The following is a 225319-nucleotide window of genomic DNA, read 5'->3' as shown; positions in this document are numbered from 1 at the left end:
CCATGCCTATCCAACAGCCCTCTGCTCCTTGTCCCCTGACGCCCCTGGGACCCGCTGCCCCTTATGCAACCCCCCTGCTCCCCATCCCCTTACCATGCCACTCAGAGCACCAGGACTAGCAGCTGTAAGCAGTACACCATAAGTAGCACATTCCTACAGGGAGCAATTTAATACACTACACTCGCCCTCCATACAGTTTCTGAGCCCCAATGTGGCCCTCAGGCCAAAAAGTTTGCCCATCCCTGAAATATATTCTAGGACATGTCTACAGTACAAAATTATGTCAACCTAATTTACATTGTCAAACAGACGCCACTGTTATTACGCACACTACGCTTCTTGTGTCGGCGGTGCATGTACTCACCAGGAGCATTTGTTTGAGGCAGAGTGCAGTGCATTGTGGGTAGGTATGCCACTGTGCAACTCGCCATTATCCAGCCCAGGGTGTTTTGGGATGTTTTTGCAATGTCTGATGGGACCAAAACAGTCACGTGGGGGTAACAGGGAGCAAGAGGTCAACTTCCCATAATGCTATGCTCTCTATCCCACTATATTTTGCACCTTCTTTTCAAAATCCCTGCAAACCCATTTGTCCCTCCTCAGTGCCTGCCCTCTCTGACAGAAGCATGGAGCCTGCGCAGCTGTGCACTATTGTCACAAGCAGTCCAAGCACAGGACGTTCGACCCTGCAGTGTGTGCAGAGCTGCAAGGAGAACCACTGGGAACATGATGATTCCTGGGAGGCTAGCTTGCTATGGGACATAGAAAGAAACAATTCAAGGTTGTCGTTCGCCTTCACGGAGCAGCTGCAGATGGTCTAGCACTGGTTCCAGGTCTCAGAAACAAGCACTGACTGCCAGGATCGCATTGTCATGCAGTTTTGGGATGACGAGCAGTGACTGCAGAACTTTCGGATGCGCAAGGCCACATTCCTAGATCTGTGTGGTGAGCTCATCTCACCCCTCCAGGTCAGAGACACCAAAATGAGAGCTGAACTTCTTCCTCTTTTGTATGGTGATAGTGGAACAGTGACAGCAATGGTATGACTGTAGTTGGATCTTAAGGTCTGTTATCCAGTCCACAGCAGAGAGGGTGGCCATATGAACGGCTGCGACGCCTCCAGGATAAGCATGGATTGGGCAATCCTCCGTGATGTGTCCAATAGTTTGCACCACACCACAGTCGCAGTTCAATTCCCTTACTTTCCATCTATGGAGAAAGTATGTGCATCTTCCATGTTGGGTGCAGTTATGGTTTAGAGCTGTCCCTATGTGCCATGGAAAGGAGATGCCGACATTTGCACCTTAGGTCATCAATTACATTTTTATTTCATATGTCGGCAGCCACCCAGGCTTCAGACCATCTTCTGCGAATGTCCTTAACTTCTGCAAGGAGGGCTGTGGCAGAAGACCAGAAGGGTTTTCTTGGTTTAGTCAGTGGCAAGGGTGTGTGTGTCCTAGGTCACAGTGGCACAGTAGTATGGTATTTGCCACAATCTTTATGTACTCCCTAACTGTCGCAGCATCTCTACCAATATTGGCACCATTTTCTGCAGGCAGTGGTGATTTTAGCTGATATCTCACTCCTGAGGGTAACAGAGGCAGAGAAGCAGAGCTGCTGTTAGCATCCAGATGCCGCTCAGGTCAGGGCCGGCTCCAGGCCTGTCATAACCTTAGTCCCAGATTTGGACCTTAGCGTCCAAAATATGGGGGTTAGCATGAAAACCTCCAAGCTTAGCTACCAGCTTGGACCTGGTACCTGCTGCCACCACCCAAAAAATTAGAGTGTTTTGGGGCACTCTGGTCCCCCTGAAAAACCTTCCCTGGGGACCCCAAGACCCAAATCCCTTGAGTCTCACAACAAAGGGAAATAATCCTTTTTCCCTTCCCCCCTCCAGGTGCTCCTGGAGAGATACACAGACACAAGCTCTGTGAATCCAAACAGAGTGAATCTCCCTCTCTGTTCCCAATCCTGGAAACAAAAAGTACTTTCCTATTCCCCCAGAGGGAATGCAAAAATCAGGCTAGCAATCCAACACACAGATCTCCCCGATTCCTTCCTCCCACCAATTCCCTGGTGAGTACAGACTCAATTTCCCTGAAGTAAAGAAAACTCCAACAGGTCTTAAAAGAAAGCTTTATATAAAAAGAAAGAAAAATAAGTACAAATGTTCTCTCTGTATTAAGATGATACAACACAGGGTCAATTGCTTAAAAGAATATTGAATAAACAGCCTTATTCAAAAAGAATACAAATCAAAGCACTCCAGCACTTATATTCATGCAAATACCAAAGAAAAGAAACCATATAACTTACTATCTGATCTCTTTGTCCTTACACTTGGAAACAGAAGACTAGAAAATAGAACTACTTCTCCAAAGCTCAGAGAAAGCAGGCAGCCAGAAAACAAAGACAAAGACACTCAATTCCCTCCACCCAAAGTTGAAAAAATCCGGTTTCCTGATTGGTCCTCTGGTCAGGTGCTTCAGGTGAAAGAGACATTAACCCTTAGCTATCTGTTTATGACACGCCCCCCAAATCGCAGACAGTGGGGAAGCTCACTGACGGCGATTTCCTTCTAGAACTTGAAAATAAACAGATTAATACAACACATACACCTTTACATATACTCCTAAGTATATAACTAACAGACTTCTACATTTTAAGAACACTTTTTAACTACTGAATTCTGGGAAACTCTCACGGGAGAGTGCATCAGCAACTTTATTAGAAGCTCCTGTGATGTGTTGAATTTCAAAATCAAAATCTTGGAGAGCTAAACTCCAACGAAGAAGTTTCTTGTTGTTCCCCTTGGCAGTATGAAGCCACTTTAGTGCAGCATGGTCAGTTTGTAGTTGGAACCGCCGTCCCCAAACATATGGGCGTAGCTTTTCCAGGGCGTACACAATGGCATAGCATTCCTTTTCACTGACTGACCAGTGACTTTCCCTCTCAGACAGTTTCTTGCTGAGAAACACGACAGGATGGAAGTTGTGATCTGTTGCTTCCTGCATGAGCACTGCTCCTATACCACGCTCAGATGCATCTGTGGTTACTAGGAATGGCTTGTCAAAATCCGGGGCCCTGAGCACAGGGTCAGACATGAGCGTCGCCTTAAGCTGGGTAAAGGCCTTTTGACACTCATCAGTCCACTTAACTGCATTTGGCTGGGTCTTTTTGGTCAGGTCGGTCAGTGGGGCAGCGATTTGGCTGTAGTGGGGTACAAATCGCCTGTAGTATCCGGCCAAGCCTAAGAAGGATTGGACCTGCTTCTTGGACCGTGGGACAGGCCACTTTTGGATAGCATCCACCTTGGCCTGTAGGGGGTTTATGGTTCCTCGACCCACCTGGTGCCCAAGGTAAGTCACTCTGTTTTGGCCTATTTGACACTTTTTGGCCTTAACAGTTAGTCCTGCCTGCCTGATGCGCTCAAAGACCTTTTCCAGGTGTAGTAGGTGTTCGGGCCAGGAGTCTGAAAAAATGGCCACATCATCGAGGTAGGCAACTGCAAATTCTCCCAGTCCAGCTAGTAGACCATCTACCAGCCTCTGGAAGGTGGCGGGTGCATTTCGAAGGCCGAAAGGAAGGACATTGAATTCATACACCCCCGCATGGGTGACGAATGCTGACCTCTCCTTGGCAGGTTCATCTAGCGGTACTTGCCAGTACCCCTTGGTTAAGTCTATTGTAGAGATGAACTGGGCACGTCCCAACTTCTCCAATAGCTCATCGGTACGTGGCATTGGATAGTTGTCCGGACGAGTTACAGCATTTAGCTTACGGTAGTCCACGCAAAAGCGTATTTCCCCATCTGGTTTGGGTACCAGAACCACTGGAGATGCCCATGCACTGGTAGATGGGCGGATTATACCCATCTGTAGCATGTTCTGGATCTCCCGTTCTATAGCAGCTTGGGCATGAGGAGACACTCGGTAGGGTGGGGTTCTGATTGGGTGAGCATTACCTGTATTAATGGAGTGGTATGCCCGTTCAGTCCGTCCTGGGGTGGCTGAGAACAATGGGGCGAAGCTAGTGCACAGCTCCTTGATTTGTTGCCGCTGCAGACGTTCCAGGGTGGTTGAGAGGTTCACCTCTTCCACGCCACCGTCTTTTTTCCCGTCGTAGTAGACACCGTCAGGCCACTCAGCATCCTCTCCCTGGACTGTAAACTGACAAACCTGTAAGTCTCTGGAATAGAAAGGCTTGAGAGAATTAACATGGTACACTTTAGGCTTTAGTGAGGAATTGGGAAATGCTATGAGGTAGTTTACAGCTCCCAGGCGCTCTTGGACCGTGAATGGCCCTTCCCATGATGCTTCCATCTTATGGGCCTGTTGCGCCTTCAAGACCATAACCTGGTCTCCTACCTTGAAAGAACGTTCTCTGGCATGTCTGTCATACCAGGCCTTTTGCTCTTCCTGAGCATCCTTTAGATTCTCTCTAGCAAGGGCTAAAGAGTGTCGGAGGGTGCTTTGCAGATTGCTTACAAAGTCCAGAATGTTAGTTCCTGGAGAAGGCGTAAACCCCTCCCATTGCTGCTTCACCAACTGTAATGGCCCCTTAACCTCGTGACCATACACAAGTTCAAATGGTGAAAACCCTAAACTGGGATGTGGTACAGCCCTGTAGGCAAACAGCAACTGCTGCAACACTAGGTCCCAATTATTGGAGAATTCGTTGATGAATTTTCGTATCATGGCCCCCAAAGTTCCATTGAACCTTTCCACCAGGCCATTGGTTTGATGGTGGTACGGGGTGGCAACCAAGTGATTCACCCCATGAGTTTCCCACAGTTTTTCCATGGTCCCTGCCAGGAAATTAGACCCTGAATCTGTAAGGATGTCGGAGGGCCAACCTACCCTGGCAAAGATGTCTGTTAAGGCCAGGCACACAGTGTTAGCCCGGGTGTTACCTAGAGCTACTGCTTCCGGCCATCGGGTAGCAAAGTCCACTAAAGTCAGTACGTACTGCTTTCCTCTGGGCGTCTTTTTTGGGAAAGGGCCCAGAATATCCACAGCTACTCGCTGAAATGGGACCTCAATTATGGGGAGTGGCTGGAGAGGGGCCTTGACCTGGTCTTGAGGCTTTCCCACTCTTTGGCATACCTCACAAGACCGGACATACTTGGCAACGTCCTTGCCCATCCCCTCCCAGTGGAAGGACTTCCCCAACCGGTCCTTGGTTCTGTTCACCCCAGCATGGCCACTGGGATGATCATGGGCTAAGCTTAAGAGCTTCCCCCGGTACTTAGTTGGAACCACCAACTGTTTTTGCGGCTGCCATTCTTCCCGGTGTCCACCAGAAAGAATTTCCTTGTATAAAAGTCCTTGGTCTATAACAAACCGGGATCGATTAGAAGAGCTGAGAGGCGGTGGGGTGCTCCGTGCCGCCGCCCAAGCTTTCTGAAGGCTGTCATCTGCTTCCTGCTCAGTCTGGAACTGTTCCCTTGAGGCTGGGGTCACCAGTTCTTCCTCAGACTGTGGACTTGGGCTTGGTCCCTCTGGAAGCGATGTAGGTGATGGGGTTGTTTCCGTTGCTGGTGAACCGCTCTCCGCTGGTGCACCTGAGGGTATTTCAGGCTCTGGCTGAGCCTTTTGGGCATGGCTGTCTGTTGCTTCTGCCAGTTTTGGCTCGCTGGCGCCCTCTGGCGTTGAGTTTGAAGATGTAGTTGCACTTGCTGGTGCTGGTTGTTGTTCCAGTTCCGGGCCTGGGACTGGAGATGCTGTGGCTGTTTCAGTGGTAGGCATGGAATCTGGGTCCACTACCTCTGTCTGGGTCTCTGGTAACACAGACGGGGCCTCTGTGGACGGCTCAGGAACAGGAATGGGTCTGGAAGCTTGCCTGGTTTGGCTACGTGTAACCATTCCCACTCTCTTGGCCTGCTTCACCTGGTTGGCCAAGTCTTCCCCCAGTAGCATGGGGATAGGATAATTGTCATAGACTGCAAAAGTCCACATTCCTGACCAGCCTTTGTACTGGACAGGCAGTTGAGCTGTAGGCAAGTCTACAGCTTGTGACATGAAGGGGTAAATTGTAACTTTGGCCTTTGGGTTGATGAATTTGGGGTCAACGAAGGATTGGTGGATAGCTGACACTTGTGCCCCCGTGTCTCTCCACGCAGTAACCTTCTTTCCGCCCACTCTCAAATTTTCCCTTCGCTCCAAGGGTATTTGAGAGGCATCCGGGCCTGGGGATCTTTGGTGTGATGGTGGTGTAATGAATTGCACTCGCATGGTGTTCTTGGGACACTTGGCCTTGATATGTCCCAGTTCATTACACTTAAAGCATCTTCCATCTGATGGGTCACTGGGCCGAGGTGAGTTACTGGAGACTGGTGAGGTTGAAGGGTAGGGTATCTGTGGCTTTACTTGGGTGGTATGTGGGGTCTTTGGCTGTCCTCGGTTGTAGGGTTTATGGTCTGTGTGCCCCCTGGGGTAATCGTTCCCCTTGACAGTAGCTTTCTTGCTTTCTGCCAGTTCCATCCATTTGGCTCCAATCTCCCCCGCCTCAGCGATATCTTTGGGATTTCCATCTTGTATGTACCGTGTGATGTCTTCAGGAACACCATCCAAGAACTGTTCCATTTGTATGAGGAGGTTTAGTTCTTCCAAGGTTTGAATGTTGTTTCCTGTTATCCAGGCCTCATAGTTTTTTGCAATGTAGTAGGCGTGTTTGGGAAATGACACCTCTGGTTTCCACTTTTGGGTTCTGAAGCGCCGACGGGCATGATCTGGGGTTATCCCCATCCTGTATCTGGCCTTGGTTAGAAAAAGTTTATAGTCATTCATTTGGTGCTTAGGCATTTCAGCTGCCACCTCTGCTAAAGGTCCACTGAGCTGTGACCTCAATTCTACCATGTACTGGTCTTCGGGGATGTTGTACCCAAGACAGGCTCTTTCAAAATTTTCCAAGAAGGCCTCGGTGTCATCACCTGCCTTGTAGGTGGGAAATTTCCTGTGCTGTGGAGCAATAATGGGCGCCGGGTTGTTAGGGTTGGCTGGCACATGCAACCCAGCTTTTGCCATTTCCAGTTCATGTTTTCTCTGTTTTTCCTTCTCTTCATTCTCTTTTTGTTGTTTTTCCATTTCTTTTTGGAGTTTTTCCATTTCTTTTTGGTGTTTTTCCATGTCTCGGCGGTGGGCCGCCTCTTCTTCTGCTTGTTTCCTTCGGTAGGCCAACTCTTCTTCTTCTAGTTTTCTTTTGTGTGCTGCCTCTTGGGCTGCCTGTTCTCTTTGGAAGGCTGCCTGTTCTCTTTGGTAGGCTGCCTCTTTGATCTGTTCTTCTCTTTCTTTCATCTCCATCTCTTTTTGTTTTATTTCCAGTTGTCGCCTGTGTTCAGCTTCTTTGATTTGTTCTTCGGCCTCAATTTTTGCCTTAGAAGTCATGATTCCTGTTTTCTTGTGTTGGGGTGCCCTCCGGTGTTTATCTTCTGAACTGCAGGTTCTCTGTTGCCTCCTGAAGTCTGCCTAGCAACAGTGCCTTTAGCTAATTTTCCTTTTCTCTCTCTAGCTAATGTTCAATGAAGGGAAACCAGAAAAATCACTTTATTTGCATGCCTATAAGTGCTGGTACTTGCCTCCTAATGGGAGGGCTATTGCATGACAAAAGACCCTTAACATGCAAGCCACAAACTGCGAGAGAGAGCAGAAAAAAAAATTCTCTCTGGTTCCCTTTTAAAACCAACTGCTTCTCTCTGCTAAAAAGCCCTTAGCAGAGAAAAGAAAAATACAATATTTCCACTGGCTTCTGGATTCTGTCTATCCCGTAACCGCTGCTACACCATGTCATAACCTTAGTCCCAGATTTGGACCTTAGCGTCCAAAATATGGGGGTTAGCATGAAAACCTCCAAGCTTAGCTACCAGCTTGGACCTGGTACCTGCTGCCACCACCCAAAAAATTAGAGTGTTTTGGGGCACTCTGGTCCCCCTGAAAAACCTTCCCTGGGGACCCCAAGACCCAAATCCCTTGAGTCTCACAACAAAGGGAAATAATCCTTTTTCCCTTCCCCCCTCCAGGTGCTCCTGGAGAGATACACAGACACAAGCTCTGTGAATCCAAACAGAGTGAATCTCCCTCTCTGTTCCCAATCCTGGAAACAAAAAGTACTTTCCTATTCCCCCAGAGGGAATGCAAAAATCAGGCTAGCAATCCAACACACAGATCTCCCCGATTCCTTCCTCCCACCAATTCCCTGGTGAGTACAGACTCAATTTCCCTGAAGTAAAGAAAACTCCAACAGGTCTTAAAAGAAAGCTTTATATAAAAAGAAAGAAAAATAAGTACAAATGTTCTCTCTGTATTAAGATGATACAACACAGGGTCAATTGCTTAAAAGAATATTGAATAAACAGCCTTATTCAAAAAGAATACAAATCAAAGCACTCCAGCACTTATATTCATGCAAATACCAAAGAAAAGAAACCATATAACTTACTATCTGATCTCTTTGTCCTTACACTTGGAAACAGAAGACTAGAAAATAGAACTACTTCTCCAAAGCTCAGAGAAAGCAGGCAGCCAGAAAACAAAGACAAAGACACTCAATTCCCTCCACCCAAAGTTGAAAAAATCCGGTTTCCTGATTGGTCCTCTGGTCAGGTGCTTCAGGTGAAAGAGACATTAACCCTTAGCTATCTGTTTATGACAAGGCCACAGTGTGCCAAGCGCGTGCTTGGGGCGGCACACCGTGGGAGGCGCTCTGCCGGTTGCTGGGAGAGCAGCAGGTGGCTCCGGTGGAGCTGCCGCAGGCATTTCTGCAGATGGTCCGCTGGTCCCGCGGCTCCGGAGGACCTCCCGCAGACACACCTGTGGCAGCTCCACCAGAGCCGCGGGACCTGCGAGTGGCAGAGCGCCACCTGCGGCGTTCCTCCGTGCTTGAGGTGGCAAAATTGCTAGAGCCGGCCCTGGCTCAGGTTCATATGTTGCTAGCCTGTGCACTGCAATGGTGCCTACTGAAGTGATCAGTGAGCGGTTTGTGGGAAAGTGTCCTACTGCAGCAGCAGAAATGAGGCACCCCTCCCCAGAAATCTTCGGCAGAGGATTGCATAGTACCTCCATAGAAGTTTCCTAGAGATCTCTACAGAGGATTCATGGGACATCCCGGTTCACATAAACAAACTGCTTCACATGGCCCCCTCTGTCTAACTCTAGAGGAGAATGAAAAGCAGATAGCTACTCTCTCTCTCTTTGTTGGCAGACTGCTGCTTCTAACATAAGTAAAATACAATACAAAAGCAAAAGAACCAATACAAAATAAAAGAACAAAAAGTAAAAGCAACAAAACCCCAAAAGATTCATATCCCATTAAACCAAACTCAAATGCTGTCAGATTCTGTATCCTTCCCTGGATGAAATCTGATGTCAAGTTTCATATAGGAGTGTGTCACTGATGAGGTTTTAAATCATTGAATAAAGGGGATGTTGACTTATCTAATCTTTCAGTTTGAGAGATCACCACAATCTTTTAAATATCCTTTTGAATCAACACATGCATATCAGATGTGACAATTGCTGCTCGTTTTGAGTTATTTCCTTCTTCTTCTTGGTTATGCTTAAGTTTTGTTGTGAGAGATATAAAACAATGGGAGATGAACAAACTAGGGGTGTGTAAAAATACTTCTGAGCTGTGGAGGATGCAAAAGTGGGCTGCTAGTCTATGTGCTAGTAGCAGCTGTATCTCTCTCTCTGCAGGTATACTTCATTCCATAGCATTTCCAGATGTGAAATAAAACACAACTAATAACCCTAGAACATGCAAACTGAAAACACACACACACAGACACACACACAGTCTTAATTTTTCAAATAAAAGAGTATATTTAGTGTCTGTGACCTATTTGTAGCACCCTCACCAAATAGGACATCTGAGTACCTTATCACAAATGATGGGAATGTTAACATGTTTTAAAAGTCTGTATATATTTTCTAAAATATATTTACTAGAAGTCATATTGTTGTGATTTTAAGAGCTGATATCTTGCAATATGCCAACACTAGAAATGGATGTTGTATGCAGTGTTCCCTCTAATTTTTCCCACACATTGTGGAATGAATTTTGTTATGTGCACCAATATGGAGGTGATGTGTGGACACATCACCTACATATCGGTGCACATAACACAATTCACGTGGTGGGGGTTGTGATGAAGTGGGGGATTTTTCTTGGGGTTTTCTGTCTTTTCCAGGGTTTGCATGCACAGGTGTGAGACTCAATGTCCCCGGGTGTTACTGGTTTAACAAGGTGAGGGGAGAGGGAGTTTGTTGTTACAGAGGACCGGAGAGGGACTCGGGACCCCAGCCCAGGAGACAACCGGTTCTGGCCAGTGGGAGGACAATGGGCTGCAGAGAGAGGACCCCAGTGACCTGACCAGCCGGTTCCAGGCAGAGGAGAGCTGGGAGGAGAGGGGACTCAGGCCTTCCTGTTTATGACCCTGTTTACCTGGAGAGAAGACAATGGACAGAGGCGGGGCTTGAGGCCGGGGATATCAGAGGCCCAGCTGGGAAGCAGGTGGGCTGGGGCTGGCGAGGGGAAGCAGGCAGAGCCCACCTGGACGCAGGGAGACTGGGATGTGCTGTTATTGTGAGAGGCCAGGCCTGAGGCCCTGAGAGTTTCCTGTGCTGTGTTCAACTCTCAATAAACCTTCCTGTTTTATGCTGGCTGAGAGTCACTCTGGTCTAGAGAACAGGGTTGCATCAGCCCCTTTGGGGTGAAGAGGTCCAGGGTGTCCAGAGTGCGTGGACTCCTGGAGGGGGCCCACGGCAGAGACAGATGTGCTAAGGCTCAGAGAGGTGCGGCTCCAGGACGTGGAGGGGCCTGACCCCGAGAGAGAGTGGACCCTCGAGAAGGGCTGTCTCACTGAAAGGGGCACCCCCCACGGACTGCACAGGGCCAAGAGTGGGCACGATCTGTGAGTCCGTGACAGGGGTGGAGCTGAGGGGTTCAGAGTGTGGGAGGGGGCTCACGGGTAGGGAATAGGGCTTGGGTGCGGGGGTGTGAAGGCTCCGGCTGGGGGTGCGGGCTCTAGAGTGGGACTGGGGATGAGGGATTTGGGGTGCAGGCTTCCCCAGGGCTACGGTGGGGAGAGAGGACTCCCCTCAGCAGCACCTGGGCTGGAGGGGATAAGCACCTTTCCCTGCTGCAGCAGAACCGGGCTGGGGCTGGGTTCAGAATGGGGGAGGGGCAGGTTGGGGGCTGGTCTAGGTTGGGGTCAGGGGAGGGGCACCTTACAGGAAACTTAGGTCATGTGTCACTGCAAGCAGAGCCAAGCTTGCCCCCTATGGGTGAGCTGTTGAGACAATATTTTACTCTCTCTCCCCTCAAAACATAAATAGCTCCTGTCTGCTGGGATGACACCACTATAAAGGGGGTCTGAAGATTTATGGGAAGGTTGGCAAGGTGATGCATTGGGGCACCCACAGATTACTGACTTATTTTATCTATGTGCCTCTAGTTTTATACACCAATGTTCCTCACCCTTGTTATCTGAGAAATTCCTCTTAATATAAAAAGAAGTTGGAGGAGGTGAGGGCCAGAATCTTCAGGTAAACTAAAGCTTCCTGCTTCAGGAAGAGTGCAGCCCAACTTCTTGTGATGGGTCTGGGCTTAGCTGCCACCATTTTGAAAAGTATTGAATGGACAATTGTCCAAAGAAGCTAGGGTTGGCAGTCAGTATTCCTCTGTCACTGGTGGGAAGCACATGCACGCTAGTGAATTTTAGCTGTTATACATTATACATTACCTACGTGATCAGCAGAATGCCCCTAAGAGACAGGTGCATAGTATTATTACCATTGCAGAGAGCAGAAAACTGAGAATTGTTAAATGATTTGACTAATACCTCGGAAGGGAGTCAGTATCAGCGACAGGGATAGTGTATAGTAGTCACTTGGGCCCAGATCCTCAAAGATACCTAACCCGTTGAGATCACTGGGAGTTAGGTGGCTACATACGTTTGAGAATATGGGCTCTGTTCTCAGTTCTCTGCTTGGTCCACTAAACCATTCTGTGCCCTCGTGGCCAGAGATCACATTGTCCGCTCAGGAGAGAAGCTGTCTGGAAAGGAGCTTTCAGAGCCCTCATAACCCTAACTGGGTGGCACTCCTCCTACAGTCACAAATCTGACAAGGGGCCAGTTATCATGACCCAAAAGCAAGCTCTAGGTGACTGAAGGTGACTGAATTAACCCATAATCTTTCAGAGAAATTAATGACAAACTTTCCACTCTACCAGTCAGTTCACATTTTTAAGGATAGCTTCACTAAGAGAAGGGCCAGGAACTGAGACCAAAAGCTGAAAAGATTCCTGACATTTCTAGTTCCAAAATGAGATGGGAGGTAGGGGGAGCCTGTGGCTGCAGGCTTCAAGAGCTCCCAGAGGCTGGCTCTGACCTCAAAAACCTGGAATTTCTGCCATCTCTAGGAGTGTAAAGTAGGTTGAGATATAAGAGCTGAAAGCTCTCAGAGGTACAAGACTGAATAGTATGTTACTCTTCAATCCTTGGCTTTCTCTAGCTAGTCTGCCTGCAAAGGACTTCCCTCTTTGAGCATGGTAATTAGTCCTACAAGAAACCACTGATGACTAAGCATATCAAAGAGAGAAGGAAGTGAGGCAATAGTGTAGACAAGAAGGAATGGATCATCCCAGACAACATTTCCTTAGGCTCATGCATTTTGAGACGGAAAGAAATAAGACAGTTGAAATGGGTATTTCAGAAAGAATGAGATTTGTCTTTTATTACTAAAAGAAGGAGACAGCATTAGGCTTTGAGAGGGAAAAAAAAGCCATATTACCACCATAGGTAACTAAGCTTAATGCCAGTCCGAAGATGCTTTCCAGAGTATTTGTAGAGAAGTGTTCATTTCTACCTCACCTTGTTAATTCACTCTGTGTTTCTGTAGAATAACTGTTCGTAAAGGGTCTCAGAACCAGTTGCTTATAGGCTGCTTAGAGAGAAAAGCTAAGTTCTGCCTTCTGGAAAGGCAGACTCAGGAGTGAGCAATGGCTTTGAATAGCATAAAGAAGTAACAAGAGCCATTGTGAGCCCAAGGACAATTGAATGATCCTCAAAGGTACAAAGGACTGTCCTATCTGTATACAGCAGTTCAGTGTTTGGCAGCATCCTCGCGATCTGACATTGAAGATGTTGATTTATCACACTGACACTGCTGTTGGGACAATGTTTACAGAAGCCTTTCTTGTGGACTACAGTATGGACATGCTTTTTCTGTTACGCTATTTGTGGCACTGTTAGCACTTGATACATGGATAGAGCAATGACCAAGAGGCTCAGCTATTGTAATTCACTCTTTGCAAGGCAGCTCTGTCACCTGTAGCTATGTTCAGAAAAGGACGGTACATTTTCTTGCTGCTTTGCACTACTGTGATTATATCATGCCTGTTCCCCTATTCTTTACACTGGCTTCTTATAAGGTGGCGGCTTGGCTTTTTGAAAGTTGTTATTGGGTTTTAAAGACCTTGCAGTTGACCCTAGTCTTTGACCATTCAAGACCTTCTCTTTGACTCTTGTACTGAAAGGATTCTAGTCGCTGCTGCCACTTCCCAAAATAAATCACCCCATCATTGGATCAGCATTGAATCACACTTTTCCAATAGGGAGCCCAACAGCATGGAATTTTTTCCCCCTGGGAATCCATGTTATTTCATCCCTCCATACTTTTAAAAAGCCTTGTAAAACTTTTTTCATTTTTTTTCAGAATGGCCATTTAACTGTTTCTCTGTTTGTATTTTATTATGCTTCCATTATATGGTATTTATTCTTTGTGTATTGTATTTATTTTCCTTTGGGTTGTACAAAGCCCTGAGTGCTTTGGCAGGCAATAGATGTTACTTAAATAATAATAACATTAATTCTATTAAGATATTGTTTAGAGTCACAAGCTCTTCAACAGAGCGAGTGACAGACCTCTGTTCAAGATTTAGGGGAAATGAATATTTCCAAATGATACAAGCTATTCAAATAGCCACATCCCTTTGTGAACAGAAGAGACCTTGTTCAGCAGTAGCTGATATCAGAAAGGGAGTATGTTCTTTGATTCAAGGGGGAACCAACCATCTTTCATCTCCTCCACATGAAAGAAGGAAAACCTATAAGTTAAAGAGCAGGACCATACCATCTTGGGCTAAATTCTGCTCTCAGTTATACCACTGCAAAGCAATGAAATCATGGGATGGACAGGGATAAGGGAGAGCAGAATTTGTTTCTCTCTCTGAACTATCATTTGGATACTGGCTACAGATGGGAGCAGCTGGCTGCAAAAGGGTCTGTGAGATGATTTATTTTGCTTTGTGGTTTGCCTCTGTAACTAACTTTAGCGTCAGCCCAACTCTAGCAGAGCTTGCCATAGTATTAATCTAGGTGTGTAACGCATTTACACATCTGATTTTTATGGTTCTCTCTCTGTTTCTGAAAAATTGACCATAAAACTTCTTTTGGTTAAGCCAGGTGTCCTCAAAGTTTTTCAAAGGCCTACTCAACAGTAGAAAGGGTTTGCTCGTAAATCTGGGCAAAATTTTTTGACCAAGACTCTCTTTCTTTTGGCAACAAATGCACTTTCTGGTCGAACAAAACATTTCATGAATTTATGTTGAATTTGCCAATTTCTTTGAGTAAAAAAGCCAGAATGTTTTTTTTTGTTTTGACATTTTCAATATGGAAATGGTTTGATGTTTCAGTTCAAAACTTTTGGTTTTGAAATCTCCTTCAATTTTATTTTAAAAATTGTTTTGTTTGCCCCCAAATAACTGTTTTTAAAAAGAACTTGTTGGAACTGCCAGCAAACAAACAAACAAAAATCAGTTATTTGCACAACTCCATTTGCTAGTAAGCTATACTAGCAAACCTCCTGGCCCCAGTGGATACACAGCTTATCCTGGCAAAAGACCATTTTTGCTGGCATAGCACATACCAGTTCCCAAAATGAAATAAGCTAATCCAACAAAAGGAATTTTTGCCCATATAACTGTGTCTACACTAGGGCTTTCTGCATGTACAAAAATGTCAAAAAGTCACAGCCCTGCCTGACACTGCTATGCCAGCAAAAGTTTCTAGTGTAGACCATAGATTGGATCACCACATCTTATCAGAGCTATTGTCTCAGGCCACCTCCCTTTCCATGGAAGATCACCAGAGCCTTTTTGCCTCCCACTAGCAATCACATAACATCCATGCAGGAAATACACTAATGATTTAATGGAAAAATATTAGGAAAGCATTTAATATATTTTTAGCTTCTTTTAATGGAATTTAACAGCTGGAAGCAAACAGGAGGCTGAGCAATACAACTAGCAGCTCCCTTCAGACCACCATCAAGTTCTGTGTAGACCACCAGTGGTCTATAGACCACAGTTTGAGAACCAGTGGTATAAGACATACTGAATCGGATATTTGACAATTATCTGAGATAGTTGCTGGGTCTTGCACTCCCCTTAAGGAATGAAATTATCAGGTCCCACTGGAGGAATAACATATGGTCACAGACTCAGAGAAACCTGTGGACTTTCTCTGAAGCAGTGAAACAGAACAGCTGATAAGAGCTGTTGTGAGCACAGGGAGGGCCAAATGACCTAAGGAATACAAGGTGCCAGTTACCAATAGTGTTTCACATTCTTTTAGAGGAAGTAAGTCTTGAAACTATTTTTTTCCCTTTCTTTTTTCTGTATTTCTCTCAATGCAAAGTATTTTATTCTTCCAGTGGAAACCAAACATTTGCTAAATGTTTAGTGTAAGTCATCTCTCTCTCTCTCATGTTGCCAATGTTTATACTTCAAAAGCAAGAATCTTCTTTTTCATGCCATAGTCACTCCACAGCAATAAATACAATCCACAGAACACACACAAATCCTTGCTAAGGCATACCATTTTAAACACCTTATGGATTAATGGTTATGGAGCCTGTCAGAGATTTAAAACCACACAGAGAAGAAAAGGTGGAAACCAACCTTTTGTCTAACATCAAACCAAGCAGAGAGAGACTCTTGGTAGGTTATTTATCTAAGCAGACATGTCCCCATTCAATTGTTTGTGACTTTTTTTCCACTTTCTGTTAGCCATACATGCTTCTCTTTACTACCCTCTTTTCCCTTCACCGTGGCATGCTTTAGAGAAACACACAGCCAGCAGTTCCCCAGTAACTCAACCAATAGCACAGACCAGGCAACCAAAAACTATAGCAACTTTCCTCTCTTTGCCTTACTTTAAAACAAAATAAAGAAATAATGTTGGTTTTGCTCGAACGTGGTAAAATATCACGTGCTTAAACAATGTTTTGACATTATGTTATGGACCCTATTAAAGGTCTTAAAAAAGCTTGGGGCTGATCAGCATGCTCTTCTTAAAAGTATGATTTGTTTTAAATAATGTAGTGATGGGGATAAAACGGGTGGTAGTAGGTGCCTGATCCAAAGTCCATTGATGTCAATGGAAAGACTCCCATTGGCTTCACTGAGCTTTTGATGGGGCCCTAGAGGCTGAAGCAACTGGTTAATCCAAAGGGCAAGTACAGTTTAGGAAGCAGAAAGAGAGATTAATTCACAGTGCTCCTGGCTAACAGGCTTCATCCTGCTCTGATGGGGTCACTTGGCTTATATTCACTATTCATTACAGCTGGTCAAAAATAGGAAAACAGTTCAGTGAAAAATTTCAAAGTTATTTCCATCTTGTACAATTCAAAATTGACCCACTTTCCGTTATTCACAAAAATCTACTTTCTCGCTCCCTGAAACTGTAACTGAAATTTTGATAAAAAATAGTTTTTCCTTTGCTGAAAATCCAGTAAGGCAACGTGGCTCGTGGTGAATGAAAAATGTTGTTAATTTCAAAAAGGATTTTGTAAAAATGTTGGTAAAGAACAATGTGGAAGATATTTGCTAAAACCAGAACATTTTGATACTGATGACAACTTCTTGTAAAAAGTTTCATTTGTGTAAAAAAAGTCACTTTCAACAAAAAGTTGGTGTGAAAATTTTTTGACCAGCTCTTCTACTGATTTAGATAGATTACAATTAGTTGGAGAGATTAACAAGCAATATAGAGTAGTATGTATATCAGAGGCGGAGTAGAGAGGCAAGGGCCACTCAACAGCTACAATACAGAGCTCTCACTTCCTGTAAATGTATTACAGTACTACACATACATCAGTTCAATACCTACAGTTTGCAGCTAGAGGCTTCTGCAACCATTGCACTTTGAAGGTAGGGTGGGATTTCCAAAAGCACTCAACATTGCCTTTACTCTGTTTCTATTGAAATCATTGACTCCTATCAGCTTCAGTAGGAGTCCTACCTTTAGTCCTCCTCACATTGTCCTCTTGAGATTCATGCATTAGCCTCCCAAAGGAAGACATAATTATACTATCCTCTTCTTCATCCTATACCTCCCACTGTCATCGTCTCCTCCTCCTGTTCTCATACTTACACAGCGAGCTCTTTATCCATATTGCATTGCTAGGAGCCTCTATAATGCTATATAAAAATAATAATTGCACATCCTTTACACATTTTATACAAAGTCCCATGTACTCCATGCATCACACAGGAAAGTCCACTGCAGTTTCATTGGAATTAATTCTAAATTCCATTTAATCTCATTTGAGGATTCTAATTAATTAAATAGGAAATGGACAATACAATAAGTTCTGTAGACCACGTGCTATTTATTTTGCTATTCGATTTATTTTACACTGACCCCACATTTTTGTTTTCATTGTGCCACCAATTTTTGTATGGACAACACACAGAAGCTTCAGGCAGCTGGGTAGGGATAAATTGGAACCGTTTGACATCCAAGGAAGTATGGGAGGCTATTTGGGAATAAACACACTAACTCTTCCTGATAATGAATGTAAATGCAATAAGTTAATAATGCTGGCATTTAAATAGTCATCTTTAACTTTCAGAGTTAACATACAGATATCAGCTGGGCACTTCACACCTCCCAGAGCTTTACAGGATTTGGGGGGTTAATTTACTACTGTAAGAGCTACAAACTTACTAAAATCTAGACTTGGTAGCACAATTCTGTCAGAAGGGGTGGAGACTGGAGCAAATTTCATGGCTGTAAAATGTACAGAACCCTAACAGCGCACTATACTTGAGAAATAGAGGCCATTTTGGTGCAAATCCAAGTCTCTCTAGCTGTGCAACCCTTTGTGTTTCCTTTGACCTCCTCCCCTTCTCACCCTGCTCTTGTGTATTTTTAGAATGCTCTGATCCTAAAAAGATGTGACTAGAACAAAGTGACCCAATGGTGGCCCCCCCCCTTTTTTTTTCTCACTGCAACAGAATTTCTCCTAGAATCCTATGGAGTCCACACTGCAGCACAACTCTGTTACCTTTTCAAAGGATGCAACTTGCCATTGCCTTGCCTCACATGGTCCCTTCCCATCCCTTTTCAGGCAGCTAGAACCCAAGGGGACTCAGTAGAGAAAAGTGCCTGCATCTCCCCAACAGGATTATGACCAGCTCGTTCCTCTCCACTGTCCTTGCGCACCCTCAGCAAAGCCTATTGTTTGCTGGGCACAAACCTGCATTACGTTCCTATCTGACAAAGCTGATTTGTTTCCACTTTGTTTGGAGAGTCTTTGAGGTCAGGGAGAATAAAATATAGCCCTACTGTCCTGTGTGACCATATGGTTAACTAGGGTTTTGAGGGGGCCGGGCTAACCTTTGTTTGTTTGTTTTTCACACTTTTTTTAGTGAATTAGTATTTGTGAAAGGGGCCAGATTAACAGCCCTGGAGACTGAAGAACGCTGTTTATGCACAGAACAGGTACAGTATGGGTAGTGGCAATGGAAACTTCCCCACACTACTCTGCCAATGTGCTTCAAACCTGTCGTGGATTGCTCTCTTCGTGGTGAGGATGTAGTTCAGTGCCTATGCTCATGTAGTCCTTGGCACCTGTGCTGAGATTGCAATCAAAGGGGTGAGTTGTGGTCAGAGACTTTGCAAATATCCTTGTCCCCATGAGACTGGTCAAGCCCATCTTACATAAGGCCAATGAACAACCATTAGATGGTAATGATTTTTACTAAAAGATCTAGGCCGGATTTACAGATCTGAAGTAGGGACCAACTATGTAACATATATGTTAACATAGAGATTTAAAAGAGCAAATATACATGTACATTGCACAGCCACTTCATACCCTACATTTGGGGCTTCAGTAACTTTCTACTACCAAAATGTCATTGTAGTGGTAGCCATTTCTGCTGAGCCCCAGCTCACCCCCTGTATTACTCTGAAGGGAGTAATGTATGTAGGGTGCTGAGGCCGTGTGTGCTTGACAATTGTCCTGTGTCTTTGCTGTGATCTTTATACTCAATCCACTATTTACACTCCATTTAATACAAATTAGTTAAACCCGCATCCTCCAAAAGATGACCAGCTCTATGTCAGATCAATGATGATGATGACAGAAGGCTGATAAACTCTAAAAAATCATTATATGAAATAAGCACATTCCATGTTGTCTGTTCATTTTTTCTCAAGTTTATATCTTTCCGTAACTTACCATCCTGGGGTCAGAAAGTCATCATTTTATTTTGTGTTTTATTTTTCCTCTCCCTGTTCTCCATCTGTGCTCTGTGTAGATTGAGCCACCCCACTAGTATTCAGAAAGAGTATTACAGTATTACTTCATGTAATGGTTATAATTTCCTGAATATTTTTGCATCATCTTTATCCTTGGTGCAAATCCAGGGCTCCAACAGGGATTAATTTAGCCATATTGATAATGTATACAAATACATACACAGGCATCTGTTTTATTACATATATTTTTAAATAATGCGTCACCATAAATATATACCAGAAATGTACAGTAGAACTTCCCTAATTGTCACTTTGCTAATCCACAAATCTGATCCTTCTCAAAAACAACAAAAAATCTTGTCTGTCTCACCCTGTTTCTCAGCACAGATTTAATAAAGGAGCATCGCAGAGATAAGTCATTCTTGTAAGATTTCATTACCTTTACAAATATGCGAGAGTACGTCCACTAGAGCTAAAAAATACCATCAAAAATAAAAGCAAATTGCTCATCAAAATAAGTTAATAACCCACATTCATGTTTGCATTACTCTAGGTGGCTTTCTATGTGTTATGTTTGCCAACCAGATAATTTACAAAACTTGATAATCAACAGAGTATCTTGCTAATTAATGAAAATAAATTGGATTCTACAGTAGAATTAGCATTATTTTTAGACTGACAGCAAAATAAATCCCAGCTTCTTAAATTATCTCTCTTTCTCCAGTTCTTTCTGGAGATTTGGATGGTTGTCTTTTTTCAAACAAAACTTTCACCCACTGTTAGTTCTGGGGCTGTAACAAAGAGTGTATTCACTAGATCAAAAATGGGCGGAACAGGGAACTGTATAGATCCTATTGACACTGTTAGCATTAACATACTCATAGTCCTTATGGAAATTCCCTTTGGGGAGGAAGGGAGCTCGAGGGAGCAATAGCTTGAGGAGAGCAGGAGTTATACTATCAAAGGGCCAGATAAGTCTTGGTAGAGCCTTTACTAGTGCCAAGATAGGCCTTTGCTACCAGAAGATGCAGTGGTTCTGGGAGCCAAACTTCCAGTCACTCCTATTGTTGTTGTTGGGTGAGGAAGGCAGGGAGAGAAACTCTGTCTCCAAGAGAAGAATTCTGTACAAACTCCACAAGTGGAAACTCAGAGTTTCCTGTCCCCCATGTAGGAATAGCCCATGTAGGGGACCATATGGCCCCTGTTTAACAAAATGTTGTATATTAATTGAGAGAGACAAGGTGAGTGAGGTAATATCTTTTATTAGACCAGCTTCTGTTGGTGAAAGACACAAGCTTTCAAGCCACACAGAGCTCTTCCTCAGGACCTGACCCACATTGTCTCTCTAATATCCTGGGACCAACACAGCTACAACTCTGCATACATACTAATTCAGTCATTTCCCATAGCCTTTTTTTTCCACAGACCACTTCATAAGAGAGATTCTTTCACTGACTCACCTCCCTTCTGACACTCCACACCCACACATTTGGTTCTCAGAATGTTTTATTGTATAGGTTACCAGCAATGCATGTGTGGAGCACTGGTGCTCTGTAGACCACTGTATGAGAACCACTGGTTTAACAGAAATAGCAAAATACCAACCAAACCCTCAAACAAGTCATACCTAGAGACACTGGGCCAGCTTCTCAGCTGGGTGTAACTCAGCATAGTACCACTGAAGTCAGGAGAAATACACCAATTTACATCAACTGAAAAACTGGCCTACCTACTTTTAGAGCATTTTAAATAACCCAGTTGCTGTATCCATATGAAGTAAAGTCAAATGTGTAATGACTGGACTGGTTATCTCTGACGCACATTATCACAGAATCATAGAAACGTAGGCCTGGAAGGGACATCTAGTCCAGTCCCCTGCAGTGATGCAGGACTAAGTATTATCTAGACCACCCCTGACAGATGTTTGTCTAACTCTGACCTCTTCTTAAAAACCTCCAATGACGGAGATTACACAACCTCCTTAGGTAATTTGTTCCAGTGCTTAACTACCCTGAGAGTTAGGAAGTTTTCCCTAATGTCTAACCTAAATCTCCCTTGCTGCAGTTTAATCCCATTGCTTCTTGTCCTGTCCTCAGTGGTTTATCACACTCCTCTTTATAACAACCTTTTACGTACTTGAAGACGGTTATTGTGTCTCCCCTCAGTCTTCTCTTCTCCAGACTAAACAAACCCATTTTTTTCAATAAGTCCTTGTAGGTCACGTTTTCTAGACTTTTAATTATTTTTGTTGTTTTCCCCTGGACTTTCTCCAATTTGTCCACATCCTTCCCGAAGTGTGGTGCCCAGAACTGGACTCAGTACTCCAGCAGAGGCCTTAACAGTGCTGAGTAGAGTGGAAGAATTACTTCTCCCATCTTGCTTACAATACTCCTGCTAATACATCCCAGAATGATGTTAGCTTTTTTTGCAGCAGTATTACACTGTTGTCTCATATTTAGTTTGTGATCCCCATTATAATCCCCAGATCCTTTTCTGCAGTACTCCTTCCTAGACAGTCATTTCCCATTTTGTATTTATGCAATTGACCATTCCTTTCCAAGTGTAGTACTTTGCATTTGTTCTAATTGAATTTCATCCTATTCATTTCAGACCATTTCTCCATTTTTTTTCAGATCATTTTGAATTCTAATCTTGTCCTCTAAAGTGCTTGCAACCTCTCCCAGATTGGTATTGTCCACAAAATTTGTACATGCACTCTCTATGCCATTATCTAAATCATTTATTAAGATATTGAATAGAATCAGACCCAGAACGGATCTCTGCAGGACACCACTCAATATATCCTTCCAGCTTGATTGTGAACCATTGATAACTACTCTCTGAGTACTCTTTTCCAACCAGTTGTGCACCCTCCTTATAGAAGGTTCATCTAGGCTGTATTTCTCTAGTTTTTTTTTTTTTGAGGTCATGTGTTACAGTATCAAAATCCTTACTAAAGTCAAGATGTACCACATCTCCTACTTCCCCCTATCCACAAGGCCTATTACCCTATCAAAGAAGGGTATTAGGTTGGTTTGACATGATTCATTCTTGACAAATCCATGTTGACTGTTACTTATCATCTTATGTTCTTCTAGGTGCTTACAAATTGATTGCTTGATTATTTGCTCCTCTATCTTTCAGGGTACCAAGGTTAAGCTGATTGTTCTATAATTCCCCAGGTTGTCCTTATTCCTCTTTTTATAGCTAGGTACTGTATTTGCCCTTTTCCAAGTCCTCTGGGATCTTTCGTGACCTTCACGAATTCTCAGACATAATCGCTAATGGCTCAGAGATCAGTTCAGCCAGTTTTTTAGGTATTCTAGGATATATTTCATCAGGGCCGGCTGACTTGAAGACATCTAACTGGTTTAAGTAATTCTTAAACTTATTCTTTTCCAATTTTAGCCTAAGACTCTAGCCCATTTACACTGATGTTAGCAGTGATTGGACAACTAACATAATGAACTTTTTTGGTGAAAACTGAAACAAAAAGGCATTTATTACTTCAGTCATTTCTGCATTTTCTATTTTTGCTTCTGTTATCCTATCTGTTATGGGGCTTCACGGCAGTGCTGTAAAATTAAATAATGATAAGAAAAAAGCCTACTATCCCAAATTAACTTCCATAAATGACTTGAAATCAAGTGGGTCATGAACAGTTATGACTTTGCTAACTGGTAAACATGTTTTTCACTTTTAGCATCCTCATTATATCTTTGCCAATGACATTTAAACAAATCTCCATGTCTCAGAATAATACCCATACACAACAGTGAAGACACCATCACAAACACATGCTGATCCAGGCATCATTTTCTAAATTACATTCAATAGTGCAACTTAAATGACACCAAATAAATAAATAAATTGGGCAGTGAAATGTATTTATGATATTTGGTATTTTGCACCTAGAGACTGCAATTTTTACACAAGCTAAACAGTTAGATCTATTCAACTGGGAAATCTTCTCCAAGCAAAGTGAGAGATGTCCCTTGCTAGGGAAATTTAAAAGTAGACTGGAAACAGCACTAGAAACTGTATTTTAGAGAAAAATCCTGCACTGACAGAAAAATGGACTAGAAAATGTGTCTCTTCCATCTTTGAATTCCATGAATAAAATCCTTACCCTATTGAAGTCAATGGGAAAACTCCCATTGACTTCAGTTGGATGGAGATTTCACCCTATGTCACGGCAAATAAACAATACTTAGATAAATGTGATATTAAACAAATAATTTCTGATAGCACATCCTCTGCTTATATGCCCTGTTTATACCACATATCTTTATGCATCTCATGTTCCACCAATGTTGACCTCAGCACTAAAGGAGGAGAGTGGACCAGAATGTTAAGTGTGTGGGTAGCATGGAGAGAAATGCTCAGTGTAATTGAAAGGTTTCTTTATTACAGTATCACCTTTCATTACTTTTCTGCCTGTATGAATTGCATCTGTGTGGTCCACCCTGCCAAGTGCTCCTGGCAAATTGTGTGTCTGTTGCCATTTTTAGCAGTAAAGGTACAGGTTGGTGAGACAATTCAGTAGAATGGACCATACAAAGAGATTTGTTCATACAGAGAAGGGTTAAAGGCTGTAAAGAATGACACATTTCTTTAAAGTTTGTCAGGCAGCAATTTGAATTTGGAATATTTCAAACAGTTCTTCCCCCTGCCTCACATTGCAGATGGTTTTTAAATCATTCATTGATTGATTTTTCAGGGCCTGCTACTGACGCTAATCACTGTGAGCTTAAGTTTGCACACAGCTGCAATGAAGGAGCTCGTCCGGCTACAAGGGAGTTACACCAGTTTTACCCTGGTATAACCGAGAGAAGAATTTACCTTATGATGAATATATTAGCAGTGACAAAAATGCAACATCTATCAGAAAAACATGTAGCAAATAGCCCATCTCCCACTAAGAAATGAAAAATAACATCTCGCACTGTTGGCAGAGCCCATATTAATAAATAGGGTGTCATATGGGCCAATCCTGCCAGCTACAGAGCAGCACCAATGAGGTGTGCTGTGTGCCTTCAACTCATATTGACCAAGCAGGATCAGGCCCATAGCTTTGTACGAGGGCATCATAAAAGTGTGAGAAAACTTAAGACAACTGACAGGATTTTAATCCATAAGAATGCAGTGGGTTAATCACCTAAAATCCAACCGAAGGGTGAGAGTTTCAAAAGCACATAAGTGTCTTAGAAGCATAAGACTCATTGAAAGACAACAGGATTTCTGAATGGGCAGTCCAGAAATGACAGGAGAAGGAAAGGAAAAAGCATAGCCTTGTGGTTAAAGCATGAGACTAGGATTCAGTAGCTCTGGATGCAATTCACAGCTGTGCAACTAACTGATATTTTGGTTCATTTTGAGTCAACTGGAAACTAACGTTTTTTAGTGAACTGTTTTCAGTTACTTATAACTTTGTCTGTTTGGGCTAAAATTTTCCATGTCAGGAATCTGACTCAGGCTGATTTTTTATTTATTTAGAAAATTTCAAACCAAATGGCTCAGCCATTTCCAAGGATTCTGGTGACCTTTACTTTGAAAAACTCTAGCACCTCCATTTGTTGGAGCACGGACTTGAAATCTGACAGCAGTGGCCTTTGTATCAGATGGCCAAATTTATCCAAGTTATAAATCTTTGAAAAATTGCTGTTTGAATGTGCTCAGTAGACACAACTTAGATTTTGGCAGCTAAATTCCCTGAAGATTCTGTTTGCACTGAGCATGCTCCAGCCTGGTGCTGAGTAGGAATTTTCCTGCAATTGCAGCTCTGGGCTCCTACAGGTTCTGTTGGCTCTGGGCACCTGAATGACCGCCTGGCCGGGCCCTGGAAGTGTGGAGGATGAGGCTGTCTGATTCAAATGCAGAGGGGACAAGTGCAAGAGTTGGGTGGGGGTAGAATTTGGAGCATGATATGGGGGGCAGAAACTGGGACTGAAGTCTGGCAGCGGGGAGAGAGAAATTGGGACAGGGAACTATGGGTGGTGGAGACAGGGACTGCAGGCTGGGGTGAGGGAAGACTGCAACTGGCTGGGCAAGGAGATTGGGAGACAGAGAGGGAAAGGAGGAGGGGCAGAAGCCAGTAGGTGGTGGGGAGACTGAGATTGGATAAGGAGCCAGAGGGATTCTGGGACAAGGATTGGGGGAGAAGCACACATAAATTGGAGAAGGAGCCCAGGGAGGGAGATTGGAACTGGGAGCTGGTGCTGAAGGAGAACGTGGATAGGAGTGGTAACTGGAAACCAGGGCTGGGAAGAAAGACAGATTGGATGAGGAGCTGGGAGGGAGGGAACTGGGACTGGCTGGAAAAGGAGACTGGGACCAGGAGAAGGTATGGAGGGGCAAGAGTAGGACTTTCTGGACAAAGAAACTGGGACTGCAGTCAGAAACCTGAAGAGTGCAGACTGGGACAGCCTACGTAATGAGAATGGTGCTGAGAGAAGGAACCGGGAGTGAGAAAGAGACAGGACTGGGACCAGAAACAGGTTTGAAGGGACAATACCGGAAGGTGTCATGCTAGGGACAGCGCTGGCTCCAGGCACCAGCGCTCCAAACGTGTGCCTGGGGTGGCAAGCCGTGGGGGGTGCCCTGCCGGTCCCTGCGAGGGCAGCAGTTAGGAAGCCTTCGGCGGCTTGCCTGCGGGAGGTCCGCTGGTCCCACGGATTCGGCGGCAATTCAGTGGCAGGTATGCCAGAGCTGGGAGACCGGTGGACCTCCCACAGGCAAGCTGCCTAATCTGCGGGACCAGGGACCTCCCGCAGGCATGCCGCCAAAGGCGGCCTGATTGCCGTGCTTGGGGCGGCAAAAAAGCTAGAGCCGCCCCTGGCTAGGGAGCAATGTGTAAAAGAGTTTGTGCCAACTCAACCACTCTCCCCCCCTTCCAATCCTGGAATGGAACCCAAGATTCCTGAGTCTCACCATTCCTCTCCTGTCAGTATTATCTGTGAAGCCCACTGGAAAAGTGTTTCATCTCTCTCTAGTGCTAAGCCACACTGAGGATGGTGACCTATCAGTGCTATCAGCTACTCCATTAGCTTAAGTAGCAGAGGTCTTTGTGGTTGCTCTAAAGGTTCTAACCCTGCTGATGACCCAAATGGAAATCAGGATGACACATGATGACATTTCTGGTTTTCAGTTTGCTTTTTAAAAAAACTAGGAATTCTCACGCACAAAAACTTGATTAGAAGAACACTATTAAGTTTGCAAAGTCGAGCACTCACAAGTCAGGAAATATCAGAATTAAGGTTTTCTGTGCAACTTTAATTTGGGCCCCATGTACATGTGCGTTATAATACATTCTTCAATTATATCATCACAAGCTCTTTCCCTCCTAGCCCTGCCTCATTTAGTGCCTGGGATGAACCTGCTCTGAGGATAAATAAGGGCTGAGTAGTAAAAAAAAAAAAAAAAAAAGGCTATTGTCTATAGAACCTCTGTCTCATTTGTTGCAGAAGCGGGAAGGTGTGTAGTGAATAAAGCAGGAAACTACAGGAAGGGAAAGGAGGGTCTCAAGGTTAAGGCAGATGAAGGCTGACCTAAAGAACAGGAATCTGTCCCTGCCTTTGTCACAGAATTCCTCTGTGATGCCCGGCAAGTTGCTTAACCCACATTTTTCACAGATAGTCACTAGTTGTATGGGCCTGACTTGGGACTCTGAGACCTATGTGCAGACGTGCTGAGCACTCACAGCTGCAGCTGAAGTCAGTGGGAGCTGTGCTTCGAACATATGCCATAGTAATTACCCTGAAAAGTCAGCTCCTTCATGTTTCATATTGGGCACCTAGCATTCATGGATACTTTTTACAACAATCTTTCTATGCCCTTGTTCCCTCTCTTTAAATGGGGACAATAAGACACACGCATCTCACAGGGGAGCTGTGAAAATAAATGTGTTTGTGAAGCACTCAGATACGAGGGTGATGACCACTACAGAAACCCCCCTGAGGATATTATTAATTCTGTCTGCAGAGCAAGATTTGAATATTGTGCAGTAAATAAGGCTCAGGGCCACACCCTGAACAATGGGGAGAAAAACAGAACATTGAATAGCTGCTCATTAATTGAGCACCGCCTGTCCTGTGCAGGAAATGAGGCAGTGTTCTGAGGGAAAAAATAGAATGTGAAAATACAATTAAAGATGATCATAATATTTATGCACAAGGGGACAGAATTAAATTTGCACAAACATTCTTAATTCTGGCATTTCACAATGTTTGAGTGCCTGATTTTGCAACCTTATTAGTGATATTTTAAGGTAGTTCTTTCTGTATATTATGCACGTACAGTGCTTAGAATATTGAGACTCCAGATGCTAACAGAATGTCAGCAATCATTATAAATGGCTTATTGTTTCAATTAGTGTCCGGACCATGGAGATATCTGCAGCTGTACAGCTCAGAGAACCGCTGCTCACTATGGAATCACTCCATGAAAAGAAACATGGCGTGGAACAGTTTCTTGTACCCAATCCTCAGTAAGGAATCCTCTGTTGGTTGTAGTAGGAGACAATAAACAACATTCCTTTATGCGGTTCCCAAAAGATAACCTACAAGAATGCAAAGCTAATGCTCTGTTATTTTAATTTATTCATCAGGCATTTATTAAATACAGACTGATAACCAAGCAGTTATACTGTATTTTCCCCAGAAACACATACCAAAATCCATGCAAGAAATGTTTTGGCCAAATACTTTCTTCCCCTCTATGGTATAAGGCCTTTCAAGTAACACGCCAGGCAGTTGCCTCATTGTGCTGGAAAAAAGTAAAGCTTTGGGTTTGTGTGAGCCAGCCAGATTCGTGTCCCCCTCCGCCCCCCATTACAAGCCAAAGCTGAAATATTTCAGCAATGTATTGAAAACGATGCTTTCCAGCGTCAGGGTGCAACGTACTGAGCAACAAGAAAACAGGCCAGAGGATCTGAACTTAGTGAATTGGGCAGCAGATGATACCCGGGGGAAGCTACCTGTGCTCAACTTACCCCTCTGCGTCGCGCTCATTACCGAGTATAAACCAACATGCACACGCTCGCCTATCTGCACATGTTGCATAGTCTCCAAAAAACTGCTGCAAACCTCTGCGCTGAACGCGGACCAGAAATAATAAAAGCTACGTGTTCCTTCCCCCTAACCTCTCAGTTCCCCCTTAAACCTTATTTTCAAAGGCTCTGGTGGCCACGAAGATGATTGGTGTATGTATCTATGTGCCCTGGAGCTAAGCTGGCTGGGTCAATCAATCAATCAGCGGAGGATCAGTGAGTCTGGGAGGAGAAGTGAAAGGCAAAAAGCAGAGTAAAGAGAAATAAAAGATTTGGGGCGGTTCACACGACATCATCATCAGCAGCTCCCGGGCTGTGTCCTGCAGCTCCAACTCCGCCAGCTGCTGCAGCGCAAGAGGGCACGTGCGAGCGGTGTCGCCTGGGAGCTGCCCCGGGGAAGACACATAGGAAGGGGGGCAGGCTCCTTGCCCGTTTTCTCTGTGCTTTTCTTTGCCCCGTGGCTGCGGCCGGCGACCCTCCGGTGCCAAGGGAGAGAGGGGCGGCCAAGCGCAGCGGAGACGCGGGGTAGCATCTGATCCGCTCCAGGGAAGCCGAGAAGCGGCACGCCCCGGCCCGGGAGCAGCAGGCGAAGCTTCCCCGCAGCCCGTTGCGCGATCGCAGGGGAACCCGCCCCAAGGCTGGGGAGGCAGCTCCCCGGCCAGAGGTGGAAAGCGCTCGAGCAGCCGGCGAGGGGAGGGGAGCGGAGCGGAGGGAGCGCACTGTCCTCCAGCCGCGCACTTCAGGGGGTGGGGAAAGAAGCCCTGGGCAAAGGGACCTCCCCGCAGGAGAGACTGAAAAGGAGCCAGAGAAGGGGGGGGGGGGGGAAGCGCGAGGCCAAGGAAAGTCCCCCTCCTGCCCCGCCAGCAGCGACTTTGCGGCTGTCCCGACTCCGGATCAGGATGCGGCTCCTCCTGCTGCTGCTGCTGCTCCCCGAGCTGCTACTCCTGGTGCCGGCTCAGAAGTTCTCCGCGCTCACGGTAAGGCAGGCTCTCCCCTCTTCTCCCTCCCATCAGGTGGGCTTACCAGACAAGGACAACCCTCGGAGCTCCCTAGTTGCGGCCAGTGCCGGGAGCCAGTGTGAACAGTTTTGGGGCGCGTAGGGCGTACCCCGAAAACAACAAATCCTGGACCTGATCTCCTCCCCTCCTAGGTCAGGCTAATGCGGAGTTGAATGAAGTGTACAAGTCTTAGAGGGTGGCTCCAGGTGACACTTCCCATGTAGGTTCTCTAACCTGTTCTAGTTCCTGAGACCAAACCTTCTCAGCCTGTCTTATGTGGACAAGGACTGATGCATTGCTATATATTTCGGTAACTCAGAGGAGAGAGAAAATGAGACCCCTTTCCAGCTGACAGTCCCTGTCAGAGATCACGGAAGCTGACTTTAAATAAAGACAGCACTGCATTGCTGTTCACCTTGCCCGTAAAACGAGCACTGGTTAGAGAGACACGCAAGCTGGAGAAACTAAATAAGAAACCTGCTAGTGGATGATTTCGAATGGGCAAAGTGTGTGAGGGAAAATGATTTAGTAGGTCAGTAACAAGAGAATTCAGCGCTGGAGTTTAGCCACAGATCAGGTAGGCATACAGGTTGAATTGTTGCTATGATGAAGATGGTTACCAGCCGTTCTGTACCATCTGCCGGGGATGACTGGGAGTCATTCCCATTTTTACCCAGGCACTCCTGGCCGACCTCAGCGAGGCCAGCCAGGAGCACTCACTGGCTAATGATGAAGACGGACGGATATCAGTCATATTGTACCGTCTGCCATGCAAGACAAATTCCTTCCCCTTTGCTTGTAATGTGCTAGGTAACTTTGCTGCTGCTGAAACGCTTTTCTGAGCCTCTCTGAGACAAGATAAAGTGATGGTGGGGGGAAAAGAAGAAATAAAACCTCTCCCTCTTCTTGTATCTATTTTAGATTGAAAATTCTTCAAGGGTTGTCTTCGTGTGTATTGTACAACACAGAACCCAGGGGTAATACTCCATGAAATGTACCAATTGCATTTTCCAAGGAACAAGATTAGTTATTGCAGTTAAATGGAAATTTACTGGGGGTCTCCACAGAGCTTTAGTCTAGTATTATTGCCTTTATTATGTTGCAGAGGAATAACGTTGCACTGAAGGCTGCATTTGGAAATATGTGGATTATCTTTGGTGGACCATTTATTTTTTAAAGTATAAAGCCCCATGAAATGGCCCTCCTTAGCTATTCTGGAGCCCCTGATGCTAAACATGGGATTATGTATAAGGATAGGTGAGCCAAGTCATTAGGATTGCTAAATAAGCCATAATTGCTTCTCTAGCCAAGACATGAGGTTTGCAGCTAATAGCTCAGTTCAGTCTTCTTGTAGAGGTTGTAGTGTTTGCAAAACTATAATTAATGCAATCTGTAGAAATAAAAACATATTCATTAACTGTGTTTTTAAATGAGTGCTTGAATAAACAAAGGGCAGCATACCCCTTTTTAGGCAGTGAAGTGTTTGGGTAAAGGATATTCAGTTTGAAGGTTTGCAAAGGGAGATTATTCTATTTTTATCTTAGACTTTCAGACAATGAATGTTTTTATAAGATAGTAAATTTTACACAGTGATATTTTCAGGGACTTGGAGGTGTTGCTCATACCTGAAATTCTTCGAAAGGTGTCTTGTCTCCCTATCTAATTTATTGAAAATTATTTGTAGATTAGCAACTGCTAACTGAAACCACAAAGCTCACTCCACTTTTGCAAGCACAGAACACATGATATCAAGTGGAGTACCATAACACCACTTGGAAAGACTGATTTTTAAACTGCCCTCTCATGGTGAGAGGATTTTTGGGGAAAAAAGTTTTTTTCTTTTCTTATAAACATTTTAAATGATTGTGAAGTAGAAAGATGACCAATCTTAGTCATTCCATGTAACAGCAACTTCTATTATATAACATCTTTCATCCCAAAGGATCCTAAAGCATTTTACCACTAGATATATATACACTGCCAGTGAAATTCAGCCATTTCTGGGGAGATGGATGATAGCTCTACTGAAGTGGAGGAAGTGAAAGTTTCGCCAAGGAGACTGGGGTAAACCACTGTCTTATGAGAATGTAATGTGTCATATAAGGCAAATATAACTTTGGTTTCACCTGAAAGACCTCCCTCTCCCAAATAAACTGTATGGCACTCAATTTATATACCTTGGAAGGATGAAAAGCTAAGTCAATTCTGAAGGAATTTGAACTTGTGTTTCCAGAGGGGTATTGAAGTTTGAAACTTGATGGTTAGGTTTGATCTACATTGGGCTTCTCACTGGTGGCAACCTGCTCTGGTTTAGCTGCAACAGTGCTAACTCCTGGAGGAAGTGAACCTAAGCCAGTTCTTCACAGCACTCCCTGTGGATGTGCTCTCACAGAGCTGGCCACCAAACAGGTCGCTGTTTACATTAGAAACCTTTAATCCATAAAGTAGGTAATAAACGCCTGGCTGCACATAGTCTGCAAACAGAAAATGTTAATCTTGTAAAAATTTCCCATAAAAATAAACCTTGGGTCTTCAGTTTTGGTACCACATAGGGGGTGTGTGTGTGTTATTCCTACAAAATATTTGGAGACATTCCTTATTAAAATGGAAAGTGAAATATCACAGCAACAGGTAGCTCAATCCTAAATCATTCTGTATTCTTCCTTACAGTCATTTGACTTGTAGTTCACAGAGTGTATCAATATGATAGTTAGGGTATGGCTATACTTGCAGTTGTACAGCGCTGGGAGTTACAGCTGTCTTCGTACAGCTGCATAGGGAAAGCGCTGCAGTGTGGCCACACTGACAGCTACCAGTGCTGCAGTGTGGCCACATTTGCCGCACTGTTGGGAGTGGCTGAACAGGCATTCTGGGATACCTCCGAATAACTTTGGAGGCTAATTTACAGTGCTTTTGGTGGCCACACTGGCGGAGCAGCGCTGCATCACCAGCACTGCAATCGTTATACCCCAGGCAGAGCAGGAGTACAGCCAGCGCTGCAGCCAGGGAGATGGAGCGCTGTATGTGCCTTGCAAGTGTGGACAATGAGTAAGTTGCAGCGCTGTAAACCCACCACCAGCGCTGCAACTCTCCAGTGTAGCCAAGCCCTTAGTTATTTTTCTCCAGTTATGTGCTCTTCACTCCTTATTTCTTAATACATTAGGGACATTGACTTCCCTGAGATACTGATACAAAGACATGCATTTTCATCTCTAGCACTTCTCAGAAATGTCAATAAATGTTGTGTGTGAACTGAACCTGGGATATTTGGGCCAATACATGTGTGTGAAGGGAAGTGGTGGACCGGCATGAAGGGAAGTGGGTTTTGTTTTTTTTTTTACTCGCTGCATCATTCTACAATGCTAGGTTATTTTCCTCTGCATTTAGGGCACCCATCTCTTTTCCATGTGGCAAATGAAAGCTGCCCACCAACATCACGGCTGGGGGAGTAACTAACAGAGGCCAACATTTTCAAAAGTGGCCACAGATTATAGGTATGTAACTTGACACACCATTGTCCTGAGTTTCACAAGAGCTGAGTACCTACAATTCAGATTGAACTCAGCAGGAACTGAGTGCACTCAGCACTTCTGATAATTAAGCCTCAGGTGTTTTAGGCAAAAATCAGAGCATGTAGAATCAGTGGCCAGTTTTAAAAATGTGGCTCCATGGATCAGAAAATTCACTCTCTCTTATTTAACAGCTTTAAGGCTCTAGATTTAAAAGAGAATTTGACAGTGTCGAGGGTCAGTTTTTATGTTTGGATCTGACAAAATAGGAATTCTGGGTTTTTTGTTTTAACTTATTTCCCTGGTAGCCCCAGAAGCAGAGCAAATATTGCTTTCAAACAAGAGTCTATTGTCTGCTTCCATTTAATTAGGAATACATTCTTCAATTAAAATTCCCTTGGGGGAAATAAAAAGCCCAGGGCTTAAATTAAATGGAAAAAATGATTTTGCAAAACTTGAAGTTTCACAAAACCCCAAAGGGAAAAGTTCTAAAGGTTTCACACAACTCATAACTCCAGTGGGTTCCCCAGTCCCTGGTAACCAACCTCATTTGTGGCTCCAGTGCTGAGCCACGGCTGGCCTCTAGTCATTGTGTAACTATGTGGCTTTCGAATGCCTTGACACTAGCAGCCAAACTGATTTCTGATGTGCACAGGAGTCAAAGACCACCACTGCATCCAAAGTTATAATCTGGTCCTTAAAATTATTTCAATCTTGCAGAGCTCTTGGCCTGTTCTCGTTCTAAGACTGCCTGTGCCAAGGTTTCTCCTGAACTTATCTCCTGTGAAACATCACGTTGCAGTGCCAGCTGAGTATGAATAAGGGGTGGGGGGGAATATCTATCCTATTAAAAAACTGTCAACTACTAGCTGAGCCACTGGGCTGGGGGGAGATTTTTATGAACAAACTTTGGAAGCAGAACACTTTTCTTTTTGGGAAGCTGGGGTGGGAGCTATTTCATAAGTACACTATTTTAGGGGACATCTAGATAAGAAACTGTTCAATGTGGAGGGGTTGTAACCAATTTAGCTCCTTCTCCCTCTGTCAAACACCACTATACAAAGTCCTTACCTTCTAAAAAGAACTAAACTTTGTTCTGGAAACACTTCTATGGAATGACAGATGGGATTCTGCAACTCTTGCAGTACATTACTAGAATATTTTCATGGTATATTACTTTTGTTATGGCATATAATATTTATTTAGCTTCACAAATCTCCTATCTATACCTATATCTATCTCCTTACTGAAATATATTGGTAGATGAGAGAACAGAACTAGGCTGGCATGATTCCAGTAAGGGCAGTCACATATTATGGATCTAGGTACTTTTGCGTTGAAATACAAAGCTTAAATGTACACTCCATCTTTCTCTAGTTTAAGTAGCACTTAAATTACTGCAAGGATCCTGAACTGAAAACACAGGGCATCTTTAATGCTATGTTTTTAGAACTATCAGTTCAGCTTCTATCTTAACTGGACTTATGTGTGTCTGTGTATTAATAGGATGCAAGTGTTTCTTATTTGAAAATATTTGCATTGTTCCTAATGTACCACAAATATTTAATTTTATGCCCAAAAGACATGCAGAATCATGTTTGTCTTTCAATTGAATATCAATTTTAGAGCCTACCAGAAAAGAAAATTCTTGTTTGTATCTGGAGAAATCTCTTACTGAAATGTACACCTCGGCCTGTCAAAAGTTTCTTTCATCAGATGCTGAATATTTCGAGGAACAATTGTTTTCTTTTTCTCCCTAGGCACATGCTTCGTGAGTATTCAATAGCATTTAATGCCCTGGATAGGTTCCACGACACTCACCAATATAAGATGGACCACTAAGGTAGTTGAACAGAGGGAAGCTAAACACAATCAAAGCTTTCCAAGTTAGGGACTCATTTGGATGGCGCCTACAAAACCCAAACATTTGGAAAAAAGTTACTTTAATTGTGACTCAAAACCAAAACCATAAATAAAACTGTAAGTGGCTCCAGATCCTAACAGCATTGTTAGAGCAAATGGGCATTGATGCAACAAAGGGTACATCAGTTCCAAAAATAAAACACTCTCAACAATGCTTCCCTACAATAAACTTTCAAGACACTTCTCACTGTAAAAAAACCAACAACAGGGTTATTATTAAAAAGGTCAGAGGAACTTTAGATTGTGTTAGAAGTCATTTTTATGCACGCAGCCAACAAACACAGTCCCATTTAATGTGAAGTGAAAAATGTAGATGTCAGGTTGACTGCATACTAGGAATGTTTTAAAACTGAAGGGGGCGGTTTACAGGGAAAAAAAACATACATAGAAAGATACATTTATGAAAGGCCCTCCAGTCCATTTTGCTGCTTCCTTTCATTCCCTGTCCTGAGAGGTAGTCAAAAGGAGTCATAGCACTAGTGTGTTCTTTTTAACTGTGGGCAAACCTCCAAAGCTTTGGAGGTTTCGTTCATTTTGGAGGAACATCCAAAAATGTAGATACTTATCCAAAGCTTATCTGAACCTCACTGGTTTGGAAATCAGTCTAGAAACCTCTTCAGGCTCTCGCTTGTTCAGGAGTTTGTTAGTGTTTCCAGTATTTTGGCCAGGCCAGAGTTACCACAAGAGCAGCTGTTTTCATGATATTTTGGTACTTCACCTTTCTGTCATGCTCAAGATCAGGAAGTGGAGAGGGGCCTGAAAATTAATAACCAACCTAGGGAGTCAAGAGAACTATTTTAGATTGCAAATGAAGGTTTGAGTTTGGTTCAGGAGTATCGATTTTTATCTGAACTGCTTCATATGTTCTTGATAGAGCTGTGTGGAGGGTGGAAATTGTGTTTCACGAAGGATCTAGGGATTTCAGAATCTGGTTTTGTTATGATTAGGAACAAAAACTGAAAGTTTGGACATTCTCTGCATAGGAAAACTCTGCAAAATTTGTTTGTCAATCAAAGCCTTTCATTTTGATTTAGACTTTTTGATTTTATTTTATAATATATAAAATAAAAATGTTTTGAAATGACAGTTTCAAAACTAAAAACATTTTAGACTATCATGTCAGAATAGGATTTGCAATATTGTGAGAATTTTTCTTTTTTTAAGGGGAGAGGACACAAAATGAAATTCTGTCAATATTAACCCAATTTTGAAAAATGTTTACACAACAGAATATCATATTCTAATAGAATTTGGTTCCATCAAAGTTTATCTGACTAGCTCTATTTCCTGACCGGCACCCACCCCTTTAATTTCACTTGCAGGACTGAAAGCACCTTCTACATACTGACAGTGATTATTGTTTCGAAAAAAGAAAAAGTTTAGGAAAAGCTTGCAATCTGTTATATGCTGACATTACATGACATAATAAGTACTAAAGACAAGGAAAGATGACTGAAAATACAGCAAAAATTTAGAAATATTTGTGCAGATTACAGATCAGCAAACAATCCTAGTTGGTTACAAGGGCAATAATGGCTGAAATGGGGGCAAATTCTCAATGTAGCCAAGGCCAGAGGGGCCACGTCTAGGAAGAGAGGCTAGTGGAATCTCCATACCCATTAATTCCTTGGCCTTACTGTCAAGGTTATCCATTAACCATGTCAATTGATACGGCATTTTGTGTGATGTGGCCAGCTACTCACTTGGTATGGTCTGAGTTTCCTGACATCACAGCCCCAAAGAAGAATAGGTAACACAGCACCACTCATTGGCACAGAATCACTAGAGTAAGATTCTTAGTGCCATGGGTGAAATTAGCAGCCTGAAATTTGAATCAGCATTTAGAGAATAGATATTTTTTTGCAAACCGTAAACTTAAGTAAATAAACTGACTTAAGACAATTTTTTTTTTAATTTTCAATTTTAGTTTTCAGAGATGATGAGTTGGTATTTTATCAGCTGATGAAGATTCAACACAGTAGAAACGGCATCACAGAATCATTGTTAGGGCCACAAGAAACATAAGAACAGCCAAACTGGGTCAGACCAAAGGTCCATCTATCCCAGTATCCTTTCTGCCAACAATAGCCAATGTCAGGTACTTCAGAGGGAATGAACAGAACAGTCAGTCATCAAGTGATCTATCCCGTGTTGTCCATTCCTAGCATCTGGCAAACAGAGGCTAGTGACACATCCCTGTCCATCCTGGCTAATAGCCATTGATGGACCTATTCTCCATGAATGTATCTAGTTCTTTTTTGGACCTGCTTATAGTCTTGGTCTTTACAGCATCCTCTGGCAAGAAAAACATTGACTAACATATCAGAGGTAGCCATCTTAGTCTGTATTCACAAAAACAACAAGGAGTCTGGTGGCACCTTAAAGACTAACAGATTTATTTGGGCATAAGCTGGAGCACCCATGAGGAAAAACTAGTGGGTGCTCTGCACCCACTGGCAACCAAGTTCCCCTCCCCCCCCACCCAACCTCCTCCTCCCCCCCCCACTGAGCGCACTGCGTCCCCGCTCCTCTGCCTATCTCCCAGCGCTTCCTGCCTGGTTGCTGCCAAACAGCTGTTTGTCAGCATTAGCGGGTTCTAGTAGGGAAGGAGAAGAGTGGGAACATGGCACGCTCAGGGGAGGAGGCGGGGAAGAGTTGGGGCTGCGGCAGGGATCTGGGAAAGGAGTTTAAATAGGGACAGGGAGGGGGCGGAGTTGGGGCAGGGACTTTGGTGAAGGAGTTGGAATGGGAGCGGGGCCTCATGGAAGGAGTGGAGTGGGGATGGGGCTGGAGGTAGAGAGGGAGTTGAGCACCCAGGGGAAAGCAGAGAAGTTGGCACCTATGTCCATAGGCACAGCCGCCCACAGCTTCCAGTGGCCACGGTTCTCCATTCCCAACCAATAGGAGCTGTGGGAAGCAGTGGCCAGCATGTCCCTGCCGAGATGGACTAGTGAATCAAAAGCAGAGTAGCAGGGTGCAGCACAAAAGACAACTGCATCTTGATGTGAGGTGTGTGTGTCACTTGAGGAGTTTCTTTATTTTCTACTCCTATCTAGGAGGGAGTAAAGGAGATGGGGTGTGGGGGTTAGGCTTAGAAGTTATTCTGGGGGAGGAGGAGAGACGGGCAACACCTTTTTGGATTCACAACCCATTTGACCGTAATCCACATCTGTAAAGAGAAGTGAATTTACCCAGTGCACATGTACCGAACTGTCTCAGCATGGGGAAGGTGCATGTAACCAATGTAAGGTGAGCTGTATTTTCTGAATACTGGATGTAAATGTTCGGTTGCCTACATACCAGAAATGCTTTGAGATTGGAATTAAAGTTCCAACACAGGGAATTTCAAAAGTAGAATCTTTTTTAAAGTAAAGCCATTGTAATAGGTTTCATACAGACAGAACTATGGTTTATTTGCTTTTCTCATTTCCTACTGTTATATGAATACATCTATTCTCCTTTTTGAGATTTGGAAGTGAATTTAGTGCTTTTGAAAGGAAAAAAAAAAAGACAGTGCTAAAGCCAGGCATGGCTAAAGAAGATACACTGGAAAGCTTTGCTAGACAGCTCCAACAGCGGACTTAAATCCTCCTCAACAGCAGTCCTGCTATCCAAGTCTCAGATGACACTTGGAGACTGCCAGATACACTTAGTTGAGTAATTTTTACTTAAAATGCACAAAAAACTAAAATCTTGAGAGCAAAAGGGAAAAAACACATTTGTTTCGGGAAACCAAATAGGAATAAGACAGTGCCTTCTCAAGTGTAGGGTTAGTGCATTAATCTACATGGGGCCAGATTCCAAACACATTCACACCAGTGGCCACTACAATTCCAAAGTAACTCCAGTATATCTGGTTTATGGTCTCTGCAGGGTTCTAGTTAATGAAATACTGCCCTGATGGACACACTGTGTTGCCCCAATGGTGCTGCATAGTCTTGGTCCAGACAGAATGTGCCTATTACATGTGCTGAGATTATATGAGACTAATTATACTGATCGTTTTTTTAAAAGTCAATTTATCAAATGTTTAGATGAACATTAGCCAGTCAGTTATCATTACAGTACATATACTATAATACACATTATAAAAAACTACCCTTAAAGTATGCATAGGGATTAAAAACACAGAGGACTGTGATTGGAACATACATGCGTATGTGTCATGTTATGTATCTCTGCTATGTTTGATAGGATTTCATTTTGGAGGTAGATGTCAAAGACCTCAGAGACTCAGGATAAAATCCTCTCTGTATAGCCAGGTGGTATCACTCATCTAGTATCCTAAAGGGCAGGCAGGTCACACACATCTTCCTTTGAGGCCAACATCTATGGCACTTCATGAATCAGCCACTGGAGGGAACCCAAGAACAACATTGATCAGTTCAGTCATCTGTGTTGGGGCGGAGGGTGACAGTGTCAAAATTCCTCTCTCCACCATGCAATAGGAGTGCCAGAGACACACCTCACTGGGAACCTCAGTGCCCAGTACTTGCAGCTCCACTTATCATCAAGTGGGACACACGAAAGACAGTATCAAAGGAATCTTAAAAATGTGAGATTTCTCTCTTTAAATAGAAGATCTTCTTTAACTTTAGTGCCACGATTCTCCGGAACATGAACCATTTACAGTAATAAGAATGAGCTAACAGCAGGCTAGTGTGGCACAGAGGAGAATTATGGGCTAAACTGAGAGCTGTCCCTTATACTGTGCTACATTTTGAGGTGTTCAACCTATTGAAAAGGCATGTGGGTGGCTCATAAAATGTTTATTGCATATATCGATTGGCGTTCATTTTGAAGCATTTACTTACAGGACTTTTAGTGAGTGTGGTAAGAGAAAAAGAGAACTTATTTTCCACACTGCATTTAATAGGATTATGTTTCAAGCAGCATTATCTCGGGAAGGCAGGTTTCAAGCATGTCAAAACATTTTAGGGATTTCAGCCTGAGTGGATTTAGTTGCAAATCTGAACTTTGCACAGGAGAGTTTATCTTTCCATTGCTTTTCCAAAGAGGCGTCATAAATTACATTTCTGGAAGAAACAAAGCTTTTTGAAAGAGGAGTTCATCTGGTAAATTCTTCCTCTGTTTAAGTTCCCTTTCCTTGTCATGTCATGCACTACACAGACAGTGACATAAGCAGATGCTGAAGGACTCTCCAAGCAATGTCTGTGTCATTACCTGATGATAGAACTTCATAACACAATTATAGGTCAACATACAAGCACTGACAGTGCTATTTCCTTCAAAAGAGGAAAGGCAAAACGTAATGAGCGCAGTTCTCCATCATCCTGCACCTTGTCCAGTCATTTACACCAGTGTCAAATGGGTGTAAACCACTTCCACCAGTCTGATGTGATAGTATTTTACACCCACTAGGCACTGGAACTCCTGGTGCAGGGCGACAGAGAATCAGATCAGGTCCTTAACACTAGATAGCAGAAGCAGAATTGATACCAAGGTGAAATAGTTTGAACCATCCTATTATGGATTGGTTTGTGTGTCCCTATGGCTTGGGACAGACCCACAGAGGCAGCACTGTGGAATTAGAACTGGGGCTCCCAAATTGGTACAATGAATGGAGAGAGTGTGCCAAAAAATCAGCAGACAAATCAAAAGCAATACACTCATTTTATTTTCAACAATAAATTAATGCAAATCCCAATCCTTATTGGTGATACCCTCCTGTCCTGGACAATGAGGAATTTACAAGAATCCAAGTGAAGGAATGACCAGCATTGTGGTCCCTTTTTGCCAATGAGGAATGCCATTCCAGACTCTACCGTGTCACCAACCTCCTGCCAATGATTGATTTCCTCCCTGCTCAAAGCAATAGATTTGTTTTTTTTGGCCAAGCCTGTTAGCCACTTCACTTTAAGCCTTGAATACAGAATATGAGGTTACTTTGCTCATTTCGCAGCCATCACTGGTATTTTTATTTCCTGTGATGAAGTTTTGAATATGTTACTGATGGTGAACTTGATTATACCATATGATAAAGAATTTATTGATGAATTACAGATAGCTGAACTAAATCTAGCCCGAGTCCCTACTAATGGTAAATCTACCTGGACTGGTAGGTTCAACAGCTCAAACAGCCTGTAGCCTCTAATCCACTGCTGGTCTGTAGCAGGCAAGTGCAGATGAGGTCTAGCCCAGGAGTAGACAGTGGGATCCACTGATCTACTTCCTCTTCTAGGCAGCTTTTGTTATTGGGGCTTCTACAGAGTCCTCGCCAGATTTTAAGGTTGCCATCCATAGAAAAACCTCCAGGGCATGAGGAGACAGGCAGAGAGGAGTGCAAATTGCTCACAGTGGTAATTTGCCTCCAAAACATTGGTTACAGAGTACTTACATAGTGTCTTCCATAGCCAAAGTTGTCTCCTCAAGCCAGAAATTACACCTGCAGCACCAAGTGAAGATGTACTCTGAAAGACCCTTCCAAACCAGCTAGTTGATTTTTTTTCTGAGAGATTCAGCCCTGTTCAGAGGGGTTAGCAAAAGGCCTGGACACGGATTAAGTCACATTTCTGGGCTAAGTGGGACATCAGTTTTGCATAAACCTTGAGCTGGCTCCTCTGCACAGGGGCAGATTTCACCCTTGTGTGTTTTTCCAACTTCTGAGAGCTTGATTTCTCAACCTAATCATTACATGGATGTGATCTGTCCGATCTCTGAGCGAAGTCAAGTATTATTAAAAAGCATATCCCCTTGTTCATATAAGGAGCCACTGGCTCCAAAATAACATCTGCTATCCTTTGTCATCTAATAGCATGTATCCTCTCCAGGACAATGATTCCTAATTTAGGTTTGAACATACTGTGCATATATTTCACCTCTACTTTCCTGTGCAAAGTTTTATGCCTCAGTTTGCTTTTCAAGAATGATGGACGGAAAACCCAAGAAAGGCTCAGAGGTTCAGTTCAGCAAAACTCAAGAATTTAAGATTTTTTTGGGAGAAGTTCATCCAAATTATGTGAAACATTTTGGTATAAGAATCTCATAATAGTTTTGATTTGACAGGATTTTGAAAGCATCCAGGTTTTAGCCACATTGGAAATACTGCAAGGGCTGTTGTATTTGGTAGCTGATAAATTTGCAGAGGTATCTGAAATTTAAAAGACTGCCCAATCTCACCCCTCCAAGCAAACAAAAACTCAGATCAGGTTAACTTCCCGATTAGGTTAAGATTAAACATTTAGTTCTTATTACATTAGCCTGCTTGTCCACCATCCTACATTTCCACTGAGTGGAATACAGTACATTGTTTTAATGTCTGGGACAATGCAATGTATGATACCATGAGTCACACTGTAGGAATAGCCAAAAGTTAGAGAGTTTGCCTGACTGCAAAATATATCATCTCTTGAAAGCTAGTTTGTCTCTTTAATACCTAGGGGGTGAGGAAGCTCCAAAGTGAGGTTTGTTTTACAACTGTGGCAGGAAAGAACATTTATTTAATACAAGCAAGAAGCAATTAAAAGCTTTCATTAAAATTAGATGGGTACAAATAAGTCTAACCACAGGTAAAAACTCATTACTTTCATTAGGCTGCAGTTAAATCAGTGTCATGCAAATGCTAGGTTCAGTCCCCCCGAGGGAAACTTTGTATAAGACAGAGGGACATACATGGAAGAAGAGCATGTTTGATGGATGGAAAACCTGAGTGAAATGTCAAGTCATCAGAGTTTAAGAGGTCATAGTTCATATTCCATAGCTAGTCTCTGGCATGCAGGATGTGTTCTCAGGAAGACCCCTGAAGCAGTGTTAGGCAGAGGGAAAGCAGGTGTGCTACTCCAATCATGTTTGAGAAAGGTAGTGCTAAGCTAATATTTACTTCCCTGCTTGGCCTTTCTTCTGAACTGCTTCATGATTTTTAAAGCTATTAGCATTTTTTAAACCTTTTTTTTTTGCCAGTGATATTGCAATTTATTGTAGCTCCCTGTAGAAGTTTTTGCAGATGAAGAAGGGTAACCAGTTATTTAATCTTTTTTCAGTACTTTGTAATTATAATGTGGCCTGAAGATCTCATATATAAACACATGCACACACTATTCTGTATTCTCAGCTTGGATATTGTTCAAGACCTGCTGGTGTTTTGTGCCATGCATCTGAATGCTGCTTAGCAAGCAGCTATGTCTAAAGTAGGAATTCTCTAACAGTCCTTTAATGGGAAGTGGGCTTTGGCAGAGAAATTACAGATGGAGATACTTGAGTTTGAGGAAGTGCTGTAGATTTTGCAGCATTGCAATGAAAATTGTTTGAGTTCCTCCCTTTTGTTTAGAATGGACTCAGCAAAACTTTTATATTAAAGCCTGTGTTCCTTGTGTACCCCAAATGCCCATGGAGGTCAATGAGAGTTTGGTGTGTGCAAGCCCTGCACAATCAGTCCCCTTAAATGCAACCAACTAACCATATACTTCTGGACTATGGAAGCTGTCCATTTGGGAAGTAACTGACATCTGAAAGCAGATAAACTTGTGAGATGATTTAGTTCCTTCCTCAGCTGTAACGCTGCAAAGATATTAGAATCTATAATTCAAATTGGCCTTGATATGAGAATTGTTCAAATGGACTGAGAATTTGCTGAATCAAAAGATTGTAAGCAAAGGCTAATGGAAACACTTCTGATTTGGGGGTGGGAGGTAAGTCCTGGGGTGATGAACTGAAAAAGCATAATCATTACATTTTCAGGGTATTACTAAGCTGGTGTATTCCAAATACTAGTGAGAAGAGAGAGAACAATTTTAGAAGGGAGTTTGAACGTATGAGATATGGGAAGGGGAAAAATAAAAATAAGTTAAACATGGAGATACTCCTGAGTAAGTCATCAGAGGAGAAATATCCAAAGAGACATTTAGTTGGAGGGAGACACCTGGAAAGTGGTAATGCTGAAAGAAAGACTCAGAAATGATAATGGACAGCAATTTTGATATGCACTTCCAATAATATGAGCTGGGGAAGAAAAATCCAGAGCAAACGTGGGCTATTTAGGCAGTGGTGTCAGGTAACAGACCTGGGAGGTGATAGCCCTTCTAGTATTATCTACATGCACTGATAAGACTGAACGTGGCATAATGCAGTCCATTTTGGTCACCTCTTTACTAGAAAGATATTGACAAGCGAAAGAGAATTGAAAAAGGAGAGCACAGAAATGATTAAGCATATGGAAGGGTTGACTTTTGATGAATGAGTAAAACAACTAAATATGTGTAACCTGTTTAAACAACTCACAGCTAAACAAAGACATTTGTGATAATGAAAGAAAAATAGTTTCTCTCAGAGGCCTAATTTCTAGCACTGACAAGATCTTTAGCAGTCTCTGTGAGTTATGTAAAATATAGTTGGTGGGTCTGCTCACACTCATTTTCTGGAATAAAAATAGAAACCTGCTATCAGCCTCCTGTACTTATATATCTGGGAGACAATATTAGTCAACAACAAAATGCTAGTCTGGCATGTCCTGTATAGAAGGAATCAGACTCCTTCGCCTCGCTCTGTAGACTGGCATTAATATCCTGAAATTATTGATGTCCAATGATATACACTTTGACTCATTCTTATATCATGTTAATATTTATCATGCAGTTGTAAACAAATGAAAGGAAATTGAATTGGTTTTCTATTGAATTGATAGACAAACTCCGGTCTGATGAAATGACACTTGATATCCATCTTTCCTTCTACAATACAAATGCAGCTTATTCTATTGTTGGCCAGCTGGTAAACTGAGGGTCCAGATCCCACTTCCATTAAAACCATGACTTCTAAGGTGCCCAGCCCAACTTTCAATGAAGATCCCATTGTTGACCCCAACAGCAATGGTAGAGTCTCTTTTAGGTCATGGCTATGCCTGAATTTGAGTGTGCAAGGCAATGTGTGTGCTTCAGAGTACACCATATACCCCAAATATTGTGACATATGAGGTTGGTAGCTTGAGACAGAACAAGGAATGCTCACCTCCCAGGTAGAGATCTTCAAAGGTAAAGAAGCTGTGAAAAGAGGAGAGGAACCAGGGCCTATGGAAGGGGAAAAAAAAAGTTGCAGCCAGCCACCCCAAAACTTTGGAAGAAAGCAATCCAGGTCTTATTTTTTCCAAAGCAGCCTGCTTATCCCCAAATAAAATGAACTAATTTTTATAGAGCTTTCTTCCTAAAGTCAAACTATTACAAGTTCTTTATATTATATCAAAACTATATTAATTCCCCTAACATAAAACTAGTTAACTTAAAGCTAAGGTTGCACAATGGTATTACATATCAATGCAATAACTAAAAAATATCAAGGAAATCACCACTTAAAGCATCATGAACACTCAAGCAACAACTGTTCTCCCAAAACTCCATTATGCCCAAACACACTCAAGACTCCTTAGTTCCACAACAAACTCAATTTTCGAACCCACTTACAACCAGCTCAGATGCACCCATCCATTTCATGGCAATCCCGCCCAAATGCATATCCTGAAATCCAGTCTGACCTAAATTAAGATATTGGGCCAGATTCTCATCGGAAGTCCTTTGAATTCAATGGAGCGATGCCAATTTATACCAGCTGAGAATCCACTCTGTGGACTAAAGGCATTGATGTATGTGTAATAATCAGAATTAAAGTGTTGTATCTCCCACAGCTTGCTTTCCCCCTGCAACTGTACAATGCACTGAAATAGCTAACAGTACATTATTTAATCTAGCAATGTAAATGTTTCTCAGGTCAATTTACTTGACACTATAATTGGTGGAAACATTAAACAGAATAAGGGAAGAGTCTGTTACTCCAAAGGTGACTCATTTTGTACTTGAAGCTGCACCTCCATGAGAGCTGTGGCCTTTCCTCTCACAGATATTGCTAGTAGGGTGACCAGATGGTCTAATTTTATAGGGACAGTCCTGATTTTTGGGTCTTTTTCTTATATAGGCTCCTACTACCCTCCACCCCCATCCCGATTTTTCACATTTGCTCTCTGGTCACCCTAATTACTTGGCCTGACAGTTGCTTTGCCTCTCTCAAACAGCTGTACAGCATATGCTGTATTTCTGAAAGACATTAATTTTTTGCACGGCTTGCATGTCAAAGGTGAACCCTTGCACTGTTGCCTGTACATCTTCCAGCTACAGTAGAACTGTGCCATGTGAATCCATTTAACTGCTTTACTGAAACAGAGCTTTTCAAATGTGCTGTCACTTGAATCAAACAGAGGCAGGTGTAGACTGGCTGAGAATCAAGATGTTATCTCTCCCCCTGCTCACCACCTAATAAAATTTAAATCTAGTAATTTGTAATCCTTATGATCATATACAGTCATCATTCAAAGCCATTAGGGAGTGTCCTGCCCCTGCCTCTCTGTGGCTATGGAAGCTGCCTGCTGGCAGCAGATCCAATGTAGGTCCACTGTGCAAAGTAGGTGCTGAATTTGGGGGAGTGCACATGCTCTGTGGACACAGAGCTCAGCACCGCCAGGTCCTCCTGAATGTCCAAATACAGAGGATGAGTTAGCATAGGGCCAGAGCCAGCCCTGTGAGAGATGGGTCTGGGTCCAGAGGACCTTTTGCTAACGGACCCTCCAGTTCTTCCCTTTCCCACTTCCGTAGATCCTGCTATCCTTACCGCCTGCTCCATGCAGGGGGTACACTGGGGCCGTGGAGGCTACTGAGGCTGCAGTAATGGTCAAAGCAGCTCTGTAACTATGTTAGGAACTGCATGCATGTCAACAACAGTTCATACTAATAAAAAAGGATAGATCTACATGATTCTGACCCCTCACTAGAATATCATCAATGACTACTACCAGAACATTTCTGTCCCCCTACACAGGCCTAAAGCCCACTAATGGAACTGAAACAAATCCATGGTATTGCAAGAGCTGCTTCACTACCTAGTTTTGAATTACTTCTATTCAGCAGGAAGTCAGAGGAAATGGACTTGATTCTGAGGATGCTCCTCTTGCTTAAGATAATTGTTTGCCAAAAGGTCCTTGAGACCTTTACCTGATGTCCAGTGAGACAAAGCCACAGACATCTGCCATGGAATGGGATGAGCAGAGAGAGAGAGAGAGAGGAGTCATTCTAGGTGTCAAAAATACATACATACCTACTTGAAGGATCAAAGAAATTCATAAGAAAAACATGTTTTAATTAAAATCATATACAAGATATCCATCTACCCTGGAGCTCTTTGGGGAAAAAAAGTTCACCTCTTGTTCAAATCCTGTACATGCATGATATACTTCCATTGTTGTTTTAAATTAATACTCTACTTTCCTGGATAAGAGGTTTTTTATTGTCCAGGGTTTAAGCATAATTGTATCAACAACATAACAAATGGAATTTCTACCAACCAAACTGATTTAGCTGGACAGCTAAATGTTTTCTTTAATGATAATTACATAAAACTACAGCTAATCAGAAACCAGATGATCATAAATGCATTGTGAACATTTTTTGAAACAGAAAACAGTAGACAAGCTGAGCACATAAAGAGAAGTTCACTAGCTAAATCAATAATGGTATAGTATTGCATATCTGTTGATTTATAGCACCAGCATCTTCCAACTAAAGGTCAAAGCCTGGTTCCTTTTTCTAAGTGCAAACAAGCTTTAAACAGGGAACAAAATTTGGACAATTTTTTATAAGCATTATTGTCATGAAAAATGTGTCAAAATGGTCTTTTTTGAAATACGAAAAAAATCATTTGAAAATTTCCCCATCAGTTTTGAAATCTGCTGAAATAAGTAAGTCCATAATGTTGCTATTCTTCAAAAAAACCCAAAATTATGTACATTGTACAGTACTCTATAAAGTACAATCACTAAGGGTTTGTTTTAGGGTTAATCGTGAAAGTGGGGATTTTTTTTTAGTTTCAATTCAACCAGCTTTGTTATTTTTCATGTTTAAAGTAACAAATGGACATATAGGCTACTTGTAGTTGTGTGTGTGGTTTTGTGGTATGTCAATTACTGCAACTACATAGTTGTTAACATACTTAGAAAAGTTTCATGAACTCCCTAGTTTTGTGAACCTTTTTAGCTCAAAAAGTACTCCCAGAAATCTGCAAAACCATCTTGTATCAGTAGCAAACCAGAACTCACTGCCAGCATGGATAACGTTGCCTTTGCTTTTTCCTCAATTATTCTTCTTTACCTTCAGAGTATTCATCCACAGTTTGATTCATGCTACCACTCTGGTTTGGGATAAAATGAAGATAAGAAGTTTCTCTTCCTCTGATAATGGATTTAGCAGATGGCATAGACTTTTCTTTAAAAGCTAGTACATTGAGATCATCCATACATGCACTTCAGTAGCCTCCATTACTGAGATTTGGGGCCAGTTTTTCAAATCTCTGTGCAGTGCGAGCGCCACTCAGAAGGTACATTCAGCTGATGTGTAGGTAAAATCCCACTGTTGTGCATGTAATCTAGAGGACTGTGAATAAGCAGGACTTTGTGCAGGCAGTTACCCGTCTTACATGTGCAGATGAATATTAGTGTGCATAGTTGTGGGAATTTGCCCAGACTTCAGGTGTACATAGTATTTGCATGGCTCTGCCATTGTGCAGAGTTTGAAAAGTCTGGCCCTTGATATTATTTGTTAATATTATTTTGGTGATCTAAAAAGCACACCTTATGCTTGTTAATCATGGTATATAACATGATTATAGGATAAGACATTGGTACTTTACTCTTCACCCTATCCTCTATTCTTTACTTATTTCCTTGGTTGCAGTTCAAGTTATATAGTGTAGGATTATTGTGCACTCTGCATCCATTGGCTGAAAAGAGTGAAATAAGGTTTTATTAACCTAGTGTAGATAAGATGCTGGTGGCCACTGGCACACCAGTGTTCTAGCTACTGGTGTCCACACCAGCTTTGAGCAGGGTTAGGCAACATAGTGGCTAAACTGCCAGCAGACTGCCTGCTTTAATATTCTTGCCCTTGCTACTGTCAGTGAAGCTGCACCAAAATCATCCATAGTGTAACACCAATGGTTTTAGTAGCTTTACACCAGAGATGAATTTGGTCCAAGATATCATTGTTAGACAAAGCTACACAGCGTGGACCAGATCCTCAGCTGCACTAAAAAGTGGAGGTGGGGGAAGAAAGCCACCTTTACTTTCTCCTGAGTCTTGGGATAACAGGGGTCAAAATCGCCCCGGCATATTTCAGAACATCCCAAGGACTTCTCTAAATTATTCCAGATGGAGGATTCCTAAAGATACTTGTCTCCTGGGTGAAGACTGACTTGAGTGCCCCTGCCTGTGACACCGCCCCCCAATAAATGCTTCCCCTGCCACACCCGCAGAACACAGTCCTTTATGAAGAGCAGTGCTAACCTGTCAGTCTGGTTCTGCCTGCTCCCCACAACCTTTGGGGTGCCATGTGACCACAAAGGACTAGGGAGAGAGCAGTCACTGCACTCTCTGCAGCACAAAGACCGCAATTCTACCTGCACAAAAAGATTGATTCTGTGGGAAGACCAATCCTAAGCTTTTTACCAATAGTCTAAACTATAGATAAATAGCACAATTGGGAAAATCCACTCATGTAAAATAAAATCTTTCCCTTCCACTTTCACCCCTGCAAGCATTTCTCCCAAACTTGATAGAATCTCTTTTGACATTTTAAAAGCTTCAGTTAACTTGTAAACATTATTTCTTATTTTTATACCTCTCTGCACTTCCAGGTTCAGGTCTGGACTAGCAGTAGAAATGCTGAAATGTCATTAGAGAGGCTGTCCTGCTCCAAGTTTACAGGCCCAACATATATTATATTATATGTGTGTGTGTGTGTGTAGTTTGGATAAGATGTGGTAATCATGTAGATGTTTGTGTTCTTAAAGAAATGAAACCTCTGAACTTAGTGGACCACAAGCTAAATATGAGTCAACAGTGTGATACTGTTGCACAAAAGCAAACGTGATTCTGGGATGCATTAACAGGTGTGTTGTAAACAAGACACAAGAAGTCATTCTTCCGTTCTACTCTGCGCTGGTTAGGCCTCAGCTGGAGTATTGTGTCCAGTTCTGGGCACCGCATTTCAAGAAAGATGTGGAGAAATTGGAGAGGGTCCAGAGAAGAGCAACAAGAATGATTAAAGGTCTTGAGAACATGACCTATGAAGGAAGGCTGAAAGAATTGGGTTTATTTAGTTTGGAAAAGAGAAGACTGAGAGGGGACATGATAGCAGTTTTCAGGTATCTAAAAGGGTGTCATTAGGAGGAGGGAGAAAACTTGTTCACCTTAGCCTGTAATGATAGAACAAGAAGCAATGGGCTTAAACTGCAGCAAGGGAGATTTAGGTTGGACATTAGGAGAAAGTTCCTAACTGTCAGGGTGGTTAAACACTGGAATAAATTGCCTAGGAAGGCTGTGGAATCTCCATCTCTGGAGATATTTAAGAGTAGGTTAGATAAATGTTTATCAGGGATGGTCTAGACAATATTTGGTCCTGCCATGAGGGCAGGGGACTGGACTTGATGACCTCTCGAGGTCCCTTCCAGTCCTAGAGTCTATGAATCTATGAACTTCTTCCCCTATCACTAATACGAAGGATGTTTCACTGAATTCTCATCCCATTCTAGCCCCCAGAATCATTTTGGGGGCTAGTGGCTACACTTTATGGAATTAGATTCTCCACTGCTTTGTACCTTGAGTAGTCATTTATACCAGTGCAAAGACACTCGCTGACACCACTACCCCAAGCAGAGTTTTGAGCCTAGAAAGAAAGATGGGCCAGGGAGTACGTGAAGGCCACAGTGGCTTCACTTTTGATTTTCCACGGAAGGTGTTCAGATACTGTGGTGATGGGCATCAGTATTAACCCCTAAGATATCAACTTTGTACACACTTTATAAAACTGCAAGGGACAACACAGCATGCAGGGTAATGGAGAATCTAGACTTATTTTTATATCATATTTAATTCTGGGTGATCTGAATGTGCTTTATTATTCATTTCATTACTGAGTGAGGACACTTTGCTCAGAGTTGTAATGCATACAAAAGGACACAATGCCAAACTTAATGAGCTCAACATCAAACAAAGATAAAACAATTCATATAAATGTTCTGCAAGCACTTTAAAAATAAATCTGTATTGTGTGCATATAAAACCTGTTGAGCAGTGTTTCTCAACCTTTTTGTGCTGGCGACCCCCTTTGGACTAAAAAAAATTGTGACCTCCCCCCAAAATTGCAACCCATTACCTTAAGCTTGGGATACAGGGCTTCAGCCCCCCCCAGTTTGGAAGACAGGGCTCTGCACTTCAGCCCTCTTTGGGGCGTGGGGTTGAAACATGTACATTAGCTTTACAGGGGCCCCTGTGGTAAGGAGTCCCAGACAATTGCCCTGCTTCCTACCCCCTAACGCCAGCCCTTCTTGTGATCTCTCAAACCTCTCCTGCGACCACCCCTCCCGGAGGTTGCGACCTCCAGGTTGAGAAACAAACACTGCTGTATAGGAATCACCGATTCACTGCTGGAATTCATCCACATCTGGGATAGAAGGCTATAGCCATTTGTTGAGAGTAGTTAATTGCACGCTCCAGCCTAATCAACCTCTGTAGCTAAAAAGCACTTGTCTTTGAGGGACCCTGCATCCCAACGAACATATTTCTAAGGTATCTATCACTGTACTGTTGAAACCATCTTGATATGCAAGACCACACCCCACGTGCTAGCTAGCATTCAAACAAGGCTCACCCTTCCACAGTTTTATCTGACATCAGCAGTGACCTATGGCAGGAAATGAATAGCTACTCTCCTCTTTTTGCAAACTGCCCATTGGCTCCAGACCCCGCTTTCCAGTTCACATGAACGGTCAAAGGCAATAGAGTCTTATAAATGCCTGGTTGGTTGACATAATCAGAGAAGTTGCAGGCAGGAAGTGACCTTGTATATGTTTTATCTTATATGTGTGATGTGTAGTGGTGGCATGGGCAGGATAGATAGTCTGTGCACTGTGTGTAATGTTTCAAAAAGCCTAGGGCCAGCCTTATCAGCAGTGCTACAGAGAAGCTTTTCAAACATGTAAATGAAGACAAAAATGGCAGAACACACATAAATACAACTTCCAAAAAAAATTGCTTTGAAAATTTCTTCCTGTGATTGCCTGAGGGACAAATGTCCAAGATCTTGAAAGTCCTCCCCAGGAGTATTCAGAGGACCGCAAACCCCTCCAGGGATGTCTAAACTTGCAGACTCACTGAAATATTGAATTTCATACTTCACAGCTGCACTAGTGAAATAAAGTATTCTTGCCAGCTCTGTCTTTTGTGAGACAACAAGATGATTTATCAAGACCACTTCCTCCACCACCAAAAAAAAAGAAAATAAAAAATATAACGAAATAAATCCTTTCCAACTTCTTGGCTTATACTCTGAAAAGTATGTTTTCCCACATTTGGTCTTAGATTTTCTTCACTTTTTTTCCTGCCCTCCACAAGGAACTCTTTATATGAAAAGTATTTGCATATTGATTTGGATTAACTATCAGCAGATCTGGCAGTAAAGATGGCATGAACTCAGATCCAGCATCTGCTGGACTCAGATTGGACTAGTAAAATGATGGGAAGGAAACTCCCAGGATTCTCCATGAAATTTCTGGGGTGGTGGTAATTTTCTGGTGTTGTAGGCCAGTGTTACCCCTCGGACCAAAGTCTTTAAATCAAGGCTGGCTGTCTTTCCAAAAAAAATGCTGTAGCTCAAAAAGAGATCATAGGGTAGATGCAGAAATTACTGGTCAAAATTCTATGGCCCATGTTATGCAGGACATCAGACTAGATGATCATAATGGTCCATTTTTGGCTTTAAAAATCTATGAATCAAAGCACACAGTTCCTTCCTGGGATTGTCCTTAGGCAGCAGAGCAACATGTCACCCCATACTATGGGCTGTGTCCAGAGCAGTCCCTTGGGTAGGGTGAATCAGGGTGACTGCCCTGGGCCCTGCACTTTGATAAAATTGAGACTGTTCCGATATTTAGCCCGTTGTTCTGCATCCCGATCGATGTACAATTGGGACATTTGTCCTGATTTTCAGGTGAGGCAGTGGGTGGGGAAGTGGGCGGGTGGGTGAATGGGACGAGGAGGCAAATGGGTAGGCGAGCGGCAGACAGGAGGGAGACAAAGAGGCAGGCGGTTGGGCGGACAGGGAGGGTGCGCCGGATGGATGGAGAGGAGACTAGCTTGAAAGGGAAGTTGTTGTGGACAAGGCAGCTTACATCAGCAAAGGAGGCATTTTATCCCTGTACAGTGCTTTTGGCTAGTGATTGTCATACACAAACTCTAAGCAGCATGTGATCTCTGACTGCATAAGTGTTCAGGTTAGAAAAGGAATGGAAAAAAGAATGTGACTTTCAACGTTTCACGTAGAAACAATAAGTAATCATTTCTGTTTTCAAGATGGGGTTCTTTTTATAATTAGTGTGCTTAAAACCGAAATAGGGTCCTCCAACTTCCCCCTTATTTCATTAGCCCGTCCAAGAGTTCTTGAAATAGAGCTTAGCCTTAAGGTTTTATGGATCTAGGCATAATGGAAAGTGTCCTCTCCTTATAAGTCAACTATTTGCTGCTTTTGAAGGCCATTTGCACAGTCGATCTGGCCCTACTTCTGGGATGAGGATGAGCATGCCTGGAGTAACTCAGCCCATGAGTTTTCCATATTACACTGTTAACTTATCTGCTCTTGGAGAAGCTGTCAAAACTCATGGTTGCCCAGTAATGGCACCTTGAATTTTTGCAGATGTTTTGTGTTGAATCAGGAGTGCAGTTTCCCATGGATAAGGAAAAATAGGGAAGGGACGGAACGATTTTTATTGCTGAACTCCTTGTGTAGGTAGATTCATGCAAAGATGATGATATCTTGCTCAGCTCTGATAAATTGTGAACAGTTCTCTAAGATGCAGAAAAGCACAAAACTGTAAGATGAAAAATATGGATTGCTAGTGAACATAACTGGTAGTTCTCGGGTACAAGAGGTAAGGCAAATTATTCAGTCATGATTGTGTTCAACTAAAAACAGATACATTTCTCTTGGAGGAATCTCAGGAGCTTATGCTAACATGTAACCCTATTTAATGAGATGTGTAGCATGGATGTGTGGTTTATCTATTCTGGGCTCTGCCACTGACTTGCTTTGTGGCCTGAACATAGCATTTAAATCTCTGTTCTTCATTATACTCATCTGAAAAATGGAGAGAATACCTACCTCTCAGGGAGGCTGAGAAGCTTACTTTACTGGGAGCTACTGCTCTGTTATCAATATGAGTCCATGGGAGATGTGTCCCTCAGAACACAGGTTATCTAGGTGCTGCAGCCTTAAATGTTGCTATGCATTTGTACATACCATTAAAATACTATCTGCCCTGGTACAGAACTAGCAAAACTGTGCAACCATGAATAATTCATGACTGAAGAATTTTCGAGTCCAGTTATTCTTCCTCAGGCCAGTTCCTGATTGTAGCTTAGTGATGTAAAAAACATCAAATTGGAAACATTCAGGCTCCCTGAAAACATGCTGAAATCTTGGCTAGGTTAACTCAGCCCTTCATTCTTCTGAGGTACATAAATTGACTCCATTGCTCATAGGTCCGTTGTATGAGAACCTGAGTATTAATGGCTTTATCTATCTTTATCTTTGCTATTCAGTGATTGCATGTATTCAATATCTGAGTGTATTGCTGTAACCCTTCTCTTTCTCACCACCTTCCCTTCTCCCTATTGGTTGTCTCCTTCAGTGGTTGTCTTTGGGGCAGGGACTGAGCCTACAACAAGAATAAAGCAGGTCTGTACAAGAGACAGCGCTTTCTTGGGTGACAGTGTGAGACTGTGAAGCAAACTCTCATTACAAACCTCACCACTGTCTGTGCTAAATGTGAGGCACACTCTGACCAACTCAAACACACAACCGTGTGTACATATGGATGTACCCTTCCAAAACAAAGCACACCACTGCATAGACAGTTATCCCTGTGGGGAGTTGATGAGAGAAAGAATCATACATGAGAAGTATTTAGTCACATCATTTAATGCACTAGCAGAAGGCACTCAGATATCATGTGATGAGGGTGATATAAGAAACAACACATAGAATAGCATAGAACTGCGCCTTCTAAGAAGCACAAATCTGGGTACTACAAAAATGACTTTAAAACCATGGCTACATCTGCTCTGCATGGAGGCTAAAGATTAGAGAACTTTCATAAGTCAGAATGCTTGGCATTGTTGTAACAATTTGTGTGTCCAGAGCACTGGGCAGACATTAATTCTCAACTTCCCTGTGGAGAAGTAGCTGGGTAAATATTAACTCCATTTTAGAGATGGGGAAGCTATTAAAGAATGTTGGAGTGACTTGCCCAAGGCCAGCCAATGAAATAGTGGTAGGTGCAGGATTAGAACTCTAGACCTCCTAACCCTGTTAACGCAGGAGTGACTTTGTCCAGAATTGCCTTTCCCTGTCTGCAGTGCGGGCAGATATGTTCTTGGCTCAAGTTGCTGCCATTTACTCCCAACCTAACTGTATTTCATTGGCTCTGTATGTATGCTGATTTGTCTCATTCCATCTGCTTTTCAGCAGAAGTCTCAATTGGAATCCCAGGGTAGTTCTGCTGAGAAATCGATGCCACGACATGGCTCCATCGTTTAGATCCTTCATGACTAAAACTGCTATATACATGCATCAGTTTAATAATATTGGGCCAAATTCTCCTCTCTATTACACCGGTGCAACTTTATTGAAAGCAGGGTGATTGCACGAGCATAACTGAGCGAAGAATTTGGCTTATGACCTAACAAATGGTCTAACAATGGTAGTAAACTGACATCTGCTATTTATTATTTGTTAGAACTGAACCTGATGCCTTTATATAAAAAGAGTATACTCCAAGGAAAACTTCTAACAGTGGATCATGATGTACCTCCCACAATCTTCACATTGTTGTCAAATTGTTCAGCTGCAAGAATGAAAATCAAACTAATAATGTAAAAACACTCTAGGGCATTCTACGTCAATGATTCCTCCAAACACTACAGATTATAAGGTGACTATACTGTTTGGGATCTTTTACTGTAGAACAGTGTACTTTTTTTTTTTTAAACCATTTCAGGATGAAGTGTCCAGCTTTAACTGAAAGATATATTGCTTCCGGAAAGACAGATAACACATTCCAGCCTGTGTTCACTGCTTTTGGGATTATGAAATGAAGTCCACAGAGGCTTGCATTTCAAATGAGTCCTCTGAAAGCATCACTGGCCCCTCCAGTTTACTCTGTCAGTTAAAACTACCACAGAGATGCACATTTAATTGGTGCATGAAGATCCTAGCTATTGAAAATCAAGGTCGAATTGTTAACAACACTTTACTGACTTTTACAAACTGGATTGGGTTCACGAGTTCAGAAAAACACTAGGATTCTGTCCAGCACACTTTTACGTTAGTAGAATCTAAAAGACTTAGATACCGGATAAAATAGCAAATTATGTTTTAATCTCCTGGGCTGCTAGTGGAGTTCCTGAAGTTGATATTTATTAATTATTATTATTATTAATTATTTGTATTTCCATAGCACCAGTCTTCGATCAGGACCCCACTGTGCTAGGTGCTATGCAAAACAGAACAAAGATTGTCCCTGCCCCCAAAAGCTCACCCTAAGTATGACAAAAAACCAACAGATGGGGCAGTATAAGGAAACAACAAGACTGTATTGGTCAGCAAGATAGGCAGTGGACTCAGCGTATCAGTAGCCTGACTTATCGAGTTTTTTGTAGACATCCTGGTAAAAGTTTTTTGGGGGGAAAGGGTGTGAAATGAGGAGAATGAGTTAGTTTTGCAGATGTTAACATTTGGAACACAGTTATAGCACAAACTCAAGTCCACAATGAAGTCAAATCCAATACTATCATTAAGTAACCTACCTGTGCTTCACAGTTGCATTATGTTTATTGCGAACAATGTCCACAGTAGCTATTTACCTCTTATTACTAATAAATGGTAATAAAAAAGTGAAGAAAGGATTTAAAAAACAGAATTCTCTATAACAATTAAATATTTTAAAAATGAAAGGAATACCTATGTTGTGAATTTATAGCACAGAGAAGGACCTACTCTCAGAGAGAGAGAGAGGGGATAGGTCATTCTCCATAGACATTAATTTCTTGACCTCTAGTGTGATGGCCAGCAAGGCAGCTGGTTGTGATGCTAACACTTGTCCACCTGGACACAAGTTCATTTCTCATCAGCCACTCAACTATCAGATGGCAAAAACTTTTGGTCATTGATTTGGACTGGAAGATTTGAACATTTGACCTTGAAGTGAAAGTCTCTTGAGCTATCAAGCCTCCGAAGCTTGGATATTTGCCTTAAATTAGTAAATCATGCACCAAAGAACATGCACCAAAGAACAAACCCATCAATCTGGGGTAATTAGCTACTGATTCACAATGAAGACTACTAGTCAGTTTCCAAAACCAGGTTAGCATAGCAGCCAATGACCTAATTAAGCTACCTAGGCCAAAACACAACTTCCTGAGTAATGGGCTATTTTCTGTGGTGCTGCTTGGGACTTTTGTATTTTGCAAAGAAAAAACTGTCACCATCATGTAAAAAGAATTAAAACTTTAATGTATGTTTTTCTGTCATAGTATAACATGTTGTTAAAAATTAGACCCAAAGGAATGAATTTCCAGTGGCAGATCATTTTTGCCCACTATGTTTGGAAGTGTGTTATTCAATTTTGACAAAACATCAGCTCTTTTGCATGTGACAAATGCCCAAATATCTCAGACACATTTAAATCAGAGGATTCTTAATCAAATCATGACAATAGCAGTAGCAAATATTTCAAAAATAAAAAATGCCGCCAATTTGCAGTAACACAGAAGGACGGTTTAATTTCAGCATTGTATTTGTACACATGGAATACTGATAAAGCTTTGCAAAATGTAATTTGTACTCATCAATCATGAACATAGCTGGGAATTCAGCTCCCTGTTCCTGTGAGTCATCAGTAATAGATCACAAACAGGCTTCTGCTCAATCATTTACTGTTAGTGTGTGAATTTATCATTCTAGCTCCAGTTGCAAAAATAGGAGTATTAAGAGCCTGCCCTCTATGGCAGATTGAAGAATCATCAAGAAGCCATTTGGATTTCCTTAACAAATGCTTATCACATTTAAACACAGAAAGAAAATTCCGAACAGCTGCAAGTCAGAAACATCAGATTCAACCATTTCCAGGAGCCAGTATTTTATCTATGCTTCTTTGATGATGTTCTCGGTAGGCATGCCCAGGTTGATACTGGGCCCCGTCTTGCTCACACAGAAGTTGATGTCAAAATTGCTTTTAACTTCAATATTGAAAGTATTGGATTCTTAATGAAATTCTGCAAGAGCAGAATGATAGTTTCAGCTATGTATCTATCTTAGATGAAGCCAGCCATTCTTGTCTACAAGAAGCAAAGTAGCTACATATGCTGTGATTAACCCATGTGCAATTAACTCAGATAATTAACTCAGCTTGCTGGATTAACTGCTGGTGCAAAGCACATGTCCAACAACCCAACCCATTATAATCACTTTTCTGAAGATCAGTAGGAATACGATAAATATGTAAGAGGAACACAAAGATTTTCTAAATTAAATTTACTGGTGGGACAAATTGACAGGCTTGGAAACTAAATTCTTCTCTTTAGTCATATAAAAATCATAGTGTGAGGATACACTGCCTAGACAACACGATTCAACCCTCACTCAGAAAACATGCCCAGTATCTGTAGTTCAGTCTCCATGCCTGCTCAGTCCTTGGTGTCTTTTCTGAGATGCCCCCTACAAGTGCCATTATGATGGCACTTTAGCATATTTTGACACCTGTCCACTAGGTTCCAGTGGAATGCAGGATGCAAGGATCAAACCTGCATTTACACACACAGACTGATAGTTTACATCAAAAGACAAAATGAAACACACAACACGGCTTCCCAGCTTTAAAACTATCAGCTCATTATTATGAAAACAAACAAGAGCATCTGAAGAGACAGGTATGGTAATATTTACAAGGCTATGGCAAAGCAAAATTTCTTAACATGGATTAATTTGAGGAATCAGATTTAGTTTATGGATACATAGGAACAACTCTGGCTTTGGCAGTTTTCCCATCTGTATGCTCAAGGCTCACAGAACAACTCTTGCCATCAGTGTGTAAACGCAGAAGAACATATGGTTCCAGCTAATTTCCCTCCATTTATCTCCCATGCAAACAAAAAATTAGGAGGCTTGGTATTGATACATTTCAATGTTCTTATCCAACACACGTGGCTTTGGTTTTGTGCCACAGTTACACAAGCACATGGCACTTGGCAAGGGAAGAGGGAAGTCCTAATTTCTTTTAGCTTGGTGCACAAAAACCCAGAACAGCTAGATCAACATAACAATGAATGAAAGAGTGAATGGAAACTCTTAGAGTCTCAATCACAATGGTCTTGATATTTCTGACTTTGGTGACAGCAATTCCCATTCCTGTCAAGAGACAAAAAGTCGCTGGCTGGAGCCAATGGAGCGCACCTTTCACTTAATGGAAATGCACTTTCTTCCCAAGCTTAAAATCCCAGTGTGACTTCCAGCAAAGAGTTCCTTCCCAGAATTAACTGCATATTTTGGATGCAAACATTAGTCTCTCAAAAAAATGAAAGGCTAGTCAATTATATCAGTGTTTCCCAACCTTGGGACACCACTTGTGCAGGGAAATCCCCTGGTGGCCCAGAGCGGTTTGTTTACCTGCTGCGTCCACAGGTCCAGCCGATAGCGGCTCCCACTGGCCACCGTTCACTGCTCCAGGCCAATGGGAGCTGCTGGAAGTGGCGGCCAGCACATTCCTTGGCCCGCGCCGCTTCCAGCAGCTCCCATTGGCCTGGAGCGACGAACTGCGGCCAGTGGGAGCCACGATCGGCCGGATCTGCGGACGCGGCAGTTAAACAAACCAGCCCGGCCTGCCCAGGGCTTTCCCTACACAAGCGGCATCCCAAGTTTGGGAAACACTGCATTATATTAAGGAAAAGAGTGTTCTACCTAAAAGGGTAAAGGTTTTTTATTCATGCAGAATTTGCCTATGGCAAGAAGAAAATATTTACATATTCATAAGCTCTTATTCATCTCATTTATGCTAAAGACCCAGTACATGACTCTGGCAGTATAAAGGGGGCTTAAAGTAGGTTTAATTTAATTTATGCATAACACAGGCCATAGAATTTCACCTAGTGATTTGTGCAATGGAGGGAATTATTCTTCTCACTATGTGAGTGAGTGTTACTGAGCCCAATAACTTGCAGTTGAACTAGAAAATCTATTTTTTTGAAAGGTATGCAATCTGAATGTAAAGACTCCAAGTGTTGAACTTTTCCCTGGGTGAGGTTTCCCAGTGGTTAATTATCAACACCCTTAAAAAATTGGGACTTATTTCTATTTGGAATTTTTCCAACTTCAACTTCCAGCCATTGGACCTTTGCCAGCCAAATATTAAAGCAAAACCATTAACTGAAAAGACTATTAACTTGTTTCAAGTTGTATGGAATATGTCACTGAACAGGTATTCTGGGTGTGGATCCTATCTATTCTATATTTGCATTTCTAATGCCTACAGTTGATTATGTACACAAACACACTATATATATATATATATATAGAGTTTAGCCATCAGAAAGAATGTGGTCACAGATTCTAATGAGGTTAACAGAGAACAAAACCACACATATTTTAACAGATAAACTTGAAAGAAAAAGAAGTATGATCCTAAATAGTTAGGAGTTATTACTGCACTAATACTTTTACCATGACCCAACACTGAGTAAATAACTGATTTTTCTAGTTGCTGGCAGTTCTGGAAAAAAAAAAAGAAAAGAAAAAAAGAGAAGAAATTCAGTTTGGGTAAAACCAAAACTGAAAACTCTGAAAAATTTCAGCAAAATCGGAAAGGTCAACAAAAATTTCTTTTTGGTTCAAATGAAACATTTTGTTCAACCCCTAACATTTAGTTTTTCAGGCACTTTTATGCCAAGTCTACACTACCAGTAGATTGGCGCTGCTGCAATCGATGCAGTGAGTGTCGATTTAGCAGATCTAGTGAAGATCCACTAAATTTACGACAGAGCGCTCTCTGGTCAACTCCGGTACTCCACCGGAACAAGGAGAGTAAGGTAAGTCGACCAGAGAGCACCTCCCATTGACGCAGCGGAGTGTAGACACCGCAGTAAGTCGACCCAGGCTACGTTGACTTTAGTTACATTATTTATGTAACTGGCGTACCAAGGTTGCGTAGACAAGACTTTAAAAATAAAAGCAAAGGCAATGAATAGTTAGATTTCCAAAATGGCTGGAGGAAGTAGTATCACCTCCTTTGTAACCCTTAGCCCAGTGACTAAGCTGCTTATCTAGGATATGGGAAACCTGGTTTCAACCCCCCCCCCCCCTTGCCTATATTCTCAGGGGATTCCAACTTGTGTCTTGTGCATTGCAGGAGGATGCCCTAACCACTGGGCTTAAAGTTAGACAGGAGCTGCCACCACCACAAACTCCTCCACCTTTTCTGGCTGAAATTATTCAGCAAATTTGTGTTTCTTTTGATAATAGTTTTGGATTAACCAAAACTTCATTTGAGGGGAGGAGGGCGAGGGGAAATATACCATTGACCTGAACAATTTCACCCAGGTCTATACCATGCTGAAGATCTTCACATTCTATGTTGCAATTCCCAAAGTTCAGCTCTAGAATAATGAAGTTTTCTAATTATTATATGAAGATACTGTTGATAGCTTACACATAAGTGTCCATTGCCTGACACTCCTGGTGAAAAACAGTGAAAGTTGGTACTGCAGTTGGAAATTAAAGGCAACTTCCAGTTTGACAACTCTTTCTTTTCCATATTTTTAATCCAGTATTTAGTTACTGTATATTTTCCCACAATCTAATTTACCAGTTACCACAAAACCTGTATATTAACAACTTGATGTTGGCTATACAGTAGGGTATATTAGTATAAATCACAGCATACTATGAATTACTACAGGGATATAGAGGTGGGTCCAAATCAAAACCCCAGATCCCAACACCCCCAGACTTTCAGAAAGTTTGGATGCAGATCTAAACTCTGTGGCTTGGACTTTTCCTTAATCAAATGATATTATTAAAATTCATCTTGTGTGCATAAACAATCCCAGCTGTGCAGGGAATTTCTGTGCACATTTTGGGTCTCATTCTACTTTCACATGGATATAATTCAGGAGTAACTCCATGGAAGCAAATGGAATTACTCCAGTGTAAAACAAAAACCAAAAACCTGTGAGATTGTTTTTTACGTGATGCTTTTATTAGATTAGCATACAAACGGGGCATATGCCTATTACATAAACCCCGGGAGGAACAAATGTTTGTGCATCTTTACAAGTAGCATCATGGCTGGTGGTTCTCTCTAGATACTCCAGTGTGTGCAGGCCTTATCAGAACAAGAGTGCCAGCCTCCTGGAAGACATTTGAACTAGAGATAGATGAACAGATAGGACAAAATATTGATCTTCACTCCACAACCTCCCCTCTAAGGGAAATAAAAAACATTTTAATCAGAACTCCAGTTGAATTCCAACTAAAGTCTTTATTTAGATTTATAAAAGCAGAAAAGAATCCTGTGGCACCTTATAGACTAACAGACGTTTTGGAGCATGAGCTTTCGTGGGTGAATACCCACTTCCTCAGATGCATGTAGTGGAATTTTCCAGGGGCAGGTATATATATGCTAGCAAGCAAGCTAGAGATAATGAGGTCAGTTCAATCAGGGAGGATGAGGCCATGTTCTAGCAGTTGAGGTGTGAAAACCAAGAGAGGAGAAACTGGTTCTGTAGTTGGCAAGCCATTCACAGTCTTTGTTCAATCCTGAGCTGATGGTGTCAAATTTGCAGATGAACTGAAGCTCAGCAGTTTCTCTTTGAAGTCTGGTCCTGAAGTTTTTTTGCTGCAGGATGGCCACCTTAAGGTCTGCTATAGTGTGGCCAGGGAGGTTGAAGTGCTCTCCTACAGGTTTTTGTATATTGCCATTCCTAATGTCTAATTTGTGTCCATTTATCCTTTTCCGTAGAGACTGTCCAGTTTGGCCGATGTACATAGCAGAGGGGCATTGCTGGCATATGATGGCGCATATTACATTGGTGGATGTGCAGGTGAATGAACCAGTGATGGTGTGGCTGATCTGGTTAGGTCCTGTGATGGTGTCGCTGGTGTAGATATGTGGGCAGAGTTGACATCGAGGTTTGTTGCATGGATTGGTTCCTGAGCTAAAGTTATTATGGTGCGGTGTGCAGTTACTGGTGAGAATGTGTTTCAGGTTGGCAGGTTGTCTGTGGGCAAGGACTGGCCTGCCACCCAAGGCCTGTGAAAGTGTGGGATCATTGTCCAGGATGGGTTGTAGATCCTTGATGATGCGTTGGAGAGGTTTTAGCTGGGGGCTGTATGTGATGGCCAGTGGAGTCCTGTTGGTTTCTTTCTTGGGTTTGTCTTGCAGTAGGAGGCTTCTGGGTACACGTCTGGCTCTGTTGATCTGTTTCCTTATTTCCTCGTGCGGGTATTGTAGTTTTGAGAATGCTTGGTGGAGATTTTGTAGGTGTTGGTCTCTGTCTGAGGGGTTAGAGCAGATGCGGTTGTACCTCAGTGCTTGGCTGTAGACAATGGATCGTGTGATGTGTCCGGGATGGAAGCTGGAGGCATAGTGGTCGGTAGGTTTTCGATATAGGGTGGTGTTAATGTTACCATCACTTATTTGCACCGTGGTGTCAAGAAAGTGGACCTCCCGTGTAGATTGGTCCAGGCTGAGGTTGATGGTGGGGTGGAAGCTGTTGAAATCGTGGTGGAATTTTTCCAGAGTCTCCTTCCCATGGGTCCAGATGATGAAGATGTCATCAATGTAGTGTAGGTAGAGAAGGGGCGTGAGTGGACGAGAGCTGAGGAAGCGTTGTTCCAGGTCGGCCATAAAGATATTGGCATATTGTGGGGCCATGTGGGTGCCCATAGCAGTGCCACTGATCTGGAGATATATATTGTCATCAAATTTGAAATAGTTGTGTGTAAGTATAAAGGCACAGAGCTCAGCAGCCAGTTGTGCTGTGGCATCATCAGGGATAGTGTTCCTGACAGCTTGTATTCCATCTGTGTGTGGGATGTTTGTGTAGAGAGCCTCTACATCCATGGTGGCTAGGATGGTGTTTTCTGGGAGGTGACCAATGCATTGTAGTTTCCTCAGGAAATCAGTGGTGTCACGGAGATAGCTGGGAGTGCTGGTGGCATAAGGTCTGAGTAGAGAGTCCATATATCCAGACAGTCCTTCAGTGAGAGTGCCAATGCCCGAGATGATGGGGCGTCCAGGATTTCCAGGTTTGTGGATCTTGGGTAGTAGATAGAATAACCCTGGTCGGGGCTCTAGGGGTATGTTGATTTCTTCTGGTGTTAGTGTAGGGAGTGTCCTGAGTAGATATTGTAGTTTTAGTGTATTCCTCAGTGGGATCTGAGGTAAGTGGCCTGTAGAATTTGGTATTGGAGACTTGTCTGGCTGCCTCCTTTTGGTAGTCAGACCTGTTCATGATGACAACGGCACCTCCTTTATCAGCCTCTTTGATGATAATGTCAGGGTGGTTTCTGAGGCTGTGGATGGCATTGCGTTCTGCATGACTTAGGTTGTGAGGCAAGCGATGTTGTTGTTCCACGATTTCTGCCTGTGCATGCCGGCGGAAGCATTCAATGTATAGGTCCAGACTGTCATTTCGACCCTCAGGAGGAGTCCATGTGGAGTTCTTCTTCTTGTGCTGTTGGTGGGAGGGCACCTGTGTATCAGTGCACTGTTCAGTGTTGTCCTGGAAGTATTCTTTGAGTCGGAGACGGCGAAAGTAGGCTTCCAGATCGCCACAGAACTGTATCATGTTGGTGGGGGTGGCAGGGCAGAAAGAGAGTCCCCGAGATAGGACAGACTTTTCTTCTGGGTTGAGTGTGTAGTTGGATAGATTGACGATATTGCTGGGTGGGTTAGGGGTACCACGGTTGTGGCCCCATGTGGCAGGTAGGAGTTTAGACAGCTTACAGTCCTTTTTCCTTTGTAGAGAGGACACAAATCAGACATTAGGAATGGCAATATACAAAAACCTGTAGGAGAGCACTTCAACCTCCCTGGCCACACTATAGCAGACCTTAAGGTGGCCATCCTGCAGCAAAAAAACTTCAGGACCAGACTTCAAAGAGAAACTGCTGAGCTTCAGTTCATCTGCAGTTCATCTGCAAATTTGACACCATCAGCTCAGGATTGAACAAAGACTGTGAATGGCTTGCCAACTACAGAACCAGTTTCTCCTCTCTTGGTTTTCACACCTCAACTGCTAGAACATGGCCTCATCCTCCCTGATTGAACTGACCTCGTTATCTCTAGCTTGCTTGCTAGCATATATATACCTGCCCCTGGAAATTTCCGCTACATGCATCTGAGGAAGTGGGTATTCACCCACGAAAGCTCATGCTCCAAAACGTCTGTTAGTCTATAAGGTGCCACAGGATTCTTTGCTGCTTTTACAGTTCCAGACTAACACGGCTACCCCTCTGATATTTAGATTTAGAGTTTGCATAACTTATTTGGTTTTCCATTACTTTTGCATGCACATCCAGTTCTGGCTAAAATGTGGCTGTTTTCATGGTATTTCTGTCCTGGCCAGAAGCAGGAAATTTTGAAAGAAAAGATTTTCTTTCAAGAGTCTATGCCTGGTTTTTCAGACTCTCTGAAACGGAACATCTATATTTTGAGATCAACATCTCACTAATCACCACTTCAGTGAATTCCCTACCCCTCACCATCTCTTTACTTTAGACGTAAAAGAGGGAAGTACAAATGATCAAGGAGGGGTCTTGATTCATCATTGTTAGTATAAGAAGTACAGTTTGCAACCCCCTGGTCCCAGCAGGGAGTAGCTGCACCCCATGGGATTTCACTCCCAAGTTACAATAGGTGGCCTTTGCACTGTTGCTCTTTTCTGGCATTCTCCCAGAGGGGGACAGGAGTTTAACTTGCACCACTGGGAATCAGCAACAACGCATCCCTGGTTGCACCAGCCAAAGACAATATAAAATGAGATGAAACAAGGGCAGAATCTGTGCACTTCAGGATACGTTACCAGGAGCTGTTCAACAATAATATTTAGTGTGTGAATTAGATTATCATCTACAAAGGGATAATCGGATAAAACCACAGGACAGGCCACTGAAACTATTTGTTCTGGAATTTTGTCCAGGAGGAATTGGAAGCCAAACAGCTACAGGAGGGCAATAAATCCAATAAAATAGGAGCCAAAGAGGTATATGGAGTTGTAGACATTTCTTCCTCAGTGAAGTATGAAAGCGTTGGGACTTGGCGTGGCAACTACAAGTCATGACTCCTCTCAAACTCACCATTCAGACATGTTAGTCATTTTGCACAAGGCCAGGATGAGCTATCGTGGACTCCCTTCCCTTAAGAATGGCAGATTTCTCTAGCTTGGACCAAGTGTAAATCTTTGAGGAACATTCAGAATTCTATTTTTGTCAGTAAAATACACCACTAGTAAAGCCTTAGGATGCCTGTGGCGAGCCTAGCGCAGCCCAGTGTTCAGGGCCAGCGCTTCCATTTAGGCAATCTAGGCGGTTGCCTAGAGCACCATTTTGCCACCCTCGACAGCAATTTGGCGGCAGGGGGTCCTTCCGCGCTCTGGGTCTTCGGCGGCAATTCTGCGGCGGGTCCTTCACTCGCTCCGGGACCTGCCGCCAAAGTGCCCAGAAGACCGGGAGTGTGGAAGGACTTCCCCGCCGCAGAATTGCCGCCAACGACCGGGAGCGCGGAAGGACCTCGCCTAGGGCGCCAAAAACCCTGGCACCGCTCCTGCCAGTGATAATTATCAACTCTTTCTTCCATCTCCCAAATCCTATTAAAAAAAAAACACCACAGGAAAGGCAAGTTCCTGGCCTCCAGTTTTTATCCTTGTTATTTTTCTATTTCACCAGAGAAATGCCCACCTTAGAAGCAATATTGAAGTTTATGTTGAAGCAAAATAAATCTGAACATTGTAAAAAAAAAATGAAATTAACATACGGAACATTACCACAAAGATGAGTTTGAGCACCAAACGGGAAAACTCCATAAACATCCCAGTGCCTCTTAAATTAGATGATTCATTTGTGGTAGTGAGATAATACAGTGCACTCCCTCAGGCCAAGAATTTCTCTTCTGTGGAAATGGCTGGGTAGAAGTCTGTTTGTAGTCATCCCATCAAAACTGGGGCACCTCCAGTTAAATATTATGTTAACTAAGTCCTGCCTCGTAGTCAGCCAGTCAGAACACTGGGGGTTAAGGTACTAATGTTCCTCTCTATCTTATAATAAGAATTCATATTAACTATTCAAAACTCCAGCATCTGGCTCTAGTTTTGCCAAGTCCTAAGAAAAGCATCCCTGTAGTCTCATTTTCCATGGTCTTGCTTGTGCCTCCCCTGAAAGAGGTTGGAACAACCCTGGGTTGATCCGCTTCTCGGCGTGAGAAATGGGCCTTTGGGTGAAGATCTGGTGACATGGAAGATTCAGTCCAACTTTCAAACAACATCATAAATATGATGTTCCTACCCAGACAGAAGAGGAAAAGTACCGTATCTGCCTGTTGGTATTGTTTTTGTGTACAGTGTGCATGGAAGCTTGACACAATATTGCAATTTCATATATGCAAGGGTGCAATGCTTGGAAAAGCTTTTCTGGATTGCTCTTTCAGAAATATTCGGAATGAAACATACTGTAGCAGAGAGCAGAGTTTTCACTGGACATATTTAGCAGTAAAAATGAACTGTTATTTATCATATTAATTTCAGAGTTGGCTCAGGTCACTTCACCTCACTAAGCCAACATTGGTTGGTTAAGATCATATCCAAACCAATCAGAATTCACTTATGAATCAGTAACAGAATATTTTGGGCTGGTGTATAAAAACATATCCTACTCCATGTTTTGTTTGCTTGGATCCTATTGTGGTTCAAACATTTTTTTTTAAAAGTACAAAATCTTCTCAATTCTAAATTGAGTCCAGCTTCCTTTATAAAACTTTTGATACAAAACTGAAGTTGAGATTAAGACTTCAGATAATGTTGAGCTGCATTCTTCATCAAGCAGTTAACGCGAAGACACTAATTATATACTCTCATATTGCAAATTGGTGAGTAAATGCAGATTTTCCACTGTTATTTATTTTCATTAGCTAACCGGTAGTCTGATATTACAATCCAGGTGCAATCAGAGATAAAAGATAAAATTATTAAGTCACTGTTGTGATGGAAGAGACAAGGGGATTAAAGTATTTGTGCAGGCCAAAAAATACATCTTTGGAAGTTTGAATTTTTTCTGTCTGGAACCATGGAAAATTCTTAATCACCTTTGCATTTTCCAGGCAGGAAAATTTATCTGAGACGTAGCTACTCAGAAGCAGCATGGTACCATATACAGACAACTTTAGGTGAGTTTTAGGGCTTGGAACAAATATGTCTTGAAGACACACCAAAATATACCTTCTGCCTCAACATTTCCATAACAGCTCTGCAATAGTGTTAGTTACATCAAGTTTTGTTTTTGATTGGATGGAAATATTAACAATATTGTACCTAAATGGCTTTGATCCAAAGACTCTTGAATAGTACAGAAAGAACACAAGTGAACGCTGAACATTTCTTAAGGCTCATAAAACCCAATAACCAAATAAAACACTGAACTAGGCTAGCGCAGAAAATTCTAGTCACTTACCACTCAGCAGCAAATAATCCTGACAAAACACAAACTTCAATCAAGTCTTTGGCCTTATCCAGAGGGTGACAAAAATTTGTGGCTTTAGCACTCACTTAAATAATGCACAGCTCTTGTATAGCATTTTTCCATGCATAGAATTTACAAAGGTAGTCAAGTATAATAATCCTGATTTTACAGGTGAGGAAACCGAGGACCAAAGAGGTGAACTGACTTGCCCATGGGCATTTAGTGAGTTAGTTAATAGCAGAGCCAAGAAGAGAAGTCAGTTCTTCTAATGTTGACTCCAGTCCTGTGTTTTCTGAATCACAGTGGTTCCTATCAAGGGGGAAGTACATTACAAAACACATATTATACATACAAAACGTATACACTGCTGGTCTTTTATCCTCTTTTGTGGCTCAAAAATGGAGAAGAATTGTGTGGCTAAGATAGAATCTTGAATTGGGGACCAGGGGTGCTGGAACTAGGGATGTTGAGGGTGCAAGAGCACCCCCAGGGTTGAAGTGGTTTCCATCATATACAGGTTTACAACTTGGAACAATTTTGTAGTGGGGGTGCTGAAAGCCACTGAACCAACACCACTGCTGGAGATGCTCCCTGAAAGAGCCAGAGATGTGTAAAAAAAAAAAAAAAAAAAATCAGAACACTTTTTAAAAATAAAAATAAAAAAATGCTTTGGCATGCAGATTCACAGCAGCTTACTTCAGTCCCTGCTTCTCCCTTGGAACTCCAGTCCTACTCCCATTAAAAACATATTGTTGCAAAGAATGGAAGACCAAAGATCCTAATTTTAGTTTTTAAAACATCCCTAAGCACTTTTTACAGGAAAATCTTCATGCCAATTTTGAAAGAAACTTATGACTCTTGCCATTGCTCGGCTTGGCTAACAAACTGGCCTTGTCCAGCCATGGCTAACCTTTCCATAGGGAAAAACCTTTGTAGTGAGGGTCTTGTGGATAAGACAGTAGATGGGGCTTTTGGGTGTCTTGGGTTCATTCCCCAGCACTGCCACAGGCTTCTCGAACGACCTTGGATAAGGCACAGTCTCTGTATGATGAAGTTCCCCATCTGTAAAATGGGGATAATGGAACTTCCTTCCTCACAGGTAAGTTGTTATTTATTATTTGTATTGTAGTGGTTCCAGGAGCACTAATCATGCACCAGGACCCCATTGTGCTAGGTGCTGTACAATACAGAACAAAAAAAACAATCCCTGTCCAAAGAACTGACAGTCTGGTAAATCTATTAATGTTTATGAGGCAGTCGGACTCTTTGGTAACAGTGACCATCCCAATATCTTCTACATACGTATAGTGGTTTTGGGGTGGTTTTTTTGGTTGTAGTTAAAATGCTTGGATCAAGTTTATTTTTTCACGCCTGAGTAAAAGGTAAATAATATTATTTGCTTCTGATTTTTTTTAAAAGTTGGATTGATATGAAAAGTATTTAAATCTGTAACCAATTTTCAACAGATTCTTTTAATAAATGAAGTTTACTGGAAAATATCACTGTAAAAATAGAGCTATGTAATAATAATCTGCACTTTGGCAGCTTCGTCTCTCTGAGGATCTCAAAGCATTTTACAGATGTGAATTAAAGTAGCCCCACAATAACCCTGTGAAGATGGTGGTTATAAGCTGTAAGGCGGGCTAAGGCAGAGAGTGATTAGAACTTGGTCAGTGTCTCACAGGAAGTCTGTGCAAGTGCCCATAAGAGAACACAAATCTCCTGGTTTCTAGTCCTGTGCCCTAACTCTGGACCAGTGGTTCTCAACCTATTTACCATTGTGGGCCTCATCCCATACTACCTGTATATCCCTGAGGATGTCACATCGGCTGCAGCTGTCTGCTGATTGGTTCTCAACCTGCGGCCCACTGTTCTGGACCATCTGGGGGGCCAGCACGGTTCCACTCAGTTGGATAAAATAACAGAAGTGAACCTTCGCTCAAAGTTCAAACAAACCCCAAACTCAGCCCCTTTCGAGTGTCAACATTTGATTAACTTTTCCATACAGAGAAAGACTTTGAAATGGGTGCCGCACTTCCATTACTCTTTCGGATCAGTACTGCAAACAAGTATAAACATACTAAGAATGGGTGAATTGTACAGTGCACTTGCCAAAGAGCTTGTCTATTGGCTATATTTCCCTGTCAAATATTTGTAAACATCATTCCAAAAATATTCTATTGCTGGATATTAATCTAGACCATTCCTTAGTCTGCTGCTCTCAGCAGTAAACCTGAGCTAGGATCCCAGTTGGCTAGGCGGAGCCAAAAATGGCTCACTAATTGTTTATAGTTCTGCTTGACTGGGCACATCTCCCATATGATCTCAGAGACAGAGGGAGAGGATTGAGTGAATCTCTCATAACAGCTGCCTAAAGTTCTTCTTCTCCAGGCAACAGCCTGAGGGGAGTAAAGAATGCCTTCGCAGCTACCCTACTGCCCCCACAAGCTTCCTTCTCTGGATTTCAGGGGACAAGGAGTGAAGGTTAAGATCTCTAGCAAGTCTTTCAGTGATCTCCCCTTACTCTAAGGGGGTAGGGATAGTGATTAGGGATTTCAATGCTGGCCTTTCTAACAATTACAGAACTTGTAGAAATGGGTCTGTGGCCAGCCCAGACTTCCTGATCCTTAGAGTGACTGGGGAGAGAAAATTTGGCTTGCAAGCCTCAAGTCCCCAGTCTTCAAAAAAAGATGACTAATTTCATACAGGCCCAAGGAGAGGTAGATGTTTTCATCTGGATATTATTTATAATGGAGACAGGAATTTAAGTGGCGTGTGTGTGTGTGTATCCATGTCGAAAAATATCTCGAATGACAGAATCCTTGACTATCAGAGCTAGTTGAAGACTGTTTATTGACGATATTTTTCAAACAGTGCCATTTTCCAAAATAATTTACTAGAGAAATAACTTTACTCCCCCCTCCAGTGTTCAACAATCTTTATAGATATCCTAATAAATATTTTTCTGGTACCTGACCACTTATGTTGTTTATTATCCAATCCAAATCATGAGAGTTTTATCTATTCCCTAACAAAATACTGTGAGAGAGGCTGTTCTTGTGGTATTTCCAGAATGATTAGAACCAGGACATACCAGTCGAAGAACAAAGCTATCTGGAGTATTAAAGGCCACCTTTCAACCATCTTTCTGTCCTGTGTTTGTACAGCTCCTAGCTCAATGGGATCCTGATCCATAGCAAGGGCTTCTAGATGCTAGCACAAGTCATATAATAATCAACTCCCCTACATACTATTTTTATGGCCAAGCCTCATCTGTGGTGGATCATGATGCAAAAGGAATAGAATAGGCTGCCATGTTATGTTTCTTTCGCCTTCTTTCATATCCCTAGGGAACACTTATTCAAGATTTCAAAGCAACAGGCCAGCCTATTTCTTCAAGCCTGGCAGCATGAACAGTGCAGCAGGGATAAGGAACCCATTTGAAAATGATAGAGCTGAGATTTAGAGCACAACTCAAAAACTGAGGTATGAGGCTCTGGTAAAGTGCGAGTTCTGGCTGCCGCATGTTTTTCTGTTTTGCAATGCTTAGCAGTTCTAGAAATAGAAGAATTTATTCCAAATACAAGATTTTGTTGTTTTGCAAAAGCACGGGCTTCAATTTCATTAGAATTAGATGGCTTTTTAATTATATTCCAAGAAAAAGTAATGGTTTAAATTAATGAGGAAAAATGTTTTGTGCCACACAAAAAAGTTCCATGTAACCAAAACTTTGAAGGGAAATAAAACCTTCAGTGGTTCTGCAAAACCTCAGACATAACCAGGCTCATGCATCCCTAATTGAAAGGGGTTTATTGACCAGACTATAGAACACTTATCTTTCAAGAGTGTTATGTATACTGATCAATGTAATTTCAGTGTAGATTTTCTCTTACATAAGACAGTATTTCACATCCACAATATATAGTTGTAAGCTTAACCCACAATAATTTCTGTCTCTGCTGCTTTGTGTTGTCTGCATTCCAACATACTTTGTCCTGAGAGACAATGGCAGCATTAGTGGAAGAGAATATGAACTTAAGTCATCTACAGTTCTATTCCGTGACCTAGCATTATGGGTGGGGGTTCAGACCTCTAACGTAATTCCCGTCTCAAGTTTCTGCCTGCATGAATCAATCAGTTGCTTTTCTTTTAAACCAATTTTTTTTTTAAGAAAGCTTGATTGTAATATTGTCACATATAGGATCTTCTCTTCATCTGAGATGCCTTCTCTACCCTTCACTTCCTCACAGAGAGAGGACAAGCAGCCATGTTTAGTGTGGCCAGTTGCTCAATAGGTTCTGAAAGTCAGTAAACAGACACACACACAGAAATAACGAAGGATTTGTTCCCTACAATTCTGAAGCACTTTGTCCAGTCTAGTTTTATTTTTCTCATATGATGAGACTTTCACAATTTCCACTAGTAAGTGATTCCATAGTCCAATAGAGCTCGTCAGTAGGAAATTAGGACTAAGCAGTCCCTTAAAGCTCTGTGGGAAACAAAGGCTAGCAGATACAAAGTCAGGAGAGAGAAAAAGGGTACCAACCTAGTCTCTTCTCTCACTTTTGGAAACCATGGATGCTCCTGTGATAAAACTCCATCTCCTCTGGGGAGTGGCACAAGTTGGTGGAGCAGGGGACCAGATACTTTCCATATCAGCATCTCCTGCTGGCACTATGGATTTCTGATCACGGACCCAATGGGGACACATGGCTGCTTGTTGCTAACTCTTGCTGGGCCCCCCTCTGCAATGGCTACTACAGTGTTACAGGGGACTCTGCCAATGGCAGCATAGCTCAACACTGCCAGGAGGGGCAGTAGGGGTGGGAAAGAAGGCAAAGCCACAATAGGTGTGTGAGTAGGCCCCTTCTCCATGGATCCCAGGAAACTGCAGCACTGGGGGGTGGGAAGGGAACAGGACATTTCTCATGCCTATCTTTGGGAAGAAAGGTTTGAGACAAGATCTGGAAAGTGATCTTTAAGGTTTCCTTGGACATCCCTTGTCAGTGGATAAGGATGTTTTTGGTCCTTTGATGATTTTCAGCTTACTGTTTTCTATATTCAGTTGCATCTTATTACTCTTAATGGTACCCTGTTTAAGAAAATGTATGCCTATTCCTTTGTCCCAGCACAAACATTCTATGTGTAAATATTGTGTTCTGATCACTGGATTTTTTAAAAAAAAATATTTTAAAGTAACATTTTCAATATTTTAGAAATCATTTAAACAGACTTAGAATATCTTGATTTGGGCAAAACTTAGAAATCAAGAGTGTCAGTCTTCTAAAATCATAATAGTTGGGAAATAGAGGCAGCATAAACAAATTATCCCACCTGTGAATACATCAGTTCATGGGGTGTGTGTGTGAATCCAGCCGTATTCTAAAGGACGGGTCAGGAGTCATGAAAAGATTGAGTGAGCTAGTACGAAGACAATGTGGCCTACTGTTTCTCTGTTTACTTTCACTCTGATTTCTGGCAACTAAGAAGAGACACTGTCAATGAACACAACCTGGCAAACAAAATAAATTATGAAGAACAATATCACAAGAATGAAAGGGCACAGAATTACCAGTGATTTGGAGATTATGATTCAGTGTTCACATGACACTTCCCTTTGCGTAGGGAGCTAGCAAATAATGATATATGCAAACTAGAATACTTTCCTGTCTGAAAACTGTTTTGGCTTGAGTTCCAATATCAGTGCATGATGGATTGTTTTATCCACAGTAGTCCAAAACCCATTCATCCATAGAAGCTATGTGGCTGCCATGATCTCATTATCCCTAAGTATTCTACTGTAGTGACAATAATCCAAAACCAAAGTAAGAGTGCCACTGATCTAAAAATATATAAGCAAATGCTATATATTTGCTGAAGAAATAAAAAGGTCAGAATCTCCCCACTTAGTGGTTGCTTATGCATACAAAGGACATCACTACGGATAAAAATTGGCCTCTTTCTTCACCACATCTATACCAGCGCTGCATTGCAACACTGTACTTAAGGTTCTGTCATGCTTTCCACCCTAATCCACAGTTTAATTTTCAGGCAGCATATCATGGCAGACTGAAGTTTTGCTGGCATGCCAACAGTTTGGATACAGTTTGGGTTTTTTTCCAGAAAAAATGGTGTAAATCACAAACGAATTCTTTAAGTCACACAATGGCGCAAAATAATAAAATAGATAATACCTGGAAGGAGTTCTGATCATAGAAAAACTGAATTAGACTTTCTGGCAACAAAAACTTACACTGCACAGTCAATTTGTCCAGACATTGTGCTAGCTGGTATTTTTAAATAGCAGTACTCAAAAAGGCTATTTTCACCTACTGTGTGCACACGAGGCCCAGTTTTCAAATGTAGGTGACTTAATGGAATTTGGGAAGCTCTGATAAGAACACCGACATATTTAACAAACGTTTAGTGTGGATATAGGTGTTCATCACATTGTGGAACTCAGGCTCCCCCTATATTTTATAACTTGTTTCCTTTCAACAATATGGGTTCAATACCAGCAAACATTTCACAGCATGGGCCTGATTTTCAGATTCTGCTGCTCCCATTGACTTCACTTGAAGTGGGCACTCAGAACTTCTAAAAATCATATCCTACAAGCATAGGACAGGAGGGAGTGAAAGATCTTTCTGAAAGGGTAATACATTGAGTCTAATCCTTCTCTCACTGAAGCCAATAGGAGTTTTGCTATTGATTTCAGTGGAGGCAGGACTAGATCCTAAAACTGTTCTGGTCAAAAGAACAGAACCTACTGTAACTGCAAGGACTATTAATACACTGTGAACCCAAACTTGGGACAAAAATCAATAAAAGATAGTTGTGGTCTCTGTTACTTTAATAGTTCTATAGCATCTTACCATATTTCTGTATATATTCCCCCCTTCAGACTGCTTATCTAACCCACCAGAAACAAATCGGAATCAATTCTGCCTTAAACAGAGCAATAACAAGCAGAAATAGGAGCAGAAACATGAGATTAAGTGGCACTTTTGAACCTTTTAAAATGTGCCATGTTTTCCTCCATTGCTTGTGCCACTTTTCTTTTCCTCATTGCAAGGTCTCCCCCATAGAGACTGGGAACACTGCTAATCATAGGTCAGATCCCTGCACATCCAAAACACCCCCTGAACTCAGTGAGGGTTGCCAATGAAGATTTTGAGGGAAGAGGGACTGCAGGAAACTGGGTGTGGATTGATGAATAGTTAATTTTTGTTCCTTTCTTGAATTAGGATTGAAAAAGCAAATGTCACTAGGTTTGATTGGAGTACAGCTGGGGTAGGCAACCTATGGCACATGTGCCGAAGGCAGCACATGAGCTGATTTTCAGTGGCACTCACACTGCCCAGGTTCTGGCCACTGGTCCGGGGGGCTCTGCATTTTAATCTAATTTTAAATGAAGGCTCTTAAGTATTTTAAAAATCTTATTTACTTTACATACAACAACAGTTTACTTATATATTATAGCCTTATAGAAAGACACCGTCTAAAAACGTTAAAATGTATTGCTGGCACATAACCTTAAATTAGAGTGAATAAACGAAGACTCAGCACACCACTTCTGAAAGGCTGCTGACCCCTGGGGTACAGCTCCATGCATCTGGTCAATATGGATAAGGAAGCCAGAGCCCCGGCCATTTTTACACATTTGCTGAGCAGCAACATGGGAAGAAATGGATTTGCTGGCATACATACTAGCTATACATCCATCAGTATAGCATAATACAGCTCACTTAACTAAATGCCTGTTGAAGCAATAAACATTTTTTAAAATAACACACCAAAGCATAACATATCAATCAAAGCAGAGCCCTATTTAACAATCAATTTACTGTGCCGGACTCAACAAGCTGATACTGTAGTTTAGTACATTTTCAATGCCAGAGGAATGCAACAAGCCCCTCTGGAATCCCTGAACTGCAGGCACTGATGAAGTGAAGCAAAATAAGGTCCTAATTGATTGGCAACTTGGAGCTGACCTTGGGCACAGACTCAAGGCTGCTCTGCAAAACCATCTTGACTAAATGAAATTGCATACTGTAGCTGGTTTCTCAACCATCACTGACACAGCTCGCTTGGAAAGAGGGCCGATGAATAAGTCACTCCTGAAGTTACATGTAATGTAATGAGGGAAAGAGGGTCTGTGCTCAGAGGTTTAAAAGGGCCCCTTTCAGCAAGGCCACATTTCAGCAAACACTAGAAAGACCAGCCATTGACAACTTATGGAGACCCCTGGAAACATTCTGTTAAAAGATGATTCTTCAGGAATAACTGTGTATTTTCTGTTTTTCTTCTCGAGATCTTAGTATGGAAACTGATTTAACACATTGCAATTTAGACCAGAAAAGCCGTATTGTGCTGCAAAAGCAGTCTTTTTCACTTCAGGGGCTTCTTTGCAAGAACAATGACTGACAAGGGTGTGCTACCTCCTCAGGAATAAACAAAAGAGAAAAGCATGATAAGAACCAAGGATACTCACTGTTTGAGGGATGAGAGATAATCTACAGCATTCAGATACAAAATGGCAACCATAGGCCTGCAGCTGCTCCTCTCTCCTGCATTTAAAGGATCAGCTCTAAACCAAGCATGCTGGGAAAGGCTCTTATCAGATGGTGAAACCCTCATACTCCCTGAGAGCTGAATGGTGACTAAGCACTTAGGGAGTAGCTCCTAGGGAAAGCATTGGATTCCTACCTTTCTAAGGGCTGGTGATATCCCACATGTTAGAAAACTAGAGCCTGGTGTGTCTGAAATATTTGTGCCCTTCTGTTGTTCTCTAACAATATGTTTCTAAAATAAAATCTAGATTTTTTGGGGCATCAGCTGTTTCCTGTGTTTAGAATGTATCCCACAGGAGCATGTGGTCACATTAATATTAGAAATGGGCCTAAACTGTGAGGCTCAGATCCACATTTCTCCCAAGTTCATAGTTTGGGTTGCAGGTTTCAGTTCAGGAGCCCTAGCCTGTGAAATCCACAGGACTGTTTAGATTTTGATTTCTGGTTTGCATTTCACTCTAGTTAGTATAACAATACATGAGCAAGTGCTACGCTGTCTAGCTAATGCAAAAGCCAGGTCATATTGCTGTAATAGGATCTGTGTTTCTTAAGAATTCAGCTGCTGCTTATTGCCCTTTATAAAATCATATTCATGTGCTTGCTGCATCATCATTAGTTGCTATGTAGATTATGATGATGCCATAAACAGTGAATTATGACTTCATTTGTGGTCCTGTATGAGCTGCAGGAACAAATGATTGTGCAGGCAACACATGTTCATTTGCCAATCTATCTAATAACAGGAAATTAGAGGTCAGACTCTCAGCTGATATAAATTGGCCTGGCTCCACTAATTACTCAGTGGTCTATTTTATTAGTCACATGAGTGGTGATGGGAGTTAATGGAACTATGCTGATTTACATCAGCTGAGAATGTGTTCTAACAAGAAGAGACATACAAAAATTATTAGTCTAGGTTTTTCACTAATGCACCTGTAAATCCACATAAACTCCATTGACTTTATATTGGTGTGTGATCACAGAAGAATTTGGCATTTTACAGGTAAGCAGAATAGTTTTACATAGAGTTTCTTTCCTATGAGTTGACTTTTTTATGTTCCACCAGAGAGGCATCTTTCTAAACAGGACCTCCTTAGAGAAGCTGTCTTATAGGTGTGGACAGAGAATAGCATTTTATTATCTACAGTAGTTAGCTCTGAGTTTTCCACCATTGTATTCATGAAGGATTAGCAGCTGTAGAGAGGTTGTTCAAGATCACCTGTTCTATGGAAGATATGTTAAATTCAGCAGTTACTTGGAGCCTGCATTTTGGAGGTTAACTGTGATAATACTGTCCTAGATCATACTGTAATGAAAATAAATTGTGGTAAAAGCAAGACATACCAACTGTGACCCTGATTCCTGGCCCCTAGGAGTGATTTCTGAATTTAGATGTCCATACTGTAGACAATATATTATAAGAGTATTATGGAATGCTTCCTTTCTGGCTGAGACTCATGGGAATTAGGTACCTAAATATCTTAGAGCAACCAGCATTAAGAACTTTTAATACAAGAGACAGTGAGGGAGTTCTATTGGAATACCATGTGCTGGGGATACAAGATGGCAAATAATAGCATTTTGTCATTGCTCAGATTTACAAAATGCTTAAATGCAATTGTGACAAGGTCCTCTACCTACCCCTCTTCCTGGGGTCCACCGGCTGCCCCAATAAAAGCTCAGAGAGACTTCTAGTTGTGCAGCACCTGTGGCTTTATTTACACCATGTTCTCCCACCACCAGTGATATACTATATACAGAGCTTGCAGGCCTGACCATCTCCTCTCCTACACAGAGTCTACCCTCAGCCTGGAGACTGACCTTCCCCTGGCCATCCCCCTTCTTCTGGCTGCCAGCCAGCCTTTATAGCCCTTGAACCCTCAGGCTTACAGGTGCGGCCAGTTCTAAAGGCCAGGCACCAGACTTCTCCCCAACCCCAATCTATTTCCCCTGATTGGGGCTGGCTGAGCAGGGGCCAATTAGGGGCCTTTGCACCAGCACTCTGCTACAGCAATTTTAAGCTAAAATATCTCACTCTGACAGTTGATCTTTAATGTATTAATTGAGGTACACTAAGAGACTTAAGAGTTCTCCAGATCTAGGACCATCTTCATCATTACTCCTTTGTAGCAAATGCATACTGTAGAATATTCGTATACTTGGCAATGTTAAGTTGTAAAATACAACGTAATGGAAAGGATGAGACACTATTTCCTTGAAGATTCAGATACAAAGTTTTTATTAAAAAAAGTTCATATTTTAAAATGGTTTTCTCATATTGCTATTTTTTAATTTACAATCAGCCTCATTTTAAGGAGTTGGATCTGTTAACCTACAGCACAAATGAGAAAGGCTAAAAATAATCAAACACCTGTTGCTGGAACTAGACTACTGCTCACTTCCATGCTAACATTAGCAGGACACAGACTCTGTTAAAATCCCACTCTGCCTAGTTGTCTGTATAAGGAGAGATTAACCATAGTCACCAATCCAAAAGGATTAAATTCCTTCTCTTACTGGTCAAAAATAACTGCATTTCAATTTGACCAGTCAGAAACAACAAGTGGCCACTTAGTCACCTACATTTTTAAGTGAGGTGTGAGATTCAAAGCTGAAATTCATATTGCCCACTTCAGACCCTTTATGAATAACATTCTAATACTCAGCTGCCCACTTCAAGTGACCACCTCCAATTATGTGCTGCCCCTTCTGCTTAACAATCTGTCCCAATTTGTGCTTAGCTCAGATGCTCTGCTTCCCTGCCCTGATCTGAAGAAGAGGTCTGTGTAGCTCAAAAGCGTGTTCCTTCCACCAACAGAAGTAGGTCCAATATAAGATACTACCCTAACTACCTTTTCAGGTACAGAAAACCCCAGTGGTTGGCCATATGTGCCGCTGTTATAGAAAGCTCTAAATAACAAGGACATGCAGGGTAATCAATAGTTTCCTATGTCACTCGTGGCCATGTTGTTGCATGAGAAAACACACAATTTACAAATAACTGAGCAACACAGAATAAGATAAAATACATATATTGGTACATTTTCCATCAATCCCTGTGGACTATATAATATAGTATTCTCTATATAATCAGTCTCTTTTCATTGTCCTTTCCTGTAACAAGCAGTTCCTTTTACAGGGAGAGTCTTTGCCACATGGTAAAGTTTGCACGTCTCAGGATTACTTCAGGTTAAGAAAAATGAAAAAAATCTGTTGGTTATCAAAGAGAATTCCTTTCGCACCCATTCTACCATGTCTTTTTACCCTCCATATTGGCAGTGACTGTATTTTTCACATACGTTGCTATGCAACCAGTCAGTACATGGATCATAATATTTAAAGCAAGAGTTTAAGTTATGCATCATCAGTGCTCAACAAATGATAACTAGTAATAAGTTATAAACAATTCTTATCAAACCAGCTAGTAACTCCCATGCCTCACAGGAGTCAAAGTACTGTATTGCAGAGATTATTGTGAAGGAGTCAGAAAAATACAGGGACACGTTATCTTGCAGAGCAAATTCATGTCTTCTCAATCCCTTGCAAACTGAAATGAAGCAACAGAAAACTGTTGGACCTCTACAAATGTGGCTACTGTATATTCTGAAAACATGAGCTTTTCTTGTGAAGAAACTGCCACAGAATAATCCTTATTTAAAATTATGATTTTTCACAAAATGTTAGTTGAGGCTTGTCTTTCAGTGAATCACATGATTTTATAATAACTGTTTTGGTTTCAAATCATCTTAAAGTTAGCGACAGATGATCCAACTGCCTCCAGTTACTGCCAGTAATCCGCTTAGGCCTTCTAGTCCCCCTGCTTGTGTCTAGTATCGCCTTCCTTCATAAGGTGTTCCAGTGAAAACAACAGCACTACTTGTAGAGTAAGGTACCACTCAAGATAAGATATACTATCTAGCTCTTTGCACATAAATATGGTACCCGCTTCTGTGGTACTGTCTCACCCATTAAGACAGGCAAATGGGCAGAAATCTTAATTTAAGGCCTGATCTTATATCCCTTACTCAAATATTTCTATTGGGTTCAACAATATTTATTAACAATATTTCTATTGGCTTCATTCGAGTAAGGGATGCAGGGTTGAACCATCCTGCACTGCTACAGTAACAGCTACAGTGTGTTCTGTCTAATGTCTGTGCATTCCTTTTACCCTTTTTTTTTTCAACAGACCATATGTAAACATACTAATATGCCTCCTATAAGCCATCTTTTCTGGCTGTTTTTTGTCTTTTTGTCTTCCCTACTCTTAAATCCCTTAGCTTGCTAGCTTGGTGGAAACTGTTTAAGTGTACAATACAAATTCTCCACTGAGGTTTGGCTACCCAACAAGTTATTCAAGTGGCTTTGTCTCATGGGGTTTCTCTTCATCCTCTGCTTTTCCAGGTTACTCCAGTATCCTTGAACCTATAATTTATCATAATCTCATCTAAATGCTTTGAAATAATAAAGAGTTTATATTGAACTTTTTGGCTGAATGCCCTCCAGAATGTAACTTCATCAGTGAACGCTCAATATTCCAAGAGGGTGGGTTCTGTTATTCAGAGTTTAAACAGCCTTGGAGATTTTCAGTCTAGTTCAGTGCTGTAATCGGGCATATTGGCCTTACTGCTCTCAACAGGATGGTTGTCTTGATCTGCCTGGACTCCAGTTAAGATACAGCTTTCCAAAGACATCCATGTAATTTGCTCTCAACACATTTACTTTGGCAGTATTCCAGGGATGGATTGTGGTGATGGTGTTGGGGAAACATTGTCTTCCTGGTTTATTTCTAAACTTTCAGAACATGACAAAAGACAGGGAAGCACAAGAAAAAAGATCAAGTGACAAGTCTAGAAGATTTCACATTTCACGTTCCAAATGAATTCAAAGACTGATAACAAAAAAGGTCATCAAGCTTCAGAGTCTTTCTTGCCCTCTCCCTGGTTCAGTGACTCTTTCATTGTTTATCCACTATGCTAAAATCCTTTCTTTCCCCACATGTAGAGGGGGAAATTACACCCAGGTTTCCATGTTCCAGGTGACAGCTCTCACTACCGGATTAAAAGATATAGCCTGGGCATCACTTCCTCCTCCGGCTCACTTGTGTAGAGCAAGGCTGGTGTCTAGCTCATTCTCCCAAGAAACCGATTAGGTGTCCAAGCTACCAAACTCCAGAAGAGGGATTCTTGGTTGTAGATCACTGCAGCCCAATCATCAGTGCCTATTTCCATCAGGGGGGTGGGGCTTAGTAAACACCCTTCTCATCAGCATCTCCCATTGGCTAGCTTAGGCAGTTCCTATCTAGTATTCTGGCTTTTGTGGCTCACATTCTTAGGCACATGTCTCCCCATCCATTGTAAAGGTAACCTAGGTGCCTAACTGTGGCTTTGTGGCTTGCAGTGCTGTTCCTGTGACTTTCTAGGCTCCTAAAAGTTAGATATTGCTCAGCATTGTAATGTCTAAGTCCCTTTGTGGGTCTGGGTCTCTACATCTCAGTTCCTAATCTGTAAAATGGGGACTTAGCGTTTCCCTGTAGCAGGGGGGCTGTGAAGCTTGAGATGCACTCAGATGTTACAGTGGTGGGGGGCATGTGAGATTTCTAGATAGAGAAAAGAAGTCTTATCATCCAAATTTTACAGATGGAGGGACTGCGGGACAGAGATTAATTGTTGTGGCTTTGCCAAGGCCACACAGGAAGACTGTGGCAGAGCAGGGGCTTGAATCAAAATCGACTGATTTTCCCCTTCAAAAGCCCCAGTCCCTTCTTTTTCTCCTGGGAAGCCTTGTCATTGACTTCAAGGGATCAAGTGCTGGATGAGGATGGAGACCAAACTAACCTCTCATCTGTATTCTCGTCAGGGTGGAGGAAGTTTGCATTACCACTGCTTTTGCTGTGAGTCAATAGAGTAAGATAAAGTCTCCACAGCTCCCACTTTATTTATCTAGGTATTTATGTGACTCTCTCTGTCATCACAGTATCTGAGCATCCCTCAAGAGAAAAAAAAACACACACAAACAACTACAAGGGGGGGAAAAAACAGCTAAAATGCAGACATACGCCATAGGTTTTTCTCCGTCAGCTGACTCATCTGCTCCTGAAGCTAATTACTATTTAAAAGGAAAAAGCAAACCAAAAGTGTGTTGTGAGTAGGAAAAGAATGGTTTTCTTGTTTGTTCCTGTGCTGCTCAAATGTGAAAATTACAGTCAAATTCCAATTGTATGAATATTAGGGTTTGGTTTTTTAAATGGAAGCTGTGAGGTTGTCTCTCCATTTAGAGAAAATGATAATTATCACGTCTTACCATAAGACATCTGCGTTTCTTCACTTTAAGTGCTAGGAAATGCAAACAGACCACAGTTTAAGAATGACAATTAAGAGGATTTATGACTGTTTTTCTTTTTCTTCACTAAAATAAAGGTGAGCTATATATAGCCAACACTTTCCTCCAAAAAAGGAAGGTATGCAAGTCTGGAGGCTTGTGTACTTTGGATGCACAAATTCTGCTCTTATTTCTCTTCCTTGCTCAAAGCTTTCGCCTCTCATTAGCCTGCATACATAACCTAAAGCTTTAAACTTTTCTGTATTGGACATTAATAGTAATAAAGCATCATTGCACATTTTGTAAAACCAAGGCAGCACTTCAGCTGGTTGATGACATTTTCTAAGATCCATTTCTCTGTGACTTATAATCACCCTCCTGGGCATTATCTGCTGGTAACTACATGCCTTTCATATCTTATTGCTTATTCAGAAAAGAGTTAAATGATAGAGAAAATTGTTTGAGGACTTAGTGGTTTCACCTCCCCCACGGCATCAGCCCTCGTGATACTTGGAAAATAAAATGCTTTTGGGCTCATTTCTGTCTGAAAGTGAAAGTGGCATAAAAACTAGTTAGGGTTAGGGAAATGTGTTTCAGTGCAACCAGATCCTGCTTTTCTCAGTTCCAGGAACTACGGTAAGCTTATATGCAATGGGTAGGAGACTAAAATCCAAACTGATGATCATTTAGCATGTTCAAAGTGACTGGGGAATTAAATTGGAGAGAGAAATATTTTTTCTCTCTAACCTGTTGTAACTCATAGCTAGAAAAACCTGACAGAGACTTCAATCATGGCCTAGATTTTCTCTCCTCTACCTCCATTATGGGAGAAAGCTGGATGATCCAGAAGCAGGGACCAGACATCCTTCTTTGTCGTCTATGTCCCAATGTGCCTGCAGAAGCCACTTCACTCCAAATGGGGGGGTGGATGGCAGGTCTCTGCAGAGCAGGAAAGGGTATGTGGGGGCTGGGAGAAGTTGCAACCCGTAACATGCCTCTTTTCAACCCTGGCAGGTATATATCCTGGAGTTTATGCTGCATCAAGTAGCCTGACATTTTACTCTGGGTGAAATTCATCTCTGTGCAGTAGGGTCAGAAAAAGACCGCTGCACGCACCACTTAAGAATCACATAACCCTTTTGAGGACTTACATTGGATGTTGCTGGCACATGAGTCTGTGCTGACCATTCTGCACAGAGATGAAAGGATTTTGCACAAGCGGCCAGTAGCATCAAGGCTCCCATGCTGGATGGAGGCAGGTCCAGCCATTATCACTCAGGTACACCACTAGTTCGTTATTGTAGAATGAAGCTCATGTTTTATATAAGTATCCAGACTGAAGCTGGACCTTTCAAAGTGTTGTGGCTCACCCATGGCTACAATAAAGTAGCTAATGGATCACAAGTATCAGAGGGGTAGCCGTGTCAGTCTGGATCTGTAAAAGCAGCAAAGAATCCTGTGGCACCTTATAGACTAACAGACGTTTTGGAGCATGAGCTTTCGTGGGTGAATACCCACTTCTTCAGATGCATCATGATCATAATGGATCACAGTAAATCCTCATTTCTGTTTTGAAGGGAGTTTCCATTTTTCATTATCAGTATTTTTGCCTGTAAAGGCTCTGAGCAAGCTCCTTTCTCTCCAGAGTGATTGTTTAATGTTCAGAGTTTCACTAATTAAAATAATAAATTAAATATGCACTGCAGAGATGTTTTAATGACTAGTATTTCACATTAACTGCTGAACCATCAAAAACCAGGAAACACCAAATTATCTATTATTTAGCATACAATTAAACATTTTTGGAGCACACCTGCCTATATTTTCTGGAGTAGGAGATCAGGAAGTGCTTTTCATGCTATTGATGACCATTGACTGTTGGAGTGAACTTCCCAAAGTCTTACGCCATTTTGTTTTTGTTTCTAGTTTTTGAGAGTGGACCAAGACAAAGACCGAGAATGCAGTCTGGATTGTGCAGGATCCCCTCAGAAGTCACTTTGTGCTTCTGATGGAAGGACTTTCCTGTCCCGTTGTGAATTTCAACGAGCAAAATGCAAAGATCCTCAGTTGGAAATTGCATATAGGGGCAACTGCAAAGGTAAGCACTGAAAAGCCTGGTGCATTCCTAATGTAGAAAATTAAACTAAATTAGGGGTGTTGTACTCTGATAACCAGCAGGAACAGTGGGGTTTTAAGAGGATGGTTTCACCCCACTAGACAAGAATTCACTCAAATATCTCTAAGTATGGTAAGAATGGAAGGTCTGGATCCTATTCTAAACTCTGCCACTGATTTGGGGCCTGATGCAAAGTCTATTGAAGTCAATGGCAGTCTTTCTGTTAATTTCAGTGGGCTTTGCATCCGGCCCATGCTATGTGATCTTGTTCAAGTGTAGCTTGGCTTTCCCATTGGGGGGGCGGGGTGGGAGTTGGTGAAGTGATGAGATGTTCATCTGAAAGATACTCTATTAGGGCAAGTTATTATAATGATATTATATACAAAGATTCATCAATCAGCACAACAGAAATAAAATAAACCCAATTTCTTACAAAGCAATTGATTTTTATTTATTGCATCAGAGGGATACTATAATGTTTGGTCCGGATTCTGCAAGCTGTCCTTTGCAAGTGCAGATGTCCATTCATGCAGTACAACTTGCAGGATCAGGCCCTCTGTTCCAGTGTTTTACTGGCTGATGAATCTTCACATTAATTGTACTACAATGAAAAATTCACTAAGGACCATTTCCATGAGTAAATATTTGTCTTAAGCAGCCACCCAAAAGTATCCCCCAAAGTTTCCAATACAAAATGGTTAAATCTTTAGTTGAGAACCCTCCTTTGCTAGGCACCAGTATTTTGGTGATCTTCTGGCATCTCAAGCATCCATGTGTTTGGCTGGGCTGAGCATCTTTTTGTTTCACAAAATTGAGTTTTCTTGTTAGATTAATTCAAATATCTTTTTCTTAAAAATCTCTGTTTTTTAGAGACAAAATTGCTTTCTTCTAGAGTTGGATTTGCAAAAGTGTCCAAATAACTTAGGAGCATATATCCCATTGAAAATGAATGGGAACTTCACTCCTAAGTCACTTGGGTGTTTTTGGAAATACCACCCATGGTCCCTATGTGGTGACCTGTTCAATCATGTGATCATTTCTTCATCTAGGGCCTGCTCCAACTTTCATTGACTTCAATGGGAGTTGGACTGGATCCTCACTGTTACTTTCTTTGGCCTGATGCTGCAATTTATTGTGCATGGGTGGACTGCCATGCCTGGAAAGACCCCCTTTGAAGTCAGTAGGGCTGTGGATAGCCACAGCAGTTTGCCTATGTGCAAGATGTTGTAAGATTGAGGCCTTTGTTTATTTCCCTCCAATTCTTTGCAATTTCCTGAAGCAAGTGTTCTTACACTATGCATATTTATTTGGACATATAAGTGCACCTCTCTTCAAGCCTGATTCTGTGAAGAGATGAGCATCCACAATTCCCTCTGAAGTAAATGAGAATGGAGAGTGATCCAGTCCTTGCTGGACTGGCTCCACAGTTAGGATTTTCCTGTGTGTACCTCAGAAATAGGAACTAAACTGAATCCTGTTTGAGGCTTCCTGCCTACTGCCTTCAGTACTTTCCACTGAGGCGGACAGGCTCATTCTTCTACTCCTTAATTACATTCCTTTTCCTAGAAAAAAAATATTTGTCTTGATTCAATTTAACAAACAAAAACAATCACTGAGGAGGTAAATCTGTGGGCTTAAATGACAAGAAAAAAGTCTTTTAAATTTTTGCTAGTTTTGAAATCCAGTGAAATAGTTTCAAATGGCAGCAAAACCTCATTCTCCTTCCCTAGTTTCTTCATTTGTTCTTTTAGTTCTCCTTCTCCCCTAAGTTCATAGACACTTGGCAATGAGATGTCCCAACATTTCAATACCATTATTTAGTGATCTAAGCCATGCACATTTTCATTCTTCCAAATCCTAGTCATAGAAATGATGACATGCTTCCTCTCTTAAATGCAGGGCTTGATTTTCTGCTCAGTGCTCTGTTTTTTTAAAAATATAAGTATAGCAGTGATCACAAAGATTTACCTTCCCTTACTCTCTAATAACAACAAAAAGATTGAGACCACACAGACTCAACCTCTTGGAGACAATTTTCAACTTCATCTCTCTCTATTAGCTCCAACAAGCCTCTAAAGCACCAAGAGACATTCTGTCTCCTCCTCCCCCTAGACGAAACATCATGCTAGCATTGTATTAGCTGATGGATCTACTTCCTTATATGAACAAAGAAAACATAATGGAGTTACTTGAGCCCAAGTGCCTGTTTTCACTGACAACAGGAAGAATTATTGTAAACACTTTGTGTTAGTGCACTGTACATATTTAAAACACTAGGCACTCTGTGAAGTAAAGTGTTATGCATACTTTTTTCTTAATTATTTTTCCATGCAATTTACCAAATGCACTGACAATGGCAACTACAGAATTCTTTCCTCCTCTATAAAAATGTATAGAATTTCCCTATGCAAAGCTTGTGGGGATCAGCTCTAGCAGTGCTTGCAAATTTTTTCTGCGATTGGTTGATATATAAAGTTTACAGAAGTACTTTATTGCTGTGTACATTTTAACCTATAACATTTTAGCACAATTGTAATCCTGGCATCTGACCCCCCCCCAGCTCTACTCGGGCACTTAAATATTACCGTTAGTTGTCACACACCGTTCAAGATGGTGCTTTTTGTCTCTCAGTTCAATGAGCATGAAATTCACTCAACTTTTTATTTTTCTATATAGATGTTATATTGCTTTGGGGCATAAGTGCCACTTATACACCTGGTGAATATCAGTGAGAAAGAGAGTACTCCTATTTTCACTTTTAATTTCATATTTAATTTAATTAAAACACCCTTGGAGTGTTCAGTGACATGCCACTTCACTCCTGCCCATGGCAGCAATCCTCTGAAATAACTCAGGCTGTGAAAACAAGTTTGAGCACAGAAAAAGAGAGGCCAACTGGTCTCACTGCAGTTTCAATTTTTGCATCCCATCTTGCTACACTGTCACCTTTGATAACCCTGATCAAACATTCTGCTGAAGGTGCTGAGAAAGACTCCACTTCAGCCAACTGCCTATGAGGAGCGGAGCTTGTTGTTGTGGGTGATGGATTAATTAGTTAAAGAGCAGAGGTTTTTAGTAGAACTGACTGAGAACATTTTCATGAAAATTGAATTCTGTTTACATGTCTGTTTTTTGGATCAAAACCTCAGTGTCTCGATTCAGGAAGCAGGGGAGATTCAGGTTCAAATCCATACATCCCTGATTCTGAGCAGAATTTTTCATCCCCGATTAACTTTGAATCAGGCAGAGCAGGGACTGAGTCTCTCTTACTCCCTCCCCCAATAACTTCCTAATTAAAACTTTTTGGCAAAACTGATACATCTCCATGAAATATTTTGGCTTTGATGCAATTTCATTTTTGTCCAAAATGCTGTGACCAGCTCTGGTTTCAGGTCAGCATATACATTGAGCTCTTGTGGCAGTTTCTGCCATCTAGCCTCGCTGAATAACTTGTAGTCAGCATTTGCTCTGAAGCCTTTTACATGCCTGTTTACACAATCAAAACTGGGATATTTTTACATACACAATAAAGTTTGAATCAAATTCAAATGAATGTCTCCTCACATTCCTTTCTCCAAATATTAGCCCCAGACAGATCTCTCCTCCCACAAAAGCCAAGAATTCACAGTGACTTTCTTCTTTGTCCAATTCTGTTATCAATCTTTGCTTGATATATTTATTTTGAGACTGTCAAAAGACTGGAATTACAGAGATACCATTGTCGTAAAGGGCTTATTGTTTTCTCTCTTGTTTTTGTTAATTATTCAGGTTTCATTTACCAGGACAAAGTTGACTTTTAAGGGAATTCCTTAACACCAGGAGGGGGAATCTATTTTTAAGTTTGGATTTTAAATGCAACAATAAAATCTACTGACAGAACTTTAATCCCCATCTCCTTTCTCCCACTTCTGTCCCCTGTGCCCTCATGCCTGTAACTGGCACTTAAATAGCTGTGTGTGAATTTTTGCTTTTTAAGATAATAAAGTTAAGGGAGGATGAACTGGTCTGAAAACAGGTCACTCGTGAGCCTTACACCCACCCACCTTTGACCAAAATTAGAACACACCTAATGGACTCTTTTCATTTTAAGGAAAACAACAACCCTGCAATTCATTTTTCTCTCTTATTTTTCATTTTTGTGCACTCTTATGCTTCCCGGCAAGGCTGGAACCAGATGCCAAAGTGTTGGAAACATTGTGAGAAGTCTGATTCTTGTAATATTTCCAGCCCACTTTTGTAGCTTCAAGAGGTTCAGCTAGTTTGAATAAACTTTAGATGAACAGCCACATTTTTGGATGCTTCTCCAAACCAAACCTAAACTCTGAACTTCCCTCACTAGACACAGACATTTGGTTGTGCAAGAAAATTGGTGCAAGCTGAGAAGCATCATTGTTTGTGTTACAGTTGAACTAAGAAGCACTAATCGTGATCAGGTCCCAATGTGTATATATACATAGGAGGAAACAGCCCCTGCCCTGAAGAGTTTACAATCTAAATAGACAAGAGTGGGTGAAAGGAACTATTGTTATCCTTATTTTACAGATGGAAAACTGAAACACAGTGAGATTAAGTGACTAGCTGAAGGTCACACAGGAAGTCTGTCATAGAACCAGAGATTGCACCTGGATTTCCTGGACAGTAGTCCAGGGCCTTATTCACAAGACTGTCCTGTTATACTTTACTTAAGCCTACTGTTATAACTGGTCTAACATGGAACTCTACTCTGAGGCTTGATCCTCTGAGGTGCTGATCCTGTGAGGTTGCTGTGCCTCGACTTCTGTTGAAGTCAGTGTGATTTGAGGAGTCTTGGAACCTCGAAGGAGTGCTCAGTGCTTTTACAGGATTGACTCTTGATGCTCTGTAGATAAATACGAACCATATGAGCTAAAATTTCCTGACCCTGATCAAAATGAGTACCCGAGTACACACAGATACTGCGCTTAAAAATAATTGGAATAGAAAAGTCACATAATTGTTTACAAACAACCCCCAGATCCTGTCATCTGGACCCTTGAGTCATGCAGAGCCCCTTTATAATTAGTGGAACTTTGCACAGCACAGGTGTCTGCTGTCAGGATGCTGCCAAAGGGTAAAATCTTGCAGTTAATGGAGGTTTTGCTCAATTAAGAACTAAGCCCAGATCATCCCCTATTGTTTGCACTTGTGGAGGGATCAAAAGTGTCCGGCCCATGTGGAAGTGGGGAGTTGCACTGATTTAATCTTTAATCCCCTCATAAACTTCCCAAAGACTTTGTGTTGTCCTTGGAGCTCTATGGCTCCTGAGGAGTGAAAATGTGCCATGGAAGAAGGGCGTAGGGCTATGTGAAACCTTCTCTCCCCTACCAATCCTGAACAGAACTCCTCTGCATTAGACTGCATGAATACTTTCTCCACCCATTGAAGCCCCCCTGAGATTTTCAGGTGGGTTCCCATGGCATCAGAAATCCACCAGAGCCATGCTGCCATGGAAGGTGAGGAGGGAGCCTAGGCTAGCCTTCTTCTATATTTGCCCACAATGAGAGATGATAGAACAAGAAGCAATGGGCTTAAACTGCAGCAAGGGAGATTTAGGTTGGACATTAGGAAAAAGTTCCGAACTGTCAGGGTAGTTAAACACTGGAATAAATTGCCTAGGGAAGTTGTGGAATCTCCATCTCTGGAGATATTTAAGAGTAGGTTAGATAAATGTCTATTAGGGATGGTCTAGACAGTATTTGGTCCTGCCATGAGGGCAGGGGACTGGACTCGATGACCTCTCGAGATCCCTTCCAGTCCTAGAGTCTATGAGACACTTTTCAGCTTGGCTGACCCCTCCATTTCTCTCTCTCAGGCTTTTCTTCACATAACAAATAGACACACAACATAAATGTGTTTTGCCTTTTATAAATCAGAAAAAAAAATCATAAATCAGAGGAATGTAAGTGACTCATGATAGTGATGGATCTCCAGAGCTCAAGTGCTGACTTCTTTTCAGGTTGCTTGGAGAGGACTTATCTCTCTAATCCTACGTTGTTCTGCTCAATAGCATTTTCACAGTTGAGGCACAAAAATCCTGAGATTTTTGAGGCAGGTTCAGTTGGAAGCAGAGGGATCCAGAAAAATCTGATGTTAGACAGTAATGCCTTCCTTCCAATTCGCACTGCTGTGTCTAGTTCTATCCACTGCACTCCAGCCTTTGGAGGCCAAGCCTCCATTTCTTCCTGCTTTATATTTAAAGGAAGAAATATTGTCTAGTAACTAGAGTATGGGACTGGGGATAAGATTTCTGTATTTTATTCCTGGATTTGCATCTACTCTGAGTATGACATTGTGTGTCTGTCTGTTTTACCCACCTGTACAATGGCCACTTAACAGTACCTAACACAGATGTTGTGAGTCTTCATTAATGTGTATAAATTGTTTTGAGAGTTTTGGATGACTGAGTCTGTATAGTGGGGCTTAACCTGAACTTTTTAGTCCTCACTCAGGCAAAACATCCATTGCCTTAAGGCAGTGTTTCCCTACTTGTGTAGGGAAAGCCCCTGGTGGGCCAGGCCGGTTTGTTTACCTGCCCCGTCTGCAGGTCTGACTGATCGCGGCTCCCACTGGCCACGGTTTGCAACTCCAGGCCAATGAAAGCTTCTGGAAGTGGCGCAGGCTGAGGGATGTGCTGGCCGCCGCTTCCAGCACTTCCAAATGGCCTGGAGCTGCAAACCATGGCCAGTGGGAGTCACGATCAGCCGCACCTGCGGACAGAGCAGGTAAACAAACCGGCCCTGCCCGCCAGGGGCTTTCCCTACATAAGCAGCGTCCCAAGTTTGGGAAACACTGCCTTAAGTGAATTTTGCCTAAGTGAAAACTTGGTGATTGGTCTTTAGAGTCTGGATATCTAGGCCCAGAACCAGCCAAACACTTAATCACATTTTAAATTGTAAGCATATGAGTAGACCCTCTGACTTCAATTATTCTGCTCCTATACTTCAAACTAAGCATGTGCTTTGCTGGATCAGAGCCTTATTCTTGATATTTAATTTGTATTTATTTATTTATCTGACAATACATAGGGCTGTATGTTTGTGGCAGAAACTGTGCTGTATAATAAAATCTGTGACAAGATTTTTTTCGTAAAAAATCATGGCTTTTCCCTTAAAGAAAAGTCCTATAGGTTTTTAGAACCATCCTGTAGCATTTAGTAGAATTTTACAGCAGAAATATGATTATCTATTTCCTGATTCAAAAATATATACAAAGGTTGTGCAAATTCTCTGTTAGATTCTTAGAGGTTTTAGAATCATTTCTACAGAGCTATTGGTTTCATCTCTATTATCTTGTATAGGACTTTCGCATTAGTCTTATTACTCTGGTTAGCTCATTACTGAACATGGCTCTATCCATGAGTTTTGAAAATGTGAGATTATATATTTCTAGTGTCATGGTTTTCAAATGGTTTTAGGTTATTCAATTAATTTGTATTGTAAAATATATATATTTTTTGACTTCTCATAATTTTCTGTGACAAACAATACATGTATATTAATACTGTATTTAAACTAAAATTTGAGTGGGGTGAGACAGTTTCTGTTACAAAACCTTCTTTTTCCATTTTTTGGAGATGTCAAACACTTAGCCTTAGTCATAAGTAGATTAGTGGGAATCTTGCTCTGTTGTGAGAAGATCAATAATATTTTGTTTTTCAGAGACCAGAAACTGTTAATGTCAATTGAAAATGAACATTTTAGTACTTGACAGACATCTCTTCATCTCACATCTCGGCTTCTTCAAGTATCAAGTCTCCAAACACTGTCAGGCTGCTGTATCTTGTCTCAGAGTGAGCAATATCTAAAACAGAAGTGTCCAGTGAGGAAAAACAGCTTTTTCTTTCTGGTGTATTTTCAAGAGAATAATGAATAATTGACAGCAGCAGTTCATTTTTCAGTTTTACAGATGTTATAAGGGTGGATTGAAACAAGTAGCATTTTACTTCAGCCTGCATCAGTTTAGTGTTCTTTAAATATTCAAAGTCTCTCTGCATAAGTTCTGGAAGGTTCAGGAAACTGAGCATAAATAGGGTCCTACCAAATTCACCGCTATGAAAAATGCGTCACGGACCATGAAATCTGGTCTCCCCACTCTACTGCAATGAAATTTTGTCTTGTGTGCTTTTACTCTATACCAGCGGTTGGCAACCTTTGAGAAGTGGTGTGCCAAGTCTTCATTAATTTAAGGTTTTGCGTGCCAGTAAAAGGTTTTGTGTGCCAGACCGGCAGCATGGGCAGCAGATGGAACCCCAAAATGAGCAAGGCCAGCGGCCAGGACCCGGGCTGGTGGATGGAACCCCAGATCAGCAGCAGGATGAGCCACTTAGCCCGCTGCCAGTCTAGGGTTCCGTCCGCTGGCCCCTGCCAGTCAGGGTCCCAGTCCCTGGCCCCGCTCAGCCTGCTGCCATCCAGGCCGGCAGCGGGCTGAGCGGGGCCGGTGGCCGGGACCCCAGCTGGCTCATCCCGCTGCCGGTCTGGGGTTCCATCTGCCTACCCCTACCAGCCAGGGTCCTGGTTGGCGGGCCTGCTCATTCCGCTGCCGGTCTGAGCTCTGACGGCCTGCCCTGCCAGCAGGTCTGGGGTTCCGTAATCCAGGTTGGCAGTGGACTGAGTGGGGACCCTGGCTGGCAGCAGTGTGCCACTTAAAATCAGCCCACGTGCCACCTTTTGGCATGCGTGTCACAGGTTGCTGATCCCTGCCCTATACTATACAGATTTCATGGAGGAGACCAGCATTCCCCATATTGGGTGTCCTGGCCCAAGAGGGATTTTCAGGGGGTAGCAAGGTTATTTCAGGAGGGTCATGGTATTGCCACCCTTACTTCTGCATTGCCGCTGGTGGCGGCTCTGCCTTCAGAGCTGGTTTCCCAGCCAGCAGCTGCAGCTTTCCAGCTGTCCAGCTCTGAAGGCAGTGCCACCGCCAGCAGCAGCACAGAAGTAAGGATAGCAGTATTGCAACCACCCCAAACTCCTTTTTTGGGGGGGGGGGTCAGGATCCCTACAATTACAACACTGTGAAATTTCAAATATAAATAGCTGAAATCAAGAAATTTACGATTTTTAAAATCCCGTGACCATGAAATTGACCAAAGTGGACCCTGAATTTGGTAGGGCTCTAAGCTTGAGGAAGCTGAAGAGAGTATGCAATGTTTGCTTTTGCATTCTGGACACCAGCAGAACATTCAGTTTAGTTGTCAGCGATGGTACACGCAAGCTCCTGTGGGGCCAGGTCCTGGAGTGCTTACTCAGACAAACTCCCATTGGCTTTAATAGGCGTTTTTACTTGAAAAGGAACTGCAAGATTTGCAGAGTTATGCACCCAAGATAATAATTATATTTGTTTTTCAATAATAGCAAGAAGATTCTTTTTTCCCCCTCTTTCCATTTATTTTTAAGTTAATGTGACAGATAGTGATTGACTAATAGCCTGTATCCGTTTCACAAGTTCATTCTGGACAATGGCAAAGGAAGTGTGCCTATACAATCCTGCCAATGTGCCTCAGCTCTGTCCTGGAATTCCTTGACACCCATGAGGTGGTAGTTTGGGCTCCAAGCATAGCAAGTATAGCTATATTCATTCGTTACAAAGGCTATACCTACAGTGTCTCACTGCTAAGTAAGCACAACTCAGACATCCATCACAAATAATATCATTGCTGTTTCTCTGTAATGATGTAGATCCCTTTCTCTATGGGAAACCCTATACAGCTGATGTTTAGCTTAACTAATTTATGATATCTTAAAGAGCCTTACTGTTTAAAAATGTCCTCCTTTTATGGGCTATCATAGACATAACAAAGAGTACTCTCTTCATTTTCACATTCACATAAAGAATTGAAACACATATAAAAATATGTGTGGAATTTCACATAAAATATTTTGCTATTTTCTCAGAAAGAGGGATATACAGCATTTCAATAACATTAAAAGAATTAAAGTTCCTAGTAGCGGTGAAAAAAGTTTGTCACTCTTACTTAGTAGCTGTAGAATGCACTCCTTGCAAGTCTCCAAACATAGGGAAATTTACAACATACACTTCAGTAAGGTAAACTTTTCTCTTCAGATTCTAATATTACTATTCAGCTGTGACATTCCCTACATGTAGGGAAAGCAGGATATCACTATTGAGTGTTTCTCTGAGGATGTGAATTTTATGCTACTACTTTAAACTTGGGTGGAGCCATCCCACCTTACCAATCCTTCACCTTCTGCTAACAGCCTGACTGAAAAGATAGAACTTGCATCTTGGCTTGGTAGGTCAAACAAGTCAGGCTTTATTGGACCAAGTAATATACTTCACATCTTGCATTTTTTCCTTCTTTTCTTTTTACTTGTTTCTCTCATCTTTCTCCCATACCCAGCAAATTTTGGGGGCGAGGAGGGGGAAATCAGTTTTTGAAAATGGGGTGTGTGTGTGTCACAAAATGAAAAACAAAAAAATACTGAAAAAAGATCACAAAAAAACTTGTATTCTGTTCTTGGTCCTTTTTCATAATACTATAAATTCATGCAAAGATTGTTAAAGTCAGAATGCACAGGAATAGGGAGCGAACAAACTCTTCTTTATAGTCAAATGCACTTTCAGCCATAGCCACAACTCTGCAAAGTTCAACAGTTCCACGTAGTAGAGGTTTGTGCTCATACTTTCTATTGATCTCAATCCATGTAATTTCACTCTGTTTCTGTACAAAATTAAAATCTCAAAGCAAAACTAAGTTGAAACTACCAGGACTGAAGTCCCAGTGCAGTACTGGAGACTTGAAAGCACACCTAGTTGTGATTTTTTTTTGATGCAGAATCATAAATAGGCCCATATTCATATTAAAACCTGGTCAGGCTCATTCAAAACATTTGTGAACCTTTGTGCCCCTTTCAGAAGGTCTGGTCTGTGTTTTGGGTTTGTAATAAACCCAAAATTAAGGTTGATTTCTGTTTCGGATTTTACTGTGAATACTTGGCATGCCTCTAGGCACATTGTATCTAGTCAAATGAGACTTAGTCAAAAGAGAGAGGAATATTTTTGTGCCAAGGAGGATTCCACCACAGCATTCCTTGTTTTATCTTAAAGCTTAACGATCTAAGTGGCTGGGTGGTTGCAAATGTGAAAAACATAGTGTCTGCCTCCATTAGATGCCAAGAGAAGAGGGTTTCAGCAAAGATAATGCTGCTTTCTTGTTAAGATCCAGAATGCAGCAATAAAAATGAAAGACAGAAATCATTGGATGATCATTACCACCAAGTACAAAGTCTTTATGTTGTGAATGTTTCATGTTAAATGTCTCTGCAAACATCCACCACCTCTTCACTCTCAAAATGTGGATGGTCTTCAGATCTTTGAAACAAGGAGATTCAAGCACAAGTGACTTGTTACATATTTCATATCCTTCTAGAATACTGATATATATGTCTTTTAACCTAGTGGTGATCAGCTCTTAAAGCTGTACGACTTTAGGTCGAATTTAGCAGCGTTACCTTGATTTAAGCCTGGACTCGTCCACACAAGGAAGCCTTTTTTTTTCAACTTAAAGGGCTCTTTAAATCGTTTTCTTTACTCCCCCTCCAACAAGGGGATTAGCACTGAAATCGGCCTTTGCCGGGTCAAATTTGGGATAGTGTGGACACAATTTGATGGTATTGGCCTCCAGGAGCTATCCCAGAGTGCTCCATTATGACCGCTCTGGACAGCGCTCTCAACTCAGATGCACTGGCCAGGTAGACAGGAAAAGGCCTGCAAACTTTTGAATTTCATTTCCTGTTTGGCCAGTATTTTTGCAGAGCTCATGCAGAGCTCATCAGCATGATGTGCACATTGCCGGGGCACATTGCCCGGCCCATACTTTGTGAGAAGTCTATGACTATGTCCCTCTTATCACCATGCTGCCATTGCCTCCTCGCCTGGTTTTGCGCGAAACAATTGTCTGCCATTGCTCTGATAGAGGGAGGGGCGACTGATGACATGGCTTACAGGGAATTAAAATTAACAAAAAGGGTGGCTTTGCATCAAGGAGAAACACAAACAACTGTCACACAGAATGGCCCCCTCAAAGATTGAACTCAAAACCCTGGCTTTAGCAGGCCATTGATTTCACAAAACAAACTGGGTCAGTTTCTTGTTTTGATCCATCTATCTTTTACATCTTAGGCAGGCAGCAGATGGTGCAGTACTACTGCAAGCCATCGTTATCTCCTGGATGCTCGGCAGAAGATGAGAATGACCTGGCTGAGTCACTCCTATGTCTACCCAGGCGCCCCTTACCGATCTCACCGAGGTCAGCTAAAAGAGCACCCAGAAATATGACAACGATGGCTACCAATCGTAATGCACCATCTGCTGCCAAAAAGCAATGAGCTGCTGCTGTCTAGCAATGCAGTCCCACGTCTGCCAGCACCCTGGAGACGTACAGTGATGTTGAGCTGAGCGGGCTCCATGATTGCTGTGGTGTGGCGTCTGCTGAGATAACCCAGGAAAAAAGGCGCAAAGCAATTGTCTGACGTTGCTTTCACGGTGGGAGAGGGGGAGGCCTGACGACATGTACCCAGAACCACCCGCGACAGTGTTTTTGCCCCATCAGGCATTGGGATATCAACCCAGAATTCCAATGGGCATCAGAGACTGCGGGAACTGTGGGATAGCTACTCACAGCTACCCACAATGCAAGGCTCTGGAAGTCGACGCTAGCCTAGGTACTGTGGACGCAGTCCGCCGACTTAATGCACTTAGAGCATTTTGTGTGGGGACACGCAATATCGACTGCATAAAAATGATTTCTAAAAAACCGACTGCTATAAATTTGACCTAATTTCATAATGTAGACATGCCGTTAGATCCAGTGTCATTGGAGATTCCTGCATGAACTGAGGACAGTATATACCCTTACGTACCAAAGACTAGCCTGTTACACTGAAAACACTTTTAGCACAGAAATATTATATTCACTGATTAATGCATGTTCTCCCAAAATTAGAAGTACACCAGATACACATAATGCATGTACTTACCAATTAGCGAAAGAAAAATGAAAAGAAATAATGTCTTCATTCCAGCCCCAGTTCAGTGAGATGCATAACTTTATGCCTAATTTGAAGCATCTGAGTAGTTCAATTAACTTCAATGGGCCTATTCACATGCTTAAAATTAGGCATGTGCTTAAGTACCTTGTTCAGTTAGGGCCTCAGTTGCTGCTGATGTCTATGTAGTGATATACTGAACACTTTCAAATGACAAACAGGGGACTATTTAGGGAAAAGTCAGATTATCTGGGCACTCTGCAAGATGGCAAGAGCCAGAAATGGGAGCCTTCAATAAGAGTTAGCGTTATCTAGATTTATATGTTTCTATGCTAAACCTGTTTGTTCAAATCTGCATGGATTTAGGAAAGCTTTCTGTTCAGCACAAGAACAGTTAAGCACCATGCAAAGGCCTCAGGGTTTTTTTAAATACAAATAATTAAGTTTAACCATTTTCTAAGTGATAAATGTTACTGTCTGTTCAGTGGAATTTTCAGTCTAGAATAAATTAAATAAACAAACCATTATAATATTTTATGTATAAATACGTAACCCATATCAAACACAGTCAGCTCCCCTAAAGGTAAGCGAAGGCTGCTCAGTGGATTAGGAAAGTAACATTTTTGTTAATCTTACTTAACACACATATTACCATCCAACAATGAAGAAAAATACAGGATTGACTAAATTAAACCCCATTTGCAGAAGATGTATTTATTTACTTATTTTGGCAATCAGTTTAATTTCCAGTGAGAGAATTTGGATTAGATCTTCCCGTGGAGCCCAAAACTTGCTGTAAATGTAATTCATATTGAATGTAGTTATAGAAATAGGGTTTGCATCCCAGTTAAGATTGTGTCATAGTTTCCATTATAAACCTCTTTTTTTTTTTCCCCTGGCAGGTTTTTTTCTCTATATGATACATTATAGCAAAATTAGCCAGCTGTATTAAAGGTGATAGTTTTTTCCCTTCCTCTTAGACTGCAGGCATCAAACACTGTTTTATTGGAGACAAGAAGGTGGATTAGATGGGATGGCAATCTGTTCCAGTCTGGGTAATTCCTCTGTTAACTATACAGTTGATCCTACATTAAGAATTTCCTTGCATACTTCAAATTCTCATTGATTTCAGTAGTATTTTGGTTGCACAAGGAATGAAAAATAAGGCCCTATGTTTTTAATTTTCAAAAAATTAAGAGAATTTGGTCCTCAATTCTGTAAAGATGCACATGCTTTCCTTTACTCACAGGAGTAGCTCCACTGAACCTAGTGGGTGAGATTCTATGCTGCGCCTTTTAAGAATATGCCTACACTATGTTGTAAACCAGGTTGGTGGGACCCAGGCTTGTGGACATGGTGCTTCCAAGCCTGTGCTTGAGCATCCACATTGCATTATAAACCTGGGTTAACAATTGTTAGACCTGGGTCTTATAGCCATGCTTATGCATCCATATTGCACTACATAGACCTTCTGGCTCAGGTCTGTAGTTTGAGCTGCGTCCACATTGAAAAATGGCAGGGCTTGAACTTGATTCTCAGCAGGACTTAGGCTGTGACCCAGGCCCCTACCAGAGTCTCAGAACCTGGGTCCTCCGTGCTTGCTGACCCCAGTCAGACTGATCTGTGTGTGGATGAGAGGGGGACTTGGGCACAAACCTTAGTCAGAGCCTGGGCCTAATGTGCAGTGTAGACATATCCTAAGAGGCTTGCTACAGTTCTTGAGACCTGGGGAAATAGAGGCTAATGTGGCTTTAAGCCATTTGTGCTCTCCCACTGTGGGCTGCTCCAGGGCCTAGAGTGGTCACTGGGGTAATTTAGACAGCACTGCTCGGCTAAGTTATGGCAGCTTACCTGGACTGGCCTATGGATTCCAGCACTGCCTGGAATCTCTGCAGCTCTGTGTGCTGCTGCCCACTCCCAACCTGCCCCTCTTGCTCCCCACCACACTTGCAAAGGGGTGCTCAAAGGACAGCCTGCTGCTGTCTTTCTCAGTTCTTGGGCTGGGAGAATTCTCCCCCAGCTAGAACCAGAGCTTTTAGGCAGCCTTTATGCTGCTCTAGCCCATTACCTCATGTACAGGGGCCAGAGCAGAGATAAGAATCGCACTCAATGACGCAACTTGTTTGATTTAAAATTACACGTGTGCGTAAACTGTTTGCAGTATTGGGGTTTCAGTTGTCCAAATCTGGGCAGATAAGGCCTCAGCATTTTACAGGGGCTAGAACCAAATTATCGTTCACTCTCTTCACATACTGAACTCCAACTTGGGCCTGTCTATTGCTATTGGATTGGTTCCCAATCCATACATGAGACAGGAGCTAGACTGAGTTCAGTGGGAAACCACTCCTGAACCAGCAGCTGATTCAGGCCTTTAGCGTTGAGAGAATTTTTCATTAAATGTTTTCAGAGTTGTTAAGTGAAAACAGATACTTTTAAAAAATGTTTGTTTGTAGAGCTGGAAATCCAAATACAATAGCATTGTGAGGGTGCAATATTTGTCTAAAAATGCTACTTGGAATTATATGATGCTTTTCATCTTCCACGTGCCTCACAGACAGTGACTTGATGCTGATCTCATACTATTCTACACCAGTAGGACACCATTCACGTAAGTAGAGTTACTCCTGATTTACACAGGATGTAACAATGATTAGAACCAGGCCTATGAAGTACAGTCAAACCCCGCCATAACGCGAAATCGCATATAATGCGATCACAGGTTGGCTCCCCTTTAAGGTACAGTATAATACAGTATGATACTGTACCAGTGGTCCCCAACACCATGGCAGGGGAGAGAAGCCATGGCCCAGCGCCTGCTGGGGACAAAGAGCACCGGTGCCTGCATGCAGCCCCGGAGTTCTCTGTCCCCAGCAGGCGGGAAGCCGCGGCTCCTCTTGTAATCAGAAGGAAGCCACGGCTCCGCACCTGCCAGGGACAGAGAACTCCGGGGCTGTGAGTGCTGGCGCTCTCTAAGAGAAGGGAAGCTGCGGCCCTGCACCTGCCGGGGACAGAGAGCACTAGTGCCCGGGGCCCCGGAGTTCTCTGTCCCCGGCAGGCGGAGTGCCGCAGCTCCTCTTGTAGCCGGAGGGAAGCCGTGGCCCTGCACCTACCAGGGACAGAGAACACCAGTGCCCACAGCCCCGGAGTTCTCTGTCTCTGGCAGGTGGGGAGCCACTGCTCCTCTTGTAGTCGAAGGGAAGCCGCGGCCCTGTGCCTGCCGGGGACAGAGAGTACCAGCGCCCGCAGCCCTGGAGTTCTCTGTCCCCGGCAGGCAGGGGGCCACAGCTCCTCTCCTCTGCTGGGCACTAGGCATCAGGGGTACTAGGTGGTGCATCTCAATGCACCACTTTGGGGACCACCTGACTGATTTGAAACCCTGCTATACTGTGACCCCGCATTTAGCGTGATGGGATTTTTTTGGACCCCAAAGGTCGCGTTATAGCTGGGTTTCACTGTAATTACTCCTCAGAATGCACCTGCAAGGTAATTACGGTAGTATTTTAACCTAAGTTCATAGTCCAAGATAGATGAATGTTTAAATCCAAAATCACCCTCTTATAGCTCAAGCAAAAGAATGATTTTGGGGTAAAGACACTGGATTGGGGGGGGGTCAGGAGACCTCAGCTCTGCCACAAACTTCCTGTGTGACCTTTGGCAAATCATTTGACTTCTCTGTGCCTCAATTCCCCCACTGTAAATGGGGCTAAAATACATCCTTGCTCTCACTCTTTGTCTATCTCAAGTATTGCCCTTCTGTGGCAAGGATTGACTCTCACTATGTGCGCATTACACTACAGGACCCGCTTTTTGGCTGAGGCCTCTAGGCTTTACCATAAGAACACTTTAAAAATTGAATAATAATATGACTTTGATGAAGTTGCACTTGGGATGAGTTTAGCCCATCTGTTTTGATAATCTAATGTGACATTAGTAATACAGATATGATATTTTGATGTAAAAGGACAGGTAAGATAATAAATCATATTTCCTCACTTTTATAAGTTTGTATCACATCTCTAGCTTTAACTGAATCACAGTTCTTCCATGTGCTATAGTAAATCTTGATAAATCAATAAAGCAGAATAATTTACAAGGATGTATCTGGAATAATATTTTGACTGTTTCAGCTGCTTACCTTGATAAGAGAGCTTTCTACCAGGTTTGCTTTAGGGTTTAGAGAGGCACTGTAATTCCACGCCACTAATCTTCAAATGCTTCCTATAGCTAAATAATCCAAGAAACAGTACACGTCAAACTTGAGTTTTCTATTCCATTAAAGTTGATCACTGTGAAGTCTAGGAGTATTAAATTGACTGCAAATATGAAGGCTTTAGAAGGCAGAGATGTTTAGGAACAGGGTGACGGACAAGTTGTTTGGAGAATTTATCTCTCTCTGGCATGTTTTTATGATAATTTATAACTCTATCTCTAATATTTGAATTATCAGTATTGTAGTAGAGACCTTATGTGCTGGAATTTATATCACTTTTCCTTTTAGACATTTAAACCACATGTTGTGCTAAAAAAAATAAGGACAGAATTCCACTAAAGGAGTGATTTATTTTCAGTTTAAAACATTGGCTACATTAAAACCACATGTAAATAAGTACTGTATAACCAAACCAAGCTCATAATAAGGCTTAAAGCACTGAAGGTAGATTAAATACTTTTGGTTTTTAACTTTGGCAGAGCATGACTAACAAGATGTACCTAAGCTACATACAGGGCTGGCTCCAGGGTTTTTGCTGCCCCAATCTGCGCAAAAAAAAAGCCGCGATCCGATCTGCAGCTCTACCGCCGCTGCTTCATAATTCGGCAGCTGGTCCTTCCCTCCGAGAGGGTGTGAGGGACCCGCCACTGAAGACCCGCACTTGCCACCCATCACCATTGGCCACCCCAAGCACCTGCTTGCTGGGTTGGTGCCTGGAGCCAGCCGTGGCTACACAGTACATTAACCAGAATGGAGGTGCAAGTTCCCTTGGTGAAAATCTAACAGAATTAAAGTACATATATAAAACAATTTAGCCTCTTGTTAACTAACTTTTCCTATGTATCTGTGGAAACTTCTGTCCATTTGCTAGGTAACATATTGGGTTTCTGCAAATGTCCTTTCTGAAACATTATAACGATTCAATGTTTAATCTTAATACTTAACTTTTTACAAAGTCAGAATGCTTTTCGCTTCTAATAACTTTACAAACTTGATTAATCTTCCCAACACTCCTATGAGATAAGTATTATAATTTCCACTTTACAGTGAGATAAGTTTACACAGAAGTTAAGTGACTTGTCCAAGTCCAGGGAGGAAACCAGTATGAGAGCAAAGTTTAGGACTAAGGGACGCCTAATTTCTAGGCCTGCTCTCAGATGATAACTACTGTTACTTTACACTTATTTAGCACTTTCCAGGCCAGATTCTCTGGTCCTTTTATGGCAGTTTTGCGCTACTATCATAGTATTGTAGGACTGTAAGGGACCTTGAGAGGTCATCTAGTCCAGTCCCCTGCACTCAAGGCAGAACTAAGTACTGTCTAGACCATCCCTGACAGATGTTTGTCCAACCTCCTCTTAAAAATCTCCAATGGTGGAGATTCCACAACTTCCCTCGGCAATTTATTCCTGTGCTTAACCACCCTGACAAAAAGTTTTTCCCAGCACAGAGCTTCCCTAAACTTGGTGGATGTTGGCCAGTGAAGACTTTGTCCTGTATTCAGGAATTCTGTTGTTCCATAGAGCCTGTATGGTGGCTCTAACACCACTCCCCCACCCCAAGCCTCTGGCACAGAGGGTGGGTCAAGGGAAAAGGGGGCACGGCTGGGGCATTCAAGTTTGCCAGAATTAAAGTACGTGTCATTTTTCTCAAATCCCATAAACCACAGCTGATTTATTAGCTATATTTTTAGCATCATAGAAATTAGAGATAGAAAACATTTATTAATTATTATATTTACTCCTTGCAAGTGAAATAATTAGTCTACATATTGTACAGTAGATTATTATTATTTATTTATATTACAGAAGCACCTAGAGATGCCACTAAGGGTAAGGCCTAGTTGTGATAAGCAATATAGCAATGTGCAAACACAGTGTGTGAGAGAATCCCTGCTCCAAACAGCTTGCAGTCTAAATAGACCTAATGGTAGCTGTACTGCTGGTAGACATACTACACCTGATAGAAAATAGATACGTTTGTTAGATGTATACACAGGATTGAACCAAAGAGAAGCAGTGAGGATATAACTTTTTGGATTTTCTTTCATTTTTTTCCTACTTCTAAACACTCAGGTAACAATATACCATCCAGGATGAAAGGTTCCATTTCTTTATTTGGGTCTCTGAACCTTCTTCCTTGTTTATACTTTGGGCTATCACCTGTACTCTCTTTAATGTTGCATCATTAATCTTGCTTGTTTTCTCCCTTGCCTTAGATGTTTCCAGGTGTGTGGCAGAGAGGAAATATACCCAGGAACAAGCCCGCAAGGAGCTTCAACAAGTTTTCATTCCCGAGTGCAATGATGATGGCACATACAGCCAGGTTGAAAAGTTTTGGCTCAGTATTTGTATGCCTTACTGTTCAGCATGCTTGGGGGGTTGTGACGCAGCGAGGGAATTACATTAACACTGATGTTTAGAAGTGGGAGGATAGTAGGATGACCAGACAGCAAATGTGAAAAATTAGGACTAGGGTGGAGGGTAATAGGTGCCTATATAAGAAAAAGACCCAAAAATTGGGACTGTCTCTATAAAATCGGGACATCTGGTCACCCTAGAGGATAGTTCATTTTTGTACCAATTTAGCCTTGGCCTCTCTTCAGAAATGATCAACAAAATAGTTGACTGTGATGTTGGCTATTGTGATGTGCACCCCATTCCACTAGGTTGAGACAACCAACTCATTTCTCATAGCTCTCTGACAAGTCATCAGCTCGTAAAATGTGTATGATTTCTGTCCTGTTCCTGATCCAAACCAGTAATCTTGTGGTAAAAGAGTCCATATCCTATTGCCAATGCCATGAGTAAGACAGCAATCTTCCCTAACCCCTGCTGAATCTCTGTTCAGGCATCATGGACTGAGTTACTCAGGCAAAGATTTAGAATCCAAGAGGGTGCAATGTGAAACCTTTATCACAGTCAGATACATACTAAGCAGGATTGTCTTCTGTTACCATTATAATAAGTTTAAAAGGTAGGGTCATGTAGAAAGTTACTGTAGTCATTTTTAAGTGTAGCTAATAGTGCACATTTACTATTTATAAATGTCAGTATGGTAGAGAAAGTGCCATTAGACTCCAGGGGAGATGTTAAAGTTGTTGGGATTTATAAAGCAATTCATTTAAAGTAGGCATTCCAGTAGTTTGCTCTCTGAGAGCTTGGCACATGAATAATGCTGGAAAAAGTGCTGTATCTGTTGTTACTGTGTGAGAGATGATATGTTGTCTATCTGGAAAAAAGCTAGAGAGGGCTTACTTCAGGAACAGAGACATTCAATCCACGTGTCCCCTAGGGAGCTTTTCATAATGCCTGTATCTTATTCTTTCAGTATAGGACATAAAACAAGCAAACACACATTAATAGCTTTCTCCTCAGATCTCCACTGCAGCACCTACTGTAGAGTACTTGAGGGAAGCTCTGCTTTTATGCTTTAAAGATATTCATCAGACTTGAATTACGGTCTATTAATGGATTATCTTACTAGAAACCAAAAAAGGCGTTTGATCTCGTAAAAAATATGTTCGACTGGAGGACTCCATTGTCCTCAGGAGACATATATAAATATATACTCTATGTGCTATGAACATTTCAATATGGTCAACACATGTCTCAGAGATTTCCCTCACTTGATGTCATTTCCTGACAGGTTCAGTGTCATAGTTACACAGGATACTGTTGGTGTGTCACTCCCAATGGACGTCCAATCAGCGGTACAGCTGTAGCACATAAAACTCCACGGTGTCCAGGTAAGTAATGATTTAGTTTATCAGTGACATTCATCTATTTTATCTCCCTGTCTCAGTTTTTAGGATGATATCTATGTGCCAATATATGGTGCCATGCAACAGCATTGCTGAAATGATTATTCTTATATCTTATAATTTTCTGGTAAACTCACTGCAAACATACCATCGAGTTTTACTTTTTAAACATTTTAAGTATTAAGAATAATTAAAAAAAACAAACAAACACTGTTCAAGGTTTGGTACAGTGAACAAAAATTCTCACCAGTAGCCAAATCTGGAGGGTTGGGGAGGAGGGTTAACAAACCACCAGACACCCTTTTCAATAACGATGAAAAGTAGCATTAACATCAACGTTAAACCACTGTTTGCAGAAAATGAACAACAAACAAAAACAAATAAAAACTGTCATTCCCACAAGCTTTTACCTTAAACCAGTGCATACGAAAAATTAACCAGTTTTTAGAGACTGCCTTTTAGCCTCATTTCAAACATGTCAAAATGTATGATAAATCAGAATTGTACAAGCAACTGTAGCAATTACTCTTCTAGGTGTTTCAGGTCAATACAACTGCTCCGTTTCTACAGAGAGAGCACTAACGATATTGCAGCTTTGTGAACTGCAGCAGCAGTACCCCCTGCACTTTAAACTTCTTGTAGTGGTGGGATTAATTGACACCTTGGCTCCCTGGAAGATTGGCTGAGTTGAAGAAACTGAGATATGGATTCTGGCGGGGCTCCCTTACCTGTAGTTAAGCAATATTTTCAGAGTAGAAATCTTTATTATTATTATAATAATTACAAGAAGGGAGATGACCAGAGAAGACGTGAATATGTAAGAACAAAAGAACATCAAAATTTCAGGCTGCTTTTAAGCCCTATGTGACTTAAATGGTGTGGAGAACCTTGCAAGTGTCCTGTCCTACAGTAGATTTTGCCCCAGGATCCATAAAGTTCAGTTTAGTCCAGTGATCTACTCCAATCTAGCATAAATGCAGAAGAGTCACTTTGGAGTGAGAGTTGCCAAGAACCACATTAAATGTTCACAAGTTTTAAGATTCAATAATATGCACAGAAGTGTATTTTAATGTAATGATTGATACAAACTCTGACCCTGATTCAGGACCATATTTAAATACTTAAGTGTTATCCTAAATAGGGATGGACTTAAGTGGTGCTTAAGTGCTTTACTTAATTAGAGCCTCCATCAGGAGTTTTGCAATATCAGTGATCATGAAACCTAGTAGCTCCCTCAATTTCACTAACCTCAACAAAAAAGGATGATACATGTGCTGAAATCTCAATAAATAATTGTCTAATATCTCTGCACAATGTGTGGCATTAATTTCTGGTCCACAGTTCTGCTGAATTACTTACTGGACAAGCAAATTCATGGGATTTTTCATGTTGAATGTAATCAAGAAAAAAATGTAGTTAGTTTCAGATGCTTGATTAATCAAGACACAAATTGTTCAGTTTCTTCACTTACACTGATAAAGTGTTTTGCTTTGTTCAGTCAAAGTCAGAATGTGAGCCAGACTATATCCACAAGAAACCCATCTTTCTTCTGTATTCAGGACCAAGGCCCCAATTTTGCAAAGGCTCATGCATGTACTTACCTTTACACACATCAAGTAGTCCCACTAAAGTCAATGAGTTTACTCAGTGCATAAAGCTAAGCATGTGTGCAAGTCTTTGTGGGATCAGGGTCTAAATCAGTGCATAGGATCTGATTCTGCACCACTAAAGTTAATGATTGTTTTTCCATTTATATCAGTGGGTGCAGCTTGTAATGTCTCAAATACCTGGGAGAGGATTTTGAAATGCTAGTGATGAAGAACTCAATCTTACTTAAAGACAACTACACAACCACCTCTTTGTACAGGAGACAGTGCCACAAATTTTACAAAAACTTATGCAGTGAAATAACACAATCCCCAATGCTAATTTTGCAGAATGTCATTCTTGATGAAGTAGAGCTGCAGTTCTAGTCTGTTTTCCAGTCTGTTTCCAGAATCGCCATCTGTCAGGACTGGAGAGATTTTTTCCAGAAGGAACATTGACGTTTTCCATTACATCTACTATTTGCTTTTATCTTTTTTCCCCTTTTCTATCATTATGCACAGGAATGATGCCCAAAATATCATTACTTACACAGAGTTCATACTTGCTTCTGTCTTAATTAGTTCTTTTGGGATATCACAGACTCTCAACCACGCCAAACTGATAAACTGTGCAGTTTCTGGCCTATCCTCAAGAATTCCCTTGCTATTACTTGATATTGCAAGTGCACATCTTACAGCAGTGGAATCTGACAACTGAATGGTCATATATTCTTCTATTGCCTATGCTTTTCTGGGGACAGAATGTTGTGGTTGGTTACAAGGAGGTCTTTGATTATTCTAACATTTACACATACAGCTTCATCACCTTGACTTTCGTATGAGTGCTTGTATGGTACCACTCTTACCTGCTATCTCACATGGCTTATTTCATGGAACCTTTGCTAATAGATGTGTTTCTTCTTTATTTAAGGGTATGGGTTTATTTGATACATGGATTTACTTGCACATGAATATTCAGCTTCCAAACAAAAATGCTTAATATCATAAAATACATATCTCTCTTGGTTTGATCTTTTGTGGTGGGATATTAGATGTGGAGTCCTGAACAAAAGAACACTTTTTTCTCCATTCCTTAGGAAGGGTCTTGCATTCCTATTCCTATTTATATTTCTTCAAACAGAGCATGAATTTTGAAGTATTTGATGTTTGCTTTTTCACATTGTTATTTTTTTCAGCTTCTGTTTATATGTTTAACCAGCTCATAAAATAACAATTTAAATCAGGGTAGTCCTTACTCAGGCCTGTAGTATTCTAGATGTGGCCTTTGCCAATCCTGAACTTTTTCTTCCGTCTTACGTGTTATATATTTGAGTAAAGTATTTCACTTCTTTTGGTTCTCCCTGGTGGATCCCCTTGTTTTGTACGTAACAGTAAAGAGGATCATCTTCCAACCCTCCATCCTACCTGTCTATATCTTTGCTCTTGTTTCTTGTTACATCCCTTTCCCCTCCTCACTCCATGAATGAGTTCAGCCTCATTGATCCTTTCATTTTCTTCTCTCACACTCCTCTTCTGCATTCTTCAGTGAGTGTCACCAGTTAAAGCTGGAAAACATTCCCTATCTCAGTGCTCCAGGGTTCACCCTCTGCATTAAAACACTCCCTGAAAACTTACTGTACTTCTTCCTGAAGGCCGAAAACTCTAACCAACACCTAATGATACTGCCAACCCCACTCCTCTCTGTAGCTAGTAACATTAGTTATGCTCTCACCATCTGAGTCTCCCCATGGACTCTTGTCATAACCTTGTATTGATTGTAAATTTCTTGGGCAACTACTGTTTCTGTTTTCATTTTTATACAGTGCTGACCACACTGTCAGTGTAATAACCCCCACCAGTTTACACCTGTGACCTTTGACACTTGAATCCAAAGTAGACCCAAATCCTGTAAGCAGATTCATGCAGAAAGATGCTTGCTCCCATTCAAAATCCTATTGACTTCAACTCTTTTGACTTCAACAGAGCATGGCGTGGAAGTGGGAGTCTGCCTTTACAGATCAAATAGCATGGACTTTAGCCTTGGTTAGTATTTCACCCTGTTTAGCGGAGATTTTCCGAAACTACCTTGGCTATGCCAGCTACCATGATGGTAGAGTCTTTTTCTGCACTTATGTTTTATTGAGGCAGCTACTGTTAAGCCCATAGAGTTTATAGTGATTTATCCATGATGCTGGAAAAATACAGTACCAGAAATTCCTAATACCTAAAAATACCAGTATTCCTAAAATGAACAATTAAAACTGTAGCTCTTGAGAACCTAATGGCAGTTTGCTGCTCAGCCATTTATTTTCTGTTTTAGGCTTTCAAATCTGCATTCCAGATTTGTGATGTCAGATAGTTTTTCTCTGGCAAAATTCCTTGTCTAAACTTCATGTTGAAGTGGCCTCAGTTCAATATGGTAAACAAGACTTTTGACGCAGTGATTCACTTATTGAAATCCTTATTTTAGATCAACAAAAACATTCTGCAAGATTTTTTATTTAATCTTAATTCTCAGTGAATTTAGCACTTCTGAAGAGAACTGAATTGAGACAACCAACTCATTTCATATAGGTTGCTGAACAGTTATCAGGTGGTGATGATTTTTCATTACCATCAGCCTGGGTAACAAGATTTGAACTGGTGAGAAGTGATAGGCTTTATATTTTGTTGACAAAACAGATTGAGAGGTGACCTGATCACAAAGTATAAATGCTTTTACAGGGAGAAAATACTGGGTACTAAAGGGCTTATTAATCTAGCAAAGAAAGGCCTAACAAGAACCAATATCTGGACATTAAAGCCAGAAAAATCCAGATTAGAAATAAGACACACATTGTGAACAGTGAGGGTGATTAACCACTGGAACAAACTACCAACGAAAGTGGCAGATTCTCCATCTCTTGTTGTATGTTCACGCTGTACTCTTCTTTTGGTGGCTAGTAGAATCCATACTTGCATAGCCCCCTTAGCAAGGGTATAAACAACACTGTAGCCAGGAAGGCACAGCTTAGGTAAATAGAGTAAAAGATGAGACTGAAGGGTGTGGGTATGTATGCAAGTACATACTCTACATTCCCTCTACTCACCCAAGCCGTGCCTCCCTGTCTACACTGCTGTTTTTAGCTGTGTATTGTCTCATTGCCTACCTGCTGCTGAATCCTCCAGAGGAGAAAGACTATGGCAGGTGAGATGCAGTGGAGAAAGGCATGGGCATGGGCAGCTACCCACTGTGCAACCTTTCCTTAACACAGGAAAAGACTCTGGTAGAGGAAAAAGGATCTGCCAGCTCCCCAGTACTAGAATCCTTCCCTTGACACAAGTTTGACGTGACACAGAGAGAGGCTCCAGCAGTGGGGAAAGGCTGAGTCAGCATTGGATGCATTGCGGCATGTAGCTGCACATACACTACACACCACTGTAGATGTAGCCTTGACATCTTCAAACCAAGACCAAGTGCCTTTCTGGGAGATATACCCATATACAAGTTATTAGGCTTAACATAGGAGTTAATGGGTGAAATTTAATGAGCTGTGATCAGATTAGATTATCTACAAAAGATCAGATTAGATGATCTCAAAAATTTCTGGCCTAAAAATCTATGAGCAAATCTCACAGCTGTGTAATCCACTTCATATTGCTTTTTGCAATCACAGTAGCACCACTGGTAGTAATTGCTAGAAACTCTAGCTGGGATTTTCAAAGATATCTAAGGGATTCAGGTACCCTACTCCCATTAAAATTGAGTAGGATTTGGGCACACAAATCCCAGACTCCAGTCTTAAAAAACAAACAAACATTAACATAAATCTTTCTGAAATATGATTAGATTAGCATCACATATGGACTAATTCAGCACCACATTCCATTGCTTCAGAAAAGACTGCATTAAGTAGAGCTCTTGATCTTAGGTTTTAAATGAATTTGCACAGAAATTTGAGGTGCTTATGAAAAAAAGTCAACATTGAAACTGGTCAGAAAAAGTTATTTTACCACTGAAAAATTCAATGAAATTAAAAACAATGATTTTGGCAAAATTTCCACCAAAAAATTGACTTTCGGGCAAAAAATCTAAACTTGACAATTTTTGGCTGAAAATTGACAATGTTTGGTTTAAAACTGAACATTGCTATTGGGAAAATGCCATTAGGACCATTTACACCAGCTGACAATCTGCCCCTAGGGTTGTTATAATACTCCAAACTAGGCAAAAATCATGTTCTAATCTTGGGGTTTCATTGCTATAAATTTCCAACTATTCCACTTTCCAAGCTTTTTACTATCGATCTATAATAATCTGTCTTTAGTTTCTGCAGTATGACTTGCTGAAAATGCAGTTTCTCAGTGTTTTCTGCCAGGTAATAATACAATAGATATTTAAATCACTAAAACCATCAAATCATAACTTAATTTTAATTGAAATTGTCCCCATTTTGCATAACATTTTAACATAATAATTCCTCATGTTCTGATAATGACTCTTAATGAACTGGTCCATTTCTTGCTTTTAATGTATATTTAATCTGATACTAAGAAAAAGAAATCAGATTAGACCCTCACTTTGTTCTGAAACTATTTTTATAGACGAGCAATAATAAAACATTTAATAATCTTTAGCTGGTGTTCAATGAATGATGTATTAGCTCAACTACGGCATGATTCAAAACTCTTTGAATTAATGGGATTTTTTTTAAAGACTGTCTGTTTACTTTATGGTTTTTAATGCTGTCCATCACCATAGTATCTAAGTAATTTCCATGTAAAATCAGTAACAATAGAAAGGTCTGTAGTGGACTTCATGGAGCTTCTGAATCGCCTCTCTTTTCATGGTAAAAACTGTACTTGAGGTATGTATGTTTGCTTGTTGTTCATTTGGGTTCTTTTGGTTAATTTGTTTGTGTTACAGGTTTTTACTTCTATTTTTAATGTTAAAAAACTGGGGGAGGGGCTGTTTATTTGGGTAGATGGAGCTGTCAATACTGTTAGTGTCATTCTTGCTGCGGTGGAAAGGCGTTTTCAAAGAGGAAGGCCTTGCAGTGTTTCCTAAAGGTGATCGATTATGGATTTCTCTAATGTGCTCTGGAAGTTCGCTTCACAACTAGATCCCCTTGACTAAAATTGTGTTATCCCCAGCTCTCACATGCTTCATATTGGGCTTTTTGAAGCGAAAGTTAGGTTTTACACAGGTCTGCTATTAATTCTTTAGAGGGCAGAACCCTTTTAGGGCCTCCTTCTGCTTTTGTTAATGTCAATGTTTATCAATGACACCACACTAACCAACAGGCAGGAGTAACAATTTTGAATTGTTTCATTAATTACTTGCAGTTAAATTGGGGTGACAGAATTTGCTGTACCAGATCACATGCAGTCACTGGGGTGCCCTCTCTCTAGCAGCGGTCATTATCTGATGTTTCAGAGGAATCTGGAACTGTCACCCTAATGTGAATGTGGCCAAACTATAAAAGGTTATACATGTGTCTGTGAAAAATCCTTCCTGACCCCACTGGCCATCAGTTAACACTCTGGAGCATGAGATTTATCTTTCTCTTAGCCTCCATAGTAACAGATGTTACAATTGGTTATAAAATTTCAGAGCCACAGGATCTGATTATATTTTCTTTTACTTATGATTAAGGTTATGGTATGGGTATTTTAACAAGTAACAAGTTCAATAACTGAACAAGTTATTTGCAATATTACATTTAAAAAAAGATTTTAATGTTATTTAGGTTGTTATTAAGGGTGCAAAGTCAAGCACTCAAAAATTAGGAAATGGTAGACTTAAGGTTGCCTGTGCAACCTTAATTTTCTGCCTTGTGTAAGCATTATGACAGTCTGTAATTAGATGATAACATACTATTTTTCCCCAGCACTCATGCCTCATTCAGCTAGTAATGATGCTTAGGGCTGGTCTACACTGAGGGAGGGAATCGATCTAAGATATGCAACTTCAGCTACGTGAATAGCGTAGCTGAAGTCAAAGTACCTTAGATCGTCCTCATGGCGCGGGATCGACGTCCGTGGATCCCCCTGTCAACTCCGCTACCGCCGTTTGCGCTGGTGGAGTTCTGGAGTCGACGGGAGCATGTTCGGGGATCAATATATCATGTCTAGATGAGATGCAATATATCGATCCCCGAGAAATCGATAATTACCTGCCAATACGGCGGGTAGTCTAGACGTACCCTCTGTTCCTATCAGCCTGGGAGAGATTTCAGCCATTAATCTAGGGTGAACAATTCATAGATTCACAAATTCATAGATTTTAAGGCCAGAAAGTTTCCATATCTCATTAGCAATCCAGTGCCCCTATTTCTTCTTAATGGGCAGGGCTTCTTCTCATTTTTATTACATGGATGTTTGATTAAAAAGAACTTTTGCCTGTTTTAATCAACCAGTTTTTCAGTTTTATCAAATTTTTGCCATCACAAAATTTCCAAGGAATTTCATGACAAAGATAAGAATTGTGCCTCCAATTTAATAAGCCTAAACCGGAAATTAAACTAAACAAATAAAAGTAGTTGCAACATAAAATAGATAATTGTGCAATACAATCTGCTGTTTCTTATTTTTGAGTTGTGCAGATAAATACACTTTGATCCACCAAACTATGTAATTTACAGATACAATTTAAGTGCATTCATATTTGAAAGTGTAGCTGTAAGTGTGTTATATGGGATTTCTGGACACTGAACATGAACAAACCAGTCTAAATATTAAATGCCACAACTATTAAAAAATCTTTGCAAATTTTTTGTAAAAATTATTGTATTTAATTTTTCATTTTGTTTCCTCATTTACATATATTAAATGTAATTATTTGAAGTATACACGACTGTCAATACGGGGTCCTGGATTCACCAATCCATGAAATTCACTTTGTGATGCCTATGTTGTACTTAAAGCAGCCAGAGATTTGTCCTGGAGAGTCCCCTCGGTGTAGGGGGAACTGATGTAAAGCTAGTGGAGGTAGCTGTGTTGAGGCGAGGGTATGTTGGGGTCAGAGTGGCAGCATGGCAGAGGGGAAGAGAGATGGCATGGTGAAGTAATGCTCTGCTATGCCCATTTCTCCACCAGCATAAAGTCCCAGGAGTGAGGGCTTACATAAGTGATATAAATTAAAGCTGCCTCCTGCTACTTTAACATATGACAGGATTGGATAAATGAGATCAGGGAGCCCTGATTGGCTCTTATCAGTCGCCCCTCTCTGTTGTGTCCAGGAAGATCTGAGAAACCATGGACAACAAACTATTGATATAAAGGGTTTGATCTTGCAAATGGAGCCATATGAGGGGACTCCTGTACCCAGGCAGAGCCCTGTCGAAGTCTGTGGAGTTTCACACAGCTGTAAAAGTCTGCAGTATGGATCTGATTGCAGGATATGGCCTATGACTGTGGTGCGCATAAGCATGTGTATTTATCTACTGTGCCTGGGTTCTCCTTGGCTTAGGTATGGTGGTGACCAAAACCAAACACCTCACCCTAAATTGATCATGAGCAAATGTCAGTACCGGGCCAAGCCAAAATCCATTGGTTTACAAAGGAAGAAATGTCTGCTATTTATGGCTAACACAAACGGAGGGGAATAATTTAGATTAAGGTGTGTCACTACGAAGGTAAGTTGATAATGAAAGTAATTTTTTTTGGTTTATACTTTTTTCCACTTCCAGGGTCTATAACTGAGAAGTTGCCACAACGAGAAGGTGCAGGAAATACAGGTAAATGTCTTAGAATGTTGTGTGTGTTTTTTTTTTTTAAACTATGCAAACTAGTAAACTTGCAGGATTTGAAACCTTGATCTTTCATAAGTTTGAAATGTCAGTGCATATTTTTTATTATTATTTTTTTTACTTGTCCAGCCTCATTCCTAGAGATTTTGCTGCCCTGGGTTAACTGGAAAATGAATTCCCTTCCCAGCCCATTGCTACCCTTCCAGTAAACTGCTGTTAAGTTTTTAATTGCCCCAAATATTCTCTAACCCTGGATGGAAGCCTGTACTGTCTGTCTGGTAAAACCAGCACTGTCTAGCCCCTAGATCCAGGAAACTGGTGCCATTAGTTCATCTCCATGGTAACCTGAACTTGACTCATCTAAGGCCTGGCACTTTATTCTCTACAGTGATGAGTTCAGCTGATGACTTATATTCATAGCCAAAAAGTTGCTGCTGTTAAAGATACATCCTCATGCATAGATCCTATAATAATTGAAGTTCCTGGGGCAAATTCTTGTGTGATGTGACTCCACTGAGGTTGGAGGAGTTATATCAGGGATGAATTTGTGCCCTTATCTTAAATAAAGTCAAGACCAAAAGAAAATTTAAAAAGTAGCAATTCTAAAGGCAAATGAAAATATTTAACCAAATTATACTCTCTGTAATGCTGGTATAAATGGACTTTAAAGGAGTTGCTCCAGATTTATGCCAGCATAAATAAAAAGACTAGTTGGCCCAATGTAGTTATAGTTGAATTATGATTTTGCAGGAATTTTAGCCTGAATTTAATATGACCAATGTAAGTGGTGCTATTATGTTGAGAAAATCAGTAGCTGTTTGAAAGTTAGTTATTAAAAGATACGTTAATCAGCAGAGGAAATGTTTCCATCATGTGTCTACTAGATAGCCTCTGGGTTCTACTGACCTCTAGTTATCCACAAACTGCTAGGGAAGCTTGCTCTGGGTCATGGATTTCATTCTTGGATGTGAACTGTACCATGTAAAAAACTTGCCTGGATCTTGGAAACCTTTTGGTTTTGTCTGTGAGCCTTTCTCCAGAGAGCTGAGCAGTGGTAAAGATTAAATAAATGAGCCTTCCTGTCTACATTCAACTCTGCCTTATATATATATGGGCTGAAACCAGGCATGAAGGGAAATGTTGTAGAACATTGAACCATTCAGTTGTGTTATTTGCCATTGAGGCCAACCATCTGCCAGTACTTATCTGGCTAAAGAGGTCTGACCCTTTTTTAATTTCCATATCTTATTATAGACATATCTTGGGGTCCTATTTCTCAGTCATGCCCAGAATGTTCTTAATCAACATTTTTTCATATTTTAAGATTTTGTATGAGCCAGCCTTGCAGAGTATCTTCCACTTATAGCCATTAAACCCTGCAAAATCCTCTCAGCATGAGAGTGAAATTTCCCTTCAGAGATGAATATATTCTCTTCATGGCTCTGGTGGGAGGGGGGAGGAGAAAGTGTGTCTTCATCTGAGGTGAGTATTGATCTACTGATACATCTTTGTTTTATATTATATAATATTTGCTTACTTCCCTCAAAAACCTAATGCACTCATGGGTATTATCATCACCTAGGAGATGTTCTGTTGTGAGGTGGCAGTCAGATTTTAAATTCCATAAAGCCAATGCCATAGAATGACAGAAGCTTAATGATTATTGATGAGGACGTGTGTGAAAGCTGAGTTGTTTGCAAAGCCTGAATGAACAGCATCTATATCATCAGGGGTCAAAGATGAACAGAGTGCATGTGTTATGCCTTCTTCATCAAGAATGTTTGCTTTTGACATTACACAGTTACAGTTGACTTGTGCATTGTTTTTATTCACCAGCTCAACTGCAGCACAAAGTGCAGATGTCCTGTTTCCCAGGAGGTTCCTGATTCTTCTTTTCAGTAGCTGAATCCCCCCCTTCCTATTTTTCCAAGCTGTCTCTTCCTTGCAGTTTGCATTAAGTAGCAGTGTCAAAAATATCAGAACATATCTAGGGAGAACTACATAACTATACTACCAGATGAGTTACAGGAATTTCAGATCCATCTTTGGTTTTACAATTCATACAGTAGACTCTGGGAGAGTCCCTTCGTCCAGGAATTCCTTGAAGAGTCAGAATCAATAGAATAGAATAGAATAGAATAGCTGACAGGCCACACATAGATGGCCTGCAAGATTCCTGTGGTATTTCTAAGCCCCACACGAATGAAGCTTGTCTTCTGCTTTGGTTATTCCAAGAGTAAAGCACTGCAGGAGCAAACTTTCAGGCCTTTGAGATTAGGCTCTCTATTGGACTGAAGCTGTGCTTCTGCAGTGCTCTTAAACTGTGTAGGGGAAAAAAGCTTCAGGGACATTTCCTAGTCTACCTTCCTAGTGGCCTCACAATCCAGAAATGTAACCTCTTTCCCACTCAGGAGAAAAAAAAGTCTATCTTAGCTGAAGAATGCTGTTATCTGAATCAAGGCCATATCCTCTTCCTCTGATTTTAGCCGGGGGCATGGCAATGTTTTGAATAAGTGATATCTGAGTACCAGAACCGTGTTTAAACATATACATTCAGTGTGATCTGCACGAAATATCATGAATTTAGTAAACCAGTTAAATTAGAACTGCTCTGAATTTATATAGTGATGATGCCATATTGGTTCTTATTCTGAAGAATGAATTACTGCATATCTTCATTCCAAACACTAAATGTTTGTTCAAAAACAGGTGGATCTGAAAGAGCAAAAACAGGAAATTACTGGTGTCCCAGTGGGATTCTTCCCTTCAAGTTAGGTATGCCTCAGGTGTGCCTCTTGACTTGCCCTCAGTTCTGTGGAGAGCTAATCTTTTACAGAGTATATGGATATCCTCAGATCAAAGACCTGATTCATTAATTACCAGCAACAAGCTTCTCTCTCTTCCCAACCCTATGCCAGTGTTTGGACAAGGCCTTTTTGGCACCTTAGCTTCTTTAAAAAAATATTGTCATGGACTAATGTTAGATGCTGCTTGAACAAAGATATTCATTAATGGAACAATGCTGCCACTAGAATATTTTTCACTGGGCTGCTGGTCTGTAAGGTTTCCAGTAATAGGCAATATCACTTCCAAGAACAAATGCCCTATCTAGTGAAAGTGTATGGTAGAATACAATTAGAAAATATAATCAAATTAAATTAATTTCTTTGTATTATTTATTATTTGCCCCCTCCTCCCCTCCAAAACCTGGATATTTTTCTGAATCAGATAGTGATTGACAATCTGATAGTAAATCTTGAATTCATATGTAATTACATGTGTTTGGTGTCCTGTCTGAAATGAGTTGGTAGCTTCAGTCCACTTTCCAGAGAATATTACAAAAACACTGGTGAAACTGACAGTAATGTGCACACTTGTCCTCCATCTCAACATAGTGGCCAAACATTAAATGGATATGGAGAATGAATGACTTGCTCATCTAAAGAGGAAGTACCCCATAAGTTTAGGTTGAAGCATATTGGTTGGGAAACTTCCACTCTTACTGCTTTGTTTTACCTGTTCTGCAAAGAGAGGACTTTAGGATAGCATGGCTATCCATCTAGTACTTATCAGCAGTATTATGTTCCTGAGGAGTAAATTGTGGCCTTGTATTGGGAAAGGCCAGATTATTTTTCACTCCTTTGCATGATCAAGAGCGTCAGCCTGTGTAGTGGGGACAAGGGAGCAGGAAGAGGCAGCTATTGAGTTGCCATGGCAAGGAGGTGGATGGTATAGTCCATTTTCACTGTTGCCTGAAATCATCCTAGTAAAAACAGGTACATGAAAAAGCTATATTCTGTTATAGCCTCTATGCAAAATATTGGGTAAACAATCTGGAAACAAGATTGCGACTCAGAAGTGGTGACTTTAAGGAATTCTAGCCAAATGCCTGCACAGAGGATATTGTTTCTGGTGAGGCACCATAATGTTGGAAGTAGTTCTGCTTCACAAAAAATGCCAGCAACTGGCTGATATGGACTATTAAGTTATATTGCATACTGTGGCTCATTCAGTGTATGAAAACATATAAACAGCCCACCCCTTCAAATTGCTAAAAATTGGTCTTTGGATTGAAAATATATACTACTGTTTCCCAAAGCTTGCTCATTTGAACTATTTTTTATAGTGAGATTTTCTAGCTACATTTATTTTTTGCAATGCTTTTGAATGAGTTGAAGATTTACCCTTATCCTTACTGTATTCTTTCCAGTACATTTTACTCCTTCTTCCCTTGCAGTGGCAGTTGGTTGCAGAGGATGGGGATGGCTGACTGAAGGATGGGAGCAATGCAAATGATTATCTGGTTCTTTAAACTAAGGATCTTGTTTGTGAAAACAGCTGGCATATCAAATGAATTTTGCTGGGCCAAAAGAAACCCTGTTTTTTTTTAGGCTGTAGAAGGACTACATCCACTCACTTGCCCAGATTGCTTTTGCTTTCACAGGGCTTACCTTTTCTACGTCTATATCAATTTCTTCTTTTGAAAATATTTGTTTAATTAATTTTGTTCTAGGGGAATCAATGCATAGTATTTTTTCTTATCCCTGGCAGTGTACGACTCACTGGCTGATGTCTCAAAAATCTTGCAGTCAATTCATTCATATACACAAACAGTTACCTTAAATGCCATAGATTTATAATCTGTATTTTATATGTGTCATATAATACTTACGTTGTTTGTTAACCGGCCGGGGCTATGTGCAAATCATTAGCATTAACTATATATGTACACTTATTTAGTTTACTCTCATAATTGTAGTCTCCTTGCAAATCTTTTCCATTCTGAATTCAGATGATGCCTCAGCTCCCGCGCTGGAGACTCAGCCTCAAGGTGATGAGGAAGGTAAGCATCTTTAGGAATGGTAACAGAGTCATGCCAGAATGACACATTATAACCAGATACTGTAGCATAACTGCTACCTTAGAGAAAGGGCACCCAAATGTTACAGGATTTAGCACACTTTTGGTGATTTGCCAAGAGGCTGAAAGCTGCTGTACCTGTTTCCAAGTGGGACAGTCAGAGTACAGCAATCATACTTTTAAAGTGAGCAAATTTCATGGGGACGTCCCAGAGACACAATAACTATGGAATCCCAGAATGCCATGTTCAGTCATTTTTCAGAGTGAAGATGCTGCAATTTCAAACTTGAGCTGTTAATTTTAATGCATAAAGGGCCAAATTCAAATGTTAAAGTCCAAATTCTGCTCTCGTTATGCCCCATACATCCCCTCTGACAACAGGGTAAGGTCCATATTCTGCCACACTTCCTCACATTGGGTGATATTCAGCCCTGTGCAGAAGGCCAACACAATGCCTACATGCCACATCAGCCCTATTTTGCTGTATTGGGCCTACACTCAAAGTCAGTTATTACTCATTGTGCGTAAGGATGGCAGAATCTGGTGTGAAGATATTAAAACATAGGTGCCGGTTTGTACCATATTTTTTCACTGCTGTTATATGCATGAATGTAGCTGTTCTAAAGTGTTGCAATGTGTCCTTTTCTTTGTTAGACATGTACCATAATATGTTGTCAGCCTTATCTTGTTCATTGACCACTTAATGTTTGTTTGCTACAGATTGTTTTAGTTTATTAAATTATAATAATGTAAATTTTGTCATGCTTGATTTTTTTAGATATAGCTTCTCGTTACCCTACATTATGGACTGAGCAAGTAAAGAGTAGGCAAAACAAAACCAACAAAAATTCAGGTAAGAATATGTGGTCTTGCTTTGCAAAGTTGCTTGGAAGCACTTTTTAAAGTCGTATTCAAATTGCAGTTTTGGAAGTGAAAAAATCATTTTAATACACCAGAGCTTATACTTCCATCTTCCCACCACAACAGTGTCCTGAAGATTTGTGATGTAATGTAGAGATTATGTAACATGTTTATTATATTTTCCCTTTTTATACTTTTGGCCAGATCCTCAGCTGGCGGAACCCAGCACAGTTCCTTTGAAGTCCTTGAGGGAGCTGTGACAATTTGAACAGCTGCAGATCTGGCACATTTATTTTTCTCATCTACATTAATATTTTGTTTTTTTGTTTGGAATATGTATTTTTAATTGATTTGGTACAATAGTAAGTATGAACTTAGAAAAAGATGGTGTAGGGCATATGTGTGAGGGGAAATCTGGATGAGACAGATCTGAATGGGAGCAAACATGCCATTAGAAATTGCGTGTCAGCTCAGAAAAAGATGGTGTAGGGCATATGTGTGAGGGGAAATCTGGATGAGACAGATCTGAATGGGAGCAAACATGCCATTAGAAATTGCGTGTCAGCTCAGAGAAAACTGGAAAGACAGATTTCTCAGTTTTTCTTTCTCATTTTATAAATGTGCCATCTGCCAAATTATGATGATTTGTGTGTTAACTGTCAAGGACCCATTTAATATAGGTTTGAAGACATTGATTTGTATTTTATTGTTAAAGTTTGACCTTACTCTGTCTGTTAGTCTATCACAAGAGAGCTTTCAGAAGGGTGGAACTGGGCTTCTATGCAAATGTCTAAGATCCACAGTGAAATCTCTCAAGTGTTGAGAAATCTGCAGCTTCGGAGGGCCACAAATCCTGCCCCCATGATAGGATGATCTGTAGAAAACTCCCTCACTGAGTTGCCTGGCCCTCATATGTTATTTTCCTACTTCAGCCATTAATTGAGCTCCTATGTCAGGTAATGCCCTGTGCATGAATAATAGATAAATAGCAAGGGATATTCAGTTGGTACAAAGGATTTATACAAAACTGAGGTATTGTTAATAAAGCCTCTGATTCAGCAAAACACTTAAGAACATGTTTAAGTCCCAATGGAAATTAAACATGTACTTAAAATTAAGCAAGTTTAAAGTGTTTTGCTCAATTGGGGCCAAAGTGGATATAAGAAGATGAGCAGTGCTCAAAAGAAAAACGTGTATGTTGTTGTAGGGCCCCACAAATCAACTCTATGGTTTATTCAAAGCACCAAAACAATACTTTCCAATATTTCCTCTCTCCCTCCAAGAGAGTATCACAAAGACTTAAAAAGGAATAGGCTTAAATTTAACCTCCAGGTTCTAAGCCAGTGGTGTGTAAACTGGGGGCATGTTCCCTCAAGAGGGTGCAAGAGGTTCCTCCTGGGATGGTGTGGGGAAGAAATTTCATCCTTTTGACCTTGTAAAAAACAAACAGACAAATAAAAGTACAGGCTGGGTTTTTTTCAACAATTAGCTAAGTTTCATAACTACAGTAGGCCAATGATGCCTTTAAAATGAATTTTGATTCTCATTAATTTTAAAACTCATTTAATGATTAATAATTGATATTAAAAGACCTTATCTGGCAATTTATATAAAAATAGATGAGAGCCCAGGACCCCTCAAGTGAGTCAGATGCTCTAACAGTAAACCAAAGGAATGAATAACCTCATCTCTTTTTCCTCTCCACCGTCCAGTGTGACCTTCAAGTCTGGTGCATGCCCAATCTACTCAGCAATGCACAAATTATAATGCCATAAAAAGTGCCAAGCAAAGACTCTCAGGGTATGTCTTCACTGCCCGCTGGATCAGGGGGCAATGATTGATCCAGCAGGGGTCAATTTATTGCATCTAGTCTAGATGAGATAAATCGATTCCCAAGTGCTCTCTTGTCAATTCCTGTACTCCAGCTCGGCAAGAGGCGCAAGCACAGTTGATGCGAGAGCAGCAGCAGTCGACTCACCGCAGTAAGTCGATCCAAGTACGTTGACTTCAGCTACGAAGTTGCATAACTTAGATTGATCCCACCTCCCTAGTGTAGACTAGGCCTCAGACAGTCAATATTAAGTGAACTGTTTGTGTATGTTTGCAGTTTGTAATACTTTGTGTTTACTACTTCCTAATAACCTTTACCTAGTCTTATAAATTTAGTAATAAATATACATTTTTCATTTCTTCCACCAACTTGCAAAAAAAAACCACTTTTTTTCAGATTACAAGTAATGGAAGAAGGGTGTGACAAATTTTGTGAATGGTATGGGAGTGGAGGAGCAATTGGAAAAGTTTGCATACCACTATTCTAAGCAAATGCTTTCCATGCTGGAGATTTATTTTGTTGTTTCTCTATGTAACATCAGCCAGAAAAAGCAAAATTCTTCTGGAAGTGTAAAACAAAACAAAAACAGTCTCTACAAGTACTTCATTTTTAGGCGTATTTATTTCACTTTTATGATATTGGAGACCAATTAGGGCCAAAGCAAAAGAGTTACTGACTTTGGAACAAATAGTAGTGATTCAAGATTCAAACATGAAGAAGCATCAGAATTCAAAAAAGAAAAAGCTGATGAATGTTACTGGATATTAAGGAGAGTCCTTCATGAACAGTGAAACCCAATGCATCTAAATTAGAAGGAAACATAGCCATCTCTGTTGTTGCTTCTATTACCTATACAATATGATCGTACTGATGGAGACACTTCAAATTGTTTAAAATTAGCATACTTATTAGCTGTGTTAAGTATTGTCATTGTTCTAGCCTCCACCTATACACAGCACAGCACAGGTATGTCTTCACTGCAGAATTAGTCTTGGCTATAGATTGTGTGTTGCCCCTCCACACAAAATATTCTCTAACCTGGGTTTGAGGGTGCATTGTGCCCACGCTAGCACACCAGGCTGTGGGTATAGGATGAGCATAGGTTTCACTTCAGCCCGGGCTAGCAACCTACCTACTTGCAGTGCTGTTGGTCCTCCAGTCCTATTCCACTTCGGCTTTATTTTCTTGTCTAACTCCTCCCTTCTTCTGCATTGTGTTTTAGCCCCAAGTTTTGGCGGCTCCATTTCTTCTGTACTTCCACAGCATTTGAACAAATGTCCTCCAAGAAATCTGTTTCCTGTGCTGCCTGTTGGCCAGAAGCTGACACCAGCCTTCTGGTAAAGTTGTGGAGTACCCACAGGAGCATTTCCACACAGAAATCCTGCAAGGACAGACACATTTTCCCACAATACACTGCAGATGAATTCAGAGAGTGGCCCAGTTTAATCCATGACTAAGAATCATGAAATATCCTGCTAGAAATCCATCCTAGCACATGATCTAGTACAGAAGTATTGTGAATGCAGCCACACGGGTCTAGCCAAGATAGGGCTTTGCAGTAGTGAGACTTCACGCAGACTAGGCTATTTTAGGATAACTCAGCAGTGAAGATATACCCTAGGTGGCCAAATTATTTATGCTGCCTTCATTTGGAGACTGAGCATATACTACACTCCAGTAGTGAGCTTTTCTCAGATCCCTAGAAATATAGATTAATTTGCCCCCGCCTCTAAGGTCACACTGTTACAACAAGGGATAATTTGGCCCATTATTGATAAAAATGGATTTCACCTCATTTTATAGGTAAATTGGAGAGAGAGAGACCCAAATCCTACTCAGTTTACTCAAATGGATTTCAACAGGATTTGAGTCTAACTCCTTGACTGGTCTCAAACTATTCAGGTACTTCCAGGAGGAATTTGCCTCTACACTACTAAATGTACTGGGTATGGCCACATGATTATTCCAATGAGATGCAAAGGAAAAGCAGCTGCAGCATAAGGTTAAATATAGATCTCTGATTTAGTCAGTTTGCTTAGCAATCTCTGTGAGTCCAAATCTGTTTGTCTTACTTATATGAAAAATCTTGTTGAAATCCATTTGAGTAAACTGAGCAGGATTTGAGCCTCTCTCTCTCTCTCTCCCCCTATAAAATGAGGTGAAATCCATTTTTATCAATAATGGGCCAAATTATCCCTTGTTGTAACAGTGTAACTCCAGTGGCCTCAATGATATTGCTCTGGTGTAAATGACAGAATAATCTGGCCTCCTATGTGAAAATTCAGTAAAATTGTAATCTATGCTGAATACAAATATAAATATCTGGTAAAATCCAAATTTCTACTTACAGTCTGTATTGGTCAGTAGTTTGTGGTGTTTTGTCTCCTTTATATATTTGTATTTACACATGTATTTTATTGTGTCATGGTGGAAGATATATGGCAGTAAATAAACTTGCCTTGACGAGAACTATTCATAAATTTTGTTATTGTAATGTAAGCATGTGTGATTTTAAAATCTAGTGCCATTCTTTGCATGAAAGTACCAACACTTTTGATGGGTTAAGGACTACAAATGAATACATTGTATTTATTGTACCTCACCCATAACTGGCTTGTAAAAACATTTGCTGTTCTGTAAGTGACCTGCCACTTATAATTAACCAATAAAACCAGTGTTGGCTTTTAGTAACTGGGGAATTGAAAATAATGGCTCAGGAAATTCCAGTTTACATTAGTTACCCAATAATTTTGATTTTAAAAAGTCTAAATGATTTTAGCACAAAGAACTGGAAGATTTACAGATGCTGAGCATGAAATTACTGGATTACTTTTCAGTATTCTATAACAGTTTCTGGTGCACCTTCAGTCTCTTGGTTTGGTCAAGTGGACCTTAGCTGGTTAAAAAAGGTGTTTGTGAAGTAATGTTTAGTCTATTAACTTTTGTCGATAAAATGTTACTCCTTGCAGAAAACCATTACTATCAGGTCTTGATGATGACTGCGATTAGAATGATTTCTGTGGTTAGAAACATCTGAATATTTCCATTTAACTGTGTTTTTATATTGCAAATTATTTTCAAAAATGATTTTCTTCATAATTTTCCTGCTTGGTAGCATTTATCCAACTTTTAAAAAAGTTTGTATGTGCTGAGGTTAAATGTTTTTCAAATTTCCTTCCATGGCCTTATAAAAAGTCCAAGAAAAGGTCTTTTCATGTGTTTTTCCTGCATTTATTAAAAATAATGTTTTTTTTTTCTATGTGAGATTGACCAAAATATTAAAGGTCAGATCCTCAGCTGTTGTAAACCAGGGCAGCTCCAATGAAGAAAATTTACAATAGTTGAGAACCTGGCTGACAATATTTTACTATAGCTATTCATATTCTGTAATGTATAGCTGTCAAACAGCAAATTCCAATATATTTTGGTCAGATCCCCAATTGGTTTAAATCAGAGTAGCTCTATTGACTTTTTATGGAGCTATGCCAGTTTACATCAGTGGAGGATCACACCTTTATTGTGAATTAAACAAAAATCACTCTCCTTGTGTGAAGTATGTAGTTTTATGTGTGAAAATACAGGAGAAGGAAGTGTGACTGAGAGCCTGTGGGAGTGAATTAGTGAAGTTTAGCACACACCTGGTTAGATTCATAATTGTTGTTTAGATTTCTTTTAGTGAGGAAAGATTTTCCATAGTCTTTTTTGGGAACACTTCTCTGGGAGGGGGGATTTATTTCAGGATATTATTAACGCCTATAAGAAAATCCTCAAATTATTAAGTAATTCAGGTGTGCTGTGCCATACACACACGCAAGTAAAAATAAATGACTCCCAACTGCATGTAATTTCACAGGCCCCAATTCAGAAAAACCTCCCGAATAAAGAATGCACTTAAGTGCATGATTATATTGTTTCCTGAATCCAGACCATCAAGAGCCATGCACTGCAAATTGGAAGAGTCAAGCCCAAATAATATGTCACCAGAGTCCTTAGATACAAAACCACAGTCTTATAAATGTATAGGTTTAATTTTATTTATGTATCCATAGTAATAACTTTGTATTGGATTTAATTAAGAAATAAGTGGTTTATTGATAGCATAGGCATTTAGGTGTACCTTAGTTAGTAGAATAATCTAGAATTTTTATAGAGTGATTTTAAATTATTTTTGTTCAAAGCTTGGTACTATCAACAAAAAAAGATGCCTGAAAGAAATTTTAACATTTTTTCACCCTTTAATGAACTTGACATTGATTTACATTCCTAACTTTAAGCACATAAGTAGTTTCATTGAAGTAATGAGTGAAAATGTTGGCCTCATTTAAATCAATGGAAAAACTCTAACTGAATTCATTAGATCAAGGATTTCACCCAATTTGCTTAACTTGGGGCCATTATTAGTTTTACGTATGCACAGGGAGGAAAAGACCATGTTTGACATTTGATTTCATTTTCCGAAATAATGCACTGGTATTTGATCAATACACTTTAAGATAACATTGTCAATTTCAAAGCAATAGACATCTGAAATTTCTAAATGTATACACCAAATTAAAAAACATAGTAAGAGAACCAAAAAAAGCCACCGTGGCTAAACAACCAAGTAAAAGAAACAGTGAGAGACAAAAAGGCATCCTTTAAAAAATGTAAGTTAAATCTTAGTAAGGAATATAGAAAGAAGCATAAACTCTGGCAAATGAAGTGTAAAAATATAATTAGGAAGGCCAAAAAAGAATTTGAAGAACAACTAGTCAAAGACTCAAAAAGCAATAGGAAATTTTTTTTTTAAGTACATCAGAAGCAGGAAGCCTCCTACACAACCGTGGAGCCACTGGACAATCGAGATGCTAAAGGAGCACCCAAGGACCATAAGGCCATTGCAGAGAAACTAAATGAATTCTTTGCATCGGTCTTCAACACTGAGGATGTGAGGGAGATTTCCAAACCTGAGCCATTCTTTTTAGGTGACAAATCTGAGGAACTGTCCCACATTGAGGAATCATTAGAGATGGTTTTGGAACAAATTGATAAACTAAATAGTAATAAGTCAACAGGACCAGATAGTATTCATCCAAGAGTTCTGGAGAGTTCCAAGAGTTCTGAAGGAACTCAAATGTGAAATTGCAGGACTACTAGCTATAGTCTGTAACCTATCATTTAAATCAGCTTCTGTACCAAATGGCTGGAGAATAGCTAATGTGACACCAATTTTTAAAAAGGCCTCCAGAGGTGATCCCGGCAATTACAGGCCGGTAAGCCTGATTTCAGTACTGGGCAAACTGGTTAAAATTATAATAAAAAACAAAATAGACACATATATGAACATATTTTGGGGAAAACTCAACATGATTTTTGCAAAGGCAAATCATGCATCACCAATCTACTATAATTATTTGAAGGGGTCAAGAAGCATGTGGACAAGGAGGATCCAGTGGATATAGTGTACTTAGATTTTCAGAAAGCCTTTGACAAGGTCCCTCACCAAGGGCTCTTAAGCAAAGTAAGCTGACATTGGGATAGGAGGGAAGATCATCTCATGGATTGGTAACTGGTTAAAAGATAGGAAACAAAGGGTAGGTATAAATGGTCAGTTTTCAGAATAGAGAGAAGTAAATAGTGGTGTCCCCCAGGGGTCTAGACTGGGACCAGTCCTATTCAACATATTCATAAATGATCTGAGAAAAGGAGTAAACAGTGAGGTGCAAAATTTCCAGATGATACAAAACTACTCAAGATAGTTAAGTCCCAAGCAGATTGCGAAGAGCTACAAAAGGATCTCTCAAAACTGGGTGTCGGGGCAACAAAATGGCAGATGAAATTCAGTGTTGATAAATGCAAAGTAATACACAATGGAAAACATAATCCCAACTATACATATAAAATGATGTGGTCTAAATTAGCTGTTACCCCTCAAGAAAGATCTTGAAGTCATTGTGGATAGTTCTCTGAAAACATCCACTCAATATGCAGTGATAGTCAAAAAAGCTAACAGAATGTTGGGAATCATTGAGAAAAGGATAGCTATTAAGACCAAAAGTATCATATTTCTTCTATATAAATCCATGGTATGCCCACATCTTGAATACTGCATGAAGATGTGATCGCCCCATATCAAAAAAAGATATATTGGAATTGGAAAAGGTTCAGAAAAGGGCAACAAAAATTATTAGGGGTATGGAATGGCTTCTGTATGAGAAAAGATTAATAAGACTGGGACTGATCAGCTTGGAAAAGAGATGGCTAAGGAGAGATATGATAAAATCATGACTGATGTAGAGAAAGTAGATAAGGAAGTGTTGTTTAGTTCTTCTCATAACACAAGAAGTAGGGGTCACCAAATGAAATTAATAGGCAGCAGGTTTAAAACAAACAAAAGGAAGTATTTCTTCACACAATGCACAGTCAACCTGTGGAACTCCTTGCCAGAGGATCGTCTGAAGGCCAAGACTATAACAGGGTTAAAAAAAGAACTAGATATGTTAATGGAGAATAGGTCCATCAATGGCTATTAGCCATGATGGGCAGGGTTGGTGTTCCTAGCCTCTGTTTGTCTGATGCTGGGAATGGGCTACAGGGGATGGATCACTTGATGATTACCTGTTCTGTTCATTCCTTCTGGGACACTGGGCACTGGCCACTCTCAGAAGACAGGATACTGGGCTAGATGGACCTTTGGTCTGACCCAGTATGGCTGTTCTTATGTTCTAAGGCAATATCAATCATCTATTGAGGGCTCAGTCCTACAGCAGCTTCATTCATGAAACTCTATCGCATAGTACAGCTACAATATATGGTACATAAAAGATGTGTTACGATTTCTATTGTAAATGAGGGTTTTACATGCAGAAAAATAAATATTTAATTGTACAGGCAGGTAAGAAGCAATTCTCTTACTCTGTGTGTGTGCGCCTGTGTGTGTGTGTGTGTGTGTGTGTGTGTGTGTGTGTGTGTGTGTGTGTATATATATATATATATATATATATATATATAGGGTAAGATAATTATCTTAAATTGCACAAGTAGGTAAGACAAGTAATTATCTATCTATCTATGCCAGTTGTCTTATGTTTCATTCAACACACACACACACACACACACACACACACACTAAGATAATTGCTTGTCTTAGACTCAAACTGGATAGGCAGGTAAGACAAGCAATTATCTTACCCTATATATATGAGTTGAGTGAAATATAAGCGAACTGGCTAATTTGCACACATACTTTTGACACTTGTTTTTCTTTCTTACAAGATGTACCATGACATGTTCTGCTTTAAGAGCACGACTGTGATCAAGACTGAAATTATTTTAAATATATATAAGATAAGATAATTGCTTGTCTTACCTGCCTGTCCAGTTTGAGACTACTAGTAGAGGCTGTCAGTGAGTGTGATTAATGTGACAGATGGATATTACAGTGTTTGTACAAAGTTTTCCTTAACTGGTAATTTCTCCAGGGTTAAGTAACACTTATGCAACTGGTTGCTGCTGAGCTGGTTGCTACTGAATTTTTTTGTGCTGATTATTATTACAGAAAAGCCCAAAGGCCCTGATTCCACAGGTAAAATTCACTCCAGTACAGATGGCCCCACAAAACTTATGCTACATTTAAGTTCTTATACAGGCCCCTTCTGTGATGAGGCTAAAACTTTGCAGGTTTGAGGGTTTCAGGATAAGACCCAAACTAACATTTTATTTCCTTTGAAATTAAGAGCTTGTTTCTCTGCCCCATCTAATCATTTCCACTGGCCACTCCTCTAGAAACATCAGGAAAATAAGTAACTAGTAGACAGGAAAATGAAAAACAGTTCTGTGCCTTTTTACTCCTTCTCACATATTGTTTCATTTTCCAGATGTGGCTCTTACTATTAATTCAAGAGCAGTACAAAACAGCCAGAGTTGTCCTGGTGAATCTGGCCCATTAGTTGCAAAGGAATGTATTTTAAATGTAAAATAAATTTGTTTTTTTTTCTTTGCCAATACCTGGATTACCTTGGGTTGTTGTGTTTCCTTGCAACAGCTGATGACATCACTGATAGCCAAAGTAGGGAGCTGCATTCCCTATGCTACATTACAAGTTAGTGATGCCATCCACTGTAGCAGGAGAAACTTAAAACCTTGAGGGCCTGAACACAGGTCTTGGCAGGTAAGTAGAGGAAGGAGATACTTATTTTAAACAATTTCCTCTTAAAACATATTTATTTATCATTTTTAGCCTGCAGATGTATCCTGTTAATGGGATTGCAGTCTGTTAGAGATGAGCCTAAATCTAAACCCAGAATCCAAACAATGCCAAACTTGGGAAAAGTTCAAATCCAGAAACACATCTGAACTTTGAAGCTTCGGCCTATCTCTAATTTAAACCACACACACACAAAGCATTTCTCTTTTCTACATGACATGGCAGAAATAAAAACATTTTGGGACTGCCACCATCTTGGCTTTAGGAACTGGTGAAACTCATGGCTGTTATAAGACCACAGATTCATGTATACATTGCTTGGGCAGCTGCAGGTGGGTAGAAGAGAGAATGATTTTGAGGGGATCTGTGGAGGAGGAGAGGTTGAGATGATGGCAGACTGGGGGCTTCCAAGAACAACTGCATTGGAGCCTCCCCAAATTCCTTATGCTGGCTCTGGCTGGTAACATACAGCACAGTTACCTGGATTTAACTGATCTACTTGAGGTATATTATAATTTATGACTCTTATTTATTGTAAAGTCAGCATTGTTAAGAAACTATGGTGGCGTGTAGGAGCCACCCTCCTATCTTCTTATACCTCAGATGTTATTATACATTTGTATGGTGAATTATTGTGAAATTCTGGGGATTGTTTTTAGCTTTCAGTCAAGAATCAAAAGGGTTTCAGAATCAAAAAGTCCAGTCCCAAGATACGTCCTGCCAGCTGAAAGGCAAGCTGCTTGCTAATGAGTTGGGAATGGATCAGCAGAAACTTCCGACCTAATGTGCCATTAAGGCAAGGCAGTAAATTGGTCACCATGGGTTCTTAGTGGTACACCATTATCCCAGTTGCCACTAGCAATTTTTAATGCAGGCCTAGCTTTCATTTCATTATTACACAAATAGGACATAACGTTCTCCAGCTTCCTGATCAGTGAAGACAACTACTCTTTTTGTCCTTTTTCTGTTTGTTTTTTTAAAAGTCCTAAATTGGTAACGGAAAATCAGTGTTTCTTTTTTTCCTTCTCTCTCAGCCTCTTCCAGGAAGATAAACCTCTCCAGACCTCCCCAGAGAGCTTGTATATTATGACACATTCTTAAATTACAGTCTGCTGGATTATACCCATTACAGTATTACCCTATCTTTAATAATCCTTCTTTTACAAGCATTTTCATTTATCTTCATTTTAATTTTACATATTAGCTAAAAACACATATAAGCCCGAAGTTCTGGCATCTCCAACTTCTTCCTCCCACCATGGAGAAAGATCCTCCCATCCTAAACCATTAAAAAGAAGACGAGTTCTGTTTTACATCCAGCTGATATCCTCTATGTTCAGGATGTTCCACAGTTTTATTGGACCCCCACAGTGGGAGGTGGGTGGGGGGAAGTCTGGTTTATGCCAGGTCGATAATTTCTGGTTTACTGCATATGTTAAAATTTGGTGCCAAAAGATACTAATCTTCACTGAACTATTTTTAATTATGTCATATTGCTTTCTGCAGCAACTAATGACAAAGCAGCCATGTCTTAGTTCTTTCATTTTCAGATGAATGTCCGTTCCACCCCCATCCCAGCCCTGCACAGCTAACCAGACATCAAACGGCATAATCATAAAAGCTTTGTTAGGCAGCATAAATCCAAACTGCATGTCAGTCTAGCTGTTTATGTTTTAATAGAAAGATACAAAAGGCATGTGTTAATGCAGAGATATGTATTTAGGCATGGACTATATTGTATTCAACCCTGGCTCTGCTAAAGGTTTGCTGTGCATTCTTGGGCAAAAGACTTAGGCCAAAATTTTCAAACTGTTCAAAACAGCACTATGTTAAAGCATGCTAAGGATCTTCTAGAACAGCAGGGTCTACATTGACCAATTAGTGTGCAACAAATTAGTGAGCTTTAGGAATCACACCTCCGTAGTGTGCATTGCTGTAGTGCAGGGGTCTCAAACACGCAGCCTGCAGAGTTATTTCCTGTGGCCTGCCATAGGCACTGACTCCACTGGCAGCCAAGCTCCCCTCACCCCCTGGCTCCCCTCCTCCTTGCCCCCCTGAGTGCACCGCATCCAGTGCTTCCTGTTGCTAAACAGCTGTTTGGTGGCGCTTAGGACTTTCTAGGAGGGAGAAGCAGGGATGTGGCACACTCAGGGGAGGAGGCAGAGAAGAGGCGGGGTCAGGGCAGGGATTTGGGGAAGGGGTTGGAATAGGGGCAGGGAGGGGGCGGAGTTGGGGCAGGGACTTTGAAGAAGGAGTTGGAATGGGGATGGGGAAGGGGTGGGAAGAGGCAGGGCAGGGTCTCATGGACTAGATATGCAGTCTGAGGTATTAAGTTCAGCATGTATGATTCTTTGCTGTGAGTAGTTGGGAATAATGTTTGTTAAAAGTGGCAATGTGTTTTGTATGAATAGTTACTTTAAAATGTTCCTGCCATTACAGCTTTGTTGATAGACTGTTAGTGCAGATCATCATCAGTGTTATTGACCACATAAGGAATAGTTACAGGTGTTTATATTTTATTAAAACCCCTCTTCATTTTAAAAAAGTTAATCACTGACTTTTAATAGCATACTATATTACTCTTCATTTTTTTTCATTTTTGACTATACTTTTGTATTGTTGTATGAAAAAGTGTCAGTGATGCGGCCCTCGGGCCAATGTACTAGTCCTCATGTGGCCCTTGTGGTGATTTCAGTTTGAGACCCCTGCTGTAGTGTGTAGACAAGCCCTGAAACTGTATCTAGATCTTCAGCTGGAAGGTGCTATGTAGGTGCTAAATATCATTATATTATTAGTGGTCTTCTTTCTCCTCCACTGACCCCATTCCATCTCCCTCTTTTCCTTACAACTGTGTTCCACATAAATGCTAGACTCTGCATTGCTCCTGCATTCTACAATGCCTGAAAATAATATTAGCTGCCATTGCCAGGTTGCACTAGATTTTTGTTACTGGAGAAAAAGCAGAGATGGAAGAGTAAAACTAATGTTTTTCATTAAGCTGTTTCTGGTATCTGTTTTAGTTTAAAAAGGGAAATCCAAATTTCTACATTCAATCACATTTTAAAAATAATAAGAATGTGAATTAAAATTCTGGTCTTAAATTCTGTTGTACAAAACATATAAAGAAAGAGAGAAAAGACAAAAACTAATATCTAGAGTTGGTCAGAATTCACACACACACACCCTTCGACTTTTTGGCAAAAAAAATAAAATACATTTTCAGCTGAAAATCTACTTTTTTAGCCCCAAACGTGTCTCAATGATGCCTCATGGGAGTTGTAGTTTGGATGTCTCCTGCCTGCATTCTCCTTCATGGGCTGGACTATTTAGTTGGACTGCATCTCCCATGATACATTACTGCTTACAGCTAAAAAACAAAAACTTAGAGTTCAGTTTTTTTGACAGTCAATTGTCTTCATGGAAGGCAGACACTTTTAATGAAAAATAGTTAGTTGAAAACCCAGTTTTTCCATTAAAAACAGTTTTGACAAAAAATTCAACTAATCTTATTAATATCATTAATGATTTCTGTGGTGTTTAGGAAAGAGTATCAACCCAAGTAGTGAATTTCTTTGTTTTTTGTGGGTTCCAGTGAGAACCTGACTTTAAATAAAATTAACCATTTAGAGTAATTTTTCACTTCCATTGCCTTTTATTAAAAACTTCCTTCTTGGGGGCTGAAGAGATACTAAAATGTAGTCTAAAGTGGATTGAAAGGAAAATCTAAGCCCACAAATCTGTAAGATCTTAAACCATTAACAGAAAACATTTGGAAATGGTGCCATAGTATGCTATTTTATTTTAAAAGAAAGCCAAAAGGTTTTATTTATCTGATAATGCAGTTCTTGCATCTTTTGGAAGAACTGATGGTGTCACACAAGCAACTCAAACAGCACAAAGAGCTGCTTTCCTTACACTGCTTCCAGTGTTTGTGACATTTACCAATCCTTTCAGAAGAGAAGTAGGCCCTGAACCTCCCCTGCACTGAGGTTGCTTTGTGCCATTCCACTGTGACAGCCATAAAGACAACAGATAGGGACCCTCCAGTGCTGCAGAGCTGACACTGTGGCTCCTACAGTATTCTCATTCCATGTGGTTGGCACAGCAGACATTCCTGTTCCCCAGGAATCTCTGGCAGCCATAACTGCCCTCAGATCCTTGCCAACCAGCATAATTTAGAAGTTATGCTGAGAGACTGTACCGGCATATGGCCAGTCTGGGAGCAGGAGAGTGTTCAGGTGGATTATAGCCTATTCTAAGATGCACTGAGCACTTCTCAGCCACAGTTCAGGACCTGAGCCAGCAAAACTAGAACTTCAGTCCTGGCAGGAATGTACAGGAGAAAATGATTTGAGACTCAGTCCTGCAGGCCTTACTCAGAGCTTAATCCTGCGAAGTGCTGAGCATCTGCAGCTGCCACTGGAGTTAAAGGCTAGGTTCATCTCTTAGGCCGGGGATAGAGGTGTGGGCAGTGAGTAGCTGTGCTGGTATAAGGGGAGCTCTGGGCAGGGACTGTGTCTCAAAGAGGTGTCAGTACTTCCCTGCTGCCCCCTTTGTCTCGGGACAACTAAGGCTGTCTACAATGCGCACCTTACAGCCGCACAGCTGGGCCGCTACAACCATGCCCCTGTAAGGTACGCAGTGTAGCTACTCTTCATTGCTGGGAGAGAGCGCTCCTGCTGACAAAATAAAACCACCCCCAATGAGGGGTGGTAGCTTGGTCGGCGAGAGAGTGTATCCCACCAACAAAGCATTGTCCACACCAGCGCTTTTCCTTGGTAAAACTTTTGTCAGTCAGGAGTGTGGGGTTTTTTCACACCCCTGACTGAAAAAAGTTTTACTGACATAGCCTAAGTTACTTCACCCCATTTCAGGATGCAGCTTACTGCCCCTAGATTCCTGGCCAGCTACTCCAGCAAGTGAAGGGGTTTGGCTGTGCAGCCAGTGTGAATCCCACTCTGCACTCCAGGCTGCCACTTCCCCTCCTACTTGTTCACAGGGGATGGTACTGAGCATGTAACTTCTGATCTCACTTCCCCCAAACTGGAGCCACTATCTAGGTAGCAATTACTGGGATGAACACAGGGGAGCTTTACTCCCCACTTCTCTGTGTGGATGCCATTAAAAAAAGAGAAGAGCAGAAGATGTCAATATGAATATCAATTGTTTGAAGAGTTTCTTCTTCCCTATCACTGAAGCACCAGAATGATGGAACAGGGCCCTTTAAAATAATCACGCATGCCTTAGTTTATGCTCATAAAGTAAACAGTTTAATATAATAATAGCAAATGACTATTAGAGGCGACTGTTTAGTTTCAATGGGCTAGATTCTCTTCTCAATTATATCAGGGTAAATCGGGAGTAACTCCATCGAAAGCAGCGAATTTATTCCACTGTAAAACTGATGACATGAGAAGAGAATCAGGCCCAAAGCTTTTGTAATTTCTGTCTGCTTTTCCTTTGAATAAAGGTATTCAAAATATTAGGTATTCAACTCACTTCTCGGTGCTACCAAAATGCTTATTGAGTAACCTGATTAATTTACAGTCTGAGAATGTTTGTTGCCCAGGTACATTTAATAACATTTTCAAGGTGTTTATGAACCTGCAGATTCCTTGAGCTGCAAATTTTGCATTATCAGGAGCAACTAAGAAGCATTCAACATCAATGCTTCAGGTAAACAAAAGAAATTGGTGTACATCACCACTGTTAGGAAGAGACAAGAGCAGACCTGCAAGGAATAAAAAATGTAGGCTTCTTAATGATTTTTCCCTTTGTCCCTCAAACATAGTCAAGCCAATTTCCCTAAATCAAGCAACTAATATGTGACATATTACTCTTCTGGATCAGCAATGGTGCCTATACATAGCCCAGCCCTGCGCCCACTGCAAAGGTACAATTCCTTTTGACTTTAGGAGGAGTATTGCCTACCATCCGTTTGACCTTTAGCTTGTATCTCCAATAGAGAGAACAGAGCCTGATACTTTCCTCTTTATTGCCTTCCTAAACAACTTTATCCTCTGAGCTGTAATAATGTGGAAGTGCATTTTAAATACGCTTGGATACTTTTGCCCCACCTCGGTGATGTTATTTTTTTCAGTTTTTCCACATATAACATTATTTGGTGCTGGTGGTTCTTGCTCTGGAGCTGTCAGTGTGAGAAGAGCTGGTCGAAAATGTTTTGCTGTAATTCTTTTCTGTCAAAAATTGCTGGTTTGTGGGAGTGTTTTGCAGAAACAGATCAGTTTAAACAAAAATACCTCTCAGGCCCATGATTTTTTTTGGGTGGGGGGCGGCAGGGTAGGTGGAAGGGAACAGGATAAAGTGTGAGAGAGGGCAGACCCCCCACCATCCCCAGTCCCAGTTTTGGAACTGTCCAATCTTCTAGGAGTGTAATGTGCTGTGTGTTCTTAATTTTCTCTTATTTTCAAACAATCAAGTACTCTTTAATCTTCCCAACTAGCAAAGTGGTTAGGGCACTCACTTGGAAAAGGAGAGACCCCAGTCCAAGTTTTGACTCCATTTGAATCAGTGCCTTCAAGTTGTAATTTCTTAGGGGAAATCACTCTCTCTGTTTATTCCTGTAAAGTGCTATGCAAACCTCTATGATGTCATATAAATATGAAACAATAATAAAATTTGTAGAAATGCCCATCACTAATACATCTTTACCATAGATCCTGTGCCAATTTTTCTCCTTCAGGAAGTCATTGATGAGAAAGTTTAAGCAGCTTACAAAGCATGATATGTGAAAGCCTCTGACATTAACTACTGCAGAGAAGCAGTGTGGTCCAATGGCTTAAGTTCATGGCATGTAGCCAGTCACTCCTGATTGCTAATCCTGGCACTACTTCTGGGAGCGCAGCTGGAGTTTGGACAGATTGATGAAGGCATGAGTATAAGTTTCAGCAGAGGAGTGGCTGAGATCATATCTGGTACAGGAGATGTATCAAACATAACAGTAAGCAGATTTACAAACCTGGATGATATTGAAAGTACAAGAGAGTTTGAAACTGAGTGAAATGTCTAGGTTCCTAGCAGCAGAGAAGACTGTGAGATCTGATCTGACGGAAGTAATTGTGTTTTGGTTGTGGATGCTCTTGGACTTTCTAATTAACATGGGAGGGGACATGAGGAGAATATACCTGTTTCTACCTTTGTGTGGGTCTCAGTCTCAACTTCTCTCATCTGCTGTTTCTCCTTTTTGTCTTGCTTCTTTTGTTACATTCAGATAAATTATGACACAGTATTCACCCCTTTCCCTTGCAACTGAGTGCTTCAAAGAGCCCACCTCCAGAAAACTGCATTTAATGTAGAGTAGAGAGAGGTAATAGATACATAAGGCCACAGACAAATCAGAGGATGGGGCTGTCATGTGAAATAGAGCCTTTACAAAGGCTCTCTTCTGTGCTATCCCCTTCTGGGTAAAATCAGACTAGTAAGGCACACTCCCAGATAACCCATGGCACTGGCTGCAGGTAGAACTGTGCTGTAGTTACCCGCAACCAGTGGTGGATTAACAAATTTGGCACCCCTAGGCCCTCAAAAAATTGCTGCCCCTTCCAGCTCACTTCTGCTCCCCTGTGGTAAGCCTGGGAGGGAGGGGGGAGAAGGAGAGTTGTGGTGTGCTCGGGTGATGGCAGCGGTGGAGCGGAGGTGAGCTGGGGCTGGGAGCGGTTCCCGGCCCCCCCGGGTTACTCCGTGGGCCCCAGCTCACCTCTGCTCTGCCTCCTCCAAGTGCACCACTACTCGCTTCTCCCTCCCTCCCAGCGCTTTCGCGCGGCAAGTCTGGGAGGGAGGTGGAAAGAGGGAAGCATGGCGCGCCTGTGAGAGGAAGCAGGCTGGGGATTTGGGGAAGAGGCGGAGTTGGGGAGGGGTCATGAGCACCCCTGCAAATTTGCCGCCCTAGGCCTAGGCGATAATACGCCACTGCCCGCAACTGAGACCAAAGACAAGCAGGTCTGCAAATACACAGGCTTTTCTATCCCACTTTGGGCTGGTGGAAATAGTCCTACTGCTAAAGGCTTTTGCAAATTTCATTAATTCTATCACTGGCTGATCAGTCCGGCACACACTTCTTTAGAACAATATGCAGGTTTAATCTGTAACAGGTTCTGGTTTCAGAATTGTCCAACTTCCTTGGAGCGTCATGTGCAGCATGTGCTTCATTTTTTGCCTCTTATTTTCAAACTATCAAACAACCTTTAATCTTCCGAAATGAAACAGAAAACAACACACAAAAAAGTAATAGATAGAAAGAACCACAGAGCTCCCTTCACATAAACTGTAATAGAAACGTTGCCTTATTAGGGGACTGAAGGCCAGCATCACTGCTTCCTGTGATGCTGGTTATCTGGCAAAGTTAAATATTTAGAATCTGTTTTATTTGAAGAGTTCTGCCAAAACCAGCCCTTTGGATTTTCTCTCCTTGTCACAAAGGGCTTCAAACTAAACACATGACTCGGAGTTCTGGGGTAGGTGGCAGTGGGGAGGAGGAACGTGGGAGAGATGAAAACATTTTTGGGAAATGTGCTCAGCAAACACGTATAGAAACGTAGCACTTTCTGAAATATGCTCCCTACCCTCATATGCCATAGATTATTAAGTATTTATTTATGTAGGGCTTTTTCCATTGATACAAGTTATTTCCGTGGCTGGTTAAACACTTAAAAGTAATTATCGTCTGAGCGGTTAGTGTAATCATATGAAACACTGGGCTGTAAAGGATTAAGCATAGTGGTTATACATCCTTGAAAGCTATGATTTAACTGATTCAAGAAGCCTTTAACCCTGCTGCCATGTCTGATCTCAGACTCCTTTGAGAACTAGTTCAGTGCATGCCACGGGGCAAATTTTCTGCTGGTGCAAGTTGGCTCAGCTCTGTTGTAGTCAATAGAATTGCACCAATTTGCACCACCAAATATGGCCCAAGATCTTCAATAGCTTAGTGACCTGACATCCTTCAAAAGAACGTGGGAGTTTTACTGATGCACCAAGTTTGCTGGTCAATACTGACATGTACCATACTTGTGCATTCATAAAACTCCATTGACTACAATGCAATGTTCCTTCTTTTCATCAGTTAAAGATGAAAGTAGGGTGGGGGATTTTTTATTCACATTACCCTTGTTTTACTCACAATGTTTTAAGGTAGAGCCAAGGCAAAGGTCTGGCTTTGCTCGAGAAACTAAAACACAAGGACGAGCCATTTGAGCTGACTATAAACATATGAAAAATAGACTGCATAAAATTATATAAAAACATGCTGGAGCTGAAAAGAAGTGATTTTAGACTATTCATACTGGCTTTGCTCTTCTGTGGCTGGACACAGAACTCTGCCAAAATCAGTCGCTCATCCTAATCTGGTTCCAGCTTGTGTTGATGTTCCTATCTCTACATTTAAGATCACTAACTTCCTATGGTCTAGACAATGCACTATGGGTGAAATTCATCCCCGTGCAGAGGACTAGCACAAGACTTCTGCAGGATTTAATTTCACATAAACCTGCAGAGAGACAAAATTCACCCTATATACAGAATCACACATTGCTTCATGAGGAGTGTTGAGAAGCACTCAAAGGGAGACAGTGCCTCCCAGAACTTGCTGTTTGTAATGTGGAGGGAGGTGTAATGTTCAGTAACTGACTATCTGGAAGAGCTGTCGGCAATGTCCTTGGAAAGCCGGTGGTGGTTAGAAGATAAAATGTAGATGGAATGCTTGGATTAGAACTAAGCAAGAAGGCTGGAAAACATTGGGTAATTGTAGCATGATGGCAGAAATGTGGCACCAGCTACAGTAAGTGGTGCTTCTAGGCACGTTTGAAATTAAAATAATTTAGGTGCCTAAAGTTAGGCCCTAAATCCATATTCAGGCACTTACGTAGTCTGATTTCCACTGATGCTCCTTTTTTATTGAACGGAAGCTGTGGTTGCTCAGCATTCCTGTAAATTGAGTTGCTTGTGTAAGTGCCTAAATATGGACTGTATTTTTTGGTAAAACTACTCACATTCTCACCACCAGCTCACCTGACAAAGAATTCCAGTTTCACAGGTTTGTGGAAAAAACTCCGAAGTTTACTGGTCAATAGACTTGCAAAGTAAACATGGCAGCCTTGCACAACTTCTGTTAATGAAGGAACCTTTAGATCAGTGGTTCTCAAACTTTTGTGCTGGTGACCCCTTTCAAATAGCAAGCTTCTGAGTGTGATCCCTCCCTCCTCCTTATAAATATATACAAAGTGTTTTTAATTTAACATCATTATAAATGCTGGATGCAAAGCGGGGTTTGGCGGAGGAGGCTGATACCTCACGACCCCTTGAGGGGTCCTGACCCCCAGTTTGAGAACCCCTGCTTTAGATTGTTATGGGCAACTAACTGGCCAGCTAGCTATTGTGTTTGGAAAAAGTCAATCATTTTCATTTGCTGTAGTTTTCCCAACTGGAAAGCTATATGGTTGCTCAATTTGGGAAAAAGTTATGCAGCTGTATCAAGCAACCCATAGAAGCCACCACCTCTCCTTTGTTATTTGTTCAATGGGAAACTGGGTTTCACAAAATGAGGGAAATTTTGCTCTCACTTTTGCCTGTACAAGTCAATGGTATGGGCAGAATTTGGCTTTGCTTATATACTGGGGTGCCACGACACTCAAGATGTACAAGAGCACCAGGAGACTATAATTATCTCTTTGCTTATCTTGGGTTTGATCTCACTGAGTGAAGGGGATTGAAGATGCTCATCTCCTCATAAGAAAGAATCCTTTGTGGCGAGAGCTTTTCAGCTCCTTTGGATCTCTATTGAGCCTGATGTCACATCATTGACCAATGGCCTAAAATAATGTGTTATCATTATGATGATGATTTTATTTTGTATTGTGGTAGCCTCCCAGGACCCCATTGTGCTGGTGATATATAAATACACAGCCCTTGGATCCAAAAGTTTATAATCTAATTAATATTGATTCATTTCGTCTACTCTATCAAGAAAGCTGTCTTTAGTTTGCAATTTGTTCTTACAAAAAAGCAAACAAAAAAGTTTTGGCAAAAATGAACTACTTCCTTTCATTTCTGAAATGTTATATGACAAGCTTGATCTCAGATCTTCAGGACATAAGACCTACTTTAATGCAAAATGGCTATTTGAAAGAGATCAGATGTATAAGCCAATTTATAAACACTTTGAAGTTTTCAACTATTGTATTAAATGATAATCTTCCAAACCGTCAGAGCCAAGTCAGGCCACCCTCTAATGGGATATATAGATCCCAGATGGATGAGGAAGGTGCCAGAGAAGCCCTGTGGGCAGGGCTAGCCCCACCCTTCCTGTCCTATCAATCATATATGATAGGGAGGAGACCTTTAAAAGGGAGGAAATTGCAGTCAGCCGGGGGTGGGGAAAAGCAGGATTACCTTAACCAGCAAAGTACAAGGGTGACTATTGAAGCTATAGCAGGAACACCCAGCCTGGAGACTTTTACTCTGCCCCTGTAGAGAGGGTAATGAAAACCCAAGGCAAGCTGGATTCACTAAGCCTGACTCAAAAGCCCAGCCAGGGAGATTTCTTAAAACCTGATATGTGAGTGCTGTATTGTTGGCAGTACTGTGGACTCCCCCACACTTTTGAGGAAGCCTGGGAAGAGGGTTTCCTTGAACGTATTGGGGTTTGTGACTTTTGTTTTGATCTGCCATCTGGAGAGGCTTAAGAAAGGCCCATGAAGGGCAGACCCCTTTTATAAGTAGTAAGGAACTGGGTGGTGCACTGGAGCCACCCACTGCAAATAACTGAGCATGGTCAGGTTTTCCCACCATCTGGGGAAAGAACTGCAAGGGGCTCTCTTACATATCCTTACTCTCACTGAGTAGTAGCTTATTTTGAGAGTGGTTCCATCATTTTCAGTGGGACTATTCACAGAGTAAACAATCACTCAACATAAATAAGGGTGGCAGAATCTGGCTTTGATTTTTGTTTTTTGTTTAAGAACAGAGTCAATGTAATAGATAATTTGGTCTCTTACAAATTGTAGTAACATACTACAGTGCGAAAACTTCTGGAAAAAATAGCGAGAAACCATACTTCTGAAGGGAAGTGGAGATCATTAAAATTAGTAATTTAAATTAATGATAGATGGTGATAGACAAACTTCAAATGTTGAGTATCAGAGGGGTAGCCGTGTTAGTCTGGATCTGTAAAAGATGTTTTACAGATGCTTCAAATGTTGAGAAACTTTATCCTAATATCTTTGATCTAGAAATAGAGCTGGAAATCTCTCAAAAATAGGGTTGTGCATTAAATTGTACAATGTTCCTAGTTCCCTCCATTTTGGAAACATTACAGTAATAGCCTCTCTCACAGTATTTCTGATATTTCAACTTCTGGCTGAAATTTTAAATTGCATTGTGTGCAAAAAAGAAAACAATAGGTTAGATGAACCCATATTTATATCCCTCTAGAGATGTGGGCTTGGATTACGGGCAAAGAACACATTGGCTTATTCTCATTTAAGATTTCTGTCTGAAGGGCCCCAAAATCTTTGACCATGGGTAGTACAGAAATGTATATAATGTGAAAATTTTGATTTGACCTACTGCCATTAGATACATACACACGCACACAAAGTTACACTGGAAGTAAACACAGTTTATATAGGAAGTCACCCTGTGGGAGTGATTATGTGATGTCAACAAGAGATTAATGTGGGTTATGAGTATCCTGCTTTTAGCACTTTGTATAGGCTCAGTGCTGTTCCAGATGATCAGCCTTTATGTACTGCAATATCACTGCATATGAAACCGCATAGATAAATGACATCTGTATGTGATTTAGTCCCCTTCATTCAGTGGAGTGAAGTAGTACATAAATTTGCCTTCAGGGCTGTGTTGAAGCCATAAGCCACAAGCATGCACATAAGTTCAAAAAGTGCAAAATAGTGACCAAGTGCGCAGGGGAAATACCCTGCAAACAAAAACAACAGGGCCTTGACAGTTTGTTTCCCATGCGTTTTCACGAACAATTATGAGCATGGGTAGGGAAATATCCAACCTGCTACAAAACTGGATGGATACACATTTGTGTTGAACCCCACAGCTGATGACCCTTTGAACATAGGTGTAAATCAAAACATGGTGCCATGTGAGTATTAACACTGTAATTCAGTATTGGAACTGAGCTTGATTGTTTTATCTATTCATTTTTTTAAAAAGAACTGTCCTTCACAGTTGACACTTGATCCATGTACAAATATAGGGCCTGATCCTGAAAACACTTATGCATGTAGCTTTACTCACTTGAGGCCTGATCCAATGACCCCTGAAATTAATAGAAGCTATTCCACTGACTTCAGTGTATAATAGACGGTGCCCAGGAGTAGTCCCCATTCAGTTATAAATAAAAGGTTCCAAAGTAGTTCCAGTAGGGACTGTTCATGAGAAAAGTTGTTCATTTATTGGCCGCATTGTGTTTTACTGAGTTCCACTGTAGGCAATTGTATTTTCACATGGTCATAAGGGTCAATGCAAGCAAATGCTTGCAGAATTAAAGCCATAATTCTTAGGAAGGAAGTGGTGCAAAATGTCCATATCCTGGCCAAAGGTAGGTGGCAGCAAATTTTCCCTGCATAAAAGAACTCTGCACTGGCATGTAGCTAGCAGAGACATAATAACCAGCTCCTATACCAGCTGCCCCCTCTACCTCCGACATAGGGGAGGGAAGGGTCATGCCGAGGGTAGAAAGTGGGTTTTGGGGAATGGAGGTACACTTATCCTTCACTGATATAAGATCATTTAGGGACCTTATGCTATTACCAGGAGCGGCGCCAGGGTTTTTGGCGCCCTAGGTGGGGGTCCTTCCACGCTCCCGGTTGTTGGCAGCAATTCTGCGGTGGGGGGGTCCTTCTGTGGCTCCCGGTCTTCGGGGCACTTTGACGGCGGGTCCCGGAGTGAGTGAAGGACCCGCCGCAGAATTGCCACCAAGGGTGGCAAAATGCCTCGCCTCCAAATCCTAGTGCCCCAGGCGACTGCCTAGGTTGCCTAAATGGAAGCACAGGCCCTGGCTATTACCATAATTTAGAGCAACTCCTCAGCTGCGCTACCCTATGTCAAGGACACAGTTTTTGGGATATGCAACTGGCTGGGTTGCAGGGGGGAATCTACACTTCTATCTTGAGGAGACATTTTTTGGAGTTAATAATTTCCTCAACTGCTATTCCTATCTGGAGTGAGAACCCTCTTTCTCTCTCAGAACAGCAATCCAGTCAATATAGACTCACCTTTAGGAGGACTATAGCTTGTATACAGAGTGTATTGAATCCAGTTGCCCTACTGAAGTGAACATTTCAATTAAAGATAGAAATGAGATTTGGAAGATTAAGACATGAAATGGAAATGAATTCAGTGAAACAGGAATAAGATTATAAAATCAAAATACATTGTAATCAGCTTCAGCAGTACAGTATGATTTAGTTGGGGATTGATCCTGCTTTGAGCAGGAGGTTGGACTAGATGACCTCTTGAGGTCCCTTCCAACCTTCATATTCTATGATTCTATGTTAGCTCCATCAGTTCAGAGAAGATAAAAAATTGGCTTATTAAGTTATAATTAGTCCCAGTCACAGCTGACTGCAATAGAAGCTGCACTGGTGTAAATGAAAAGATTACCTGGCCCATCATACACAAGACTGTAGAAATATACTAGCATTAAATCAGATGTAAATAGATAAAGTGTACTAAAATGTTTAAACTAAATTAGGTTTAATGGACTGGAACATTTTGATTATTTTGATACCATTTTGAGTAGCAGGATTTAGCTTTTATGAAATTTGATGAGACTGTGTACTGAAAATTACCTGTGAAATATGACTTCTGTATATCACCAGGGAAACACCAGAGAACTGCAAAACTCACTTTCTTGAATGCTAGACGTACGAATACCGCACTACTCAAGAGTGGTTAACATGTATCACGCTGCAGGGAATTTTTGTTCATGGGTTTCTTGTTACTGGCTTTATGTGAAGCACATTGAGCTTGAAGGCCCAATAAAAGATCCTTTTTCTCTGGAAACCATCCCTGTCTAATTGCCCTTTCATGGCCCATTACAGTAATGAGAAAAGAAGGCGGGGGTATCAACTGAAAATAGAATTTCTTGATGTGGATTCCATTTGTCAAGTATATGTTGCTGGGGTCGAGGAAATTAAGAGGAAGTGTTTATGTAGCAGCAGGAAATGTAAAAGTAGAACACAGGTGCCTTTGTAATTTTCTGCAGATTTGACAACTCGTTTCTGTAGAACACACTAAACTCGAGCATATGTGCATGCAGCATTTCATGTTCAAGCAGAAGCAAACCATGCATGTTTGCAACTGGGAGAACCCCATATGCTCATAAAAAACTCTGGTGGGGGATGGTTCATCACCAATGAAAACTTAGGGCAGGGAAGGCTGAAATATCCAGTGTTACAAAGCTAATATGTTGTGTTATGTAAACATCTAGATCAGGGGTCAGCAACCTTTCAGAAACGGTGTGCCAATTCTTCATTTATTCACTCTAATTGAAGGTTTCGCATGCCAGTAATACATTTTAATGTTTTTAGAAGATCTCTTTCTATAAGTCTATAATATATAACTCAACGATTGTTGTATGTAAATTAAACAAGGTTTCAAAATGTTCAAGAAGCTTCATTTAAAATTAAATTAAAATGCTGATCTTACACCGCCAGCCTGCTCAGCTCACTGCCAGCTTGGGGTTCTGTTCACCTAGGCCAGCAGCAGGCTGAGCGGGGCCTGTGGCCGGGACCCCAGACCTGGGGTGGGGTTCAGGGGTGCAGGGCAGAAGGCTGGGTATGTGGAGGAGTTCAGGGGTCAGGGCAGAGGGATGGGGGCTGTGGGGGTGCAGGGCAGAAGGTTGGGTTTGGGGGGGATTCAGGGGTCAGGGAAGAAGGCTGAGGTGCTCAGCTCATGGGGGTGCTCCCAGCCCCCTGCCCTGAGCAGCTCATGGCAGGGGGCTGGAAGGGATATGCCCTGTTCCACCCCATTCCCCAAGGCCCTGTCCCTACCTTTCTCTGCCTCCTCTACAGAGCAGCGTGCACACTGCCGCTCTTCCCCTTCCTGTCCCCCTCGCTAGGGCCACCAGCTGATCGGCGCAGGGAAGGAGAGGAGGAGGGGCAGGAAAGCTCCATGCTGGGGGAAGAAGCGGGGGAGGGGAGAAGCTTGGCTGCCACAGGACCAAGCTTCCGCCTCCTGCCCCCGCAGGGAAGAGCGGTGGGCAGGAGGGCTGAGTCGGGTTAGGGGCCAGGACTGCGGTAGGTGGCAGCGTGCCACTCAAAATTGGCTTGCGTGCCATGTTTGGCACACGTGCCATAGGTTGCCAACCCCTGATCTAGATAATGCAGTAATAGGGACTTCAGAACTACTAAAGACTGATGACAGACAAGCCTTTTTCCAGGACTGATGCACTCAGAAATGATGCACTGCTCTTTTCCTATTTTAATATCTGAGTGTGCAAACATTTACTCATGTGAATAATCCTTGCTTACATGAAATATCCTTATTGACTTCAAAGTGACTAACTCATATGAAAAAAGGCTTTACAGGATCAGGCTATGAAGAGGTTTGCATGTGCATGCTGATTGCATTAATTTGACATACTGCTTTTAGGTGTCTGAAATTAATAATTGGCAACAAGAACCGACCCATTTGACATTATCTGATTTATTTTCTTCTTCCTCCCCTGGTTTGCCTTCCAAAACAAAATTCTGGCAAAATCAACCTGCTTTTGTTAAAGCTTTCAGTCTCAACACAACTACATATTCCAGAGGAATACAGTTCTGTCGAAGCATCTTTGACTAGTTCCAGTAATGATGCAAGTATTTATATTACTTTTGCTGTTGTATAGATTTTTTTGGTGATGTTCTTTTTATGATTTTCTGGCATCCATCTGTTGCAGTCCTTAATCCCAGGAGTTGTCAGACTGTTTGGACAAACTGTCAGAGCTTTGTAAACTACTGGCATTTATCACTGATCCTGCTAGCAAACTAACGTTTGTTGACTATATTCCTCTGATACTATGACAAGAATTATCGGAAATAATGTTAATTATATGACAGAAGCCCTTAACCAGTCATGAGACTGGAGTGGAATCCTTCAAGTGCTCCTGTTCTAATAGCTAGAATAATTGAAGAATACATTTGGATGGGAAATGAATAGTTGCTTCAAAGAGGAAATTAAACTGAGGAGTAAAACTATGGTCTTGGGGAGCAGGATAATGGATGAAAAATGTTGTGGTGCTATTGATTTCACTTCTGCAGCACTACATGGTAGGAGGACAGGGGGAATACAAGGAATAATGGTGGCAACAAATTCCCTTGAGGTGTCAAAGCTGCCCAACCAGCAGTGTTAGAATCTGTCTATGGGACAGTTGCTTCCCAAGTTGCTTGATGGCTGATCTGGCGTTGTGGGGGAACGTAATCAGCTAGCTTGTAGCTTGGGCTTGTCCGTTGGCTCTGTATGTTGCTCATCCTTGGGTCTCTTCCAGAAACCCCACTCCTGAGCAAGGTCATTGTTCCCTGTGGGAACTGGGTTCCCAGGGTCCTTTCTGAGCCTAGTTACTTCCAGTTCCTCGCACTGCTCCTCAGATCCAGCTGCAAGGCACTAATGGAGAGCTGATATCCAGAGCCCTTCTCTGGGACGCAGTATCGCTCTGTCCTAAATGGGGGTTGGAGGGAGAGGGAAGGCTAGTCACTGTCTTGGGCTGGGCTGCCCTGGCTACTGGGATCCCTGGCAGTCTCTAGTCTTGGGCAAACTCCCCCTGCTCTGGCCAGTTTTACCCTTTTAAATTCCCCTTCTCTAAGCAGAGCATGCTCTGCAGGTGTGCTTAATTGGCCCTGTCGGAGTGCAGGGCTGCTCCTTAAGCATGCTGTCAGTGGGTTGGTGGCTTGTCCCATCACAGGGAGATTAGCTCTTATGTAAGCAGAGGAAATAATATTTCTAGGGCATTTGGTAAAGAAAACTGAACTAGGGGCAGTAGATTTTAAATATGGTTTAGCTATTTAATAGAAACAGAAATGACACCTCCAGAATCCCCCTCCTACCCAATAAGAATATAATAATTACAAATTGTCCAACAAATCATTAAGAGCACTGGCTGGTTGAGAAATAGGAGACAAAGGATAGGAATGAACAGTCAGTTTTCACAGTGGAGAGAAGTAAATAGCGGGGTCCCTCAAGGGTCTGTACTGGGACTGTGACGTTGTGGTTCTGGCAGGACCCAACTGAGAGTGCCAGTTCAGGACCAATTGCTCAAACAGGGCAGTCACAGCCCAAGGCTGGGGTTTTTCCACCTCTAAGGCAAACCAAACCAGCCAGAAAAAAGGACTTCGGTTTTACCCCACTGGCTAACCACAAGTCACACAAGCAATTTCCTTAGAAACACCAGTCTCTCAGTATCACCACCAGTGCCACCCGTCCTGGGATGAATGGTTATGAAAACCAACACCCCAGTAAAAGAAAAAGGTTCTCTCGATCCCAAAGGACCAAGCCCCAGACCCAGGTCAATATACACATTAGATCTTACCCACAAATCACGCTGTTGCCAATCCTTTAGAATCTAAAGGTTTATTCATAAAGGGAAAAAGATAGAGATGAGAGCTAGAATTGGTTAAATGGAATCAATTACATACAGTAATGGCAAAGTTCTTAGTTCAGGCTTGTAGCAGTGATGGAGTAAACTGCAGGTTTAAATCAAGTCTCTGGAGAACATCCCCCGCTGGGATGGGTCCTCAGTCCCTTGTGTAGAGCTTCAGCTTGTATCAAAATCCCTCCAGAGGTAAGAAGCAGGATTGAAGACCAAATGGAGATGAGGCCTCCGCCTTATATAGGCTTTTCCAGGTGCAAGAACACTCCTTTGTTCCTGCTGTGGAAAGTTACAGCAAAATGGAGTTTGCAGTCACATGGGCCAGTTTCTGCACACCCTGCTGAGTCACAGGGTGTAACTGCCTTCTCTCGATGAGACAATTGTGTAGGGGATGGTCCTTAATGGGCCATCAAGCAGGCTAAACAGAGCTGACACCAACTTGTCTGGGATCTTTCCCAGTAACACAACATAAGTTTGCAATACAGACAGCATACAGCCAATATTCATAACTTCAACTACCAAAATGCTACAGACATACAGACAGCATAATCATAACCAGTAATCCGTAACCTGGTCTTAGACACCTTATATGACCCCCTTTACATAAGATTTGGTGCCACTACAGGACCTTGGTTGCAACCCATGTTCTATATGGTCCCAGTTTATATCAATAACATCACAGGGACCTGCGTTATTCAACATATTCATGAATGATCTGGAAAAGTGAGTGAACAATGAAGTGGCAAAGTTGGCAGATGATATAAAATCATTCAAGATAGTTAAGTCTAAAGCAGACTGGAAGGAGTTATACGGGGATCTCACAAAACTGGATGACTGGAAAACAAAATGGCAGAGGAAATTCAATGTTAGGAGCAAAGTAATGCATACTAGAAAAAAACTATACCAACTATATATGTACAATGATGAATTCTAAATTAACAGTTACCACCCAAGAAAGAGAACTTTGAGCCACTTTGAATAGTTCTATGAAAACTTGCACTCAAATGTGCAGCAGTGGTCAAAAAAGCTAATAGTATGTTAGGAACTATTAGGAAAGGGGTAGAAAATAAGACAGAAAATATCCAGATGCCACTATATAAAACCATGGTGCACCCACACCTTGAATATTGTGTCCAGTTCTGGTTGCCCCATCTAAAAAAGGATATAGAGGAATTGGAAAAGTTTCAGAGAAGGACAACAAAGATGATCAAGAGTATGGAAAATGGCTTCCATACAAGGAAAGACTAAAAAGATTACAGTCATTCATTTTAGAAAAGAGATGACTAAGGGGGGATATGACAGAGGTCCATAAAATCAAAAGTGGTAAAAGATGGAAAAAGTGCGTGGATAAGTGTTGTTTACTCTTCTACACAATATAAAAATCAGGGATAACCTGATGAAATTAATGGGCAGCAGGTTTAGTATAAACAAGAGAGAGTACTTTTTCACACAATGCACAGCTAATCTGTGGAACTCATTGCCATGGGATGTTGTGATCACCAAAATATAACTGCATTCCAAAAATAACTGGATAAATTCATGGACGATAGGTCTATCAGTGGCTGCTAGCCAAGATAGTCAGGGACATGCCACATGTTCAAAGCGACCCTAAACCTCTGACTACCAGAAGCTAGGAGTGTAAAATGGGTGGATTACCATAACTGCCATGTTCTGTTCAAACACCCCATTTTCAAAGTCAGGATTACTGGCCAAGATGGACCATGGTCTGACCCAGTATGGCAGTACTTATGATCTTATGACTATTAATTCATTCTCTTCCTACAACTTCTCATCTTCATATTGTGTACGAGATGAATATGTTTTAGGGATAGAAAGTATCTCTGGGGACATCTATACATATGGTGATTCTGCCTTTCAAGGGCATATTATTATATTGCCAGAGTCATCTCCTTGTTAGATGAGGATTCTTAAAATCTGCCATGAATTCTGTTTTTCCTGTCTGTAGGTTAATGCCCTTTGTCGTCTTTCCCTGTTTGAAATCCAGCTTCATTCCTCCCATTCCCTTTGTTACTATGTGTGAGACAATTTTAAATCGTGGTGTTCTTTTCTCTTCTCCAGGAAAAGATCCACAGTTCTCGGTCTGCCCCTCCTTATGCAATGTTGCTTCTAACACTTCACACCACTTTTGTAACCCTTCTTTGGACTTTATCCAGTTTATCACTGCTTTTCTGTATTATGGGCATCCAAAACTAGACCAAAGAGACCAGATCCTAACCTCCTCTCAGTGCAAAGCAGATAGAGCACTGTCTTGAACAGGCAGCTGAGAATCCCAGGAAGTATAAAGACAATGTCCCTACCTCTGCATGACCTGTTCCTGGACCTCACAATGCAGGGGATGTCTCATGAGCATGCCAGGGATGAGAAAGGATATGGCTGAATGCACTGCACTCCTGTGGTTCTGGGTTGGTGGTACAGACCATTTGGTGCCATTCTAGCCCATGGAAATTAGAGCAACCCTGAAGTTGCTCTAATTTGTTCTTTCAGTTGAATTAGCACACATCTACCTCTGGGATTGGTGATGGAAAGCCACCTATGCTCTCAGCCTACTACTCCATTTCACCAAATTGGCTCACCTGAGTATCTAGCTCAAGTATTCTAGCTGTGCTCTAAACAGGGTTGACAATACTGAAATCTGTCACTCCATCCTCTGTTCTAACCAGGAAGATGCCAAATTCTGCTTTTAGTTACACTGGTATAAAGCCAGAGGGAAATCATTGTAGCCAATGGAATGACACCAAGTTTACATTGGTGAATTTGTCCAAGTATATATCAGGGGATTGTTACCTACTGCAAAGTTTTTAAACAGACCTTCCATCCACACTATATAGAGCCTCTAATTATGGTGTGGTGTTCGAGTTTCAATACTTTTAAAACTTTTTAATATCATTTTATGTTAATGTTTAGACCTAGTAAAGGGCGTGCAAAACTAATCAGAGCATCAGGAGCCTCCTGCTCTCCTGTTGACATGCCATACACACCTAAAGGCCCTTGATCACAGCACTAAAATAAACATCAGTGCCATGCAATCAAGTCGGCAGCTTTAGCTTTTCACACTTCCTGGAAATGATTCGTAGTGTTTTTGGAACACGACCGTCTCAAAGCTAGACTTGCCTGCTATTTAGGGTATCAAGGTGAGATATGAACAGAATTTGCTGGCCTCTTTTTCACTATGCCAAAGCATATCTTGATGGTGACTCTGAGTAGCAGGAGGCCAGTGATGGAGCTAGAAGAACAGCATTTTGAACCACAGGTGCCAACTTTCTCTGGACTGTGCCTCTAGTTGATAAAGCATTTCATTCACCCAATGGATGATGCTAGCTGAGATTAGGTTGAAGCCATAACCCATTGTCAGCAGCTCAAAAATCCAGTCAAGGGTTTAATTACAGCAGTCGCAGGTTAAATTGTAAAAATATAGTGAAGTCTGCTTTAGATTCAAGAATTGTGTCCTTCAGTCTTCTAATTCACTTGAAAAAGGAAAAATAATTTACCGTGTATTAGATTTCTGTGGCCACCTAGAATAGTGACTGGATATTTCACTGAAGATAATTAGCTAGTTTAGGATTGTTAGAATTTCAATCTATTTTATCAGGAATTCCTGTGATTGTAGTGCATTTACCACATATGTCATTAGCATTGTAACCTATTCGTTGTGTTTAGTTTTTGTTCACTAGATTGACAGGAATATCACAGAACTAATACTTTATTAATCCTTTAAACTTTGAGATAATGCTCCAAAATACAGCATTATTTTAAAGCTCCTGGGGGACTGAATAGCTCAAGTTATTGTCAACGAGATATTTTGATTTCTCAAGTCTGAATCTGGACCGGTTTGGTAGTGATCAAAAATCATTCTCATCTAATGGCTCTGTAATGGCAAATATGAAATAAATTGGTGATATTAGTGCATTTCCTATTGAGCAGCTGTCCAGAAACTACACCCACCATAGGCTCCCTCGTTCACAGTTGCAGCAGAAAAGCCAAGGACTGAATGGGCTTGAAGACAGAGCTACCCTCATATTCCTCCAAAGTGTGGTCCCTCCGGAGAAGAAGTCTTGTTGGTGCGGGGTGGAAGGCTTGTACTGCCTCTAATTCTTATGTGGCTAACGAGAGGTCTTTGGTCTCCAGGGCGGCTAATATATCACTTTTCACCAACAAGAGAGAAAAAAAAATCTGCAATGTATTTTAAGTGTCTCTTCTCATTCCTTAGCTGAAATCAAGGAGCAGAATATAAAATTACAAAAGAAGTGAATTCATGTACATGTAATTTTAAAATTTTGATTCTGGCACATTTCCCATTGATCTGTAAAAAGAGAATTTTACCCACTTTCACTTCCCACCCCTCGAAAAACATTCTAAAAGGTAGCAAAGAAAGCGGCAGTAATTGGGTATCCAAAATTCCCCCTAGCAAAGGAGAATCCTAGGTTAGGGTAGAGCTGTCATGGTTTGAGGTGGGGAGAGGGCTTGCCAGCGGTGAGAGGGGGCAAGCCAGAGTGCATAACACATCTGAAATTTGAGTCCAGGAAATGGAAAGTATTATTGCAACAAGTCTTATCAAACAAAGTCCTTACATGTAATAGCACACAGCTAGGGGTTTATCTATCCATCACTCTATTAATCCTGAGGGTGCTTTCCATATCCTCATCAACATTTCACCTGTTTCTTTCTGACAGCATCGTCATGTGATCAAGAACTTCAGTCAGCACTGGAGGAAGCTAAACAACCCCAAAAAGACAATGTGTTCATTCCAGAGTGCGCTCAGGGTGGCCTTTACAAACCCGTGCAGTGTCATCCTTCCACAGGCTACTGCTGGTGTGTTCTTGTAGACACAGGACGTCCCATCCCTGGTACATCAACTAGGTAAGGTATTAGGGGTTGTAATGTTTTCATACGTCCCCGGATAGGCTTATGGGACCAGAAGCTCAGCAGGCATATATTGGCATAGCTCCAATGGCAATGGAAATAGACTGAATATACACCAGCTAAGGATTTGGCATTCTGGATTAAGAACTGTCAAAGTGTTAGACTAGATGTCCAGCTGCTGACTCTGACTGCAATGTCGTGGTCAGCATATGGGTATCTCCATTCTTCCCTTCCCCTACATTCCTCTTAATTCATGCTGAGAAACTACAGGGTGGAAGCTGGGAAAGAGTCTGCACAGAGTAAGCCCCGCTTTCTTGCAGTATGATGATGAAAGAGCCAGTTGACATTGTCCATGTAAGAAACCAAAACCAACATCAGAAACGTTTCTCTGGCAGTCCCCCCAGCTATTTTCATCGGACACGCTTCAATGGAACAATTGCCTTGAAGCCACTAGAGAGAGGAAATATCGTTTTAGTATGTTATTAATAGAAGCTTGGAATTCACTCCTCTTAGCTGAGCCGAATACATGGTAAAGTGTTCTGAGCCACATCGAGCAGAGGCATTCAGGGTGAATATCAGATTCCAAAGGAAGATATTTAGGCCACTTATTGAGGTTTGGCTCCTGCAGGAAGACTATAGAAAGCTCATTTAAAGCCAGGGCAATGTGTACAACCTGATGCAAGCATTGACCTTTTCATGGCTTGGTCAAAAGTTATTTTTTGACCATTACATAAGATGCATGGAGAACAATGTTTAAAAAACTGATTGCCAATGATCGTAGGTTCCTCCTACGTAGGCTAAGTGTCTGCACAGTGCAGGCGTGGTCCAGTCTATTGCATAAACAGACATCAGAACAACTTGATACACCGTTAATAAACCAGTGCTCCAAGAACACAAAAGATTGCACTGGGATTACATTCTTAGGGAGCAATCTCCTACTTCTCATCCTCTGCAAGCTACAATCCTTAAACTGTCAAATTGAATTACCAAGATTGGCCCTGAAACTGTATGATCAGCACTTCTGATGTTCCCACAGAACCTGTAAACCTGTAGTCTGCTTAGAAACAGCCTTGCTCCTGGTCTCTCTCTCTTTGTTTCTCTTTAAAAAATCATTTTGCCTTGATCCACTTGTTCGTGACATTTCTGTTTTAACTTTGAGGCCAGTGCAGCTTTCTTTGCCTCAGCTCATGTGTACAGTCCATTTCCAAGGACCTTCTTTATTGCTCTCTCCGGTCAGAAACTGAAGTTTCTACACAGCTTCAAGTTGGATTAATCAAACCTAATCTTTGCTGGATCTTTCTGGTAATGCTTCATCTGACTTCTGCTTCATAGGGTAGCAGTTACATTTTATTCATATTGCTTTCTTTCATTTTATATTTTTTACTGTAGCCAAACATTTCATGCAAATCTCTCCTCTCCCCGACCCCTGCACCTCGCCCAGGGCTCATAGTTTTGGTACAAAATTTGTCTTTCATATCAACGTTTGTCCTATTGCCTCTCTGGAAAAGAAGGGAAGAGAATTGGCAGAACTGACAGTTTGAGAGATGGGGATCCTTTTCCTCCATTGATCTGTGGGGAGTCTTCAATGAAGTGAGCACTGAACATGATTAATAAGAGCTGAACAGCAGGCAGATTTCTTTATCCCATGATTTTCTTTCTGTTGATTGGAGTTGCGGGGGGTGGGGGGTGGGGGGCGGGTTTGAAATCAATGTTCTTTTAACTCAGGAACTCTTTCCTGCAACATGGTACTAGATGAGTTGTAAGGACTTGTGAAAAATGGTGCATTTGATCTTCCCATCAAATCTTTCCATTGAAAATGCAAATTGGAGGAATGACTATAAGAAAGAAAATAGAAATCCAAGACAAAGGACTAATATCAAGGACAGTAGACAAGAAAGAGAAACACTCTTTGAAAATCTGTAGAGTTGTTAGTGGAGAATAACAGAATACACAAGAGTTGGCAGTTGTTGGCATAGCAATTTGATGCTGTACTTGTTTGTGATATGAATATAAGAGTGCGTGAATGAGTGCTTAAATGTTTCACATCTAATGTACCTAGAGTACTTTGGTCACCACAATAAATAATGGGTCTCATTAAATCTGTCAGACAACATGAAAGGATGGGGTAAGTGCACCTTACTCCCAACAATTGGCTGTCCCCCTCATTTTGAAGCCAAGGAATGATCAGTTGTCAATGAAAGCGTTCCAGAAAAGAGGTAGCACTGGTGAAATAAAAAAAAGATGGTGGAATCAGTGGTAAAAAAAAAAGTAGATAAACTAACCTACCCTAAACTCCATGTTCCTCAAGTACAGATAAAGGGAGTTTATGCATTTCTCATTTACCCTTGACTACGCTACTGGGTGGAATGGGAAATTAACAAAATAAATTAAAGACAAGAGCTTCCTGGCAATAACATTAGTAAGTCTGCTGCAAAAAAGTGCAAAAGAACTCAGTGAGGCTGAACATGAAAAAACCTGCTAGGACGAAACCTAAGACCAGTGGAAATGTCTCTGGTTTAAAAAATAAATAAACCAAGTGGAAATGGGTTTTTTTTTTAAACAAATAAACATTTCCCTAATGTTCTTTTAACCCGACCATTAAAAAAAATTTTTGCTAATACCTGAAAGAAAGGGACTAACAAAAGACTGTAAGCAAATGGGAAACTGACTACACTATTACATTTTCTACATTGTGTAAAGTTCACATAAAAGAAAACAAATATCATAAACAGTGAAAAAAGGCCTTGACCCTGCAAACACTTACTTAAAGTTAAGCATGTGAGTAACAGAATAGTGCTTTTTAATTTGACTTTTAGCCTGACAATGTCCCCTTTCCAATATAAACCTGTCATTCTATCCCTCTGCCACCCTGTTGTCCCTAGCTTCTTGTATTTAATCTCCTCTTTCATTGGGTCTCAGTCCAGCTACTTTTCTGTAGGCTCAGCTGGGACATTTGGTGAGAGATTGACAAAAGAAGATGACAGTTTTATTGCCTTTCAGGGTTAAAATCAGACCTTTCATGCTACAGTATTTTAACACCTATTTTGCTTTATAGATTTAGATTATATATGATGTACTGCATTTGTATTTATGATAAACCTAAGCCAATAAGGCAAAAGTACAGATGGCGGAGGGGAAAGTGTAGGCACAGAGCACTAATAATAAAGGGGAGGGAAGGAGGAAGGAAATGCAGAGCAGGGTATCAGATTAATCAGGGATCAGGCTGGTTGCCAGGTACTACATTAGTGTGCACCACTCAAAGATTTCTCTTTCACTCTTTCCCTGGCTGATTGAAGAGGTCATCCATCAGATAGCTGAATTCTACGCTTGCCATCAAAGCAGCTTCTATTCCTGTTGTTCAAAAAAAGTGCCTTTTTCACTCATAGGAGACACACTCACATGGGCATGAAATTGCATTGCATCTTCCTGGAGCAAAAACTTTATCTGATTGGCCACTGGACAATTCAATAAACTTTCATCAGATATTGTGAAGATAAACTAAGCACTGAAGAGGAAAAAATGTCTCACTGTTTCATCCTGTCCTATAAGGAAGAGTCAGAATAGTTGTGTGTTGTTCTCGTGGCTAGCAGAGCTTCAAGACGTTGCAAAGTTTGTGATGCTTTTAAAATGAATAGTTTGATGAAAATCAGATAAATGCATTTCAGTTAGACATGTTAAGATATAATTGGGTATATATGGTCACTGGGAGCATGTGTAACATGGGTATTTCTAATAAGTTGAGCTACCATATGTAGTATTACATCTAAAATTTTAGGGAGACAGAATGAATGTGTGCAAGTATGGACAGGGGAGGTAGAAGAGTGGGGTTTTTTTCAAAGCCTTATATAAAAAGGCACTCATTTGTTTAGAATGTAAGCTTTCCCCTGAAGCGCTGTAAATTCAGATGCTGCAGATTTGAACTAATGCGTGAGAATCTGAAAGTATAATTCCCCAGAAAAGAGCCCTCATCTAGTTTCTCTAAGCTGAGTGAAATGTAAAAATTAAACATAGAGCATACAGTAAAAGATGAAAAACATACTATATTTTAAAAATTAATTGTAATCTATGAGCTTATTAGTAATAGAATCAGAATATCAGGGTTGTAAGAGATCTCAGGAGGTCATCTTGTCCAATCTCCTGCTCAAAGCAGGACCAACACCAACTAAATCATCCCAGCCAGGGCTTTGTCAAGCCTAACCTTAAAAACCTCTAAGGATGGAGATTCCACCACCTCCCTAGGTAACCCATTCCAGTGCTTCACCACCCTCCTAGTGAAATAGTGTTTCCTAAAATCCAACCTACACCTCCCCCACTGCAACTTGAGACCAATGCTCCTTGTTCTGTCATCTGCCACCACAGAGCACAGCGGAGCTCCGTCCTTTTTGGAACCCCCTTTCAGGTAGTTGAGGCTGCTATCAAATCCCCCCTCACTCTTCTCCTCTGCAGACTAATGTGTTTTTTTTTTTAAACTATGAACTTTAACCTTACCATGTCCCCTTAAAAACAAAGTGAGATGGATGAGATATAAACTAACAAAAAATGGGATTTATGAATTAAGGTGAAGCAACTTTAATATTAAACCTTGTTATGCCTTGTCATTGCAACCTATGGCCTTGATCCTGCAAACACATGCACATGCTGGCACTTACTCACATAAGTAGTCCTACTGAAGACTATGGGACTATTCACACATGTAACTGTTTGCAAGATTGAAGCCTATAACTACTGAGAACTTCTAACACGATGAAAGGATTTTATCAATTGTAGGTGATTTTTAAACAACTAGATTATAGTTGAAAGAATCTAAAAAAGTGTTTGTGAGTTCAATTCAGAAAAGCACCAAAAGGTTCTTTGATCACAAAATGGTGCTGAAAATCTACTGAGAACATGCAGTGTTAGAAACCATTAAAATGTCAACACGTGACAGTTATCACACAGGTACTAAAGGTGCCTCCCATATTGACCATGGGGAACCAACGAGGTGATCTTAGACACATGCAACTGCTATAAATGCTGATTTTTTTAAAGAGCCTTTGTACTTCCTCCTCCATGTACCAGCTGAAACAAAAAGGTGGAGTAGAACATAGAAATGAAAAGAAACATGTACAGAACAGCCCTATAGAGTATAGGGATGAAGCCAATAGAATTCTGTAGAAATGTAATGAGGTTCTACTGAAATTAATTGAAAACTCTATCAAATTTGATTATATATTTTCTAGAGGTTTTGTGAACTATCCTATGGAATTATATAGCCGGAGAATAGTTCTCTATTAAATTCAATAGGATAATACAAACAAAAAAGTAGAAAAGTGATAGTCATCTATTCAATTCTAGGGGCTTCCCATAAAGGGTGTGGGGGAGAGCAGAAAAAAGTTATCAAATTTTTATGAGCCTCAATAAAGATTCAGTTTGGGTTCAGTTAAAGGCCTATCTTACTGTACCACAACATATGGATCATAAGCTAAATATGAATCAACAATGTAATGCTGTTGCAAAAATAAGCAAACATCATTCTGAGATGTATTTGCAGGACTATTGTAAGCAAGACACGAGAAAGAATTCTTCCGCTCAACTCCGCGCTGATTAGACCTCAGCTGGAGTATTGTGTCCAATTCTGGGCACCACATTTTAGAAAGATGTGGACAAATTGGAGGAAGTCCAGAGAAGAGCAACAAAAATGATTAAAGGTCTAGAAAACATGAGCTAGGAGGAAAGATTGAAAAAAATGGTTTGTTTAGTCTGGAGAAGAGAATACAGAAAGGGGACATGTTTTCAAGTACATAAAAGGTTGTTACAAGGAGGAGGGAGAAAAATTGTTCTTAATTCTGAGGATAGGAGAAGAAGCAATGGGCTTAAATTGCAGCAAGGGCAGTTTAGTTTGGACATTAGGAAAAACTTCCTAACTGTCAGAGTAGTTAAGCACTGGAATAAATTGCCTAGGGAGGTGGTGGAATCTACATCACTGGGGATTTTTAAGAGCAGGTTAGACAATCACCTGTCAGGAATGGTCTAGATAATACTTAGTCCTGCCATGAGTGCAGGGGACTGGACTAGATAACTTCTCGAGGTCTCTTCCAGTTCTGTGATTCTATGATATTTCATTATATGACTGATTAATATTTCAGTCAAAATCTTGGGCATTGGAATAATCTATTTTTGGGAGGAATATGCCTGAGAAGCAAACCATGAAGTGGCATGAAATGAAGTTATTAGACCTGGTTGAGCTGTTATAGCTTCTAGCATCTTTCGTCTCTATTTTGGCCACCTTTGCAAACTAATACATATAGGGCACCAAGCAGCTGTAGCTGTATCACCATGCAGGTGGTGAGAGTTTCCCATGTGCTGTGTAACACCATGCGGAGCCGAAATACCCTGTCTTATGTACTGTATGTTGGTGAGAAACAGGCTTTTTAAACTGTGGGAGCAGCTTTGGACCAAAGAGCTTACATCATGACTGGTTGCCAAGTGTCATTCCTCCTAATCAGTCAATGGTAAAAGCAGCCGTCTTTCTTCCCATAGCTCGCATTTCTTGGATTGTCATTAGTGTAGGGGGACTAAATCTCACAGTAACTGCTAGTGAATTAGGTCTGACACTGATATGCAATCCACAGCCAGCAGCGTGATCAAAGCCCCATTTTCTTACATTGTCTGTGAGCTTTCACTTGTTGGGATTCCAATGGCACTCCAAGAGTTAAAGACAGGTAAAAGGGAAGCAGAAAGAGATCCTCTTTTAAATAGAATTTAGACAAGTTTCTTATCTGCATTTTATGTTTAATGAAGGGACAATAGATAGATAAAATCACAGGATTGGAACCAAAAGGCAGAAGACCTTATTCTTCTCTGCGTTGTACCCAGTGCAAAGCGGGTGTACAATTCCTCTTTTCTGATCTGGTAGTGTTTTACCCCCACTTTCCACAGGTATAAATGATTACACAAGGTGCAAGGCAATGGAAAATCAGGTCCTCTCTGTGTGTGTGTGTGTGTGTGTGTGTGTGTGTGTGTGAGAGAGAGAGTGTATATATATGTGTATATGAGACAGAGAGAGGAAATTGTAACCCCGAACCTGCAGAATGCTAAGATAGTTCCATACACTCTGAGGCAACAAATTAAATAGCTTTATTGTAAACACCATAGTGTAACCAGTCCCTCTTTTGGTTTTAAAAACATGGCAACAGTGCTTTCCACATTCAGTTCTTGTGGCAATTCCAGTAGCACTGGAAGACCCAAATGTGTAGTTACAGAGCCCGAGTACACACAGTTTTCCTATTGAGTATGATGGAAATTCTTTTCTTGTTTGATATTTCACCAGTTAGTTGTGCCCCTATCCATTTGTTGGGAACTTCTTAAATCAGAGTACCGAGACTCCATAGGGAGGCTCATAAAATACAGACAGTTTACCATTCTGTGTTGTATGAATATTGTTGCAAGCACTCACTAAACTGGCCTCAGTGCAAAACACAGGGTGGATTTATTAGTATTGTCACTTATTTTCCAAGTCAGTATACAATGCTACCAACTCAGAATAGTAGCAAAATGTGCAAGGCAGGAATGAATCATGCTTTGTATCTTCTTTGGTTATTCCAGAGTTTTGGTTTAAGACACACAAGAGGCTGCACCAGGATGGTATTCTGAATTTTGGAAGGATGTGAGCAGTGTGAGAGTGAGGGCTGATAAAATTGGGTGGGATCAATCCCCAGGTGTGTCAAGTTTACACACAGTACAGCTTGGGATGGAGGATTGGAAGGTGGCTCGGTGCCACTGCCACCTTTCTGGTCCCCTGTTACTGGACTGGACAGGGGCTGAGCTACAGAGCTGCTCTAAGTTATATCACCTGCAACTAGAAGCGGTGGTGGCCAAGGATCTGACTGTTTGCTTTGCCCTGAACCTTCTTATTGTTGGCATGCCCTCCAAGCTGGTGGTGGCAGAGGCATAGATCCAGCTATACTTAAGTACAATGTAGCCATCACATTCGCGACGCAAATATTGTTGGCATTTGAAATATCAGCATAAAATCGTAGGATTGGAAGAGACCTTGAGAGGTCTTCTAGTCCAGTCTCCTGCACTCATGGCAGGACTAACTATTACCTAGACCATCCCTGACAGGTGTTTGTCTAACCTGCTCTTAAAAATCTCCAATGATGGGAGATTTCACAACCTCCCTAAGCAATTTGTTCCAGTACTTAATCACCCTGACAGGAAATTTTTCCTAATGTTCAACCTAAACTGCCCTTGCTACAATTTAAACCCATTGCTTCTTGTCCTATCCTCAGAGGTTAAGGAGAACTATTTTTCTCCCTCCTCCTTCTAACAACCTTTTATGTACTTGAAACTGTTATGTCCCCTCTCAGTCATCTCTTTTCCAGACTAAACAAACCCAATTTTTTTCCATCTTCCCTCACAGCTCATGTTTTCTAGACCTTGAATCATTTTTGTTACTCTTCTCTGAACTTTCTCCAATTTGTTCACATCTTTCCTGAAATGTGGCACCCAGCACTGGACACAATACTCCAGTTGAAGCCTAATCAGCACTGAGTACAGCGGAAAAATTACTTGTCTCTTGCTTATAACATTCCTGCTAAGACATACTCCTACAGTGAAGACTGTGTCACCTGTAACTGTGCTAATAAATTGGTAGTAGCAGCAGGAAGCATCAAGACTCACAACGTGTTGCATCTGAAGATAGGGATGGGGTTGTAAATGCAGAATAGATATACTTCATTATATAGCATCTATTACAAGATCATGGGGAAGACAGCACAGTTGGTGGCATTTGATACGTCTACTTGTAGAGGCGATACAAATAGCACAGGGTTTCTTGTTACCATCTGTGACTCACAGGCTTGCATTAATTAAATGTCTAAGAGAGACAAGACATATCATGTATCAAGCAATAACTGAAGATCAGCTAAGTCCATTCCACTCTCCAGTTGAAACCATCCCAACACATCTCCTCGTTCTCCAGACTTTTCTGTAACTGCTAGTGATTAGAGGCCAGCCTTTCTTACATAAGCTAATGTTTGTTCCAGTCATAATACAATTTTAGTACTGTAATATCTACCAAGCACAGTACCAGGTTGTTGGGGGGGAGGGTGGGGCTAAAATTGTTTTTCAGGAACAACCTGAATAACATGCCAGCTGCCAAATGTGTTATATGGTTTACAGCTTTTTACACCGGTGTTCTGGTAGGTGGGAGGAACCTAATTTTCTTTTTGTATTAGGTTTCCTAATGCTTCTTCGCTGCCTTGTTTCGTCAGTTTCCTGATCAGTATAATGGGCTCACTCATACTTTTGTGGTGTTGTGAGGATGAATGAATTAATATTTGCAATGAGGTCTTTGAAATATCAGCACTATGTATCATTTCACTTCTGTCTATATCCTTGTGTACGACTGTAATGAGAATAAAATTACACAGTTTTGGCTCTGAACAAATGAGGTATAATTTCAGTGTAACCATATTGAGTTCGAAAGAAGAACAAATCTAATTTAAGTTGATTTAAGTTTGTTTTTTCTTCTCTTTGCTTTCCCCGTAGGTATGAACAACCTAAGTGTGATAACAGCGCCAGAGCTCATCCAACCAAAACAAAGGATTTGTACAAAGGACGCCAGCTTCAAGGTCAGTGTAATAGATGAGTTTTGCAGCACATATTTCAGTGGTGTTTAACCACTGCAATAACTAAGGGGAGTTCCTTACCAATGGCCTAAATAAATAAATGCCAGGGTGTTGCTACATTGATTGGTCATTGACTGAAGCCTGAGAGTGGAGATTTTAATTGAGGTAGGGTGACCAGATGTCTCAATTTTATAGGGACTGTCCCGATTTTTGGGTCCTTTTCTTATATAGGCTTGTATTACCCCTCACCCCCTGTCCTGATTTTTCACACTTGCTGTCTGGTCACCCTAAACTGAGGGGGCTGTAAATAAGGGTGTAAACATGTTGTAAGATATAGTAAGATTTGCTTTCTCAGGTCCTGATTCTGCAGACAGTGACATCAATACACGTATTTCCACCAATTCAGTATCAGGCCTTTGTAGTATTTGTGAAACATTAGGTCTAGACAACTGGGTTTTGTGATATCAGCTGCTGTAAAAAGGAAATTGTGGATCATTCAAAAGTAGGAAATCAGAAACAAGCAAATAATCTGGGAAGGTTATTTTTGTATGTGCTGTGGGAAACTTCTCTGTTCACCATCCACAGAAATGTCTAAATGCTTATTGTGTCAAGAATAAACTTCAGCATTGAATGGCATCTTCATTAAAGTGTGCATTAGCACTGCCTATCTAGAAAGTAAATGTAATTGCAAAGTATAATTTGAAAAGAAATAGAAGCAACAAACGCAAATTATATCTGGGTAGACCATAAGTAATTATATGTTATGCTCTTTATGGAAGAAAGTATATAATGTGTGTTCTTTTAAAACATTCATGGTATCTCTCTATGGTACAAAAACCTGATTTTTACTGAAATTTCAGCCTGGAGTATGAATTTCATGACTTTTTCAAAATGCCCGGTCTCTGTTTATTTTATGAAAATGGGCTTGCAATGTTCAGGTTTTAGATGGGCGCATCTAAGTGCCACATAGCATAAACATTGAAATTCAGCACAAGGGCCTCAAACAGGGCTTAAATAGGACTTAAGTAGTTAATAGGCCTTGGGCTGACCTACTTCACAGTGGTGAATTTCACCTATAGGCCAAATTCATCCTGGGTGTAATTCCACTGAAGTCAATAGTTACACCAGGAATTGTTTTGACCTATAACTTACTATCCCGTCCCTATTGAAGCCTGCAGGAGACTGGCCATTGCCTTCAGTGAGGCCAAGAAACAAATTACTCCAGTATTTAGAGACTCCCAAGAAATTCAATTTGAAGTAACAACACTCTCACCCTTCCCTGCTTGTAGGTATAAAACTTGAATAGTTAGTTGATTGTGGGTCTTTTGCATACTGTGTCTGTGTGTAAAGAATATATTTCTGGATAGCTAAGCTGAAGAAATGGATTTTATATTTTGTGCTGAGTATGGTGGCCTCTGGTTATTCTGATCTCTAGCAAAAATCTCTGAAGAAACTTTTGCCAGGGGGGATAATGCCAGCTTTCACACTTCTCTTCTTTACCCAAACCGGCAGTGTTTTTATACAGTGCAATAATGAAGATTTGACCAAAGACAGGAACTTTCTGCCAGTGAGACTATTTAAGAGAGCTTTCCATGCTGTAAACTTCCACCCAGTAATTTTGGTTTAGTAGGCAGTGAGCTTTTGATTCTTTCCTTCCACCCTACAGTATTTTGCATTCTATCAGCTTTAATCCCACAAACCACTGCTGCAATGTGAACTCATAATTACTATGAATTCTATGTGACACAGATTCAGTTGCTTATATTTATGTTGTTTACCCTTAAATAACCTTTGACTTTCAAGTGCTTTGTACTATTTTAATCTAAAGACAAGTAGTCCTGGTAAAGTCAGTGCAACTACTCACAATGCAAGATTTTAACAGCTGATTAGCAAGATTTTAACAGCTGCATCAGGGGCGGCTCCCGGCCCCAGCAAGCTAGGCGTGTGCTTGGGGCGGCATGCTGCGGGGGGCGCTCTGCCGGTTGCCGGGAGGGTGGCAGGCGGCTCCGGTGGACCTCCCGCAGGCACGCCTGCGGAGGGTCCGCTGGTCCCGCTGCTCCGGAGCCACCTGCCGCTCTCCCGGTGACTGGCAGAGCACCCCCCGTGGCATGCTGCCCTGCTTGGGGTGGCAAAATGTCTAGAGCCGCCCCTGAGCTGCATTACTATTCATTATTTCTCTACTTCTGTTAGAAACAATTGGCCACCTCCTCAGCTGGAATAAATCAGGATAGCTCTGTTGACGTCAGTGGAGGTATGCTGATTTACACCATTCCAAAGCCTCAGACTGGCTAGGCATGCAACAGCATAAGGCTGATGGTATCTGGAACCAGGGCTTTAAACTCATGCTTTCCTAAAAGAATGCCAGTTCTTACATTTCAGCATCTTCTCCACCCACTGTTAAGAAGCATATGTAGTGTACCTTGACCAAGCATAGAATTTGCTTAGGCTCAAAGTTCATGTAAACAAGGAAGTGATGTCGTCATTGGGATTACCATATATGGCTAGGTTGGTCAAAGATGAGCAGATACTCTTGCTGTCCCTAATCCATTTCTGCAGTCAGTTGCAGTAGGCAACAGCGCTCCACAACCCCCAACACGGAGAGACTCTCATGATACCAGCTGCCCCAGCGATGGCTGCTCACTTTTGCCAGCCCTCCCAGATTTTCCTTCTTACGTAGTTGTCTATTCATAATACTGGCCCTGTCTCTGTACCTACCACCCTGGAAGAAAAGCACTTAGATGAGACACAAACTTGGATCTAGTAGTGCATTGAGCTAGTGCCAGATCACTGCAGGTAGCTGGTCTTTAAGGGCCTAGGTCTGCTATCCTTTCACTTACTGAGAATTTACACAGAAGCATACTCCCACTGAACACAATGGAATTATTCTTGGAGAAGTGCTACTCAGAGTAACAACAGTAGAACTGGGCCCTTTGTGAGTATCAGAGAAACTCTCTGTAATCCTGTGTACAGTTTTATAAAATGTATTACCATTTCATCCAAGAATGTCCTGCCTTTACTTGTATTGATGTCAGAGGGGCATAGGACTGGAAGGAACCTCCTGCTCACTGAGACCAGTCCCCTGCAGTCACCGGCAACCCCATTGTATAATCCCATTCATAAATGTATCAAACTCTTATTTTAAAACTAGTTAAGTTGTTTGCCCCCACTATTCCTACTGAAAGTCTGTTTCAGAATCTCACTCCTGTGATGGATAGAAGCCTTCTTCTGATCTCTACCCTAAATTTATTCATGGCCAGTTTATTTGTATTTGTTCTTATGACAACATTGTCCTTTAGCCTAAATAGCTCTTCTCCCTCCCTGATGTTTGTCATTTCATGCCCCAAAGCCTTTTGATACATAGGTTCCAAATGTGACAAGTTAACGTTTCAGAGTCTGATAATGAAAGAAAAAGAAGAAATGATAAACCCATATAGATGTGTTAACTTTCTAATTCATTCAGGATGTTTTCCTTGGGTGATTTTATGAACTAGTGCAGCAGCAGTGTTGTAGCTTTCTGTTCCCGGAAAACCCATGTCCAGAGTGTTCTTCACAATATCATAGGAGTTGCAGGGGTGACCACATTTATCACTTGTTGGAGCTGGGAGAATGGTTTGAGCAGTAATGCAAAGGTAGCTCAAGAAGTTGTGTGGCAGATTCCAGTACCAAATATTCTGGCTTTCAAAGTTGGCAGGTGTATGACATTACAGCTGAGTTTTGCTATGGGGAATGAGCGCTCAATATGCTCATTGCCAAAATCTGGGTGGCAGGAGCCTTTTGGTTTTAATGAACTTTGTACAGAACTCAAACTGTACAAAGTGCTGTAGTTTTGCTTATCTGCCAGTCTCAACACGAGGTCAAGTTTTATCTCATACATGTATCTACACACTCCACATCTTCGTGTGGACTTATGTAGGACATAAGATGTGCGTAGTCCTTGTACTAGTCCTCTGTATACGAGTGAATGTCACCCTATGTGAACACATGCTAACTTGAAATACAATACTCGATGATTTGGAAGCTATTTCTGAACACAGCTGGCTGAAAATTTTCCATCAACACCTTTTTTTTTTTTGGTCACAAAATTGGATCTGACTAATATTTCCCCACAACCACAAAAACTATCTGCTTTCCGTGGAAATTTTTTTGACTTCATCATTGGCACCTGAAAACTAACAAGCAAGCTGGTACACTGAGAGAGACTGTCTGGGCCAGGATTACATTTCTTAGCTAGAAGTAACGTTATCGTGTGAAGGAAAAATAGTAAGGCACACAGGCATGAACTAGGAAATATAATTAACCTGGATTTTCAGATTTAACTCTTAATGTCTTTGGTTTTGTGGCTTTAAATAAGACCATTAATATTGTTTACATTTAATTTTGGTTTGTTTAAATTTCCATTTTTTTAACACTGTTTATAAAGATCCTATAGCCATGATACTTCTCCTCATAGCAAGGGCTAATTTGAGGGGAAATTTTAGTTAGGGTAATTCTCAAACTGTGATACAATCTACTGGTTTGAGTTCATATGGAGATGTAGTAAATCCATGTGCTAAAAAAATCCTGAAGGTGCCTTTTTGATTTGTGCTTTAATATTTTAATCTAATTCTTCATTTCCAAATATTTCCTTAGGGCCAGATGATGATCTCAGTTACACCAGTAGAAATCAAGACTAGCTCAACTAACTTCATTTCAATTATTCTGGATTATTATTGGTTTAAATGAAATCAGTATTTCACCTGTTATAGTTTTACCCTTCCTGGCTGTACCTTGGCTCTCCTAAAAGACCAGCTCCAGATGCTTCCTGCTAGAATATTGGCTCCTGATTAAGTATCAGATTAGTTTGAGGAAAGAATCGTATGACACTTCTCAGAAAAGATCAATATTTGTCTCTCAATATAAGTGGATTAACTAGCACCTGAAAGGTTTAGTGTTTAATATGTGGAGTTCATACAAAGTCACAGCATAAGAGAGATCTGAGCTGGTAAAATTTCCCTTAGATTTTTAAAAGTTCTCCCTTAGATTAAATTCTGAATTCACAGTTTGGAAGTGAAATATGGACAAGGGAACAGTATGTTCTGATGAGGGCCGAAAAACAGTAATCCATATTAATTGAAAAGACAACTCTTGGCGTACAATTTTTCACTGGCTTTACTGTTCTAATGTGGTGTTTCAAGTCCTAGCCCTGAACAGCTTATACTGTGCAGAACAAAACTCATGATTTGAGTTTTGTAGGAATGCGGCATAGCTAAGTACAGATTTTTTTGGTTGTTGGCAATTCATTTTCATCCCATAGTTTCACAGGGATAAGTTAGTCTTCACTTCCTCTCCACATAGAATGATGCCAGTATTGAATGGCAGTCAGTCTTCAGACACATTCTTAAGTGTTTTAATGCTTAGTACTTTGCTTATTTTTAAAAGCATCAATTAAGTGAATATTTCTGAACAGAGAGTATATTCCTATGAGATTCTGATTGTCAAGGCAATTGCTCGACTGGCACACTTCTTTCTCCACTGAATTGTGAATGTACGAGGATTATGTTTGTATCATATTCTATGATTCTATGATGTAACCAACGTTTTTAGTGACTGAGGTAATATTTTAAATATCCATTTCTGTTACTAAGTCTTAAGCTCTGAGGGGCCCAATCTACAAGTTCCCTGGCAAAACAGCCAGTGAAGTTGATGAGTGTTTTGCCTAAGCTCTATACTTGTCTTCCTGAGACCTATACCTATCTTCTTAGCAAGAGAAGAACCGATAACTTGCATAACTGGTAAATGCTGTCTCTGTTTGAGACCCGTCTATTTATTTAAAAGTTGAATCCACAGCTATAGCATGTAGTGATACAAAGTGACAACGCTATCCTTTGCACGCATTGAAACTGGGTACAAATCACAGGAACAGCGAGTTTGGACTAGAATGCTGAAGACAATAGGGCAAGATATATGTGGTTTGGTTGCAGAGGGCTGTGGAAATTCTGGGCTGTGGAAATTCTGAATGCAGTAGAATAAATGTTTCACTGCGCAGGGTGGGGAGGACATGGAGAGTCTGCACAGAGCATCCATACTTCCTGGGGAGTAGTCTGAGCATTGCTCAGCAAGGCTCTGTACACCCTAGCACAGTGTGGGACTGAAGCAGCCATAAGCCCTACATTCTCTGAGTCTGCAATAGTAGCTCCAGAGCAACTGAATCAGGGGAGAGGATTCTGTCCTCATCAGCCTATGCCTGTTTAGCTGGGCTTTGTGCTGGGAAGAGGATCTGGCTCTAATCTCATTAAGCTGATCATTATTTTCTTGATCTTACCATGGGCAGATCAAGGAGGAGTACTTGAAGAAGAGAGAGAACAGAAAATACAACAACAAAACAAAATAGAACAAAGTGTTACTATTTTTTGATATAGTACCTGGATTGTAATAGCAATAAAACACTTTAGGTGTTTAGGCTTTAGGTTATACAGGAAGCCAAAGCCTGTAGTTATTTTTCAAGGCTCTGTAACTCTCATTCAGTATTCTTGCTTCCTGGCTATCCTGTCCTGATCCCCTTAGCCAGTGCTGGCCTGGCCATATCACCACAATTAACATTCATTGATTATTTAAAAAAAAATCACCAAAACTCTAACTAACTCAGAGCTGTTTAATGCTTCCAGTTTAGCGACAGTTTGCAGAATAATACTAAGTGAACTTTACAGTAAAAGCAATTCAGCTAGCAGTAAAGCACCATTGGAAGACAGAGCTGTGCCAATGGTAGCAAAAGAGAAAAGCTGGCTAATTAAAATGTGATATTACTGGCTTGACCACAGCATTTCCTTCACTGCTCAATTAATAACTTTTTTTAAATGTTATGTAAATTTTAAAAGGGCTAAATTGGGAGCAATAAATTCAGACTGCATTTGCTTTCCAGCATATTTTTAAAAACTGTATTTGTATGGCGTGAGGGAAAAGTTTATAAATTCTGCCCTCCCACCTTCCCATAAGAGCTTTTCATACTGGACCTCCTGTTGAATACTTCAGTCTTCCCAAGTGTGTGTTGCTTTATTCCATATTTAATGTGTCTATCCTGGAGGGCAACTAATATAGTTGCGGGAAAGTGACCTTACAAACAGATGAGTGCTAAGATGGGAAGCCTTCAGTCATTTATTTGTCCTTAGAATGGAAGTCCTTTAAAATCTGGTACACAGCAAGTCTACAAGTGTGATCCCTTGCATCATCCTCTCTCCCACCCTCTGATAAATGAGTTTCTGGTTGTATTTTTGGTATAGTACCCAAATTATGGTTAAGTAAAAGTGTGTTATTCCTGGAAAATAAAGGGCCAAATGGACATCACTGAAACTCCATTGAAGTAAATGGAGCTATGCTGATTTACAGCCATTAAGGATGTGGACCTAAGGAGCAATCCAGGCCCCACTGAAGTCAATGGGAATTTTGCCATTGAGTTAAATGAGGCCAGGATTTCACCTCCTAACATTTTTGGGTGGGAGAGAAGACTCAGTGGTTCTGGACTTCCATGATAAAGGTCTTGCAATGAACATATATAGCATATTACTATTTTTCCTTGGTGAAAAGCCTGGGCTAAACCAAATGAAGCCTCTTTTGCAATAAAACCAAAGCATAACTTCAAACACAAACAAACAAACAACAACAAAAAAACCCACTAACAACACACCCTCCAAAACAACAAAGCATAATTCTGGGAAATTTCTGGGCGTATGTAATACACTAAATCCAGAAACTAGAAAACAGTACAGGAACAGATTTCTTGTTGTTAGCCTGTACACATCTAAAATGATATCCTCCTGGAAAACAGGATGGGGATGTCCATTTTTAGTGCTGTTTGAAAAAGGTGTCAAGTTTTTCCTGATTTGAGGGGGGAGGGGATATTTGAACTTTTGAAACTTTCCAACCTCCTCTGTTAATTTCTGCTTCATATTGAGAAGCTGCTTACTTACATACACAAGAATCACATTGTAAGAATCAGTTTGAGTAATCTGATTTAATTGTTAGATCTGAATGAACACTACCATCAACATCCAAATCACACAATGGTATAAAAGCATTATAATGCCATGGCAAGTCAGTCAACAACAACAGGTTGTAACTAGCAACCCCCACAGCTGCACCATATTGTACATTACCGGCTTAGCAGCACTCAAAAGGATCTGAAAATACCCATGAAACAAATGAAAAAACAAATGACATTCAAGAAAAAGAGAAGGAAAGAAACATCCACACCCATTGAAAAGGGGTGAAAAGGAACTTTCAGTCTATGTAACTGAATGATCACTAGAGGAGGAGATCATCAAAACTAACGTCACTATACGTCACAAGAAATAAGAGAGAATCTGATGGTTCTCCTACTGAAAACAGTGAACCTCAGTGGGAGCTGGATTGAAGCCAATGTCTCTTCTTGCAGAAGTCCAGTGAGAAGAGTAAACAGCTAGCTCACCAATGAGGTTTTTTTAGTGGAGAAATACCTCTAGTAAACCTAAAGAAGCCATTAAAGTTTACTGGAAAAATACACTAGTATAGCTGTGACTCTTTTTAGAAAAAGCATATTGCCTACACAAGGGCTATGGGGGAAAAGAAAAAAAAAAAAGAATAATGTCCCCCAAGTACCATTTAGTCTAATGAAGTCTTGGGTTTCACTGCCCCCAAACCAGCACTTCTTGGAACCCACTTGGCACTGTTTACTGATGACAAGTATTGAGTCTGCAGAAATATTGTTGACTTTTTAAAAGATTCCTAAAAGTGTTCAGCTGCCTAAAAGCATGTAGCACTTGCATCTCTCTGGAGACAAAGAAGCTTCAAAATTCAGGACACTGATCTGCCCCTCACTTGTCCTGCACATTAAATTAGTCATCACTTACCTATAATACAGGAAAAGGAGAAATGAAATTCTGCATACCATTTCTATAGGGGAATCTAAAAATTATTAAGGGATCCAAGGGGGAGGGCAGAAAGATATGTGTTTGATTTAGGAAAAAAAAGGAAAAAAGGTCTCAGAGGAGGTTATGGGAAAAATCAAGATGGCTGCTTTCTTTTGAAAGAAGTCTGTATTAGGGAGTTAAAGGACCACAGAGCCCTTTGTAATAACCTTAGTCCCAGATTTGGACCTTAGCGTCCAAAATATGGGGGTTAGCATGAAAACCTCCAAGCTTAGCCACCAGCCTGGACCTGGTACCTGCTGCCACCACCCAAAAAATTAGAGTGTTTTGGGGCACTCTGGTCCCCCTGAAAAACCTTCCCTGGGGACCCCAAGACCCAAATCCCTTGAGTCTCACAACAAAGGGAAATAATCCTTTTTCCCTTCCCCCCTCCAGGTGCTCCTGGAGAGATACACAGACACAAGCTCTGTGAACCCAAACAGAGTGAATCTCCCTCTCTGTTCCCAATCCTGGAAACAAAAAGTACTTTCCTATTCCCCCAGAGGGAATGCAAAGTCAGGCTAGCAATTCAACACACAAATCTCCCCTTGATTTCTTCCTCCCACCAATTCCCTGGTGAGTTCAGACTCAATTTCCCTGAAGTAAAGAAAAACTCCAACAGGTCTTAAAAGAAAGCTTTATATAAAAAGAAAGAAAAATAAGTACAAATGTTCTCTCTGTATTGAGATAATACAACACAGGGTCAATTGCTTAAAAGAATATTGAATAAACAGCCTTATTCCAAAAGAATACAAATCAAAGCACTCCAGCACTTATATTCATGCAAATACCAAAGAAAAGAAACCATATAACTTACTATCTGATCTCTTTGTCCTTACACTTAGAAACAGAAGACTAGAAAGTAGAACTACTTCTCCAAAGCTCAGAGCAAGCAGGCAGACGGAAAACAAAGACACAGAGACACAATTCCCTCCACCCAAAGTTGAAAAAATCCGGTTTCCTGATTGGTCCTCTGGTCAGGTGCTTCAGGTGAAAGAGACATTAACCCTTAGCTATCTGTTTATGACACGCCCCCCAAATTGCAGACAGTGGGGAAGCTCACTGGCGGCGATTTCCTTCTAGAACTTGAAAATAAACAGATTAATACAACACATACACCTTTACATATACTCCTAAGTATATAACTAACAGACTTCTACATTTTAAGAACACTTTTTAACTACTGAATTATAGGAAACTCTCACGGGAGAGTGCATCAGCAACTTTATTAGAAGCTCCTGTGATGTGTTGAATTTCAAAATCAAAATCTTGGAGAGCTAAACTCCAACGAAGAAGTTTCTTGTTGTTCCCCTTGGCAGTATGAAGCCACTTTAGTGCAGCATGGTCAGTTTGTAGTTGGAACCGCCGTCCCCAAACATATGGGCGTAGCTTTTCCAGGGCGTACACAATGGCATAGCATTCCTTTTCACTGACTGACCAGTGACTTTCCCTCTCAGACAGTTTCTTACTGAGAAACACGACAGGATGGAAGTTGTGATCTGTTGCTTCCTGCATGAGCACTGCTCCTATACCACGCTCAGATGCATCTGTGGTTACTAGGAATGGCTTGTCAAAGTCCGGGGCCCTGAGCACAGGGTCAGACATGAGCGTTGCCTTAAGTTGGGTAAAGGCCTTTTGACACTCATCAGTCCACTTAACTGCATTTGGCTGGGTCTTTTTGGTCAGGTCGGTCAGTGGGGCAGCGATTTGGCTGTAGTGTGGTACAAATCGCCTGTAGTATCCGGCCAAGCCTAAGAAGGATTGGACCTGTTTCTTTGACCTTGGGACAGGCCACTTTTGGATAGCATCCACCTTGGCCTGTAGGGGGTTTATGGTTCCTCGACCCACCTGGTGCCCCAGGTAAGTCACTCTGTTTTGGCCTATTTGACACTTTTTGGCCTTAACAGTTAGTCCTGCCTGCCTGATGCGCTCAAAGACCTTTTCCAGGTGTAGTAGGTGTTCGGGCCAGGAGTCTGAAAAAATGGCCACATCATCGAGGTAGGCAACTGCAAATTCTCCCAGTCCAGCTAGTAGACCATCTACCAGCCTCTGGAAGGTGGCGGGTACATTTCGAAGGCCGAAAGGAAGGACATTGAATTCATACACCCCCGCATGGGTGACGAATGCTGACCTCTCCTTGGCAGGTTCATCTAGCGGTACTTGCCAGTACCCCTTGGTTAAGTCTATTGTAGAGATGAACTGGGCACGTCCCAACTTTTCCAATAGCTCATCGGTACGTGGCATTGGATAGTTGTCCGGACGAGTTACAGCATTGAGCTTACGGTAGTCCACGCAAAAGCGTATTTCCCCATCTGGTTTGGGTACCAGAACCACTGGAGATGCCCATGCACTGGTAGATGAGCGGATTATACCCATCTGTAGCATGTTCTGGATCTCCCGTTCTATAGCAGCTTGGGCATGAGGAGACACTCGGTAGGGTGGGGTTCTGATTGGGTGAGCATTACCTGTATCAATGGAGTGGTATGCCCGTTCAGTCCGTCCTGGGGTGGCTGAGAACAATGGGGCGAAGCTAGTGCACAGCTCCTTGATTTGCTGCCGCTGCAGACGTTCCAGAGTGGTTGAGAGGTTCACCTCTTCCACGCCACCGTCTTTTTTCCCGTCGTAGTAGACACCGTCAGGCCACTCAGCATCCTCTCCCTGGACTGTAAACTGACAAACCTGTAAGTCTCTGGAATAGAAAGGCTTGAGAGAATTAACATGGTACACTTTAGGCTTTAGTGAGGAATTGGGAAATGCTATGAGGTAGTTTACAGCTCCCAGGCGCTCTTGGACCGTGAAGGGCCCTTCCCATGATGCTTCCATCTTATGGGCCTGTTGCGCCTTCAAGACCATAACCTGGTCTCCTACCTTGAAGGACCGATCTCTGGCATGTCTGTCATACCAGGCCTTTTGCTCTTCTTGAGCATCCTTTAGGTTCTCTTTAGCAAGGGCTAAAGAGTGTTGGAGGGTGCTTTGTAGGTTGCTTACAAAGTCCAGAATGTTAGTTCCTGGAGAAGGCGTAAACCCCTCCCATTGCTGCTTCACCAACTGTAATGGCCCCTTAACCTCGTGACCATACACAAGTTCAAATGGTGAAAACCCTAAACTGGGATGTGGTACAGCCCTGTAGGCAAACAGCAACTGCTGCAACACTAGGTCCCAATTATTGGAGAATTCGTTGATGAATTTTCGTATCATGGCCCCCAAAGTTCCATTGAACCTTTCAACCAGGCCATTGGTTTGATGGTGGTACGGGGTGGCAACCAAGTGATTCACCCCATGAGTTTCCCACAGTTTTTCCATGGTCCCTGCCAGGAAATTAGACCCTGAATCTGTAAGGATGTCAGAGGGCCAACCTACCGTGGCAAAGATGTCTGTTAGGGCCAGGCACACAGTGTTAGCCCTGGTGTTGCCTAGAGCGACTGCTTCTGGCCATCGGGTAGCAAAGTCCACTAAAGTCAGTACGTACTGCTTTCCTCTGGGCGTCTTTTTTGGGAAAGGGCCCAGAATATCCACAGCTACTCGCTGAAATGGGACCTCAATTATGGGGAGTGGCTGGAGAGGGGCCTTGACCTGGTCTTGAGGCTTACCCACTCTTTGGCATACCTCACAAGACCGGACATACTTGGCAACGTCCTTGCCCATCCCCTCCCAGTGGAAGGACTTCCCCAACCGGTTCTTGGTTCTGTTCACCCCAGCATGGCCACTGGGATGATCATGGGCTAAGCTTAAGAGCTTCCCCCGGTACTTAGTTGGGACCACCAACTGTTTTTGCGGCTGCCATTCTTCCCGGTGTCCACCAGAAAGAATTTCCTTGTATAGAAGTCCTTGGTCTATAACAAACCGGGATCGATTAGAAGAGCTGAGAGGCGGTGGGGTGCTCCGTGCCGCCGCCCAAGCTTTCTGAAGGCTGTCATCTGCTTCCTGCTCAGCCTGGAACTGTTCCCTTGAGGCTGGGGTCACCAGTTCTTCCTCAGACTGTGGACTTGGGCTTGGTCCCTCTGGAAGCGATGTAGGTGATGGGGTTGTTTCCGTTGCTGGTGAACCGCTCTCCGCTGGTGCACCTGAGGGTATTTCAGGCTCTGGCTGAGCCTTTTGGGTATGGTTGTCTTTTGCTTCTGCCAGTTCTGGCTCGCTGGCGCCCTCTGGTGTTGAGTTTGAAGATGTGGTTGCACTTGCTGGTGCTGGTTGCTGTTCCAGTTCCGGGCCTGGGACTGGAGATGCTGTGGCTGTTTCAGTGGTAGGCATGGAATCCGGGTCCACTACCTCTGTCTGGGTCTCTGGTAACACAGACGGGGCCTCTGTGGACGGCTCAGGAACAGGAATGGGTCTGGAAGCTTGCCTGGTTTGGCTACGTGTAACCATTCCCACTCTCTTGGCCCGCCTCACCTGGTTGGCCAAGTCTTCCCCCAGTAGCATGGGGATAGGATAATTGTCATAGACTGCAAAAGTCCACATTCCTGACCAGCCTTTGTACTGGACAGGCAGTTGAGCTGTAGGCAAGTCTACAGCTTGTGACATGAAGGGGTAAATTGTAACTTTGGCCTTTGGGTTGATGAATTTGGGGTCAACGAAGGATTGGTGGATAGCTGACACTTGTGCCCCCGTGTCTCTCCACGCAGTAACCTTCTTTCCGCCCACTCTCAAATTTTCCCTTCGCTCCAAGGGTATTTGAGAGGCATCCGGGCCTGGGGATCTTTGGTGTGATGGTGGTGTAATGAATTGCACTCGCATGGTGTTCTTGGGACACTTGGCCTTGATATGTCCCAGTTCATTACACTTAAAGCATCTTCCATCTGATGGGTCACTGGGCCGAGGTGAGTTACTGGAGACTGGTGAGGTTGAAGGGTAGGGTATCTGTGGCTTTACTTGGGTGGTATGTGGGGTCTTTGGCTGTCCTCGGTTGTAGGGTTTATGGTCTGTGTGCCCCCTGGGGTAATCGTTCCCCTTGACAGTAGCTTTCTTGCTTTCTGCCAGTTCCATCCATTTGGCTCCAATCTCCCCCGCCTCAGCGATATTCTTGGGGTTTCCATCTTGTATGTACCGCGTGATGTCTTCAGGAACACCATCCAAGAACTGCTCCATTTGTATGAGGAGGTTCAGTTCTTCCAAGGTTTGAATGTTGTTTCCTGTTAGCCAGGCCTCATAGTTTTTTGCAATGTAGTAGGCGTGTTTGGGAAATGACTCCTCTGGTTTCCACTTTTGGTTTCTGAAACGCCGACGGGCATGATCTGGGGTTATCCCCATCCTGTATCTGGCCTTGGTTTGAAAAAGTTTATAGTCATTCATTTGGTGCTTAGGCATTTCAGCTGCCACCTCTGCTAAAGGTCCACTGAGCTGTGACCTCAATTCTACCATGTACTGGTCTTCGGGAATGCTGTACCCAAGACAGGCTCTTTCAAAATTTTCCAAGAAGGCCTCGGTGTCATCACCTGCCTTGTAGGTGGGAAATTTCCTGTGCTGTGGAGCAATATTTGGCGCCGGGTTGTTAGGGTTGGCTGGCACATGCAGCCCAGCTTTTGCCAACTCCAGTTCATGTTTTCTCTGTTTTTCCTTCTCTTCATTCTCTTTTTGTTGTTTTTTCCATTTCTTTTTGGTGCTTTTCCATTTCTCGGCGGTGGGCCGCCTCTCTTTCTCTTTCTCTTATTTCCATCTCTGTTTGTTTTATTTCCAGTTGTCGCCTGTGTTCAGCTTCTCTGACTTGCTCTTGGGCCTCAATTTTTGCCTTAGAAGTCATGATTCCTGTTTTCTTGTGTTGGGGTGCCCTCCGGTGTTTATCTTCTGAACTGCAGGTTCTCTGTTGCCTCCTGAAGTCTGCCTAGCAACAGTGTTTTTTGTCCTTTTCTCTCTCTAGCTAATGTTCAATGAAGGGAAACCAGAAAAACCACTTTATTTGCATGCCTATAAGTGCTGGTCTTGCCTCCTAATGGGAGGGCTATTGCATGACAAAAGACCCTTAACAGGTTCTGAATGGCTTCTCGCTTAACATGCAAGCCACAAACTGCCAGAGAGAGCAGAAAAAAAAATTCTCTCTGGTTCCCTTTTAAAACCAACTGCTTCTCTCTGCTAAAAAGCCCTTAGCAGAGAAAAGAAAAATATAATATTTCTACTGGCTTCTGGATTCTAGTCCCACCAGCTGCACACCATGTAATAACCTTAGTCCCAGATTTGGACCTTAGCGTCCAAAATATGGGGGTTAGCATGAAAACCTCCAAGCTTAGCCACCAGCCTGGACCTGGTACCTGCTGCCACCACCCAAAAAATTAGAGTGTTTTGGGGCACTCTGGTCCCCCTGAAAAACCTTCCCTGGGGACCCCAAGACCCAAATCCCTTGAGTCTCACAACAAAGGGAAATAATCCTTTTTCCCTTCCCCCCTCCAGGTGCTCCTGGAGAGATACACAGACACAAGCTCTGTGAACCCAAACAGAGTGAATCTCCCTCTCTGTTCCCAATCCTGGAAACAAAAAGTACTTTCCTATTCCCCCAGAGGGAATGCAAAGTCAGGCTAGCAATTCAACACACAAATCTCCCCTTGATTTCTTCCTCCCACCAATTCCCTGGTGAGTTCAGACTCAATTTCCCTGAAGTAAAGAAAAACTCCAACAGGTCTTAAAAGAAAGCTTTATATAAAAAGAAAGAAAAATAAGTACAAATGTTCTCTCTGTATTGAGATAATACAACACAGGGTCAATTGCTTAAAAGAATATTGAATAAACAGCCTTATTCCAAAAGAATACAAATCAAAGCACTCCAGCACTTATATTCATGCAAATACCAAAGAAAAGAAACCATATAACTTACTATCTGATCTCTTTGTCCTTACACTTAGAAACAGAAGACTAGAAAGTAGAACTACTTCTCCAAAGCTCAGAGCAAGCAGGCAGACGGAAAACAAAGACACAGAGACACAATTCCCTCCACCCAAAGTTGAAAAAATCCGGTTTCCTGATTGGTCCTCTGGTCAGGTGCTTCAGGTGAAAGAGACATTAACCCTTAGCTATCTGTTTATGACACCCTTAGAAACAGCTGCTTGGAAATATGACTGTAGATACTGATGTCTTGTCTGTGCTGGGCATAAAATCCTAGTGCAGAACCCATACTTGGTTCATACTGGAACCCAAAAGAGATTAAAATATTTCCACACCCCCCACTGAACAAACTTTGACACTCTTTCCCCTCAGCTATTAAGCTTTGAGAAACGCAGGAAAAACAGTTGTAATTTCTGGTACAGTGAAGACATGAGAGAGGTATCTCCTAACAACCAGGGGCAACTAGGGCGCAATTCATGGGTGAGGGGAGGGGAACAGTGAAAGCTAAAAAGATGATGCAGTCCAGATTGAATGTTTGCTGCCAAATAGAGGATGGCAGGAAAAGCTGATGTGGCTTGAGGGAAAAATACAAATATTTCAATCAACCAGTGTGGTAATCATTATGAAAAAATGACCCCTGAAGCCTCGCTAGAATTTCTTGGGAGTCACACAATAAGATGTTGTTCCTTTTAAGAGGCTTCTCCTTTATACCTCTGATAGGTTATTATAATGGGAGCTGCGATCGGCCGAACCTGCGGACGCTAAAGGTAAACAAACTGGCCCGGTCCACCAGGGACTTTCCCCGATGGACTGTGTGCTAAAGGTAGCCGATCCCTGATCTAACCTAACCTAAGTTAAGCTCTGGAATAGGCTTCCAAAGGAAATTGTGCAATCCCCATCACTGGAGGTTTAAAGAACAGGCTGGACAAACATCTGTCAGGAATGGTCTAGGTTCACCTGATCCTAGAGGGCTGGACCTGATGACCTCTCGAGGCCCCTTCCAGCACTACTTTTTTTTTATTATTCTAATGATTTAATCAAGATCTCTTCTTCCACCCTCTCTATTTGCACAAGTTCAGTTTTCTTTGTGTTTACCTTTAAACCATGATCTTCAAACACAGATGCCTACTCAGATAACATAGTTACCTATTCCTCTTTGCTGTCAACCAAAAGGGCCAGATCATCCGTATACGTTAGTTTTCTCTGTATTGCAACTGTCCTACTTATTAACTCCATACCAGGACTGGAGAGAAGTGGACTCAGCACACTGCCTTATCTCAAATCCACCATCACCTCAGAATTCTTAGAAATTCCGTTTATTGTTACCACCTTAGCTAGGCCCTAAATCCAAATGATTATAAAATATACATAGACGTGTGTGTATTGATTTGAGCATTAGCCTGCTAAACCCGGGTTGTGAGTTCAATCCTTGAGGGGGGCCACTTAGGGATCTGGGGCAAAAATCTGTCTGGGGATTGGTCCTGCTTTGAGCAAGGGGTTGGACTAGATCACTAGACTAGACTTCTGAGATCCCTTCTAAACCTGATATTCTATATACACACTCTCTCTCAACAGTGGCTTTGTAATCAGCTCACTAGATATGGGTTTATTGGAATGGTTGGTAGCTACTTGCTTTTTATTTTATATAATCCACCCCATTTGTATAATCTTCTTATTCATTTCCACAGTTATAGAAATGTAAAAAGTGTGGGCTAAATTCTGCTTCTGTGTACATTGCTCTGAATTGAGAATAATTCCATTGTAGTCAGTGAAGTTGCTCAGGATTTACACTAGTGTAAATGAAAGCAGAAATTGGACCAGCATATGCAGCCCTCCCGACAAAGAGTCAATTATAAACAGTGGAGGACTCTGTTATATTGACTGTATCTGCATCAATTTTTAACAGTGAAATACTCACAGAAGGCCAGGAATAAATGGGATCATTTTGTGAACCTCCAATGGCACCATTTGTCCAGAATTAGAAGGGTACAAAGCAAACAATGCCTCAGAAAATGCTGCTAATTTTTTATTTTATTTATTTGCAGTGGTGGTGCAGGAGTTTGGAATATCTACACTGAATTTTCCAAGATTTAAATATAGTGGGCCAGACTCACTCTGTGGGTTCTGCCAGCTTGTTTGAGCAGAAATCAGCTTGCTGGCCCCTAACAGTGGAAAGTCTGCCTGCAGTGGGATTATAGAGGTACAAGCCATCCACAGCTCCTGCTACAGCAGGGAGCTTAGAGCCAGCCAGCACTTGCTCCAAATATGGCTAAGGCCAGCCTAGCAGTGAGCAAGGCCAGGTTGTCTGAGAGACGTACTGATCTCTGTATCTTCCTGGGAACCTCAACCAAAGGGGCTCCCATGGAGCTGCAGATGGGAATTTAAGATGCTTCCCCACCAGGGAAGGCATAGGAATATCATCTATAGGCACAACTTTCCTGTAGGCACCATTGGGTGCACACTGATGTTTCTGCACTTGTTTCTGCAGGGATGAATCTGTCTCATTAGTGTTTATCCGCCACAAAGTACAGTGTGATTGGTAGAAACCAATTAACAAAGGCTGGCATATTTAAGTGTGAAGGTGAATTTAACTTTCCAGTCATCACTGTGGCTTTCCAACATTTTTTTTGGTTAAAAGTCAGGAACCTCTCTTCCTAAAAATATGAGTTGATGCTTCTAATAATAATCTGTGCATTTGGAAGAAAGAATGTGTGCGTACAACATGGGGCAGACTAAGCTCTTGGCACTCAGCTAATTAGGAATTTCTCATAACTATAACCGTCCTTCTTTAGTCATTTAATGGGATAAAAGTTTTCATAACTGCTCTGGAATCCTAGGGACTGAGATTATCGGAGCTACATAAACAGCACCTAAGGAGAGTTCATGCCCTAGCTGGCATTGACATGGCCATATTGATTTTAACCAGAGTCACAGATAAAAATAATTAGCACTAAATATACAACCCTGATGTCAAATTGTCAGCTTGATCCAGCTCCCATGGAAATCAAGATACATGCCTCGGTTTTCCTGCCAAAATCAGTTTTTGTTCCCTTAATTCCTTTTTTCTCTTCCTAATTTTTTTCAGGAGAAAAGAAACATGTTTTCTCACTCTAGACAGTGGGGTTGACCTACTTACTGTTTGTTGTGGACAATAAATTGTAGTGACAATAGTTGAAATATATATTTCTATGTATCAGCAATACTCCTCTTTTGGTAACATGTTCTTTGTTGTAATTTTTTGTCCCTAGCTGTCTTCTCACTTTGTTCTTGCTGCTGCTTTTTTGTTTTTGTTTTTTTGTTTTTAAGAATTAGGGTAAACAGAGCCATCAAACTCACATACGTGGCCAGTTCATTACCTTCTACCATTCTGCATATCTAATTTACATGAATGTTTTAGAAAGGATCTATAAATGTTTTATGGGCAGGGCTGTGCAGATTAAGCTCACTGGATATGGAAGATTTTGTTCAGGAAATACGTTGTCCTTGCAAAATGTTTAACCCAGTAGGTACTACATAAATTATTTGTCTGAAGTATCCGTAAGAATTAATCTTTTGAAATACACATCTTGACTCCTATATTAACAGTAAACACAGTTCTATGGGAGTGAAACTGCTGGATCATTCCTGTATTGCACAAACATACAGCTAACTTGGCAGCTGAATCTATAAAAAAGATTAATGGATGATACAGTGGCAGTGAATGTAAGGTCCAGAAGCCATGTTTTTACTTATAGCTCTCTTTATGGCTTGTTTAAGAAAAAATGCACTACTGTGGTGCTGGCATTTCCAGTGTTTATAAAAACAGGGCTTGCTGTTCATCTCAAGTTGTATTTACTTTTGAAGTTCATTAATTTTCCTGACAGAGGCAGGTGGCTTGGTGAAACCAGGGTCATTTGGGAAGCACGAGTGTTCTGGGAGAATAAAAACTGGCTGCTTATTCTACAGTGAAACCTTGTTTTTTCAAATTCCTCAGCTGCTTGTGCTTTGAGCTTAGAAACCTCACTAAGCATCTGGGTGAATGCTTTATTGTTGCTAGCTATCATTCATCTCTAGCTGTGGAGTGTCGTGCAGGCAGACTTCACTTAATAGTCACTTCATGTGGAAGGTTGGAGGGGGAAGAGGCAATGTGAACAGATGCACAGTGGTCTGATTCTCTAAGGTCAGACCATGCAAAATCTCCCCAGGAAAGCAGAGAATAAAACCACAGTATACTGGAGAAAAGAAATATGTATTTCTTATCATCATAATGTTATCTGAATGGGTCTATTACATCTGGACTCCCGATTTCAAATAAAAGCATTTCAAATCAGGACTGAACTTCATGAAACATTTGACCGTTCGGGCCTGACTCTATAAAGCTTTAGAAATTCTTTAATGCAAAAGGACTGAATACATACAAAGCTAGTTACCTGTACATTAGGTAAGATACAGTAACTGCCTTCCCCCATATGAATGTATTTGAATAGGGACCTGAATCTGCACAAAAAAAATATGGGGACTTGTACTGAGAACTGTAGCAGCCCATGGGGGAAATCAAGATGATACAAATGTGAAGAGACATGTTCCCCTCATCTCCTCCAGTAGTTGTGCCAATGAATATATCTATTCTTAAATATCTCCTGTAATTAGCAGGCACAAGCTAAACTGAAACAAGTCAGGCTTAAACATGTTTAAAGGTTTAGGGGCTTTTGCTGATTCTGTGTTGCTTCTGGCACCTTCAGTTTTTGACCAAGGAGTAGATTAACTTTTGACATTCCACAACCTTGTGTGTAAACATTCACTGCAATTTAAACCTGGCTTGTATTGGTTTAGCATGCACTTGTAATTTAGGGCTTATGTACCTGCTGAATGGAACCAAAAATATCAGTTATAATTTCATACCCTGAGTTATTTCAGTTTAAATCTGTGTGGCTACTTTTATTTTGGTGTAAAATGCCTTTATATTCATTAGTTAAGTTGGTAAAGGGTCAATGTTAACTAAATGAAAAGCATTTTATACTGAAATGAGTGTGCCACTCTTTCATGATTTCTCTGTCCTCCACTCCCACACAGTATGCCCAACTCAGTTTTCTCCTTTCTCTCTTTCTTCACTTCCTTTCCCTCAGTACTGTTGAATGTTGCACCTGCCCAGCATCACTGTGTTTGAAGGTGCCACCAGTTTTAAAACTGCTACTGTTGCTGAAGATGTTGGGAAGGCGCTATTGTGCACACATGCAGGAATAAATGCAACAATTAGTTTTGCTGAAGGACATTCCCACTGAGAAGATGCAAGGAGGCACAGTTAACCTAACATACAGATTAGTGGTCTAATGGAGAAAGCATCCTAGTCATCCGTAATGGATTGCCATCATGTAATTATATCATCCTACTGTAATACTATCTGAGACATTTAATAAACTGCACGCCATAAATTACTTCACATTAAGTCAGCGGCACTGCAGCCTGGCAGACATACACTTTAGAACCACAATTTCATTCATCTCCATTTGTAATTTACCTTATTGTGCTTCTGTCATTGCAGGATCTTAGCTGCCAAATAGTATGTATCCATTTATTTAATTCTTATTGCACAGTCGCCAGGCTAAGGACAGTGGCAGATTTAACTCAGAATTTCCCTGCTTTTTGTGGGTAAAAGTCAGACACCCAATGTGATGCAAACATCACTTTATTGTTCAATAAAGTACACTATATTGCATTTGGTTCCAGGGATCCATTCCACACACATGCCGATTTTCAAAGGCTAGTTTGAAAGCCCAACACAGTTACCCAGACCTCAGTTAGTGCCCTGCAGTAGTTATTTGGATGCTGATTAGTTAGTTGATCTTCATTTTCTTTCAAATGAATTCTGTGTACTGATGTAGTCCCTGATCCCACAACATGCCAACGCACCCTCAACTCTCTTTGACCCCAGGGGGAGTTGAGGTACTCTCAATACTGCATAAGATCCCATCCTGTAAAACCACTGCACTGAGCAACTGTAGGACTTTTCTTTGTTCCTTTGTTTTAGTCATTTCACAGTTTCTTTTCTTTAACTAAAGTTTAGCCACTGAGACCTGAAACCACAAGCTGTCGAATGTAGTATCAGGTATCCATGAAGGTAACACAAATGCCAGCTCCAAGCTAAGGCTATATCACTTCAGATTTCCAAGGATTAGCCCATTCCATGGTAAAGTAACATTTTAGTGGTTCCTTCTAGCTCTTGCTTTAGCTCAGTTTCTGTCAGCATTTCCATTTTGTAAATCCTTGTTTTAATTAGTGCTGCAAAAACTCACTCTGGAGTAAAATTCAATCTATAACTCATTGGCCTGGGAGCAGTGTGTCTCTCCCTTCCTCCCCTGTCCCTCCACAGTTGTACTATGATTGAAACTGGTGGGAAATAAGTTTCAGATGTCTTTTGGTCGTAGAAATGGTTTCAATTTTAAAACATGAATTTGAGGAATTGATTCATAACTTTGGCTATTTTAAACATTTTAACATAAATTAAACAGACAGTTGGCCAGGGTATTGGAGTTTATCAAGTGGATGATATCTGTCCTTCCCTTCTCCCACCCCCAGGGCACCATGTGGCTACCTATCATAACCTTAGTCCCAGATTTGGACCTTAGCGTCCAAAATATGGGGGTTAGCATGAAAACCTCCAAGCTTAGTTACCAGCTTGGACCTGGTACCTGCTGCCACCACCCAAAAAATTAGAGTGTTTTGGGGCACTCTGGTCCCCCTGAAAAACCTTCCCTGGGGACCCCAAGACCCAAATCCCTTGAGTCTCACAACAAAGGGAAATAATCCTTTCTCCCTTCCCCCCTCTCTGTTCCCAGTCCTGGAAACAAAAGTACTTTCCTATTCCCCCAGAGGGAATGCAAAATCAGGCTAGCAATCCAACACACAGATCTCCCCTTGATTTCTTCCTCCCACCAATTCCCTGGTGAGTACAGACTCAATTTCCCTGAAGTAAAGAAAAACTCCAACAGGTCTTAAAAGAAAGCTTTATATAAAAAAAGAAAGAAAAATACATACCAATGGTCTCTCTGTATTAAGATGATACAATACAGGGTCGATTGCTTAAAAGAATATTGAATAAACAGCCTTATTCAAAAAGAATACAAATCAAAGCACTCCAGCACTTATATTCATGCAAATACCAAAGAAAAGAAACCATAGAACTTACTATCTGATCTCTTTGTCCTTACACTTAGAAACAGAAGATTAGAAAGTAGAACTACTTCTCCAAAGCCCAAAGAAAGCAGGCAGGCAGAAAACAAAGACTCAGACACTCAATTCCCTCCACCCAAAGTTGAAAAAATCCGGTTTCCTGATTGGTCCTCTGGTCAGGTGCTTCAGGTGAAAGAGACATTAACCCTTAGCTATCTGTTTATGACACTACCATATACCTCTTGTCTCACATCTATTTCCCCGATTCCTGCACCAACTCACCCTACTCCTGTCCAACAGTGTGTTTGGAATCCACATGGCACAAAGTGTGAAGACATTCTTTGCTGGTTCCAAAAATTTCTGCTTCCACTTTAGCAGCAGAATTGCACCCATTTTGCTGCATCTGTGGAACTCCCCCCATTTGTGGTGTGGGGGCAGGGTTTGCCCCATATCCAATTTCCATTCACAAAAAAGGCAGTTCCTATATGGGTCTGAAAACATCCATAAAACACCCTCCCCCGCCCCAGACTGCTGAGGTATTTCAAGGTTCTTTAACTAGTGGCTGATTTTACATGCCACATTGTACTGTACTGCAACACATGGGGATCATAGTCTAGTAGGAGGGTTCAGCAGTTGCCCAGGACACGTTTCTAGATAGCACATCTTGAAGCAAAGCTACCAGCTTTGCAAATATTTCTGGGCTGAATCAGTTTGAGAACTTTACTTGGAACTTCCTCCATCCTGTTGGTTTAAAGGCAGATGATTACCAGTATCTGAATACAGTCTTTTGTGGCTTGTGTTAGCAAAGGGTGGGTGCAGTTGGGATTCTCACATCTGCAGTGGAAAACATCTCGCTTAGTCAGAGATATCCAGGGAGGTAAAAGTACAATATCACATTGCAGCAAAGGGCACATTTTTCCTGCAGGTTTCCAAGAAGTAGTCTGCGTAAGCTAATTAATTAATGTGGAAATCATCCCCACTAAGCATTTCCTTACACTTCCATTTTTCCATTTCCCTACAGAACTGTGCACCTTGCTACTCATGTCATTTCCGGAATTACAACAACATACTGTTTTGTAATTGCTTTTCTTTCTTGATGGACATTTAAATTGTTGTAATTTATTATTATTGTTATGGTTATTTTGTACTCATCTCCTAAAAGGAAATAGCCACCTGACAAAAATGTCTAAGTAACTTAAAAGTAGTAAATTGTTTTTAATTGAAATGTAGTTACTGTATTGCAACACCCAAAATAACATTGACATTCCTAACAATTGACATTCTAAGTGACAACACAGAGGATCAGCTAGCTGAGGTGCTTTTATTAAACTGAATTTGACAAAGTGTGGTTATGATCAGAAATGGCACTTGCATACTTCAGTGACAGGTGATTTTGAAATACAGTATATCCGACAAATGTAATCCTGTAAAAATGGCACCTAGTTATTTTTCTTTCCTGGGCCTTATGATTGTTCTGTATCACGTTTGCTCTGTTTACTGACCTACTCACCATGCTATAGCTTCAGAAAAATAAACTGCAGTCCCAGTCCTGCAATTGGATCCATGTGGGTGGATTGCAGTTTATATTCCATTTAATACTGGATGAACCTCAAAATGTCAGGAGCTTGGGTTCATATTGTCTAAACATAAGCATTCAAAATATCAGATGCTTCATCAAACAATCCAGACCCCTGAGAACTGCAAAACTGGGCTGGATATTGTGTAGGAAGTCACTGCCTCAAACAATTTCTAAAACACCCTGTTTCCAATCAGGCATAGAGTAAAGCAAGAACAATGTTTCCTCTGAATAGGTCAGTGCTTTTGCTTCAATTTCCAGCTAGAACCAGGAAAACAGAAGTGCGCCAAAAAAAAAAAATTACAAATAAAGTCAGCCAAAGTTTTTCAAGTTTTGCTTTGAATTTTACATGACAGCTGAGAAACTTCTTATATTTCAGTCCCATTCACCTACGCTCTATCCTCAAAATTACATCCCTGAAAAGTCAGAGACAGTTGCATCACTAACCTTCAACACCATATAAGACAAGAAAACAGTTTTTCACGCTCTTTACTTTATATTGTATTTTAATGATTCTTCTTTTATTGCATAACCAGAATAATAATAGTGCTAAAATATACTCTCAGCAAACTGCTTTTGCCATTATCAAAAATGTCTTTGTCCAACTTCAACATTTCATCACTTGCAAAAACTAATTCATTGGCACATCTCTTCTGTTATTCCCATTACACCTTAATTTTAGTGTATTTAACTATATAAGTAACATAATAGTCTGTCTAATGAACTTGGACTAACAAAATTAGACATATATATTCCAAGCGCTAAATATTTTGGATTTTAATATATGAGCCTAAAAGATATTTCTTTTACTACCTCTCGCTTTACTATTCTCTCTGGTTTTCTTAAATTAAGACAAAGAAAATTCACATAAAACCTGCAAAAACACATAGGTTTACTAGAGAGTTGAAATCTACCTCCCAGCCCAGGGTTAGCAGCCTGGCCTGTCTGTGCCATGTGTATGAGATACTGGGGCAACTGAATTTTAAAGCATAGTGGATCTGTAGCCTTCATCTGGCTCATCCCCATCCTATCTCACTGGATCCTTATGCACTGGATCACATGAGGTTGGCACAGAGACCCTTTCAACAGTGTCCAGCCCACCTCTAGTATGACCCCTCTGCAGGGTTTAAGTGCTGAGAATGACCTCACCTGTCCCTCTGCACTACAGGTGAACTGCACCAAAAGGGAAGAAGGATGGGTTTGTGGTTAAGGCATTGAACCAAGACACACAAATTAGGAGGTGCTCAAATACCACATGGATACAGGTCACGCAGAGTTCCTAGACAGACCGGAATTTTCCATTACTTACCTGAACAAAAGCAAACCTCCAATCTTTTATATAAAATTACCAAAACTACAAGCATGCTCTGCCGAACTTTACTCTCCGTTATACTTGTGCAAACCCACTGAAGTCAAGGGGGCTACATAGGTACAAGTGATAAGAGCCTTTGGCCCGTAGTTTAAGTCTTGTCACATGGAAAAGCATCTATAATCTTCAAAGGGATTTCAGTAAGTGTCGGGTACTAGCTTCTAGGGACGAGATTTAGCCCAATGTTAATATTAACAAACAAAAGGGAATAAAAAATCCTCATGCTCAAGTTAAATGCTATCAGACTTGAGACAAATAACTCAAGATACAATTTCCTCGGCTGCTGATGCACCAGGAGGGTTAGTGTGAATACAGCAAATGACTCCCCTCTCTAATTATCTTTTTTTTTTACCATTTAGACATTTTTACAGCACTGAACAAACACACTTTTCTGCTCATTCCTGTAAGTGTGCTGCAGAAGCCTTTCTTTTGAGATTGAGAATACGCTACTTTATCTCACTAAGGCTGATACTCCACAGAGCTAATTCTAAGGGGAGACATATTTATACAGAGATGTGTGTATGTGTGCACACACATGCGTGTATGCATAAATATAAAATTAATTTTGTTTAATTGCTTTTATATTGTTGTTTCTAGCTGAAGTGAGGTGTTTGTGTGTTCCTGTCATGTGTGGTACGTATTGGATGGTTCAGGGTTTCTAAGGACTATTCTATATTTGACTGGAGAACGTAATTGTGGCTAAAACTATCCCTAAAGTAAACACTTAATTCTGTGTTACATCTCTGAACTCTTGTCTCCAAGGCCTAACCTTGGAGTATAACACCATGTGGTTTCAAATTCAATCCTTTAACAACAAATTATTTACGTAAGCTGTCAAACCCACACACTATAGGCAGCAGTACAAAAAGAAATTAAAACAAGTATACCATAGTAAAAGCCATAAGACCTTCAAAACAAACTAGCCTTCCCCTTTCGGCATGCAGTCCACTGAGAGTGAATTATTCATTACAATCCAACAAAACGTCCCCCTAGCTCTGCCATTTTAGCCACAAGCTTGTGGGAAATTAAAGCACAGCATGAGGCCCCCAGAGAATTATTCTGAGTTGATAACACCTGCAGAGAACAGAGGTTTGACTATGTTGTGATTACTGTGTAACTGCCCTCACATCAGCAAAAGTTATAATTGGGAGAAACTGAATATTTGCTCTGTGCTTAAGTGGTGAGGATTTTGTGTGGTTTCAATTCATGTTAAGTAGCAGAGTTATAACTGAAAATGTTTCACAGCAACAATTTGTTTGTTTTAACAGTAAGGTTTTTTCTTTACAAAGATTACTGTCCAACTGCTCTCACAATTTTATGAAACACACAATTAGGAACCCCAGTTCATTTTAAGCAAAATTGCCTGTAGCTGGCCTGTAACTATGAGAGGATTTTTTTTGTTTGTTTTTTGTTTTTGTGATTTCTTGTGAATTAAGACCTTGATTTATTTTCTTGTCTGGCTTTGCCTCATATGAATTGCTAACATCTGATTTTTCAGTTTGTGTGTGTACATTATGTGTGTCTGACAGCAGGATAGACAGCTACTGGAAAACATTCCTACCCATAACCTTTGTTTCTTCCTGATGTGTCAAAGTTGTTACAAAGTGACATTAAAAAATTGAAATGTAGCTCCTAAATTAACCAGTTTGGATATTAAAAATAAGACAAAAAGAAAGAGAGAGAGAAAGAAAAACAGACACACGGAGGTCAAGTCATCTCAAGCTATTGTTTACTCTGCTAATTTTTCTTCCTTAGTGATTTTATTTTCCATAAGCACTGCCTCCATTCTCAGATTGTGTTCAGTGGAAAGTAGAGAATGACTAAAGCAAAGAGAAACTCTTCTAAGAGAGTCACATTTGGTTTTAGATATGTGCCTTTAGTACAACACAACTTGCTTCAGTGAATTCCTGTTACATGCATCTTACATTAATAAAATAGCCCCAGTGCCAAGGGGAAATATATAAGACAGGGAATTTGTAACTGCATAAATGTATTAGACATAATACACAGTGGCTTCTGCTGCTGCACACAACAGGAAAACAGCTTAACCCATTCTGATTGTGCCACTGCTCAGGGCTAATCTAACAGCAGCTCACTTCCTTGTATCAACACAGGACATATTAGACAATAACTTGCCAGACAAGGTTGAGCTTTTCAATCTCAGATAATTCCACCTTCTTCTTGGGGGGCCATTGTGAAGTGTAATAAAGTAATGAATCCCTACTGATACACTCATCTTCCTTCCTCACAAGCCTTCTACGCATTCCCCTCTTCTGCTTTGTGGAAAAACACTGGAGTAACTGGGCCTCCATTGAAGTATTTACCATTAATATACTAAAGATAGGTTTGAGTTGCAAAATATGGGTTTCAGTCCCCTGTCTCCTCTGCAAAGTATGTGGATATTTGGCTCATGCTGGAGATTAGTTCAGGCCTTTACAGAGATAGGAGAAAGTATGAAGTTTGGATCAAGATCCCGGGAGTGGGGGAGGGCTGGGGAATGAAACAGGTGGATTGTGTAAGTGAAAAATCAATCTGCCATCAACTGTCAGATTATCAGCTGAATCCCTACGCTCCAGATGCACTGCTTTGAGATTGAATTTTCCAGTGTATTTTTGTCCGGTGAACTATGCACCTGAAGTTCTGAACTGTGCTGTCAATCTATTTTAGAGCATTAGCTCCTTGAGGCAGTGACTTTTTTATTATTAGGTAGTATCACAGGAGCACCTAGAGGTCCCATTCTGCTAGGTGCTGTAAAGGAGACAGTCCCCCTCCCTGAGAAATTTACAATCTAAATAGATGAAACAGGCAAAAGGTGGGACAAAATAAGTATTATCCCCATTTCACAAATGGCAAAATGAGGCACAAAGAGATTAACTGCAGACCGCAGTGGTGGTGATCAAGAGTAGCAAAAGAGGACATCTAAAACCAAGGTATTGCTACTTGGCTTGTACCCTGCATTGTCAAGCTGTCTGATTGACAAATGGCAAATAACTGGTTTTTTCCAACGTATCACACCAACAGAGAACTTGTGTTAAAAAACAAAACAAAAAAAATCTTGAGATAAAAGGGGAAGCATCCAAACCGTGGGGAGTAGATCTGAATGCAGACTTCCCTGACTTCAAGGGTCATTGGATCTGTTTTCTGGTTCTGGTTCTGATCCATCATTTCGACCTAGACCAGGATGTGAACTTGCCCAAAGTGTGTGGAGGGTTTAAATATAGTGTTCTGATTCAGGTCCATTTCTAACAAAGAAATATTTTTGGAGTTAAATTGTTATGTGGAAAATACAACAGAAGAAAAAGGAAACTCTGTTTCCCTCCTAGGTTGTCCAGGGGCCAAGAAGAATGAGTTCCTGACCAGTGTTCTGGATGCACTCTCCACCGATATGGTCCACGCAGTCTCCGATCCATCGTTGTCTTCCAGCAGGTGGGTTTTACTTGGGTGATTGGAAATGGATCTGTAGTGTGTGCCTTTAAAAAGAGTTCTGATTGCATTTGGAAATTTAAAAACAAAACAAAACCCTTTTAAAAAGCAATTTTATTTCTGTCTCCATGAAGTGAAAACAGATTCCATTAGAACTGTTAGGGAATGTCTCCTGAAAAAAATATCATGGGCTGTATCCACAAGGCAGAAACTTAAAGCCTTTGTTGTTGTTGTTGTTTTGGTGTCTGAATTCTCATCATCAGTACAGAATCAGGTCAAATAAATCACCCCAGTCCTAATTTTTGTTTTCTTACTAAACTTCACTTGAAGAAAGTGGGCTGTTTTCCTTTCAATTTTGTCTGTTTCTTATAAAAATAGGGCTTTGCAGCTACAGTAGGTAGGATTTAAAATGCCTAAATACTAACAATCTTCAGGCTTCTGGGTACAAGCTGCTTACCTACCTGGAGTCAGGAACAAATTTATAGTATTGCACTATTCAAACACATTATGGGGATTTTATGCTTTCTTTTAAAATATCCATCATGGGTCACAGCTGGAGTCAAGATACTGAACTAAACTGAGGGTCTGATCCAGTAAGCCATTGTGTTTTGATGTTCTTCTCCTCTCCATGGTGCTATCCTTTACCCATTTAGTTCTATCTTCAGATTTTCCTTTATATGCTTTAGACTAAATTAATGGATTAGGACCATATTTTGTTCACCAAAGGCTGTTAAGTAAACTAGCCAGTCATGAGATAAGAGAGAAGGTCCTCTCATGGATCAGTAATTGGTTAAAAGATAGGAAACAAAGGGTAGGAATAAATGGTCAGTTTTCATAATGGGAAGTGGTAAATAGTGGAAATGGGAAGTGGGAAATGATTAGGAAATGAGGTTTAATTCTGAAGTGGCAAAATTTGTATGCAATACAAAATTACTCAAGACAGTTGAGTCCAAAGCTGATTATGATGAGTAACAAAGGGATCTCACAAAACTGGGTGACTGGGAAAAAAAATGGCAGATGAAATTCACTATTGATAAGCGCAACGTAATCCATGTTGGAAGAAATAATCTCAGCTGTAAATTAAAAAGTGATGCAGTCTAAATTAGCTGTTTCCACTCAAAAAAGAACTTAGAGTTGTTGTGGATAGTTCCCTGAAAACAATGTGCAGTATCAAAAAAGCTAACAGAAAGTTAGGAACCATTAAGAAAGGGATAAATGATGAAACAGAAAATATCATAATGCCACTATGTAAATTCATGGTATGCCCACCCCTTGAATGCTGTGTGAAGTTCTGGTTATCCCACCTCACAAAAAATATTCGAATTGGAAGAGGTACACAGAAGGGCAACACATATGAGCAGTGATATGGGACAGCTTCCCTAGGAGAGGAGATTAAAAAGACTGGGACTGTTCATCTTAGAAGAGTGATGACTAAGGGGTGATATGATAGAGGTCTATAAAATCATAAATGGAGTGGAGAAAATGAATAGGGAAGAGTTATTTACCCCTTCACGTAACACAAAAACTAGGGGTCACCCAATGTAATTAGTAGGCAGAAGGTTTAAAACAAACATAAGGAAGTGTTTCTTCAGAAAATGCAGAGCCAACTTATGAAACTTGCTGCTAAGGGATGTTGTGAAGGCCAAAACTATAACTGGATTCAAAAATGAATTAGATAAGTTCATGGAGTATAGGTCCATCAATGGCTAGTAGCCAAGATGGTCAGGGATGCAACACCATGCTCCTCTGGGTGCCCCTCAACCTCTGATTGCCAGAAGCTGGGACTGGACTACAGGGGATGGATCATTTGACATTGCTCTGTTCTTTCCATTCCCTCTGAAGCATCCAGCACTAGCCACTGTCAGAGACAGGATACTGGGCTAGATGGACCATTGGTCTGATCCATCATGGCAGTTCTTATGTTATTGGTTATACTCTGGCTACCTCATTGATTTCAACGGGGCTTCCAAAAATGTAACTGAAAAAGACTCTGATCTTCAGTCTAGAATTTAGCATTCAGCATGTTGAAATAGCAATGAGAGTGGGAGATGCTAAAAATATAATGGTCAAAAGCAATAAAGACAGTTAATTAAGCACCTCATTTGAATCTCTGCAATGGGAATTTTTAAAAAAGCTATGGGAAGGAAAACAATAACTTCCATTTCTCAGTGTAAAGTTTGTAAATGAGAAGTTTCAATTCATAAATCTTAGAAGTGGCTTTTATGCCGAATGGAATACTGTTTCCTTTCTTTTAATACAACGTAATGTCCTTCCATTCATACATCTTGTATATGTTTTTCAGCAGAGCAATCATGCTGTGACCATTCCTCTTCTCTCTGGAGAAGACAGAGCTATTTCTAAGACACCATGGCTTCTAGCCTCTGGATTCCACAACACACACACTCAATATTTTTCTGTGGTAACCATGTGTCTTCTGTGATTGTATATTTAAATCATAACAGAGACAAGAATTATTAATTCCTGTACTTCCCCTTCTTTATGGCAAGAAGATATTTTAGCATCATCATCTTTCCCAGAGAAACAGGAAATTATGCATATTTGTCTTTATTCTCATCTGCCTGCATTTTCTTTCTGATGTTGGCTCATGTCAGCATCCTTGAATCATGATTGGCTTTGTGTGTATTTGTGCGATGGTGCCCTCTAGTTGCTGCATCACAGAATATAAGGGACCTGCTATTAGGTCTGTGGACAGTCTTCTTTAGTTTAGGTGGCAGAGACTTGGAATTTGCAGCAGAACCAGAATTCCAGTCTCAGCTCACCAGTGGTAGGGATGTATGATTTATAATGGTCATTTATAAAATGTTTGCATCAATATGAACATTTTTACTGATTCGCCATTTAAAAATTTTCAAGCCACCAAAATATTTAAGTGTGATCACTGTATAATAGTGGTATTCATGTTCAGTTCTTGTAAAACTGGACTCCTCAGGACATCAGAAGTTAGTCACAAATGATTTTTCAAGTCACCCTACCTCACTAAAATACCCTTATCTACTAATACTAATCTAACAATTCATAAGTAACATAGAGGACTGTGTGATCAAATGTAAAGTGTAATGTTCTGTTCGCATTGCAGGCTTTCAGAACCTGATCCAAATCATACTCTGGAAGAGAGAGTGGTCCACTGGTATTTCAAACAACTTGATAAAAATTCCAGTGGCGATATTGGCAAAAAGGAAATCAAGCCGTTCAAGAGATTCCTACGAAAAAAGTCAAAGCCCAAAAAATGTGTGAAGAAGTTTGTAGAATACTGTGATGTGAACAATGATAAATCCTTATCAGTTCAAGAATTAATGGGTTGTCTGGGCGTAACAAAAGAAGACGGTAAAGCAGACACAAAGAAACGCCACAGTAAGAACCTTTTCTAACTATCCTTTTAACTAGATTTTTTGATCAGGCAGAGATTAAGGTTATAGTTGATAGGCCACAGCTTCTGGGAATCCTGCAAAAGGTATAAAAACAGTGATGGCAACTATGACTAGCTAATAGAGGTTCTTTAGTTTAAGTGGTAGGGTTGGTGTTTTTGTATCAGATGGTCAACAGTTCAAGTTCCAACAAAGGCAATAGCCTCTCTCTCTAATCACCAAATACTAACCTGTTGAAGTTATTATTGCATGATAGGAAGGCAAAGAGGGTAAGTTAGTACTAATTTCCACTAGAAAGTCACTCCAGCAGAACATGTTCTGGCTACAATGAAGATACATTTGCTTGTTCTTTGGTGTCTTGCTATGGAAGGAAGTTCACTTTCTAGTAGCTACTCGAGCCATTTCTAGAGCACCACTGAATGGCTCTGAAGAAAGACTGTCCCTCCCTCCATTAAGCAGACAGAATGGTTGCCGGTACACAGAGACTTTGAGAATTGATGGAGAGGGAGTCAAATAATTGAAGATCTTTGGAGCACTGGGGAAATCACCCACATCATCCCTGAGAATGCTGGAAAGTGGGAGACAAAGTCTCTGTTTATACACTTGTTTTATATTATAAGAGGCTGTAATTAAAATGTGACTGGTGAATAGCTGTACAGTTTGCTTAATATTTTTAAGAACATAGAATAGGGACCCCAGTCAAAGACCAGTAAACAAAACTATCACAAGTGTGATAAGGAAAGAGAAGAACATGCTGACTGGGAAACTTCTGTCAAAAACAAATTGTTCCCCATACAGCTTTTATTCATGACCAGACATTGTAGGTCAGAGAAAATAGGGTAACTGTGGTAGATTACAGTCATAAAGGAAACTGGTTATTAGCAAACAAATGGATTTCGTAAAACGTATCTAATACAACATATTTTCTGTGGATTGAATAATAATAATACTGAGTACTTTTCACCTATACAGCAGATCTAAAAATCATTGCGCAAAGGTACAGAAGTATCATTATTCCCACCTAACAGAGATCAAAATAGAAAGTTAACAGCCTGGTTCTCATTTACACTAAGGCTGCTGTACATGCCTTTGGCTGTGTACAAAGGTGCAAATGTAACAATTTACCCGTTTACATCTACTTTAAGGCCCCATTGCACTGCCAGGCAGTGCACAGCAGACTTAGTTTAAATGAGGACCAGGCCCCAAGTCCAGGTCTACATTTCAGACCTATATCAATATAATTGTGTCATTCAGGGTGAAAAATCCACACCCCTGAGTGATGTAGTTATACTAACCTAGCCCCGTGAAAACAGGTATGTCGACAGGAGAGATTCTCCCGTCAACATAGCTATCACCTCTCAGGCAAGTGAATTAACTACATTGACAGGAGAAACTCTCCCAAGTATAGGAGTGTCTTCACTAAAGTGCTACAGCTGCATCAGTGCAGCTGCGCCCCTGTAGCACTGTATGTGAAGACAAGCCCTAAGTGATTTGACCCTGGACACACAGCAAGTCAATGACAAAACTTGGACTGAAATCCAGCTTTCTTTACTCAGTCTCCTATGCTCTGCCCAATGGACCACTCAATGGATTTTGGTTGCTGGAAACTGCTGGTTTTCTGTCAAATCAAAAATGTGAAAGAAAATTTGACAAAAATAAAAAAAGCCACTGAAATTTTTTTACCGGGGAAAACAAGTTCCCCACTATCCCTAATCATTTTTAGTGTGTGTGTGTGTGTGTTTTTTTTTAAAGGTTCACCTTTAAAATTTAAAAAAGAAATAAATTCCTAGTTTGTACAATTTGGGGAACGTGTCCTGACTGATAAGCCTGATTCTTCTCTCACTTACTTCAGTGTAAAATGGGCATGACTTCACTGAAGTCAGAGTTACACTGGTGTAAGAGAGGGGAATTAGGCCTGATGTGTACAGGTGATTCCATAATCTTGAATGGGTGCAACACATGCCATATGGGCACCATTTCTTCTATATAAAACCAGAGAATCACAATTCCTACCTTGATTCCCCTTGGCTCCAGCAGGAAGCAAGTTCCAGCAGCCATTTACAGGGTACATGTTTCTTCCCCCATTGCACCAGCTCACTCTGCTGGTCAGCATGTTGGGAGTCAAAACTAAGGTTCCATCTACTCCGTACCCCCCCTCCACCTAGTCACTTCCAAGGGCAGTGGGAGTTGAGACTCCATGAAGCCTGCTTTCCTCCCTGCATTCAGATTAGCAATCCGTATATATGCTTATTCATAGCCTCTTACAGGCAAGTGACAAAATTCCCCTTTATACATTAAATCATAATGATCCTTGCTTGGTGGTGGGGCATACGCTGTGGGGTAGTGTTTAAAAATAAAAGGAAACGCCTCCAGACAGCCATCCGTTTTCCATGCTCTTTGTTCTTGAGGGAGATTAGAATAAAATCCAGAGCAATAAATAAATGAGTTTGAGATGTCCAACATTAATTGAATAGATGACAACACTCACTGAACAAATGTCAGATATTTACTGGGAAGGAATCCAGTTATTCAGCTTTCAAGTCACTTCAATGAAGAGGCAGCTTTGTTATTAGGAGGGGAAAGCAGAAAATGCACTTTTTAGTGAGATGCTTGAAATGGAGGATCTCACTTTGAAAAAATATTAAGTTATATTGCCCCTATCATGAAATGTCATTCTTAGGAGCTTCCTGTTCTCTAGAATGCTCTTATTATTGCCATAAGCAATACAAGTGAAAATATACTAGGCAAACCAAAGGGAAAACATTTTCATTTAACCTTATTGAACTAGTCTAATGGAAGTTCATTAATCTAATCTCCATATATCTGGAACTAAATGTAACCTTATCACTAATCATAGTATCGCAGACAAGAGAAGAAGTCACCACATGATGCTATTGTTTAAAGAACACTAGATGATTTGTCCAAGGTCACATGGAGTTGATGTAACAATGGTGTTAGTAAGCAGGTGTCCCCTGCCGCTGTCACCACATTGCCTCTCTGTCTAAGTCCATCTTAACAGAAAATCAGTGATCAAGTCTGTCTTGTAGGCAAAGCAACCATCTAGCCTCATGGAAAGTTTGTGATGCCGAGCATTTCATTAATGATTGCTCATGGCTTATAAATACCCAGAACCAGGGTCCATTTCCAGCAGTTCCTATCAGTTAAAACCAAGGATTCTACACAGGTTTTCTGGGGTCTCTGAGGAGATGCTGCTTCCCACCCACTTTGTTGGTGTCACTGGGTATTTTCACAATGCTGCCAGTTTAGATAAGACATTCCACTGCATTTTGGTTTCGTCAGTGGGCCCTGTTCTTGTATTTCAGTTGTGCCATTGGAGTGGACAAGAAATGCAGATTTGGTCTAGATTCTTCAAAGGCAGCAAGCAGCATGGACACAAGATTTTACACTGTGGTGACTTTTCTTTGATCAAATTTACATTGCTTTACACTGTAGGCAGATGGCACAGAAAAATCTCCATTCCACTTCAGCGGCATTCTCCAGTCCTTATCGAGCAACCATTGCAATATTCTGCAGTAACGTGCAGCACATTGCTGATTACAATATTACGGTAGTGGTTTTAAGTGGAAAGCACTTTAGGTGTTATTTCTGTAATAGGGAAACATCGTTTATCCACTAACAATAAGAAAAACATACTCAGTATTGCACAGAAACAACATGCAAGCTATTCTCATGACTTTTTTTCCTCTCTTCTACCAGCCCCCAAAAATAATCCTGAAAGCACTTCGTCCAACAGGCAGGTAAGTACTGGACAGAGCTCTTTCCATTCTGCCTCTTCATGCTGTATTTTCAGCTATTATAGTTTCATCCTGGAGGCTGCACATACTAGCCAGGATCATCTGACACTGTGACCTGGGTGGAAGGATTCATTATATTCAGCAAACAGCCTGTTTATTCAGACTGGTTGAAATTCTCACTTATGCAGAGGGCCCACACAAAGCCTATGCACCTCTTATCCCCCATTTAGAGCTTGTCTTCACTAGTGCAAAGATGTGTTTTTAACCTATCTAAAGTAGCCCCAGCTGTTGTAGTTTTAACACATTTGCTGGTTGAGGTAAACCTTAGTTGGCAATCACGGGTTTACCTTGATTAGCTGACACATTAAAACTACAATTTGCCTTCTCTTCAGTAGGATTATAACAAATGCCAAGAAAAAACTTTTTTCCTAGAGAAGACAAGACCAGTCAGGGTATTAATGGGGCCTAGATTTCTATTGTTATTTATTAGAGTCAGTGTGCTCGGTGCTGTACAGGACACAGTTATAGACTCCCTACCCAGGAGACATTACAGTCAAAACAAGACAGACGTTGAACAGATAGGATGCACTGGGAAGGCCACGGGAAGGGATTGAAGGTTGCTATTTTGGCATGGATTTATATTTATATATAATTTTAAATTAACAATTCACTTCTGGAGGGCATCATGGATAGAACTGCTGGTTACTTTTATATCAGGCATACCACAAGACAGTTGCCGTGTAACCATTATTAATGTACATGAGACAGAAGAAGGTGATGAATTGGCTTTTAAATGACTAATGAAAATACATTATTTAAAGTAACAATCCAGGGGATTAAACAGCAGCATTAAACCAGACAGAATGTTCATAATTATGGTTAATTAAACACCACTTCCTGTCTATTGGAGAGCCTAATTTGTCAAAAAGCAAACAAACAAATACAGGGTGAAATTGCTATAGCATTCCCCAAAGCTAAGGCAAAGGTCTTTGATTGCTACTAGCCAATTTGTTATTTATTTTATCTCTTGATTTGTTTAATGTTCGATGCACACTTCCTAAGGCAAGCTCTGCATTTGTTGTGGGTTTTGCCAGAGCTCTCCTACACACGCCTTTGATGGAATGTAAAACGTTCTCACAGCTACAGAGATGTAATAAATTTCCCTTTGTTTAAACTAATGTTCACAGTCTTAACTTTTCAAATCCTGCTCGCAAATCACTTACACTTCAAACAGGGCAGCCTGAAAACAATGACTATGGCGGAACTCAAAAAACGTTCAAAGGGTTATTTTAATTACATCATAGCAAATATTGGCACATGTGTGTAACGCTCAGAGCATAACATGCCCCCCCTTCCCTTTTCCTGTAATCTGATTCTAACATACAACATCTATAATGAAAGAGCCCGAATGTTTCTATTTTTTTTTAAAAAAATCTTTACTTTTTTTGCTGACTCAGAATCCATTATTTTAAGCTGTTGGAGAGAAACAATAGCCTCGAATCTTAAAAGGTTGGCTGTGCAAGCCATCTGTTGGCAGTCACACACTATAACAATGCAAAGCTACAAATGTCCCTCATATGGAAAAGGTGGCTTTCGTCACAAAAGCTTGCACTTGAAAGGAAGCCATTGGAAATTAAATAATCTGTTTAGGAGCTGCTCAGAAGAAACCACCTGCCTAAAAGAGAATAGTCAAATCAGCCACTTTGAAGATGGGCAATTGAACAAGAATCATCATGGGAAGGACCGGATCATTTTCCTTAGTAATTCCTCTTTTAATTGGAAGAGTGAACAAAGCATTACCCCACACTGAGAAACATAGATTGTGTGAATATATAGATATAGGCACATACACCAAAATCGATGTAGTCTCATGTGTGACTTTTCAATCTGAAATAAAACATTAATAGAGTTCAAAGAATTAGGTTAGTAGCCACATGTCACTTGCTTTACTCAGCTTCCTGCTACACATCACCCCCCCCCACACACACACACGGCAAATATTCCGGGGTATATTAACAGGGATATCATATGTAAGATGTGGTAACTGACCTATTCTACTCGGCACTGAGGAGGCCTCAGTTGGAGTATTGCGTCCGATTTTTAGAGAGTCCAGAAGAGAGCAATAAAAATGATTGAAAGTTTAGAAAACCCAGCCTATGAGGAAAGGCTAAAAAAAACCTAGATATATTTAGTCTTGGGAAAAGAAGACTGAGCGCGGACCTAATAACAATCTTCAAATATGTTAAGGGCTGTTATAATGAGGACCATGACCAATTGTTCTCCATGTCCATCCACTGAGGGTAAGAGAAGATGTAATGGGCTTAATCTGCAGCAAGGGAGATTTAGGTTAGATATTAGGAAAAAACTTTCCAACTGTAAAGGTAATTAAGCACTGGATAGTCTACAAACACCCATCAAAGATGGTTTAGATATACGTGGTCCTGCCCCATCACAGCTGTTATTATCTAGAACTGTGTGTTTTTCAGAATCCAAGGATGCCATAGGTAGAAGGTTGTAAAGATGTTGCTTTTGTCAGTCTACATGGATAGCAAAATAGATTAACTCTTTGGGGGGCCAGGTTTGTTTTTTACGTATTTGTACAACATCCAGCACAATGGGGCCATTATCTTGACTGGGGACTATGGACAGCACTGGAATATAAATAATAAGCATTGGTATGTGCATTAAATTACTTGCAGGCATGACTAATAATATAACCTTTTACAAAAATATCTTTTCAGCAAAGCTCAAAGAAGCAAGGATGAACAGCTTACATATCCAAGCCAGATCTCTTTGACATGTGGGAGATTTCCTCACCAAAAGGCAATAAAAAAAAACCAAACCATAGTATTTGCACTTTGTACTTTAAAATGTAAATTCACCTTGTAGAAATGAGATATTTAAACAGACTGTTTTTTTAATCTGTGAAAATGTAACAGCTAGTTTTGAAAAAAATTATCACATACAATGTATGTGCCTTCTTTTGTCATATGAAATCTGTATGTGTTGGAGATGTAAAAGTTTGCATTTAAACTTTTTTTTTAAGCAGCTTTCTTGCAATCATTAATATAGAAACCTGACTCTAGGTATCTTGGTTTCAGTAGTATGCCTTGTTTTTCTTTACCAATACAGTCATTTAAACATACTTATGCTGAAAAACTGCTTAAGATCTACTGTATTGACAATTTTGTCCAAGCAGTGTTGGAGATTTTATGTTTCCAAGTCCAAGGGAAGTGTGAAAATTGCTGTTGACTCATTTTTGCAGCCTCTAAATGAATGGATATTTCCCCGCTGGTAACATTTTGTTTTTATTATTTTGCTTTCCAAAGATAATGCAATGAGAATGCAACCACTAAAGGATTCCAACAGCTATTCTATGGTTAGGGCTCTTGTAGGAAAATGTATTTTATCCATTTGAGGTGCCTTCCATTATAAATTTGACTTAGATTGTTGTTTGTTTGTTTTTGGGTTCATGTATGGGGAGAGGGATATGCCCTTTTGCCTGAATTAGTCATGCAACTAACTGAAAAGCAGTACCATCAAGTTAGCCTCTATCAAGTCCTAGAGCATGTTCCTGCAGTCAGCATAAGGCAGCAAAGGGACACAGTTGTTCAGTATTGTAAATCTAATTATGAAGAGACAAAGAAGGCTAAACAGACTTGTCTGTCTTTTGTTTTCCCTACACCTGGCTGAGCCCCCATCCATTCCTGGGGGGTGCCGCAGGGTCCATGAGACAGTAAAGCTATCACAGAACAAATTATGAATAGTTGCCGTAAGGAGGTGTAGTCAGAAAAATCCCTGCCTTGGGCATTCTCCTTGCTCTCTGGAAGAAGTTCCTACAAGTTTTCATACCTTTTTTGTCATGTTTTCCTCTTTCTCTCTTTTCTTTCTTTTGGAGTGCCTTAAGGGAACAGGATCTTGCAGATGTGAACTAGCAGGGAACTTGAAAAAAGGTTCAGACCTTAAAAATGAATTATAAGTAATTGAATTGATCAATGCAGTGATAAATGGACTTCTGGCATCTAAAAACCATAATATGGAGGGCTGGGCACGTTGCAATGAGCAGCAGTTGTGTAGGACCTGCCTTAGGAGCAATATGTAGATTAGCTAGTCAGAAGGATGACCTGGCTCAGACTCACATATGAAAAATCTTTGTTACAGAAACAAAAGTTTCATTTAAATTCCACATGTGAATATATGCTGAAATATTGCTACGAGACTGTGCATACATTGGAATTTTTTTAAAAAGAACATGCTAAGGTGTTTTGGGGATTTTTTCGGGGGAGGGGACAAATGTGTGTTTTCTTTGTAAAAGCATTTTTTATTCAAAATTTGATATCTTTTTATAATACTAAACTTTGAATTTAATCTTTTTTTAGATTAAAGCTTAGTATGCTATCAAACCTGTTCTCGTTGTTTTGATTCTATGACGTGAATAGCCTCTAAGAGACAACAGAGGCTAATGAAGTAAATCATTTCCAATCTTTCCTCCAAACCTACTTCTTTTCCAGCAATCACCCACACTCTGTACCCACCAATCAAAGTTCTTAGACAGCCCCCATCTCTCTGGTTTCCACACACCTCATGAGGCAGCTTAATAGGAACATTTAATAATTTAACAAATATAGAACAAACACAATGATGTTTGGTGTGGCTACAATCAATCACTGGACATTATACCATTTCAACCACCTTTTTTTCCGGGTTCCTTGCAGACTGTCATCTCACCTTATATTAGTTCATGTCTTTTCTACATTGTAAATTCTTCCAGATAGAAACTTTGGGTTAGATCCTCAGCTTGTCTGTAAAATGCACAGCTGAGGTATATACGTAAAAATAATAGGCTCAGTTCTGGAAGGTGTTAAGTACTCAACACCTCTCAAGAAAGCTCAGCAAGACTGGACCCAGTGTGATTAACAATAGCATTTGTAAGTAGGAATCTGACTCTAAATCACTGTGCTCTTCAGAAGAGACGTTATGTATATGCAATGGAACCATCTTCCACAGAAATTTCCATGACACTTTTTTCAAAAACAGGGGTAAGAATTTTTCACTGGCCATTCGAGTCAGCTTGTTTGAAGGATAGTCTTAGGTGCTTTTAAAGTCTTAAATAAATGTTATGATCATTATCCAAAACATCCAAAGAGCAGTATGGGATCTAACAACATGACTCTTATGAAATTCCATGACTAAAACCTCAGAAGTTATTTAAAAAATCTTAGGGATTATAGTCATGTAAATATTCCCCTGCCACAACCATGGTTTGGTTTTAATGTCCTGCAACTGAACTATTATAAATAATACATAGTTCTTAAAATTGGATTTAGAGCTGAGCACAAAGCAAAACCCAGGATAACATACCTGATCATCAGGAAAATTCAGTGCTGGCCCATATATCTATTTGGAGACAAGCTTAGACCCTTAACTTGTACATCCACAAATTGGAGAAATGCAGATGAAGCTTGAGTCCTCTCTTTGTAACCAGACATGTTCCTGATCCTACAAAGGGAGCTATGTTGATAGACCCTTAGGCCCACACAGAGTACCAGTGACTTCTTTGGGACTCCATGTAGGTCTAACGGTATGTCTACACTTTGAGCTGGAGGTGTAATTTCCAGTTTGAGGAGCCATACCTGCACAACCTCTGATCAAGTTTGTGCTCTAAAAATAGAAGAGTAATTCTCCAGGGTGAGGGACTAGCTTCCCAAGTACATGCCTAGCTTGTTGGTCGGGTACCTATTCAGCTGCCCCAGAGCTAGCCACCCAAGTACATACCCATGCAAGATGCCAGGCATGTGCTCAGGAGGCTAGTCCCTCTCACCATTCACACCTGGCAACTGAATACATATCTTTCCAAGATGCAAAGTGTGTACTGGGGCGGCTAGCCCCTCCCAGTGCTTAGGTGGCAGTGGCTACCTATTTGTAGAGCACTAGCTTGGTCAAAGATAGGACGGGTATGTCTCCTCCAGTTGGAATTCACACCTCCAAGTCAACGTGTAGCTGACCCCAAGAACCTGCCTGCATGGATCCTTTTTCAGGATTGGTGACTAGATGTTTGCTCAGAATGGTAATGCCTGTAGCAAATGCAAAATTGGGCTACAAGGCAAGAGGAGAAACATCAATGCACAACAGTAGGAGCAGAAGGAAGAGATGTTTTAGGACAAGATTAAAAATGAAGAATGAAATCCTACCCCCACTGGACTGAACAGCAAAACTTGCATTAACTTCAGTGGAACCAGGGTTTCACAGCAAGGATGTGTCTACACTGCAGCTCGGAGCGATAGCCCAGCTTGAATTACAATGTTAAAAATAGCAATGGGACCACAGTGGCATGCACTAGCCATCTGCATACATGCCCAGGTGATTGTTTGGGCTTATACTCGGGTTGCTAGCCCAAGTCACTGCCACGGCTACACTGCTATTTTTAGCATGGTAGGTTGAGCAGAGCTAGCACATCTGTCTACTCACATTGAGAAGCATGCTCCCAGATGCAATGTAGACATATTCTTAGTGAACGAGAATAGCAAAGGGAGAGGGTGGAGATTCCTAGACAGTTGCAGATGGAATCAAAATAATATTAAAGGCCATTTAGTGGAAAACATTGTGAGAGACATGTAAAATTGTCCAGGGTCTGACATTAAAAAGAAGCTATTTAGTTAATGGGTTCCTTTAACGGTAGGTAATAAGAGGTGGATTAGTGGAGATTAAGAAATCTTTGTTGACAAAGAATTTAGATGTCCATCTAAAATATTTACACTACGGTATTATATAACTAGATTTTATATTAAGAACGGGTGTCTGGCTTTTTAATGTGGGAAGTAAAAGGTCTATTACTTTTGTTTTCTCTAAGATGGCAAATTGATGTCATTTTGGAGTAATTTACTTTGACATTAAATGGAAAATAATGAAATTTATTGATGTCTGAAGCATTATACTGATTACAGTAAATTAGTGATAAAAATTGTATACTTTGTCCTTTTGAATGGTTTCAATTCAAGTGAAAAATATGTCCTTTTTATAAAAAGCTCCACTATTTGATGGCATTTTTTCTTAAATAAGGATTTATGTGGGAAGCATTCAGCAAACAAAGGAACATATTTCTCTACCTCAAACTACAGAGCAGGAAAAAAACCCTCAATTTTTAGCTATAGCAGAAACAAATATATTTGCACAATGACCCCCCTCTCAAGTTCCTTCTCCCACATCTTGTCACAGGTCCTGTCCTATGGCCAGTGGCACTGCTGAAATACTACACGGCACATGTAAAGAGTCTACATTGACAGATGAATCCATTGTGAGTGTATGAACGATGGAATGCTTCCCAGTAAACTAGTCAACTGTTGGTTTGTTTTCACCGGAGAGCATCTTTTTTTCTTGATATTAGTGCTGCACATAAAATTTCTTACTGATTTTTGTGTGTTGCATGACTTCACTCTGATGTAATGTCCACTCCCTCATGCCATGGATACTCTGAAATAACTTTCCTACAACTCAACCCATTAAGATTAATCTATTTCAAGGGAAAGGCTGCAACTTCATTAAAGTGTAAAATTTCTAGTATACAGCATATAAAAGTATAATAGTATCTCTTAAACTATTTTATAAATAAAGGGTTTAACTCACTAGCCTGAGGTCCACTCCATCATTAAAAGTACACCCATGATTATGCCTGTCTAGCTATCCTAGATATGTATATGGCCCCTATTACTCTTGTGTCTGATCACTTCACTATCTTCAATGTATTTTTCCTCATAACAGCCCTGACAAGAGATAGGAAAGTGCTGTTACCTTCCTTTACAGATGGGGAACTGGGTCACAGAGAGACTATGTGACTTGCCCCAGGTCACACAGAATTCTGTGGTGAAGTAGGGAATTGAACCCTGTTTTCCGAAGTCCAGGCTAACACCCGAGGCCCTATGCCAACTTTCCCCTCTCCAGTCAGACTTTTCCCAGGCTATTGACTGCTGTTTGACAAACCCTTGTCTGACCACACCACGAGGGAACAGTTCTACACCTGTTAACTCAAAGCTGATCCACAGGCAGTGTTTCTGTACCCAGGGCTTTACACTGAGGCCCAGATGCGGGACCCAACAATAAGGGACACAGGGAAAACAGTGCAGGAATCTGTAAACAGGAGATTACTCCATAGCATGGGTTCTCATCGTGGGAGCTTGTGACCCAGAGGAATCACAAATAGCTCCAATGAAGAGGCAGGGAGGGATTTGCAACCATCCTTCCTTTCTTTGTGGCTAGGTGGGAGTGGGGTCCCAATACTTTGTAATATGGGCACTTATGGCATGGAAAAAACCTTGCGAGCCACTGTTTTGTAGGATAAATGACAAAGTCCAAATTCTGAGTTTTGTGACTCCATATGCACGATCCACAAGGTTTTCAGTAGAAGTGACAGATCTCCATGCTTGAATGGATTGGAAGTAAATACAAATCTCAGACTATGGGTGTTGAGAGGTACCATGTATGTTCTGCCGCTCTATCAACAAATGCACTCTGCTTGTGTCAGACACTGAACTAGCCTAACAGCTATCCCCTGTCTTCACAGTACCCTCTGCTTGAACACCTTCAGCATAGAACACCGGTCTTTTCATATCCCACAGCTGGGAGCCCTGTTCCCTTCTGTCTATATTGCACATTTCCTAGTGTTACAGAGCTAGCACTGAAAGCATGGAGAGGGAGCTCACTCCCTAGCCTAAAGCACCACCCAGCTTAACCATGGAGCTGCTGCCTTTTAAAGAGCTCTTTGTTTTTGGAATTGGTGGGGGTGGTGAAATGAGTAAATCAGAGAGCAATGGGTAAAGTGAATGACAAAAAGAATGAGAGCAACAGAAACCAGGGGAAAGGTGGAAGAAAGGTTTAGAGAAGAGGAGAAAAAGTCAGGCAGAGGGACAGAAAGAGGGTGGAGTCCAGAGACTGAAAAGAACACACAGCCAAGTGGAAGAGGACAGTGGAGACCAAGGAAGTGTGTGAGAGAGTTAGAAAGACAATGGGTGAGAAAGAAAGGGGATCAGAAGACAAATCACAGGGGAAATAGTGGCCCTGAAGGCAGAAAATTGAGGGGAGAGAAAAACAAGGAGGGAGAGTAAAGGGGAGAGCAAGGCAGGGAATAAAAAGTGGCCATGGAAAGAGCAAGAAATAGAGCTCCAAGAGAAGTACAGAAAGTGATAGAGGCTGAGAGAAGGGGAGAGCAGGAAGAGAGGAAAAGAGAGTGACACACACATGAATGGGTTGAATCCCAAGAGTTTACGTCTCCTAGGTCCAGAAACGTGTTCAGCAGCCTACATCTCCTTCCAGATCTATCCTAAAGGGTCCAAACTGACTTCACCGTCAATACACCAGGGACAGCGTTGACCCTATGTGTTACATTGGCTGTGGCTCTTAGTCTGAAGAGACCTTTGTACTCGTGGGCAGTCCTGAGGCCATCCCTGGATCCAGGAAGTCTAACCAATATTTAATGAAAATCTGAATGCAGAAACCAAAATATATTTCTAAATTAGGAGCAGATTTGGACAGGATGAGGAAACCACAACAAAGATGATTTTCCTTTTGTATATTTTATGCAGTAAAGTTTTACGCAAAATGTAATTAGATTTTTTTGATTTAATTCATTGTACCAATAGATCCTCTCAAGGCTTGGCTGATACCCTACAGTTTAATATTTTCTTTAATCCACACATTGACGGCAACAGATTACAACAGAGCATTGGCGTTTGTGGTTGCCTTTATGTTCACTCTGGGGGTGCCTGAAAACTAATGATTTAAAGACTTTTCAACATCCTAATCCAGGGATTGTGAGTTCAGAGCGTGTGTGCAAAATGTGTTCAGGGAAACTTTGAAAGCATCAGAGGCTCCAACTGGAACGCCCTGAAAGGCACTGAATGCTGTGATAGTTGGATTGTACCAGATGGACATTGTAATATTGCCTTTCGCTGCTGGCACCATGCAAATGATCATGAAAATAGCTAATACTAGGAAATGCTTCCCACTCAAGATTTTCAGTAGTGCCATGGAAGGTGTGTATGATCCACAGCACACAACACATGCAGGTCTCATGAAAATAGCACATGGAGTTGGTTAGATGCCAGTGTGTCAGAAATAGCTGGGAAAGGGCCGGAAGGGGAAAAGCAGGCCTGAGAACGTGCAGAAAAAGAGAGAGACACACACTTCTTAAAGAAGGATGGGATAAGAGGGAGAGATCACTAAAGATCATCAGTTGAGGCTATCCTGTCTAGAAATCTCAGTCCAATCAAGCTGGCTTACAATCTTACATTTCATTTGGAGAGAGATTTTAATTGCATTCTGATACACTGTGGAAAAAAACACTCTCTCAGAGACAAGGTGGGTGAGGTGATATCTTTTACTGGACCAACTTCTGCTGGTGAGAGACACAAACTTTCAAGCTTACACCATCTCTCTCTCTCCAAAAGAAGCTGGTGCAATACAAGACATTTCCTCATCCACCTTGTGTGCCTAATATCCTAGGACCAACCAGGCTACAACTCCACTGCATATGACACTTTATCTCATTAGTTTAGCTGAAAATCTTGCTGAAAACATCTACAGTACCCGTTAGAACCCAGAAGCTTTTCCTCTTAAATATTTATATCCTGGCAATGCCCCAAAGCCCCGGCTTGGATTGAGGGCCTATTGTGCTGGACACTGTGTGTGCACAGATCAGAGACAATCTCTGCATTGTGTGCTTTCCAATCAAAAGAGATTAAGGGATGTGGATACCACCCACAAGTGAATGAGTATGGTAAAGTGGGACAGCTTTGTTAATTACAAGTATTGTGGGGCTAGGTTTGTTTATTTTACTTGGGGCTAGAGGTAAGGAGGAAATAAAAAGAAGGCAGCACACCTGTCACCTCTTCAGCTGGTCAGCCAGCAGGGATTTGTAAGCATCATGGCAGAGGTGAGTCCTTAGGAGAGATCTGAACGAGAGTAAGATGACAACTGTTTGAGTTATCAGGGAGTTTCCCCCATGCATTGCTTAATTTGTGTTTGAGCCCCGACACCCCTTTCATTACAAATTAAGCACTGAAAGGATGGGTTGGTTAAGGAAAAAGCTGACTGGTGGCGAGTAAAGGCAGGGAATACTGGCAGAAAGAAGATGCGGTGGTCAATGTCACAATAGGTTACTCAATTAGCTGTAAGGGGCTAAGTAACGAAGGGTCTTAAAGCAGGACACTTGTTTTTTATGCAGAAGTGCAGGGGACATAAAGAGGTGATGTGATTAGAGCGGTAAGCCAAGATTATTTTAGCAGCAGCATTCTGAATACGCTTGAAGGGAGCAAAGTTGCAGTAGTCAAGACCAGAAAGCAGTAATAGAAAAAATAGAAGTGTCCATCAGAACTTAAATCAAATAGACCTTCATCCTTCTCAGCCTCCTACACACACACTTTTTTTGCTGAGATCTGTTGCAGGTGTGCCTTTCCAGGGCTATGCATCTGGCCCCGAGTGAGGAAGGGTGAGAGGCACCATGATCTGTGTAAAGATCAGGTCATGCAATCCCCACCACCTAAGCAGATCTTTGGGAATAGCTGGCTCAAATGCCACTGACCCTCAGCCAGCCTGAGCCAGTGCCCCCCTCCATACATTTCTCACCCAGACACTATCCTGGCTCTTATTATACATCAGAAGCTTTCAGAGTATTTTTTAAGAGATTTGAAAACACACACAGTTCAAGTTCATGCATTCCACATGTCTCCTACAACAGAATTAAATAAATGTTGCAGAAGGTGGCCACAGAAGGTCAACAGAAATTGTTTTATAATGCAACTTTGCCTTTGACTAGCAACAGAAACACAACACCAAGCATAAGAAGTGTATTATCATATTTTCCTTCTTAATCCTAGCATAATTGTGGATGTTATTTGTTTAAGAAAATCAGCCTGTATTGCATGAGTGCTAGAAATAAAACAGCAATGATGTCTGCTTAATTCCAGAAATATTTCCATGTCTTGTTTTAGTTTGAATTGGTTCTCCAGTGGAAAATGTAGATATTGTCAAAAGGGAGATACATATACAGCATTGGTTGATGGCATCCATTAGTGCAACTTTCCCTACCTTCTACCCACTTCTCTCACTCCACCTCAATTTTCCACTGGGGTCCAAATAGAGCCTGTGACACTCTGAAATACTGAACTTGTACCAGTTGCTGCTGAATGAACAGTGCTGCCATTCCTCCTTTGGATAACAGAAAGCAGAGATGGAAGAAACCTATTAAGTCATTTCATCCATCCCTTTGAAGATGCAGGGTTGTTCCTTCCTGTATACTTTTGGCAATGCTTTGTGGAGTGTACTTTCACATTTTATGCTTCATGCGTGTATAATAGTGAATTTCAATTATGTTTTTAACAATCACTTTCTTTTAATTAGAGGCAGAGGAAAACCAAAGGAATTCCCTTTGTTCTAGGAAGGCTAACAGTTCACATTCTGCCTTGGAAGTGTTTAGAAAACCCATATCCTGTGAAGTTCTATTGACTTTAATAGTACCCTGCATGCACCTCCGTGGAAAAAATTTGGCCCTAGAAGATTAATATGTGGTTAAGACGTACTCCGGAACATCACAAATTAGCTTTTCACCACTAGAGCGCCTGTCTGGAAAGGCAAATGAATTTACTCGTTTCATCCTAATCCCCGTTTGTCCATAGCATCACAAAACCATGAGGTAATTTGCCATAACTTGCAGCCTTTGCTTGGAAGACACGAAGAAGTGGAATACAAATGGTGTTATGGGTCTAGGTGGAAGTTTCAGTGTCAGAGCCATACTTTGCCCAGTGCTATTCTTGGCTATAATGTTCATGAGGGTAAACCCCAATTTTAAAGCAGTTCTTACATACTAATTGTGACAAAGTGGGAACTTCCTGCAATATTGTTATGAATCCTATGCGCACCTCACGTTCCCTCTGTACTTTGCATTGCTACTCAGTGATAGAAAAAGCATCAAGTCTACCCCTGAGGCAGCGCAGGAGTATTGAGAGGTGTGTGTCCCCAGCAGTCTGGGCTGGAATGAATGGGTCATTCAGAAACTGGCTGGAACCTGCTGAAAGCGACCCAGACCAATACAGAATTTGAAAAAGACAATGGCAAGGCCCAGTGACCAGAATGTTCACACCCAGCAATCAATAATGAAGACCAATGACCAGAATGTTCCCAACCCCCCTCTTCCCAACTTTCATCAGAGAAGCTGAGCACAGGCCAGCTTGAGAGCAAAGGACTGAGAAGTGACTAGCAGGGGATAAAGGGTTGGCTTCTGGAAGAGGCTGCTTGTTCTCACCTGAGACTGACTAAAGGTCAGAGAGACACAAAACCTGAAATGGAGTCCTTTACAACTCAGTTGGTGGATTGCTCTGGCTTGGCCAGATGGACTACGTCTTGTTTATCTATGCTAATCTACAGGACATCCAGCGCTGTGTTCCAATTGACCAATAATCCCTATGCAGTTTTGAATATGTTGCTTGGTGTCACTGCAAATCTTTGCAGAGGTGCATTGGTCCCTGAAGAGTGCAAAAGTCTTTGACTAGACATCGATCTCTGCTGGACTCACTAGGAAGAGCTCATGGTGTGAAGCCAGAGGTGCTGGAGCCCAGAGGCTCAGTTCTGGAGGCGATGACACCACAGGGCCTACCCTGAAGAAGAGTAAGACCCCTTAGAGGTCTGGCACACTGACAGGGTTCCTCCAAGAGACCGTTTAAAAGCTGAGGCATAGCTTCCTGTGGACCCATGATACTAAGTTACATTTATCTTAAGACTTAGTTAATAGTCAAAGGAAGACATGTAAATTTAAATATCTATAAAAATGTCCCATTCCCTAATATCCTGGGTGCATGTCCCTCAATAAAAAACACATTTAGAATTGAAAGTAATGACATTGTGGCAGCATCAGAACAGTCCCTAGAATAATTTATCTGCCCATGTATCTGTACCAATCCTATAAAACAACTTTTCACTTCCAGACTGGGTCAGGTAGAGGCATGAGCAAATGGACGGGCCTTACTCTGTACTTCAAAGTTGTGAACAGAGTGGAGACAAGCGGTTGACCACCACCAGGCTTCTGTGATTTACACCTAAAGCCCAGACAAGTACATAGCTGGCCCCAGATACAGGTGTACATATAGTTATGCTTATTAGCTGATTTCTTGGGGGAATGAGAAATAAGAAGTTAGAGATAGAGATCTGAAGGGCAAGACAATAGTCACTTCAATGATGAGATTTTTTCTATGAGTAGGGAGAGGATCAAATTTCAGATACATAATCCAGACATCAGTACTGATGTAACGGTCTAGATTATCATCAGAAGGAAATAAATGTGGATCCATATATTGTGAAAAGCCAGCAGGTTGGCTTATTCTGTGAAGGATGAATCAGGAACAAGTTCAAGATCCAAAATATACGAATTAAACAAGTCAATATATGTTTGCCTATACTGGGTAAAATTCACCCCATGCAGTGACTGAGCCCATAAAAGATATAGGCAACACATGTGTGGGCTCACCACACAGGGAGTGAATTTTGCCTTTATTGACCATGACTTCTGAAGCCCTGTATCCAGTAAGGGGCACGATTGGCAGCACAGACTATAAAAGCAAGATTCTGGCAAGCCCATTGTTCATACCAAAAAGCTGTGGTGTGCATGTGTGTGTTCCAGAAACCCATGGTCAGTAATTGTAAAGAGAAATTATTAGTGTACATCAACTTATAAGGGATTTCAATTTTAATTACTTATTTACTTCAAAACCAAGATTCCCACAGAAGTTGTAGATAGAAGTTTTGAAATTGAGGGCTTGCCAATGAGAGTTCTGACCTGTGTGTGAAATGCATGTCGCAGGAAAGTTGTTATCCTTTGCTCATCCATTTGAATAGTGACTAATGCAAGATCTATAGCAGTGAGTCATCTATGGCCATACAGATGGCAAGCTGCAGTACACTGTTATTGTAAATGAAAAGTAGAGGACAAGCTGTGTATGGAAAACAATTGCAGCAGGGAAATCCTAGCTAAGAGATCGACAGACATTTTTCCTGGCATAAGACTTGCTTTTTAACCCAGTGATTCTGTATAAAACCATCCTTCATATCACAGCAGATTTGTAATTCAGAAGGTAATTCAGGCTGTAATATTTCCCTCAGTTATACTAAAGCATCTTTACACTGTGAATGGAATTTATGCCTACTTGAAGATACTATTATGCCACCAGAACAGTGTAAATGGGCCTCCATACCACTTAGAATCAGCCCCAGATCTTATTTTTCCACATGGGCTGTGTCAGTTTTTAAGCAGAACTTCCTGGTGTTTACATATTATCTTTTTTTCTCCATCCATTGTTATGTCTCTGATTGTATGCTCTTTGGAACAGAAACTGCCTATGACTCTCCTTGTGCAGTTCCTAGTACAACCACCCCCCAACATGCTACCGTAACACAAATAATAACCACAATGATTAATGCTACCAGAGGCTACATTCAGGAGCGGCGCCAGAGTTTCTGGCGCCCTAGGCAGAATTCGGGGGGGGCGGCATTTTGTGCGCTCCCCACAGGTCGCGCGGGAGCTTCCGGTTCCACTCCCATCACGCCGCCGAAGAAGGACCCTCCGCCGAAATGCCGCAGGTGACAGCGGCAGTCATTGAGCTGCTCAATTGCCTGCCGCTGTTTTCCGCGGCACGTCGGCAGAAGGTCCTTCTTCAGCGGCGCATCGGGAGCAGAACCAGAAGCTCCCATGTGCCCCGTGGGGAACGCACAAAATGCCGCCCCCCGAATCCTGAAGCCCTAGGAAACCGCCTAGGGTTGCCTAATGGAAGCGCCAGCCCTGGCTACATTGCCACTCATTTCCATCTGTAAATTTTGTACTTTGTACTCATTTCAAAGTATGTATGTACTTCTAATGTGCTGCAAACTTTATTTGAAGGTATGCTAACACACTTCAGGTCTATTTTCTCCTCACTTACAAAACACTGAATCAGCTGTTCCTCATACAGCCAAGCCAGTTTGCTTTCTTGCTTTATTATAGCAACAGATGTTGGTTACTGCCAAGATTATAGCCCATACACTTAGTTCGAAGCAACTTCTTGTCTAAATAATGCATTACTCAAAGGTCTGTATAGTGCCTGCACCATCAGCCAGCATAGCTCGGGATGCCTAATACAAAGATACGCAGACAACGTCATGGAGTACCTCTGCAACACTCAACTTTACTACTTGAAACTCGTCTCAGTCAACAGCTTAGCAAACTTACCCGGAACAGGTACAATTTTGGTAGTACGTAGGGGGCGGAGCTTGGATATTTTCTTCAATGTGACCAGGATTTCACTCTTTACATCAAGATTGTTTTTTTTTCCCCTCTTATGCACTAGCTCAGCCAGAGATATGGGTTTGATGCAGGAATTACTGGATTTAATTCTGTGGCCTGTGGGATGCAGGAGGTCACACTAAATGATCATAATGGTCCCTTCTGCCTTAAAAATCTATTAATTCTAAAATAAGATTTTACATATACAAGATGGCTTTTGCACAGGAGATGAGGGAGGAAGGTGGATTAATGCAAATAGCTTCAACTGCACCCTTAGCTGAAATTTTAAATGGCAAATCAAGCCCATCTCTAGTGTTCAGATCTGCCATTGGCTGCAAACATTGCCAAAGTGGATTTTTTTGGTTTTTTGTTTTTGTTTTGAGGAGTGGGAAGGAGGGTGGGGAAATATTTGTATGCAGGGGTTTAGTTCAAGCCATGATAGACATAGGAGCTCAGTTTAGATTTCAGATCCAAATTTCTCTGATCTTCAATTAAAGTGAAACAAAATTAAAAGTCAGCACATTCTCTCTCTTAATGGAGGTTTTTAAGAACAGGTTAGACAAGCATCTGTCAGAGCTGGTTTAGGTTTACTTGGTCCTGCCTCAGTATATGCGGGATGGTCTAGATGACCTCTTTTGGTCCCTTCCAACTCTACATCTAAGATTCTCTTATTGTGTGATTCTATCATTACCATAATCTAATAAATAGCATTCACCATCAAGCTAAAAAGCAGGAGTCCAAAGGCACAAAGACAAGGAATATAAGAATGGCCATTATGGGTCAGACCAATGGTCCATCTAGCCCAGTATACTGTCTTCTGATAGTGGCCAGTGCATGATGCTTCAGAGGAAATGAACAGAACAGGGCCCTTTCAAATGATCGATCTCCTGTTGACTAGTCCCAGTGTCTGACAGCCAGAGGTTTAACGAAACAGGAGCATGCGGTCGCACCCTTGACCATCTTGGCTAATAGCCATTCATGGACCTATCCTCCATGAACTTATTTAATTTTATTTTGAACCCAGTTATACTTTTGGCCTTCACACAGCAATGAATTCCACAGGTTGAACGTGCACTGTGTGAAGAAATACTTTCTTTTGTTTTTTTTTTTTAAACCTCCTGCTTATAAATTTAATCAGGTGCCCTCTAGTTCTTGTGTTATGTGAAGGAGTAACAAAAAAAATCTACATTTGTATATAGCACTTTCACAATAAAGAGACTGCACTACAGTACTTGTATGAGGTGGATTGAAAAATACTATTTCTTTTGTTTCTTTTTTACAGTGCAAATATTTGTAATAAAATACAAAGTGAGCTCTATACACTTTGCATTCTGTGTTGTAATTGAAATAAATATATTTGAAAATGTAGAAAACATCCAAAAATATTTATAATAAATTTCAATTTATATTTTGTTATTGTTTAACAGTGCAATTAAATTTGCGATTAATCATGGTTAATTTTTTTAATCACAGTAATTTATTCTGAGCTAATTGCTTGAGTTAACTGTGATTAATTGACAGCCCTAGAAATTTCTATCCATACAGATTCTATGGTACAGTTTGAGTAATTTAAGATTTTTACTTTACTTTTACTTTGACTGTATGCTTCCTTTCTCATACAGTGCCACTCCCCCACCAGCACAACCTACGCTATCATTCCTGTATACCCTAGTATTACCACATCCTATTGATTATCCTAATTGCACCAAATTTCCATGATACTTATTATATCAATATCCTCATGTAATGCCAGGCACACTTGTTCACCCATCTTATTATTTAAACTTCTAGAAGTTTACATAAGCACTTGTACATTTTGTCAATATTCAGTTGCATGTCTTCATGTGTTATTGTAGCACTTCAGAGTTATGAACCCCTTGGGAACAGAGGTTGTTCCCAACTCTGAAATGTTTGTAACTCTGAACAAAATGTTATGATTGTTCTTCCAAAAGTTTACAACTGAACATTGACTTAACACAGCTTTGAAACTTTTCTATGCAGAAGGAAAATGCTGTTTTCCTTTTAGTAGTTTATGTTTAACACAGTAACACATATACTCTTCATCATCCGAGAAGATGCCCCCATGCCTAGCTGGTAGCTATCTATGGCCTCAATTCAACACAGCGCTTAGGCCCAGATTTTAAAGCTATTCGGGCATTTCTGTGCTCAGCATCACAACTTCTAACTGATTTAGGAGCCTACATCTCATTTTCAAAAGGGATTTAGACAAGTGATGAGATTAGACTCCTAAATACCGAAATCCCTTTTGAAAGTGAGATTTAAACCCTAAATCAGGAAGGCGTTGTGATGGTGATGGCAGCAATGCCTAAATAGTTTTTAAAATCTGGTCTTTAGACATTTACTTAAGTGCTTTGCTGAAGCAGGGCTTGAGTCAACATGGAAGACCAATGGTTCAAAGTTAGTCAGGCCCTATAGCTGTACTCAAAGGAGCTACACCAGCGTAAACCAGATGAGGATCTGGTCCAACGGTGTAATACTCCTTTGCTTTAGCCATTCCCCACATTTGAATGCAGAATGTTCCTGACATTTGACAGTGAGGTGAAACAACTTTCACGATGTTACTGATAAAATTATGATAAAACACAGAATTCAGATCAGCACTGGGAGGGAAAGAACTAAAGGGAAAGAAAAAAAGAAAGCAAAAATAAGCACATGAAGGAACAAAAGCTAAAGTTTTCAGACTTGGGTGCCTGAAGTTAAGCACCTCAATAAATAGTCCAATATTCAGAGGCTAAACCATATGCACTGCTCATTGACTTTAATGGCACAACACAGCACTGGAGAGCTGGGGAATTTTTTTCTTATGAATAATTTTTGGCTAAAAAGTGCAGATTCAAGTCCACCGACACAATTCATTAATTAGGGTCAATTTCAGTGAATAGTTTCAATCAAATAACAACACTATGGTAATGTCAAAACAGTTTATTTCAGAACTTCTGAAATGAAACACTGAAGTTTCACTTTGGAAGGCTGTTTTGTTTCAGAATTTCACACAATTTTATTAAAAACATATTTTTAAAAAAAGGTTAAAAAAACCCTCAAAAATAAAATGAAACATTTCATTTTGAATCAACCGAAAACATTTTCACACATACCCCCACTCTTTTTTCCCCCACCAGAAAAAGTGACAAGGTTTTGTTTCTGATTGCCCCCAAACCAAACTTTACTTCAATTTTTTGGCTTGGCCACCAAGTGGAAAAATTGGTTATTTGCACAGCTCTACTCAGCATCCCTAAATTTAGACCTTTAGTATATGCCTAACTTTAGGCACACAAATTTGAAAATGTTGGCCTAAGACTTAACTCATTGATTGATTTTGTAGCAGTATAACGGGGTAGGCAACCTATGGCACGGATGCCGAAGGCAGCACGCGACCTGGTTTTCAGTGGCACTTGAATCACCCAGGTCCTGGCCAGTCTGGGGGGCTCTACATTTTAATTTAATTTTAAATGAAGCCTCTTAAACATTTTAAAAATCTTATTTACTTTTCATACAACAATAGTTTAGTTCTATATTATAGACTTATAGAAAGAGACCTTCTAAAAACATTAAAATGTATTACTGGCATGTGAAACCTTAAATTAGAGTGAATGAATGGAGACTTGGCACGCCACTTCTGAAAGGTTGCCAGCCCCTGCAGTATAATATTACTCAAATAGTCAGATAGTGCTAATAACAAAGTTAGTAATACTGACTTCTGGGATCTTCTTCCAGCTAAAGCATATGGCTTTTTTTTTTTAAAGTCTTAATGACCATAACATGAACCATCAATCACAGGCTCTTATTCTCACATACGAATTTCATAGATAAAATACATACAAACCCTGATTCTGTTGTGTTTTAGATTATTGTTTTAGTTATTGGTTTTAAGTGTCATTTCCCAAAAGGACACTGTACTGTTTAACATACAATTGTTAGTGGAACGTTCAAATGGTAACAGCAGTTCCTCAAAGTTTACCTTTAGTGAAACTGTGCAGGCTCTTTTACATTCAGCTGATGCTGTAACTGCAGCGGGTTCTTTAAAAATGGCTAATGACTTTTGGAAAATTCTGGAAGACATCTTTAAAGAGAAAACCCCACTGCTGCTGTTTGAATGGTGGTGAGCTCAAAGTGCTTGTCATTTTTTTTCAAGACAGTAGAGCATATAGTACCTTATCATTTTACTTAAAAAAAAATTTATCCTTCCCTTCCCCCTGCACCACATAACACCTCCATGCATACACCTATAAATTTAGATTTGTGACAAATTCCTTCCCAATTTTGTTTAACCCTTTCATCAGACTTTCAAACTCATCTCTACATTCCAATGGTACATTGAAGGGCTTTGTGAAACTCCTTTTCAAACACTGAGGAGGGGTTTTGCCCTGGAAAGTGGGGAAGATCTCATTGGTGGATGATTTTAACACGAAGCAAGCGCTACTGTTAGACCTCAAGATAACTGGACACCTAGCTTTCCTAATCTTTATGAAGCCGGCTCCTCAAATGGTGTCAATGGAGCTATGCTGATTTACACCGTCCAAGGCTCTGAACCCTATGGATGAAATTGAACCCTGTTCAGAGTAGCAATATAAGACATATACACCATTTAAATCCTATTTTGAAGAATTAAGAGGGACTGGTAAATGGGTCTTGTGCTTTTCCCCTGCACATCATGGAGTTTCACCTTGTGGGATAAAGGGCCTGATCCTGTTCTCATTAAAGTCAATGACTGACCACTGATTTCAGTGGGAGCTGGATCTGATCCCAACTCCTACTTGTCGCATTCATGCAATGCAGTCAGTAGGGTACTTTATATGGCTAAGGTGAGCATATTTTGGCTATACATGGTATTTGCCAGTCTAGCCATGACATTTAACAAACAGCTTTTTATTAAAAGATTTTGCACACTTCTCTTGTGTTCACCTGCACATACTTCGTCCAGGTGCTAATCTATTGTTGCAGTTTCTTGTGATGCTTGAGCATATTTGGTTCCCTTCCATAACTGAAAATGCAATAAACATTTAACAATAATAAAAAACAAGAGTTTGAAAGTAGCATTTTTTTTAACATTACAATAAAAATGGAAATTTTCCCTGAACAGTTTATGAAATGCCATCTGTTATGTCAGTAACCGAAGAGAAGCTGCCTAGTTAAATTAAATGAAACAAACAAGCTACAGCGGTACTGTTTTAATTAAAGATGCTGAATCAAGGATGCAGCCCACAAATGCAACATAAGGGTTTTATTCATTTGAAATGATCCATGACCTTCCACTCAGCAGAAGTTACTGAGCTCAGTTACATACCAATTTATCTGATGTTGAGCTGATCTTTTGTTTTTATTTTTGTTTAAATTTGAATGGTGGCTCACTCGCCTTTACTCGATTCATTCACGCAGACAGGATTTCCAACCTCAAGAGATCAATAATCATGAGTCAGACCCCCCCACGAATCAGGAGATTTTGAAAACCTCAAACCATGTGTGTGAGATGATTTCAGGTGGAGAAAACCAACCTGTAATGCACACAAAATGCACACTTCTCCCTGGCTGCTCATATGGAGACTCTACGTACCCCATCCTGAACCCTAAGGTATGGAAACTGCCATTCACTTCCTATTACTGTCTTGACCCCTAATCCTTGGCCCCCACCCCGGGATTTCTCCTCTTCCCTGGACCCAGAAACAGCACCACCTCAACTCTTCTCCTCCCCTACCTTGTTGCCCCCCACAGCTTCTCCTCTGCTTGGTTCCCAGGAGGTGGCAGCCAATGGCAGGAAGTGCTGTTTCACTCCCACATGCAGATGGACCACAGCCATCTTACCAGCTTGAGCCCCACTGATAGCAATAGGAGATGGCAACCATTTTGAATAATGGAAAATTTGTGAGTTGGCACCTTTCATCATATTTTCATGAGACAGGTTACAAAAAAATCCCAACATTACAAAAGTTGTGATAAAAATCATGGGAGCTCGCAAAACTGTGATGGCTACAACCAGGCCTTCTGGCTACAGAGAAGTGCTTGTGCACCTAGTATCCCTCTGGCACAAGGGAGATTCCAGTGCAAAGGAAAGTATGTATATCTGTATGTCACTATCACTTAAATAGGATCTTTTTGCATAAGGAAGAGCTGCAGGATATGGAGCTTTCCTGTAGGTAGACTGGATACATACCTAACCCTCCTTCCCCTAATAGAACAATGCTTCATTCCCTTGTGGAAGGGAGGCTTAGGAATCTTAACAATAACCTACAAGTCTTTAGCTTTAGAGGAGAAGTATGTTCAACTTTCAGGGAGGGAAGAAGAGAGAGCAACTAACACTATTCTTGGACAAACTTCTCTTGCCCAGGACTCATGGCACGGATGAGCCTCAGAAATAAGCCACAACCAGACCTCCTCAGACAAAGATGATTGGCATAGTGCTATAAGGAGCAGGGAGGGGGAACCGTTATGAAGTAAACACAAAATGCTTTGCTCACATTTTTGTAATAAATTCAGCCAAATGAGTGTAAAGTCTCTGCCTACAATGCACCAAATTCTGACCTGGTGTTAGCAGATATAGCTCTGCTGAAGTCCGCTGAGAGGTGTATCCCCTCACACCAAAAATTGGCCCATCTAAGCAGGGTGAATTATGTTTTTGTTTATTTATTCATCCCTCTTGTAGGAACACTAGACATGTATAATAAGATTTGAAATTCTGCAAGGTCTCAAAGCCCTTGACAACACACCTTTAAGGAAAGTAAATAGGATTGCACACATACTATGGATGGGTAAACAAATGAAGAGGTTAAGGTATTGCAAGCAGTAGAGTTGGGTCTAAATTGTTGGTTCTCATTTACTTGCTCTAGCCATTAGGCCACCCTCTCCATAGCCTTTGATCAACTTCTACTATGTATTTTGGTATTTGATTTTGTCTGGAATTGGGGTCCCCCCACATATACAATGTTTTTGATACACTGTTATTAATGCTGTGATGTTAGCTTTTGTACTGTGCACAGAAAATACGACACACAAGTGAAAATAAATGCAAAAAGATACATTACAAGTCTATGGAGGACATAGCACATATACCCCTTTTCCAGCCAAAATAAACCACAGGAAATTGTATAATAAGTTTATATTTTTTGAGGCCGATGGCGAACAATCAACTTAATGGTTCATTCCCAAGCCTCAACACTTTTTTTTCAGACCTTGTATCAAGCAGCTCTGGTAATTCCCAAATTATTTTTTTAAAATACAACTTCTAGAAATGAGATTAATTTAGTGCTCAGAAAACGGAAAGGCCTGTTTGCATTGGTGACCGCAAGGAGCCTGTCAAAGCATTGACAACACTGGTAACCTTTTCCTATCTTTGCTGACTATAGGATCTCAGAGGTATTTCTATTACACTAATTGTAGCATACAATTACACTAATTGTATCATGTGTGCTCTTAATTTTCAAGCCTGGATTCTATAAAATATATTGAGTTGTATTCATGTGCTGTGTGCTGATTTATGACTTATTCTGCCAAAAAATGTTATGTCTTTATAGTATGCCTGTATGAGGAACACAAACCTGGAATAACCAAGTGTATATTATGAACATGCGGTGCTCAACCTTACAACGTTGTTTACAGCTGAGAT

The 225319-nt window shown here is 41.2% G+C and overlaps 1 protein-coding gene across 1 annotated transcript; it reads left to right on the top strand.

The window, feature by feature from the left end:
• The first annotated feature begins 28928 nt into the window (after nt 1-28928).
• SMOC2 (SPARC related modular calcium binding 2) lies at nt 28929-205775 on the top strand. Its single transcript, XM_050949134.1, has 13 exons — nt 28929-29572; nt 85670-85841; nt 105313-105419; nt 106743-106842; nt 116114-116161; nt 120966-121016; nt 121812-121886; nt 155218-155404; nt 164939-165021; nt 194164-194266; nt 197361-197635; nt 201367-201407; nt 204146-205775. The coding sequence occupies exons 1-13, from the start codon at nt 29495-29497 to the stop codon at nt 204167-204169; spliced, it is 1344 nt and encodes a 447-aa protein (XP_050805091.1). The 5' UTR covers nt 28929-29494; the 3' UTR covers nt 204170-205775.
• The last annotated feature ends 19544 nt before the right edge of the window (nt 205776-225319 follow it).

This window comes from Gopherus flavomarginatus, chromosome 4 (assembly GCF_025201925.1).
Source record: "Gopherus flavomarginatus isolate rGopFla2 chromosome 4, rGopFla2.mat.asm, whole genome shotgun sequence".
Taxonomy (NCBI): domain Eukaryota; kingdom Metazoa; phylum Chordata; order Testudines; family Testudinidae; genus Gopherus; species Gopherus flavomarginatus.
The sequence above is the reverse complement of the archived record's forward strand: the minus strand, read 5'-3'. Positions and strand labels throughout refer to the sequence as shown.

Coding starts and splice junctions, on each gene's coding strand:
- SMOC2 (XM_050949134.1), top strand. CDS start 29,495: ATGCGGCTCCTCCTGCTGCTGCTGCTGCTCCCCGAGCTGCTACTCCTG. Junction 121,887..155,217: donor CAAAACCAACAAAAATTCAG/GTAAGAATATGT, acceptor TCTTTCTGACAG/CATCGTCATGTGATCAAGAA. Junction 201,408..204,145: donor GCACTTCGTCCAACAGGCAG/GTAAGTACTGGA, acceptor ATATCTTTTCAG/CAAAGCTCAAAGAAGCAAGG.